At 42.1% G+C, this 288,358-nt stretch overlaps 4 protein-coding genes and 1 pseudogene across 6 annotated transcripts; 3 read left to right on the top strand and 2 right to left on the bottom strand.

Moving 5' to 3' along the window:
* Positions 1-19,432: 19,432 nt before the first annotated feature.
* On the top strand, positions 19,433-21,831 carry LOC107534454 (protein smoothened pseudogene; annotated as a pseudogene).
* A 39,525-nt stretch (positions 21,832-61,356) lies between these two features.
* Positions 61,357-72,726, bottom strand: RCN2 (reticulocalbin 2). Of its 2 annotated transcripts, none has more exons than XM_087829267.1 (7): positions 72,583-72,726; positions 72,200-72,305; positions 69,533-69,729; positions 66,463-66,576; positions 63,984-64,080; positions 62,983-63,125; positions 61,357-62,374 (listed from the first exon to the last, which is right to left on the bottom strand). In XM_087829267.1, exons 1-7 carry the CDS (start codon positions 72,709-72,711, stop codon positions 62,222-62,224), a joined length of 939 nt encoding a protein of 312 aa, XP_087685393.1. In that variant the 5' UTR covers positions 72,712-72,726; the 3' UTR covers positions 61,357-62,221. The 2 variants fall into 2 exon arrangements, with proteins under 2 accessions (XP_087685393.1, XP_087685394.1); XM_087829268.1 differs by having other exon boundaries at positions 62,983-63,122.
* Positions 72,727-79,505: 6,779 nt separating this feature from the next.
* On the top strand, positions 79,506-224,094 carry SCAPER (S-phase cyclin A associated protein in the ER). Of its 2 annotated transcripts, none has more exons than XM_016209567.2 (31): positions 79,506-79,572; positions 80,695-80,812; positions 82,221-82,291; positions 83,194-83,391; positions 89,617-89,717; positions 93,740-93,856; positions 96,031-96,191; positions 99,900-100,156; positions 103,362-103,580; positions 107,047-107,217; positions 108,080-108,155; positions 108,344-108,461; positions 108,736-108,847; positions 111,373-111,513; positions 112,603-112,758; positions 114,497-114,639; positions 116,352-116,433; positions 117,013-117,165; positions 117,710-117,817; positions 130,136-130,272; positions 132,909-132,974; positions 136,945-137,071; positions 169,967-170,082; positions 177,584-177,707; positions 187,143-187,375; positions 190,318-190,473; positions 199,781-200,018; positions 203,018-203,167; positions 218,594-218,785; positions 221,120-221,171; positions 223,649-224,094. In XM_016209567.2, exons 1-31 carry the CDS (start codon positions 79,567-79,569, stop codon positions 223,747-223,749), a joined length of 4,200 nt encoding a protein of 1,399 aa, XP_016065053.2. In that variant the 5' UTR covers positions 79,506-79,566; the 3' UTR covers positions 223,750-224,094. The 2 variants fall into 2 exon arrangements, with proteins under 2 accessions (XP_016065053.2, XP_016065052.2); XM_016209566.2 differs by having other exon boundaries at positions 103,362-103,598.
* A 4,266-nt stretch (positions 224,095-228,360) lies between these two features.
* ISL2 (ISL LIM homeobox 2) lies at positions 228,361-233,208 on the bottom strand. Its single transcript, XM_016209568.2, has 6 exons — positions 233,151-233,208; positions 232,152-232,341; positions 231,802-232,061; positions 230,018-230,301; positions 229,376-229,543; positions 228,361-229,008 (listed from the first exon to the last, which is right to left on the bottom strand). The coding sequence occupies exons 1-6, from the start codon at positions 233,206-233,208 to the stop codon at positions 228,892-228,894; spliced, it is 1,077 nt and encodes a 358-aa protein (XP_016065054.1). The 3' UTR covers positions 228,361-228,891.
* Positions 233,209-244,520: 11,312 nt separating this feature from the next.
* Positions 244,521-279,577, top strand: ETFA (electron transfer flavoprotein subunit alpha). Its single transcript, XM_016209570.2, has 12 exons — positions 244,521-244,615; positions 248,066-248,212; positions 250,429-250,510; positions 250,614-250,696; positions 252,487-252,586; positions 253,894-254,004; positions 254,672-254,773; positions 255,909-255,977; positions 258,034-258,116; positions 271,248-271,313; positions 275,967-276,047; positions 279,286-279,577. The coding sequence occupies exons 1-12, from the start codon at positions 244,577-244,579 to the stop codon at positions 279,322-279,324; spliced, it is 1,002 nt and encodes a 333-aa protein (XP_016065056.1). The 5' UTR covers positions 244,521-244,576; the 3' UTR covers positions 279,325-279,577.
* The last annotated feature ends 8,781 nt before the right edge of the window (positions 279,578-288,358 follow it).

Here is a 288,358-nt window from a genome sequence, read left to right as displayed (position 1 = left end):
GGCCAGATGGATTTAACTGACATTTCCAGAACATTTCACCCCAGAACTGCAAAACATGCATTCTCCTCAAGTGCGCATGGACATTCTCAAAGACAGACCACATGACAGGACACAAAACAAGTCTTTAAAAGTTCAGAAGACTGAAATGATATCAAGTATCTTCTTGTACATTTACACCATGAAATACGATGCAGCTGTTAAAAAAAAAGTTCCCTTGCCCTTTGAGACAGCATGGTGGGACCTGGAGACTATTATGCTAAGACAGAGAAAAAGGAGTATCCCATGATCTTACTCATATGTGGAATCTAAAAAACAAAATAAAATGGAAAAAACTGGTCCAGGGACATAGAAGAAAGGAACAGGCTGACCAACCTCAGAGGGAAGGACGGGGTGTGTGGGTGTGTGGGCAGAGATTAAGCTAAAAACTTATGTGCATAAATGCATATCCCATGGACAAAGACAATAGTGTGATGAAAGCCTGAGGGTAGGGGTACAGGGTGAATGGGATCAATGGGAGATAAAAGAAAACATTTGAAATACTTTTAAAAATAAGCATAATTTTTTTTAAAAGCATCTTAATGACACATTGTGGCTGCAGGTGCCTGGGAATCAGTCAGCCCCAAGGAGGCAGGAGGTAATAAGAGTGAAGTGGATGGGCTGGTCCCACAAGCAACAATCTCCTCCACCCCCAAAGCCACTGCTGTGACAGGAAACTAAGTATACAGTACAACTGTCCTCCTTACCTATGACGGGGACCTTGGCTTCACAGGCATCCTCAAATCTATGCTCTCAGAAGAAGCAGCTTTTCCTCTGAGGCACTGCTGACACCTCAATATGGTTGGACTAAGGATGATGAACTGGTGACATCACAAATCCAAGATTGTGAACCAAAGACACTTGTCATCTGCGTCTCTGCTCAGCAATGGGTCCAGCTGGTCACTCAAGGAGATGATGATCTATAACTTCCTTAACATTTGTCACCTGAATTGCCCCATCTTGAGGAAAAATAGGCACCACACTCCTAGTATAGGTATATTTCTATTTAAAATGTGAACATGATCAATGGAACTGTGAGGGTCAGAAACTATTGTGTCCACCTTCTAGAAAATGAGAAAGAAGGGCCCGGTGCCATACACAATTTGTTTTATAGGGAGGTTTGTGAGCCTCAAATCAAGTCATAGTTTGAGCCAAGAGCAGACAAACTCCTCTCAAGCAAACAGAAATGAGGGCACACGGGAAGATTTATGATTTGGGGGTGAGGGGGGCTGTGTAAAAACAAGAGGACATGTCTGCATATTGAAAACGAAAAAGGAAATCACATATTTTAAAAGCAGACAAATACCACACATCACAATAACCAAAAAACAATGTTTTCAATTAGCTGCCTCAAAGTCCTCCAACATCCCTTGTCCTACACCTTCTGGGCTTCGTGTCCTCTCCTCTCAAGGTTACCATTTTCCTGCATCATTTTCTATTTTGAATCTAGAACGAACCTCAGCCTTTCCCCGGTTTTCTTAGAGACTTGAGTGCACTGTGAACACCTCAGAATGGGTTCTTGTGGCTTCCTATCCTGTTACTGATCTTAATTCTTAACTCTTCCTAGATAGGAGTGCTAAATTCTTAACTCTTCATGGGAGGAGTACTGTAACAGAACTGCACCCCATGTCTGTGCCACAATCATGCCTGGAAGTGTCCCTTCTAAGCTCTCTGTTGCTTTATCCCAAGTACCTGCGGCCTGCTGAGCCCACCCACAAGGAAGAGACGTGATGGATGGAAGATGTGGTCAGGAGAAAGTGGTCCCACCAGGGCTCCACTGGTTACCCACAAGCATGAGCACTGACATCTAAGCCAAAGGCTTGTTGGTGTGGCTGTGTGAGATTCAGGAGGTGGGAGAGCTGCAGAGGAAGCAGGAGGCAGTAGAAGGGGCCCCAGGAAGGTCAGCACCTGGGAGCTAATGGAGGCAAAGCTGGGAAATGGGACTGGTCTCTCCAGTACACACAGACCAAGGAGGAAGCTGGGGGAAGCCTGGTGCTTCAGTAGAGTCAAGGACCCACTGCCAGTCAGTGGGGTGATGGGGTAAAGGGGTGAGGAGGAAGCAGGCAGGTGGAAACAGGGACAAAAAGCAGAGGCACCTGGGAGGAGCTGGGAGGAGGAGGTCTCTTAGTTGACCTTGGGCTTCATCAAAAAGAAACAAGAGTTGCTGGCAGGAAGATTGTGCAGGTGAAGTCCAGCAGACAACCAGCTACATGCAGGGCACAGCCACTCTCAGATGGAGGGACTGGCAAGAAGACAGACATGAGGATGATGGAGGAGAAGAGAAAGGAAGTGAGGAGCTCACCTCCCAGGTTGTACCTCCCTTGGTAGCGTGAGGGCGGAGGTCACATGGGAAAGCAAATTAGAGACTTCCCAGCTGGAGCTCTGCCTGGGCTCCCTTCACTCACAGGCAGCAAGAGAGAGGCTGGGACCACCCAGCAGACACCTGTCACCTCTTCTTACTCACCAAGAAACTCTGCCATGACGTGTATGTCACCAAGTGCATTAACCCTGAGAACCTCAGAAGAGCAGTCACTGGAGTTTCCACATTGCAGAGAAGGTGCTTGGGGTCCCAGGCACTGGGACTCCCAACAACACCAGACAAAAGGACATTGAGAATCAGGGCTTGGGTCCAAAAGAGAGTGGCTTTCCTTCCTTCCACCTTGTTCTCCATGTAGCCAGCTGTCTGCAAAGCGGGGTCAGGCCACAGCCAGAGAAAAAGGCATTTGGATCCAATGTGGTCACTCTCTAGGTGGTTCTGAAGATGAGGTGAGGGGTCCCTGGTCAGGGCACATGCAGAAGGCACCTAATCTCACATGGATGTCTCTCTCTCTCAAACCAAAACCCTCTGAAAAGCAATGCAAAATATACCCTTGGGTGAGGATTAGAAGAAAAAAGTCTAACCCATGATTCCCGTCTGGTCCTTTGAAGCCATTTTTAAAGGTATTTCAGTGGCATATGGGGACCCGAGACACAAAACCTTGGCAAGAATGACCTTGATTTCCTTTGGAGGCGCTACTTTTTTGTTTTTGTTAATCCTCACTGGTAACATATTTTACTTCTTTCAATGGAAAATGAAAGGGAAAGAGCAAGGGAAGGGACAGAGAGAGTGACATAGAAACAGTGAACAAGTCCTCAGAAGGCTACAAGCTCTGGAGAACCTGTGCTCCAGAGACTGTTTATGATCTGAAGGACCAAGGTCGGCTAAGTGCATACTCAGGTTCTGAGCTTACAAGTACAAATTCAGGGTTTATCTATGATAAGTGGGATACATGCCTGACGATTCAGGTATTAAAAGGCTCCCAGCCCCCACTAGGCTCTGACCCCTAAAGCATCCCTGTGAACTCACATGATCTCCTCTCCTTCCAGCCCTGAGCCTTTGTCTCAGGACAGAAGCTCAACCCAGGGAGCAGGGTGCAAACCTGTTACCACAGGTATGAAAGATGCTTCTCTTCTCTCTCACAGCTGTGGCCAGTGGCCTTGGTCAGCTGACACAGCCCTTCTGAAATTTACATGAGCTGCCCCTTCCCTCACCCCCCTCCTCCCTGTGTCTGCAAGTCCTCCCCTGCTGAATGTCTGTGGCTATTTATCTCCGTATCTCTCTACTTATCTCTCTGTGTGTCTATCTCTTTGTGTATCTCTATCACTGTCACTCTCTGTCTCTTTCTCTCCCAGGCTCCTTACACTAAAGTTCTTCCATGCTCACACCCATTGGGTACTTTCTGGATCTGGGACACACTAGGCAGCAGGTAAGAGCAGGCACAGAGAACCCTGAAGTCTTTCTAAGGTCCCTGGCAGATAACCAATCATCTCGTTACTAAAACTCCACTGACCTACTCAGCAACACGCAGGTCAGGCTGATGGTTGGCCCAGCAGTGTTCCAAGGAGAAAAGCACAGGTGTTATGGTCAAAACGTGATATTGTCCTGCACATCGAAGCACATGACCCCGCTTCTCAGGTAGCACTCATGTTCCTGATTAAGCTCACACTGGGGTCCGATCATGGGCCTTCTCAGGCAACCTGGATCTGTATCCTCTACCATCCTGTAGATGATTCATACAGATGATGTTGACCATGTTCCCCTTGGAGTTAGGGAATGGAAATGGAAGTTTGCCAGCAAAAGGAAAAATAATTCAGGTGGAGTTATGGGAAATGTGTCCAGCTCAGCACACACAGGCTCCTTTCTTCTCTGCATCCAGCTCACAGTGTGGTGGCTGATCCACAGGGTGGGGCACAGATGCTGGAGAAAGTCAGTGAGATGAAAGCAGCTGGGCCATTAGCAAAAGCTCCTCTGGGAGCCCAGGCACCAGCACCTGCTTCCTCCAGTCACAGAATCAATGTCCTCAACGTTAGATGGTGATGGGATGGAAAGGAGGAGACAAATGACTGACCGAGGTTCCCCTCCTTGTGTGTGAATTATGGTCATGAACGAACTCCCAAGTTCCAAGTAAAAACAGCCTCAGAATTCAATGTATAATATTTACACCCTTCACTACTTGCCATTTAGGCCACATCTCAAAAAAAAAAAAAAAAAAAAGACAACTCAAAGGATGGAAAATCCTCTTGAACATGCCCTTGAATGATGCTACTCAGAAGGCATCTCAATGACACACAGTGGCTGAAGGGGCCTGGGACCCAATCAGCCCCAAGGAGGCAGGAGGTAATGCGAATGAGGTGGATGGGCTGGACCCACAGCGACACCCCTACCCCACTCTAACAGTAAACTAAATACACAGGACAACAGTGCTCCTTACCTGGCTCCAAAGGCACCCTCAGTTCTCAGACCCAAGAAGAGGCAGCTCTTCCTCTGAGGCACCCATGACACCTCCCTTAGGTTGATCTAAAGATGATGCACTGGTGACATCACAAATCAAATACAGTCAAGCAAAAACACTGTGACCTCTGACCCTGTTCAGCAATGTCTCCAGGTTGTCCCTCAACAGAGATGACAGTTTATTTGATCCTTAACATTTATGAAATGAATGCCCCATCTTGAGTCAAGATTGGACCCACACACCTAGTATGACTCTATTTCCATTTAAAATGTGAGCATGATCAATGGAACTGTGAGGGTCAGAAGCTAAAGTGTGTCACCCTCCCCCCCGAAAATGGGAAAGAAGGGGCCAGAATAAACTGTAGTTTATTCTATAGGGAGGTTTGTGAGCCTCAAGACAAAAGTCAAAGTGTGAGTCAAGAGCAGACAAACTCCTCTAAAGCAACACAGAAATTAGGGCTGACTGGGCTCTGTGGAGACTGGAGGCTTTATATTTGAGGTGGGCAGGGCTGTGCGGGAACAAGAACATGTGTCTGAAAACCTGACAACCACCACACACATCACAACATCCAAAAACAATGCTTTAAATTAACTGCCTGCCACTCCTCAAACATCCCTTGTCCCATACTTTCTGGGCTTTGTGTTCTCTCCTCTCCACGTGACCATTTTCCTGCATCATTTTCTATGATGAGACTAGAACATACCTCAGCCTTTCCTCCATGTTCCTATAGACTTGTGTGCACCTGGAACAGCTCAGAATGGGTTATTGTAGGTTCATATCCTGTTATTGGTAAAGTTTTTAACTCATCCTTGAAGGCATTTGTACCCCAGGAGCAGTGCTGTAACAGGACAGCACCCCATGTGTGTGTCCCAACCAGGCCCAGAATTACCCTTGCCCAATGCTCTTTCCCTGGATCCTCAAGTGTCCTCACCTGCTGTGGCCACCCAACAGGAAGGGTCCTGAGAGAAGGTGCTGTCAGAAAAAGTGGTCCCACCAGGGCTCTGCTGGACGCCCACAGGCAGGAACAGTGATGCTCAAGCCGAATGTTTCACTGTGACTGTGTGAGATTCAGGGGGTGGGGGAGCAACAGAGGAAGGCAGCAGGAGGAGCCCCAAAAAGATCGGTACCTGGGAGCTTATGGAGAAGCCTGGAAATGAGACTCATCTCTCAAGTGCACAGAGGCACATGGAGACGCTGGGGGGAGCCCCGAGTGCATCAGCAGAGTGAGGGGCCCACTTCCAGTTACTGGGGTGAGGAGTGAGGAGGAAGAGGGCACGTGGAAGGAGGAGAAGGAAGCAGAGGCACCTGGGCAGAGCAGGCACAAGAAAGAGGCCTGTGAGTTCACACTCTGCTTCACTGAGAAGAAAGACTATGGCTGTAAATGAGAAAGAAATAAGAGATCATGGAGGAAGCAATGGCAAAGGGGACGTCCAGCAGAAAACCAGGACCAAGCAGCCTGGTCTGTATTATGTTGGGAGCATCCCAGGTCTTCTAAGAGCTCAGGGACACAGAAACACTACATGTACCTGGGACAGAGTCAAGCTCACATTACATGGCAATCCTCACACATGCAGGCCCATGTAAGCTGGCTGCTCTTTCCCTGCCTCCCTCCTTTGCTCAGCTGCCCCTCCCCCAGGTCACCCCCACTGGTTTAAAGGTTCTCACCCAGTTGGCTCCCTCCAGTCTCACGTGGTGGCTGTAAAACCCTCATTGCCAGGCAGCTGCACAGACTCCCAGCTGCAGCCAAGGAGCCCCTTGTCCTGCGGTTTTGTTGCCCAAATGGCCTTAGAAGGTGGACACTTGTCCCGTGTGAGCCGCGGGGGTCGCTGTGTCCTGCAGGACGGCCCGCGCCGCCTGCTGCCCCTCAGGCCACACTCCCTCCCCACCAAGGCCACCGTCTCAGGGACACTAAGATCCTGGGAGTCACCCCAGGAATGCCTGGGGGCGAACACCTCCGGGTTCCCATGGAGACCAGCCTGTGCCGGGGTCTCTCCCCGCGTGTGGCTCCCGCAGGAATTCTTACACCTGGGACCCCACGGAGAACCTACCCCGGTCGGCACAGTCTGGGTGGGGGCTGGGCTCCAGGAAGGCACGGCGCCCACCCTCCCTGGTCTCTGACAAGGGCCAGGCGTGGCCCCCTACCTCCGCTCCGGCTCCCCCTGGTCCGCTCAATCGGCTGGCCTCGCGCTGCGTCCTCCGGGAGCCCCAACAAGGCCCACGCGCCAGAAACCACGCGACAGGACACGCGGTGCACGAGCGCCAACGGCTCTGCCCTCGTGACTTCCGGTCTTCAGGCGCCTCCGCCCTCGCCCCGCCTCTCCCTGGGTCCGCACTTCCGGGACTCGCGCTGTGGCGGGAGCTGTGGGAGCCCACGGAGAGCAGGTGCTGTGCGCGTGGGAGAGGACGGCGGGGGCAAGACGTGGGGCCCGGGCGTCAGGGGACCACTAATGCGTTGGCGAGGAGGCAGTGAGTGCGCAGGTGCGGGCTGGGGTTCCAGGCCTGGCCTGGGGCGGGGGCGGGGCTTTCCCGGGCCAATCAGAAGCCCGGGGTCAGGGTGAGGCCTCCCGAAGGCCAGCTGGGGTTCTCTGAGGTGATTTTATTAATAAGGGACCCAGAGCAACTTAAGTTTAAAGGAAAAAAAGAAACCGAAGCTCCTCCCGGGGACCTCAGACCACTCAGCCTGCAGGTTTCCTGAGCCCCGGAGCGGTCTGTGCTCTTCGGGAAACAGTTTTGTTCCCTTAGTGCCGCCCGCGAGCGGGAGGCGGTGCTGCCGGGCCCAGGGGTGCGCTGCTGGGAGAGAGACCAGCTGAGGAGCCGGGAGGACAGGGAGCCGGTCCCGGTGCAAACACAGCAGCAGGCTCAGCGTGTGAGTAACATTCGGGGGAAAGAGGGTCGTGGAAGATGTTGGGTCCATTAACTTACTGTCTGAAACTGAGGGAGAGTGTCCCTTAGGGTCACCGGGGACGCAACGCTGTGGCTCTGGGGAGTGAGCCTGTGACGCTGATACTGACCCTGCTGGTGACCAGGAGGCACAGAAAGCTGGTGAGGTCATTCATGACTTCTGTCTCCTTTTATAAAAAGGACTTTTCAAATGCTTTTATTGATTTTACAGGGAAAAGAGGAGAGAGGGAGGTTGAAATATCAACGAGCGATTCACCAGTCAGCTGCCTCCTGCTCGCCCCCAAGTGGGGATCAGCCGGCACCCCGGGCACTTGCCCTGATCAGAAACTTGTGGGAGCAGCCAGGACGCTCATCCCACTGAGCCACACAGGCCAGGGCCACCTCCTTTCCTGAGCTGAAACATGGAGCAGCTCAGAAGCAGGGGGCAGGGTCCCCACTGGAACAGACAGGATCAGGAGAGAGGGAGGCAGAGGGTGACTGATATGCACCCCTGTTCCCCTGCACAGGTTCACCCTGAGCAGTTTCCTAAACCTGCTCCCTCCCTTGACCTCAGCTGCTCCTCTTTCTCAGAAGGGAATGTTCTCCCATGTTGACCAAACTTCTTCCATTTTCTAGGCTCAAACCTAAATGGGCCTTGGGGGGGTGACTTCATGGACTGAATCCTAATTCTGTTCAGGATGCTGCTTTCACGGTGGAGACCTGGGAACGGGTGGGTCTCTGTCCCGAGGGATCCCAGGTGAGTCCGTTGTGCTCCTGTCAGGTTTTGTTTTGGTTTATGTGCATCACTTGTTCCTCAGCCCAGTTTACCCTGCACTTCCACCTGCCCTCTGTGCATAAAAGGCAGTGTGCCCTGGAAGCCTGGAGGGACCTAGTGACAAAGTTACATTTTACATATTCCTATAAACAGTGTTGTTTTCATTTCCTTTTCTGGATTCCATTCAGGAGAAGCAGAAGCACAGATTACTGCCTCTAGAGAATCACAAATTGCAGAGTCATAAGACCTCCGGCCTTCATTTTATCACAACAAATACCCTAAGTGCAGCGTGGGGACTCACAGAAGACAGGCCTCCCATGACCAAGGTTGGGGCTCTGTGAGTTAGACTGTGTCCCTCTGGGACCACTCAAGCCCCCAAAACTTCTGCCCTCCACACGAAGATTCTCAGGATACCTGCGTCTCAGCCCTTTTCCAAACTCATCTCAGTTCAATAAGGCAACCTGTGAAAAATATAAATACCTCTTTTTTGTTTTTAAATTTTGACTACCCATTTACATTATTTGGAGGCTTATGCTAATGGAAAGTGATCTTCAAGTAGTTATAAGGCCAGGCCGGGCGTGGCTCAGCAGTTGAGCTTCAACCTAGGATCCAGGGGATCAGCGTTCAAATCCTGATCAGGTCACAGGTCCTGATTGCAGGCTCGATGCCCAGCAAGGGGGGCGTGCAGGACGCAGCCAATCAATGACTGTCTCATCTTTGATGTTCTATCTCTCTCCCTCTCCCTTCCTCTCTGTGAAATCAGTAAAGATATATTTTTTAAAAAAGCAATGATAAGGAATAGCTGAATCATGATCCTTCCAAGTTCAAAAGAAACGATGAACTCATCTCTCCTTGTTAACTTTCCCCTCTGTACTAAGGTCATCAGTGATCAGGATACTTATCAGACTTCTTTTCAGTCCTCAGACACAGGTGAGCTGTGGACAAACAGCTTTATGGAACCTCCCCCACCACTCTAGAAAGTGATACTGTGTCTTCAATTAGTTTATCTTGAGGACAGACAAAATATTTCTGCCACTTGATTTTTTAAAAATCTATAGTAAGTTGTCATTGAAGGATAAGAGAAGAAAACATGGTGCAGTGTTTAAATTCTTGGTTCTCTTAAGAGAACCCTGGAAAAAGGATGGCCTCCTCGCTCTTCAATGTTCTGGAAATGCCCTCCCCACAGGTTCCCAGAAGGAAGGATACAGGTGACAGTGAGGACCTTGCTTAGCTCCTCAATAGAGAACTGAGATCCACCCTGTGCTACTGGTGTCCAAGAGAAAGAAAAGTACCTTCTATGTGGTCATCAGAGGCAAATGAGCTACAGAGTCACAGCCATGGGGGGCTTAAAGACACTAGAGCTAATCCAGTCCAGCACCCAGTTCAACAAAATGAAGCTCCTTCGTGTGACCTAAACTCCTCCAGTGATGCCCCTTAGCTCTCAAAACCACTTAAAATATATTAAGCCAAATAGACGTCTTTCCAGCTAAATAAATGCCAAACTGCTGACAAGATTGTACAGAGTTCCTTTTCTCCCAACACCTGGTAGAGGCCTCCAGAAACTTGAGTAAGAGCCTGCTGCCCTTCTGCTCGAGGGAAGTCCGTTTGTTAAAGCCAGGGACAGTGAAACAAGGAAGAACTTCTCATAGAAGAAGCAACAGGAGAGAGGCTTGGTGCTGGCTGCTTTGGCTCTCTAGGAAAGAAGTGAGCCACAGCAGGCTCTGTGGCCTCACTGAGAAAAGTCACAGTGAGAGAAGTGGGCCTAGGTGGGGCTGCAGTTAGCTCACTGGAAAGTCAGAGAGAAGGCAGCCTTGGAAATAGGTTCAAGGAGTTAGCTTCAGAACAGGTGCCATTGCCCACTGCTCCCCTGTTTGACCTTTAGAGTTTAGAAGAAAGAGAGCAAAAGTATATATCCCCAAGAAAATGAGGGGTGTGGGAGTGCTCCAAGGAGAGCACAGGCCAGCTTCCTTATCTTAAGGGGTTTTATCTGTTTTCTAAGGGTGGGAAATTTTAGGGGAGATCTCAGGGGATCTCAATAGAATATTCATCAGCTTTCCAGGTGTCCTTTCAGGGGCATGGTTTCTCTTTATTAGTCGGCTCTAGGGGAGGAGATCGTTAGTCATCACAGCTGGTCCTGATGTCAGCGCTGGTCTTGCTCTGTTTGGTTTTGCTTTTTTTCTGGGCCTGGAGCTGAAATTCAACTGAGGACTAAGTGTCACCTCTGTTTTGGCCAAAACTCTGTCTCCATGGTCAAGAGACCCAAGGCGTCGTTTTTCCAACTATTTGGTTGGGTCAGAACTTCATTACCCTGAGGGCCCAATGATGAAGGTGGTGGTCAAGCAAGGGCTTCTGCTGGAGTCATATGGGGCTATTCCCTGCCCTTGTTCCCCCTTGAAGGCGTCTAAAGTCACATGACTAATGATAGGCCATGGGAGGAAAGATTGGAGATAGTGTCCTTTGTCTACTCATGTCTGTCTAACTTCTGACCACACCACCACTGAGGATTAAAACAGCAGCAGGTTGTTCAAATGGGCCTTGAGCCCCCAGTTCCCGAGTCCAAGTCCCAAAGCCAGGGAGAGAAGGAGAAGAAAACAGGTCTCCTGAGAACCAGACCTGCCAGATAGTCTCAGCAGAACTCATGGGAAGAGATGACTGTGGTCCTTAGGGTAAGGGGGAGGGGGAGAGGACAGGGGAGAGAGAGAGAGAGAGAGAGAGAGAGAGAGAGAGAGGGAGGGAGAAGATGCCCTGGTTTCACTTTCTCACAATAGGATACTAGCGGTGGACGGGAGGTGGGACCTAAGCCCAGCATTTTCTCTGCTAACCTAACCCAGCCTGATCTCTTTTTATTCAGAGGGGATAAAAAACTTACTTTCAAACTCTTTAGCCCCAAGTTTGCACCTCTTCATGTGAAAATTCATCTCTTTTGAGAACTGGAACTCCCAGAACTGGCCTCCAGCTTTGCAGCACTGAGTAGCTTGTGCTGCCCACCCTCTCCCTTCTCCCACACAGGCCCACCCTCTGCTTCAACCTGACCCCACCCACTCAGCTCACAAGGATGGAGGTGGAGGGCTTGTGTGACCCTGGATTTACCCTTAAAGTGGAGGAGATGGGGCCTCTCCCCAATGTGTGAGGGGCAACATTCTTTTCAGATGGTGGGGCTCCCTCCATCACTGGGGTTACAAACTCTCTAGTGGAGAAGCAGGGGCCAAAGGGTCAGGGTGCAAATTTCTTGGAGGATCATGTGAAGGGGCACACTCCAAAGACCAGGGCTGGGCCTCTCCATGTGCAGGTTTTATGCCATAACAGAGATGCTTCCCTTTCCAGGAGGAAGTTTGAAATCTTCCTTCCAGAACACTGGGTTCCCCTGGCACAAGTGGAGTTCTTCAAGAGTTGGAGGAGCCAGGTCCCCCTTTTGGGTCCTGGGTTTCATTCTCTAGCATGGAGTTTTCCTCTTTTGAGTGGGCATGAGGCAACCCCTCCTCTAGTCTTAGGGAGTATCACAGGTATTAAGACATATTTTTCTACAGAGTAGAGGGTGTGTGGTGGGGAACACGGCTAGAGAGCTTGATGTTTTCAAAGTATTTCTAGGTCCAGGTCTCTGGTGCCTGGGAGTGGGTGTGATGCCTCCATATCAAGGGGATTTCTTTTGTAGGGGGGATCCTCCACAACTTGGTTAAGAGTGGCCTCCCATTTGGGAAGGAGGTCTGCCAAAGTAAGCCAGGTGTTCTTTTTCCAGCCTGGGGTGGAAAGGTGTCCAGCAACACCCTTCTCTGTCCTGGTTTCCACAGTAGAGAAAGAGGTACACACACCAGCCTGGGGGTAAAGGAGTGGGCCTTCCCACCAAGGGTTTTTAAAAAATAAAAAATAAAAAGTGCAGAGGCTCCCCTGCAGCAAGGGCTATGTGGACCCCATCCTCAGACACAGTTTCCAGAGTAGCACAAATGCTGCTGCCTCCACAAAGGGAAGTTGGATCTAAAACTGAAATGCTGCTCCAATTTTAGTGCCTGCATCTCCCTCTAACACACCACAACAAAGCAAGGGGCCTCCAGTCAGATAAGGGGGTTTTCAAAAGTGCACTGGAAGCTTCTACCTCAGCCTGCCCTAGGGAATGAGCCTTCCTTGCTTTGTTGGAACACAGCACCCTAAAAGCGAGGCTCCTTCCCCTGCCTGGAAAGGGGGCCTCCTCGGCTATGGAGAAAACATCAAGATCAAGAGAAATGTCTTGCCTGGAAAAATTGGCAAAAGCTCCCATCTTCCCCTCTCTAAAGAGGCAATCCCAAGCCAGGCAGCCACCCCATCCCCAACCTCTGGAGCCTGACAGAGGATATCAAGTGGAAAACAAAGGGCTGGCCCATGAGGCCAGAGGACAGTGCAAGCACAGCTCTAGGTCCTCAGTGTTGATGAACCTGGGGTCAGGCTAGGCCCATGGGCATCCCCAGTCAGACTGAGCTAAGCAGTTTGGGGCCCAGTTAGTACTGGATGGGGACCCCTGGGGATGCCTGGTGGTAAAAGTTTTGCTTCCTGTTCTTTTTTCTCAGTCTGCAAAAGGTTCTCTCCAGACACCTCCTGTCCCTCCTCCCTCTGGTGGACCTACCAGAAAGGAAATTGACCAACAAGCAATCAGACAAAAGGTGAACTTCCTGAGCTGGGTCTGCCAGGGTTCTATGTCTCAGTGCAGAGATCCCCACTAAGCACAGCACACAAAGGCGGAAGGCACACACAAAACACACACACACATGCACACACGCACGTGTGTCTGCATTTTGTCCTGCAGGCAAGACCCGGGCAAGAATCTGAGCAGGCTGCACTCCTGAGACTTCACCTTCCTCCACTGGGGCTCCAGGATGATTGACCCCAGCCTGGGGACAGCCACCCTGGGGTGTGGATAAGGCTGTTCTCAGCGCAGCCTCAGACTCTGCGTCAGACTCCTTTAGCCCTGGGTATGTTTTCCACCTGCGTCTTGCTCTGTCTCAGATGCTCAGGCTCTCTCTCCCTGCCCCCATCTTTCTTTCTCTTGAGCACTGTCTCTTCATCTCCAGGTCTGTCAGTCTTTTGCTCTCCCTCTCTGTACGTATCTAAGGCAGCCCCATGCAGTCAGATGCTCCCGTCTGAAAGGGCTGACCACGACCCACACACAGTGGGCTCCACCCATCGTTCAGAGGAAATAACAGCTGTACACACCTGGCTTTTCCCTTTGCCTTTCCCACTTGATATTTTCCTACTAGGCCTGTCATAACAAATGAAATTAGGACCCAATTCTCCCCCTCTGCAGTGTGTGTGAAATGGGGCCTGAATAGGTCACATTCACCATTCAAACCCTCAGTAACCCTAAAACCCACAGCAGACACCAGCTTCTGGTGAAAGCAGACGTCTCGTTGCTGAGTCCCTTATGCCACACTGTTTGCTGGGACCCAGAGCCATTGATGGGCATAGGACATGAGCGAGATATGGTCTCTGCCCTGCAACTGCTTGGGAACTGAAGATCTCCGTGGCCACAACCACCAACTTCCAACTACAAAAAGAGTGTGGTTCACCATGGTGACCTGATGATTTGCTTTTTGTTTTTAATTGATTTTTAAAGAAAAAGGGAGCGGGAGAGAGAGGGAAACATGGATGTGAGATAGAAACATTCATCCATTGCCTTCCAAAGGCACCCTGACCACGGACAGAACCGAAAACCTGGGCATGTGCCTTCAATGGGAATTAAAAGAGCAACCTTTTGCTGTATGCGTTGCTGTAATGGGATGACCAACCAACAGAGACACGCCAGCCAAGGCTCATTCTGTTCGTAACCAGCACATGAAGCAACTCAGTTAAAAACAACAAAGAGCGAGTTTGCTCTGTCTTCTAGAACCACTGCTGTGGGTTGACGAGGATAAGAAGTCCTACTGGGATGAGCCTGGAGTTTACGAGGAGGAGAGAGGAGGATACTGCCAATGTTCACATGCCTGCCCACACTGTGACAGCCCCGAGGGAGCAGCCATGGTGTCCAGTGCAGGAGAAAACACCCCCACAGGCATATGTCCCTGGCCCTTCTGTGCCCTTGCAAAAGTAGAATCCAAGAGACAATGGGTGTTTAGAAAAATAAATTATATTTTTAGAAGTGAGAAACCCTCTGCCAAAGAAATGTAAAACTAGTTCTTAATTATACAGATCTACATGTACAGGTGCACACACACATGCAGGCACCCCTGTATTCACTGCCAGCCTGCCTCCTTCTCCTGCTCCTTCTTCTTCAGCACACACACCATTTGGTGTTTAGAACCTTCTTTAACCCTCAACATTCCTCTGGCTGACTCCACTGTGTCTTATGATCTCAGAGAACCATGACCTTCTCTGGCAGCCCCATGTGGAGTTAGATTTCCTCTGATGGCTCAGGATAGGATGCGTAGTCACTGTGATGCACAGTTATTATGGTCGGCTGCTCTGCCAAGACAGAGGCTGGGTTTTTCATCTCTGAGTCCACGGTGTCTGTCTTAGTGCTTGTTTCAATTTAATTTCCAGTAAAAATGGGTGTGAGAGTCTAGGTCCTTGAGCTGCCACTTGCTGGTCTATGGACAAATAGCTTGTGATCATCAATGGTCAAAGTGACATCCAAATCTTCAGGAATCCTCTCAACAGCTGATCAGGTAGAGGTCACTTTGCAGGCCCAGAATTGTGAGTCACTTGTGAAATGAAGATATTTGCACCCAACTTGGTTTCCACAGGAGACCAGGTTACTCCCATCATAATAGTCATCTCCAGGAGACTTGAGTCATCTTCAGCCTCATGCAGTCACATCTGCTTCACAGTGGCTGAGAAGATAAAGGGATGCATATGGGAAATTGCCTTGGGTTTGTCTCTTAGGGGTGGGCTCTTGAGGATGTCTCTTTAAGGTGAGTCCCTGGTGATGAGAGCCTGTATGTGAGTACCTGGGGGTAGGCTCCTGAGAGTGAATGAGGGTAAGCTTCTGGTTTCCCAAATGCAGTAGGGCTCCCTATCACCCATGTCTGGACCACACGTTCTACTGGGCTGACTCCTAAGTCTCTAACGCCCTCCTGAGGATTTCCCCTAAGTAACCAAAGTGACTATGGTGTTCCTGGTGGTTGCACATGGAATAGAGCATTTGAAAGGAAGTGTCGACAACCCTCAGTGCTTTGAGGACTGAACAGGAGCCCTGGGTGAGGAGGCAAAGGTAGTGTGTGTTTTGGCCAGAGCTGCTCTGTGGCTGAAAACGTAGGGAGGCCATGTGTAGAAAGAACTGGAAATGCAGGTGGAAAAAGGCAACTCAAAGGGTTTGTTTTGTTTTCTGAGAAGGAGAGGGGCGAGGAAGACATGGTGATCACAGGACAGGCTCTTATTTGTGTTGTGTTTAGGTGACAGATTGGAGCGTGTGGAAGCACACGGGCTGTGTGAAGGGGAGTCTGCTGACACAGGGACCTGAGCCAGGAGGAAACAGGATGCAGACCTAGGAAAAGCCTCACATGGAACACAGTAAGTGGTTGGGTGGCAGGTTCCCATGGAAGGGGGCAAATGTGGGGGAGCAGAGCTGCTACCTGATGTGTGGAGTGCGCACTGGCCTGGGGTTGAGGCCACCACATGAGCCATCCCACCATCCCTGTCACACACCCAGTGTGAAGAGGGACCACACTTCTGCATCTGTGAGCGTCCCCTATATCCAGGGGACCTGGCCAGTACTGGAGTCAACTCTCCCCCCAGTGATGCAGCTTCAAGTAGCAGAGGTGCCCCAGGCTTCCAGTCAGGAGCTCCACAGCCAGCTCATAGCAAGACAGGCATTTGGGCAGCTGTTTGAGGTGAACAAATCCAACAGTTCCAATGGGGTCCCTGTGCTGATAATCAGAGCCTTTTGGAGCTTCTTTCCAGGATCCTGAAGTCTGGGGGGATCCCTGACAGATCTGGGCTCAACCACCTCTGCTCTGGGACCTGTATCCCTTCCCCAGCTTCTCTGCGAGCATCCAGACTTGACTGTTGATGGCAGGGCAGGACAAGAGCCTCACGCAGGATTCAGTGTCATGCCCACTGCCTGGGTTGGGCACTGTCCATGCCTGCCTCGCCACTGAACGTGAGGTGCCAGATTAATGCAACCCCACTTTAGGTCATTGTGTTTTCACAAATGTCCTAGGCCCTCAGGACACAAAGGCTCGTAGCCTGTGGCCTGAGCTGGCAGCACCTTTGGACGTGTGGGTGTGCTCTGCCCCTGCCACAGAAGCATCCGGGAAACAGGAGGTGCACAGAGATAACAGATGTTGCAGATGGAGAGCTTGTGCTTGAGTCTTGCTGCCTGGGTTTCTCCTGTTCCTATTTCCTTACCTGACATAAGCGAAATTCTGAGAAGTCCCTGGGGAATAAGGGGTGCTTGTCTATTCACCAGGGTCATACTGAGACCAGATTCCACCTATTTGGGATAACAGTTGTGGGTCCAACCCATTTCTTGCTACAGGGCAGGGTGCAAAGGTACACATGAACACTGTCCCTCATTCCTCAAGATGCAAGGCCATGCCAAGCCCAGTCCCCCTGGTTCTCATGGCCTGGGAGTCTCTGGAGGTGACTGGATGCCTTCATTTTGAAGACTATTTGAGCTTATTATAAATAACACACAATCACAAGGGTGCTACAAGTTGTGACACAGGGATGGTCTCAAGCTTCTGGGATCACACTACCAAGGCTTCCTAGCCGAGCCTACAAAGACAGAGAACTGGGTCGGTTGCGCCTCAGACCCAACAATGTGCAGCACCGGCATGTGCCCAGGAAACTTGCTCAGAGGCAGACTCGCCCACATGGTGTAGAGAGTCCTCCTATTGCAAAGTCATTTCCCACAGTGAAGGAAAATCAGCCATTGTCATCAACTTACAAATATTTAAAACATTCTTAGGGTGGTTAGTTTATACTTCTGCTTGGCTGGGCTATGACTAGGGAAGGTGATTATTGGGCCAGGCCATGATCAGGTGTGTCTATGTTCAAAAGTGACTACACCCAGCATGCCATGGTCAGGAGGGTCCATGCTCAGGTCATTCATGCTCACGATGTTCCACACTCAGGGTGTCCATGTTCAGTAGGGTTCTTTCAAACGATTTCTGCTTTTTGAATGAATCCATTCTCAAAACAGTCCATGCTCAAGAGGGCCTATGCTTGGATGGGGGTTCTATGGTTGGGGGAACATAGCTGGATCCAAAGTCAGGCCTACTGTGCTCAGAAAGTACATATTCAGGCTTTCATCTTGATCAATAAGGTACATGTTTCAGTAGCACTAAGATCAGGGTAGTTTATAATCAAAGAGTGCATGACCAGCAGGGTCTCCAAATAAAGGTTCCATGCACAGGATGGTACAGGTACAGAAATTAAACAAAATCTGGGGGTGGGTACATGCTCAGGATAAGCTATGATCACTAAATTGATTATTGGGGCATTCCATAATCACAAGTGTCTGCACACCTCATTGATTCCAAGCATATAAATGATTATGCTCTGTGATAACATTTTCAGGAGGGTCCATGCTCAGGAGATTCATGATCAGTATGTTTCACACTCAGAGAGTCCATTCTCAGTGTGGTGAATTCTCAGAAGGGAGTTTCTCTCACAGTGGTCCTACCTCAGTGAAATTTATGCTCAGTGGTGTTGATGATAGGGGCAGAGTGGGGACATACACAGTTGGAACCATACCCAGAAGATCTTTCCTCAGGAGAGTGGATATTCAGGGTATTAAATATAACCAGGAGGCATATGCTCAAATGGTGCTATGTTCAAGAGGGATTAAAATTGAAGCATATCATGTTCAGTAGGCTCCATGAAGAACTTTTTGATTCTCAGGCCGGTACATGTACAGTGGTAAAACAATCAAGTGAGTATTTCCTCCAAAGTGGCTAAGATTAGAAAAGTTGATTTTTAGTGCAGTCTGTGATCAGATGCATCCATGCTTATTGAGTTGCTGTTTAGCACTCATTATGACCGGGATTCCATGTTCAGGAGTGTATAATCATTGGGCCATTGGGTTTAGGATGTTACACACTCATGGGTCCATGCTCAGATTTTTTTCTCAGAAGTGTTCTGTTATAGAAGGGCATTCATACACAGAAAGGTCTAGAATACTGCAGGTTCATGCTCATAAGAGGGGGTCTATGGTCTGAAGGTATGTACTTAGCTAGGTCTATACTCAGGCCTCCCATGCTCAGAAATGTACATGTTCAGATATAACACGTGATCAATGGTATACATGATGAAGAGGGGCTCAGACCTTGGTAGTTTATATTAAGAGAAATCTTGATTAGAAGGCCCCAAACTTAGGGCACCCATGCTCAGGAAGGTACATGTACAGCTGTTACAAAAGATCACAGTTACATTCTCAAGATGAACTAGGAACAAGGAAATTATTATGGAATTCCATCAAAAAGCATGTTGAGCTTCCTAGGTATGTGCTTAGAAATGACCTTGCTAAATGGCATTCAGACAACTGAGTCGCTATCCAGCAAAATAAATACAAAGGTTGCATCCATATCTCACACTGAACATAAAAATTAATTCCAAGGCTGCGGCAAGCTCCCGCTATGGTGGAGGGTGGGCCCCCGGCTGGGCCGGGGGTGGCGCCCGGGCCCTAGTCCAGCACCTCCGGCTGCGCCTGACCTCCATCGGGGGCTGGAGGTGGTTTTCAATGGTGGTAGAGGGGATGGGGCTGGAGATTGGGGGCCCAGGGGGCTCTCGGGGCTGAAGACCACTTGGGTTGCCAGGGAAGGGGTAGGGAGCCCTGCATCCCCGCCTCGGCCTCCGCTGCCCAACATGGGCCCCAGGCTCCAAAGTTTTCGAAGTTGGGCGCCGGGCCCGCGGCGCAGGGAGCATCCGAGGAGCCCGGCACTGGACTCGCGGGGGCGCAGGTAGCCTGAGTCGCCTCCGCGGCCCCAAGGGTTTCACGCGTGCCCTGGGGGCTCCGGGGAGAGGGTGGGGGCTCAGGGCTTCTGCTGAGTTGTCGGGTTTGGCCATGGCCGCTGCTCGCCTCGCACGGGGCCGGAGCTCTTGCTTCTGGGGCTGCTGCTGCTGCTGGGGGGCCTGGGCCTGGGGATGACCTTGAGCGGGAAGGAGGGCGCCTGGGCCGCGGAGCGCGGGCGGCAGCGCCCGGAGGGGCGCCGGGGGGACCGGCCCTCCGCCACCGCTGAGCCACTGCGCCGGGCGGCCCCTGCGAGCAGCTGCGCTACAGCGTGTGCCGGGCTCGGCGCTGCCCTGCGAGGCCGCCTCCGCGCCGCTGGCCGGGGACTCGGACTCCCAGGAGGAGGCGCACAGCAAGCTCCTGCTCTGGTCCGGCCTTCCCAACGCCCCTCATTGCTGGGCAGTGATCCAGCCCCTGCTGTGTGCTGTGTACATGCCCAAGTGTGAGAACGACCGAGTGGAGCTGCCCAGCCGCACCCCCTGCCAAGCCACCCGAGGACCCTGCCATCGTGGAGAGAGCGCGGGGCTGGCCTGACTTCCTGCGCTGCACCCCCCACCACTCCCTGAGGGTTGCCCGAATGAGGTGCAGAACATCAGTAGTTCGGGCCAGTGTGAGGCTCCTTTGGTTCGGACTCACAACCCCAAGAGCTGGTATGAGGACGTGGAGGGCTGGGGGATCCAGTGCCAGACCCGCTCTTCACCGAGGCGGAGCACCAGGACATGCTCAGCTACATCGCGGCCTTTGGGGCCGTCACAGGCCTCTGCACACTCTGCACCCTGGCCACTTTCCTGGCTAACTGGCGGAATTTGAATCGCTACCCTGCAGTCATTCACTTCTACATCAATGCGTGTTTCTTTGTGGGCAGCATTGGCTGGCTGGCCCAGTTCATGGACGGTGCCCACCGGGAGATTGTCTGCCGTGCAGATGGCACCATGAGGCTTGGGAAGCCCACTTCCAATGAGAACCTGTCCTGCGTCATCTTTGTCATTGAGTACTATGCCCTGATGGCTGGCATCATCTGGTTTGTGGTCCTCACCTATGCCTGGCACACCTCCTTCAAGACCCTGGGCACCACCTACCAGCCTCTCTCTGGCAAGACCTCCTACTTACACCTGCTCACGTGGTCACTCCCTTTTGTCCTTACTGTGGCAATCCTTGCTGTGGCTCAGGTGGATGGGGACTCCATGAGCGGCATGTTTTGTGGGCTACAAGAACTACGGATAGCGTGCTGGCTTCATGCTGGCCCCAGTTGGCCTGGTGCTCATTGTGGGAGGCTACTTTCTCATCCGAGGAGTCATGACTTTGTTCTCCATCAAGAGCGACCACCCCGGGCTACTGAGCGAGAAGGCTGCCAAGAAAATCAATTAGACCATGCTGCGCCTAGGCATTTTTGGCTTCCTGGCCTTTGGCTTTGTGCTCATCACCTTCAGCTGCCACTTCTATGACTTCTTCAACCAGGCTGAGTGGGAGCGCAGCTTCCGGGACTACGTGCTGTGCCAGGCCAATGTAACCATCGGGCTGCCCACCAAGAAGCCCATCCCTGACTGTGAGATCAAAAATTGCCCTAGCCTCTTGGTGGAGAAAATCAACCTGTTTGCCATGTTTGGAACCGGCATTGCCATGAACACCTGGGTCTGGACCAAGGCCACGCTGCTCATCTGGAGACACACCTGGTGCAGGTTAACTGCACAGAGTGATGATGAGCCCAAACGCATCAAGAAGAGCAAGATGATTGCCAAGGCTTTGTCCAAGCGGCGCAAGCTGCTGCAGAACCCAGGCCAGGAGCTCTCCTTCAGCATGCACACCGTCTCCCATGATGGGCCTGGGGTGGGTTTGGCCTTTGACCTCAATGAGCCCTCCACTGATGTGTCCTCTGCCTGGGCTCAGCATGTCACCAAGATGGTGGCTTGGGGAGGAGCCATACTGCCCCAGGATCTGTCTGTCACCCCTGTGGCAACTCCAGTGCCCCCAGGGGAAAAGCCAACCTATGGCTGGTTGAGGCCGAGATCTCCCCAGAGCTGGAAAAGAGCCTGGGCGGTAAAAAGAAGCGGAGGAAGAGGAAAAAGGAGGTGTGTCAGCTGGTGCCACCTGCTGAGCTTCACCACCCCGTCCCTGTATCTACCGCAAGCACCAGTACTGTTCCTCGACTGCCACAGTTGCCCAGACAGAAATGCCTGGTGGCCACAGGCACCTGGGGAACTGGGGAATCCTGCCGACAGAGAGCCTGGACCCTGGTCTCCAATACCTTCTGCCCAGAGCCCAGTCCCCTGCAGGATCCGTTTCTGCCTGACACCCCAGCCCCCATGGCCTGGGCCCAGGGCCGCAGGCAGGGACTGGGGCCCATTCATTCCCTCACCAACCTGATGGAGGCGGAGCTCATGGATGCAGACTCAGACTTCTAAGCCAAGAGAGCAGGACCTGGGACAGTAAGCAAACAAACAAAAACACATTCTGAGGCTTGTCTTCCTCCCTGAGAGTGCTTCCCCAGGATCTCATCTTCTGGAGAACCTGAGAGCCCAGTGTCCTCCCAGGATGGTTCTATGTGTCTGGCTTATGCCAGAACTATTGGAAAGAGCCTTGACAAATTCATGGGTGGGCCTCACCCAGAGAACAGCCCTGAGCTCCAGGGCCCTGTTTCTGCCCCACCAGCTGGAGTCTGGCTGGCAGCCCCAGTCTGCAACAAGGTTATGGGGCATGCAGAGTTTCTGGTAATGGTGAAGGTAAGAGTGACAGTACCCGGAACGGGCTTTGGTGGCCAGGGAGGTAGCCAAACCTATGTCTGGCAGATGAGGGCTGGCTGCCCTTTTCTGTACTAACTGGTGCCAGGAAAGGGCACCCTCACACCAAAAGTGTTTATTGTAGCATTAGCCCTTTGTCTAAGTGGGAACAGGGCTCCCTTATCCCTCTTCCAGGTGGTTGTGAGGCTAGGAGTGCCTACTCTTAGAGGGGCTATAATCTCTTTTTACTGATGTCCAGCTGGCCCCACCCCAGGCCAGTAACCCAGCCCATGTTCTCCTGCACTCTCCTACCCTTTCTCATTTCAGTTCAAACAGGCCAACCTCTTCCTGTTTCCTGTTTGTTGATTAGGAACCAGAACTGCAGTCTCTCCATCTCACCTCCACTCCTGTTGCTGGACTCCATCTCCAAGAAAGAGATTGGTTCAGCTATAGAGCCTGGCATGCTATAGAAGCAGTGAGTGGTGGGGAGTCTTTGGGTCTCCGAGACACATTGTCTCTTCCTGTATCCATCCAGTGGGGAATGGATCCTCTGACTTGACGGGCTACCGTGGGAAGCTACTGGAGCTTCTGGCAGGAAGGAAAGCTTCCTTCAACTTCCACAACTGGTGGGTGAAGAGATTTCTGACCTCTTAGAGGCCTCCTCCATGTCCCCAAGGCCCCAGTTTCAAGAACCAGGCAGCAGGAAGTCTTAGGAGCTGGCTGGGTTCCAGATCAAGGATAGGGATGGGGAGAAGAAATATAAACAGTAAATAAAAGGTTTTTGTATAAAAAAAAAAGTTAATTCCAAGTAAGTCAATTATTTATATGTTGAATATAAAATAATAAAAGTACTAACAGAAATCATGAGCAAATTCCTTTACAAGTTTGTAGTCAAAGGAAGACCCTTCTAATTCTAACTGAACACCCCAATGCAGTAAAAAGATTTACAGATTAAACTACATAACAGTAAAACTTATGCATGAAAAACCTGCCATCAGCATATTTATAAATCAAGATAGACAATAAGAAAAATACACCTTTCACATCCAATTACAACTGTAATATATCAAGAGCTCCTAGAATTCAATGAACAAGACAAAGATCAGCAACCCAATAAGTAATGGGCAAAACACTTTAAGTAGATACTCCAGTGAAAAGAAAATACAGAAAGATGCTCAACCATATTAACACAAAACCTATTCAATTAGCAGAAGTCAAAATTTGTATAATAGTTATAAGACAGGAGATAGATGCATTTTTATACATTAGGTGATTGCCTTTTATAACCCATTTGAAAAATAACTTGGAAACAGCTATAAAATTACAAAGGCACAGATCTTTGGAGCAATTTTACTTCTAGGAATTGATTCTAAATATATGTGCAAAATGAATTATATCAAAGCTTTTAGGACAGAATTGCTGTTATAACAAAAGACTTGAAACAACTTCAGTGTCCATCAATAGAACACATCTGAAATCCTATGCAGCTTTAAAACACAGAAAAATCCTCCATTCACTACTGTGAGAGAGCATCCAATATATACCATTAAGCAAAGAGCCAGGTGGAGGACAGTTATATAATATGCTACTGCTTGTGTAAAAAACAGAGAGAACGTGAGCATGCACATTAATATTTGTTCACATATACACGTGGAAACTAAGGGTACACTAGAAACTAATCACAGCCCCCATCCTTCACATATAAAGAGCTCCAAAAAAGTCAATAAAATAGAAAAATGACTGGGGCTTTCTGTTTTTGTTTTTTCTTAGCCCATGTGAAGTGTTACCTATTCAACAATTTAAATTTAAAAATGAAGTTTTAGAGGGTAAAATTCTATTTTGTATTTAGACATGTTCTTACTTTTGGGTCCCAAATAATGAATATTATCATTTTCCAACTAAACAAACTGCCACTGATTTCATTGATGAGTTATTTTAGCACTATGGGTAGAAAATTTAACATACATATTATGTGGTTTGTATTTACTACCAAATGAAGGCAACTCAAACACTACAAAGTGTATATCCTTACAGTGTGATTCTGTTTTCTATCTTACTGATAAGGACTTGGCAAGAGCACTTTACTAGCTAGTTCCTTGGAACCCAGTGTCTGATCATAACCTGCAGAACCTAAAGCAAGCTTATCAATCTTCCCTGTGACAGCACAAGCCCGCTTCAGCAGGAGAATAGTAGCTGTGCCATCTCCTGTCCTTATCTTAGAGGTGCCAGCCCAGCTCTGGTTCTGAGAGTGTGGGGACCAACAGACACCTGAGTGTGTGGAATCTGACAAACCAGCCCTCCTACTGTGGAAAGGTGGGGGACTGTAGATTTCTCTTCGGTGGGAGAGTTTGCATCCCCCACCTGCTGTACTTTTCTGTCCCTTTGGCCCTCACAGAGCTGCTCTAACCCAGACGTGAGCAACCAGCCCACTCCTTTCCTGGAGCCAGAGTGTGGCCAGCCAATGAGAGATCAGAGCTATCCACAAAACAGCAGGTTTGGGGAAGTTGTGTTACTCCAAGTAATTTTGAAGCTCAAAACCCTGCAGTGCTGACCAGGGCCACCCCTGGCCTGGCCACCCTCTGCCTCATAAATATGCACTTGAATGATGCTACTCAGAAGGCATCTCAATGACACACAGTGGCTGAAGGGGCCTGGGGATCAGTCAGCCCCACGGAGGCAGGAGGTAATGAGAGTGAGGTGGATGGGCTGGTCCCACAGCAACACCTTCCCTGCTCTGACAGTAAGCTAAGTACACAGGACAACAGTCCTCCTTACCTGGCTCCAAAGGCACCCTCAGTTCTCAGATCCAAGAAGAGGCAGCTCTTCCTCTGAGGCACCCATGATACCTCCCTGTGGCTGGACTAAAGGTGATGCATTGGTGACATCACAAATCAAATATTGTGAACCAAAGATACTGTGACATGTGATCCTTCACAGCAATGGGTCCAGATAGTCCCTCAACAGAGATGACAGTTTATTTGATCCCTAACATTTCTGAACTGAATGCCCCATCTTGAGTCAAAATTGGACCCACACACCTAGTATGACTCTATTTCCATTTAAAATGTGATCATGATCAATGGAACTGTGAGGGTGAGAAGCTAAAGTGTGTCACCCCTTCAGAAAATGGGAAAGAAAGGGTCAGGCACTGTGCACAGTTTATTCTGTAGGGAGGACTGTGAGCTTCAAGACAAAAGTCATAGTTTGAGTCAAGAGCAGACAAACTCTTCTAAAGCAACACAGAAATGAGGGCAGACTAGGCTGTGTGGAGACTGGAGGCCTCACATTTGGGGTGAGCAGGGTTGTGTGGGAACAAAAGGATATGTCTGATAACCTGACAAATACAAACACATCACAACATCCAAAAACAATGCTTTAAATTAACTGCCTGCCACTCCTCAAACATCCCTTGTCCCATACTTTCTGGACTTTGTGTTCTCTCCTCTCCACGTGACCATTTTCCTGCATCATTTTCTATGATGAGACTAGAACATACCTCAGCCTTTCCTCCATGTTCCTATAGACTTGTGTGAACCTGGAACAGCTCAGAATGGGTTCATGCAGCTTCATATCCTGTTACTGGTCAAAATTTTTAACTCATCCTTGAAGGCATTTGTACCCCAGGAGCAGTGCTGTAACAGGACAGCACCCCATGTCTGTGCCCCAAGCAGGACCTGAAGTGTCCTTGCCCAATGCTCTGCCCTTGGATCCCCAAGTGTCCACGCCTGCTGTGGCCACCCACCAGAAAGCGTGGTGATTGATGGAAGGTGCTGTCAGGACAAAGTGGTCCCACCAGGGCTCTGCTGGACACCCACAGGCATGAGTGCTGATGCTGAAGCTGCAGGCTTCCCTGGGATTGTGTGAGATTCAGGAGGTGGGGAAGCAGCAGAGGAAGGCAGGCAGGCAGCAGGAGGAGCCCCAGGAAGATCGGTACCTGGGAGCTTATGGAGAAGCTGGTAAATGAGACTCATCTCTCAAGTGCACAGAGGCACATGGAGACACTGGGGGAGGCCCGAGTGCATCAGCAGAGTGAGGGATCCAATTCCAGTTACTGGGGAGAGAAGTGAGGAGGAAGAGGGCACGTGGAAGGAGGAGAAGGAAGCAGAGGCACCTGGACAGTGCAGGCACAGGAAGAGGCCTGTTATTTGACCCTCTGCTTCACCTAGGACAACGACTATGGCTGTAAATGAGAAAGAAATAAGAGATCATGGAAGAAGCAATGGCAAAGGCTGCGTCCAGCAGAAAACCAGGACCAAGCAGCCTGGTCTGTATTATTTTGGGAGCATCCCAGGTCTTCTAAGAGGTCAGGGACACAGAAACACTACATGTGCCTGGGACAGAGTCAAGCTCACATTACATGGCAATCCTAACTCATGCAGGCCCATAGAAACTGGCTGCTCTTTCCCTGACTCCCTCCTTTGCTCAGCTGCCCCTCCCCCAGGTCACCCCCACTGGTCTAAAGGTTCTCACCCAGTTGGCTCACATCCCTCGGTTCCTGAGAACACCTGCCTGTAACTTTCATGGAAGGCGAGCACTGTCTTGCTAACACCACAGGGAGGGGTTGGCGAGGGCAGTGATCTCCAGCATCCCTGTCTCTGTCCTGTTCACTGTATAGCTCTCCTGTTGTTCATGATGCAGGAGTTGTTCCCACGCACCCTGAGCTTTTTCAAGCCATCAGGGCATCCGGGTGGAGGTTTAAGAGTCTGCCTGTGGAGAAAACTGCAGGACCAGAGCACAGGGCTCAGCCAGGACTGTGGCTGGGCTAATGGTTCTAATTGTCATTAGTGATGGTTTCTCCATTTGTGAAAACAGCAGTGTCAAAGCTTTAAAACTTTTAAGATATTCTTGAGTGTTTTAAGTTAAAACTAACTGACGTGGGGGACCATCCTGTCCCAGTTTCAGAAGTCTGGATGGGATACAGATGCAGAGCTCTGCTGTGGTGGGGAATCCATCACCACCAGTTCAAACCACTAAGAGTGGATTTGGCCCCTGCCCAGCTGTGGTATGGACAGCGCCACAGGGGGAAGGGAAAATGCCATCAATTTAATAGCCCTCAATGTGGTAATTCTCTCCCACAGCTCCCAACTTCAAATGATGTGTCCATTGTCGGCTTCTCTGCAGAGGACACGAAAAAATGACCCAGATACCAGCATTTGTCCTGGGGAAAGCAGTGGGACCAGGACGGGAAGCAGCACCTTGCAGCAAGAGGGCCTGGCGAGGCCTCAGGAGAAGGCTCCCTCCTGAAACTCCTCTTCCTTCCAGAACATGTCTCCTTGGGGACTGTCCTCTCCCCCTCCCGGTTTTTCTGAACTTGGGTCCCCCAGGCAAGTGCTGGCGTCCATCTCTGTAGGGACTTGTGTTCTTGGAAAGCTCAGAATCTCACAGGCTCCAGGATTCTCTTTTCTCTGCACCTCTCCCGTGGAGAACCCCTTCTAACTGCTGTCACTTTTCCTGAGCCGTCGTCAGAGGGAGGACAGGACCCTCGGTGCAGGAGCCCCAATGGCTCTGCCCTCGTGACTTCCGGTCTTCAGGCGCCTCCGCCCTCGCCCCGCCCTCCCCGTCCCCGAGCTGTACTCCAGGGACTGGCGCTGTGGCGGGAGCTGTGGGAGCCCAGGGCGAGTGGATGATGTGCGCGTGGGAGAGGATTGGGGGGGACACAGACATGGGGATGCGGCAGGAAAGCTCCCGGGAGCCAGGCGCTCAGCACCCGAGGGCGCCTCAGAGGGAGCAGACCCCCAGCAGCTCGGCGAGGAGGCAGTGAGTGCGCAGGCGCGGGCTGGGGTTCCCGGCCTGGCCTGTGGTGGGGGCGGGGCGATCCCGGGCCAATCAGAAGCCCGGGCTCCAGCTGGGGACTCCGGAAGGCCCGCCCTCAGCTCTCCCACGTGATTTTATTAACCAGGGACCCGCTGCAACTTCAATTTAAAGGGAAAAAAGAAACTGCAGCTCCTCCGGGAGACCTCAGACCTCAGAGCGCTCAGCCCGCAGGTTTCCTGAGCCCCTGAGCGGTCTGTGCTCTTCACAGAAACAGTTTTGTTCCCTTGGTGCCGCCCGCGAGCCGGAGGCGATGCTGCTGGGCCCAGGGGTGCGCTGCTGGGAGAGAGACCAGCTGAGGAGCCGGGAGGACAGGGAGCCGGTCCCGGTGCAAACACAGCAGCAGGCTCAGCGTGTGAGTAACATTCGGGGGAAAGAGGTTCCTGGAGGGTGTTGGGTTCATTAACTTACTGTCTGAAACTGAGGGAGAGTGTCCATCAGTGTCCCTGGGGCGCAACGCCAGGGTTTCTGCGTGACTGTCTTCTGAAAACCATTGTTGTAACCAAGACTCCATCTTTTATTGACACTTTAACAAAAAAGTAGTTTTTCCCACAGATACAAAACTGTGTAGTGACAGAGCTGAGACTGGACGCTGTGTTTTGGTCCAGTTGCCTGGAAGGGTTTCTTCTCACACCCACTGAAAGGGGAAACAACGTGCAAAACACTAATTTTGAAGATGCCATAACATTTCAAAGAAGAGACTCCTGAGAAAAAGTCCTGGCAGCAGGGTCTAATGAAAGCTCTGCGGTGTCTGCATTTTATAGAGGAAAGAACAAGCGAAGGGAGTAGAACAGGCCAAGTTTACACAACAGGGAAAGGGCAGAGCAGGGCTAGAGCTGGGACACTGGCCGTACCTCTTGGCAATAAGACTGGGTGCCAGGTAGGCCACCTGCAGGTAATGAAAACTTCTGTAGTATTTTGAGGCAGACAAAGGTGCTTTTTCTCAACTTACTGCCTACTAAATATCTGAAGTGGCCATGAAAAATTAAGCCTGAGGGTTGTGCTGACCCTCGAGAGAAAGAGGCCCTGGAAACTTGGACTCCCTGTATTTAGATTGCTCAGGCAGGCTGTGAGCACACAGCAGGTGACAATTACTGGTGCCACACTTGTCTCTTCCCTTTCCCTGCACAAAACTGCCATTCATCTCTGTTGTCTGAAGGACAAAGCTCGGCTCCTTGGTTTGACCGTCCTGGCTGCTCTCTTTAATGCCCAAGAGAGATTAAGGCACAAATGCCTCATCTCCCAGGGTCCTGACCTGACAGGGATAGGAAGGCATCGCTTTCTCCTGGAATCCCAGCTCTTCTGGATCTGAACTGTCCATGTGCCCTCCTGGCTGGGAAGCAGGGCTGTATTGTAAGTGCAGTCCATTTTACTATAGTTGACATTTCTTTCTTAAAACAGCTGCATTCTGCCCACTGCCTGCCCCGCAGAAGTGGGGAGTGTGCATCCCCCCCAGCTCAGCCCCAGCGCCTCACTGTCACAGGGCTCTGCACCTCCCTCCTGAGCACCTGAGCACCGGTTCCAGGCAGGGGAAGGAAAGGGGAAGTGACTGGGTGTCCTGTTACTTAGAACTCAGAGCAACAGAAAGATTTCCTGGGAAACTGAGTGAAAGCTAAATATTCTTGGGAAAGGCATAAGTGAGTCATGTTTACAACATCTGGAGAACTATTCCATGAATCCCAACAATGCACAGGTTCTTCAGGGCAAAGGAAACAAGTATCTGTGTCTTCAGGGGGAGGGGGGAGGTAGGGGCATGCTCATAGCGGGCACTCCTAGGTGTGGCTCTGGGCAGGGTGTGGCTGTGAAGTGTGTCTGCTGTGCCCCTTTACTTACTGACTTTCCTGGCTGTCTCAGCAAGCCTGGGAACCATTTTGAGCTAATAAATGAGCCCAATTCAGTCTTTCCATTTAAAACTAAGTCAAGCTTGGCTTTATGCTTTTCCAAGAGCATTTGGATTTTAAAAGGTAATTATTAGAGAGAACATGCTTAATTCAAAGGAATGGACTCATAAAGGTGGCATTTCTGGCCACAGTGAGGCAAGTGTGTGTGGCAGCCTCAGCCAGCCCCCTCCTCCCACAGGTTGTATGTCTGGTCTCAGATCAAAGGCTGTGGACAGGGCAGCTCTAAACCCCCTCTTTCTCTCTTCTGCTCTCGTGCTTTGTAAAGTAGTTAAACAGTCTCACTGTGATGTCTCAACAGACAACAGGTAGGAAGTGAGGTTTTCAGAGACCAAAACCTAGGGAAAGCCCATAGATGTCGCCGTTTTATCTTGTTTCTCTTGATCAGCAGGAGTCCTGTGCTTCTTAAATGCACCCTTTCCCTGGAAGGAATGGGGCCTTTGGCCTCAGAGGCTGAGGAGCAAACCTTCTTTCTCTGAGTTCGGCAGACTGTTCATTTCCAGATTTTTCACAGGAAGTGGGTGCAAGCTGTCCATGCTTCCTTAATTTTAAACAAGCTTGGCCCCTGCTGAATTGCAGTCCCCGACCTGTGTCCCTCTGAACTGCTGTGTACTGGGATGTGGGGCCCCTCGTGCCTCTGGTCTTGGCCAAGGCTGCTTTCTCTGTGGGACACCAGTCCTTCCTGCTCCCCTGAAAAACTCTTAATTGTCCCTTAGGACAGGGCTCAAAGTATGGTCCACAGACCAGCACTGGCCTATGACAGTCAGCGCTGGTTTGTGACAAGATAAGGAGCTTGTGTCAGAACCTAAACTGACTGATTCACTGAGCACGCCATCCAGTTCAGTTCTCTCACTTCCTTAGCAAGACGGCCTTGCTGTGGGAGGAGCGTGTCCTTGATTTACCTGCTCACATGTTCCCTTTCCCACCCCAGGCTGGCTCTTTGGGGAGATCTACCTCGGTACAGGACTTATCCCTCCTCCTCTGGGCATCCCCAGCTCCCCACATCCACCGCATCTCTCCCTACCCACCAGTGTCCAGACACCAAGCCCACTGTGGTTCATGTCTCGGGCCTGATATATATGGGTGCCTAGGAAATAGGTGCTGAATTAGTAAATGGATGATATTTCCCTTATATTCAACACTCACCATTCCTTTTGTATAGTTAGCACCTTGGGTGAGATTTATTTACATTTCTGCAGCTTTGGGAATTTGACTCTTCGTCTTCATAATATCTTAAGTCCTAACTAGGATTTCAGAAATAGAATAGATTTAGTCTTTCAGATAAAATACCCTTTCCACAAATATCACACAGGAAATGGGAACAGGTGAAGTCATGCTCTCTTCACGTGACCCACCCAGTTACTACCATTGCCCAAGGTCGTAAATAATGCAGCTCGAGTGTGAACAGGGTGTTAGGTCTCAGTCCCCGCGCTTGGCTCCCAGCTCTGCCTGTCTCTGCTCTGGAAGCTTCTTGGAGTCCAGGTTGTGTCTTCACCCACTGAGTGATCTCTGGCTCTGAGCTGCGTGGAGGGAGTGGAGCATGGGGCTCACCTTCCCCTCATGCTCCCTGGACACTCCTGTTCCTTATTGAAGAGTAAGTGTCCTTCCACAGTCTCTGGAGCCCTGGGGGCCACAAGAGGCGGGTGTACTGCCACTGGCTGGCAGCTGCAGTGGTACGTGCTGTGCTTGATTTCCCTCCTTTGTCATCATAAGCTTTCTTTCTTTTAAACAGGTCACCAAGGATCCCAAGTTTGAGAATGGTCATATATCCATCACCTACCAAATCAATGTATCTCCACCAAAAATAAAGTAGGTGAGAGTAATAGCCCCTACCCCCCAAAATATAGCGTAAAGAAGATCTAGTGAATCAAATTCTGAGCCTCTGCCTTTGGCACAAATCTCTCTGCTCATTTCTTTCCCCATGCATGTATATTTGCCCCAATATTGTGTGTGTGTGTTTAAATGTTTTGTTTTGTTTTGTTTTGTTTTGTTTTGTTTTGTTTTGTTTTGTTTTGTTTTGTTTTGTTTTAGAAAGAGAGGAAGGGAGAGGGAGAGAGAAAGAGAGAAGCATCTATGTGAGAGAAATACCAATTGGCTGCCTCCATGCATCCCAACCAGGGGCATGTGTGCTGACTTAGACTTGCACTGGTGACCGCTTGGTGCATGGGACAACGCTCAACCACTGAGCAGCACCAGCCAGGGCTGTGTGTGTGTGTGTGTTAATATTCCAGGTGCAGCTGTGAACATTTTTAAAGTTGACTTTCCCTGTTCCTAATCCTGACTGACACCTGTACATTGGAAACTAAAATTATCAGAAGAAACCTTTAGATGGGAACCCCGGGGAGGTAGGCATGGCCTGGTGGGATTTGACTCTGGTTACACAACAAAGTCAATAGACTTATTTTCTCTCCCCTGAGAACACAGCTTTCCTCTGGAACCAGTCCACCAGCCAGTAGGACTCAGATTAAAGACACTGAGGTGGCTCAGGTGTTACAGCCTCTCATTGGCTGGCCAGGAAGGCCTCACCAGCACCAGTCACCCAGATCTGACATTTACAGAGTGCTTTCAAAAGGTATAAAGTACTTTTGTTTCCATTATCGGTTTTGATCCTTCAACACAACTCATACTTTAATTGTGAAGGTGAAAAATTTGAGACTCAGAGATTTCAGATATTTGGTCCCGAAACACAGAGAAAGTGGCAAATCAGGACTCCACGCCTCATGTTTTGACCCAGTTCAGTGTCTTCTCCCAACCCTTTTGCCTCCAAAAGCTCCAGTGAACTGGAAAGGAGGAAATGCTGGGCTTATAATTGGTGATCACCACACGGTTTCTTTCCTTGACCAGTCAGGATAGATTGAGGGAAACTGGCCCCCCAGTCTGCAAGGGTAGGTGGGATCCATTACACTGTACTGGTGGGACCTGATGGCCTTCAACACACTTGTTGGTGGCCTTTCACATGGCCACAGCCAATTCTGCCAGTGGCCATCAGCTCTCTGGGGCAGGTTGGGGCACCTGTACTGGGTACAGCCACGTCCACAGCAGCACTTTCCGTGGAGCCTTCCTTTTCCTCCAACACCCAAGCTGATGAAATGTGACACAGTTTTTTCCAACCATCATGTGCCTCCAGGAACAAGATGCATTTAATGGTTTGGGTATTGATGGAAGTACCAAAAGTAGACAATTACATTGAGAGACTCTGAATGTTCATTTATAAATGATATCCCTTTGCTATAGTTTCCTACAGATATCAGTATTTGCAGCTGAAATCATCTTAGAATTAAAAGAACAGATCCTGAGATGTCCATTAGCCTCATCAGTTGGAGGTAATTATTTCACTGGAGCTAAAGTGCAAGCTGGAAGACGCTAGGTTTTCAATGTGGAAAAAAATGACTGGAACAGTTGAGTGAAAATTACATGTGATCTCACAGAACTTGGTTGTGAAGGTTTCAGTGAAAAGGAAACATAATTATAATTAACATCTAAAATTGCCTACCATTGTGCTCGCCCAAGCTATACTGATGTGTGCCTGAATACCTGAAAGCTGAATTTTTAATGATGCAGTTACTGAAAATGGATTAAGATAAAACCTTTTGTCTCCCCTTTGTATTTAGATTCCTCAGACCTCAATCCTAATGATGCCATTGTAATTAACCTAGTTACTAAGAACACAAAGGAACAAAGGGAAGGCCAGACATTATAGACGTGCTCCCTGCAATATGTGTCCTGTCAGTCACACCCAGGAACAGGTCATTGGCCAGAATGGGTGTGGCCACTCAAGCTCAAGAAGACCTGGGATATTAGTCCATTGCATGGGGGGGTCCACATGGCCTCTAACCCTGTTGCATTCCTATGTGGTGACAGCAGGATCAATGATAAAGCAAAGGAAGCCAGAGCTGGGACTGGATGTTCCACTGTGCCTTTCAACCAGGGTCCCCCATGGAATTCACGGCAGCTGTTACAAGAGGAAGACGGTCCCTCTGTCTTGACATGGAAGGCCATTCGTGGAAGACCAGTGACCACATTCAGCATGTTTAGAGGTTCCTTATTACTTAATATGTTCACAATAGTCTCGCATTATTCAACTTTTTGTTGTTGTTAATGGTAACCCAAGGATATTTTTTCCATTGATTTTTAGAGAGAGTGGAAGGGGGGGCGGGGGAGAAGGGGAAGAGAGAGACATCTATGTGAGATGTGAAAGAGACACATCCATTGGTTTCCTGTCACACTTGCCCCAAGTGGGGCCAGAGATCAAACCTGCAACCCAGGTACATGCCCTTGACTGGGAATCAAACCCAAGACCCTTTGGTGTGGGGGCCGATGCTGTAACCATGGAGCCACACTGGCCAGGGCTCAGAACCCATTTTTTTTATAACTGGAAGTTTGTACCTTTCGGCCCCCTTCACACATTTCTACCACCAGCTACCCCTTGCCTCTGACAGCCACCAATCTGTTCTCTGTATCTATGAGTTTTGGTTTGTTTTTAGATTCTACACATAAGTGAGATCATACAGTATTTGTCTTCCTCTGTCTGACTTACCTCACTGAGCATAATGCCCTCAAGGTCCATGCAGGTCATAGAAGGCAGGATTGTCACAAACGGTGAGGTCCCTTACAAGGACAGCACTCGCTGTGCTCAGCTTGACCATGCCCCTGGCTGCTGCTGTGTGAAGTGGCCTAGTTCAGTGGTATCGATTCTGGATGCACGTTCCTTTCCCGCCTCCCACTCTCTCCCATGAGAGCACTTACCATCTTTGCCATTATTTGTATTCTTAATCCACTGTAATTTGAGCACCTTCTTGGGCATCATGTTTTGAAAGGCTGCAGAGGTCCTCCACTTAAACATTTCATTGTTTTTGTTGAGTTCAGCAAGAGTGAGAAACTTAGACCTGGGACAATAAACCTCTCTCTGCTCCCCTCCTCCTGGGGTTAGAGGTACAGCAAGAGGCTGCCCCAGCCTCTGGCCAGGACCAGCACATCACATTGTCGTTCAGCCTGACATGTCCCGTCCGGAAGACATGTTGCCCAGGTATGAACTCAGTCTTTTTGGTTGTATCCTAAAACTTTCATTTTCTATTCTGATTTGTGTTCATAACTGGCTGGGAAAAGCCACAGGCTCTGTCCTTGAGAAGCCCGTGGCCATCCACGGTGATCTGCTCACAAGGTGGGGGAGTGAGCCACCACACTGGAGGCTGAGACCCTGGCAACAGGTAGTGGCCAAGAACACGTCACTGGGTGTGCGCAGGGGCCCTGTCTCCACAAGAGTGCACAGAGGGCCCTGTCTTGTCTAGAAAGGAGTTGTCCTTAGAGCAGAGGGCTTCTCAAATTCTTTCACTGGCACCTGAACCTGATCCATTTATTCTATCTGCAAAGTCACCTCTCACAGTGAAATAAAGACACAGGTTCATGAGCTGATTTCTGACATGAAATCACCACTGGTCTGTAAGCGATGCTCTTGTCATGAGAAAAAACAGAGCAAAGAAATGCACACAAGATCGCTTATGCATTTCACAGGCTCCCTGTCCTCCAGCGTAAAAAGCACGGTTATTTAAATGCCTAGCAAAGACTAGTTTCCTGCTAAGAAGCTGCTTCCAGGGATGGTTTATCTCCCCAGCTTACATGATATATCATGAAAGGCCCACCTGAGATGGTGTGAGCACCTGTTCTCATTTCCTTCCCTGGAAACCTGTCACGGCTGTGGGAGAAACAGGAAGAGGTGAAGCTATTTCAGGTACAACAGGCTTCCCAGGGAGTGTCATTAAAATGAAGTCCGTTTCTGTTGCTGGTAATGTTATAATACATCACTGTAGAAAGAATCAAATCAAACCTTTTTTTTTTTTTTTTTCCTTCTGGAGCCTAAAGAATGTTGAGATTTTCCAAAATCAGAGCGCACTGTGGGAGCTTAAAGCTCCGCCATTCCCCTCTCATGGGCTCAGCTAATCAGATTGCCAGCCTGAACTGTGGTCTTCAATTGAGTAGAAAATGAGACCTGGCGCCTTGGACAAAGTGGACAGGATCGATCCACACATTCATGTTCCAGGCACTGGAATCAATGTCTGCTTCCCAGAATCTATCAGTCCACTGGAAATTACACCTACTTACCCTCAGCTTTCCTATTTCTCCTTCAATTCAATCTAAGCCTTAGTAAAACTTAGAATAGCTAGTTTTTTTGCAGTTCTCACTATGTCACCACTAAAGAGAAGCCAGACCATGTGCCCCCAGCTGAACCATGATGTCATAGTGCAATTCCAACAGATATGATGCCTCAGTCCTTTATCTCTGACAATGGAAATGCACTTGCTTCAGTTCCAGCAGCATTTTCTTTGCCCTTATAGGAAAGTTTTTATTAGGCGGAAAGGGTTACCTGGGATATGTATCACACTGTCCAACTCTAAGGCATTGCTCATAAGAACAAAGGTAAGTCTTTGTCTCTTTAATGCCTCAATTCCAAGTGCATAGTGACTTGAAAAGAGACATATGTGCTATGCACATGCATGTGGGGCCCCGCGTGTGCACAGACACACATACACAGACACACACACGTGTGTGCTCTCACACACACTTCAAGGCTCCTGGCTGGCTGACAGGAGGCTGAGCTCTCCCACTATGAATAGCGCACCCCTAGATCACCATCTCCGGGCATCCACTGACCTGCAAGGGACTTTGTCTACAACTGGGAAGAGGGAGACATGTGGTGAAGGGGAAGTCTCAGGAGAGAAGTGGATGGAAGAGATTGGACTGAATTTCAGCAACTATGATTAGAAAAAAATGAGCCACAAAGGGGAGCCAAATGTTTTCTGGAGAGAGTTTTGGAAATTCTGAGCAAGCAGTGAGAGAGACTAATGGAGCTATTTCTCATAGTTTATTTAAGACACTGGCACTAGGCACAAGCAGAGGTGCTTTGGGGCCTGTAATATATCAAGTATGGCACGAAGATGGAAAGAGGCATTTCTTCCTATGCTGATTCAGAAGTGTCTGGTACCCTAGGACTGGCCCTCTGCAAACCCCGGGTGGTCACTTTCTCAGCCTCTCCCAGTTGGAACCTGCACAGGGGCTGTGGTGAGTCTGGTACCTTCAAGGGCAGCATGCAGAAAGGGGAACACCTTGCATGCCTTGCAGTGGCTGCAGGAGACAGTCCAGTTTCTGGGGGCATATCAACTGTAACCCTGAAATCGTGGAAACAGCTAACTAAGAGTGACTTTGAAAATGAACTTGAGTTACCTGAACAGACAAAAGTCTACAGTCATTGTGATTTTCCCATAAATATGCCTGGCCTGGGGAGACCAAGCACCTGCACATATATATACACACATACTCACAGTCAGACACACAAAAACACGTGTGTACCTACAGAAATACATTTATTGTTTTATATTTGCATTCATTGGCAGGTTTGCTCTGGGTGGTTAGTTTTATGTACATCCATGTACTGGAAGTGTCAGAGGACATACGGAAAATTGAAAATTGACTTCTTGTTCAGTGGACAAATGGACCGCAGATGTCTATATCTTCTGTCTACCAAACGCTGCTAAAATTAGGCAAACAAAAATTTCAATTATCTCAAAAGAGCAAAAGGAATAGGAGAGGTGACAAAAGTGGGTGAAGGAGTTGAGCTTAGTTTTGGAATTTGGAAGGATAATGGATGAACGGAGACAGAGTAAGTTACATGCCAGTCCTTTCAGAGGAATGTACTGTGGAAGTGAGGCAGCAGGCCCTTTGTAGTGCTCGTCATCAGCTGTGGGTGCCATGGAGGGGACAAGGGACAGGACACAGGGGACTTGGGCTTCCCACCATGGGAAATCCTCCTCCCTGCAAAGATAGGGGCTCTTTTCTAGGACACAGAACTGGGGACCGCTGGGTCTCTGGGAGAGGGGAGCAGATGGATGCAAGGTGAAGCAGTTGGTGGAATCAATGAACATCTCATGTCCACCTGTTTGCTGTCGCCCTGCCCCTTAAGGACCAGCGGGCCAGAATGCATCCTCATGTGCACCCTCCCAAGCATCTTTCTCCAGAGAAACTGAGTGGTCTCTTGCTGAGAAAAAGTCTCTGACTCCTGTCACTTAGCAGCCCCCAGTGAGCACTTCAGATCACTGCCCTGCCACCTGGTGGAGAGCCCACCATCCGAGACGCCCCACCGCACACCTAGGGCTCCGGGCAGCATTCAGTGCCTCACTGCTGAATAGGAGAGGACAGCTAAGGACCATGAGCATTTCAAGAGAGTCCCCAATATGAAGGAGAAAAGCCAAACCATTGCCCAAGAGGAAACTCAGAGCCGGCAGAGCCAGCACGGCAACAGGAGAAAACAAAAGCAAGGTAAGTTATAACGAGTACCCAGAGAAGTAAGAAAAGGTAGTGCACCCTTAAAATAAAAGCACATGGCTAGGACAAAATCAGAGAAAGAAAGAAAAAAGCCTGTCAAATCAAGACTATGATCACCAAAAAGCCCTGCCAGCAAAAGCCAGCAGACCCCACAACTGAACTTGCAAGATGCCTGAACGCTTTTTTTTTTTTTTTAAATATTTCTTTATTGATTTCAGAGAGAGGAAGAGAGAGGGAGAGAGAGAGATAGAAACATCAATGATGAGAGACTCATGGATAGGCTGTAGCCCGCAGTCCGGGCATGTGCCCTGACTGGGAATCGAACCCTGATCGCCTGGATGCTAGGTTGATGCTCAGCCGCTGAGCCACCCCCGGCTGGGCCCTGAACGCCTTTTAGTCTCAGTTAAACACCTTGCCCACCGGTAACAAGTTAGCTCGTGACTGCACTTCACTGCTGGGCCACCCACTTATTTCGGCCACCCCTGGCTTTCCTGTTCCTTGTGCCTGCCTTTTCCTCAACTTGCCAGTCAGCGTTTCCAGAGACATGACAAGCAATACATCTAACTCTTTCCATCCACCTTTTATCACGGCAAAAGTTTTTTAAAAGGTGCATTGCTGCAGAGAAGGTTTAAGTGAATTACATGCAGACACTGTCTGATGGGCCAGGTGACTTTGGTCATCAGCTGGAAGATAGGACTTTGTCAGAAGAGAGTGATGAGTCTGACATTAGACCATCACCAGGCAAAAGAGAAATGTGAGTGTCCGACAGGGAGAGTGATTCTGCAGAAGAGGCAGGGGAAAAAAAAATGAGGTATAAAAATTTTATTTGAAATCACTAGAAAATGGATTACTGAAAATTCAACCTCATGCAGCACGTGGCCTAGCACCTCCTCCATTATGTGTAGCAGGGCTCCAAATAAAGATTCGCCATTCAGATTATCAGGACAATTAAAAGATCGTGTTTTACAAAAGATAGTAACCAGCAGTAAAAAATTCCCACTACGGCATGTAAAGTATGGTCTTCTAGGGAAAGTGGAGTGACACACAATATGTGTGTAAAACTTGTTTAGTACCATTGCATGTAGATACATGTTATATAATATATCATACTCAAAAAAATATTTTGAAAAATAAAATATTTAAAAATATTAAAATATATGCAATATGTTTAATTTCGATATATGGTAATATATTGATATATGGTAATATAAGATATGACAAAATAAAGTACATATTCCAGGCACACTGCTCCTCCCTGGCTATTAGAGCCTCACCTGACACACATTGGTTGGAGCCCTGGGTGCCCTGCGCAGACCCCACCACTCCCCTTGGCAGAGCCAGGTGCTGTCTCCATGTCCCTGGCCAGCCGCCTGCAGCTTCGCCACAGGCAAACAACATTGAAGGCTGCATATCATGCTTGTGAGAGATTAAACAATGCAACCCAAAACCTATTCCAAATTGAGCACTATTAAATTGATGGCACTTTTCCTTTCCCCTGAGGTGCTATCCATACCACAGCTGGGCAGGGACCAAACCCTCTCTTGGTTGTTTGAACTGGTGGATCTAATATTACAGATACATTTCACTCCGTGCTTCACACAGCAGTAGCAGTTTCAGTTTTAACACAATGTATACCGCTCACGAGTTTTCTGGTGTTTTGAGTGCCATCTGTTAAGGACCACCCATGAGTTTTCTCTTTTTTCACACTCCGTCTCTTATGGACCTTAGATGTCAACACACTGTCTTGTCCACATCGAATGAAGTGATCTCATTGGTGGAAACCGTGCAGGTCAATCGACAAAAAACTATATAATTGCACTAACCCATAAAGCATTGCAGTTACATTGTATTTTGGTCATTAAAATAGTCTTCGTCTTCAAGTTCCTGGCGCTTTTGGAAATGCCCTCTCTCAGAAAAAGGAAGGAAACCAAGGAAACGGATACACTTCCAGAAGTATTTAACAATAATTTATCAGATATTCCTACTGAGACTGAAGATGTGGATGACTGTTTTGATGAGTCTGGAGATGATTGTACTGATTCTACTGACAGTGAAATTATTAGACCTTTAAAAAAGTGCAAAGTGGCGGTGCTTTCAAGTGATTCCGACACTGATGAAGCTACTGATAATTGTTGGTCTGAAATTGACACACCACCACACTTACAAATGTTTGAAGGTCATACATGGGTCACTACATTTCCATCTCAATGTGACTCTGTACCCTCTGTGACCAATCTCTTTTTTGGTGATGAATAGTTTGAGATGTGCAAAGAGCTGTCCAATTATCACGATCAAACCGCAATGAAACGCAAACACCGTCTAGAACACTAAAGTGGTCTCCGGTTACACAGAAGGACATCAAGAACTTAATTCTTTCTCCTAATTATTCTGATGGGTCAAACAAGAAAAGATAGCTTGAAAGACTATTGGACCACAGATCCTTTGACATGTACCCCTATCTATATTTCCACAGACAATGAGTTGCCATAGATTTGACCAAATATGGACATTCTGGCATTTCAATGATAATGCCAAAGTGGACAATCTCTTGGGGAGGCTTTTCAAGATCCAAGCAGTGCTGGATTATTTCCTGCGTAAATTTTGAACAATATACAAACCAAAACAATAGTTGTCTTTGGACGGGGGAATGATTCCATGGAGAGGGTGTTTAAAATTTCGCATATACAACCCAGCAAAAATAACAAAATATGGTTTACTTGTTCAGATGGTGTGAGAGAGTGACACCAGCTATGTCTGCAATATGGAGATATACATTGCTCAAGGAAAGAAATTGCAAGAAACTGCCCTTTCAGTCTTTGGACCCTACCTTGGCATATGGCACCGTATTTACCAGGATAATTATTACAATGCTACATCTACTGCTGAATTGCTGCTACAGAACAAAACTGGAGCCTGTGGGACTATTAGAGAGATTAGACTTTTACCACCAAATTTGAAAATGAAAACATCAAGAATGAAGAAAGGTGACATAATATTTTCCAGAAAAGGAGGTATTCTTCTCCTAGCATGGAAAGAGAAGCGGGTTGTCCAGATGATATCAGCAATCCATGACACTTCTGTCTCAAAAACAGGGAAAAAAAAATAGAAAAACGGAAGAGAATATTGTAAAACCTACCTGCATCAATAAATACAATGCCCACATGAAAGCCATTGACCGTGTGCATCAATTCCTTTCATGTCGTCCCATTCTAAGGCAAACGATGAAATAGGCAAAAAAAAAGTAGTGCTGTACCTTATAAACTCTGGACTTTTCAATTCATTTAGAGTGTACAATGTCCTCAACCCACAAGCAAAAATGAAGTATAAACAGTTTCTGCTGTAGGTGGAGAGAGGCTGGATACCGGATGACAACAATGAAGGATCTACAGAACCAGAGACAAATCTTTCCAGCCCTTCCCCAGGGGCTGCAAGGAGAGCACCTCATAAAGATCCACCCAAAAGGTTATCAGGTGATATGAAGCAGCATGAACCTACGTATATTCCAGCGAGTGGAAAGAAAAAATTTCCTACGAGAGCCTGCAGAGTTTGTGCCACCCATGGAAAAAGGAGTGAAACTAGATACTTATGTAAATTTTGTTTGGTCCCTCTTCATAGAGGAAAATGTTTTACGCAGTACCATACTTTAAAAACGTACTAGGAACTTTAATTGTTTAATTGTTTCATTGTTTTTGTAAATAAAAATGTTATAATTATTGAAAAATAACACCTAAGGTGCATTATGATCTGTAGTTATGAAGATTTAAATAACATGCAAGAAACCACAAAAGGAGCACCCACAAGAGGGACATGCCTAGAGCAAAGAGCTCAGAGGTGTAAGGAAAACACACCTCTGGGCTCCACTGGACCCACAAGACAAATTCCCGTCCCACAAGACTGGGAGACAGCAAATATATCTAATATATAGATACAAGCACTAAGACCTACCAAAATGGGGAGACAAAGAAACAACCCCCAAATTAAAGAAAAGGAAACATCGCCAGAAAAAGACATTGATGAGATGGAGTTAAGCAAGTTATCAGAAATGTAGTTCAGAGTATGGGTGATGAAGATGTTCAAGGAACTTAAGAAAACTCTAGATGATAAGATCAAGAACCTTAGTGAAAACATGAAAAAAAAGATACATATCATAAATAAAACTCAGACAGAGATAAAGAACGCTGTATCTGATCTCAAGAATGCACTGGAAGGAATTAAAAGCAGGCTCAATGAAGCAGAGGATAGAATAAATGACTTAGAAGACAAGGTAGAGAAAATCACACAATCAGAGCAGCAGAAAGAAAAAACACTTAAAAAGCAGGAGGAGTGCCAGAGGGGGACGAAAGAGAGCAAGGGATAGAGAACTTGGTGGAAGAAATAATTATACAAAACTTCCCTAGGCTGGCAAAGGAGAAAGCCACACAAGTTCAGGAAGCACAGAGGGTTCCAAACAAGAGGGACCCAAAGAGACCCACTCCAAGACACATCATAATTAAAATGGCAAATGTCAAGGACAAAGAGAAAATATTAAGGGCTACAAGAGAGAGACAAGCAGTGACCTACAAGGGAACCCCCATAAGACTGACAGCTGATTTCTCAACAGAGACTCCTCAAGGCCAGAAGGGAGTGGCATGAAGTTCTGCAAGTAATGAAAAGCAAGAACATGCAACCATGATTGCTTTATCCAGCAAGGCTATCATTTAAAATTGAAGGTGAAATTAAAAGCTTCCCAGACAAAAAAGGCCTAAAGGAGTTCAGTACCACCAAACCAACATTGCAAGAAATGCTAAAAGAACTGCTTTAAGAAAAAGAAGGAATAGTGAAAGGTACATCAACATAAAGAGAGAAAATGGAATTAAATAAGTTGATATCAATTGTAACCTTAAATGTAAATGGAATAAATGGGCCAATCAAAGACAAAGGATAGCTGAATGGATAAGAAAACAGGACCCAAATATCTGCTGTCTACAAGAGACCCACCTGAGAGCAAAAGACTCACACAGGCTAAAAGTGAAGGGATGGAGTAAAATATTCCATGCAAATGGAAAGGAAAAGAAAGCTGGAGTAGCAATTCTTATTTCTGACAAAACAGACTTCAAAATAAAGACCATAACAAGAGACAAAGATGGTCACTACATATTACTAAAGGAGGAAATAACCCTTATGAACATTTATGCACCCAATACAGGAGCACCTAAATATATAAAAAATTTCTTGCCAGGCCGGGTGTGGCTCAGCGGTTGAGTGTCGACCTAGGATCCAGGCGATCAGGGTTCGATTCCCACTCAGGGCACATGCCTGGGTTGTGGGCTCAATCAATGACTCTCTCATCATTGATGTTTCTCTCTCTCTCTCCCTCTCCTTTCCTCTCTCTGAAATCAATAAAGATATTTTTTTTTAAAAAAATTCTTGGGGGACTTCAAAGGGGAGATTGACAGCAACACAATCATAGTGGGGGATTTTAACACCCCACTGTCAGCATTGGACAGATCATCAAGACAAAAAATCAACAGGGAAATGCAGACCTTAAATGAATCACTAGACCTAATGGATTTAATTGATATCTATAGAACATTTCACCCCAAAGCAGCAGAATACACATTCTTCTCAAGTGCACATGGAACATTCTCAAAAATAGACCACATGTTAAGGCACAAGGCAAGTCTCTACAAATATAAGAAGATTGAAATCATATCAAGCATCTTCTCGGATCACAATGCCATGAAACTAGAAATCAACCACTATAAAAAACCTCAAAAATATTCAAACACATGGAGGCCAAATAGCATGTTATTAAACAATGAATAGGTTACCAAGGAGATCAAGGAAGAAATCAAACACTTCATGGAAAGTAACGAAAATGAACAGACAACAACCCAAAACCTATGGGACACAGCGAAAGCAGTCCTGAGAGGAAAATTCATATCATTACAGGCCTATCTCAAGAAACAAGAAAAAGATCTAATGAACCATCTAACACAACAACTAAAAGAACTAGAACGAGAACAGCAAGAAAAGCCCCAAGAAAGTAAAAGGAAGGAAATAATAAAAATCAGGGCAGAGATTAATGGCATAGAGACTAAAAAAACAATACAAAAAATCAATGAAACCAAGAGCTGGTTCTTTGAAAAGGTAAATAAGATTAATGCACTGTTAGCCAGACTCACTAAGAAACAAAGAGAGAGGACCCAAATAAATAAAATCAGAAATGAAAGAGGTGATATAACAACTGATCCAACAGAAATACAAAGGATTGTAAGAAAATATTATGAGCAACTATATGCCAACAAATTAGACAACATAGGGAAAATGGACAAATTCCTAGAAGTATACAACCTTCCAAAGCTGAATCAAGAAGAGGCAGAAAACCTGAATAGGTCGATAACAACTAGTGAAATTGAAGCAGTAATCAAAAACCTCCCAGCAAACAAAAGTCCTGGACCAGATGGATTTACAGGCGAGTTTTACCAAACATTCAAAGAAGAATTAATACCTATTCTATTCAAGCTATTCCAGAAAATTCACACATTGTTTGCGGGTAGTTTTTATCACGCGCTCTACTACCAGTCAACGTAAAATGTATAAATACGTTTCCCGCATACAATGTGTTCAAGAGGAGGGAAAACTCCCAAAATCTTTCTATGAAGCCAGCATCACCCTAATCCCAAAACCAGATAAAGATACTACAAAGAAAGAAAATTACAGGCCAATATCCCTGATGAACATAGATGGTAAAATCCTCACTAAAATACTAGCAAACCGGATCCAGCAATACATTAAAAAGATCATACATCATGACCAAGTGGGATTTATTCCAGGGATGCAAGGCTGGTACAACATCCACAAATCAATAAATGTGATACATCATGTAAACAAAATGAAGGACAAAAATCATATGATCATATCAATAGACTCAGAAAAAGCATTTGACAAAATCCAGCACCCATTTCTGATAAAAACTCTCAGCAAAGTGGGAATAGAGGGATCATACCTCAACATAATAAAAGCCATATACGACACACCTACAGCCAACATCATACTCAATGGGCAAAAACTAAAACCATTTCCATGAAAAACCGGAACAAGACAGGGATGTCCACTTTCACCACTCTTATTCAACATAGTACTGGAAGTCCTCGCCATAACCATCAGACAGGAAGAAAACATGAAAGGTATCCAAATTGGAAAAGAGGAAGTAAAACTGTCATTATTTGCAGATGACATGACACTGTACATAGAAAACCCTAAAGACTCCTTCAAAGTACTACTAGATTTGATAAATGAATTTGGCAAGGTAGCTGGATACAAAATCAACATCCGGAAATCAATGGCATTCTTATACACCAAAAATGAACTTTCAGAGAGAGAAACTAAAAAAGCAATACCATTTACCATTGCAACTAAAAAAATAAGATACCTAGGAATAAACTTAACCAAGGATGTAAAAGACCTGTACTCAGAAAACTACGTGACACTGAAAAAAGAAATAGAGGAAGATTTAAACAAGTGGAAGAAGATACCATGCTCATGATTTGGAAGAATTAATGTCATGAAAATGTCTATACTATCCAAAGCAATTTATAAACTTAATGCAATTCCTATGAAAATACCAACAGCATATTTCACAGACAAACATTTTGAAAATTTATATGGAACCCAAAAAGACCCCGAATAGCTGCAGCCATCTTGAGAAAAAAGAACAGAGTGGGAGGGATCACATTACCAGACTTCAAACTATATTACAAAGCCACTGTAATCAAAACGGCCTGGTATTGGTACAACAACAGGCATATAAATCAATGGAACAGTACGGAGACCCCAGAAATAGACCCACGCCATTATGGTCAGTTAATATTTGACAAAGGAGGCAAGAGTATCCAGTGGAGTAAGGACAGTCTCTTCAATAAGTGGTGCTGGGAAAATTGGACAGATACATGCAAAAGAATGAAACTAGACCACCAACTTTCACCATACACAAAAATAAACTCAAAATGGATAAAAGACTTAAATGTAAGTCACGAAACCATAAAAATCCTGGAAGAAAACATAGGCAGTAAAGTCACAGACATCCCACGTAGTGGACTTTTCACTGATGCATCTCCTAGGGCAAGAGAAACAAAGGAAAAAATAAACATATGGGACTACATCAAACTAAAAAGCTTCTGCACAGCAAAAGAAAACAGCCTCAAAATACAAAGGAACCCCACGGTCTGGGAAAACATATTTGCCAAGGATGCATCTGATAAGGGGCTAATTTCCAAAGTGTACAAAGAACTCATAGCACTCAGCAAGAGGAAGACAAACAGCCCAATGAAGAAATGGGCACAGGACTTAAATAGACCCTTCTCCAAAGAGGACATAGGGATGGCCAAGAGACACATGAGAAAATGCTCAACATGGCTACTCATCAGAGAGGTGCAAATTAAAACCACAATGAGGTGTCACTTCACACCTGTCAGAATGGCTGCCATCAACAAATCAACAACCAACAGGTGCTGGCGAGGGTGTGGAGAAAGGGGAACCCCAGTACACTGATGGTGGGAATGCAGACTGGTGCAGCCACTATGGAAAACAGTATGGAGGTTCCTCAAAAAATAAAAATGGAGCTGCCATTTGACCCAGTGATCCCACTTCTAGGAATATATCCTAAGACTCCTGAAACACTAATCAGAAAGAATATATGCACCCCGAGGTTCATAGCAGCACAGTTTACAGTAGCTAAGGTCTGAAAACAGCCCAAGTGTCCATCAGTAGATGAGTGGATAAAAAAGCTGTGGGACATTTGTACCATGGAATACTACCCAGCTGTAAAGAAGAAGAATCTCGTACCCTTTGGGACAGTACAGATGGACCTGGAGAATATTATGCTGAGTGAAATAGGCCAGACAGCGAAAGACAAATACATGATCTCGCTTATACGTGGAATCTAAAGCAGTTGATAAACTGATGAATAGAACAGATTCAATGACATGGAAGCATAGATGAGACTGACGAATGTCAGAGGGATGGAGGAAGGCGGGTGGGTGGAGGGGGAGAGAGTAACCAAAGAATGTATGTGCATATATACACAACCCAAGGACAAGGACAATGGTGGGGAGAGGGACTGGGGAGGGGGAAAGAACAGAGTGGAATGGGTCATTCTGGAGATAAAGGGACATCTGTAATATTTTAAACAATAATAAAATTTACAAATATAAAAATAAAAAATAAATAACGTGCAGTTTCCCCAAAAACGTGTGGTCCCTGCATATGTTTTAGAGATTTCTATGCGTTAAGCAAGTTGGTGGTCTACAAATGCTGTTTAACATATGTAGAGTATGTAACTCTCCAGCAATGAATACACACCTTAGAGCTCTTTTAGGAAGTTTAAAGCAAATTGACATGCAAAGACATCTTTTTCTTCAAAGTCCTTCTTTAGGGCAAATGGAAATGTACGGGTTTCATCAACAACATGAAGTAATTTATGCTTTACCTCTCTGAAACCTCTACAAATGATCTTTTGTACATGCTCATCTGAATTTCACTGCAAAATGCCCTTTTCTGCTTTCTTGCATGTTCTGAATGCATTAGGTGTAAAAGCATGTTTGAGCAAGAGATATGCAGTGTGCGTTTTCCTGGATTACAAGTCATTTGGGATACAAATTCGCGACATTCCACATTCTCTAAGGAAACAACATAGAAGGCTGCACATCACACTTGCGAGAGATTAAACAATGCAACGCAAAACTTATTCCACCAGTGAAAATACACTTTATTCAAAAGACTTTGAAATAGCAAGCACCAATGTAGTGACTGAGTGTTCTTTCCGAGAGAAATACGTGCATTTCATCCTTCTGGAGTGAGTTTTCATCCTGGAATATAAATTCCGTTTTATACTGTGTAGACTGTTGCTATCTTCTCGAGGGTTGTGTCATAGAGGCCCCTTTCCTCCAGGAGCTTGTTGCAACATTCGTTATTTGGCTAAGTTCTCTAGTGGTGTTTTGGAAGGTCTTTCTACTTTGGCAAAATCCCACTTTGTACGAGTGTTTTTCACACTGTTTTTTCCAGTGTCCACAAAGAGCTGCTGCTTGAAATGCTACACATGCACTTCTCCCATACTGGTGTGCTCATTTTACTACCTAGATATTGGTTTCCTGTTATTTCTTTTAAATTACAAGGCTTCTTTCCAGGGTCGTCCTATCTTTGAGGAAATGGACAAGGGAAGTCCATTTTTGAATGCTCCTCTCCTCAGGGATGTGTTATACACGTCTCCAAGCAAGATGCCTCTTTCTCCATGCTTCTCACAGTTTCTAGCAGTTCCAGTTTTAACACATTGCATACCACTCACGAGCTTTCTCATGTTTTCCGTGCCATCTGTTAAGGACCACTCACGACTTTTCTTGTGTTTCGCGCACCATCTCTTATGGACCTTAGATGTCAACACACTGTCTTGTCCACATCGAATGAAGCGATCTCATTGGTGGAAACCGTGCAGGTCAATCGACAAAAAACTATATAATTGCACTAACCCATTAAGCATTGCAGTTATATTGTATTTTGGTCATTAAAATAGTCTTCGTCTTCAAGTTCCTGGCGCTTTTGGAAATGCCCTCTCTCCGATAAAGGAAGAAAACCAAAGAAACTGATACACTTCCAGAAGTATTTAACAATAATTTATCAGATATTCCTACTGAGATCAAAGATGCGGATGACTGTTTTGATGAATCCGGAGATGATTGTACTGATTCTACTGACAGTGAAATTATTAGACCTTTAAAAAAGTGCAAAGTGGCGGTGCTTTCAAGTGATTCCGACACTGATGAAGCTACTGATAATTGTTGGTCTGAAATTGACACACCACCACACTTACAAATGTTTGAAGGTCATACATGGGTCACTACATTTCCGTCTCAGTGTGACTCTGTACCCTCTGTGACCAATCTCTTTTTTGGTGATGAATAGTTTGAGATGTGCAAAGAGCTGTCCAACTATCACGATCAAACCGCAATGAAACACAAAACACCCTCTAGAACACTAAAGTGGTCTCAGGTTACACAGAAGGACATCAAGAAATTGTTTGTCCTAATTATTCTGATGGGTCAAACAAGAAAAGATAGCTTGAAAGACTATTGGTCAAGAGATCCTTTGATATGTACCCCTATATTTCCACAGACAATGAGTCGCCATCGAGTTGAGGAAATATGGACATTCTGGCATTTCAATGATAAAGCGAAAATGGACAGTCTCTCTGGGAGGCTTTTCGAGATACAAGCTGTGCTGGATTATTTCCTGCATAAATTTCAAACAATATACAAACCAAAGCAACAATTGTCTTTGGATGGGGGAATGATTCCATGGAGAGGACGTTTAAAATTTTGCACTTACAACCCAGCGAAAATAACCAAATACAGTTTACTTGTTCGGATGGTGTGTGAGCGTGACACCGGCTATATCTGCAATATGGAGATATACACTGCTCAAGGAAAGAAATTGCAAGAAACTGTCCTTTCAGTCTTTGGACCCTATCTTGGCATATGGCACCATATTTACCAGGATAATTATTACAATGCTACATCTACTGCTGAATTGCTGCTACAGAACAAAACTACAGTCTATGGGACTATTAGAGAGAGTAGACTTTTACCGCCAAATTTGAAAATGAAAACATCAAGAATGAAGAAAGGTGACATAATATTTTCCAGAAAAGGCGATATTCTTCTCCTAGCATGGAAAGAGAAGTGGGTCGTCCTGATGCTATCAGCGATCCCTAACACTTCTGTCTCTACAACAGGGGGAAAAAAATAGAAAAACGGAAGAGAATATTGTAAAACCTACCTGCATTAAGGATTACAATGCCCACATGAAAGCCGTTGACAGTGCGGATCAATTCCTTTCGTGTAGTTCCATTCTAAGGAAAACGATGACATGGGCAAAAAACGTAGTGCTGTACCTTATAAACTCTGGACTTTTCAATTCATTTAGAGTGTACAATGTCCTCAACCCACAAGCAAAAGTGAAGTGTAAACAGTTTCTGCTATCGGTGGCGAGAGGCTGGATAACAGATGAAAACAATAAAAGATCTACAGAACCAGAGACAAATCTTTCCAGCCCTACCCCAGGGGGTGCAAGGAGAGCACCTCGTAAAGGTCCACCCAAAAGGTTGTCAGGTGATATGAAGCAGCATGAACCTACATGTATTCCAGCGAGTGGAAAGAAAAAATTTCCTATGAGAGCCTGCAGAGTTTGTGCTGCCCATGGAAATAGGAGTGAATATAGATACTTATGTAAATTTTGTTTGGTCCCTCTTCATAGAGGAAAATGTTTTACGCAGTACCATACGTTAAAAAAGTATTAAGATCTTTCATTGTTAATTGTTTAATTGTTTCTGTGAATAAAAATGTTATAATTATTGAAAAACAACACCTAAAGTGCATTATGATCTGTAGCTATGATGATTTAAATAACGTGCAGTTTGCCCAAAAACATGCGGTCCCTGGTGTATGTTTTAGAGATCTCTATGGGGTATGCAATGTGTTAATATATGCAGAATGTGTAACTCCCCAGAACAGAAAACACACCTTAGAGCCATTTTCAGGAGCTTAAAGCAAATTGACACGCAAAGACATCTTTTCTTAAATGTCTTTCTTTAGGGCACATGGAAATGTAAAGTAGTCATCAACAACAGGAAGTAATTCATGCTTTACCTCTCAGTAACCTATACTAATTAACTTTTGTTCATACTCGTCTGAATTTCACTGCAAAATGCCTTTTTTTTCCTGCTTTCCTGCATCTTCTCAATGCATTAGGTGTAAGAGCGTGTTTGAGGAAAGTTTTGCAGTGTGCGTTTTCCTGGGTTACAAGTCATTTAGGCCACAAGTTCATGAATTTCCACATTCTCTGAGGAAATACCATTGAAGTCTGCACATCAGGCTTACGAGAGATTATATAATGCAACCCAAAACTTATTCCACCAGTCAACATACACTTTCCTCAAAAGACTTTGAAGGATCAAGTATGAATGCAGTGACCGAGTGTTCTTCCATAGAGAAATGTATGCATTTCATCCTTCTGGACTGACTTTTCATCCTGGAATTCATATGCATTTTGTACTGTGAAGAATGTTCCCATCTTCTGGAGGGTTGTGTGAAAGAAGAACATTTCCTGCAGGAAGATTTTCAACATTCATTATTTGTGGAAAAACGCGGATTTGTAGCACAAATAACTTGAAATCAAGGAAAACACACACTGCAGAACTCTAGCTCAAACATGCTCTTACACCTAATGCATTCAGAAGATGCAAGAAGGCAGAAAAGAAAGGCATTTTGCAGGGAAATTGAGACGAGTATGTACAAATTTCATTTGTATGAATTACTTCATGTAGTCGGGGGAAACCTTACATTTCCAGATGCCCTAAAGGAAGACTTTTAAGAAAAAGATGTCTTTGTGTGTCAATTCACTTTAAGCCTCCTAAAAGAGCTCTAAGATGTGTTTTCAGTGTTGGAGGGTTTCACACTCTACATATGTTAAACAGCATTTTTAGACCATCAATATGCTTAACACTGAAACTGCTACAATGTGTGTAAAGCATGGAGAAAGAGGTATCTTTCCTGGAGACAGTTACTTAAAAAATCAGCAGCATTCAAAAATGGACATCCCTTGCTGATTAACTTAAGACGATCTTGGGAACAAGGCTTGTAATTTAATAGAAATAACAGGAAACCAATATCTAGGTAGTGAAACAAGTCCAACAGTATGGGAAAGTGGATGTGTAGGTTTTCAAGCCGCAGCCTTTTTTGGACACTTGGGAAGAGCACTATAATAAACATTCGTATGAAGCGGGATTTTGCCAAAGTAGAAAGACCTTCCAAAACCACCACTAGTGAACTTATCCAAATAATGAATGTTGCAACAAGTTCCTGATGGACAGATGCTTATCTGACACAACCTTCTAGAAGATAGCAACATTCAACACAGTAGAAAATGCATATGTATTCCAGGATGAAAACTGACTCAAGGATGAAATGCATGTATTTCTCTCAGGAAGGACACCCGGTCACTACATTCGAGCTTGATTCTTCAAAGTCTTTTGAGGAAAGTGTATGTTGACTAGTGGAATAAGTTTTGGGTTGCATTATATAATCTCTCAAAATCATGATGTACAGAGCTCAATGGTGTTTCCTTAGAGAATGTGGTAATTCGCAAATTTGAAGACCAAACGACTGGTAATCTAGGAAAACGCACTCTGCACAACTCATCCTCAAATACGCTCTTACATTCAGAAGATGCAAGAAGGCAGAAAAGAAGGGCATTTTGTACTGAAATTCAGATGAATATGTACAAAAATTCATTTGTATAGGCTACAGAGAGCTAAAGCATGAATTTCTTCATGTAGTCAAGGAAAACCTCACATTTCCAGGTGCCCTAAAAGAAAACTTTTAAGAAAAAGATATCTTTGCATGTCAATTCACTTTAAGCCTCCTAAAAGAGTTATCAGGTATGTTTTCAGTGCCGGAGAGTTACCCACTCTACATATGTTAAACGGCGTTTTTAGACACCCAATATGCTTCAAACTGACACTTCTACAACGTGGGTGAAGCATGGAGAAAGACGTATCATTCCTGGAGACATTTACTTAAAAAATCCCAGAAGACAGCAGCATTCAAAAATGGACTTCCCTTGACTTAAAGATGGGACGATCCTGGAAAAAAGGCTTGTAATTTAAAAGAAATAAGAGGAAACCAATATCTAGGTAGGGAACCTTGCCCACCAGTATGGGAGAAGCGCAAGTGTAGGATTTCAAGCAGCAGACCTTTGTAGACACTTGGAAACAACACTGTGAAAAACATTCGTATGAGGTGGGATTTGTTCAAACTCCTTCAAAACAATCACTAGCAAACTTATCCAAATAATGAATATTGCAACAAGTTCCTGGATGCTTTCATGACACAACCCTCCAGTAGACTGTAACATTCAACACAGTACAAAGTGCATATATATTCCAGGATGAAAACTCACTCCAGGCTGATGAAATGCATGTATTTCTCTGTGGAAGAACACTCGGTCACTACTTTCGTCCTTGCTCCTTCAAAGTGTGGTGAGGAAAGTGTGTCTTGACTGGTGGAATTATATAAACTCTCTCAAGCATGATGTGCAGGTTTCATTGTACTTTCCATAGAGAATGTGGAAATTCGCGATATTTTAGCCCAAATGACTTGTAATCTGGGAAAACGCACACTACACAACTGTTGATGAAAAACGCTCTTACATCTAATGCATTCAGAAGATGCAAGAAAGGAGAAAATAAAGGCATTTGGCAGTGGAATTCAGACGAGTTAGTACAAAAGTTCATCTGTATACTTAACAGAAGGGTAAAGCATGAATTACTTCATGTAGTCAATGAAAACCTTACATTTCCATGTGCCTTAGAGAATTTGGAATAAAGGCTTTCTTCACGTGTCAATTCACTTTAAGCTTCCTAAAAGGGCTCTAAGATGTGTTTTCAATGCTTTAAAGTTACACATTCTACGTATGTGAAACAGTGTGTTTACACCACTAACATGCTTAAACGGAACCTGCTACAAAGTGTGTGACGCATGGAGAAAGAGGCATCTTGCTTGGAGACATTTACCTTAAAACATATCCCAGAGGATAGGGGCATTCAAAAATGGACTTCCCTTGTTGATTTACTTAAAGATGGGACGATCCTCAAAAGAAGGCTTCTAATTTAAACAAAATAACAGGAAACCAACATGTAGGTAGTGAAACCATTGCACCAGTATGGGAGAAGTGCATGTGTAGGATTTCAAGCAGCAGCTCTTTGTGGACACTTGGAAAGAGCACTGTGAAAAACTTTTGTACTTATGTAGTGTGTAGATTGTTGCTATCCTCTGGAGGGTTGTGTCATATAAGCACCTTTCTTGAAGGAACTTGTTAGTACATTCATTATTTGGATAAGTTCTCTAGTGGTGGTGTTGGATGGTCTTTCTTCCTTGGCCAAATCCCTCTTTGTCCGAATTTTTTTCACAGTGCTCTTTCCAAGTAGCCACAAAGAGCTGCTGCTTGTAATCCTACACATCCCTTCTTCCATACTGGTGGGCTTGTTTCACTACCTAGATATTGGTTTCCTGTTATTTCTTTTAAATTACAAACCCTCTTTTAAGGATCATCCCATCTTTAAGTAAATCGACAAGAAAAGTTCATTTTTGAATGCTCCTGTCCTCTGGGATGTGTTTTAAGGTAAATGTCTCCAAGAAAGATGTCTCTTTCTCCATGCTTCATACACTTTGTAGCAGTTTTAGTTTTAAGCATGTTGGTGGTCTAAAAATACTGTTTAACATATGTAGAGTGTGTAACCCTCCCGCACGGAAAACACACCTCAGAGATCTTTTAGGGAGATTAAAGAGAATTGACACTCGAATACATCTTTTTTAAAAAAGTCTTTCTTTAGGGCACATGGGAATGTAAGGTTTTTCATCGATAACATAAAGTAATTCATGCTCTAGCTCTGTGTAACCTATGCAAGTGAACTTTTGTACATACTCGTCTGAATTTCACTGCAAAATGCTTTTCTTTTCTGTTTTCTTACGTCTTCTGAATGCATTAGGTGTAAGAGCGTGTTTGAGCAAGAGTTTTCCAGTGTGCGTTTTCCTGGATTACAAGTCCTTTGGGCTACAAATTCGTGAATTTCCACATTCTCTAAGGAAACACCATTGAAGTCTGCACATCATGCTTGCAAGAGACTATATAATGCAACCCAAAACTTATACCACTAGTCAAGATTCGCTTTCTTCAAAAGACTTTGAAGGAGCAAGCACGAATGTAGTGACCGAGTGTTCTTCCAGAGAGCAATACATGCATTTCATCCTTCTGGAGTGAGTTTTCATCCTGGAATTCATATGCATTTTGTACTGTGTAGAATGTTGCTATCTTCTGGAGGGTTGTGTGCAATAAGCACCTATCCTTCAGGAACTTGATGCGACATTCATTTTTTCGATAAGTTCTCTAGTGTTGGTGCTGGAGGGTCTTTCTACTTTGGTCAAATCCGTCTTCATATGAAATTTTTTCACAGTGCTCTTTCCAAGTGTCCACAAAGAACTGCTGCTTGAAATCCTACACATGCACATCTCCCATACAGGTGGGCTTGTTTCACTACCTAGTTATTGGTTTCCTGTTATTTCTTTTAAATTACTAGCCGTCTTTCCAGGATCGTCACATCTTTAAGTAAATCGACAAGGGAAGTCCATTTTCGAATGCTCCCATCCTCTGGAATGTGTTGTAATGTAAAGGTCTCCAAGAAAGATGCCCCTTTCTCCATGCTTCACACACTTTGTAGCACTTTCTGTTGTAAGCATGTTGGTGGACCCAAAACGCTGTTTAACACATTGCGAACAGCTCAGGAGTTTTCTAGTGTTCTGCACGCCATCTGTTAAAGACTGCTCACGAGTTTTCTCGTTTTTCACTCTCCATCTCTTATGCACCTTAGATTTCAACACACTGTCTTGTCCACATCGAATGAAGCGATCTCATTGGTGGAAACCGTGCAGGTCAATCTAAGAAAAACTCTATAACTGCACGATCCCATAAAGCATTGCAGTTACATTGTATTTTGGTCATTAAAATAGTCTTCATCTTCAAGTTCCTGGCGCTTTTGGAAATGCCCTCCCTCAGAAAAAGGAAGGAAACCAATGAAACTGATACACTTCCGGGAGCATTTAATGATAATTTATCACATATTCCTAGTGAGATCGAAGATGTGGATGACTGTTTTGATGATTCCAGAGACGATTCTACTGATTCTACTGACAGTGAAATTATCAGATGTGTAAGGAAGCGCAAGGTGGCGGTGCTTTCAAGCGATTCTGACACTGACAAAGCTACTGATAATTGTTGGTCTGAAATTGACACACCACCACACTTACAAATGTTTGAAGGTCATACATGGGTCACTACATTTCCGTCTCAGTGTGACTCTGTACCCTCTGTGACCAATCTTTTTTGGTGATGAATTGTTTGAGATGTTGTGCAAAGAGCTGTCCAATTATCACGATCAAACCGCAATGAAACGCAAAACACCCTCTAGAACACTAAAGTGGTCTCAGGTTACATAGAAGGAAGTCAAGAAATTCTTTGTCCTAATTATTCTGATGGGTCAAACAAGAAAAGATAGCTTGAAAGACCATTGGTCAACAGATCCTTTGATATGTACCCCTATATTTCCACACACAATGAGTCGCCATCGAGTTGAGGAAATATGGACATTCTGGCATTTCAAAGATAATGTCAAAATGGACAGTCTCTCTGGGAGGCTTTTCGAGATACAAGCTGTGCTGGATTATTTCCTGCATAAATTTCAAACAACATACAAACCAAAGCAACAATTGTCTTTGGACAGGGGAATGATTCCATGGAGAGGACGTTTAAAATTTTGCACTTACAACCCAGCAAAAATAACCAAATACAGTTTACTTGTTCGGATGGTGTGTGAGCGTGACACTGGCTATATCTGCAATATGGAGATATACACTGCTCAAGGAAAGAAATTGCAAGAAACTGTCCTTTCAGTCTTTGGACCCTATCTTGGCATATGGCACCATATTTACCAGGATAATTATTACAATGCTACATCTACTGCTGAATTGCTGCTACAGAACAAAACTAGAGTCTGTGGGACTATTAGAGAGAGTAGAGGTTTACCGCCAAATTTGAAAATGAAAACATCAAGAATGAAGAAAGGTGACATAATATTTTCCAGAAAAGGCGATATTCTTCTCCTAGCATGGAAAGACAAGCGGATTGTCAGAATGATATCAACGATCCATGACACTTCTGTCTCAACAACAGGAAAAAAAAACAGAAAAATGGGAGAGAATATTGTAAAACCTACCTGCATCAAGGAATACAATGCCCACATGAAAGGCGTTGACCATGTGGATCAATTCCTTTCGTGTAGTTCCATTCTAAGGAAAACGATGAAATGGACAAAAAAAGTAGTGCTGTACCTTATAAACTCTGGACTTTTCAATTCATTTAAAATATACAACATCCTCAATCCACAAGCAAAAATGAAGTATAAACAGTTTCTGCTATCAGTGGCGAGAGGCTGGATACTGGATGACAACAATGAAGGCTCTACAGAACCAAAGACAAATCTTTCCAGCCCTTCCCCTGGGTGTGCAAGGAGAGCACCTGGTAAAGATCCACCCAAAAGGTTGTCAGGTGATATGAAGCAGCATGAACCTACGTGTATTCCAGCGAGTGGAAAGAAAAAATTTCCTACAAGAGCCTGCAGAGTTTGTGCCCCCCATGGAAAAAGGAACGAATCTAGGTACTCGTGTAAATTTTGTTTGGTCCTTCTTCATAGAGGAAAATGCTTTACACAGTACCATACGTTAAAAAAGTACTAGGAACCCTAATTGTTTAATTGTTTTTGTAAATAAAAATGTTATAATTATTGAAAAACAACACCTAAAGTACATTATGATCTGTAGTGATGATGATTTAAGTAACGTGTAGTTTGCCCAAAAATGTGCGGTCCCTGGCGTATGTCTCAGAGATTTCTATGCGGTTCGCAATGTGTTAAGTACTTGGGTTGATTTCATTTTTTCCTATGACACATGGACCAGAGGGAAAAGAATACCAGGGGCTTGCTCAAAAAAAAAACAGAGAATAAATGTTTAAACTATACGCCGTCCACCTAAGAGACACACATAGGAAGGAGACCTAAGAATTTTATTTTTAAACCCTCACCAAAGGATATGTTTTTGTTGATTTAAGAGAGAGAGAAGGGGAGAAACATCAATGTGAGAGAGAAACATGGATCAGTTGGTTGCCTCCCACATGCGCCTGACCAGGGATCAAACCTGCAACCCAGGTATGTGCCCTGACAGGGAATCAAGCCCACCCTGGTTTGGTTACTGAGCCATCCAGCCAGGGGGATACTTAAGAAGTTAATGGTATTAAATTTGATGGTATAAAGAGGGGAAAGGCAACTGGAAGGCCGCGCTCCTGTTGGTTCATGCTGCTGAAGGAGGAAGCAGGTGGTGAAGTTTGGGGCACCAGGAGCTGCAGTGCAGAAGGCAGCCAATCGATGTCTCTCTCTCTCTCTTCCTCTCTCTAAAAAAATCAACAAAACCATATTTTTCAAAAGTGAGCAGATTCTGTGAAACTAGATAAAAGTCTTAATGTCCCTGAATGCTCAAATTGCAAGTTTCTATTAGAGGATACTAAAATAACTTGAAGGGTGTTTGTTTTTTTTAGTGGCAATTTAGAATGTAAAGTATCTTTTTTAAACTTCCATATTTAAAAACAACATGGCTTATGTTGAATATACAGGTCTCCACAGCTAAATGTGCTCATTTGGACTTCAGATTTCCAGCTCAAAGGAGAAAAACAAATTTCTAAAACACTTAGGAATAAATCATTACTGTTTTGATGAACTGTGATTAGTTGAACTGAATTTTATGATTATTTTAGTGTGCACTATTTTAACTTAGAAAAAAAATTTTGATGTAAAACTGTATAGTGTGCTACTGGCAGCAGTTTCAATCTGGTGTCTACTGTTTCTTGTTGCATTATTTCTCTTGTGCTTTATTTAATCTCATGAAGTTGTGTAATGTTTTATGGTTAGGTAAGTTTGACATTTCGGTGTTCAGAGTTTTTGCATGTATAGAGTTGGGGGATAGGGCTTTAGGGGTTAAGATTAAATTTTTAGGTTGGAGTCTTGGGTCCCTAAAGTGGAGTCCTGCTCTGGCTTCAGGGTCCGGGTTAGGGTCCAGAGACTGTTGAAAGTGAGGGTTTGGACCTGTGGTACAGCTCCCGTGTCTGGCATTTGGCAACTGGAGTCCTGTGTACAGTTCCTACTCCAGGGTCAGGCTCTGGGGTCCTAACTGCAGATCTGGGGTCTGGTTGGGTGTGGCTTCGTGTGCTAGGTTTGTGTGTGGGGTCAATGTGCAGCTCTGTCTCCAGGGTCTGTTGAATTCTACTCAGGTGGTATTTTCAAAATGCACGTTCGATAGCAGTGGGGTAGGGCATTTTCTGGTGACCTCCATTCAGATGTTATTCCCAATTTGCACAGATGACAGCAGAAAATAACTTTAATGATGACATACACTCAGGCATCTGTCACTGGTTGCACACTAAATGTCAGCAGAGTAGCTTCCTCAAGACCTCTATTCAGATGTTACTCCCAATTTGCACACTAGATGGCAGCAGAGAATAACATTTTATGTGCTAAGAATTTTTACTCACTAGCTGCACCTGCCATGGCAGCGTGGAAGATCTTTTCCTGGGGATTCTCACTGAGGTGTCATACCCATGATGCACACAAGACGGCAGCAGTAAGCAGCTTTCTGTAACACACAGTCGCGCTCTGGGGTTCTAAATGTGTTATCCTCAAAATGCACGTTAGATGGCGTCAGAGAAGATATTTTCCTGGTGACCTCCACTCAGACGTTATTACCAAGAAGCACACTAGATGGCAGCAGAAAATAAGGTTTTCTGGTGATTTCCACACCGGTCTTATTTCCCAGATGCAGCAGAGTCTTCTTTGTGATCTCCACTCAGACATTATTCCCAAGGTGCACGCTACAGGGCAGCAGAGAATGCCATTTCCTGTTTACCTGCATTGAATTGTTATTGCCAAGATGCACAGTAGCTGGCAACAGAGTATTTTTCCTTCTGACCTCGACTCAGGTGCTACTCTCAAGACACACACTAGATGACAGAGGAAGAGAACTTTTTGGTGACTTCCTTTCTGGTGTTATCCCCATAATGCAACCCGGATGGCAGCTGGGAAGAAATTTTCACGGTGACCTGCACTCAGGTTTTATTCCAAGATACACAGCAGATATCTTTTCCTGTGACTTCCACTCAGGTGTTACTTCCAAAATGCACAGTAAATAGCCACAGAGAATGGTTTTTCTCATGACCTGCACTCAGGTGTTAATCCGAGTATGTTCCATAGAATGGCAAAGAATAACTTTCCAAGTGACTTGCATTCTGGTGTTATCCACAAGATACAAACTAGATAGATGGCTGCAGAGTAAAATGTTTCCTTGTGACTGTTACACTAGTGTTATTTCCAAGATGCACACAAGATGACAGCAGAGAATAGGTTTTCCTCGTGATGTTCACATGGTGTGTTGACAGGAAACACACTGAGTGGCAGCTGAGAATGTTCCCTGGTGATCTGCTCCGTTATTTCCAAGATGCACACTAGGTGGTCAATCAAGGCCACTTTGATCTTGTGGCTCACCCATTTCAACTGAGTCCTCCTTTACAATGCCATGGCAAAAGAAATGGGTTAGTCGCTGGACTGGTCTGGGAGGGACACACTAACAACACTTGTGTTTAACTGGGCCCAACTAGCCACTGTCTACCTGCCAAGGGGCTGGGAAGTGTAATTTTCTTTATGCCAGGGACTAAAGGAATACAGATATTGGTGAACATTAATAATGTCACCGAAATCCTTACAACTGCACGAAATCAAGGCTGAATGTAGAATGCCAACACTTAACTCATTAAGACTAAAATAAAATACTTATCTGATTATCTAATAATTCTGGAATAGATTTCAAAGACTCTAGTAAAACAAACGGTTAGCATGCTCATCAAACTGGTTACTTTAAACATCCCAATTTTAGCAACACTGACGAATGACAGACTGAGTGATAACGGAGTATCTTTAATACTGAAACTGCTATGGCCAGACAGGTGTTGTAAATTAAAATGAAAACCACGTACTTTAGCTACCAGGGTGAGTAAGCTATCTTTAAAGGTGTGAAAGTTAACAATTTGCATTCATACATCAGCAAAGACGGGAGCAGGAGAGAGGTAAGAGGATTCGGTCAATTCTATCAGAAAAGAGCTTGCAGGCTTCTCCAATACTTGAGTTCGCTCGATACTGTGTGTGCTTATGTGGGAGACAATTCTAATCAGGAAAAACATTAACATAAAAATGCTCACCCACATATAAAAAAATTTAAGAACAAAAGAAAGTAAAACTATCTGTGGGCCAGAGCTATTGCATCCCTCCCTTCACTTTTCTTATCCCCCAGAAACGTAGTAAGTTGATCAACAAAATATGGTCAAAACTGACCGTTTTGGTGTGCAGAAATGCTTATTGAGCACGATTTTAATTTCGGTATAACTGATACTGAGTTCTACTGGTGATTTCAACCTGTATAATTCTTACGATTATTTCTAGCCCCAAACAGCAAGACCACATTTGCTACAATAGCAATTGAAATGTATCAGGTGTAAATTCAATTATAATATGATTCTTTTATTATTTTAAAAAAAAGGAAAATACAAGAATAATTTAACAGAGTTTTGGAACACTCACTATCAAAATACAGGAATGGATGAGGCAGGATAATGTGAAATACAACAAAACCTACATAAAATTCAAGGTTTACCAGGAAGATTAAAGAAAAACAAACAAACATTTAAAAAGATAGGACATTTCATTTTTAATCAGTCAAAAAAGAAAAGAGTTCTACACAATGTCAAGTTCCACACACAACAGAGCTATAGTTACACATTAAATATAATTACTATCTATACGTATTCAAAAATATAAAGTTCTATTTCATACAATAAAACCCTTTATAGAAACCATTTTAAAATTACATAGAACTTCTCAACTTATATGTGAGGTATAAGTCCTTCTATAGGTTCCTTTAAAGGTTTTAAAACAAAATGCTAAATCTAAAAACAATGTCCTCCCATCAGTTCCCAAATTAATGCTACTTAAACAAAGAAAAATTAATAGCTCAGTCACATACTCCTTTAATATTGTTCAGGTATCTCTAAAATGTTCCATTTTTTCACGTATGGAAATAGAACTCAAAATATTCCACAACACAGTACTAAACTGAAGGAGTATTTTGGAAAGACTTTGTTGTCATATGGCACAATATTGTTTCTCTCTTCAATTCATTTTTGAAATAAATATCAAGGTTTGGTTTTGTTTTTCTCCTAAAAGGCCAAAATTATCATCTACATTAAGATACATTTGACTGTAAGACTTCAGAGTAGAAAATAATCTTATCAATATTTTATCACGAAAGTAATGCTGGTAACAAATTATAAAAGGAGCCAGTACCCTGCTCACATATATCCAGGGATTAAAGCTCATCATGATAGAAATATTCATCGTGAAGCTGTCGGCCATAATCTGTGGCTTCACTGGTTAGAAACAAGTCCTGGTTCTCCAGAATCTCTTCTTCAGAGAGCTTTCTGTCACTATTCAAATCCATTTCATCGATCAGATGAAGAGCCTTGGACACAAAATAAGGAGGGGTCAATGTAGTAAGTAGTTTCAGTAAGATGTTCACATTTCAATGGGATTTCGCTTGTCAAAACCACTCATATTTTTATTCATTCATAGTTTGCATCATATTTTTAAAGGAGTCTGTGACCAATAAAAGAATCACTGACCAAAATAATTATTACTCCATTCAAGTACTCATTATTGTCTAAGTATCTAAAAACATTACACATTGTAACCGGTCTGTCTACCACTTCTCTCATTATCTTTTTTAATTTCTGGTGGGTTCTGCCTCCTTTCAACTCAACTCTGATTCAGGATATTGCAAAGTTAAGCAAAATGAGTAAAACCCGTTTTGAGCTCCTATAGGCAAATACAGATTTTATTATTCTAACTGTACTATCAAATGAATACATGATATATTAACTTCCTTGTCCCCTTGACGGTCAAAAACAGTTCATTGATTTAAATCAAGAAATGGCAATGCATTGATCCTAAATAAATACCTAAATAAATAACTTAATTATTTCTTTCTTTGGCTTAAAATTTTGAACTTCCTTTTCTATCAATAGTAACAAATATGCAGGGGGCGAAAAGTCACTCTTCTGTCACACTCACCTCTTCTTGGGCAATCCCCTGATTATTGGGTACCACCCAAGATAACAGCTCTTGAGGATCAAGCCTGCCATCGGCGTTTTTGTCATAATCATTTAGGAATCGGTCTTTCTCAACAAGTATCCATTCTGGATCTTCATTTGCTGCTTAATATTTACATTAAAAAAAAAGTCAACAATAAATATACACACACAAGAATATCACATGTATATAATAAGAAGTTTGATATATCCCTAGAATAAAGGAAATTAATTTAAAGCCTACTACATAAAGGATGCTCAAAGAAACAAATACTTAGCTGAAAAGTACTAAAATAAATACAAACTATACAGTAATTTTCAAGTGACACACAGGTCTAAACCACTCCAAGTTTTTAAATTGTTGCATATTACCACAAACTAGTAATTCTGTTAACTGCACCTTGTTCTGGTATCTAGTTTTCCCAAATTTGATCTGTGTAATATTTCTATACATGTCACATAACTATACAAAGCTTCCTACATGTTCTTACAAAGTAATGCCGTGTGTAATTTTAAAGTGACATTAACAATAAGGGATGCTTTTAAGCAACAGTTCAGAAAAAGAAAACAAAACAAAACAAAAACCTGTTTATGGAAAAGACTGCATAAATAAGCTCCTCAAATTTCAAACAATCATAAGTCACCTTCCACAGCCTACACCAGTATTCATAGTATTTTATATTTCTTTCTCTTTTAAGATCTACATACAGAGATACAGGATTTTGCTTATAAAAATATCAACCTTTACTTCCTCCCTCATTTGATTTCATAATCACATTATATTTGTCTGAAAACGAAGACACATTAGAATCTAGACGTGAGACTAAAGTGATCCAGGTTACATTGTGATAAGCTGTAAGTCCCTTAGCTATGCTTGTTTAACTCCACGAAACAAGTAGAAATCAGGCAAGCTCTTCCAGTCCCATTTTCTTTCATTTTTAATTCCATTTGTTCCCCCCTTCCACACACCTGCAGGCTCCTTACCTGGATCCCGCCTGTAGTCGCCAAGAAATTCTTCCAAACTAACAAATCCATCACTATTTTTGTCATGTTCTTCTAGAGCCTCTTCAGTGACAAATTCCTATCGCATAAAATAAATTAGTAACAAAATTTGCAATCTTACCACTGTCGGAATCACTCCTACTGCAGAACTTCTTTTGGAGTAATCATTTGGAATGTCTATGCTTGCAAACGCTGCAGTTTAGAAGCAGGAACAAGTCACCACCAAATGCTCTATTAAATTCAACATCCTTAAGCTTCTGCTGTTAATAACTCCACTTCCCCCGCCCAAACCTCAGCACTAAACTCACATTATTCCTGTTTTTTGCACAGTCCCCTGCTCAAGAATGTCTCTTACTACCCTTGTCTTTAACTCTACTTTTCTTCCAATCCATTAACAGCCCAGAATCTTTCTCTTAAATCTCTCTGAGTAGAACTATTGTTCTATCTCCAGATCTAAAAAGTGTCCAGGCCCCAAGGAACCCCCACCTCCCTGCCTCCTCTTCCACCAAATCTACTCCCATGCCCCCCAAACTGCCCCTAAATCTGTTCCTCACTTTCATCAAGGCTTTTCACCAACCAATCCTTCCCTCAAACACAAAGATTACACGCTTTCTATGTCTACAAGATGGCCTGTGGGTAGCCAGCTGCTTGGGGAACTTCTTTTATCAGTCTCCTATATCCTTTCGCCCTTTTCTAATGATGATCCCCACTCAGCACATCAGAAGCACATCACCATCTCCTTCATTTCAGAGCCTTAAAGTCTAGAAGAGATACGAATGCATAAGCCTAGTCCTTTTACTCTTTTGGGCCACTTCAGTGGGCTCTCTCTGCAGCCTGGGGTCTATCTCTGCCTCTGTATCCCTAACCCAGACTCTATAGCTGATTTTTGAAACCTCCATTCTTTGAGCCTGACCACAACGCATTCAACACTCTCTTGGCAAAGACCCTCTCCTCTGTTTCCAAACGTGGTCCAGTTCTTCTGAAATGCTTATTTACCAGCGCTGTACCCGCACCTTAAATCACCTCTACTTTTATGCTCATTCCACTCAATTTTCTCTTTGGTCTCAGGAGTTAAAGCTCTCTCATCTCTCATCTTGGGCAGAGCCCTCAACTGTCCTCCAGAGCCCCCACTTTCCCACATCCTGAGCGCTTTCCTTTAAGCTTAACTCTGGCCTCTCCCAAGACTTCCCGCGCTTCTCCATCCTTATGATAGGTCATTCATCTCGGGCGCTGCCATCAACTCCAATTCCGCGCCACCGCATCCCAACGCACCCCCTCCTGTCCGTAGCACTACCGTTATTTCACTGTTACACAAGCTCAGAGCCTCAGTGTCCCCTCTGACTCTTCCCATACTTCCTTAATCACTCAACGTTCCTGTTTATACTTTTCTTCAAATTTTGATCACATCTATTTAATCCCACTGCCACACTGAATTCCAGACCAAAACACATAAATGCCTCAATTATTTCATTGCTATCACTGGCCATCCCCATTCCCAGTCTTCACTGTTCTTTATGTCCCAGAGAAACACAGCCCAGCATCCTCTGCCTGCCCTGATGGGGCGCAAGCAGCTCCGCTCGGCTGAATTTTGGCATTAGTCAATTGCGTCCAGCACTGTTCTTAAACTAGGTCATGTATTTTGTGCCAAGTGAGAAGTCAAAAGCCTCACAATGGCAAGAGAAGTGGTACTAATGGTCTTGCCACTAAGCTACGGCAAAAAATGTATCTGCAGCCTTGTTATTAAGGCAGCATCTGACCATGACCTACAAACAAAAAGCTACCTGTCCCTCCCTGAAATATCCAGGGCACAAAGCCGCACGGCTGGAGGCTGATGCAGGCAGCACACCTCAATATAAATGTTTAGTCTATTTTTAAAAGCTATTTTGTTACATTAATCTCTACTCTCCAACATGAGAGTAGAGATTGCCAAGTCATAGGACTCAATCAGTGTTTGTTGAGTTAAACCCAGAGCGCAACAAGTTGTTGAAGAGTTGGTATTTCTTTTAAGTACTACAGGGATGATAGACTCTTTATGCCTAAAGTTGCAAAAACATTTTTAGTCATTAGCAGCTCTGCTTGTATGCACCCCATGAGAAGAGATCCAAAACGTGACACATTTCCAAGACTAAAAGTTTTCACAGGTGATGTTATAAATTAAATAGGAAGTTTTAATGTTTTTAATATAGAAAAAACAGAGAAAAGTCTGAAAGCCAAGGAGTGATGCTCATATATATTACAGAGATTTTTTTTAAAAAACTCAGTTCTTTACCTTTTCCCTCCTAATAAGCACCCCCTACCCCCAGAAACCTTCCTTCCCAGTCCAAATCTTAAATTGGGAGAACTTTAAATCTTCCTGTCTCTTAAAATTCTGGCTGCTATACAATTCATTTTAATGACTTAGTGAAAACAGGTTTTAAACTTCTGGTCATTCAATAATCCTCTTAAAATTTCTCTTTCTTACCGTCATATAATCAACTTCTTCAGGATGTTCAAAAGCAATAAATTCTTCAAGATTCAAACCAGGATCTAAATCCTGGTTAGCTTTTTCAAATCGCTTCTTGTCCTTTAAATGAAGCTTGAAAAATTAAATATTGAACATGTTTAAAGGTCTCATCATAATATATAATCATAAGCAATACTGAATATTATTCAATCAAACAAAAAGAGAATGAAATCTTGCCATTGTGACAACATGCATGGACCTTAAGGGAATTATGCTAAGTGAAATAGTCAGAGAAAGGTAAATACTGGGGAATCTTTCTTATAGGTGGAAACTGAAAAAAATAAAACACAACTAAAAACAAAAGCTGAGAAAATAGATAGAGAACAGACTGGTGGTTAACAGAGGGGGTGGGGCGGAGAAATGGGTGAACAGTTATTGTTGTTTTTTTAGTTTAAATAAGTAGAATAATTTATAATTAAAAAAATAAAAAATAAAATCTCTATTAAGCATCTAGTAAACCTTAAGTATTAAGTATTTAACAAATGTGACAAATTACTATTGATTTATTGAAAGGGATGTCAGATATACAGCTAAAGTATATTGAACTTGGATCCGTTCCATACTACACACTCTCTTCTTTAACAATTAGTCTCAATATTTTTGGAATGCCCAAAATGCAATAAATTCACACAATGTGTTAATTCTTGCTATGCCATTTTAAAATTGTTTCTGGTCTTCAAAATGGCCTTTCAAAAATATATTACCAGGTTTCAGAAATAATCCTCTTATGAAAATATTTTTGATATATGTATATAATATTCAGTAGTCTATTCTTAGAGTCTTTATAGTGCTAATTCTGTATGTTCAGATACAGGGAAATCAAAAGCCGAAATTTGAGGTTAAATAGACACACTTGTGTCTACTTTCTCACACCCATCTTCCTTTTGTTAAAAAGTACGCACAAGTAGTAAATCAAGTAGCAGCTATTAGGGACAAGAGTACTTTTAATTCATTTCTCAAAGCTAATTCTGTAATCAAGAGCCTTGGAAGTCAACAGTGCTATATTGCTAATCCTGCATAAATTCTATTTTGAGAATTTCTGGGAATAACTTTCTATAAAATGATTGTGTATAAACTGCACATTTTTAAAAAGCTTAATTTCAAATATTTTAGAAGCTTTTAATTCACGTTTCACTGACAGAAAGAAATTGCTCTTTTCCATGTTCTAGAACAGAAGTTAGGTAGCACTCATTTACTGAAACAACACTTCGTTTACAATGACTGATTTACAGAGGAGAGGCTCATTTCTTCCCTTGAAGAATTCATCTTTTAAACATTCATATTCCACTGGCCAGTTAGTTATACACACCCAATTCTGATAGAAAAGAAAAAACAAAAACAAAAGACTTGTTTCCAAATAGCTGCTATTATGTTAATCTTTCATAATTTTAAATAACTAGACCAAGTAATTTACATTTTATGTTACGGTTTAACGTAGGCAAAAATAGACAAACAAGAACTTGATGTACTTGGTTGAGACAATCAAGTTCTTTTTAAATAAACCACTATTCAAAATACTAAGTGCTTAGATTTCCTTATGAAAGAACCCTTCAATTTGGAGCAAAAAGGTCCATGTTTCAGCAGAGGGAGAGGAATTTGGCCAAATTTGCCCATAAAAAAAGGATCTCTTTCAACAAACTGAGATTTCTTTAGGGAAGAAAAGTCATTTTCTGCTTCACATTTCTCAGATTATTTAAATAAATCAAAATAATGTGATTCGTGAAAGCAGTTTTATTCATGGTCATTTGAAGAACACAATTTAAGTGCAACTCATATTCAAGAAGCCAATACACAGAAAGACTGTTTTTCCAAAGTGGCAAATTTCTAAAAAGATAATACAAGAGATCCTCAGTTTCCTAAAACCTCGACACTCTTTTCTTCAATATAAAAACCTTGTATTCTAGTGGATGACAGAAAACAGTACACACAGTCGTAAAAAGATAGAAACTATCAATAATCGTTTATTTCTATATCGTAAGAGAAACTTGTGAAGAACAAAACTGCCAGGTTTGGGTAGGCCAATGATGTTACATAAATACATAATCTGTGATACCAGAATGAAAGTCTAGGTCTTAATTCCGATTAGCCACATGTAAGATTATATTTAACATAAACAAGTATTGCTTATACGTGAACATTTAGTAGCTCGTTTACAAGTCAGAGCGGCAGAACCTTTGCCAGGGAGGTCCCCAAACTTTAATTATCCTGCTTAAAAGTGCTGACTATAGCTATTCATCATATCATAAAGTAATGATTTTTCAGGCATTTCACAGCTTGAGAGGGTCATTATTTCAAGTTCTCTCTATTCTCTATATGGAAACATTAAAAATAAGATAAAACTCGGGTATCCAATTGATTTTTGTTTTTAACAGACTTCCATACAGAAAAAATTTATTTTATTTAGATAGCCCATTGCTTTTTTCCCCCCTCAAATATATTTTTATGGACCTCAGAGAGAGGAAGGGAGAGGGAGAGAGAGAAACATCAATGATGAGAGAGTCATTGATCGGCTGCCTCCTGCACGCCCCCTGCTGGGGACTGAGCCTGAAACCCCGGGCATGTGCCCTGACTGGGAATCGAAAAGCGATCTCCTGGATCCTAGGTCGATGCTCAACTGCTGTGCCACACCCAGCCATGCAAGATATATTTTTTAAAAAAAGAGTTTATGTGTTTTATAAATGGGAATGGGCTTCTAATAATCTTCTTAGTAAATATGATATAAAACTGTTCATTAACATAAAAAAATATTGAGATATTCAAAATACACTCTAAAAAAAGCCACTCTGGAAATGAGGACAAATGACAACAGCGGAGAAAGAGATGGAAGGATCATTTCCGTAGTCCCAAATCAGAGCACTAAACCTAGCTAGAAAGGAAACCATCAAAACGACCACTGAAATGGAACAGGCGATTGCTTAGAAAACAAGGCAATTCGGTCTATGACCTCGGGCCCCCTAGTGCTCATTCATGCAGGAAGGTAAAGTAAACTGACGTGATTAAAAGGCACAGCTTGTGCACATGCACTCACCAGCCTAAAGGACTCCTCTTCTGCATCGTCCAGAGCAGTGTTCTCATCAAAGTCAATCACACGATCGTACATCTGAATGTTGTATTCGTCCCACGACACACTACCATCGCTGTTTTTATCGTATTCAACGAACTGCTGTTTCGCTTCTTGCAGAGCGTAATGTTTAAAAGACATCTGAATCCATGAACTGAGTTCACCTATGAGAGTTTCCCAGAGCACAATAGATATTAACAGTAACTCTCATACTTAGGATTTCTAAACCATCTCTAAAAGAAACCAAAACAAAGAAACTTTCAGTGTTTGCAAATACTGAGAACTGGCCTGGCCGTATCCATAGAAATAGGAGGAGCTGGGTCACTTTTGGAGTATAACTACAATTTTACATTATAATATGTGATCTAAAGGGATTGTAAGCTCCTTGAGTGCAGAGAGTTTATGTATGATTTGTTCATTCAGGCTCTCCAAATCCCTAGGAAGCCCCTGGCCAAATAAGTATTATTAAATGAATTATCAATTGGTCAAAATAGCACTTGACTTTTAAAAATATATATCCATAAAATTGCAGATAACCTTTGCTATCACAATTCTCTCATGAAGCACAAATCTTCGAATAACTACCTATTCATTTTAATAAGTATTAGAAAAAAATGTTTCTCATGTATTTTCCTTTAAAACAAATTTAACATTGAGTTGAATCAAAACTATACTAAGAAAATAATAGATGGTAAATAGATATGGGCTACAATGTGAACAGGTCTTCAAGTGGCTGAAGTTTAAGAAACATTGTTTATAGTATACTCCCTTTAATCATGACTCTGAAATTCTTAATCAGGGCAGAATAATTATAGAACACCCATGTATTAAAGAATTACTATATAACAGGTTGTCTATATACATTTCTCTAATCTTCAAAATAAGGCAATTATAATCACTTTTTTAAAAAATTAAATATATCTTTATTGATTTCAGAGAGAGGAAGGGAGAGGGAGAGAGAGAGAGAGAGAAACATCAATGATGAGAGAGTCATTGATCGGCTGCCTCCTGCACGCCCCCAACTGGGGATCGAGCCCACAACCTGGGCATGCGACCTGACCCGGAATCGAATCCCGATATTCTGGATCCTAGGTCGACGCTCAACAGCTGAGCCTTGCCTGGCCGGGCTATAATCACTATTATAAAGTTCAGGAAAGTAAGGTTTCCATTTGAGGACTCACAGCTAATAAGTAGCAGAGTACACATTCAACACTACCTTTGGCTTAAAAGCCCAAACTCCTACTGACCTTTGGTGTCTCTCAAGAACCTAAGTCCAGTCCTGGCCCTTAAAGTGAAAATAGGCAAAATTTCCCGAAGGGTCCTCAAGAATGAGGGTTTCTTCTAGTTTATTTAAAGAGCTCATCATGGCACAATAGAATACAGAATGGCACAGTAACCAGAAACATTGGTTCACTTCAGCTTTGTCATAAGGGGATGTTTACCCTCTCAAGGTTTTGTTTTCTTATCTGTAAAATGAACATTTGGACTAAGTTCCTTTTAACTTTAAATTTTTAAAAAGTTTGCTTTCTAGTATAACCAAAGATGGACTCATTCTTATTGGATATTAGAGTATAAGGTTTTCTTGTTGTTTAAGTAGCAAGAACCAAAACCTCAATACTCCTGAAGGCACCAATGTGAATACTTTATTGACAAAACATCTTAAATTTATCAGTTTGTAATTCTCCAGCAACTTCATCTGTTAGATGCTGAGCCACATTAAAACTGGTTATAGCAAACTATCTCCTTTTAAATATTAAAATATTCTTTTAATAATCTGTGCATTTCATTTCTGACTACAGAATCTACCTAAGAGCACCCAGATTTTTTTTTAAGTGAAAAATATTAAAAACTGAATTAATATCAGATTTGGATTCTAGTCCCGGCTTTGCCACTCATTTGAGAAAGGCATCTACCCCACTGAACTTCAGTTTCTTCATCTCTACAAAGAAAGGTGGACAAGATTATTCTAGGGCTCCTACTAGCTGTAATAATTTGTGATAAACAGAATTTACATGCAATAGGTCTTTTTCTACTTGCTTGTAAAAAGAAGCAAACTATTAAAATTCTAAAAAAGCATATATCAAAAGAGTAATAAATCACTTAATGCCTTAAATTGGTTTTTAGCATATTTTTCTAAAATGAATTACATTGTTGACACTGATGAAAGTCACATGAGGAATAGGTGTTTGCTCAAGGTATGAGTTACACATACATGTAGGATCAATGGTGTTTATATATTATGAAAGAAAGCACCGAGTTTTACTTGGTATCCTATGTCTAAAGATTTCCAGGTATATCAGAGGTAAGGGGGTGGGGAATAGTAAAGAGTAAGGGGGGTCAAATATATGCTGATGGAAGATTTTACTTTGGGTGGTGGGCACACAATGCAATATACAGATGATGTGTCACAGAACTGTACACCTGAAGCCTATATAATCTTATTAACCAATGTCATCCCAATAAATTTAATTTTAAAATAAAGATCTTCAGGTATAAAACCTACTCACTATGTCCTTTGTACCACCTCACAGTACTTTTAATTTGTTAGAACATTAGCAATGTACCCTCAACAGGCACCCCTTCTTAAATGTTTGTGTTTCTGTGTCCATTGTTAGTTCGGCAGGACGTCCTTACTTTCGGTGAGAAAGCCATCTGAGTCCAAGTCAATTTTCTTTATGATCGACTTCAGTCTTTTCTGTTGCTCTTCGGAGGTGAGTTTAACATATTCGTCGACTTCTTCCTTTGGAGGTAAGCGACACACGGGGGGAGGGGGGGGTCCAAGCATTACTATCAATGGAGCAAAATGGTGGAGAAAAATACGGCTCCCAAAAGCCTCCCAGTCGAGGGTTTTGGGGTGACTCGCACCCGATCTCCGAGGCCCCCGTCCCTACACGCCCTCAGAGCTCTTGCCTCCTACGGGAGGGGAGATGGGATCGGGCCCGGGGTCCCCCGGTGAGGGGCGCCCCGCCCGGCGCCCAGAGTCAGGCCGCCCTCCCAGCCCCGGCCCGCAGCCTCACCTGGCCGCCCAGCAGCGCCTCGCGGTCGTAGTCGGTGCGGTGCTCGCCCTGCGCGTCCCCAGCGCCGGCCGCCGGGGCGCACAACAGCAGCAGCAGCCCCAGCGCCGCGGGCCTCTCGCCCAGCAGCATCCCGCCGGCCGCCGCGGACACGGAATGAGGCGGAGGGCGGGCGGCGCTCTGCGGCGCGGCGTACGTGGGGCACGCAGCGCGGGGGGCGGGAGCGCCCTCCTACGAGTTCCGCGAGCTCAGGCCCCAGCCACGACTGCGCAGTGTAGCGGGCTGGGGCTAAACTTATATAACCTCTGCGGAGGGGGCGGGGCGCCAGGCCGCGCCTCTGATTGGCCCGCGCAGTGAGGCGGTGAGGAGCCGGGCTCCCGCGAGAAACTCCCGCCCACTCCGCGCGTCTGTCTGGGTTTCCCTCCGTGAGAAAAGCAGGAAATTTTGGTGAACAAAATATAGCAGGTGGGAAAATCTGCCCTGGAGAACCAACCGACACTGTCCATTTCCCACTCTTCAATGTATCTCTATTGATTTACTTCACCAGAGCAGGATGAACAAACGCAGGTACTCAAGCGAGACACTTGTATCCGATGCTCAATTTCGTGACAGTTCTTTGAGCTTCGCCAAGATACTTGGCCCCAGAAAACCTGTTTGCTCGCTTATAAAAGGGGCATAGTAATAAGACCACCTTAAAGAGTTGTCGTGAAGATTGAATTGAATAATGTAATGCGTTTAGACAAGTAGTTGTTGGCACGTACGGCAAAATGTTCGATAAAGGTCAGCTTCGCACGCAGGCGGGTAGAAAAGCAAAAGATGATTGCACGGAAGGAATAGCCAGCTTAGGAAGTACCTAGGAAAACTTTTACCAGTACAAGACAAGAAGTTTTGTCTCTTCTTGAACTTTATATAGATGACATCGGACAGCAGTTATTGGTCATATGCCCTTCTGCCGTGCTGGGAGGTAGTATGGTGCCATGAAAGAACGCAGGCACGTCAAGTTTGGATCTTCAGTTTCCATACCTCACCTGCTATATAACTTGGAATAAGTGACTTAATTTTTTTAAAACTCCATAAAAAATGGAATAATAAAAACCCGTCTGATAAATTTCTGTGTGAGTATAGTAAATACTCTGTGTAAGGTGTGTGATCCATAGAAGGGGCTCAAAACTTTATTTTCCCTTCCCCCCTAGAAGATTCCTACTCAACCTGCCAGACCTAGCACCAGTGTTTCCTAAAAGACGCCTTTTCTAACTCCCTGCCACCAAAAGCCACAGACTGGGCTGCCAAGCCCCCTACACAGTCCTCCTGTGTGTTGAGTGGACCCTTATAAGAGAGCTACTGAGATCAAACTGGACTAATAGGACTGAGACTTTCCCCATCCAATAGGAGCTAAATTGGTCTGCATCTCCTCAGACCAATCAGGGTGACTCCATTCTGACCAATCATGACCCCCCTTTTTTAAAAAATGTTTTTATTGATTTCAGAGAGAGAAAAAGAGAGGGAGAGAGAGAAACATCAATCGGCTGCCTCCTGCACGTTCCTTACAGGGGATCGAGCCCACAACCCTACAGGTGACGGGGAATTGAACCATGACCTCCTGGTTCCTGGGTCGACTCTCAACCACTGAGCCACGCTGGCCAGGCAGGTCCCATTTTTATATAGAAATAGTCTATTCAGGGACCGGGCGGGCACTCTTTTCCTAAGCCTTCTTACACCTCTGTCTCAACATAGCAGGGCACGTTCAATTTCCGCGGCAGGACTGCTATTACCAGGCTGGAGCTGGGCTGCCTCAATCAATAAAGTCACCTCACCCTAAACTGGAGACTCTTGTTGGCATGGAGTTGGTGGCAGGACCTTGGGCGGACAGTCTTCCCAATGCTGACTAAATGCGAGGTGGACTCCATCGGATTCCATGACTTCCCACCTGCTGTGGGTGACAAGGGAGAGGGGAAGGGTGAACAGTCTGAGCTGCCGCAGCTGGATGAACATAATTATAGTCTGCATTAAGGCTGTCTTATTTTATTCTGAAATGTTATTTAAGTACAGTTAAATTCTTTAATCCGTGTTTTGTCGGGTGTCTACTCAGCCATGCAAGCTTGGCTCACATGGAGTCAGTCCCGCGTGCATTCTGAAGCGTGTGTACAGATCCTTCCTCTTCGGGACTCACTGTGGGGAGGAGACAGGCAGACGGAAGGGACCAAAGACCAGAGAGCGGGCTGTGCGTCCAGAGGCGGCGGTGGGAGTGCGACCCTGCGAAGAAAGCAGCTCACCAGAGGTAAAGGCGCCAGCCTCCCGCTCCCACCGCCCCCCTTCGGGAGCCGGCTGCGCCTGCGCACGCAGGCGGCCCAAGCGCAGGTCACGTGGAGCGCGGACCAGCGCCCCGCCCCTTTCCCGGCGGGACGCTCGGCACCGCCCGCGCGCAAGGCGGCCGGGGTGAGTGTCCGCGAGGGGCGCGCGTCTGGCGGACTCCGCGGGCCTGGGCGGGGACGCCGGCCGCCGGAGTGCCTCGCGGGGGCCACGGGGATGCAGCGGCTGCGGGTACGCCCTCCCACCCCTCCCCTCCCCTCCTCGGGGCGGGTGGGCGGAGAGGGCCGGGAGCGCGACTGGGGGAGGGGAGCCGACCGCTTGGGAGGGCCCGGGGGTCGTCTGAGGAGGCCTTCGGCCGAGGTGGGCGGGGCGGCCGGGGTGCGAGGGCCGAGGGGGGACGCTCCTGGAGTGTCCTCCCTGCCCGGGGTTTCCGGGGAGCCTCCCTGCTGGCCCTTCGCTGACAGGTGATGGCTGCGGTCCGCTCCTTGTCAGCGGGTTTTCCGCGCTTTCCCTACGCTCTGCGGAGGAAGCAGGGCGGGAACTGAGGCCCAGAGGGGTGAGGGGATACCAGGGCCTCGCACCTCGGCCAGTGTCCCCTTCCCAGCGCCTCGGTGGCGCCTTTACACACCGCGTTGTGAGAAAGAGAGCGGAAGACTGGTCCTGGAGCAGCACCTGCTGCTGACCGAGTCTCCTCTGCTCAGGTGCGGCCGCCGCCTCAGCAGCTTCCTGTGGCCGAGGGACCGCATTCCTCCTGTTTCTGCCCAGTTAGTTTCCATGAAAATAGCTGTTCAATAGGATGATCTTACTGACTAGGAATTCTTTGATTATATTACTGTTTGTTTAGTTTACGTTTTGATTTCACCGACATTAACTAATGCTCATAAACAGTCCGAGGTAGGAGGATGGGATGGATGTTATGCTCATGTTATGAATGGGGAAACTGAGACTGAAAGAAGTTATTACTTGTCCCATGTCACCTGCTGGTTCATGGTGGATCTGAGATTAACCTAAAATTGGTAGTCTGACTATATTCCAGCTCTGGCCCTTGTTTTTTTATTTGTTTTTTACTGTTAACTATGACTTTACCTAAAAATGCGTTGGGTGCCTATTGATTTATGACACATATTGAAGTAGTCTGAATAATAAATACCCAGTAACGAATTATTAGTATTTTACTTACTCAAAGAGCCAATTTTTAATGATTTGGAAAGTTGTCTTTGTGGGAGGAAGTGTAATATGATGGTTTTGAAAGCAGTCTGATCTGAGTTAGAATCCCAGCTTCCTTACCTGTCCTTTGGCAGATTGTTAATTTTTCTGGGGCTTGATTTCCTCATCTGTAAAATAGGGAAAATATTTTCCATCTCAAAGCATTTAGAACTGCTCCACAGTAAACCCTCAACAAATGCTTACTCCTTTCCCTCTTTCTTCCCACTCCCTTGAGCTGCGATTTTTTTAAATTTTCTGTGGTTAGCCACCTCCTGGTTTAGGTCAGTTCACCTGGGTTATGCATGGACGCATAATCAGTGTTACTATACAAATGCATTTATAAATAACATTGGTGACTACAGTCCAAAGGATATAGTGTTTTAAACATAGACTTTAAAAATGTTTGTCCTAGGGCTTCACTATTATAGTATCACTCAGAATACTTTCACTGCCCTCAAAATTCCCTGTTTTACCTATTTATCCCTCTTAACAAACATTCAATTTTCTTCCTTCCCTTCAAAATCTTCCTTAACTGCCTACCATTTGTAAGACACTCTTAAGTAGGTTAAAGAGAAGATCATTCAGATATTGATCCTTCTCGTAAAATGTAGTAGAGAAGAAAACTCTCATCCAAGAAAAATGGGGAAAAGATAACTTATTGAGCATCTACTATGTTCCCAGTTTTATATATTATGTAAAAAATTATCTGGGTACCTGTTATATATCAGATATTGTATTAACTGGGCGGCCTCTAGTATGCTACCATATATGTAAAGTAGAAGTTATTGTCTTTACAGAAAACTTCAGTTCCGAGGGATTAAATAACTTGTCCAAGACTATATAACTAGTAACTGTAATAATTGGCTAAATTGGGATTCAATCCCACATCAGTGTGCACTCTTTCTCACTGTGCCATGCTTATTTCAGTATATATGTTTCTCATTTAATCCTTTTAACAACTTTGTAAGTTAGAGATAGCCTTCATTTTTTCCCCTCTAAGCTATGTGGCCTTTTCTTTGAGTACGTTTTATTGAGGTATAATTTACATACAAAAATGTACCCACTTTTTAATGAGCAGTTCAATAAGTATTGGCAACATTATATATAGTTGTGAACCACTACCACAGTCCCAATGTAGAACATTTCCGTCTCCGGGAAAGTTCCCTTGTACCCCTTCTTAGTGCTTCCTTTTCAACCCAGGCATCCCTCCTTCGATATATCTCACTGAAGATTAGTTTTGCTTGTTGTAAACTTCATGTAAATGGAATCATTCGGTATGCATTCTTTTGTGTCCAGTTTCTTTTTCTGAGCATAATATCTGATATTTATCCTTTTTGTTGTGTGTATCAGTTCCTTTCTTCCTATTCTGCTGTGTGTATATACCATAATTTGATTCTCTCTTCTGTTGTTGGATATTTGGGTTGATTTCAGTTGTGGGATATTATGAATAAAGCTGCTTTGAACCTTTGTATATAGGTCTTCCTGTGGAAAATATGTTTTTTTTTCTGTTGGGTAAATACCTAACCTTCATTTTTATACATGAGAATGCCAATACTCAGAGGTTAAATGACTTCTCAAAGTCACAGTGATTTGGTGGATTTCAGTGCCTCCATGTACTCTTTCCACTATATCATGCCCTCCCCACTTTTTAGTTGGAAAGAATATGGATGAAGCCTGACATTTAGATGAAGAAGATCTCTCTGTCGGCTGGGGATGTCAGAGTAGGTTTTATGAAGATCACTTTTGAGCTGGCCTTGAATAATTGATAGGTAGGCTTTGAATGTGTAGAGGGTGAGAGGAAAGGAACATGGCGCACAAAGATTCTTTAGAATGGGTTTCATTCATTAGTAAATATTTAATTAATGCCTACTCAATGCCATATACTGTTCTGTGTTCTGAGGCTATAGCAATAATAAAACCAACAAACATCATAGAGCTTACATTCTTCTTGGGAGAGATGGAACAGTGTATCAACTAAGTAGATAATATAAGGTAATAAGTGCTCTAGAGGAGAAGTCCGATAAGACGTGCCAGTAGTGAGAGTCAGGATAAATGGGTTACAACTTCTAAAATAGTGCTTGGGAAGGCCATACTGAGAAAGTGATGTGTGAGCACAGATGGAATGTTCCAGATGGGGTTCAGCAAGTATAATGCCCAGAGGCAGGAGTGTGTCTATATATTCAGAGTTGTGTAGCTATCACCATGATGATTTTTAGAACATTGTCATCCTCAAAAGAAACCCTGTACTTATTAGCAGTTACTCCTGTTTTCCTCCAACTGCCTGGTCCTAGACAACCAGTGATCTTTTTTCTGACTCTGGACTGCATATTCTAGACATTACATGTAAATGTAATTATACAATATATGGCCTTTTGTGACTGGCTTCCTTCACTTGGCATAATGTTTTCAAGGTTCATCCATGTTGTAGCATGTATAAACTTTTTTTATGGTTGAATAATATTCCATTGATGGATATACTATCTTTTTTATCCATCAATTGATGGACATCTGAGTGGTTTTTACCTTTTGGCTATTACAAATAATTTTGCTGTGAATGCTTGTGTATAAAGTTTTTGTTTGGGCAAATGTTTTCATTTGAGGTGCCGCATTTAAAAGGAGCAGATTCACTTCACAAAGGAGAAATGGTCTAGGCTCTCATCCCAGAAGGTTTGGTGCCAGTTGCTGCTTACTTTTCTTTGTTCATGAGCCCTTCTTACAGGGTTAGGCCATTCTTTCCAGCAATTTCCCTGTCCCTTTGTGCTCTATCTAGTTTCTCTGCTTTGGATTTCTTTGAGTAAAGGTCTGGCCACATTAACTAGGTTCCTTGAAAAGTAGAGTTTGTTCTATGGAGAGTCTTATGTAATTGGTAAAATATTCTGATAAAATCTCACTTTTGGAAAGTTCCTAAGAAGAATTTACACAGTGTTTCATTAGTGAGTCATAAACCAATTAAGTGAAATCAGTATTTAAAAAAATAGAATAGAGAAGGAAATATCAGAGTGCATCTCACATAACAGGGATAAATATTACTTCACGAAATTTTTGTTTCAGTTAAATGTGTGTAAACTGAGTCAGGATACAAAGTGTGCATGTTTATAGATGATAGTAAAAAAAAAGTTTGAAGCCTCTGTGTTGGAATATTGTGGACTGTTCACTTAACACTGTTCCGTTTAAATTTTTTTTGGAGAGCATGGAGTATTTAAAACATGCTATAGTACATTGAAACAGAAAATATAAAAGCAACCTTATTTTTTGTTGTTAATTTAATGAGAAACTTGGAATGAGATTTGTATCTTTTTATGAATAAATATGATTTCCTGACAATGTTATGACTAATTGTGTGTGTGTGTGTGTGTGTGTGTGTGTGTGTGTATATATATATATATATAGTTATTTTTTATTTATTCTAGGAGTCATACCCCATGGGTTTATGTGACAAATGAGTTTCTTGGCATAGAAGGGAATTAAAGAATGATGGTAAGTGATCAAACTACTTTAAACACTAATCTTAATTTTTTTTTGCCTCCCTCTTCTGCCTATTTTTTATTTTATTTTATTTTTTGATGTAATATTTGTTACATACAGGATACTCTGCAGGACACATTTGTTGTAAAGCACAGTAGTAAAGTGAACAATTGTGAATGTAGTATTCAACTCGAGACCCCAGAGTCACTCCTACCACTTGTGGGAACTAGGGCAGAAATGCAAATGGAAGCCAACTTCTTTTATGACTTAATTTAAAGAAGTTATAAATATCAGTCCATGCCAACAGCTTGACCTGCTTTTCTACCCAGGACCCAGCCAGCTTTTAAAGGAGCCGTACTCTCCCTGACGCTGGCAGGGGGGAGGCTGGACCAGCAATTTTATTTTTTTGCACTCTGCTTCTAGGATGGGGACCAATGTGGTAAAACTCCCCAGAGAGCCAGGACAGAAGGTTCGCCTTCCCTACACTTGACTCTTCTACTCAAGATTTTCAGGCAATTCTTAGTAACTTCTTAAACAATATCACTCATACCCGGGAAGAGGAGCAAATGGTTTACATGTTCTTGACCTCATGAATCTACCTGAGACCCTACCACCACCTCCCTAAAGGAGAGGGACCTGTGTTTGGCCACATCCCCATCCCCCAGGGCCTCTGAAATCTGCCAACCTGAACTACATGTGAAGGATAGTCTTGTAAAATAGGCACCAAGCTGAAGAAGCTCATGTGGACAGCCTCAGGCAGTGCAAGAGGCTGTAAAACTCTCCATATGGCACTAGGTGGCACACTGTGACTTGGGATGAAAAGAATGTTTTGTTTAAGTCTTCTGGAAGAAAAGAATCTAGGTGAAAATACTGTTTGAAATAGACCTATAATGTTATGAAGTGTCTCGGACTCACTTACAGCATTTCAAACTCTGGTGCTTACTTAGATTAAAATGTTTAAAACTATTGTACTTAAGTTACTACATAAATTTTTGGAAGAATAGGATTATGAAAAATGGATAGAATTTGAGTTTCTTTCTGAGAAACATAAGAAATAATGAGTCTATCTGCCAAATATATTTTATATGTTGACTCATCTAATAATTTAATAAATATTCTCTTTTCTGTACATAGGCTTCATTCCAGCGCTCCAATAGTCATGACAAAGTAAGGAGAATAGTTGCAGAGGAGGGTCGTACAGCAAGAAATCTAATAGCTTGGAGTGTTCCACTAGAAAGCAAAGATGATGATGGTATGTATTAAAAATAAGTTTCATTTTGTTGTAAATTAGGTTATATTTATTTCTACACAGTAGATAGACTGAAAAGTGTTTATAGTTAGGACCCTTGGGCAAATTACTATAAATTAAATAAGTAACTTTTATTGTCTTTTTATCTAATATGCAGATGGTTTCAGGAAAGTGTTATTAATATTATTATTATTAATTTTTAAAAAATATATCTTTATTGATTTCAAAGAGAGGAAGGGAGAGAGACAGAAACATGAGTGATAAGAGAGTCATTGATTGGCTGCCTCCTGCAGGCCCCCTACTGGGGATCGAGCCCACAACCCAGGCATGTGCCCTGACCAGGAATCGAATTGCGACCTCCAGGATTCTAGGTCGATGCTCAACCACTGAGCCACGCCCGGCCGGGCTTATTTTTACTATTATTATTATTAATCCTCACTCGAGAATATTTTTTCGATTGATTTTTTTTGTTTAGAGAGAGAGTGGAAGGGAGGCAGGAAGGGGGAGAGAGAGAAACATTGATGTGAGAGAGACATCGATTTTTTGCCTTCCACATGTGCCAGGGCAGTAGGTGGTATCTTTCATTAAAAAAAAGTGTTGCGAAGTGGTTAGAGAGTTGGCCTGTGCCTGGAAGGTCTCAGGTTCGATTCCTCATTAAGGGCACATACTTGGGTTGCAGATTTGATCCCCAGCCTTGGTCGGGGCATGTGTGGAGGCAGCCAATGTGTCTCTCTCACATCAATGTGGTCCTATCCCCCACCCCCAAAAAAAATCAATGGAAAAATATCCTCAGGTGAGGACTAAAAAAAAGAAGAAAACCAAGTGAGAAAGCTACATCTAACTGCAAAAATACAAAGAACTAAAAACCTCCCTTTTCAAAATCAAACTGTATTTCATACATCAGATAAGTTAAACAAAACAAAATACTGAGTTTTATGTGGTAAAAAATGTATTCTTAATTTTATTGTTGAGATACAATTTAAATTCAAGCAAGTATTTTTCAGACTTGTATATATAAGTTGAGAAATATTACTAACTTGACCTTTTTTAAAAAAAATTTAAAATTTTTTCATTCATGAAACAAATATTTATTCAGAATATATATCAACACTATACATATATATATATATATATATATTTTTTTTTTTTTTTTTTTTTTTGCCAAAGTTTTTTATTTGACCCTGTCAGAAAATCTGACTACTTTAAGAAGTTTATTTACTCCGGTTCTGAGAAAGCTGTTCCATGAAAAGAGTCTCTGGGACCTTGGAGAAATTTGTTTTTATTACATCTGTAGTTCAGATTGACCACACATAGAAGGAGATTATGTGTTAATATGCCTGAGTGATTTGTGTAGTTTGGATTTATATTATTTGTATGTTGATCTGTATATCTATCTATTCTTACATTGAAGGAAAATCTAAATTTCAGTCTGGTGGAAAATCAAAGAGGGCAATTCAAGGCACTCATAAAGCTACTAAACAGGTACAGCATATGCAACTTTTTACTTTTCATTTTAGTTATAAAATCCAGTCTATTTTCATGCATAAATTTAGTGTAACTTTCTTTTTTAAAAAACGTCGATCAGTTTCTCGTACGCACCCCAACAGGGGATCGAACCTGCAGCCTAGGTATGTGCCCTGAGTGGGAACTGAACCTGCAATCTTTTTGGTGTAGGGATGACACTCCAACTACCTGAGCCACTCAGCCAGTTGGAATTCTCTTATCATTTTGATCAGTCTTCTGTGACACTGAGTTTTGTTTCTGGAGAATTGTCATTTTATATTTTTGATACTGTGTTACTGGGCTTATTCATGGTGCTTGATGGGTTTTTCCTCAGCCAGTGCATTTTAAGTAGTGAACAACTTATTTAGGTAAAGCTTTTTTTACCTAGCAATTCAACAGGTTGGTAATTAGAGGCCTTTTTATTTTCCAGTAGGTGGCGCTATAGGACAGGTTTTTGGTATTTCTTGCCTGAGCTGCCTCTGGTTAGGTTTGATAGCACTTTCTAAGCTCCAGGATGTCTGCCATTGGCGTCACAGGTGTCGCTTTGTTGGTGCTTGTGTCTCTGGCGTGTCACTGCTGCCGGTGTTCCTGGTGTTGCGGTATTGCCACTAGGATGGCGGTGCCACTTTAGTTCTCCTTTTTTAATAAGGGTCTAGTCACATTTGAAGTTATCCTAATATCTCCAATGAGACATGTCTGAAATAAAACTTCACGTTACAAACCTGTGGCTTCTGTTTAAGATGATAAGCTTTGTTTAGGTGAATTCAGTGTGCTGTGATATAAGCTGAAAAGAAGAATGCCTCTTTTTTAAGTATTTATGTTGAAAATAGTCCAATCTGGAGGATTTTTTAAAATATTTTTTTCATGTTTTCTTTTACCAGAACACTGCAGCAGACTGTAAAATAACATCATCTACAGCTGGAGATAAACACTTTGATAAAAGTCCCACTAAAACAAGGCATCCTCGAAAAATTGATCTAAGAGCTAGATACTGGGCATTTCTTTTTGACAACCTTCGTCGGGCAGTAGATGAAATCTATGTAACTTGTGAATCAGATCAGAGTGTGGTGGAATGTAAGGTAAGTTTTGCTCTGAGGCTTTGTAATCCATTTGAAGCGAGAGTCTCCAATTTTTGCTACACCTGACTTGATCACTTACCTTAGTATGTAATAGTGTAATATTAACTGTAGTCACCATGCTGCACGATAGATCCCCAGAACTTACTCATTTTACAACTGAAAAATTGTACCCTTTGACCAGCTCTTCTATTTCCCCCAGTCCTTGCAACCACCGTTCTATTTGCTGCTCCTTTGAGTGCTTCAGGTTTTTCTTGGGTTTGATTTTTCAAGAGTACTTTGTTGTTTTTTGTATTACCTAATTATATACTTTTATATTCTGTGAAAGATTTGGTAGAAAGCTGTCTTGATATGTAGTCCTGGGCAAGCAGTCAAAGGGGTGGACACATACACACACAAATTATTTTTAAAATATCTATTATCTTCATTCTCCCTTGGTACTCTAGGTGGCACTAGTGAGATTTTCACATTCCTTGGTTTCATGTTTAATGTCTTTAATTGGACATTGCTCCCTTTTCGTTGAGATACTTATCACTCTTCTAATTCACTCTGGTCAAAGAAAAGTGAGATTGATGGCTACCCATAAACAATCCTGGGTGGGAATGGAATGTCATCAGTGAGGTGTGTTTCTATTTTTAGATAACCTTGTGTTTGCGATAGGATATTAAACAGATACACAGCATTAGCTGTCTCTCAAAATTCACTATAAAGCCTGGGCTTTTAGTAAATACAAGCTAAATACTATATTACTTTATACTGAATAAAATTATTTTGAGAAAAAACAGAGTGATAAATCTTTATAAAAATATTACAAAGGTAGCTTCTTCTGTTTCTACAGTGAACAGGGTTGAAAACCCTGGAATTCAGTACTTAACCTTTGAAATATATGTAGGATCAAAGAAAAGTTACATATTGAGACAGCAGCTGCATTTCTTCTAAAATTGGAAACAACCAAAACAGGTTTTAGATTAGCTTAAAAATAAGATTCATCAGAAGGCAGTTTTTAGAATGAACAGTAATTGAAATCATCCAAATTTATGGTTTGTCACAATTAATATTGTTACTATCAGCATATAAAATATTTTGTTTTAAAAATAAATGTTTTGGGGCAAAATCATATCCTTGAAGTTTAGTGAATCAGCATGTTGTGGTAGAAAACACTGTTGGACTTAATTTTGGGTTATAGTTTCTTACATAAATTGAGTATGTGGGCCTAGATAATGTCTGGGTCAGCCTTAGAGATCAGATTAGCAGATTCTTTGATATTATGTTGAAAAATAACAGAAGGTTGATTGAAGAAATGAAATTTGTTTGTAAAGTGTGTACTTAGTAAAAATGAGTTTGACCAATTATAATCACGTCTCTTTGATTAGCAGAAGAAACTCCTGCCCCTTCCTGTGATACTGTGTTTGAGGAAGCTAGACTTGGCCATAAGACAGTGTGGCTTTTATTTCTGGCTCTGTCACTCAAAGCTTTGTGAAAATTTACCAGTAATATAAACTTGTTGTTCAAGTTGTAGATTTACAAGAATGGAGAAGGTTTTGACAAAGTGAGAGGAGTAGAGAGAGGTATATTCTCCATTCTTTGCACTATGCCAAGATGCTTAAAGGCTTGTACTGAGAAATGAAATCTGGGAGCTTAAAAGTTATTTTCTTACCCAACTCTACTATTCTCCCATCCAGGACTTACAGGTGGAGATAAAAAGATACAGTATAGCATTTGGTCAAAGCATGTGCTGGGTGTCTAATACCTATAGTTCTTTGTTTTTCTGTATTTTATTCAAGCACTTTCATCCATTATCTCATTTGATTAGTACCTTCGTGAGATACATAACCCAGGCTTTTCCCTTCATTCTATAGGCGGATTCAAGCCATGATTTGCAGAAGTACTGACAAGATTTATCCCTATTTGTAATTTTTATGTTTTAGTTAAGTCACCACAATTCAGTTCTTTGTCTCATATGTAAAATGCAGTTACTAATACCAATATGTAATTCACATTATAAGTATAACATGAGAGTAGAAAGTATGTTTTCTATTACAGCCAGGATTGTGGATCAGAGCCCACTTCTGTAATCAAAAGAGGCTAAATTTCTCGTTTTTTTAGTTTGAAGATGTGCCTATTATGCCATCAGCCGCTTCTGCAGGACTTGTTAAGAGCTGACATTCCAACAGAACTATACTCTTACCATCAGCACTACATTTCCCCTTCTCCCTTATAATCCTGGCTGGAGGGTGGGTGGGGAGAGTGCACAGGTAATGAAGTGGTAGCCATCCTCTCAGCTGGTTCTCACAAAGTTTTGAGGTAGGGCTGAATTGCTTGTGAGGATGACTGTGAATGATGTTATTAACATTATTGAAAGTGGTTTGTCTGCTGTTGTGCTTTCAGATGATTTCTGTTTTGAACTACTATACTATTAGCTTTAAAAAAAAAAAGCTGCTTTTAAAAATCATGCTTTTCAAAACTTGCTTCACTTTTGGTAAAGTTCTTTCTTTAATAAGGTCCCCTTTATCACTGACTTCTCATGTGATGCATGTTTCCACCCCTTCATCACCACTGGGGTTCAGCGCAGCTCATTCCTGTAGCTGAATTGCAGGGCTGTATTGATGTCCTGGGCCCAAGGGCCTGCGCGCTAGTATTATGTGTCAGGATGACAAAGGGATGGCGCCAACCATCCTGCACTATGCGCCAGTAACTAGAATTAATTACAAACCAATCAAATCCGTTGCAGCCAATTGGTAAACTAATTGGTAATTTTAGCTGTACATCTATATGTACTTATCTGAATGCCTATAACATTACTTTCAGAGGCACTTTTGTTCTGTTTCATTCTGCTTGACAAAATGGCCTTCATAGCTGTGGGGAGCAAGATGCGCATCAGTGACCGTGAGGCTGCTCCAGCTGCTTGTCTTGTTTGTGTTCCCTTGTTCGTAAAACATGACTCGGATTACAGCTGCATGGTACCACTCTGATCATTTCTGATACCGTTGAGCTAAACATTCCTTAAAATAGGTTGTTTAAGCCACCAAATGTACTTTCTCTGTGCCAACTAGTATCAGAGGTATGGCTGCTGATACTTTCGTCCTGTGGAAGGATGTTTTTCTTCTCCAGCTCCTGTTCCTCCTCCTCCTCTTCTTTGAAAAAGGAAGTCCAGAAAACTCATGGAATAAATTATTCTGAATTTAACCTTTCTGTGCTCTAATGTACATGATTTAAGCTGAATGACTTTAATTAAATAATCTGAATTATATTAGTAGATTTGAGAAAAGGAAGCCAAGTAAATTTAAAATTTTTTCCCTTTTCCTGATTATAGAAGACTATTATTACCAGTGATTTGGCACTAAGGATTATCTTTGAAAGGAAATAAACAATGCTTCTTTGTTCAGAAGAGTCTTTTAAAGTAGAATATAACTTCTGTGACTAAAGTGAGGTTGGTAATATATTTTGTTTGTGAGTAATTAGGCGTACCTTTGTTATAAGTGTTGGGTCTTATTTCCAAAGTGTAGCTATATCTTTTTTAAACATTCATAATTGAAAAGTGTTTTGAGGTCTTTAAGTGCCACTGATACTATAAATTCAGTCTAAAACTTAGTATGTAATGGTAATGTATTTATAAAACAAATGATCGTTTTAAAAAATGTATTGGGGTAACATTGTTTAATAACATTATGTAAATTTCAGGTGTACAACTTTGTCACACAACACCTGTATACTCCATCATGTGCTCACCACCTGGCATCTAGTCTCCTTCCATCACCCCCAGTATTTGACCCCCACTACCCTCTTCATCCTCCCAACCCCCTTTTCCTCTGGGAACCACCATCCTGTTGTCTGTTTCTATATGTGTGTTTTTTATTTGTTTCTTTTGTTTGTTTATTTGTTGTTTTTTGTTTTTATGTCCTGCATGTGAGTGAAATCATATGGTTCTTGTCCTTTTCCACCTGACTTATTACATTGGGCATAATACTCAAGATCCATCCATGTTGTTACAGATGGGAATATGTCATCTTTTCATGGCCAGATAGTATTCCATTGTAGATATGCACCACATCTTCTTCACCCCTTCATCTGTTGAACGCCACTTTGGTTGTTTCCATGTCTTGGCTGTTGTAGAACACATACAACATAGTAAGAAAAAAAAATCAATTACAAAATGAGCAGAGGTGCCCTGGCCGGTGTGGCTCAGCAGTTAGAGTGTTGGCCCATGCACCAAAGGGTCATGGGTTTGATTCCCAGTCGAGGGCATGTACCTGGGTTGCAGGTTTGATCCATGGCCCTGGACAGGACATGTGTGGGAGGCAGTTGATGTGTCTCTTTCACATTGATGTTTCTCTTTCTCTCTTTCTCTTTCTCTCTCTCCCATCCCTCCCTCCCTTCCTTCCTTCCACTCTCTCTAAAAAGCAGTGGAAAAAATATCCTTGGGTGAGGATTAACCAAAAAAAAAAAAAAAAAAAATGAGCAGAGGACCTGAATAGATACTTTTCCAAGGAAGACATACAGATGGCCAACAGATGTAAGAAAAAATTCTTAATATCTCTAGCTATAAGGGAAATGCAAATCAAAACTACAATGAGATACCACCTCACACCTGTAAGAATGGCTATTATCAGTAAGACAAGAAGTAACAAGTGCTGGAGAGGATGTGGAGAAAAGGGAACCCTCTTGTACTGCTGGTGGGATGACAGCCTTCTTGAAAACCAGTAGCATGTACCAAAGTGGTGATAGCATTGTAATTAACCTACTTATTAATAACAGGAAAGGACCAAAGGGAAGGCCAAATAGTATAGGCATGCCATTTGTGCAGCTTTGCTAGGAAGCTGCAGTTTAACACTCTCTAGTTAGCCACTGGTCCGTTCCCCACAGGTTGCTGGGGAAAGGAACTGCACAGGGGGAGAATAGACATAGGCCCAGTAAAGTCTGGGTGACATAGGGAAGGTACTAGCCTGACATTCACACCTAGAAACAGGTCATTGGCCAGAGTAGGCATGGCCACGGAAAGCTCCGGAAGATGTGAGATATTTAATCCCCTAAACAAAGAAGTTCACTCTCTTGACTCCTGGCTCTCCTGGCACTCTTGGTTAGCACTCTTTTGGCTCCCCTGCATTTGCCCACATGCAGCCATGTGGACCCCACACACAGTGAACTAATGGACTGCAACTAGCCTGATGCTGTACTGGACCCAATTCCAACATGGAACCGAAACTCTGGATGCTGGCTTTGCTTCTAGTTCTACTGAATCCCCAGCTGCACTTTTTCCAGGACTGGATTAAGGGAAATAGGACTTTATAAACCCAGGGATGTAATTCCAAGCAAATAAAAATCACTCATCCTCCCATGCGCATCTCAGAAAATTCTTTTTCTCTAGATATTGTAAGGACTCCATCCCGCACCCCCAGTGGGGAAAGGGACACCCCACTTCCACTGATAAGAGAGGAACGTATACTTACCCTGTGACTCAGCATTTTTACTCTTGGGCTTATACTAAACAGAAATGCATGCATATGTGCAGAGAACGTCTACATGAATAATGGCATGTAATTTGTAATATCCAGAATTTGTAAATTACTCAAGTATTCATCAACAGTTGATTGGATAAATACTCATTTAAAGAACACTGTTTAGTAGTGACCTTGGACATCGACAGTAAATGAATTGGAGGTGTACTCTGAAATATGGATGAACCTAGTAAACAGATTTTGTACAGAAGCCACAAAATTATACATACGCTAAGAGTTCATTTATATGAAGTTTGAAATCGGCAAAATTAAGCTATTAGAATTTAAAGCAATGGTTAGCTTGGAGAGATGGAGTAGTGATAGGGAGGGGACACCAGCGAACTTTTAGAGACTGGCATTGTTATATTTTTGTCCTGGGTGGTGATTGCATGGATTTTTTATTTGAAATAATTTATCTGTATATTTGTGTTTTGTGCACTTTTCTCTGTATTATCATCATAATGAAGAGGGTTAAAAGAATGGTCATCCTGGAGGTCTTGAGAAGGAATATCAGTACCATCCCTTGGTCTTTAAATTCTCAGCTTCACTAACTTCTTGCCAAACAGTAAAAATGAAAATAAACCAAAAAATTAGATCAGTAGGTTTTGCAGCTTCCTCAACGACCAGTATAATATAAAAGTTACTAATTCCTAAATTTTTCATTCTTAAGGTTTTTTTTGAAACATTCTAGTCTAAGAATGGAAGTTAATGTTTGTTGTTTGTTTTTAATTAGGAGGTGCTGATGATGCTGGATAACTATGTAAGAGATTTCAAAGCATTGATTGACTGGATTCAACTTCAGGAAAAGCTAGAGAAGACAGATGCTCAAAGCAGGTAATGAACTTTGGTCCTTGTATTGATAGCAGCCAGCATTTTCTAAAGCAGTCATTGAAATTGACAGTGAACTTGACCTCAGCATTTCTCATTTAGTTGAGTAACAAATATTTATTTGGTACCTACTAGTGCAAGCCACGTTTATCCAGTGCAGAAATTTAACTGCTAAATGTGATGCATTTACTACTATCATGAATTTGTAGTCTAAGGGTGGAGTAAAATAGAACTTATTACTACAAAAAACTATTGCAGGTGTTCAGAAAAGGACAGGGTCATACCTCTTTTGGGGGGTAGACTAGGAAAGATTTCATGGAGGTAGCAGAAGTGATGGATTTTAACAAGTGGTTGGCCTTTCAGATGAAGGGAGTAAGTTAAGACATCTATGGAAGTGCAGAGCATGTATAAAAGGAAAGTAATGTAGGGAAAAGTATAGTATTCTAATGTAGTAGGCAGTGAGGAAAATTGATGATTTTTAATTAGGGGAAAGAGATCAAAACCACTTTACAAATGTTCATCTGGAATCAGCACACAACATCTGAGATGCTCCAGGCTCCGAAACTGTTGTGGTAAAGAAACAGACTCATTCCCTGCCTTCGTGAAGTGTATGGTGCATTCACAGGAAAGACTGATGTGACATACTTAGAAGTATGCAAAGTGGCATCAAAAAGAAACACAGTGTGGTTTGGGAGTATAAGAAAAGGCCCCCTTAGCTAGTTTGCTGAGTACAGGAAGTCTTCCCCAAGGAGATTCTATTTAAGTGAGATAGAACTATCAAGTAGGACTTATCTTGACAAAGAGAGAAAAGTAATCCTATTGGAGGTGATGGTGTATGTGATATCCAGGCAGTGGAAGAGAGCACAGTGGAGTCAGGAATTTAGAGTTAGTAGGACTGGAGTGAGGAGATCAAGGGGAAAAAGAACATAAGGTGAACCTGGACAGGTAGACCAGGACCAGATTGTGTAGGATACTGTAAACATGATAAAAAATGTACACTTTATTGTGAGCCATAAAATGTTTTTATTAAGTGAAACCTGATCCCTTTTGAATTGGGCCAAGTCACATGGAGCTACAATGATGCCTTTTTACCCAAATAAAACAGGCCCAGGCTGTCCCTTTCCTTGGATTTAACCTTGGTTCAGCCTCAGTAAGTGGAACCAGCCAGTAGAGAATGCAAATGCATCTTTTGTCCCATCCTAATGTGTCAGCCCCATGGGGGTACCAAGAAAGTGAAGGAATCCCAAGAGACAGATCCAGGAAGGCTTGATTCCACAGGAAGCCAAATCCAGGGAAACCATGATGTGTTGATCCTTTTAACATTTTTGTTTCTCACAGTAAAAAATTTTGATGTGGGGTTTTTTTGGTTTTTTTTGGTGCCTCCTTTACCCACAGTCCCGGGGTGGGTCAGGCCAAGTTGTCTTTGTACCACGCAGTTTCGCCCTTACCCCTTATAACAGGTGATTAGATCTGCTATGTGGAGGGGGTGCATTTCTTCACTGGGTTGAATCAGGTTAAGAGATTATCAGGCTGGTTTGGAATTGGTGGCCATATCATCCTTGTGAAGATAAGCAAAGGAAAGCAGGTTCAAAGAACATGGAATAGATGTGCAGAGAGAAGCAGAGATGAAAGAAATCATGTGGTTCTAGAGAATTAAAGAGTGTTGCTTTAAAGCCTGTGTCCTCTGGTCTAATCTTCATGAGCCCTGATTCTAGTCCCCCCTCCCCTTGGATGTCCTTGACCTCGTATAGTTTATATCCTTATGACAAATCTTTATTTTCTTTTTCTTTTCCTGTTTTTATTTAACTTAATTCGAGTTTCTAAAATGTAACCTCCAGTGCATACAAAAAGCTAACTAGATTTTTGTTTCTTGCTTGCAAACTCCAGTCACCCAGTAGTGGCTGTTCTGAGGATTGTATTGAGAAAGGTCTTGAGGCCAAGTTCAATCTTAAGAGCCTGAGGCATCTCTTTTTACCTTAACCAGTTAACGTCACTTCTCCTCTTGGCCTCCTGAGGCAGCTCTCAGGTACAGAGAACAACCTTAAATTCCCTGTAGATGGTATTATTCAGCTTACCTTCCTCAAATCATGCATCAAAACTCATTTCACCTAGACTTGAGACTTAAATATAAAAGCTGAAATTGTACATATTTAGAGAAGAAAATAAATGTTTATATATTTTTGTTGTGGGTGAGGACTCTGTAAGACAAAGTAAGAAACCACAAAGGAAAATATTGATAGGCTTGATTTAATAGGAAGAAAATATGCTTTTCCCCATAAAAAATTTAAGTTTAAAATGAAATAGGTATATCATCTAATCCAAAGGATTTGTAGCCATAATAGTAGTCATAATAAATGATTTCAAAGCAATTAGAAAATGATACAAATCCCAGTGGAAAAAAATGGGCAAAAGATACCAACATGCAAATTCCAGAAGAAGAATTCAAATGGTTGATAAAAAGTTAAGCCTCTGTAATAATGATTAAAAAAATTAAAAATTGAAAAATAAACACAAATATCACTTTACCAATGAATTTTTTAAAACATTAAACACCTTTACTGAAATTTCTGTAGGAAAAAGAAGTCATTACAAGACTGAAACTCTAGCACAGGAGTCAGGAAACTTTTTCTGGAAAGTGCCAGATAGTAAATATTTTAGACCTTGCTGGCAGTACCATCTTTTTTACAAGCCAGTGAAATTTTTAAAACAAGATCAACTGTTGGCAAGCTTAAACGGAAATGGGCACTTATCATCTGGTGGAAGTATAATTTGTTAGAACCTTTGTGAAAAGTGATTTGGCAGTAAATTATCAGATGCTTTAGACATGATTTGGATAATGTTTTATCTCAGTTGTCTTGTTTTGTAACAATCATATCACGCTGAGAGAAAAAATCAAACTCACTAGATTGAATGGAGAGTAAGAAGCACAGAAATTCTCGGGAGTGATGGAGGTGTGACTGAACGCATAGAGGTAGAGAAGACTTTACTTGAGAAAAACTTTTTAGTGGAGATTGTGCAGCTGATTGGTTGTGGGGACCTTGAAGGAGGAGGAGCTGGCTTTCCAGCGAAGAGCAAAAAAGTGTTTATGCACATACCACTCTCATGGATGATTAACAGGTAGAGGATGGAGACTTCGTATTTCCCTGCTCATTTTTCACTTAACCCTCCCGCTGTATTTCCATCTTGATCCCAGTTCTACACACTTAGTCCTCCAGGACATTGGACACAGTAGCCTGAATTGGTACCATCATACCACTTTTTTTTTTTTAAGAAGCAATTTTTCTTTTTCTTTTTTTTAAATATATCTTTATTGATTTCAGAGAGAGGAAAGGAGAGGGAGAGAGAGAGAGAGAGACAGAAACATCAATGATGAGAGAGTCATTGATCGAGCCCACGACCTGGACATGTGCCCTGACTGGGAATTGAACCCCGATCGCCTAGATCCTAGGTCAACACTCAGCCGCTGAGCCACGCCCGGCCAGGCTCTTTTTCTTTTTTAATCTTCACCCGAGGATATGTTTTTATTGATTTTTAGAGAGAGAGGAAGGGAGAGAGAAATATTGATCAGTTGCCCCCCCCTTCCCCCTCCACACGTGCCCCGACCAAGGATTGAATGTGCAACCTAAGTATGTGCCGATTGGGACTCGAACTTGCAACCTTTTGGTGTATGGGACGATGCTCCCACCAACTGAGCCACCTGGCCAGGGCCATTATACCACATTTTTACAGGTGCTTTTAGCTGGGTGTATGGAGGCTTTTTTAAATATAAGTATACTATATCTCATGTCTTTGTAACTTCATGGTCCTTTTTAGTTAAGTAGGGTTATTAGCTATCCTGAAGTGGGTAGGAAATCCTGACTGTGCATCATCTGTAATTGCTTACTGGTAATATGGTAACTTTCTGGTCAACAGTGCTGCAGGGAAAAATTGTGACCTAATTATGTTTTCACCCACTAATAACTAGTAGAAAATACTATGTTTTCTCTGCTTTTCTGTGTTAATTTAATCTGTATGTCTTGAATTGGCAGACCAACTTCACTGGCATGGGAAGTAAAGAAGATGTCTCCAGGACGTCATGTGATTCCAAGTCCATCAACAGATAGAATAAGCGTAACATCAAATGCTCGAAGAAGCTTAAATTTTGGGTGAGATGAACTTAAAAAATACCTACTAAGGCTTTCATTACAGTAAATTATTTTCTGTGGTTAATACACTTAAAGTATTATAAAACTGATACTCTGTTACAAAAATGCCCATGTATGTGGTCGTATATCTGTTTGAAATTGTTTGAATAAAACGTTTTTTTAAAAATCCAGGAGATTAAAGTTTAATTTTAGGAAATATAATATATTCAGATATAATTAGGTTCCAAGAATTTCATCCCATAAACATATTTCATGCTAAATGACTCATAATGTGAACTGACAGTTTCTTTCAAAACAAAGATGTACATATTATCATTGTGTTACTGTTATATAAATTACTTCTTTGTACATTATAATGTCAACACAGTTTTATAATCATTGTTTTATGCAGTTGTCTTTTAAGTCAGGAGAAGAAAAGAGCTACAGAAGAAAAAATACACTCATATAGTCTTGTGTATTTACTTATGTCATAACTTTTACTGGTGCTCTTTATTTCCTCGTGGATTCAAGTTATTGTGTAGTGTCCTCTCATTTCAGCCTGAAGGGGAATCCCTGTAGTATGACTTGTTGGACATGTCTGCTAGTGACAGTTTTTCTCAGTTTTTATTTATCTGAGAATATCTTAATTTATCCTTTAGTTTTTGAAGTATAGTTTTGCAGTGCATAAAATTCTTGGTTAAAAGTCGTTTTCTTTCAGCACTTTGAATATGTCCTCTCACTGCTTTCTGGCTTTCATAGTTTCTGATAAGAAGTCAGCTGTTATTCTCATTGGAGATCCTTTTAGGACATACCTCCCATTTCTCTTGCTGCTTTGCAGATTCTTTGTGTTTTGTCTCTTAGTAGTCTATGATGTATCTAATGTGGATCTTTGAGTTTATCCTACTTCAGGTTCATTGAGTGTTTTGGATGAGTAGATGAATATTTTTCATCACATTTGGGGAGTTTGTGTCTATTGCTTCTGCAAATATTCTTTTTGCCCTTTCTCTCTCTCCTCCTGGAATCCCACTTTACCTATGTTAGTACCCATGGTGGTGCATTCAGATGAAATGATCTGATAGTATTGCTTTAGATGAAGCTTGATGGACTTTGGAACCTTATAATTGATGAAACCAAGTGGCTGTATATTTAAGCACCATTTTAAGGGGAGTTCCTGTACAATGTATTCCATTGGTTAGTGGTTCAGAGTATTGTATAGTGCATGTTTATTTTAACACTGGAAGCCTTTAATGCATGGTAAAAGTTCTTGTAATGATCTCTATCTGCTCATAATCATTGGATTAATTGACGCTCTTTATGATCACATTGTTCTAATCAAAACATACTATTTTATTCAGCATGCTGAAAAATTGTGGGTCAAAGGCTAACTTGAATATATCTACTCATTTCTGCTCTTACTGGTCGAAGGCTTACTCAGAATATGTAGTTAGTTACCAAACTTATTTATACAAGTTGTCTTCATTATTTTAACTCATGGTTTAAATATTAAGTAAATCAGTGAAATATGAGTGCAAAAAAGAGTTAGTGTTTCGGTGAAAACGAAGACAAGTTTTTGGAAAGCTTTGAAAAAGGCTAACTATTAAAGTTTTGCTGTTAAATGAGGTATATATAGGACAACTATGAAAGATTGGGGAAATGTTATTAAAGTTGAGAAGGATTAAATTGTTTAATAGGTGTTGCTAATTTCTCACTCCATTTTAAAAAAACCAGTATTGGACAGTGTAAGTGAAAATAACGTATCATGCTTGTGTTTCATGAAAGAAATATACACAAGGAAAAAGCCTCCTTTAACAGTGTGTGAATCAATAGATTTGCAAGTTAATGCACATTAGTTTTTTTAAAAGGTGTAAGTTTTAAATGAAAATAAAAAGTTTTAGGTATATATGCATTTTTTTTAAGATTCCCAATTTAACTGAAATTTTCTTTTAAACTGAACAGAGAGCTTCTGTATTATCTTTGTTCCCACATAATATACTGAATTAAATTAATGAAGTGTTAGACCAAGACAAATTTATGAATATATTTGCCTTAAATTGCTGTGGTAATATGTTACTCTTTGTTGTAGATACACACACATACACAAATACAATTTATTTAACATTTAAATCTATTAAGTATATATTTAAAATTTAACTTTTATATTTGATTTATTAAGGCAGCAGTCATTTTCTCCACAGGACTTCACCTGGCACAGTGGCTGCTCCCCGTCTGGCTCCCACAGGTGTTAGTTGGGCTGACAAGGTAAAGGCTCATCAGACAGGGTCTGCTGCTGCTTCAGATGTAGCCCCTGCTCAGTCTTGCCCACCAGTGATAGTGCAGAAGGCTTCCTGCAAAAATGGCAAGTGACTTTCAGTCATTCTTTTTTACGTAGTAGACAGGTGGATGTAGGTGGAAATATTTGCTTTATTTGAAATTGGAGCTAATAACATTACATATTTATCTTTTTGCATCATGTATATAATATTAATCTGCCTTACTTAAAACCATAAACTAATCTTAAAAACTGTATGAAAACATATGGAGATCATTCTTGTCTCAGGTTTGCCCTGTGTAAACTTTAAAGAGAATGAATTATTTTGTTAATTCATTTATAAGGTAGGTCCTTTATAACTCTTTTGACCTAAAGGAAAAAAAAGGCTGTTACATTCTCTAGGCAGTATACTTTTAAGTCACATGCCACTATTACATTTCATTAATATTTGAATATTAAAATACTCACTAAATATTGGCACTAAAATAATATTCTGTATTTATCTTTGCTCACACATCTGTTTTTTTATACCATCAGAATGATTAAGGGGCACAAATAAATAGGAGGGCTCTTATTTTGAGAGCTGAGCTGGTATTTATTGCATAAGAATTTCCTTCATAAAATGTTTTTATATAAATACCCAGAGTGGATTTTTTGTACATCTATAGAGGCTTAGATTTTAGAGTGATAGTAATAATGAATTTGTGTTACGAGTTTAGGAGCATCACAAAACATATATTTATGACATATAGACACAGACAACAGTGTGGTGATAGCCAGAGGGAAAGGGGGTGGGGGGGTAGGTGGAGTTGGGCAATGAGGGGAAAATGGGGATGGAGAAAGACTTTGGGGCGATGGGTGCATGATACAATGTGCAGATGATGTTTTATTGAGTTGTGCATTTGAAATCTCTATGGTTTTATTCACCAATGTCACCCCAATAAATTCAATTTAAAAATTTTGAAATAATTTTAATAATAAAAAAAGAATACTGCTTTTTAAGACATTGCCACCTTTACATTATGGATGTCCTTTTTTGTTTTGTTTTGTTTCTCTACTTTGGCTTCAGTAAGTTGTGGTGATGTCTGTTTCCCCTCCCATTGAATCTGTGGTTGGCTTTGTGACTTGATATGATCAATAGAATGTGACAAGAGTGATGTTTGGTAAATTTCGAGCCTCGCCCGTTAAGAGAGCTTTTCAGGTGGGAGGAAAATGATCCCTGATGGAAACCCAAAAACACATGCAGGAATGAGGAGCACCAGCAGTAAATGTATGGGTGACATTAAATGTGTGTTTGCTGTGTGAGACAGTGTCATGTGGGGCCTGAGATATATGTAGAATGAAAAATCATGACAGTCATCCAAAAGATGTCAGAGGAATAAGCAGAATTTATATTTTTTAGGGTTGTAGCATTGTCTGTGAAATTACAGACATACTAATATGTATCAAACATTATAAGTCAAGAATATGTGTTATAAAATCAAGAAAACCACATGGAAGAGTAGAAGAATATTCAACTAATAATAATCTTTTTGATTAATCCACTAGAAGGCAAGAAATGAGAGAAAAGAAACAAAACAAATGAGACAAAACACATTTTTAGATGGTAGAAGTAAATGCAAATTTATCAAACCCTACTTTATGTACAAATGGTCTAGATATTAAAATTTAACCACAAAGATTATAAGACTGCTTTAAAAATAAAGCCCAACTATAGTCTGCTTACAAGAGTTATACCTTCAGTTTGAAAAAGTAAAAAGAAAAAGACAAGAAAAGATAATTCTCTGCATGTCCTATTCACATCCAGTGTGGTGGTGGTGTAATACCAGACAAAGTAGACAAAGTAGAGAAGAAACATTTTAAAGAGAGATACTTTTTAATTGTTAAAGCGTCATTTCAAGAGACATAGAAAATCTAAATTTATATATACATATAAGTAACATCTTTAAAATGTATAAAGTAAAAACTCACAAATGAGAAGGAAAATTTAAAAATATATACTCATATTTGGAGATTTTAACATAACTTTCCCAACAACTGATAGTGCAAGAAGAGAAAAATCAGTAAAGATAAACAATCTGATTAATGAACTTCGCACAGTGGAAATGTCTAAGAAATAATGCTGGTTCTTTCCCTTTTTTCTTTTGATGCTTCAATCTGGAAACTTTTTACTGATATATCTTCTCTGTACCATATGTTGAATCCATATTTTCTTGAATAGGTTAATAATGGTAATTTTTAAAAATGTGTCTGAAAAGTAAAATATCTAAACTTGTGGATTTGTTATTTTAAAAACATTTTTGTTAGGTTTTCAGTTACTTGATCCTGTTTTGTAGCAATCCACATGCTATTTAATTAAATGTTTACGGTAGTACATTAAAAATTATAGAGGATCCTTCTAAAAATATATTTTTTTGGCAAGAAGATAAGAGTACAAGCAGACCACCTTAACTCTGTCAAAGTTTGGTTTGAGGTTTTATTAAAGTTGATATATTTTAGTTTTGTCTTTATTCTTTTTGGGCTATCAACTGAAAACCTAGGTTGTTTGCCAAGGCCACTACATTGCTGATCCTGTTTTCCAACTTTTGTTTCCTCAGCTCTGTACAGTTGCTACAAGATCTGCTTAGCTCATTAGCGTCCCAGCTGCTGCTTTCTACAGGGTGTCTTGGAATCTTGCCCTGTATACGCAAAGCTTGCAGTTGTCAGACTTCTTAAGGAAAGATTGAATGCAGACTTTTTGACTCCCTTTCCTGCAGTTACCCCCTCTCCAAGATTTCCCCCCGTTAAGTCCCAGTTGCTTTAGACTCATTGAAATCCAGTATCTTTCTCAGCCAGACAAGGCTGCTGGTTTCTGCAGGGGCTTACTTCCCCTGCACTGTGAGTTCCAAGTATCTTCAGGGAAAATTCTGGGATCTTATGTTGTCCTTTCCTTTGCTCAGGGAATGCAGTTCCTCAAATCTTGCCTATATTGCTTGCTTTCCAATGGCTTTAAACAGCTCATTTATATATTTTGTCTAGCTTTATAGGTGTGTTTGGAGGAAAGAAGGTTAATTTTTATATAGGCTACTTTGTCATGGCTGTAACTATAATACATATTCAAACACACATGGAACATTTACCAAAATTGACACATGCTGAGACATTACACAAGTTCCAACAAATTTCAGATGATTGAACTCATTCTGTCTCCCCCTCCCCCCACTGTCTTTTCTGAACACAGTGGAATTAAGTTAAAAACCAGTTAGAAAAAGATAACTATACAATTCTCAAATATTTGGAATTTTAGAGTATTTTTCTGAATAATTCATGAGTAAGAAGAAATAAAAAATGTAAAACAAATGAAAATGAACGTTTAAAATCTTGTGGGATTAAGGTAAAGCTATGCTTTAAGGAAAATTTCTAGCCTCAATTGCACATATTAGAGAAGTAGAAAACTTCAATCCACACTCTTTGTCTATCATGAGAAGTTAGAATAGAACAATAAGTGAAACCCAAGGAACAAACGTTTGTGGAGTAACATTGATCCCTGCCCCACAGTATTGTTATAGGAATTAGAGACCATGTGTGTGCATGTATGTAGATATGTGTATACACACACAATATACCTTGCATAATAATTAGTGTCATATTTGTATATTGCTTATATTTAATGGGAATTACATTCCTGGCATCACAAACCTGTCTCCTCTTTTTTCTCATTAGCATTCCTAGAAGTCTGTTAATTTTATTGTATAGGTTTTTGAAAATTTATATCCTCTAAATAAACTTTATTATTTTCTTCCCTCAATTACACAGAACGGAAAGATGCTGAAGGATGGGAGACTGTTCAGAGAGGAAGGCCTGTTCGTTCACGATCAACAGCAGTGATGCCAAAAGTTTCAACACAAGCACTAAGGTCAAAGGATGACAGCGATAAAGAAAATGTACGTCTTTTACCAGATGAAAGCTTACAAAAAGGTGAATTTGTTGGAGATGGACCTTCTAATTCTACTGAAGCTCGGCCCAAAGACTTACTACATTCCTGTGACCGTCCTCTTGCTGAGAGAACCCAGGTAGTACATTCTGGAAATCTTTTACTGGATTTTTATAAGGGGTGTGTGTGTGCGTGCTGGAATGCCTCATTTTTCTCCTTCATTTTTAACTTTTCACTGTGAAAAATTTCAAATCTACAGAAAAGGTGCAAGAATAAAACAGTGAACCCTCCTATAGCCTTTACCTAGATTCATAGGTTAATGCTCTGCCACATTTTTTTCTGTCTCTATTTACATGTCACATAAACATGTTGTGTGCTGAACATGTGAGAGTACTGGGCATCCATCGAAACAGTTCACCTTCAAGTACCACAGCACGTAGCTCCAAAGAAAAAGGAAACTATTAAATAGCCATGCTATAATTATAAAATTGAGGGAATTTGACATTTACATATTATTACCTACTTATAGTCAGAATTTTCCAGTTGTCCTGGTAATTCCTTTTTTTTTTTAATCCTCATCTGAGGATATGTTTTTCCTGATTTTAGAGAGAGAGAGAGAAACATTGATCAGCTGCCTCCTGCATGCACCCCAACTAAGGATCGAACCTACAACCTTTCAGTGTACGGGACGGTGCTCCAGCCAACTGAGCCACACTGACCAGGGCCCAATAATTTCTTCATAGAATTTTTCCCCCCTGATCCAGGATCCAATCTACAATCACATATTGTATTTGGCTTTGTTTCTTTAATATCTTTCACCAAGAATAATTACTTGGCCTATATTTGTCTTTTTTGACATTAATATTTTAAAGAATACATTGCAGGATTTTTTTGTAGAATGTCTTTTAATTTGTTAGTTCATTATTCCGTTTAGCTTAGGCAATTTTTAAAAACTAAAAAAATTTTCAGTTGCAGTTGAGATACAACATTGTATTAGTTTCAGGTATACAATGTAGTGATTAGACATTTATATACCTGACAAAGTGACCCCAGTAAGTCTAGTACCCATCTGACACTGTACACAGTTATTACAGTATTCTGACTGTATTTCCTATACTGTACCTTATATTATGCAGTTGACAGAAATACAGCAATTGTCCTTAGCTTCGTTTCTAGAGGCATCTGTTAACAGTTTGCCCAAGTTTGTTGTTAACTTCAGTTACTTGGTTAAAGTGGTGTCCTCCTCCTTCATTTGGACTGTTCCTAAAAATGGTGAGGAAAGTAAGGATTATTTCCAACCTGTTCCTGCAATTCAGCTGTACTTTGCTAATATTTAGTGTAATTCTTTAAAATTAATATTTTCAGTCTATTTGAATTTTATTTTACTTATTTAATGAAGGAATGCATTTTTTAGATACTTGTTTGCATCAAGATTCATGAGTAGAATTTCATGTAAAATGACTAATGAAATATCACAGGTATGCTTTAATATGATGCAGGGGCTAAGTAAAAAAGTTGATATTTCTCAGTCTAGAATAGCATCTGCTTTTTCAAATTCTCTCCTTTTGCCTGTAGGGTATTTACTTTTATTGGAAACTGTACTAACATCCATGTTTCCTTCTTAATGATGATAATGGCTCTTAATCCTACATGGTTCGAGATGTACACATGTTTTAGCCCACATGAGATCGGAAGGTCCTCGTAGGCATTATATTATATTGTCTTTTAATTTCCCACAATATGGAGCAGAGTTCTAGATACATAGGAAATAATCAGTAGACATTTGTTGGATATAATGTTAAGAAACTTTTTGATGTAGGTAAAATTGACGAAGAAATTACATTTATATCATTTAACAAACATTTAGCATTTTTGCTAATGTGCATTTTAACTATAAACTTTAACAATACAGTATAAAAACTTTGCTGGTTTTTGTATAATGAATAAACTTACAGGATTTTGGAATTTCAGGACTAAGCCATACATAAGACTTTTGAGTAATTAAACTATTGTTAAAATATTTCAGTATGAAAGTTCACTGCCGATGGTGGGCAAGCTAATCATAATATTTGTTTTCTCGACTGTCATTCTAAAAATGGAATTAGCACATTTATATATTTTTTCAACATTACTTTATAGTTGGGCTTTCATTTTGTTATATAAATGATATTGATTTTTTAATAAACAGGGTTGACTGTATTATAAACATCAGTAATGCTAATCTAAATATTGCCAAGAAGATTATAAACCATGGTGACTGATGTATAGATAATGTTGATAGCAATATAAACAACGTGATACAATTGAAATAATGCTTATGCTAAAATCAACACTTTGGGACACTTTAAGTTCTGACCAATAGAATTTTTTAAGTAGTTTATAAGACTTGACCAAGTTTAATATTTATATAAATAATTAATCAAACTCAGGGTTTTATGGCCACTGCAATATTTATCTAATGTTTATTTAAGTAGTGATGTGAGTTTTGAATTCAAAATTTTAGATTTCAGTTCTACATGGAGCTCATTACTCTTGAGTATAATTGGAAAACACAGCAGCATTCTTTCTGTACTCTGAGGTGAAAATAAAGGCTTATTTCTATTCACTAAAATGGACAGTTTTTAAAAAATGAATATGTATCTGGCCTAATTCAATGGTGTAATTGTTTTAGATTGTTTTCACATTGTTCGTTATGTGTTAAATATTCTTAAAGGGGAATGAGATGATGTCAGAATCTAAAGAATATGAATTTCATAATGAGACTGTGCTTCGATATACTGTACTATTTTATGGTGTATTTCTCTTCTAGATCTGAGAATTGGTATGTGCTATGTTGGGCCTTCATGAAAGATGCTTAGAGGTTGTGTTAATGTTACCTAAAGAGAGCATGCTTTATATTTTTGAGTAAAATGCCCTCAAAGCATATATTTTGGTGGAAATTGCTTTTATTTGATAATAGTCTCCACAAAAAACATGTAAATACCTTTAGTTATTTGACTATAAGACAAATATTATACTTGTGACTAGATTTCTTTTGTGAGGCATATCTTAAAGTACTCATCAAGAACATGCTGCTGAAGTAAAATATAGTTACAATATATGCTGCTTAATTTTTTTAAAGCACTCAGTGTCCTATACATAGTAGGTGTGCAAATAAAATTTGTGGCTGCTTGCTTAATGGTTTATTTTTTACACTTGAAACATACAAAAAAGACGAGTGAGTTTTCTGCCAGCCGGTTAACAATTGCTTCACAGTTGATAGGATAAGCAGAATCAGCTTTTCTAAAGTGTATAGTTAGTACTTTTTAGTATCTCTGACTCATTCTGTAAATATATTTTGTTAGTTCACAGCGTGCACACTGGATGATGCCAAGAACTCTGGCAGTAGTAGCTTACAAGACAGTTCTGTGCGAAGTTCTGAAATACCTGCTGTTCGTGCAGATACAGAGTGTGTTTCAGTTGTTCAGCAAGATGACGCACCTCCTTTGCATGCAAATGAAGAGAAATTTTCAGCAGAGAAAGCAAGGATAGAAAGTGAAATGGACTCTTCAGATATTTCAAATGTGAGTGCTGCTAACTTGGTAAGAACAACTTATCAGAATTCTGAGTAAATATATTAAAGCAATAATCTGTTATTGAGACATAAACCCCAGTAATAATAAATTGTATTGTGTGGTACCTTACACTTTACAAAGCCCTTTTTTTTGTTTTATAAAGCATTCTATATATATTTTATCTTAACATTTTATTCTTATCAACCTTTTGAATATGGTTAAGATTCTTCTTGTTTTGTAGAGGAAGAAAATTAGATGGTGAGAGTTAAATAACTTACTCAAAATCTTTCCATTTGTGTGGGAGTTGATCCAGTGTGTTTTAGTCCAGCATTAAGAAACTGAGCCAATAACAAGTGTTCCTTGCAGGTGCACCCCTCTATAGGTGGCAGGTGGTGCCCACTAGGCTGGGTGTTCAATATTCTTGTCACAGTCCTTCAGACAGCTGCTTGGAGCTGGTGTTGAAGATGAAACTTACGTACCATCCCCATTGTAGATTTTTAAAAAATGCATTGATTTGTGATTATTTATAGGTTTATATTTTTGGATGAGTACTTATTTCTGCCCATGTCTTCCTGTTTCCCACTTTAGTATTAAGACACTGAACCAGGGGATAATCCAGAATAGGTCACGCTAGCTTTGTTTAAAAGGAACTTTCAGAAGAAACAGACACATGTATGAAGTTGTCGAGAAAAATTATTCAAATTTTCTAAGTGACCACGACGTACTATAATTTCTTTCAAAACTTAGTGCCTCATCATGCTTAAAGATGCTGTCAGCAGATGATAATAGGCCAACTTACACGTCTCATAGAAAATGACATTAGATTTAAATGAAACTATATGGGCTGTTTAAGGGAGAAATAAAGTTTATAGTAATAAGGGAAACAAATATTTAGATTCCTTTAATAAGGAATAAAGAACAATTTGTGTTCTTTTTTAACCTTGGGTCTTTTAGTGTGAATGTATTTGTTTGTTTGTTCATTTATTTATTTATTTATGTATTCATTCATTCAATATATCTTTATTGATTTCAGAGTGAGGGAGAGAGCGATAGAAACATCCATGATGAGAGAGTCATTGATCGGCTGCCTCCCACACACCCCCTGCTGGGGATCATGCCCACAACCCGGACACGTGCCCTGACCGGAAATCAAACCGAATTTTCCTAGATCCTAGGTCAATGCTCCACTGCTGAGTCACACCGGCCAGGCTTAACCTTGGGTCTTTTAGTGTGAAGGTTTTTAAAAGTTGAGCATCATTGTGGTCATGTAAGTTGTAGATTTAATAATATGGTGTAGAAATTGGTCATATTTATTGTTTTGCTTTTCATAGCTATATTAAGTTATTTATTTTGCAGATTGATTCTGTGAGACTCAAAGAGGAGAAAGATGCCATACTTAAACAGCATACGGTCAAAATTTGCTCCTCGTTTTCATTTTGATCACATGTAAATAAGCTTGTAGTAGAATATTGAAAGACCTTGGTTATTTTGAGGGTCAAATAACCATACTTCAAAGAAAATAAGTTCTGCTTTAAATATGAAAATATTCATATTTAAATATTCTTAGAGTGCGCCGGTGTGGCTTGGCAGTTGAGCATCGACCTAGGATCCAGGAGATGACAGTTTGATTCCTGGTCAGGGCACAGGCCCGAGTTTCGGGCTCAATCCCCAGCAGGGGGCGTGCAGGAGGCAGCCGATCAATGACTCTCATCATTGATGTTTCTCTCTCTCTCCCTCTCCCTTCCTCTCTCTGAAATCAATAATAAATAAATAAATAAGTAAGTAAGTAAATATTCTTGGAGGTATATTCTTAGAATTCTCAGAGGAATTTTGATTTGTTTTGTTTTTTTGTTGTTTTTTTAAATATATCGTTATTGATTTCAGAGAGGAAAGAAGAGGGAGAGAGAGAGAGAAACATCAGTGACTCTCGAGAGAGTCATTGATTGAGCCCGAAACCCAGGCATGTGCCCTGACCGGGAATCAAACCCCAATCGCCTGAATCCTAGGTCGACGCTCAACCGCTGAGCTACGCCCGGCCGGGCTCAGAGGAATTTTGAATCAAGATTTTAAAAAATTGTTTTATTTGCCTTGGCAGCGATACTTCTGTGGGTTGCTCTAGATAAGCACCTCATAGCTAAGGTTCTACATGGTGTTAAAGAGAGTGCCTGCAGTAATGGGAGACCTATTTTCTCTCTTTCTCAATACAGTATTGTTACATAGCTGGTTAAAGTAAAAAAAAAAAAAAAAAAATCTGTAGTTCTCTTATTTAAGAGAAACTTCAGCAAAACATAACTGTGAGAACTTTTCTGTTTAAGGTCATCTTTTGCCGACATTGTAAAAACCTAGCTACCATGGATATATTTTTCAGATTTACTAAAGTTTCAGTTATTGAAAATTTAGAAATTTAAAAAATGATATATACAGATATTTCTTTGAAATTCACAGTGTGGACAGTAAAACTTATATGTGGATGATGGAATTATCACTTTATTCTTAACCTCTTCTGCTATGGTAAAGTCTTTTCAGGTCTTCAGAGACTAAATGGAAATGCACTTTGGGGAAGATACAGTTGAGGAAATGGGCTCATGTGTGAACTTTTTCTAAAGCTGAACATATTCAGCTTTAATATTTGTATTTTTAAATTGTTAGTTGTAATGTTTGTGTGGCACATTAACAGCAGTCAGTTTCTGTATTGTTCTGGGGTTTATAGACAGAAAGGTTATGATGTAAAGAGATAGGCTCGCATCTAAACTCCCTCATGCCATTGTATTCCCCAGGGAGAGTTTTTGTGGTGTGGGGAACAGTGTAGAGAGAGGAGCTGGAAGGGAGGAAGGGAAAATAGCGAGGTCAATTTTGTTGCTAATATTGTCCATGTCACCTATATCTGTGCCCTTTTTTGATACTTGTTCTATCAGTCAACAGAGGGACATGGAAATATCTGAATATAACGGGAACTATATTTGTATATGTATTTAGCTTTAGGGATTTGTAAATTAATGATTCTGATGTATATTACTTATAATACTTATGCATATATCTAAGTTAGGTATCATGACCATTACAGCATAAATTCTATGTTTTCTTTATAGTATAATGTTTTCCTTTTATTTTTAAGATATTTTACCTATAACTTTTGAATTTTTTGCATGCAAATGAAATTGACACTGTCATTAATAATAATACCTGTTATTTATACAACTTCACAGTTTCTCATACACAGCAGTCTGGTAAAGAAGGTAAGTCATGGATTATTGTACCATTTTATGGAATATAAAATAGGCTCTTGGTTTTAAGAAACTTCCATCTCACACAGCTGGTGAGTAGTTGGGCCCATACAGGACCCCAGGTTTTATAATTCTAGAAGAACGCTATGTTATGCATACTGTTGAGTATGCGATTAGAATATAAAGAATGAGATCACTGAACTTTCCACTCAAGTGATGATTCTTCATTCTGTTTGTTTTTAACTTTATAGTCCATGGCAGAAGTTCTTGCTAAAAAGGAAGAGCTAGCAGATCGCCTGGAAAAGGCCAATGAAGAAGCCATCGCTAGTGCTATTGCCGAAGAGGAACAGTTAACGAGAGAAATTGAAGCTGAAGAAAACAATGATATTAATATCGAAACGGACAACGACAGTGATTTTTCTGTGAGCCTTTAGAATTTTTTACTTGATTGTTAAAAAAACGTATATTCAGAAATAAAATTCTTAGGGCCAGAAGGAACTAGAGTTCATTCATCTAGTCCTATTTAAAATTACTTTTAAAAATTAACTTCATTAATGATAATATCATTCTTTGTGATTAAGACATATAATAAATAATAGCAAATCTTATTTTAGCATGACCATTCGTAATAGTTTTTAATATAATGCAATTGACAAGTTAGAAGTTACTTTCCTTTTATAAATCTCAAAATTAAATCTCAAAGTAAGAACTGAGCATTGCTCAGATTGTAGTCGTAGGGACTGAAGAAGGATCTAAGGTATTTTACTGATTTTATTCTAATCAAAAGCAAATGATACACTGCCTCACTGTCACTAAGTGCTCAAGATATGTGTTGATGAAAGAGATTTCTGAAAGAATGAAAGTAACTGTAAATGTTTCAAATATTTTTCTATTACATCTTAATGCCCAACAAATAATCTTGAGCTCCTCTGATGTATTCTCTGAATATGTCACAACTTACGTAGCACTAGTATGCTATATCAGTATAGTATAGTATAGTATAGTAGAATGTATTATAACAGTATAGGCCAATATGTTTCTTTTAAATTTACTTGATTTGTCTCTGCTATTAAATGACAAGTAGATTTGTCTTCCTCTTAAAATGTTTTTTTTATTTGGTGATTATTGTGACCACAAGAGGTATGTAGCTTTATTCTAGTTTTGAACTATTTGTTAAATGAAATGTACTAGCATCAGGTAGAAAAATTTTATGTATAGTTTATTTTTTTAAGGTTATAATTGTGTTCAAATATTTGTTTTTGAATTTTCCTTATTACATTTTAGGCCAGCATGGGCAGTGGAAATGTATTTTTCTGTGGTATGTCTATGGACTGGAACGATGTCCTTGCAGATTATGAAGGTATTGTGTGTGTGTGTATGTGTGTTATGTGTACAGGTAGAGGGTATAAAATAGATGATCTTATTATACGAGTTTCTATGTAAAACATTTTGAGTAGGAATGCTGATGCCTTTTAAAAGTCTGTTCTCAAGTGTTTTATAGAACTGTGTGGTTAAATAGTAACAGTGGTTTTCTCTTTTAACGAACAGCTCGTGAATCTTGGCGCCAGAATACATCCTGGGGTGATATTGTAGAGGAGGAACCTGCTAGACCTCCAGGACATGGAATTCACATGCATGAAAAACTTTCCTCCCCATCTCGTAAAAGGTCTGGCCTCTGAAAATTAACTTAACAATATTTCACAGGAGGGAAACTGGCCACTCTTGATTATTAAATAGAGTTGCTACATAACATTTTAAGGCACAGTACTCAGGACATTTCAGATCCTTTGAAACGTGACAGAGTTTTCCTGAAATGTTAGACTGAAATTAGTCTTGTGTGCTTTCTGTATTTATTTTTAGAACTTTGAAGACTAAAGAAAATATTTTTGGTTTTATCATGTAAACATTCATGTTGCCTGTTTATTTTCTTGTATTAATAGAACAATTGCAGAATCTAAGAAGAAACATGAAGAAAAACAGATGAAAGCACAGCAGCTAAGGGAAAAGTTACGTGAAGAGAAAACATTAAAGCTTCAGAAATTGTTAGAAAGGGTGAGTTTTTAATATTTAGGAAATTATGATAGCCTTAAATTGATGGGCTTATTTTCAAAATGAATTTTTTTCCGGTCTGAGAGAAGCTAAAAGAACTATAAAAAACAATAAAATGGTCTGGGAAACAAAAGCATTTATGTGTTAAATTACAGAGGTTACCTATAAAAAGAATTTTTCATTCCTAAGTTAGCTAGTAAATTCTTGTTTTGCAGTGTCAGCATGGATTATTGAAGCAGAACTCTGTTTTTTGCCACTTTCATTGCAGGGTGTCCTTAGGGAGTTTTGTACAAAGTGTAGAATGACTCAGTAGGACAATTTTGAGCCTCATATTGTCAGGTTTGAATAAGTGGGGCAGTAATGAGATTTATAGAAGAAATTCTTAGATTATTTGGAGCGTGTTACTTCTGATCAGTGTGGCATAGTGGAAGGAACATGGCCCTGATGGCCAACCAGGCCAAATCCTGATTTTGCTACATAAGATACAGTGCCTTGGTCAAGTTACTTTTAACAGTACTGATTTTAGTTTCTTTATCTGTAAACTGACAATTATCATTAACCAGTTGCGATGATTAAATGTGGCAAGTGTGTAAAACAGTAGCATGTTCTAGGACGGCTGTTGGCTGTTGCTCAGTTTATGGTCATTTTTATTGTTACCTACACATGGCAGATGTAGATGAGTAAGTACTATGTGAGTTATGTGTTCTATGTAACAAACAACCTCAAAACTTGGAGCTTACAACAACACACATTTATTAGCTCACAGTTTCTGTGGGCATGGAAATGGAGAGTGGCTTGCATAGTGACTTTTGTTCAGAGTTTCTCATGAGGTGTAGTCAAGCTGTTGTCTGGGGCAGCAGTCACTGGAGCTTACAGATCCACTTCCACACTTACTCGTGGTTATTGCAAGCCTCAGGTCCTCTTATCAGCTGGCTGTAGACCTCAGCTCCTCACTTTCTTCATGACATGGCCTCTAGCATCCCCTAAGGTAGCATCTGAGAGGGAGAGAAAGAAAGGGCAAGCGAGCTGCTGGAATGGCAGCTGCACTGTCTTTATAGCCTAACCTCAGAAGCAATGTACCATCGCATTTGCTGTGTTCTGTTGGTCACACTCCTGATACAGTGTGGGGAGGACTCACACAAGGGCTGCTTACCAGGTAGCTGGGGTCACTGGGAGTTGTCTTGGTGTTTGTAGCTAACATGATATGACAAAAAATATATGACCATTACACCGCCTGTGTCACCTGCTGGTGCTAGGAGGGAGTACTAATATGCATAGATTAAATATATTATTTGCTTTACTTATAATGTGTATTTTAAATTTGGGAGAGATGATTGGACCAAATTGAATAGCTATAAAAATGAAGTAGCATAAGGTTCTCTTTAATAGAATAGAAAAGTTGACTAGGAAAGGAAGGTAATCTGATGTTTTTCTTTACCTCAATCTCAAGAGTTTGCCATTATTTTTATTTTAATCATTTAGAACGAGTAAATAAAATATGAAAAACAGTCTCCATCTTGTGGGATTCTAAAAGAGTTCATATATTTCATTTTCAGTTTTAGAGAAGTGCTCTAACAACCACAATATCCCCTCTTATTGTGTTTTTAATACAAATAAAATGGTTTGTTTTCTCACTATATCTTATAGCCTCCAGTTATCTGGAGATTAGTTCTTGAAATTGTGCATTACAGGTTCTCTGGTTTAATTTTCCCATCAATTTAGGTACCCCTTCCATTACTTTTAATGATAAATACTACCTTGCATGTGTATAATGGGTATTGTTTCAACACTGTTCCATACGTGGTCTCACATGATCACCACAATAACTGTGTGAAATACACAGTTGAACAGGTACTAAACGCCATTTTACAGGTGTGAAAACTAAAAAACTAAATGTAGGAGTATCTAAGTGCTATTTCCAGTGTTACTACCTTATCTAGGGCTTTAAGGACCTTTCCTCTAGAGTCTAATCCATGCTGTTTCTGCATCATACTTTTTTAGGTGCTTAAACACAAAATTATGTAGCTAAAATTCAACTGAAATGTTAGTTTCTTTCCCACTCATGTTGAGCCAACATCTGATTTTCTACAGTTTATTTCATTGGTGCTGGATCTGATTTCCTGGAGCACACTAGTCTTTTACCTCTGTTTGATAATTGTTTTAAGGAATTAAAGGCAACTATTATATCTGCTTTTGTTCGTCTGCATACAAAACTCTCTTTTTTCCTTATGCAAATGAATGTAATTTTTCAGACTTCTCACCATTTTTCAACCGCTAGGATAAAATTACTTAATTGTCGTGAATATTGTTACTAGAGCCATTAGGTTAATAAGGCCAATAAATATACACTATTTTCATTTTAAGTGTACCCATAGTGCAATATAATAATGAGAGCAAGTATTTCTGTTGAGCCATGTCTAATGCACTGTTAACTCTTTCCACGTATAAGTCCTAAACCTTTCATCAGTTTGCACTTCTGTTAAATGACTGTGTATGCTGAAAGTAATGTGATAATTCACTATATGCAGGAAAAAGATGTCCGGAAGTGGAAGGAAGAATTGCTAGATCAACGACGTAGGATGATGGAAGAGAAATTGCTTCATGCAGAATTTAAACGAGAGGTGCAGTTACAAGCAATTGTTAAAAAAGCACAAGAGGAAGAAGCTAAGGTAAGTATACCTTAGGTGCTTTGAACATTGAATTAGTTACCCAGGTCCTTTTTGCAGTTGTTACATAAGAAGCTGATGTTTATCAAATGTCTAGTTTGTCCAGAATAACAGCATTTTTATATGCTTATTTAAAGCTTATTAGGTACAGTTTCTTATCTTTACAATAATCCCATGAGATATAGCTTTATTTTATAGGTGTAATTGACAGACAGTAGATACCACCATATGTAAAGCATTAGTATGATTAGTTCTGACACGTATATATAATCCTGCAAGTATCAGTATCATGAAGATTATAAACAATTCCATCACCCTCAAAAGTATCTTCATGCTTCCTTGTAATTCATTCCTTCCTGCAACGTTACCATGCAATTTCTGATCTGCTTTTTGTCACTGTAGCTGTTAATATTTTCTAGAATTTTATATGAATGGAATCATACAGTATGTACCTTTCCTCTGGTGTCTTTCACTCAGCGTAGTTATTTTGATTTCATCCCTGCTGTTGTGTATGCCAGTTACTTTTTCATTGCTGAGAAGTATGTACCACTGAATAGAACTACTGTAATTTGTTAATTCAGTCAGCTGTTGATGGACATTTGTTTTCAGATACAGCTGCATCGAACATTTACACACATAGTAGTTCAGTACCTTGTACCTAATTGTCACTCACTCAGTAGTGTATGTTGAAGAAAAATGATTTGTTATTCAAGGTTTTTCCTAAGGTTTGTCCAAAACCACCTGTTTAAATCTTAAGTAATTTGCATGGTTGCAGATTAGAGTGATATTATGTAGAACTTTATAAGATGGCCTCTGTAAGAATCTTAATTTATTTATTGACTTAAAAATATTTTCTATGACAAACCTTAATTTTTTCTAAACCAGTTCTTACTAAGGCCTGTGGATTTATTTTATAAGTGGGTTATTCTCAGTTTTGGAGGTAAATATTGAAAGAAAAGACTCATAAGTTATTAAATTTTTGTTTTATGCCTTCACACTGGTTTATGTTTTAATATTAAGACTGTTAAGTTTATTTTTGTGGTATGCCCTAGAATTAACTTGATTTGAAATTCACCCTTTGCTTTTATTAAGGTAAATGAAATTGCCTTCATAAATACCCTTGAAGCCCAGAATAAACGCCATGATGTTTTATCGAAATTGAAGGAATACGAGCAGAGGCTTAATGAGTTACAGGAAGAGCGTCAGCGAAGGCAGGAAGAAAAGCAAGCACGTGATGAAGCTGTTCAGGTAGAATTTTGTTTCACAAGCATTTATTGAGCACCTGCCATAACCTAGGCATGAAGAGGGGGTTGCCAAATTCTTTCTTAAGCTGCCATAAACATGGCCATGACTATGAAGCAAAGCACTTCGATGTCCAAGAGATTTCAAAAGGCTTAAAAGTTAGGACATACCTTTCTAATTTCTTTGCCTTCGGTTTATGTTCTTTATTTATAGGTATATAGATTTATGATGCATATTTATTTTTTCTGTTTTATTTTAGTCGTTACCCAAGGATATTTTTCCATTGCTTTTCAGAGACAGTAGAAGGAAGGGAGAGGGAGAGAGAGAGAGAAACATCGATGTGAGAGGGACACATCGATTGGTTGCCTCCCTCATGAGCCCCGACCAGGGCTGGGGATCGAGCCTGCAACTGAGATATGTGCCCTTGGCCGGAATCAAACCTGGGACCCTTCAGTCCTAGGGCCAGTGCTCTAACCGCTGAGCCAGTCTGGCTAGGGTGCATATTACTTTATAAAGTCGTGCTTCATTTATTTAACAGATATTTATGGAACTCTTGCCCTGCGCAAGATGCTTTTGTGGAGTAGAAAATTTCCTATCCCTAGGATACTTAAAGTTTAGTAAGGAAAATACTAGCTGAATTTACTAACTTTTGCTCATTACCAATTCTCTTTTCCACTTACTAAAACCAGAAATTAGGCACTCCATTTGGATAGTAGGGGTCATGAGATGGGTGCCCCTTGACCCTCTTGGCTTCTCTTGGGGTATGTGCAGGCCTGTGTGTCTAGAAGGAAAATGGAGCAAGAAGCTGAGTCTGAGGGACAGCCCTAAGCCCTCTGACCAAGGTCCTGGAATAGTGTATTTCGGTCACTCCTAAACCAGAGGCATGGATACATGGAACAGACTGACAGATGTCAGAGGAGGGGGGTGGGGTGGGGACTGGATGAAAAAATGTGAAGAAATTAGCCAAAGAACGTACCCATACTCATAGCCCTTGGACACAGACAACGGTGTGCTGATGGCCAGAGGGAAGGTGGGTGGGGGGATGGGGGACATCTGTAGTAGTGTCAACAATAAAAATAAAGTAAAAAAAGAAGAGGAGATGGGAGAGGCTGTGAGAGCTAACTGGGGAATGGAGATGACCCGAAAGAAACACATTAGTACGGCTAGTAATATGGTGAAAATTAGCAAAAGTACTACCGGGCAAAAATATACCAAGGGCACAATATTTCACTTTGAAGTTTTCCCTATTTTGGTGAAGTATCTTCTGTCTTGATGATGATGATAACTACTATTGTTATTGGTCTTTCAGAAAATTAAGGCACAGATATAATATAACTAGACCAGAGTCACCCTGCTGGTACATAAGGGGATCCAGAAACAAAATTAGGGAATCAGACCCAGTGCCCACTCTCTCAACCACTGTGCTAACATATATTGCCCCTTTCTCCTTGCCACAAGCTTTTCTTCACTAATTCCTTTACGAAAGCTTCGTTCAGGTACAAAATCTGTTAACTATGCTTGCTTCATGATGTTCTGGCATTTTCTAAAGTGAGTAACCATAAAATACCTGAAAACCAGGCATCTTTGATGTTTGATTTTTGTTTAAATTCTGTGAAGCATACCTAGTGACAAGCCAGGCATCTCCTTGGTTTAAATACATACGTTTATGTTAGAGGTATATCACCTTTAGTCATTTTCATTTTGCACATAATTCTAACATCTTTTCAAACATTTCTGACATTAGGAGCGAAAGAGAGCGCTAGAGGCAGAACGGCAGGCCCGCGTAGAGGAGTTGCTGATGAAGAGGAAGGAACAGGAAGCGCGGATTGAACAGCAGAGGCAAGAGAAAGAAAAAGCCCGTGAGGATGCAGCCAGGGAAAGAGCTAGGTACTCATGTGCTACCTTGATTTTGATCCTGGTGAACACTGCAGAATATTCAAATCAAGTCTTAAAGCCATTTGCTGTCGTGTAGATATTTTTAGAAATAGTCCCAAATACAGAAATGTTGTACTAAATTTTGATTTCTCAGCATTATGACATCACGTTAAAATGAAAACCTTTTGAACATTTCTGTTGAATGGGAAATGTGATATTTCAAGAGTTTGTGGTTGCAAGAAATAGAGTCTGATTCTTGTTTGCTTAATTAAGCAAAGGGAATTTTTAGGAACATATTGGGAGCATAAGTGGTAGGAGGTTAGAGGGACCAGGCTTGGAAGTGGTCGGGCATGAGAGCCCAGGCCACAAGAGCCACAGCAGTGGTCTTATGGTGGAAACAGTCTGGTCAGCATGTTGTCACTCTGATTACAATAAATGACCTTCAGCCATCCCTTCATTTTAAAATCACTTGTTTAAGATTAAAAGACCCAGGAAAAAGCATGTAATTGGCCAAGCCTAAGTCCCTTTGGTTTGGTGTATACCTTGCTGACATGTGATTTTTTTTCTGACCTTTTAATTGTGGCAAATTTGGTGGGTGTGAAAACATATGCTCTAACCACTGGATGCACCGGCCAGGGCTAGATATCTATTCATAACATGCCAGAGGTTCATGCTCTCCACTGGACTTATGATGGATTTTTTGTTAACATTGGTCGCCTGGTGAAGATAGTGCTTGTCAGGTTTCTCCCTTGTGTAGTTACTTTAAAAATTTCCCTATGCTCCCCTCCTTGGACACAAGCCACTAAGTATAGCCCACACTTCGTTATGAGAATTCCCCTAGAACTTACTTGCAGTATTGGACGTTTGTCTGTCCTCTCCCATCACTCATTCATTTATTTATTTGCTTATTTATTTTTATGTCAGTGTGGACTTACTTATATATATTTTTATGGTTTAGGTTATAAATTATGTTATTCATTTTGTTGCTCAAGTTGTTCTCACATTGGACGAGCTCTTTCATTTGACTCCGTGTCCCTTTGACATACTTCAGTTGTTTCTTGAGCGCTGCCTTACTTTCTGACGCTGCACGATGCTCCAGACTCATCGTGTTTTCCATGGGCCACCCCAGACTCAGCTGTTTGTTCAAGGATCCTCATTCCTTTCACTGGAACGCTGTTTTAAACTGTTTCTCTTTCTCTGTTGAGATTCCCTGTTTGTGAAATCATTGTCATAATATTTTTCTTTATTTTGGCATACTTTTAATTATTTGAACATGTTTATAATCGCTGTGTTGCAGTCTTTGTCTGCTAACTCCAGCATAAGACTTCATTCAGACCGTTTTGATTGACGGCTTTTTTCCTAAGCATGGTCATACTTCTCTGTATGTCTCATAATTTGTTTGGGATTTTTTTGTTTGTTTCCTCTCCTGTTCTCTGTGTGAGTTCATGCCTTTTCTATTCTTTTCTTGTGGTTTTACTGGCATATTTAAGTGACAGTCCTAGAGCTTATTTAAACCCCTGCCTGGATCCAGAAACCTGTTTCATAACTAATAATCTCTGTTGCTTTCCAAGCACCTAATGAACAATACATCTGGGACTTAACAGGCACTTAGAAAAAATAATTTTAAAAAATAATAACCCTTTAGAATATATAACCCTATGAATCCTATGAATCCTAATTGTACTTTTTAACCACGTGGTTTGTCTTCCACTGTGTTCTCTCAGAGACAGGGAAGAGCGACTGGCCGCACTCACAGCTGCTCAGCAGGAGGCTATGGAGGAACTACAGAAAAAAATCCAGCTCAAGGTGGGGATATTGTGTATCTTTTTTTTTTTTAAATCCTCACTAGAGGATATTTTTTTCCATTGATTTTTTTTTTTTTGGAGAGAATGGAGGGGAAGGAGGAGGAAGAGAGGGGGAGGAGAGAGGGAGAGAGAAACATTGATGTGAGAGAGAGACATGGATTGGTTGCCTCCCACCCGTGCTCCAACCAGGCCGGTGGATGGAGCCTGCAACCAAGGTATGTGCCCTTGACCAGAACTCGAACCTGCAACCCTTTGGTCCGTGTGCCGATGCTCTAACCACTGCGCAAAACTGTCCAGGGCAATACTTACTCTTTTCCAAATTTATTTGACTATGGGACCTCTTCCACAAAGCTCTTATTAATATCCCATGGTGTAGCTCCATGGAGCACACTGTAGGAAACGTAACTGTCCATGCAGGAGACTAAAGGGCTTTATGTAAATTCTTGTCCTCACTGTTGAAGTTAACATTGAATTAAGACATTGTGCTATTATTTTAGAAGATTTAATGGAAATATTTTTTCAAGTTATCAGCTTAATTTGAGTAACTGTTTATATTCTCACGCTCTGACTTCATCTACAGCATGATGAAAGCATTCGAAGGCATATGGAACAGATTGAACAAAGAAAAGAAAAAGCTGCTGAGTTAAGCAGCGGACGACACGCAAACACTGATTATGCTCCCAAACTGACCCCTTATGAGAGAAAGAAGCAGTGTTCTCTCTGCAATGTACTGGTGGGTTGTCATTATCAATATTGTGAAGATATAATTTATTACTAGAGTTTATTACACTATGAAAATATACTCTCCCTGTTTTTTAAAACTCACACTAAGGCATCTGCTGAGTACCATGAATTTCTTTCCTCATTTTTATGCAAAGTAAATAGTACAAGAATAGTATCAGCATTTAGGAGTAGAAGTGCATGCGGAAGCACAAACTTCTGCTAGGCTGGAAGTGTACCTGCTTAGTGCTAGCCCGAGGCAATGTGTTTGGGTATTGGTACCGAAAAAGAAAAGGCATGTCTTCAGTGCTAAAACTTGAACCTTAATGCCTAGAGGAAATGATGTCCTGTTAAGGTTGGCTGTAATGACATGCCTTTTTTCACCATGTCTATTCCAGAGGATTCTCAGAATTGCATTCTAAAGAAGACATTTGTAAGCCTAGTATGTAAATGCTTGAGTGATCTCAGCTTGCATATGGGACGCTGGGTTGGCTGTGGAACGTTAAAATGAGATGTAATTCTGTGCTGATTACATTGCTTGGATCATGTGCTTTTAGATCTCGTCAGAGGTGTATCTGTTTAGCCACATTAAAGGGAGAAAGCACCAGCAAGCCGTGAGAGAGAGTAGCAGCATCCAAGGGCGAGAGCTCTCAGACGAGGAAGTGGTGAGTTTCACTTTTTCATTTACACATTTATGATGAAAAAAAGAAAGAAACCAACAAATCACCTTGGTTATGTTTCTGAAAAGAGCAGTACTTCCTCAGAAAGAGCCTCAGGCAAGTCCTTAAGGAGATATTCCAGAAGAAGACGTTGTTATAAGAGATGGCAGCTCCATGTGTGCTATTGCCCATGAAGACCTTCCAGTGGGACGGGACGTGGGGTTGGAAGACAATGATATTGATGATCCTGACCCTACGTTTGTTTGCGTCTTAGTTATTAACAGAAAGTTTAAAAGTAAAAAAGAATTTGAATAGAAAAAAGTCCTATAAGGGTATAAAGAAAGAAATATTTTTAATAGCTGTATAGTGTGTTTGTGTTTTAAGCTACGTGTTATTACAAAAGGTGAAAATATTTTAAAGTTTATAGAGTATGAAAGTTACAGAAAGCTAAGGTTAGTTTATTCTTGAAGAAAGATAATTTTAAAAATAAGCTTAGTGTAGCCCAAGTTTTCAGTAATGTCCTAGACCTTCACACTCACTCACCACTCACTCCCTGACTCACCCAGAGCAACTTCCAGCCCTGTATAAACTCCATTCATGGTAAGTGCACCATTTTTATCTTCTATGCGTATTTTTACTGTACCTTTTCTGTGTTTAGATATGTTTAGATACACAAATACTGGCCATTGTGCTACAGTTGCCTCAAGTATTCAGTACAGTAACTTGCCTACAGACTGTAGCCTTGGAGCAGTAGGCTATTCCATACAGCCCACGTGTGCGGCAGGCTGCATCACATAGGTGTGTGAGTGACTCTGTGATGCTCAGTAACAGTGAAATCGACGTACAATGCATTTCTCAGAATGAATTGCTGTCGTTAAACGATGCATCACTGTAGTTATTTTTAGTTATAGCCTCTTCGTCCCGAACACAAGTGTGTAATATAACACACCAGTTGTATAGTATAGGAAGGCAATTTTGTATTTCTCACGTGTAAGTTTCATTTTTAATCAGTGAAGGTATCTATAGTACACATACTTGTTCTACTTACAGTTATTACTTGTCATTTGTGATGTCTTTATATCATATACATCTGGTCTGTGACCCTTCTTCTTTGACATATAAGATTTTATTTATACCACCTCTGACCTAATAAAGTTGTACCTTTGACCTTATGCATTTGACATATCAGATAACTTACTCTTGATCTTTGACACATTTTGTTTTAAGCCTGTTAAACATAATAGGTAGCTGCCCCGGAAGAAAGGTTTAGTGTTTTGTGTTTTTATCTTAATTTGACCAGGAAATTCTTTTTGTTTCTTGACCCTTCACAAAAAAAGCTGTTTGATGTTTGATTTTTTTTCCTCTTTCATCATCTTAGAATCCAAATGATAAAAGTATGTGATTTTTAAAGGTCAAAACAAATGGGTGCTAGTTTAAATACATTCCTAAATTTAATTTTTCTTGTGTATTGCTGGAGAAATAATGAAGTTTGTTTTAATTAAAACTCAGATTTCTTTGTAGTTTGGTCTTTAATTCATCTAAAGAAGCTGATAATGATTTTCGTGGAAGTTGTGTGAAGTATATAAGTTCTGTTTGTTAGCCTGTATACATAAATATAGTGAAAATAATAGTCTTTCATTTAATTCATGGAAAGTATGAAAAGGAGTTTTATGAAGGATCTTAAGTTAACTATAGTTTATTGGATGTTTACAACCAAGAGTCGTTTTATGAATCCCAAATTAGTGTATACAACTTTGAAAAATTATGCTAACTAGATGATTGAAATAAAAAATGAAATTTTAAATTAGCAAAAACATAAAGCCATCACTGTATTTAGTAAAATAAGAAGTTGATCTCTTTGTCTAGAGTGTGTCTAGCATTGAAGTGGAAGAAGTAGTAGATGTCTCCCAGAGTTGATGGCAGCCTGGGAAATAATAGATAATTCTTAACAGATTCATTCATTTCCTTACCTGCTTCTCTTTGTTAGTAGAAGCAGAAGCATTTACTCTCTTGTTATAATCATGTTAAGAAAACATCTTGTTTGCTTTTCAACAGATAATGAAGTCAGATGAACAAACTGGGACTCACTTAGAATACATCATTTTTTCCCCAATACCCCAGTAGGTTGCATTTAAAGTTAGTTTGAGAAATAATCTGAAAAGTCTTACCCTTTCTTACAGAACAAAGCTTCCATTGCCCTCATTTTCTCTTTAAGAGGATGTGAGAATGTTTATAGTTGTGTGTGTGAGAGAGACAGAACTCTAACATGCATGTGGAGTCAGCATGTAGTCCACACACATATATGGCTGATTGTTATTAATATATTTCTTGCAACTTTTGGAATTCTTATGGTGGGAAATTTACTTACAGTATAACTAGGATGTGCAGAGACTACATAGCTATCTATTCATAGCTGATTTAGTCTCCTTTATTGGTTCAAGGAAAAAATTTTAACTAGTTCTAAACCTTAGTTTGATCCAATAATTTTAAAAGTTCTCTAGTTAGTACACACAGCCTCTTTTGTTTCTGTTTTTTTTTTTCTTTTTAATCCTCACCCGAGGATATTTTTTCCGTTGCTCTTCAGAGAGAGTGGAAGGGGGGGGCAGAGAGAGAAATATCAATGTGAGAGAGACACATGGAGTGGTTGCCTCCTGCTTGTGCGCCAACCAGGGCCGGTGATCAAGCCTGCAACTGAGGTACGTGCCCTTGGCTGGAATCGAACCCAAGACCCTTCAGTCCACAGGCTGACGCTCTAACCACTGAGCAAAACCGGCTAGGGCATCTCTGAGTTTCTGACATAACCTCTCTTCTGGCCCCTTGAAGGCCTCCACCCACCACAGGGTTCACACCACATAAGAGTGAGGGCATTTGGGAAAGCTAAACTGCAGGGCATCTCTTCCTGACACGTGGCGCGACTCTACAAATGGAGGTGCCAGGGACAGATGGAGGGACAGTTCTTTTGAGAATAACATTTTTGGCATTACTGTCACTCACTTAACACACCTATCTTCATTGGGAAAGACAATGTTTTCCTTTATTTAAAAAATATATATTTTACTGATTTTTAGAGAGAGAAGGGAGAGAGAAACATTGATGTGAGAGCATAACATCAACCCATTGCCTCCCGCACGTCCCCTACTGGGAATCAAACTAGCAGTCTTTTGGTGCACGAATGATGCCCAGCCAACTGAACCACATTGGCCAGGGTTTTCCTTATTTTCCTTTCTTGATCTCCAAATTTCTTGGGCTGAAAAGAGAGAAAATTTACTTTAATCTCTTCTTCCTCATTATTCTGACCAAGTAACCACCGTATGTGCTTTTTGGGGAAATTGTCTTTCTGGTTTTTCTTTTATTTGTGGTAAAATACATATAACTTGAAATTTCTCATTTAAACCATTTTAAAGTGTACAGGTCAGTGCGTTAAGTACATTTACCTTGTTACGCTGCCATCACCCACATCCATCCACAGAAATCTTTTCCTTGCAAAACTGAACCTCTATACCCTTTAAACAATAATTCCCGTTCTCCCTCTCCACAGGCCCTGGCAATCACCATTCTACTTCTGCCTCAGAATTTGACTACCCTGAACACCTCACATAAGTGAAATCATACAGTATTTGTCATTTTGCGAATGGCTTCTTTCACTTGGCATAATGTTCAGCCATGTTGTAGCATATATCAGATTGTTTTAAGAGCTGAATAATATTCTGTTGCCTATATATACATTATTTTGCTTACCCATTCATTTGACCAACACTTGGGTTGCTTCCACTTTTTGCCTGTTGCAAATAATGCTGCTATGATCATGAATGTTCAAATATCTGTTCAAGTGCTTGCTCTCAACTATTTGGATATATACCCAGAAGTGGATTTGTGGATCACATGGTCATTCTATTTTTAATTTTTTGAGGAACATTACACTGCTTTCCACAGCAGCTGCACCATTTTACTTTCCACTAGCCATGTACAAGGGTCCAAATTTTTCCACATCCTTGCCAACAGTGTTATTTTATGTCTTTTTGATAGTAGCCATCCTACTGGGTTGGTCAGATTTAAAATTAGCAATTAATCTCTTTGAGTGTATTTCGATTTTCTGATTTACTACACCTGTTTTGGTAAATTTTCTGGGAAATTACATGTTTTCTTCTTAAGCTTTCAAAAGTCTTACCAAAAATTTTTTCATAATATTCTTGTGATTTTTAAAGACTTCTCGTTTCTTTTTAAAAATTTTTAAACATTTTTTATTTGTGCCTTTATTTTTCTTGATCAATCTTGCAAGATGTTTCTCTATTTTATTAGTATTTAAAAGATTTCGGTTTTGGCTTTGTCATTCTTATCTATTGCTTCTTTGTTTTATATTTCATTAATGTCATTTCTTGGTTTTATTATTGGAGTTTATTTTGCTATTCTTTTTGTAACTCCTTAAAATAAATACATAAGAGCATTAGATGTATATATACTGTTAGTAGAAAAGTAGTAGAACAATTACCTACATACCCACCTCTCAGGTTAGAGAGAATCTCCTGGTAGGAAATTCTGGGGATTTTTTTGTTTTGTTTGTACGTGCTTTTGCTGTAACAGATATGTTCTCTGGGTGTAGATGTGTAGCTTGACCATTACTGTCTCAGAGAACTGAATAGGTGTTACCTACTGTCCTCTCGCTTCCATCTCTAATCGGGTTTGTTCCTCTTTATTCTTTTTTAGAATTGCCTTGGCTTTTCCTCTGCTTTTCAGTTTCTACATGACCTTAGTAAGCTAAGAAAATGCTGTTTGAATTTTGATTGGGATTGCGTTGAAATTATAGAATAATTTTTAATTAGATTAAATTAATAAGAGTAGATATCTTTTAAATACTAATTTTTTCCACCCATTAACATGTTCTACCCATGTCTTGCATTTCTGTGTGTGAATCATTTAGTAAAGTGTATAGTTTTCTTCATTTAATTGTTAAACATTTTTACAGACTTATTCTGTTTTTAAATAATTAGTGGGTTTTAAAAGTATTTTGAGTCACTTTTTATTTCCCTTTAAACAAAGAAGTATTTCTAAGGTTATAGATTAGAAGGGTGGCAGTGCCTTTTGTTTCGTTCTATGTGGGTGAGTGAATGTATTTAAAAGTGACTCTTGGATTTGACCAACATCTTGCATAGGATAGGGGCCAGGTTGATCTTCTGTGCATTGCTCAGTTTTAAAATATGTGCTGCCAAAATGAGCACTATTCTTTGTTTTTAATTTCAGCTTTTATTGCATTATGGTCAGAGAGTATGGCTGGATAGGTTCTACTTTGGGGAATTTGTTGATTTTCTTTATAGCTTAATACATTATAAAATTTTAAGAATATGTTTTCTATCTGGGTATGTATAATAGATAAAATTTGTTCATTGTTAAACAAATATTTTTACTCTCTTAACTCTTTTTGGTGCTCATTAATATCCTTTTTTCAAAAATGGGAAGACTGCTAATATACTATTATCATTTATCCACATCTCTGCATTTTTTGGTGTATATATATTACATAGTTTTATCCTCATGATCATAACTGTTTACATATTTTATCCTACTAATGAATTTTATCTTCTAAGAACATGAAACATCTCTCTTTTCTGTTTAATGCCTCTGTGTTTAAATATTACTTTTGTACAGTACCAACATTGCACACCTCATTTTGGTTAGAGAAATCTGATATGTCCTCCCCTCCCTTCTCTCCTCTGTCTCTGCTGCCCCCTTCATAGTTTTGTTTTTTGCATCTAGGTTTCTCCCTACAAAGTATACTTTTATTTTAGTTATTTTCACATCTATAAAAAAGTACCATGCTATATGTAATTCTTTTGGACTTTTTCCACTCCGTGGTATAGTGTCCAGGTTCATACAGATTGGAAATTCGTTGCTGTTTTTAAAGAGCTTTGAGGTGGACCTGCCCTACATTAAAATGCAAGTGTTTTTAAGGCTACAGTGTAATAAGTTTTAGCATTTCATACATCCATGAAACCATCATCATGATCATGATAGTGAGCAGTGAGCATATTACTCACCTCGTGTGCTGTATCCTTGCTGACTGTCTGTCTACTTAATTGTGAATTTTTAAAATTTCTCTTGGCAATTCAGTTAGTTTTTGCTTCATGTAGTTTAAAATTGTGTTATTAGGTATATAAATACTAGTGACTTTTATGTGATCTTGATTATTATGAAATAAGGTTCTTTATTCCTAGTGATAGTCTTTGCCACTCCAGCTTTCTTTATCTGGTGTGACTGTCATATAACTTTTCTATCCTTTTACTTTGTGTGTGTGTGTATATTGATCTTAGAGAGAGAGAGAGAAACATGGATTTGTTGTTCCACTTATTTATGCATTTATTGGTTGTTTCTTGTATGTGCCCTGACTGGGGATTGAACCTGCAAACTTGACATATTGGAACAAAGCTCTAACCAACCAAGCTACTCTGTCAGGCATATATTTATATTTTTATTTTGTATATGTGTATTGTGTTTAGTTTGTATTTATATCATATTTACTATGCATTTATATTTTACAATATATCTTTTTCCTAAACATTGAAAAGTTAATACACTTAAAGGGAATGTTTGTTTTGGTGACATTGAGTACAACGTGAAGCCACTGACGCCCTCAAGCCCTTGTCACCCAGGCCCCTCACAGCCGAGAAGTCCTGAGTATCTCTGAGGGTTATTGTTCCTTTGGTCTTATATTGAAAGGCTCGTGTTATTTGTGACCTGTGGTGGTATTGTTATTGGAATATTATTGAAATAATTTCTAAGCATGAAGCCTGGTGGTAATCTAACGTTCTGTGTTTGAAATCTGAGAATCCTGGAAAAACACCTCACATTGCAAGGCCTGCTTCCCTGCAGCCACACCAGCATTCGGTCCCTGTTGCAGTATCGAGCTCAGATCCTTTCCGTTTGGCAGCGTGATCAGTTAATCAGCTTGTACTCTGGGCTGCGCTTTGAGTCATCTATTAGACCTCAGATTAGATCAGAAAGGAACATCAGAATCTGCAGAAATCTTTACCTCATTTATCATCTTCACCCATCAGAAAACTGATGGAGTATTTGTAATTGTCACTGAGTGACGGGGACAGATGGTAGACAATCGTCCTTATCAGAAGATGGCCTTTTCTCTTTGCATGGCGCCTGTTTTGCAGTATTTCATTAGCTTCATTTTCCCATCTGTCATTTCTAGCAGTACAATATATAGATTGTAGTATATAAAAACATAAGTGTATCCTGTACCTATAAAAGAGAACTTAGCAGAGTTGAATCTTCTGTATAATTAAAATAGTCTATAAAGTTTGAAAAGTTGTCATTGTTGCATGTGTTTAATTTTTCAAAATGCTCTCACAAAGGCATTGTTTTGATAAAAGGCATTATGTTTCAGATTTTCTCAAATTTACTGTTTGATGAATTTATTTTTTATTTTTTAAATATATCTTGATTGATTTCAGAGAGAGGAAAGGAGAAGGAGAGAGAGAGATAGAAACATCAACGATGAGAGTCATTGATTGACTGCAGCCCGCAATCCGGGCATGTGCCCTGACCGGGAATTGAACCCTGATCACCTGGATCCTAGGTCAACACTCAACCGCTGAGCCACACCCGGCCAGGCTGTTTGATGAAATTTTAAATTTTATTTAAATGTAACAGAACTCTCAAACTTTTTATTTTTTAAGCCTTTCTTCAGCACCTGCTTGTGCATTCTGCATTCATCCAGGTGCCTGGAAGACAGATAAGTACTGTCACATGAGCTACCTCTTCAGTTCATGCTCTCTCTGATAAATTCAGTTTCACGAGTCTCTGAACACTCCTGTTTAAATATAAATGAACCACATTTTGTATATGGTGCTTTTATTTTTGAATAGCGTTTGGATAGTATATTTAGATTTTTTATTTGATATGGCTGATGCCATCCAGCAAATCGGTAGTTACGCATCAGCGTTCCTCCTGACTGGAAGACAGTTTGCCAGAATAGTTTTATGGAGAAATGGTATCAGTCAAAATAATTGTTTACTCCACATTCTTTTGGCCTTATTCTGAGTAAAATTGTGACATCCAGAGAATCATTCCTCTTTAACTTATGCAATTATTACAAGCCCTTGGTACATAGGAAGTTGAGAGAGGAAAGAGTGACGTTGAGAGAAAAGTGGGTTTTCCAAACAGTGTGAAATGCTTGCATTATTTTCTCATCTATATAGTAACTTGGCATCCCCCCTGCTCTTGAAAGTAAACTTTTGCCTCCTGAAAAATAAACCTCTTGAGCATGACATTGGATTTCTATTAAAAAAAAAAATCTTTTGATTTTCAAATAAAAATATATTTGTTATTATTGTGATGAAGCTTTGGTCTTTTTTCAAAGGAGACCTTTAAACCCTTTTGATCTAGGAGGAATAGCATCCTTAACAATTCTCAGTTCTATATTATAACATTTCAGAATAATGGGAAGCACATTATTTCCTTCGATGTATCAATGTGCCACATTTTATGAAATGTGTTTATTCTGAGGTAACACTTGAGAGAGCTCTAAAAATGGAACTAATCCTGTATTGTGTCATTCATATATCCCTGTATATCCTATTTTTAGAACTTTTACATTCTTTCTCAAAGATCATGAACCTATCTATAGCTTAATTTTTTCATGTCTCTTTTACAAAATAAGGAATTATGAGAACCTTTTGGAGGAGTTTGATAGAATATCAGGATCATAAACCTCAGTATTTAATATAGTAAATTATGTTAGAAAGAGCAGAGCTTTGGTCTAGTATGCCATAAAAGGTAATTAAAAGAGTAAGAGGGGTATAAACTCTGATGAGATCATGTCTGTATAGTATTAGTTTCCTTATATACATTTATTAGTATTTCATATTATAGCAATGTTGCTTAAATGAGAAGTCACAGTTGTGACTTAAAAACTAGACTTACATTTTTTAGTGTGCGTGTATGGAATTAGCCATCCTTAATTAGCTTTTGGTCTTTTAATATTGATTCTTAGAATGTTAGAAGGGGGAACTTTAGAATTTACTGTCTAATGTCTTTATTTTACTAGTGAGGAAACAGGCCCAGAGAAGTCACTCTGTCATGAGTTACAGAATTCACCCTGATGTAGACACTTTGACTCACACAATTCAGTGTTATTTCTAATGCATCAGCCTGTGCTTCTCTGCCTAAAGGAAAAACTGTGTCTGTTGATGCTTATGTAGAATGAACAGCATCAAATAGAATGGCCAACTAAGAGCCTTGTCTTTTTTTTTTTTTTTTTTTAATGTTTTTATTTACTTCAGAGAGAGGAAGGGAGAGGGAGGGAGAGAGAAACATCGGTGATGAGAGTCATTGACCAGCTTCCTCCTGCACGCCCCCTGCTGGGGATCGAGGCCGCAACCTGGGCATGTGCCCTGACCTGGAACCTGGCCATCTCCTGGATCCTAGGTTGATGCTCAACCGCCAAGCCCCACCTGCTGGGCAGGAGTGTATGTTTTCAATGGTGTTAGGAAGGAGAGCAGGGCCTTTCAGATAATTTTTAGTCCTGATTGATTTATATTTTGAAAAGGACTAAGGAAATCATAGATACTATGTCTTAAGAGTATATTTTGCTTTTCCTTGTGCCCATGACGTAATAATTAGAATTTTGAGTACATACAAAAAGATGAGTGTAGTTTTACCCAGTTATACTCTTTCTTCCACCGCACAGGTAAGCCTAGAACAATTGTAGCCTTATACAGATCTGCCCTCTCTTCTTTAAAGAGCTTGCTTTTCCTTGCATTTTCTTATTAGCATTAATTTTGCAACATAAATATTAATATATATTGTAGAATATTTTAGAAAGAATTTTGATCTAAGTATTTTCTGCTTTTTATATATGACAATATAAATCTTACGTACTTATTTATATATAAACTTCATTGCATAGATTTGAATCCTGAATTTTTATTTATTATTATATGATGAATGTTTTTTTAATATTACTATTGTTTAAAATTAATGACATCTGTATAGTCAGTCTCATATTGATGCATGGGCTGTAATTTATATAATCAATTCCCTACTGTTGATATTTTGTTATAAATCTCATTGCAGTGAATATATTTATAGAGAGATAGTTTGGTACTTCTCTATTTCCTTATGGTAATTTTACAGAAGTAAAATTATTTAAAGTGTCTTTTTCTTTCTGAGCATTTTATTAAATATTAAGCAGACTGGGGCTCTGAGACTGGTTAGCTGTTCATAGAGAACCAGTGTCTGCAAAGGCCAGCACTATAGAGAAATTGATGCAAGCAACATTTCACGTAAGAGGAGATGAGATTGCTGTGATTTTCTGATCCTAGCCAGTTCCTTGGGGTTTTCAAAAAGGATGTCATCCAGGATTGGAGCCCAAAGGTTAGGTTCTAGGGCCCAGGGCAGGGCTCAAATCGTATCAGGAATCTAAAACAGTGAGTAGGGAGGAAAAATAATTAAGCAACCAAATTGTATGGACTGTACTCCTGAGGATAGTTTACGGGAGAGGCAGGCTGCTGGCCTATGTACACAGATGTGCAAGGGTTGCTGGGGTGTACTGGATGCCAGACCCTGAGCAGCAGATCAATTTCAGAACCTACCAGCTAGTGGACAGATCCTGCCGGCATTCTTCCTATCAGGACAGATTTGGCTGTGGAATGAAGTGCAAAGCATTAGAACCTCCATCTCTGCTAGCTCCATAAAGCAGAGACTGACAGTTTTTGGTCAGCATTGTTTCTAGGCTCAGGTAATTGCCAGTTAACCTGTGCCCTGTCCCATAGCCTCAGACGTAACAAGACCGGGTAAGGAGGATGACTGGATCAATAAAAATGCATCATACTTCTTTCTGTAAAGCCCGTCCGCAGTATATATCTACTCTTCTGCAGCAGATTGTCTCCTGTTCTTACAACAGACCTCACACTGGCAGTGCCCACTTTCAGCACTTGAATGGTGCCCACATGTGTTAATTTCACTTTTAAGTTCAGCTCTTAGATGCTTGAGAGAGGTGAATATTGTGATTTTATTTACTTTGGTAAGCCAAACAGAATTTTAAGATTCACATGTACAAATTACTTTTTCATGCAAGATAACTGTTTGGTTATAAATTGGTTATTGTGGAAACTTTAAAACATACCTAATAGTAGACAGAATGGTGTGATGAACCTCCCTGTACTCATCACTGAGCTCTAACAGTGATGAACTCACGGTGAATCCTGCTTTACTGACATTTCGTCCATTCCCCCCAAATAATATTTTTAACTCAATTCTAGATACCATTTCATGATAGCTATTTTTTAAAAGATTTTGGTTTTGCTCATTATACATGCTTATAAATTAAGAGAAAAATATCACAATCATCTAGTTAAAAATTTTAGTATCTACAGGGTGAAGGGTGTTGGAAATTTGAGGGAGAGGGTTTGAAATAATATCCAGGAAGGAGAGTGTATATAAAATATAGTGTAAGGTTGCTTGATTGCCTGGCAGTATTAGAGCCCATTGGAGGTGTAATGTCATTAAGTTAAGCCAAGAGTAGTCAGCGTGGTTTGTAATTCTAGCCACAGTAGTCTGCTCAGGCGGGCACCGGGTAGGGAGAGAATTGGTTTTAGGGTTGGGATTTGGCCTGCAAGTGTGAAAGAGGAGGGGACGGGGGAGCTGAGTGCATGCGAAGGAGGATTATAGCGATGGGCCATAGAATCTGGGGTGGATAAGGAGGGAACTGGCCAGACTGTGTGCTCCAGCCAACCCGAATTTGTGATTACCGTTGCTGGCAATCACTTTCCCATACTCTCATCTCTGGCTGTGTGTTCTGGGATGGCCTTTTCCCTCTTCCTCCGTCCCACCTTTCCCAACTCCCAGCCCAAACGCAAGCACACCCAATATCCACATGTTCAAATTCAGTCTGCCTGGCATGGGAGGGCAGACATGGTATTTCCTTCTTGAAGCCTTTCCTTGTCATCCCCAGTGAACAGTGATCTTCCCCTCTCCCCGCTCCTGCCCGCAGATGTCCTATAGTTTCTGACTCTCCAACTGACGCTGCTTGACATCACAGACTCACGTCTGTATTTTACCTCTCCTACCACCTGTATGCTTGCAAGGGACAGGGGTATGTCTGTGCATCCTTAGCACTTGGCTAATGTGCAGCAAAGGTTTCACGAGTCATTGAAAATCTCAGGTAAAACCATTCTATCCGAAGTAATTGCGAAACCAGTATTTCTTGGAGATTACTTTTACCTTGATCTATGTGACCCTTTATACTTACTGTAGCCTGTAATAATGCTATGTTATTTTTTTACCATCACCATCTTTATTATTTCATTTATTTTCCAGGAGCATCTTTCATTAAAGAAGTACATTATTGACATTGTGGTTGAAAGTACAGCTCCACCAGAGCCTTTGAAAGATGGAGAAGAGCGGCAAAAAAATAAAAAGAAAGCCAAAAAGATAAAAGCCCGCATGAACTCCAGGTACCATAAATATCCTTCAAAACAAAACAAAAACTATTAGGGATATATTCTTTTTTATGTAAATTCAAGGAAGACCCTCTACCCCCTAAAAAAAGTTTCAAGTTGTTTACTTCAAGAAAGCCTTGAAAATAACACTGATGAGCCTAATTTATAGCCACTTTCTTTGATTGAGAAAGAAAACTGCCTATCGATCTAAAGCCCTTGCCTTCACCTGCTAAGAGCTCTTCTTATAATTTGATGCAGAGGCCCTGCCAAAGTTGTGCCTCCTCCAGCATGCAGTGGTATGTCTGGTATGTGTAAACCAAGCCTATTTTTCTTTCCAACTATTGATTTTTAAATGAAGTATTAAAGAAAATCAATAGCAATCAACAAATAGAAGTCTGCTGGCTGTAGTGTCAAATCCCATGACTAGGTTTAATCAATTTGGTTGCCTGTCACAACAAGAAAAAGTTCAAGAAATATCTGGAAATGGAAAGTGAGTTGTCAGACCTGTAGTTTATCATCAGCCTCAAAGTGACATCTGAGGACCAGGCAGCTGTGTGGCACATCATGACCTCACAAGGTCCGCCAACACCTGATGACAGATGAGTCTTGTTCGAGGACACAGTGCAGTTTCTCTTGAGTAGATAATTTGAGAGAAGGTAGTTTAATATGTTGTCGTACCTTTATTCCCAAATATCTTGAAAGCTGAAGAAGCTTGGAATGGTAAGTGGTGGTTGTCTCTATAGTTTCCAGTTTCATACTGTAGTCAAAGAAAGGGTCCATTTCATTTTACAGAATCAGTGAAAACTTCAGAGCAGTCATTGAAGCAGAGAATTAGAAGAGGCTTTTTTATTGTATTTTTTGAGGTCCCTTCAAGTTTCTAAAAATAGTTCCACAGTAAACTTCAGGGGTTGACAGGCCTTCATCTCTAGTTTATTCAAAAAACCTCCTGACCTCCTGACACTGGAATGCCGTGGAGCCTGATCTTTGGACTTCTTTTTTCCCCTCTATATGCACATTGACTTGGTGAGGTAACCCAGTCCTGTGGCTTTAAATATCCTCTACTTAGCAATTTTATATCTTCAATGTTACTCTAAGTCAGTGTGTGCCAAACAAGGTCCTGCTCTTCCCTCCCCACTCCAGCCCCTTCTCTTTCTCCCGTTAACCTCGCATTCAGTGCAACTATAAATAACGTTAGCTTTGCTTTAAAATATTCTCAGCGTCTGACTGTTGAACTTCACTGCTGGCCCTGGACCGGGCCTCCCTCATCTTTCACCTGGATTGTTGCAGTTGCCCCTGTTGGTCTCCTTGTTTCTGCCCTTGCCCCTTGCAGTCTATTGTAAACACTCTAGTCAGAGTGAGCCTAGTAAAATGTAAGTCAGGTTGCGTCATTTTCTTTCCTCAAAGCCTCAGGTGCCCTCTTCCTGGACAACTCTTTACACAGGTATCGACACAGCTAGCTCTTACTTCCTTCACTGTCTCCACTTCAATCCCCAGATAAGTGTATGTTTTGATATAGCAGACATCTTCCTGAGCCTCAATTTCTTTGTAAGATGGAGATTATACCATGTCCAGTTTTTCAGACCACATGAGACAGTTATTATACAGCCCCTGGCACAATGCTGAGAACGGATTCAGCCTGCATACTGGTTACTTTTTCCACCTTTCATACGAGCTCATAATTACTTGCAACTACAAAGTGGTTATTTCCCCATTTTGATATGTCTTAGTATTTTGGCTGATAGTATTGAGCATGTGTAGGTTTAAATAATAGATAACTTACTGTTTAATTCTAATTTAGTTACTAATTTTGTTCCAGGTATAACCTGTGCTAGGTTGCGTTTTCCTTATTAGGCCTGTTGTCATTTGTGACTCATGTTTTTTCTGAAGCAGACTTTATTTTTTTCACCTGGCATTGCTGTCTGCGTTGGTGTACATTGTGACTAATTCCTTCATAGGTTGCTGGACTAATTCTTTGAGGCTAGCCCTTTGGGTGAGCAATTAAAATTTAAAGTAGCTCTTTCCTCCCCCCCAAAGAGAAATTGACAGATTAAGCCAACACTAATGGATTGCTGTAGTGACACCTGTGTGAGACTGATGACCTGTTGGTGGCTATCACCTAACTGGTTCAGGCAAGCTGGAGCCAAGTTGAACAGTGGCAGAGAAGTGTTATTTCAGATTTTTCCAGACACTTGGTATTTAGTCAATATAAATAACAAAAGCAAAACAAAACAAATCTTGGAGTGTCTGGTCAAATTTTTTCTACTGGCTCTTAAATTATTTCTAAAGTTAAATGATCATTCTTTACCTGTATTTAGTTTTGCATATTATATACCTTTTGAGTTCATAGATACTCAGCCACCTCAACTACTTTGTAGAAAATATGGTTTCAAATTTAATATTCATGATTTTAACATCTATAAGCTCAGAAGTGTTATGAATCTGCTTTCTGTCCTATAAGGAAATATGTATTTTTAAGTCTTTTTTGACAGTATTTATACTATCTTAAAGAAGCAGTCTCGGAAATCAAAGCATTAAAAGTAATGTAGTAATGTTCCTAATTTTGGAAGAGGAAAAACATAGCCAAGGTTTTTGTTTGTTATAAAAAATGAGCAGCAAAATAACTAACACTAATTGTACTTTTTTTTCTTCAGGGCCAAGGAATATGAAAGTTTAATGGAAACAAAAAATTCTGGCTCTGACTCACCTTACAAAGCAAAGTGAGTATTTTATCCTACATTTTAGTTCTCTGCCTCCTTAGTCTCTGCCTGCAACAAAGTTTATCTCATCCACATCATATGCCCATGATCACAGGCTTTGTGTCTGATGCCTAGAACTTGATTCTCCTAACACAGTGGTACCCAACTGGGGACAATTTTGCCAGGGGACTTCTGTCTGTGTCTGGGATATGTGATAACATTTTGATTATCACAACTCCAGAGACAGTGCTCCTGCCACCCAGTGCCTGGAGACCTGGGGTGAGGTTAAACAGTCTTCAGTGCACAAGACAGTCCCCCCAGTCAAGAATCATCTCATCCTAAACATCACTTGTTCTGACAGAGCAAGTTCTGGCAAGACTGCTGGTTCCTGCCATGGGGGACCTCTTTCAGGACTCTTGTGACGGCCGCTTTGGACAGATGAGGATTTAGACTCCGTTACTGGTTTGAGTGTAACGACACAACAGCTGTTCTCTAGCATGCTGTCCATAGAGGTGCAGTGCAGCAGGTTCTCACCTTGATGATGGGGTGCAGGTTGCTGTGGTCTTAGGAAAGGCATGTGAATCTGGGGCTTAGGACATGCGCTGGAGACTTCATGCTGCTCAGTGAAATAATGCAAAATGTGCCCAAATCGTTATATACAAAGATGACTTTTTTAATGGTGAAAAAAGTCAAGAAACTCTTAAATGCACAAATTGAGGGCTATCTATAACTACATAGCTGTTGATACATATGCTATAGTATTTTGATGTAGCAACTAGTATATTCAGCATAGAAATATTCTTGCCTGTCAAAAGTAAGACATCTGTCAGATAAGTACTTTTATTATTTTTTGGAACTATTAGCCATTGCCACTCTAAAAGGAAAAAAGGAAATAAAATTTTACAGAAGATAACAAAATTATCAAGATTACGATGATATTGTATATCTGAAAAACCCAAGAGAAGCAAGTCAGTTAAATGGCTGATTACCAAATTAATGTGATTATTATAACTGATTGAACTTGGTAACCAAATAGTCGATGAGAAGAGGTGTCTCCTTATAAAATTATTCCAGCTAATAAATGAAAATGATATCTTTCTTTCTTCATCCAGTTATCCCTCCCCTTTCTGGAACACTTCAGTCCTGAGGTTGCTAGATGAGAGAGCACCGAGCAGCCACCTGCACTGGGGCCTGGCTGGAGGCAGCCGTGGCACTGTAGGCATGTCAGATCCCAAGTTGGCTGAGGTGGACATTTCTGCGGGGGGCTGGGGTAGCCAGCTGTGGAGGTTCAGAGCCCAAGCAAAGTGAAGGGAGCTTCCATATGGGGCAGGGCCCGGGGCCTGGTGTGGGGAGTCAGAGCAGTGAGGAGCACATCTCTGTGGAGGAGCCCAGATGAAGAGAAGAGCCTGGCAAAGGGTGCTGAAACCCAAGCAGGGTGAGCAGGGCCGGAGAGCCTGGAATGGGCAGTCGGAGCCCAAGCAGGGAGACAGTAGCAGACAGACAGAAGGAGTGATGGTGATGTTATGTGTAGGGGTTGGACCAGTAAATAAATATATTAAGGATGGTGGAAGGCAGGTTGCTAACTGCTGGAGAAGAGAGTTAAAGATATACCCAGGGAGAGTAGAAACACTGTAAGGTGAGGACTTGGAATTGTAGGTATTGGGGTTTTTTTGTTTGTTTTTTAGTCCTCACTGGAGGAATTTTTTTCCATTGTTTTTTCAGAGAGAGTGGAAGACAGAGAGAGAAAAACATCAATGTGAGAGACACATCCATTGGCTGCCTCCTGCAGGTGCCCATGGCTGGAATCGAACCTAGGACCCTTCAGTCTGGGGATTGACACTAACCACTGAGCACACTGGCTAAGGCTGTATCAGTTTTAACTCGTACTTTCCAATATACAGAAATAATAAATGGAAATAAATATAGATGTAAATGTGTAGGGAGCTATGTATGTTACGAGTAACATATGTGTATTTCCTGGCACTTTCCACTGGGAGCAGCGTGAGTGGCACTTTCCACCTGACTGCATGAGGGTGCGGTGAGGGGCCTAAGGGGAAGGTGCGCTCTTTTCCAAAAGAAGGGATGCTGCCAGACAGAAATGAACGTGTGCAATGGAGGACGCAGTTATCTGTACACCTTTTCATCTTACGTTCGGATTTTTTGAGCTCTTATATTTAAAAATATAGGTTTAAGCATAGTTTAAAAATAAAAGGGTAACCAGTAGCCCTAAATTTAGACCATGTACCTTTCAAATGGAGGAGGTGAACAAAAGAAAAGCTAATGTGTTCGTCATCTTGTCCAGCACACCAGCGTGGACCCAGTCTCTTCTTACACTTTTGCAGATCTCCCCAGTGATCCCTACAAACTCCCCCAAACTTCACTGTGATAAAAGTTAGGGTTCCTTCCAGAGATACTCTTACATCTCACATTCTCGAGTGACAGATCTGAACTTGGAGTTGTTGGAATTTGTTCAAGTTTTGAGAAGAAAATACCTGACCATACAACATGCTTCACAAAGCCATTTACCTGACAGACACTTCTCATATTTTGGACTAGTAGTTATGGAGTCTCCGCTTTTTCTTTCATGCTAGAAAAATTATCTGCCAGAAGTAATCCAAATAACAATTTCTGTGTTAAAAACTGCACCCTCTAAACAGCTCCCATTTTTGCCCTGTAGGGAAAATATGGCTTTCAGGGCTTCAATCCTGTGACATTCTATAATTATTTATGGTATGAATTAAAATCTGAGGCCTTTTTCTTGAGACGGGCTGTTTTATTTGTGGTGCTTCTGTGGAGGCGGGCAGCGAAGCAGAGGTTTAGCTCATGTTACCCAAGCGTGCCCTTGCCTTGGCGCTCTTCCTTGAGGGGTAGGCTCACATGAATCCCAGATTTGATTTACCTCAGGGTGAAATACAAGCCTCTTGTATTCTGTGAATTAAAATGGTCCTTGTGCCTCCCTAAGTACCTCTGGTTTTCAGTGGAATGTGAGCATTCTTGGTAAGAAGACTGCTAGATTCATGTGCATTCGCTGCTGAGGCTGGATATTTGGTTACATGGTGTGCAGGCTTTGTCTCGCCAGAAGCTGAAGTGGCTGCTTATCTGTCACACAGTGAAGTTCGCTGCCAATATTCTCCCACACGATAAGGTCAGCAGCTTTAATCGGATGGGACTCCAGCCCACATTCAATTGGAAGGGAAAAGAAGTATGTTGCTCTGACTCAGTTTTTGTACTTTTTATATTCCCTTTTCCTTTTGTTAGACCGAGAACCTTCTGTCAATGAGTAGTAATAATAGCTGATCATTTTTTGAATGTCTATGCTAGTGAATGATGTTCAGTATGTTGTATTTATTACCTGTGATCTTCAAAAGCTCTGAAAGGAAATACATACATATATATATCCACATACATATATATCTCTCCACTTTTAAAATGAGGAAACTGAGATTCAGAGTAGTTACTTAACCCTCCCAGGGTGGGCACGTGGTCTGCTGGAGGCAGGTTTCGAGCACAGGTCTTTCTGTCTTTGGAGTTTGTATTATTTCACATACCAAAGCAACTTCACGTGGATACTTATAATATCCAGCCAGCTTGAAGATTTAAATCAAATTATGAAAACCTGCTCAGGTTCTTATACTCGTTTTCTCTGCTTTTATACTCTCACCTTTTCCCCATCTCCAGTTCTGTTCTGGTTTAAATGTCCCGAGATAACTGATGGCCACAACTGCTCTCCCCAACCGTGTGCATGGACAGTGCTGTCCTCTACTTCCCTTTGGTGCCATGAGGACTAGATTGTTATTGGTGAATAGAAAGCTGTACCAGCTTTGGGATTGGGTTTTTTTTTATTTCTACCCCCAGGTGCTCTTTGAAGCAGTTTCTAATATCATTATGAGGTAACTTTTGTTTCAAAAAGTTTAGAAAAATGAAATATTGTAGTCTAATTCATTAATGTCACATTCCCTTTCATTTCTTTCCATTTCATTTTGTATTGAAGGCTTCAGCGATTAGCCAAAGATCTTCTAAAACAACTACAAGTACAAGACAGTGGATCGTGGGCAAACAATAAGGTTTCTGCTTTAGATCGGACCCTAGGAGAGATTGCTAGAATATTGGAAAAAGAGGTATGTAACTAATATCTGGCCTCTGGCCTCTATCTTTGTGGTTCTTTCTCACTAAGACAGGACGTAAGGCTACAAGGCAGAGGCTAGTATGTGCATTTCTCCTGTGTTTCCAAAAGCCAGTCAGCCATTGATGGATGATCTCCTTTTGTTCTTAATTAAATCAAACTTGTTTTCAGTTGTTTTAATTGAAGTCCTCAATAACAAAAATATGCTACTTAGGTCATGGTTTTCTCAGTCATATTTTTTCTCCACACAAACAAAATGAAATTATTTTAAATAGAGTCATACCAATAAAGGTATACAGTTTTTGTCAGAAAATATAAAGTTTTGAATTATAAAGCTCATAAATGATAGATTTTCACAAAACAACAATTTTCTGCCTGTTTCTAGCAGATTTGGCAGTTTCATTTAATGACAGAGTCATTTAAATGTTTCAATGACAGTTGAAAAAATCCTTAATAATTTTAAGTTTTTATTCACAATAGAAAATTTTAAATGTACAAAGAAAAAATAAATCATCTTGTAGTGCCCTGTTGACACTTTATTGTATATTTTTCTAATCCTTTTACTGTACATATTTTACATAATTTTATCATGAATAATTTTTCATGTCTTTAAAATTTTTTAAACCAAACAATGTATTACAGTTTACATAATTTGTATTTCTTAGGTGGTTTCTAATTTTTCTATTTAAGGTAATGGCCGTATTTTTTTGTTTCTTATTTTCTGGGTTTAAAGTTTATTGTATAACATTTATACATAAAAAAGACTGTAGTGATAAAAGTAACATAAATACAATGAGCAGCTGTGAACTTGCCACCCAACTTAAGTAGTAGACTGTTCCCAGTGTGATCTTGCCCCCCCACACCTCTGCTCCTGGTAGGCAAACACTGCCCAGAATTAAAGGGGTGACTTTTCTTTGTTCTTTAAAGATAGCTTTATTGCTTTATCATATAAATGTATTGTTAAATAATATATTATTTAGCCTAGCCTTATACAGTATTATACTCTAGACTTTTGTGAATTACAACATTCAAACATTTGTTTTCAAGAATTGGATATGTGTGTGTGTGCGTGTGTGTATAGAGCTAGATTTAGAGACGGTGCTGCTCACACATTTCCGTATCAGAGCAAATAAATGAGAATTTCTCTGAAGCGGGGAGCCTCAGACTCTAGTCTGCTTCAGAATCACCTTGTTAAAACACAGGTTGTTGGGCTGTCCTTGGCTTTCTGATTCAGTAGGTCTGGAGTGAGTCCCAAGGTTTTGTATTTCTAGCAAGTTCCCAGGTGACTCTGCTGCTGGCCTTGTCAAGGCACGTGCCTCAGGGGTGGAATTATGACCAACTTTATTTATAAAGTGGCACTCAGCTGCATTTTGGCCTCAGACAGTGCAGTCTTCTGTGGGGCTGAGAGCAGCGCATTTGCTGTGACCCTGGCAGGGCCACAGACTCCGCTCTGCCCAGCACCACCCTTGCAGAATGACAGAGTTCAGAAACTAGTCAACGTCGGACATGTGCCACATGGTGTTTGAAGGTTTGATGGGCCTTGTAAAAATCTCTATAATTATTGTAAAATTATTATAAAGACTTTTTATAAAGGGTACTTATACTTTGAACAAAAAGGCAATTGCTTGAAATTACCTCCATGTGCACCTTATCTCTTGAATATTGTTTTCTATTGAAGTAATTACAGAATTTTTGAGGAAAAAGTAAAATGATCTTTATAAGAAGGGTATTCATTATGAAAATATAAGTGAAGTTATTTCATTCACAAAGGGGCAATTTACCGGAACACCACTGATTCCTTATGATTTGGGGGAGAAAAAGCTGGTCTGGCTCCCAGTCTAAATGGCCTGTGTCTGGAACCTCGCTGTGAAGCTGTCCTCAGAGTGTTCACTGCAGAACCACCTAATAGTCCAAATGCTCCCACATTGGACCCCTTCCTACTTTTATAACTAAAATTCTTTTTACCCAGCCATGGTGGACTCGCTTTATGTGGAATTTTGTTTGGAGAGTTGTACTGACATTTCAGTGAAATTCAAGTGATGATATTTATGATTTCAGTTTAGGAATTGTAAATAACCATTTCTTTTTGTTTGGAAACTGCCTGGAGTAGCAAAATCAAGTATCAAAGCTAAAGTCCCCAGTGAAGAATTTGAAGGCAGCCTGGGAGTGACCAGTGGGACGTGGGCGGCGCTCACTGGGGAATGGTGGGACACTGAGCTCGAGGGCTTTACCCTCTTAACTTTGGCCTCAACACACGATGCTCCCTCTTGTTGCTTGACACAGTTTTCCTTAGGTAATTGTCAGGAAGTTCTGAGAACTGCTTTAGAGCAAACAGGTTAAACTTGTGATGCACAGAAACACTCCTGTAATGGAAGAGATCAGAACACTGAGGAGACCTGGGTTACTGTGTATCTCAGGTTCCTTCTGGCTTTTTGAGCTCTGTGAATCTGTTCAGAAATAAAATGCTTGTCAGCTTTGTTGTATATGTTACACGCTTTTTAGCAAACTTCAGCCACTTCTGTAAGAAATATGGTGGTATAGGGTTTGTACCAATTCTACAAACAAAAACAACTAAAAGTGCTGCAAAAAAAAGTAATAATTTTCTTAAAAGCGTCAAAGAGCTAAGAAGAAATTAAGTAATTACTGGGTTAAAGGAAAAGCAGGAATTGTGGAAGCTTACTTTTAACTGAGTTCCCTAAGAGCATTTGCCAGGCTGGCAAATGTGAGTTATGACTTCTACGCCTCATGAGTGAGGGGACAAAAGTAAAAGCCTAAGGGCTGCCCAAGTTATCAGTCTCATAGGAGGTTTTCCCTTCACAAAGATAAGACCACCAGAGCTGTCTCCCTGACATGGACCCTCTTGGCATCATACAGAAGTAAGGAACCATAACTCGCCCCTGGGGTACGTCTGTAGCCCAGATTCATATCACTATTATTTCAGATGCTGAATTGACTTTAAAGGACTCCGTGACTAATTAGTGATGTCCCTAGGAATCTGGCAGGAGGAAATGCAAGTCCCCATTGGAGGAAGACACCTTTATCCCAGGACTCAGATAACTTCTCAAATCATTTTATAGGAACAAGTAGCCACAGTCAGAAACAAGCACAAAAGTAAAGAAGCCATTATGACTAAGAGCAAGCAGACAGTAGAACTACAGGGCTTGTAAATATTAGTCACAGGGCCTAAAACTACATCTTCTATCTTTTAAGGAAATCAAAGATGAAATACCTATACAATTGGTGATTCAAAAGCGGTGAATAGGAAGCTGAGTAGTACCTTTGACATTGTTGGAGGCTGGGGACTGTAGAAGAAAACCCAGGATTTGGGTTTCTGTGTTACAGGAATGTACCAGGAAAGGGGGTAGATAGGAAGTAAGCCAGTCACAGCACAGACTGCAGCTCGGCTTCAAATCACCTGGGTGGCTGGGAAAATCCCAGTCACTGAAAAGAGTAAAGTGATCTTGAATTGCTGATATCCCAGGTGCCTAACAGAAGCACATGGAAAATCCACTCAGGAGGAAGGGACTATCAACCTAAGTCTCAAATAATTTCAACAAAATAATTTTCAAATATAACAGGGTCTCCAGAACTATGCTTACTATGTTCAAGAATATGTCTTCGTTAAAATCAGTTGTACCTGATTTTATTACTAGTTTTCATCCAGATCCATTGGGAATGGGCCGATTCTGCTTTTGTTTCTTGGCCAGGCACCTCTTGATCCTGAAAGTCCAGTGAGGAGACATGGTGAGGAAGAGGCAGCCTCACACACTGAGATGGCAGAGGAGAGAGCCCAATTAAAATTCTTTATATTAAGAAGTTAAAATTTTATTTTCTGGAAGTAGAGATAGAGATTCTAAAAATAAAATACAGAATTTCAGTGAACCAATAATGACCAAGACACTATTGAAAAAGAATAATATGGGAGGATTTCCTTTACCAGGTATCAAACGTATTATAAAGCTGCAGTAATTAAGATACAAAGATGGAGAAAAAGACGAATGGAACTAGATGGAATTCCTAAGTCGTCCTATCCAAGTGTGGATGCTTCATGCCCGACGTGTGAGGCACTTGCTTATGTCTAGGAGGGAAACTGAGGCACGCAAAGCGTCAGGGAAAAGTGTGGTTTATTTTGTGAATGATGCTATAGTCATTGAATATCCTTATTTTTAGAAAATGAAACTTGATCTTACCCCATGTCATAAACAAAAAATTAATTCCAGGTGGACCTAAATGTACAAAGAGAAAACAGACTTTTAGAAGGTAACATAGAAAGATACCTTGACTTTGAGGTTTTGCCTGGGCAAGAAACGGACACAAAAAACATTAACCATAAAGGGAAGTATTGATAAATTTGCATTAAGAATAGGAATTTGTATTCATCAAAACACAGTGTGATACTGTGCCTTACCTACCAGAATGGCAGAAATTAAGTACTGAAAACGCCAAGCATCAGCTGAGATCTAGAGTTACGGAAATGCTCATACACTGTGATCATAGAAGTTGGTGCTGCCACTTTAGAAAGCACTTCGCTATTGTAGCTGAAGTTGCAGACGTGTGTTTCCCATGTTGCTTCTAGGTCTGTGCCCTAGAGGAGCCAGTGCACATATGCCCCACGAGATATGTACACAGATGTATAATGGCAGCATTGTTTATAATTACCAAATATGGAAAATAGCCCAAGTACCTGCAGCAGCCAAATACATAAATGGTATGTTCATATAATGGAATATTATTCAACAATAAAAATGAATGAACTGCCGCTGTGGGTAACAGCATGGATGTATCTCATAGTGTTAAGTGAGCTGAACAAATGACCAAAAAAATACACACATACATATACATACATACATACTGTTAAAGGTTCAGTTATATAACTTTCAAGATCAGACAGAAGTGCCCATATTGTCTTAAAACAGTAGAACTGTAAAGAAGATACAAAAATATTTCTCATGAAAACCAAGAAAGTGATTATTCAGAGAGGAGGTGGGAGGTGTGATCAGGGAGATTTTTCTAGGTGGCTTCATGTGTTTTTCTAGTCCTTTCCTTCATCAGATGGCAATTACACAACGTTCAAGTTATTATGCTTTAAATAGTACTTAGATTTCTTTCTGACTTTTCTGTATGTCATATTTCACAATAATATTACATTTAAAAATTTAAGTTAAAAATCAGTGTCTTCTCCAAAGACCCCTTTTTTGCAGAAATGTTTCATGACTTCAAATAGGAGTTTCTAAAACGTTCTCATACATGCACAGGCATTTTTCTCATCCTCGCCATGGTGTTAAATTTGGTCCGAGTGAGCGTGATTTCCGTTTCATTGCCTTTGCTCGTTACTCTGTGATGACCAACATTACCTGTAAGTTTGGAGAGTAACAGCATCCCAGACCCATTCTGTGGACTCTCAGAAAGATGAGACATTTGTATGCCGTTCTATAAGTAAACAGTTGAAGCAGATGGATTGGACGTGGAGTTTTTCCAGTTTCCTTTCATGAGTTTTTAGAATCCTGCCAAATTTAAATAGAGATTCAGCTGTGAATCTCTTGAACCTGAATTCGCAAACCACATAGCTGGCTGCATTCATAATGTGAAACGAATTCAGAGATGTTATGTCACATGACATGGTAGCTATAGCAGAGCCTGCGGTGCTCTGTTGTTTTCGAAGTTCATCTTGGAAAATTCTAGCAGATACTGTGGAAGCTAGAAAGGTAGAGACTCTTTCCCCCCACTCCTCGCCCCCTGCCCCCGCAGCTTCTTGCCAACTGAAGTATGTGGCTATTTAACACCTCCCTAGACTCAGAAGAAAAAGCACTAATCCCTGAGAGCTTTTTCAACCTAATTGGGTTCAGATACTTATGCTCAGGTCCTGCTAGACACTGCCTGTTCACTAAGCCTCCTGGTTGCCTTTGCCCTTGCTTCTCTTATTTTCAGCTGGAATTCTTCAGTTGAGAGGAACTGGAAAACATTTAGTCCCTAAGAACCTCTTATTTTTATCCCTCATACTTAATAAATTCTCAGTTTATGTAGTTGTTTCCTTATAGCAGCTGATAAATAACTGTACATAGTCGTATGACACCCATATTTTGTCAGAAGGTGACAGGTATAGCATACGGCCCAAAGTAAAATGAAAATGTGTTTCATACCTTCTTCAACTAGCTTGCATCGGAAGACTACTATAAGGGAAGAGAAATTAATTATTTCAAGAACCTGATAGAGGTTTATACATGGTTTGCAATTTTAAAAAATGAAAGAAGGGGAAAAAGAAAGAAGGAAGTGTTTGTTTAATTTGTTTTAGGCGATGATTGCATGAATGTGTGCAGTTATCCAAACTCATCAGACTGAAGGCCAAACTCTATGTATTTTATCACATGTTAACTATATCTCAGTAAAAAACAAAATAAAACAAAAAAGTTAATTATTTCTAAATAGTTTGTTATTTTTCAGATGGTGAGTCTTGCCTTTATAAAAACACACTGTTTTAGTTACTTACCTGGCTTCTTTGTGAAAAGTACTATTTTAATAGCAAATACATTTGTTATGGACACTCAGTGATGAATATTGACAGTGCTGGTTTATAGGAACATTTTTCACACAATTTGTAATATTTTCTATTATGATTATGCAAATTCTTCTTTAAAACCACTTGCTTTATGTAATATAACACACAGACGTTTACATAAAACACAATAGTACAGAATAATGATTAATTATAACAGCAAAAACCCCAATGACTCCTGGTTGAGCAACAGAGCATTGCCATCATCGCCATCATCCCAGAACCCTCTGCCTCCCCACGTGTATTTTGCCAATCATTCCTTTCTCTTAATATTTGGATAAACTATTACTTTGACTTTTTGGAAAATACTTTTATTATTTTCTTTATAGTTTTATCCCCTAAGGGTCCATCCCTAAATATTGTATCTTTGCTTAAATATGTCTGGTTTTGAACTTTATATAAATGGAATGCTACTCCATAATTTGGCGTCTTGCCTCTGTAAAGATTATGCATTTAAGAATTTATGTCATTGTACAGGCTTTTCTTCCCATTGCTATATACTGTGTATTATATAAATTTACTACAGTATGTGCTTATCCCACCACTGTTGGGCAGTTGGGTTGCTTTTGTGAAAAATATGCTTCTGAGCATGTATCCTGGTGCTTGTGTACAGGAAGGCCAGTAACGTCCCCACTTGAACCTTTGATATCAGTCATTTGACTGTCCTCTTTTTTCTTAGTGTAGTTAAGGGTTTGTCAATTTTGTTGATCTTTTCAAAGAACCGACTTTTGGTGTCATTGGTTTTCCTCTGTTGTTTTTCTCTTCTGTATTTTGTTTATTCCCTTCAAGGTGCGTTGTTGTAAATGGTTGCATTTCCTCCTCTTATAGCTGAGTCGTAATCCACTGTATATATGTACCACACCTTCTTTATCCATTTAGGCATCTGCGGACACTCAGGTGGTTTCCTTATCTTCTTGGTTGTTATAAGTAACGCTGCTGTGAACATGGAGGTGCATCTCTCTTTCTGAATTAGTGTTTCAGTTTCCTTTGGATAAATACCCAGAAGTGGAATTGCTGGATCACATGGTAGTTCTGTTTTTAACTTTCTGAGGATCCTCTACACTGTTTCATAGTGACTGCACCAATTTATAATCCCACCAACAGTGCACAGGGGCTCCCTTCTACCCACGTCCACCCCAGCATGTCTTAGCGCTTGTATTTTTCATGATGGTTCTTCTAACAGGCGTGAAGTCATACCTCATTGTAGTTTTAATTTGCATTTCTCTCATGCCTAGTAACATTGAGCCTCTTTTCACATACCTGTTGACCTTTCATATATCTTCTTTGGAAAAGTATCTATTTAGGATCTTTGCCCATTTTTTAATTGGTTTATTTGGGGGTTTTGTTGTTGTTTTGCTCTTGAGTTTTATGAGGTCTTTATATATTTTGGATATTAGCCCCTTATCAGATATATGATTTGCAAATATTTTTCCCATTCCATAGGTTGTCTTTTTACTTTGCTGGTTCTTTTGCTGCGCAGAAGCTTTTTAGTTTGATGTGGTCCCACTAGTTTAGATTTGATTTTGTTACTTGTGCTTTAGGTGTCGCCCAACAATTTATTACCAAGGCCCATGAAAGGAGCTTTATTCCTGTTTTCTCTTAGGAGTTTCATGGTTGAATTCAAGTCTTGCAGTTGAGTCTGTAATCCGTTTTGAGTTAATGTTTGTGAGTGGTGTAAGATAGGGGTCCAGATTCATTCTTTTGCATGTGAATACCCAGTTGTCCCAGCACCATTTATTAAAGAACGTATCTTTTCTCCCTGGAGTATTCTTGGCCCTCTTGTGAAGTATCAGTTGACCATGTAGGTGTGGATTTATTTCTGGTCTCTCGATTCTGTTCCATTGGTCTATTTTTCTGTTTTTGTGCAGTACCATGCTGTTTTGAGTACAAGCGTTCCCAAAGTAGAAACCAGAGAACTATTTTTTTCAGCCTCCCTTGCAGCTTGGCAAAGGTGTACGGTCCATGACAGATTTTGGGTCAGAGTCAAGGGAGGGAGGGAAGAAAGGCAAACAAAGAATTCATTCCAGTAAGGGTGGCAGTAGATGCATCCAGCTTCTCCTGTCCACAGTGCAAACTGTAGTGCTGGGCCCCGCACTGAAAGTCTCCCTCTGAGCATCAGCAGCCCATTCCTGAAACGAATCCATTATGTGTGAGAAGGCTCACTGAGAGCTATTTTCCGTTATTTTAAATGAGGGGAAAAATGCATTGCCTGTCAATCTTAAACCAGTTTCCTAAACTGTACTGAAACACACAGTAAAATGCATTTATAAATAATGGACACTCATGTTAGGATGTAAAATGTTTAAACATCTTAACAATTGATATGAATATTTTGTTTGCATGAGTTCTATTTGGAGTGTAATTCAACTTGCATATCATTGTAGTTAAAATGTACCAGGTTTGGAGCATATATAAATTTTTCTGTATGCATATCAACTAAAAATCTTTCTATTTTGAGATCAGTATGGTCTGTGAAGTTTGGGTATTACAAACCAAGGGGCATTCATTCTACCAGGAATATGTGATTCATAGCAACATTTTTTAGCAGTATGCCTGTTTTCATTGAATACCTGCACCATGTAGGGTACCATACAGTGTGGGTCTGTGAGCCCACATCTTAAATAAAACATGGCTGTGTGTCCTTACGCTGTCCTAGATACCCTAAAACTTATATAGAGACTTTTAAAACTGTGAACTTCTTTCTTTTTCTTTAACTAGATAAGCTCTACCTACCCCCCTCACTGTGTGGAAAATTGTAAAACATACCAGATGAGTTCTGGATTCTAATCCTGGCTCTGTTCAGATGTATTCCTAGGCAAGTCACTTCCCTAGCTACTATTTCTTTATAATACTAGAAGTAGATGAATTAGAAAATCTCTAGGGTACTGGCCACCTCTAAAAGTATTTAATGTTTTCCTTCAAACACATATGTGCAGATTACGTAAGCAGAAAATATTCAGATGAACGAAACTGTTTTTAAAGCTTCTGTCTTCTAGAATGTTCAGATTTTTCCTAAATAATTTTAACCTATAATCACTCACAGAAAAACCCAGGTATTTCCATTACAAATTACATACTTACCTTACAGGGTATAAAGGCAGTGATCAAAAATTGTTTTTATATTTTATAAACATATTTAATAGAAATATTAAAATAATCATAAACTTGACTGTTTTTAATATTTATTTGTTAATTACCACACTTTATGTTCTATAAAGGTCCCTCTTTAGCTTTCCAATTTATATTTTAATTTTCAGTCTCAGCTGGTGAACTGACTTTGTACTTTGGTTACCCAAAAATTGTTTTTAAATCTACTTTGTTAACCTAAAATATATTACCAGCAAATATTAAGAAAAAGCACATGAACCACAAAATTAAGTTTTTATCATGTATGTTTCTAGGTGAATATCTGTAACAGGAAAAGGGCAATTGGAAGATAGATTTGGCAGTGTTAATAGGCAAGCCCTCACTAGAGTATTTTTTTCTTTTTGCAAGCATTACTCTGCCACCAGTGAAGTCTCATTATTTCTAAGTGTCCTAATCAATAAGGTCATGAGAGATTGATTTCAGGAGCTGCCACTGTGTTTATGACAAGAAGCATATAGAGTCATTTATAGGAGTGGGCAGTAATTCTCCTGTTAACTAGCAAGTCAGAGAATCAGTAAGCCCATCTTACATGTCTTTAGGTGGTGAGGAAAATCTCAGTGGTGTCCATCACTGACAGAGGAGGAGACTCATATTGCTAATTGAATTTCCCCAAAGAGAGCAAAAATATACCGTCTTGTGAGGGGCAGGGGAGAAGGCGCAGACGCATACAAGCAAGTCTTCAGTGTGTATGAGCTGGTTGCATTGATTTTCTTCCGCTGATGGCCTGGAGTGGATGTAGAATTGTGTATTTTAGAAAATATAAAGTTGATTAGCGTCTTCTTTCCCTTAAGACTTTCAGAATTGCAAATACCAATGTTTTAAATTAAAAATATATATATGTGTATGTGTATGTGTGTATATAGATAGATAGGTAGATAGATAAATATATATGAATATTTTTTAAAGAAACGTTTTAGATCTATTAGAGTAATGTGTGTTATAGAAAATGTAACAAACATTTTCTCAATATTTATTGTAAACATGATTTAAGGACCACACGATGTTCTGTCATATGACAGTACCATAATTTATTTGGCTAATCCTCTGTTTGGGGAACTTTAGGTTTACAAAGGTGTTTTTTTCCAAGAAAAATAATCTTTATTACTGTAATACAGGTTTATTGTTAAAAAGCAAAATTAAGCAATACAGAAATACATAATTGAATAAGTGAAAGCCCCTTCATTTTTCCTTCCTAGTCCCTCTTCTCAGACATAACAACTGAGAATCGGTCCCCTAGATGTTTTAGTTTCCCGTCCCCTCCCTAAGTTTTTTCACTTGTCTCACACCTAATTCGTAGGCAGTTTTGTAAAGCAGTTGCCATTATTGAATCTTTCTGAAGCATTCAACTTCATTTGCATAGAAACCTTTTTCCTAGTACATCTTTAGTCTACTCAACGTTCATTTAAGTTACATAATATAGTAAAGAGTCAGTTGATATATACTTGTTTGGGAAAGATGGAACCTATTTGTGGCAACGCTCAGAGGTGGGAAGAAGCATGTTGACTGGGATGTAGGCACCGGTGCGCATGTTTTATAGAGGAAACGGAGGGTGTCCCTCAGGCCATCGTCTTGGCTACGTAGAGGCAGGTGCCGAGGACAGGGTTTCACCCTGTACTAATTCATATGCCTGTCTGCGGTTTGTAGGCATTTCCACTCATCCTTGCCAGCATTGTGCATTATTGATCCATAATGCATTTTAAAGCTGGAAGATGTTTGTCAGTGAACAACAGCATCAAAGCCGTAGAACTTATTGAGCATCTACTCTTGTAACACTTTCTGATGTTGTCTCAGTAACTCATTATAGTAACCCTGTAACATTACCTAACATTATCCCCATTTCGAAAATAAAGGCACCAAGACACAGAGAGATTAACTAACTTCGCCAAGGTCACACCACACCGTAAGTGGCAAAGCTAAGATTAAAAAATGGTTTTAAGGGGTTTTTATTTGACATAGTAGGTTTACTGCATGAATGAGGTATTCAGCATTTCAGTGTCATAGATTCACACAATAAGTTAAAACATTCTGGCCAAATACAGAAGTAGTCTCTGTTGTATACATAGTGTATTTTTCTTTCATGACTTACACTTTCAGAATGGTTTGTAAAATTTATTCATTAGGTATATATTGAGCCTGCAAGATACTTTCTTGTTTTTACCGATTATTAGAAGGGAACCACAGAATATGAAAAGTTAAGTGACCTTCACAGTTATTTAGCCAACTCTCTCATTCTCTTATTTGTGAAGTATGTGAATGAAATGTGCGGATGCTTCAGGTCTGTAAAGGCGTTAACTGTATAGATTAAGATGGGAATTTCCTGCAGTCTTAGAAGATACCATGGTCCTGGCATGGGCACAATAAACCAATCCGTCTATAATAACAAAGGTTAAAATCATTCCTGTGACCCTACTGAATGTGTCTGCTCTGGCATGTTTTCATAGCACAAGTTAACACCTGTATTTCTCTCTACATTGAATTGTAACTTTTCTTATAGGTAGTATCCAGACATAAACAAGGGAGACAGATACACACACACCAACTTTCTAAGCCATAGTTTCTGAAGATGTTTTTGTTTGATAATGCTCTTAATTATGGATTATCTTGAATTTTCACATACTCCATCTACAAGATGATGTTTTTGGCATTGCACTTCCAAAACAGGAAAAGCTGTTCTTTATTTTACCCTATGCTCTTAAATTTTTCCTAGACTGGAAAATATTAGTGAATGCCAAACTCCGTGGAATAAAAATCTGCAGATCTCACTGAGCACTGGTATGAGGATTTCTGTAGGACACATTTTAGAAGTAAGAATTACAAAATGCATGTTGCATCCAGCCTTTTCTGAGACGCTTTCTTTCCTTGTCTTTTGAGGCCCCTAGTTTAAGGTGAAGTGCTGCTCAGCTGAGTGGCGAAGGCAAGAGCTGAGGTCCCCTCCGCACGAAGAATCCCAGCCAAGTCAAGAAAAGGGAGGCTGGAGGGTGGAAGACTGTAGTAGGGAAAACACAGAGCTTAGTGTGCTATTGGTAGATCCCCATTTTTCTGATTGGGAGTCTGTGGCGGAATGAAAGATTGTGGAATCTCTGAGGATCCTTATGTGTCTGTGTCCCAGCAGCTAGCCCAGAGCCTGACATATCACTAGATACCCAGTAACGACCCACTGAAGAAGCCACAAAATTAATGAAGGGATGAGGTGGTTCAGTTGACGTGGAAAAGTATAAAGAGGAAGCTAATGGATTTGTATATATGAAAGATTCTTATAAAAAGCTGTAAGAGACGCTGTTCCAGTTTCTTTGAGAATAAGAAATAGGCCACAGTGTACAACTTCATAGACTGCATTATAAAAATCACTAAGCTGTGTCAGTAGATGATTTGTGAAGGGTGTGGACTTCTTTTCATAAGATGGCAGCTAGAAATTTTGACCTGTAAACTAGACATTTAAGCCAAAGCCTTCCATGATGTGTGGGTCTAGACTTTGGGGCCAGGACAGAGTTGGTGGAAAACGCTGGAATAATTCAGTCCCGGGATGAACCAACTAAGACTATAAAGTATTTACATGAGGCTATTCTAGTCTGTTTGGGGTGTAGGTGTAGAAATGGAGCTGAGCATCCTGACTGATGGCAAACGCAGGCAGAAATGGAAGCTCAAGCTCTAAGGTTCTCTCTACCTGAGGGACAGAGCAGGTGCCCCTGGGGTCAGGAAGCAAGCACAGAGCTGTCACTCATGAATATTGCCGAGCTTTCTCTTTCCCTGGTGTTGGGGGTGTTCGGGGACAGGCCTGGTAGTTTAAAAGAAACCGTAGAGAGCTTAACATATAACTCATGTTCTATGAGAAACAAACCGCGTTAACCAGTAGGAAGAACTAAGCTAGGTATACAAATTCATGCTTTTGTCTTTGATTTTATAATCACATGTTTTACAAAATGAATCTAGTGATTTTGACTTAAAATATAACAGTACAATATGAATAAACCTAGGTCAGTTTTTACTTTGCCTGACAATGTCCAAGGTAAAATATACAGCTTCTTTTGTTTTCATTTGTATAGTAGAAATATCTTCTTTCTCCATCCTTTAAAAAAGGTCTTTGCCAATGCATTTTACATATTCAGAACATTGGCAGAGTGACTAAAGAAGATCGGTCATGATAAATTCAGTAGAAAAAAATTAAAACTTTAATTTCTCATATAGTGTAGTATGCATTGCCTTATATAAAATGTATAAAATAATTTCATTGATGTTTATTGTGGACTGTAAGAAGCCAAGTCCTGGATTTTGGACTCTGATTTAATATATTTGTTACCATGTCTCAAAGTGACCTCCCTTCCTTTTGTAATCACTACTACATATGTAGAAATAAAAAATATGTATCTGTCCTTCCTGTTATATGTCATCGTTAAGTTCTCAGTATATGAGGCCCAGAAATACAAATGTAGGAACTGTAAATATGTACAGACTGTCGTAAAAATTCAGCCAGCAGTATTGTAACCTAATAATTTAGAAATATAAAATAATTTCATTTAATTGTATAATTTATAATTATAAGGTAATAGAATTTCGTCTGCAGTGCCGTCATAATTAAAAGATAACTTCAAGTCTTCCAAAGACCTGGACTGGACTTGAGTAAACGATTATGCACTGGACCTGCACAGCTTTTCAGGAAAGCTGTGCAAAGAGGCCATAACAATCATGTCCAGTGGAATTGAGGACATGAAAGAATGGGATTTATTAAAATTTACAGAAGATTAAAGTTACAAATTTTATTCCACACTCTGCCACTTGAAATAATTGAAAAACCAGAAGTTAAGGTTAACATTTTAAAGTTCTGCTCCAATTAAAAACTGTCCTTTAGAGTATAGAGAAAATGTTACCCTTTTTCTATAGGTTTCTAATTCTTTTCTCTCTCATATTACTTATTTTTGCCTCAGATAAGTTGCAACAGTACCTTTGGTGCATGTTTTGAAGACTGATGACAAACAACACATATGACCTCCCAAAGCTGCTCCCTTAGTGACCACTAATGGTTTATCTAGTGTCAAACAAGATCTTTGTTTTCTTGATTTTAGATAAATTTGCAGCCCACTGCCTCACCAGTCATGATGTCAGTTGTTTACATTTCAGCAAAATGTTTGTCGTAACTTTCAAATACAGGGGAACTGTAGACAGACGGTATTTATCACATTGTAGAGACTGTCAGAAATGGTTGGCCTCAACATAACTGAGTCGAGCTCAGCGTTTATATTTTAATCTGCAAAGTGTCAGGCCTGCTCACTATAGTGACCACTTGCAGTGTGAGAAGATGCATAGCACAGGATTTTTATACTAGTTGCCACGTATTGCTCTCAATTACTCTTTTCAAAAAATGTGTTTTACTGATGATGGCTGAAGGTTGAGAAGACTCCATTCCAGCATTGGAAGTGATAATGTTACGCTTCCAAAAGTGAGATGTGGAAACTCATGTGTAGATTGTGTTTTCTGGTTAATATTCTTTCCTAGCATCTCTAAGTTAGGTCAGAAGAGTGTGCTGACAGGTAGACAGAGGAGGAGTTCTTAGAAAGCTGGAGTGGCCCTTTGCTTACACGGTGATGGTATCAACTCCTACAGCTGATTAAAGCCTGTTTCTCAATTCCAGGGTTTCATGCAGTCTTTTATTTAGCAGGAGGGATAAGGGGGAAGTGTAGAAATGAATTTAATATTGCTTAAGATATGTGGATACCTAGGTAGGTGCTACCTAAATGTTGAGTTTAATTTAGGACGTGACCTTTCTGCTCTGGAGCCACAGTGTTTGTGGCCTCCCGCCCCTCTGAGGGCATCCCCATGTACTGGTGAGAACAGTGTCCCCTTTATTCTGTCTCCTTTTTTCTACATTACCTGTGATCTTGCTTCTGTCATAGGCCCCATTTTCTCTACTTATCTGTGTCTACTGTTTTCTTCAAGATGCATTCCCTTTCTAAAAGCTAGGGTCAGTTCACTCCTTGGTGCCTTAGGGAGTACGGTGAATGGGATCGGCCCCTGAGAAACTTATTGGAGACAATAGAATGAGTGAGCAATAAATTAATGAATGGGAAGTCACCATTTGCCTACACAGTTAAAAGAGAAAAAATATGGTAAACAAAGGAAAATAAGTGCTGGGAAAATCACCTGAATGGGCTTCGTGGCTGGTCATATAGTCATCTTACTGGCAGCATAGTCGTCCCTCTGACAAGGGAGAGCAGGGCCACAGAAATGAGAAGCCTCAGCTTGTCCCCCAGGGGTGCCCTTCCCTGAGTGTACGCGCTGGGAGTGACACAACCTTGCAGCCCCCATTTCCTTACCCGTGAGGCAGTCATTTTGAGGGTTCTTCCCCCTCTGCAATCTTGGACTCTTGGAGAGAAGTGAGAGTGGCAAAACTGTTTTCTGGGTGGGACTATTTGGGAGGCTGATTAAAACCTAATCCGTGTGTCTGGAGCCACATTGGGAGCCCCTCCTGCTGGAAGAGTCACTGCTGATGAGGCTGTATGTTGTCATTGACTAAAGAGCACAAGTGTTATGGGATTTGAAGACAATGCTTACATCATTCAATTTAAATGCTTTGTTTTCCTCTGATCACTACCAAGCGCAATTACAGAAAAGTAGACTACAGAATAGGAAGCGCTCAGCAAGCAGAGTCAGAAGTTGGTGGAATCTCAGAACAGACACAGCATTTCTCCAACCCTATAATATTAATAGGACTAATGCTTGTATTTGCAGACTGCTTCGTGGTTTCCAAAGAATCTTTTTCATCCCATTCATCCTATGAGTACATCCTCTTACACAAGTTAGAGCAAAGCTGATGGGCCAATATAGTTGGAATGAGGACAAGGGAACTCCGGGTGCCTGGTGGGGGGTGGCAGGCGGGAGAGCGCTTATGTTCTGTTTATTCCGGGCAGAGAAGATAAGTGCTGTTGCTTGGGAATAATTGTGATGACCGGATTTTCTCTGCCATGCCCTGATGCAAAGGGACAAGGAGTCTGCTGAGTAGAAGAGCGTGGACATAGCAGTCCCCAAGTTCTGTGACTTTACTAGAGGGGACAGATAGGCCACCAGCTCTCTGTGTGCTGAAGGCTGCTCAGAGCCAGGAGAAACTGGGAACACGAGAAAATAGGTGCAGACTGATCATCATAGTCAACACTTACTTTGTGACAGTCACCATCCTAAGTTCCTAACATATATTAAATACATTTAATCCTTACAGTAGCCCTGTTACTTTTCTAAGCCCCATTTTACAAATGAGTAAACTGAGACACTTATCCAAAGTTCTACAGCCACTCAAGGGTGAACGGGAGTTGAAAACAGCTTGCTGCAAGAGTTCGTGCCATAAATCACCACAATGCACTGCCTAAAGCAGATGCTCGTTCATCTGGCCGCCTTGGCTTGCCTGAGCCAGCATGCGGATGTGACTGTTGAGAGCATGGGGACTTCTTCACATGCTCTCGTAGCCATAACTGTAACAGTCTTGTTTCAGTCTGAGCAAGGCATCTTGTTACAGGGAGTGTTTTTCCAGCCCCATAAGGAAAAGGCTAAAAATGGAGTGGATGATGGTGACTTTTGGCTCAGGTTTTTATAAGCAAGAAGAAGAAAAAATTCCATTGATGTGCTTGTGGGTCATCCAAATGGTGCCCAAGACTCTTAGTAGAAAGTTAGCTGTGAAGACATGGGACTTAGATACCCGGGCTGGGGTACAGGTTTGGGATCATCAGCTTAGGTACAGTAAGGGAAGAGGTAGAAATGGATCATAGTCTATAGAAAAAGGAAAGGATAGACCAGAGGCGAGAAGCCCGAGGAGTAGCAATATTTACTGCAGAGATTGACAAACTATAGCCCGCGGACCAAAGCTGGCCCACTGCCATATTTTTAATGGCCTGCAAACTGAGAATGGCCTTTATGCTGATTGATGACTACAGTGTACATCATAGCCTGGATTTTGCCTCTTAGCCTGAAAACTTAAAATCTTTACTATCTGGTCTTTCAAGAAAAAGTTTACTGACCCCGATTCTGGCGGAAGAAGACAAGCCTTCAAAGGCAAAGATAAATCTTATGGGAGTGATGGTGAAAATCAGAGGAGCTGTCACGTAAGCTGGTGAAGGACAGGGTTTTCAGCTCAGGAAACTTGGGGTCATGTTGGTGTAGTGAGTTTATGCACTGACACATCTATTCTGCTTCAAATACATAACAGTAGTAAAAACATATTTTTTTAAAAGAAAACTAAGGATATAGCCAAGTTAAAAACAAAATTGGGATTTCTGTGGCCCAGAAATGGAATGACGAGACCCACAAAGTAGTAGAAAGGACAGAAGCCACAATTCTATGCCACTCCCTGTTCACAGCCCCTTTGGTAACGAGGATTGGGCTCCTTAGGACTACAGGGGGCCTGAGCGCCCCACCCAAAGCCAGGTTCACAGCCTAACGTCCGCTCATGAAACGAGTTCTGTAGGAACTGCTGGCCACACTCTAGTGCATCAGCTTATAGGAAGCTTCCGGCCTGGGCAGGAATGGAACATGCAGCCTCAGTATATCCAAGTCACCTGCCAGCACAGTAACTGAATCTAAAATATCTCCAGAGTTAGTCCTGGAGCACCAGCCTCTGAAGTGCCATTTATGTGACCTGGAGTAACCAGGGAAGCAACTATGAAGCTTTTAGAAGGCAGCATGGAGGGAAAGACAGAGTAAAACAGAACACCTCTAACTCCAGATGTGCTACAAGCCAAAATTACAGGTGTTACTAAATCAGATGCTAGGAAAGACAGCTATGGAACAATTTTTAAAAATGTAACAAGAATTTATAACAAAATTAATTTTATAGAACCATTGGAAATGTTTTAAAAGAAATATATTTAGCATGCTCAAGGAGATAGATGAAAATATCCATTTAAAATCAGCAGGGGAGCATGAGAAATAGGCAGAGGAAATAATATGTGATATGAAAAGAACTAAAATCTAGGAAATAAGGCTGCAAGAAGATGGAGAGAGAATTAATAGCTTTGGAGATAATATGAAGAAATATACCCAAAGCACACTGCAGAAAAATAGAAAGGGTAAAAGAATGGTTAAGAATCGTAGACTGCAGACTGAGGGTTTCATGCATTTATTTGGAGTTCCAGAAGGAGAGAATGCGGGGAAAAGTGGAGTTAGTGTTTGACACTAACTGAGAATTTTCACGTAGTGAAGAAAGGCATGAATTGGCATCATAGCAAAACCTCAGGAGGTCAAAGAGAAGAAATATTTAAGAGTAGGGACGGATGATCTGCAGAGTTCAGTTATGCCGACAGCAAGCTTCTCATCGGCAAGAAGAGGCACCCAGGAGGACAGCAGGTCTTCAGAATGTGTGATGTTGACCAAGAATTTTGTGCCCAGTGAAACATAATTTTCAAGAGTGAAGGCAAAATGAAGACATTTTCAGATATTCAAAGACAAAGAAATAGGACTACTTCAGGCCCTCACTAAATGAACAGTTAAAAGATTCAAGAAAATGTGGTCAGTGAGAAGGCATGGGGTATGTAGAAATGGTGAGCCTGGAAATTATAAAAATGCATCAGTTTGGTTTATTTACCATTGACAGTGTTGAAAAACTACTTTTTTATATACAAAAAAGGAAAAAGGAAGAAAAAGTAACCCTTTAGTTCATGATAAAATAGGAAGAGGGTATATAATTGGGAGTTAAAATATGCCAAGGGCCTTATGATAGGAATGGTAAGGTAAGACTTCAGGAAAGATTTTTCGTTAGCTTACTATTCCTGAGAATGGAAATTACTGTAGAGGAAAAAAATGTCTTGGTTGAATTCTATACCAAGCATTCAAAGTCAGATAAATCATACATCAGGCCAATGATGTCTTAAGGCAAAGGTAAAATAAATTGATCTAGCCTTGAAAATCATTAACAGGGTAATATTCTAATAGCAGTTAATTAAAATGGCACCTGGGTAAGGAATGCCTATTTTTTAAGTATACATAGAAAATACAACTTTACCAAAAATAAATTGAACCTTACAGTCATGTATTAGCTTAGTCAATATTAATATAACCAATAATTATGTTCAGTTTCTCATAATTTAAGGAGCCTATAATGGATTATTTGAATGGTCAAGCTCTCTTAGATCTTATCTCCGGGCATTCATATTTATTCCTGAGACCTTTCAAAACTAAGTTGCAATTCTCCATTTCATAGATACACTCTCATGTATTGGTAACTCTCTGCATGAATAAAAAACTCCAGAAACTGTTAACAGCTGTTTTAAATATCCCAAAAAGTACAGAATGAATATTTCTAAGTAGAATGTGGGACTGTCCTCATTGCCAGTTTCTGAGTATCTTTTAAAAAGTACAGAGGGAAAAATAACTATGCAGTAAGTTATAAATAATAAGTGAATATATTTTTAAAATATTCACTTAAATATATGTTGATCTTGTTTCTAATGGATTCATCCAAAAAAAAACAAACTCGTAAGCCAAATGAAAATACCTCCCCAGGAGTAACTCTCTCTCTCTCTTTGAGCTGTAAGGACACTATGACCTCTCTGAGGACAAGGTCCAATTTGTGCCTTCGCGCACCTCTGTCTGGCTTGTATCTCGTTTGTGGACACTGGTCCCCGAGATCTGCACCATGGCTCCGTCCTCACAGGGTGGGCTCACACAGTCTGCACACAAAGTTGGCTTGAACAGGCGTGAATGGCTGTTTCAGGATCTGAGCTTTTTTTTTTTACTGTAACAGCAAAGCATTCACAGTATGTTACTGTATGTTGTCTTGCAAAGCTATGAACTTTTACAAATTTTCTGGTAAAGCTTGTATTTGAATAATTGGACCATTACGATAAGTAAGATTTGTGTAAAGCTTATAGTACTGGTGTTTTGACGGAATTTCAAACTATTGAACATAACAGGGTCTCATTTAAGTCCTGACAGTCACTTCAATCTTATGAGAGTCAGGAATTGATAGCATATGTGAGGCAAGTAAGGTGGGAGAGGTTAAGTGAATTCACCCTGAGCACACGCAGCAATTGGGATTTTTGATAGCTGATTTATGCCCTTTTTTTTTTTTTTTACTGACTAAGACACTGCAGTGGAAAGTATATCAGCCTCTTCAGCATACATGGTTAACATGCTGTAATTGTTGTTTTTCATATAGAAATCGTGTATTTTCTTTTAAAAAATAAGTAAACAGCAATTTCTTCTTGTCTGTGCTCTCAGAGCCCCTGACCATACTTCTACACCTACTTATGAGCCCTTTGTCCTCACACAGACCCACCTCCGTTCTGCCATTGGATGGATGCCCACAAGTGTTTATTGAAGGGATGAATGAACGAGTCCCTGAGTAGTTCAATTATCTTTGGAATTTGGGTCCTTAGGGGTTGTTTATATTTCACATTTTCTGAAGCACGTAAATTGTGAATTTGTTGGCTCTGTATCACAGTCCCATAAAGGGTAATCAATGACTGTCCTGGAAACCAGAAACTCAGAACTTCCGTAGCCTACATCTTGGAAATGTGCTGGCTTCTGTAAGAGAGAAACGTCAGTCTACATCAGAACCTGCAATCAGACTTTTGTCTGATACCAAGTTTTCATCATTTTGTGCAAGTATATATTTCTGATCTGTTACTTCAGACTTTATAACTCCGGTCCTGTCGACTGATTCTGAGTCTTTTGTAAAGTAGAAAATATTTTTATAAAATATTTCAATAAGTTGTGCTTTTTAACGAAACTATTTTCTTAACATTTTTAACTGCTTTATTGAGATACAGCTCACATAATATACAATCCACCCATTTAAAGTGTATAATTCACTGTCTTTTTAGGATATTCACAGAGTTGTGCAACTATCACTATAATCAACTTTAAAACAGTTTCATCACCCTGAAAAGAAACTCTGCCCCTTTAGTCATCACTCCCTAACCCCCCACTTCCCTAGCATTTTGTTAACATTTACACTTATTATGGAAATTCTTATTTCCTACCTTGTCTTAATATAAAAATCATAGGTTCACATGTTGTATGTGTGTGTGTTTCAACCATTTATTTCTCTGTACCGTCCAGGTTTTCACATCTTCCAGCAACTTTATATGTTTAATATGAGCTCCAAATTTAGTAACTTGAAATTTTCATTTTACTCTTTTTATTTCTAAGTATAAAACTTAAAAATTAGTGTATTGTGTGAAGAGCAACCATTGCTTTATTGACAGAATTAAAATCTGCAGTCTTTGAAATGACTCACTGCTGGTGACTCAGTAGTGACTCAGTGACTGGTGATTTGAGAGAGATTTCTCTACAGGTTTAAGTTGGAATAGGTAGCACTTGGGTGTCTGTGTCTCTCGTAGTTTGCAGTATGTGTATTAAATTCATACTTCTTCACCTAAATTGTTCTTTTTCATGGATTTTGACAGTTATAAAAAAATAAAGGTAATCACAAAGCATTTGTGTTTTTTCAGATTAGAAAAGTCTATGTGAACGACAAGTTATGTTATTTAATAGGCCATTTTGATGAATAGAAATATTATGTAAGTCTCTTGTCAGAAAGACATGAAATGATTTTTTTATCTGTGTAATGTACACTAAACTCTGGCTGGCACAGAGCATTTTCTGAATTAAAATCTCTGTAGACAAGTGGTAAACTGTGTAATGTACGTATGAATAATACATGAGCAGCCTTACAGTCAGGACCCGTGATAAACAGACTGGCAGGTAGACTCGTGTCTGGAGCACGTTAGGCTGCTAAGTCCATTTGATAGAGGGCTTTTTGGGTTTGTCTATCTTTCTATCAAGTGACAAAGAAACACATTTTTTGGATGTCTTATCTGATTCAAATAAGGATTTAGGTAAATCCGTAATGAGTCTATGTAGCTTCTCTGAGATCTGTATCATTTCTGGGTTCTTGTAATGCCTGATGGTAACACCAGAGATATAAATAGGTTACTGAACCATAACTATGAAGAGGTAACTCCTTTTATCACTTTATTATGTTATAAAAATTACTTTTATAGTTTGTTTAACTTAATAAACTTAATTTTAGAGCTCCTTTCTGATAGAGCATTCACCAGTGAGAACTGAGTAGTATGCCATGATTTTATTTTCACTGATTTTGTAATCCTTCCGTATTTGGGAATGGAAATTAATTATAGCACACTGGAATGCTAGACTGTAAACTCTGTGAAGGTGTGTACATATCTGTTTTAACTGTTCCCAGCACCTAACATAACGTGATGGTTGCTTGATAAATGATTGCTAAATAAATGAATGAAAATGTTAAGCACTGGTGGACAGTAAGGCAGTACGTCCTAAAGTACTGGATAATTAATGGCTTGCACAGCATCCAGTCAGAAAAATACTAACTACTCTAGGTAATTTTAAAAAAAAGGAATTTAAAACAAGGATTTGTTAGAAAATTAATGGACAGGCTGGAGGAGCAAAGAGAAGAGGGTAATGGTATCCGGAGGGCATTCTGTCCCTGTCTCACCCACAGCACCAGAGCTAAGGAATAGTGAAGGGAATGTGGCCTCACCCAGCACTGGACCAACACTGACCACTGGCAGTGCTGGCTCTGCATCCACCTTTCAAAATGAATGCATCTGAACAGGTATCACCTGTGCGTGCCTGTGTACCTTGTACGTTGAACTGTACATTCTGATGTGATGTTTACAGGGCACAGCGATCAGTACAGAACGTGATTCTCTGCAGCTTATGCATTTTGGCATTTCATATATTTAGGTCCTACAGTCTTCTGGTGTATTCCTTTATAGGCTTGGAGGTGTTTTTATTAGGATAGAAGCATGTATTTATTAACCCAACAAAAGCACTTACTTAGTGCCAGGCACTATTTTAGGTACTAGGATTATAAAATAGCTTTTAAACTGCAACTTGCAAGATGTATATATGTGTGTGTGTGTGTACATCTTCATGTAAATATATTTAGCCCGTGTGTGCAGTGTTTTACCTTATATAGAAAATTTTGACTAAACAGTTCTGACCTGCCAGTTTACCTTGAAGTCGCCCTCATTCTTTCTATCAAGTTGTATTCTTTAAAAAAAAAAGTAACACCAAGTCCACTGACTGTCCGAGTGCCACTCACAGTCTGTCTGAATGGGGTAACTGTATTTCTTGGCCTATTAGAGGAAAAGGTGACTTAATAAAATGCACATTCTGAGAAGACGAAGCCATGTGTGCGGGTAGCTGGTAGCTTGCAGACCTTAGACTCGCCCTGTCCCTGAGCATCGGGATGCTGCTGGGCCTGGGAAACAGGAGCGCAGGAGCGCACAAACGCCGTGATGAATTCCAGCCTCCTCTTTGCACAGCTGCATGTTCGTGCCATCCTGGGCTCTGTGCTGCGGTCTGTGATGATGTCCCTACTGCTGTTCAGAGGAAAGGTACCAAACCAGATATACACAACCTTTAGAGAGCAGTGGCATCTGTATGGTGATGCCACAGGAATCCTTCCAAGTTCAGATTAAAGACAAAAAAAGAAAGCTTTTGTTCTGAATACGTGGCAGTGTATGACATCCACTGGAAGAAAAATGGCCTTTCCTAGAAAAAGCAGTATATCTTCTGTTTCTTCCTCCCCCACCCCTTCGTATTTTATTCCTTTATCTTGTCCATGGAATTAATAATATTGAACAGTGATGGCTAATTAATGACAAATGCAGTAAAATCTGTCCAGTTTCAGTCCTATAACAAATGCTCATTTTGAACCACTGTTCCATTTGCCAAGGTTATATATTTAAAAGTTAAAATGGTTTTAAAAGATGTTTTTCACGTGGCGTTGTGAAAGGTTGGCATGAGGATGAGGGCGTGCCCTCTCCTGTCTTGCATGAGCCCCGGGCCTGTGACTCCACATCCTCGTTCAGCACCTGGACCTACCTTGACGGTCACTGATTCTTTTTATGCTGCTTCACACAGCTGGGTTCTGAGCCCTTTTCGTGCACAAGGTTCCAATCCTGCGTCTCGTGAGTTTATGTGCTTTATGCCTCATTCATGAAAGGTGATTAGCAAACTGTCTTTTCTTTCTCCCCTTGCCCCCCACATCCAGTCAGTGGCCGAGCCTGTGACTCTAACTTGTAGATAGGACTTTCTGCGGCCATTCTACCTCTCTGGGAATTGTCATTGATGATGCTGGGTCCGTAACCATTTCTCAATTGGACCACAGTTGCCTCCTATTTGAGGTCTTTGTTTTTGTCCCAACCCCCTCCACAGCTTCCAGACTGTGCTTTCAGAAGTGAAAATCTGGGGTATCTCACTCAGCTTGAAACCTTTTGGCAGCTCTCTGTTGGTTGAGAGTAAGATTTAGACTCTGTCTTTGCATACAAGGGACCCTGCAAAATCTGCTTTTTTTACCCCTTGGCATTATCTCTCAGCATTTCCCTCATCACATGTCACACTCTAATCATCTTCAGTGGCTTAGAGCCCCTTGAATGGACCCTGCACCCTCTTATCCCCTTTAGCACCTGGTTCTTCCCCATCCTTCCATTGCCCACCCCCACCCCACACCCACAGTCCACCCTTACCATATAAACATGCTTTTACCTGGATGGCGTCTTGTCTGTTGAGGCTCAACTCTGGTGCCCCTTCCTCTGGGAAATATTGCCAGTCATTCCCTCGATCTTCCCACCCAACCAAGTTAGGTACCCACTGTGTGAGCCCACGGTGCACCCCATGCCTGCATCACACACAAGTCTTCTCACACTGTTGTACTAATCTGTTTTCAAGTGTTTCTCAGTAGAATGTAGATCCTTAAGGGCAGTTCCCGGTCATCGGCGCCTCTGGATTTCTACCACATAGCATACATCAGGCACGTAGTTGGCAGGCAATAAGCACTTGCTCAAATAAATTGAATGGGTTTTTTTTGGCTTGTCTTCTGGTCTGTTCTGTGCCTTAAGGTAAGCAAATGCCTAAACATTCAAGACACATGCTTGTCTGGGCCAAATAACTCACTTTGCAGAAATGACCAACTTGGCAGGTTTGGTGAGACCAGGAAAGAGTAGGTTCTGGGAATTTTATCACCAAGTCAGTCTGCTCAGAGGGAAACATCGGTGTTATGCAGAAGTGTTGCGACACTAAGAGTTAACCATTAGGTCAGTGTTTGCTTTCATTACCTATCCCAGGTTCCTTGTACTTACATATCAAGGACCAGAGGCGCTGGAAGATAGATTTTTATCTAAAAAAAAATCATTTATATAATTTATTCTTTTTTACTTTTTTTAAATTTACAGTTTACATTCAGTATTATTTTGTATTAGTTTCAGGTGTAAGCATAGTAATTAGAAAATCATGTACTTTATAAAGTGGTCCCCCCTGATATTTCTAGTACCCACCTGGCACCATACATAGTTATTACAATATTGTTGACTGTGTTCCCTATGCTGTACTGTACATCCCCACGACAATTTCATGACTATCAATTTGTACTTCTTAATCCCTTCACCTTTTTCACCCAGTCCCACAGCCCCCCTCCCCTCTGGCAACCGTCAGTCTATTCAAGACCAGATATTCTTAAAGAGCCTTCTACACTGTTCTCCACATGAGAAGGCACTGCTTGTGACATTTCAATGGATGGTCATCTTGAAATCCTAGACCTCAAGGGCTGCTCAATTATGCCTTCTTTCTGCCACATTTTGTATCAGACAATCTCATAAGTAACAGATTTTGCACTGTTTCTGTCCCCCATTTTCCCCGTGTGCCTTTTGATGGTAGAGGAGGGTGTCGGCCAGAGTGAAGGCTCCAGGTGGTCCATCTGAGAAAGCAGAGCCTGTCACCTGCCATTTCCCTCCTCCCTCTTCCTCTGGACTAAGTTAAGCAGACTCAGTGCTTCCTGGCAGGATTGTTTCTAAAATCCACTGTACTTGATTTTCTTAGTGCCCATCAAAAGGTTCTCACCCTCACTGCTGCTTGAAAAGAATCCTGCAATAAATATTTTTTCACGGGCACAAGTGGAGGCTTACTGTAAAGACTCTGAAGCAGTATCTGTGCTGAAGTTGGAAGCAAAGCCTCCAGACTTCACTGACATTCAGGAAGGAAAGAGTTCTGAAAGGCTGCCCTACCTAGCTGAGCGAGTATTGGAGACCAGTGGGACTGGGGCTGCAAGGGATGCCTCCTGGGCCACTTGGAGTCTCTTCTCACCTGGCCCCACACTCCCTGCTGTGTGCACACACCTTCCTGTTTCCTGACAGCCTCCTCATGTTTCAGTCCCACAGAATCTAGTTACCTCTCATTTTACATTCTCTGAGTCTGGATCATTTCAAGATTTTTTTTTCTTTTTTTTTTTTTTTTAGTTGCTAGAGAACACTAATATAAGAGAGCTCAGGATCCTTGTTCTAATGCTAAAAGTTACTTTACCTTGTCTTCAAAATAGTTTTGAGCTGATTACAGCGTGGTATTCTAGATCTGATCCTGGAACAGAATTAAGACATTGGTGGGAAAACTAGGGGAAATCCAAATAAAGCCTGTAGTTTCGTTAATAATATTGCTTTAGTGTAATTTTTTAGTTTTGATAAATGCGTCTTGGTTACATAAGGTGTTAACATGAGAGAAAGCTGAATTAAGGCATACAAGAACTCTTCAATAAACCTAAAATTATTTCAAAATAAAATTTTCTTTAAATGTTTTAAATAGTATCAAGTCTAAGATTGTACAGAATTGGGATATTTAGTGATAAGTTTACCAAAAGTCAAGTATGTTCCTTTAGCACACACTAGATTTTGCCACAACATTCTCTGTGTAGACGTATGATGCCCTCAGAATCAGATAAACCTAGACTCCATCCCCAGCTCTGCCACTTAGTAGCTGAAAAACGTAAGCAAGTAACTGAGTCCTCTCTGGGTGGTTCTCTTACCCGTGTGAAGGGATGGTGACCACAGGGATTGTCAGGGTTTGGATATGATAGCAGCCTGGGTGACCCCATGGTCAGCCCTTGAATACCACTTAGCCCTCCAGGGTGGCACTCTGAGGAGCAGTACAGTTTAGGTTCCTGTTCCCTCAAGTCTCTTCTCACTGCTTAAAATTGTACTCCCCCTCCCTCCTTAAGGACAGAAAAGGTCTGAGTCACTGCTTTCCTTGAGAATTGGGCAAAAAACTGGTGCCAGGAAATGAGCAAAGATGAGTGAAAGCAAAGGCCCTGCACTTGGCCTTCACGTCTCTGGCCTCTCCTCTCTGGGCTTGTCCCCTTCAGGCAGCCTGAGACCAGGGCCTTGCTTTTCCCAGGCATACAGGTATTTCTAAGCCTTTCTCGTTGTGCTTTTATGGGTTTTCTCTTTTACAAGAATTTCTGATGTTAGAACCCCCAGAAAGTAGACTATTTTTATTCTTTGATTCAGCAACTACTTATTGACTACCTAATTTTTGCTTACTCTGTGTAAACATAATCCCAGCTGTCAGAGAGCTCACACAACTAAATAGTCAATATGATGTTGTTTACAATTAACTAATAGAGAAATCAGTCAAGAACTAGGAGCTTTCTGATGGTGAGGCAACAGGACTGGAGGGACTTTTCCCACCCTGGTGGTGGACAAGAGCCTCTGAGCTGAAGGTCCTGCCCTGGGAGCCACTGGACTGAAAGGAATCTGTCCATGGTACTGTTTTTTGTTTACACCACTTCCTTGCCCCAAACTGGTTCTCCTGAGTCTTGTTGTCTTTTTCTTTTGCTTCCCAACTTTAAAACATGCAGGACACTTACGGTGCAGGAACAGGGGGAAAAGGGAACTGCTGTGTGAGACCCCCTCAAGTCTGCTATAACCCAGTGGGTAGCCAGTAAGTGGGGGAAGGGGGAGATAAAGGAGTTGAAGGAACCTCATATGTGAGCTGTCTTTTAATTGACTAGAAACCGCCCATGTTACACCCATTGTGTCCTGAAGAACTGTCGCAGGATCTGCTGCCTCCGCTGCACACAGCTCCTGGTACACCCCACACTGTATACTTGTCTCACACACCGCCTTTCTCTGTCTCACTCGCTCTAAGTGCTGGGCCTGGCCTGCCCTGGGCAGCTTTGTGGGGCCTGAGGATGACGGAGATCACAGTGACTTTACTGTGAGTTCTGTGGCATTGCAGGAATCGACTCTACACTAGTCATCTGTCGCATAAGGGCTTAAAGGGAAGGAGCAGGAACACTTAGGCCTTGTGTCCTCCACCACCCTGCCCTCCTCTCAGTGCAGACAGGTCCAAATAGCAGGATTCAGGTCCCTCAGGGAGAGCCTTCCAAAGGGCCCAGGTTCTGATTAGCATCACAAAGGATCGGTCCTTTCATCTTGAGAAAGCCTTTCCAGCATCCCTCAACCCCACTTACCTTATTACGTAAGCCTGCAAACTGGGTTATGAGTTTACTCTCTTGGGCACCACGTTCCCACAAATTTATAATTTCCTTGTGACATTCTTGACCCCAGAACCTGAGTCCTTTCAAGTGTGTCTACAGCTTAAAAGCTGGGCCGAGACTTTTGTGTAGATTATGGGAATATGAAGATAGGGCTAGAAGGGGAAAGTCATGCAACAGAGTAAGGATCATCAGTGTGTTATACTTGCTGTTTTTAAGCTAATAACAGGTGAACATAGTCGACTTGTAGAGATGATGTCCTTTAAGTGTTAGGAAGGTTTTCCATATGGGAAAAACCAACCATAAAAAAATTCATTCCTGGATTTTCTCATCTTAGTTCTAAATTTATGGACTTGCTAAAACCTACTTGTATTATCTCTAAACAGGTCTTAAGGTGCCACCAGATGCTCAGAACAGATATTGCCTCTCCTGCTAATGAACATGCACACAGTTTCCCCATCTGCCACCTCTGTCTAAAAGGCTTGGAAGGCCTTCCTCCCTGATCACAAAGAACATAATTACTGTCTATAGAGAAGTCAAGTACAAAGGCCACCAGCCTTTGCAGGCCACCAAAGATTAACAGCTGCCTCTCTTTTGATTGGGAGAGGTAATAACAGTTACTCTAGTTAATAATTGAATGGATTCCCAGGCCATGTAATTCAGATTGAAGCTGTCATTTTGTGTTGGCCTTTAGCTAAGCTGGGTTATTGGAATGGAGCTGCTAATCCTATTAGGCAGTTGTCAGTCTCCCGGGGGTGGAGGGCAGAGGAAGGCAGAGCTGGAAGGTGTTCTTCCAGGTGCATACGTAAAGCCACACATTGCGTCTTCAGAGGCGTTTTTTCCCCACTCAAGTAGAATGATGAAGTCCTCTAAGGGAGTTCCAGTTTCACAGGCCTGAATGCAGAGTATTTGGAAAGGAGAAAGGAAAGTTCATCCTTCTAGATGAGCTAGTTTCATTCTGTGAGCAAACTTTGCTTGGGGCCTGCAGCGTGTGCGTCCTGAGCTCGCCCTTGTCAAGAATGCAGAGAGGGGAGTGAAGGCTTTCCAGTCCGGTGCATGAACACAGATACGTCTGGATAACGTAGGAAGTGGCAGGGGCCTCAAGACAAATGCAGTTACATACAGAGACCTTTGGCTTTGGGTGAGGGGATCGGGAACAGTTTCGTGAAAGGAGCAGCCTGTGTGATTTGAGTCTCACAGGACTGAGAGGTAGCATTTGAACATTTCATGTTGAGGCAGCCATTTGGATGGAGAGGATAATTATGGTTAAGCATTTTTAGTATACTTGCTTTTTTCTGGACACTGACAGGATAGGGAAAAGCACAAGATGATGTATTTGAGGAGCATCCAGACTCATGGTAGCCTTAAGACGACCAGGAATATAGAGAGAGCAGTGTAGGGAAAGTGCCCGGTGATTGGCATGAGATGCCTGTGGTGGGACTAGGCAGGACGGGGAAATGCAAGGCCGTCCCCCCCCCTCCTTCTATCTGGACTGTTGTGTGAAGTGATATCCCTTTTTTTCCATATAGACTATTTAATGCCATGTGCTTAAGAAGGTGGTGTAATTTTAACATTTGGAAAGCTCATTATTGAGCGCATTTGACTTTCCCTTTCTTGTGCAGACAGGAGAATGGCGTCCTGTGAGAGTGTTTCCCCTTGTCATGTGCTCAGGCTTCTCTCGTGTTTATCAGCCGCACCTCACAGGGCATCATTGCTGTTTGAGAGAAATCTTTTCATTTGTTCATCCTTTTGTTGAGTCCCTGTTCTGTGCTCCCAGAGAGAGAGCAGCCTGAGGTGGGGCATGAAAAGTCTGGTCCTGCTCTGGGGGGAGAGCCCAGAGGTGGCTTGTCGCATCTCTAACCCTGAGTTCCCCAAACTGGAACCCTCTTGACTGCAGGGGGAGATTTGTGAGTTTTTATTTCACAGTTGGTTTCGCTATTTGCTTTATTTCTGTGAAAAGCTGCAAATGTTAAATTGAAACTTCAGTTTTCAATAGTACATTAGTAAAAATTTGGCTTTGAATGGCCTTTATCTCCTGAAATTGGCTTATTTTTTTCCTGCTTAATGTCTAGGAGAGCCTGTGGCTTTAGTTTTTCAAGAGGTCACATCCGTGTTGTTGGAACCGCATGAAAGCTTTGAGTTTTGTTTTGTTTTGTTTTGAAGGCGGAGATGTATACATTGAAACGGTCTGCTTTCACTCAGTGCTCCCCTCCCTGTACAGTGCTGGCCCGCGCTCTGCCGTGGGAAAGTCCTCAGAATAGCAATGCTGCTGAGTTTCCCTGTGGACAGACTGCATCAGTGGGAGCGTCTGCTTGGCTGGAGGTGTGACACCTTTGTTTTGAGCTGGAAGAAACTAAATTCTTCACTCGTACTGCATCCCAGTGTAAAGCCTTAAATGCTGATGTCTCGGCTCAACTTGATGATTACTAAGGATGCTCATGGTGGACATGTTCTTAAATCTTGACAAACTGAGCTTCATTCTTTGGGCATGAAACTCAATTCCAGTGAAAAACTCTTGTACGAGGTGCACACAGTAACAGGAATGGGGGTTTGTCCTGGGATCATACCAGAGGAATTCCTGTCTGTTTCTCCACAGTTAGAATCGTGTGAAAGCGCCTCTGTCAGCCTGCTTCCTCGCAGCTGTTTCTCCAGCACGGGTTGAGCACTTCCTGAGTACAGTCCCCTCTCTGGGTGTCAGGGCTGTGGTGAGGAAGCCATGGCACCCACCCCCCCACACATCCCCACCCCAACCTCAGAGCTCTGGGTTTAGTAGGGATACAAAGATGAAAAGAGAGGCTTGTCCCCGCTGGGAAGGAGGAGGAGCAGAGGCATGAGGGAGTGGGGGGCCTCTCTGCTCCGCTTGATTTTTCCTGGAGCCTCTGCTTGGTTTGTAAGTGGCTGCCTTCTCTCTGTGCACATGCCTTCCTGGTGTGTCTTCCTCTCACTATAAGAACACCAGTCCTATTGGATTAGGACCCACCCTCACAGCCTCTTTTTAACTTAATCACCCCTTTAAAGACTCTATCCTCAAATATACTTACGTCTGAGGGACTAGGAGTTGGGACTTCAACTTAAGAGTTTGAGAGGGGGCACTTTTCAGCCCGTAACAGATAGCTGTCCTGCTTTGCACATATATGATGCAGTGACTCTGTGCATCCTTAAAAACTTATACATGCACCCCAGAATTACCCTGCCTTCCACATGCCAGAGGAATGCAAAGAACTCGGAGAAGTTTCTTCCCACAAGAACTGTAAACAATTCAGAAACCGTATAGAAATAATGAGAGGTTGAGTTCTAAAATGGTTTAATAGCCTTCCTAAAATAAAATAGCTGAAGTGGTTAAAAAGCAAAGGTCTAGCTAAATGGTTAGACATTAGATTATCTTATGTTACTGAGTAACAATTCTAGGAGAAGAAATCTTTGTGGAAGTCAATTTGTCTTGTTAGGTGGCAATAAATTTTACAAAATGATCTGGTTTTTCAAAGTATTGCTAAAAATTTCTTTATAAAATGGTTTTTCCCTCTGCTTGGAGTACTTCATTTCTTTCCCTCTTCTTTTACCTGACTGTACCTTCAACTTTGCCGGAGCTGATCGCCAACCTCTCCTGCTCATAGAGCACCTTTCCGCTTTCTTCAGGGTACTTATCATCATCGAAATCATCTTGCTTATAGGTATTGGATTAGTGTTGGTCTCGTCCACTAAATGTTCAGCTTTGTAGGGGACAGCAATCATGTCCTATGTGTTCACCACTTTCAACCTACAGTTCCTAATAAGCCTTGAATAAATATTTGTAGAATAATTAAACCAGCACAATGTGTCCCACTACAACTAAATATTTCATTTGGTTACAATTTTGTGCTTGGGAAACTGAGCTTATTTCTATTTGTATTTTTGTCTAGAACATGGCCGATCAGATTGCATTTCACGTTGCTGGTGGATTAACAGCCCTCGAACACATTCTTCAAGGAGTGGTCCCAGCCGCAAATGTGAATGCGGTTTCACGAATTCCTCCTAAGTGAGTATAGTTTTTTAACATGTCTTCCATGTTCCATTTATGAGTCATTTCTGCCCTATGGTTTCCATATGGCAGACCACAAGAAAACTGTATGTGAATTCAGGCTTGACTAGCAGAAGCTTACACTCCCCATTAGGGAGGAAAACAGAGGTGCTTGCCTTCCTTACAAAACTCACATTGAGCCTAAAAAGCCTTATAAAGGAAATCTCTTTGGTCTATGACCTTCTCTAACCCTAAATCAAGAAGAATTGATAAACTCCTGGGCAGTCCTAACTGCTTACAGAAATGGAACAGAAATGAATAGTAGTAAGAAAACACAAACTTTCTGTGCTGCATCCAAAACAGAGGTGAGGGAGTATATTAACAAAGGCCTGAGTGGGAAATTTGAAGTCCCTCCCACACAGGAAGAGCAGTCTGAGGCAAGACTGCCATCATCTAGAGTCCCAGCCAAGTAGCTGGGAATGCAATCACAGTTGGGTCTTTAATTGCAAAGTGCTTTTGCTATAAGGTTCCTGCACAGCCTGAGGTCTAAGGTCTACCCTCCTGTTCTCTAAGTCACCCTTTGTCCCTGGGATGTGGAAGCAGACAGCATAGTCTCAGAAGTATGCTATTCCTGAGCTGTAACATGCACAATTTCTGGATTTTTACAGAGTTTAGATGAGAAGTTTTGATAAAAGTTTATATCACTAAGAAAACTTTTAAATATTTAGTTAGCCCAACAAAAGTAAGTGCTTCATTTGTCCATTGGATACAACAGGGGAGAAAAAAAACACCACTCCAGTAGTATGTTATCTTTTTTCCTGAGAGGCATTTTGGTAAAATAGAAATAGCACAAGCTCTGGAGTCTGACAAAGCTGGACTCCAGTTTCCCTCCACCAGTTCCCAGCTGGGAGAATTTGGGCCTGTGCCTTAGTGCTGTGGCCCGTGTCTCTTCCCGTGGTCACACGGGTGGTCGTATCCTCCTGGCATTGCTGCTGTGGGTCAGTCAGAACGATGTGAAAGTTCTTGTAAACTATGAAGCGTCATAGAGGTTAGGCGACCGCTTTTAAAATAGTCATCTGTCCTGGCTGAAGACAGTGCCGTCTATTTGACAGGAACTTTATGCCACCTTAGCTCATTTTGTTGTCTGCTTTCTGTAGCGTTTTATGACATTTCTATGTACAAACTCTTTGATACTGAAGTTAGTTTGGGTTTTTTGCTGTACTGGCAGAGTAGAGATTAATGAAAGAAGATATAGGTGTCCTTAAGTCAGGAGGTGTTTCTGTGCAGCAGAAAATTCCACATCGGGCAGTTCCACCGCTACGTGTGCAGGTTTTCTAACCCACAAGACATGTTCTCCGTATCAGAATGGAAAGATGAACCCAAACCACTCGTAACAGAAAGTTTAGGGGAGACTTAGCAGTGAGGCCTAAAAAAGAACTACAGTTTTTCCATGTTGCCTTAAACACCCTTTTCAGAACCTAAACCAGGTAGCAGAGGTGGAGTAAGTTGCCATCGAACTGGTTTCCCATCAGGGACAGTGTGGACATTGTGGAGTGGAAGCCACATGCACCTCATGTGTCCGACTATGTCAAAGCCCCTAGCACATGTTAATAAAATGGTATTTGCCAGTGCGGGCAAGTCCATTGTTAATGAACAATTTCTCATTTCTAGGCAGGATTATTTCAATATTATTCTAGATAATCTATTTTTAGATCAAGGTTTACTAAAAGTAAATAACGTTCCCCTACACAATAAAAGTAAAAAACTGTTTTGCAAGCTAATTAGCCATAGTGATTGATAAATGCTCTTCCCTCTTTGACTTATTGCAGCATTTTGTTTATTTCTCAAAAGGCTGCACAAGGATGGGTTACAGTTGACAGCTGCTGTACCACTAATAAGATTAAAGTAAAGAAATTAGTTGTGTCGACTTTAATCTGCTGGTTAGCACTGCGAGCCACCTGGGTCTCCTCTAGAGCCAGCGTGTTTAATGCTGAATTTAAACTTACATAACAGATCCTGCTTGAGAACATAGCTAAAGACATGCTAACCATGACTGTCTTATAATTAGGCAAAACAGACTTTAACACTAGAGTTTAAAATTAATGTTTTAGTTTTATGATCCCCTACATTTTAAAACATATTATTGTAATCTTTGAAACATAACATCTTCTCAGGGGGAGGTTAATTTTAGGAAATGTAGAAAGCCTAATTAGGTTGGTGCTTAAAATATATATGGTTTCCCATCTAAAATCAGAATATGTCTCTGTAGAATAATTAAATTACCTATTCTAATTGTACCAGATTCACTAATTAAACAAAAAACCTTGAAACAACTCAATCTAGTTGAAAATTTCTTATTCCTTTATCTGAGGTGTCCTTATAATGGGGAAAATTGTTTAATTTATAAGTTAATTTCGGTGTTATTAAAATGTTTCATTATAGAGTAGGCTATGCAGTGTAATAATCACTTCTGATTGTTACATTGAGTTTGATGCACTGAAGTGTAGGCTACGTGTAATTTACATAGCGGAGACTGGTTGGTCAGGCAGCGTTATCAGCGTTCCTTGAAGACCCCTCCCCACCCAGCTTTCGTGCTCTTGCACCACAAGGGCGAGTGGCAGGCAAGCAAGGCAGTGGGTTTACACCAGGCATCACAGCACCAGTGGGAGAAACTGTCCTTTTTATCCACAGCGCATACTAATCCCAGTGTCTCACTGTCCACTGCAAAAAACAAACAAATTCTGTCACAAGTCCACCTCTGTGGTCACTAAAATGTCGAAACTGAATAATCTTTCCCTGTTAAATTCCCTGCATCATTCTCCTGTCCCCAGATTTCTTGCTGAGAAGACATTTTCTTGTGAACCACTGCTTGTTTATCTAAATGTACTAATTTAATATCTAATTTTATTCATAACAGTTTTAAAAGACTTCCATATATGAAAGAGCACATGTAGAACTTTTTGCAAATATATTTTCCATGTCAAATACTATTTTTCTCTGCTTTTATTCAATGTATTTTATTCTGACCAGCATCATACATCTAAAACCTATTTGGTGCATCAGACCCATTGTACATGATTAAATTGAGACTCCACTGGAAGCTTTTCTCCATGGGACAATAAATAACTTTATAAACATAATCAGATAATACTCTCTGTTAGCAGCCTCACAAGCACTCCATGTTGTTTTATAATTTGAAATTCATTGGTTCAGTAATACATACTAGAGTCTTTCTGCTTTCTGTAGGGAAGAGCTAGGAGATAGATCTGATACTATCCTTTGTGTTTGCAAACTTTCCACATGTCTTCTAAGCTGGATAGTGTGATTTCTTTACCTCTTTTCGGTGAGGAAGAGAGTATCATGTTCATTCACTCTGCCAGTCAGTGTGTGTTCTTCAGTTCCTGCTATGGACCAGGAACTGTGTAAGGTGCTCTGGTTACATTCCAGAATAAAAGTTAATAAATGTGCAAAAGATTTGAATAGATACTTCACCAGAGAATATATACAGATGGCAAATAAGCATATGAAAAGCTCTCAGCATCATTAGGAAATACAAATTGAAACTACAGTAAGATACTTCATCATACCTATTAAATACCAAACTGAAACTACCCAGTCCTGGTTAGCCTACACAGCAATTGGAGCTCTCTTACCCTCCTGGCGGGAATGCAAAACCCTACAGCCACTTTGGAAAACAGTCTGTAAATGTCTCATAAAGTTACACATACACTTACTATACGGCTCAGCAGTCCCAGTTCTACATAGTTACCATAGAGAAATAAAAAAATATGTTGTGAGAACAAAAACCTGTAAGTGCATGTTTACATCAGCTTTATTCTTAATTGCCCCAACCCAGAGACAACCCTAGTATTCTTCGCCTGGTGAACAATTAAGCAATGCACAAGCATGGAAAGCATCCATGCAATGAAATACTACACAGATAGATAAAGGAGCAGCCTAATAACAACATGCACAACATGGATGCACCTCAGACGCCATGCAGAGTGAAAGAAGCCAGTCTCAAAGGCTACATAAGGAATGCTGCCATTTATATGACTTTCTGTAAAAGACAAAACTATAGAAACAGAACACAGACATGTGATTGTCGAGGTTGGGAAAAGAGGTGACTAGAAAGGGGCCACCCAAGAGTTTGGGGAGCTGATGGTTCATTGTCTTTTAATCAGTGGTTTCACTGCTGAATGCTTTTGCTAACACTCTGAACATTAAAAAGGGTGAGTGTTGACTGTGTATAAATTGTACTTTGATTCTAAAAATTATATATTGAAAGAGCAAAAAGAGCACATGATTTATAAGGGAAAGAAAATTAACTTATTATGAAACTTTTCAAAAGCAAAGCTTTATTTTAAAATAAAATGGAGTAATGTTTTTAATATACTCTAGAAAGTAAGATATATGCCAAGGACTTTATATCCTACAAAATTGACCTTCATTTATAAAAAGGCACAGACACAATTTGCAACATGCAAGAATTCAGGGAATGTTGTTCCCACCAGACATTCCTAAGGAATCTCATAGAGAACAAGCTTTAGAGAACCAAATGACTGCAGATACATTAACATATGGATTGTAGTGAGCATTAAATATATAATTATAGCACGAAAACTAAAGATTAAGAGAGAGACTCTAGTATAAAATGACTATACGTTGAGACAGTATAGCTTCATTGGAGATGAGGAAAGGTTATGGGATATGCCAAAGTATTTTTAACAGTTTTCAGTGATCATAATTAGTGGTGATAGTATTAATTTTGTTACTGGGAAAATATTGTTTCTTGTAGCATAAAGCAAAATGAGTAATTTAGGAAATTCTAATTCTGTCATTCTGGGTGCCCTTGAGGATGGATATTCTCGGTGTCAAAAGAGAGAGCTGTTATATAGAAGAGTTTAAAGAAAAAAATTCCTTAATCGTGAATTTGAATCTGAGATATCAATATGAATTCACAAGGTGTTTTATTTTTAAGTAGGGGATGGGGTTCCTATCTCTGTGTATTCTAATGAGTGTGTAAAAAGTAAAATAGTGTAAAGTCTGGTTAATTAGTGTGGTACTATGCTCCACAATTATACATTCTTGTATATTCTGCTGCTTAGACATCTCTGTGTGCAGCCCACTCTGTGCTTCACACTATGCGGGCCCACAAAGGGTGGATCGGGTGAGGACCTTGCCTTGGAGTAACTTAGAGTGGTTGTATAGTAGAATAGCGTTTTTAATGGTTTCACACGAGTCTCATTTTTCAGCCTCAAGATGGGACCGCTTTCAGGTCACTCCTGAAGGCTTGCCTGGATCGCAGGCCCTTTATGTGAGGGGACTGCTCACTTGGTGGGTCCATTGTATCTATACAAGTTAGTTTGGAGCTTTACAAAGACAAAACATAATTTGAGAATGATAATGCAAGTAAACTATATACCACTTATTAAATGCTTAATGTAAACCAAAGATATTTGGTAAATTATAATATGATTGGGGCTCTGGTTTTTTAATGCCCAGGGCAGTTGCTTTAAAATGTCTGCTCTCTCAACACCAGTGTGGGTTGGTGGATTTTGGTGAACAGTGCTTCCTGATAAATCTTAACTACTGCACACTGCATTAGGGAGTAAACTACGTACTAAGTTATATTGTCAGATCCTCTTAGGCTGCAACCACGTGGGGCTTTCTCTTTATTTTATAATGTCTTAGGTACTAATCTCAGTCTCTGAAGTGTGCTACACTTGGATTTTGTATGTAAATACATTCCTGTTCTTATTACCAAAATACCCAGTTTTGTGATATCTTTCTGTCCTCTGCTTTTCAGAGGAAACATGTTCTGTGAGAAGACTTAACTGACATAAGACTCACTCGTGTTGTCATGATTACTTGGGGCAGAAAACCTTTATCTCAACCCAATCATAGTATACTTGTGACAGAATGGACAGTAAGATTTTAATGTCTTCTGAGAAGATGCTTTTAAAATCTGGGGCGTTCTGTTTGATGTTATAAAAAGTGCTCCCAGTCATTTGAGTCTTAAGTTACAGGGAAGGCTGCTTGGGCAGACCACCCAGGCTGGGTTCAAAGAAGTGATCTTTCTAAGACAGGTGCTCTTCAAATAGAGCTTTCAAACAAGTTTTGCTAAGTGGACAAGTCTTTCCTGACCCTGAGATTTTTGCTCCCCATCCCCACTCTTTTCTCATCAGAAAGTACTTTCTTTGTGGAAGTTTCTTGGCAGAGTTTGTGAGCGTAGGCTTATAGAGATGCACGTTGCACTGCACACTTTACCACTGAGTGTGTTTTCTTTCATATAAAGCTCAGAGGACATTATATAGGACAAAATCTCATTCCGGGCATTCTTTGCTTTTTTATGTGTCTGTCTATTTATGCCTTGTGATGTTCCACAAAAGATTTTAGACAAGTTTTAGAGATTGTATAGAATGAAACAGAGAAATAGAAATTAAAAATCAAGGCCGTAAAATTATAGGTCAAAACCAAAGGAAAAATCGCATACAATTATAAAGCTGTAAGTTTTCACACATCATTCTAATATAGTACCCTCATTTTTTTAGCCTTTAGGGATCTACAATTTTATATATTAATTCTACTATAAAGCTACAATACACAAAACAATGTGATACCGGCACAGTGCTTAACAAAATTATCACTTGGACTAGGAAGCCATGGAATATGTCCCATATATTATGCTAAAGGTGGCTTTTCAAACCAGTAGAGGAAAGTGGATTATTCAGTAATGTCTTTCAGGCGGGGAATAAATTTAGGCTTCTACCTCACACCAAATAAATTCTAATTGATTTGATAGTGAATTACAAAGCCATAAAATTACCACACAAGGTGATAAAATTCAAGCAAAAGTAAATACACAGGGCTGGATGCAAATGTATAATTACCTCGTCTCATAATGAAAAAGTTTTAAAAGAATGAAAGGAAGGGAAGAAAAAATAAAATTCCAAAGAAAAAATTGTGTAGCTTCCATTCATAAAAAGTACCTTAAAAACAATGTAAGCAAAATGAAAGACATTAGGTAAACTGGCAAAAATATGAAGAACATGTATTAACCCTTTGTTATATTTATAATGAGAGAATTCTTATACATCATTAAGAAAAAGATGAAAACCTCCAATAAAAATTTTTAAATAGAGGCAACAGGAGTTTTTTTGACAGACCCTTTTTCTGGGTGTTATTCAAAAACTTTTAAATCCCAAAGTTCCTGGGTATTGTCTAATCTTAGATTATGGAGACATTATCATACAGAATGGTAAGTATGTTCCATTGTCTCCAACTGCAACTAAGAAATTAGTAAGAAGCATATATTAGGTGTTAATGCACACTGGGTTTTGGATGAAAATTACAACCTTTTACATCTAATGATGGGCCTTGCACCTAATACTTGGCTTGGTTTTTTAGAGTGAATTCCATTCCATGCCTGTTGCTTTGTACCATTCATTTTATGTATTTTAATTGTTTAGAGAAGAGCTGCTGAGGTTTTATAAATGGTGTTTTCTCCTCCTATTAGGTCGCTCTGCAATGCAATCAATGTTTACAACCTCACCTGCAATAACTGTTCAGAAAACTGCACTGATGTTCTGTTTAGTAACAAGATTACCTTCTTAATGGACCTCCTGATACACCAGTTGACGGTATGTAATATTACTGCTTTGAGTTAGAAGCAGTTAAGGTTTGAGAAAAATATTCCCTGTGGAGAAAACAAAAAGAATTCAGCTTGCTGACTCTCCAGCTGAAAAAAGAAAGTGGCGATGACCGGGAGAGGAAAATAGGGACCGGCAGAAAAACCTCTTAATTTGAAAATCTCATATTGAATTCTCCTAAGTTCCAATATTGAATGCTAAGACACTTGTAACACTTGCTAAGAATGTTCGTTTACATGGTTAGGCTGGGGCTTTGGAGTCAGTTGGACTCAAAGCCAAACCTGTGAGGCCACAGAGTGAGTGCTGTGGAAGGAAAGAGAGCTGGGAAGGGCCTCAAAACCTCTCTTGCCAGCTCAGTTGAAAGGGTCAGTTTGAAAGGAATTTTTGACAGCCATTGACTTTCTTTTTTTTAAAAAGCAAGAAACTCCTCTGTCAGTTGTACTTTTGAAGTGGGAACAAGCAGCCAATTGTAGCCTTAAATTTTACTTCAGTTCACAGATGTTGAAACAGGTAAGCTCAGTGTAATATCCCAAGGTTTAAGTCTGTTGACTGCAGTCTCCAGAACACAGCCCTGGGGCCAGAAATTTCCTGGTGAAGTTTCTGAGTCCCTGAGGTATTGGCACACATCACTCTCAAGCTGTAAGTTTACAATGCAGGAGATTTATTTTTCAGAACTGATTTACTTTTACTCAGCACATAGTTCTAATAGTTCTTTCTAAGCTGCATGCCTTTTACTCTCTTTCCTCTTCCATCTGGTTAATTTCTACACGTTCTGCAGACCTTAACTGAAACATAATGCACCTTCCTCCTGAAACCTTCTCCAGCCAAACTACCTTCCCCAGCTCCAGGTTAGGTTTCCTTATGTGCTCCTCGGCATACATCTTTCAGAGAATTGATCACATTAAATTGTAATTAACCATTTACTTGTTTACCTCCCCTACTAGCCATAAAATCAGCAAGGGCTTATCACTGGCTCCAGGATCCTAACACAGGGCCCGTAGATTCAGTACATTGGTGATTAATGTACGTGTTGATAAGTGAATCTCCACATGTCTCAAGCCGAAACTCAGAAAGGGAATGATGAAGCCCTTCCAGGCGGGCATCCTGATAAAGAGACGCAGAACTATTTGTTACACAGTACAACAATGCTGTTTATCGTGGTGACACAGAGTCATCATTTGAGGCTAAATTAAATTATATGTGGTTTTGTGTATAAAACAAGGCATTAAAATTGGGGCAAGACATTTTGGCACAAAATTCTATCAGAAATTGTTGAAAGGCTTAAAGGACAAGGAGAAAAGACTTAGAGTTGGTTGTATGGCCTTCTATTCAAGCATTTTAATATATATTGCCTCATTTAATTTTTAAAACATAAAGTCAGTATTATTATCCCATTTTACAGATGAGGAAACTTGACTCGCAGGGGGATTGGCTTGCCAGTGGCTATGTAGATAGTACATCACAGAGCCAGGAGTCAACCCTAGGTCTCCAAACCCAGATTGAGGGGCTTTTCTACACAATAACTGACTGATACTTTTCAAAATTGTCAGTGTCATGAAAGATAAGGAAAGATTGGGGAAGTATCACAGATTGGAGGAGACTAAGAAGACCCGACAGTTACATGTAATGTGAGATAGTAGGCCAGAAAAAGGACATCAGTTGGAAAATTGGTAAATTCAAGTAACGTATACAGAATAATTAATTTTATTGGCTCAGTGTTAATTTCCTCCTTTCAAAAAGAATCAGACAAGTTTTGGGGATGAAGAATACATTAGTTGAACTGAAAAATTAGCTAGACAAGTTCAAGAGCAGACTTTATCATACAGAAGAAAGAATTAGTGAACTTAAAGACAAGTCATTTGAAATTACCCAGTCACAGGAACAAAAAGAAAAAAAGAATGAAAAGCAGTGATGAAAGCCTACGGGGCTTATGCGGTACCATCAGACCAATATATGCATGAAGGTAGTTCCAAAAGGAGGAGAGAGAACAGGGCAGGAAGTATATTTAAAGAAATAGTAGCCTAAACTTTCTCAATCTGGGAAAGGAAATGGATGTCTAGATGCAAGAAATCTAACAGGTGCCAACTGGAATGAACCCAAAGAAATCCACAAAGAGACAAGCTATAATTGACTTGTCAAAAGTCAAAGATAAAGAGAGAATTTTGAAAGCAGCAAGAGGAAAGCGGCTTGTCACATACAAGGGACCCTCCATAACACAATCAGTGAATTTCTCATTAGAAATCCTTCAGGCCAGAAGGGAGTGGGATGATGTATTCAAAAGGCAAAAAAAAAAAAAAAAATGCTACCCAAAAACACTTATATCCAGCAAAACTGTCCTTCAGAAATGAAGAAATAAAAACTTTCCCAGAGAAACCAAAGCTGAGAGAATTCATCACCACGAGACCTGCCTTACAAGAAATTCTAAAGGGAGCCCTTTGAGTGGGAACAAAAAAGCATATGAAAGTACAAAGCTTGCTGGTAAAGGTTAAATATACAGAATGCTGTAAGGGGGTGGGTTGTAAATCACTGTTAATTCTGGTGTAGAAATTAACAAAAGTAGAGAAATAACTAACAATGTGTTAATGTGGATACTTTAGTGGGATGACATCAAACTAAAAAGCTTCTATACAGCAAAGGAGACCATCGACAAAGTGAAAAGGCAACCTAAGAAATGAGGGAAAATATTTTAAAAACGTATATCTGATTAGGGGTTAGTATCCAATATACAAAACACATCCCAAAAAATTGTTATTAATTACAAAGTGAGAGTAACTTTATGGTGCAAAAACCTGGCACACGCCACCTTGTCACAGAATCACAGTGAACATTGTCAGTAATGCGCCAGTGTAAGTGGTCTGCCCCCTGACAGGCTGCAGTGAGAAGACAACATTGCTTCTGTGGTGTCCCTGTCAGAGATACATAATCAGAATCTAGTTGTGAAGCATCAGACACATCCACACTGTGGGACATTTTTCAAAATAACCTGCAGTCTTCAAAAAGTCTCGAAATAATGAAAGTTCAAGGAGTCATTGAGGATTTCCCCAGATGGGTAGAAGCGAGACCTGACAGCTAGATGCAGCATGATTCTGAAGTATACCTGCAACTTTCGTGAATTTAAGATTCTGTACACAAACACATTTTAAGAAGTACAAAAATAAAAGTTCTAGAAGCCTAAAATGATTTGTTACAGTTATGTGGTTTCAATCAGCTACATGTGTGGACCTCAGTAGCTAAAACACTTGGTAATTTAAACACCAGGGCTTATTTCTGAGAGCTTAAATGTGGCCATGAACTTAAAAACATTTCCTTATTGGAAAACGGGTGTTCTTATAAAAGGAAAGCGAATCTCATTGTAGACTGTACACCTATAGCTGTATAATTGAAACACCTTTAAAATACTGCAGAAAAATTTTAAAACAGCTCTTTAACTCAAGTTATTAAAATTCCTCAAAGGTGATGACAGCTATTTGATGTACATCTCGTGCCAATTTGCACACAGCGTGCTGTCATTTCACATAGAGATTCAGGAAAGTGTGCGATCATGGTACGCAGACAAGGAGCCTGTAGTCTCTTAGGTGTCTGGGGCAGAATGTTGTAGCTGTAGGAAGAAAACTTCAGGTGAAAGGCACAGAGGTGACCGTCAGCAACTAAAGGGGCGGCTCACTCTCCCCTTATGTCTCACAGAGAGGAGAGAGGCTGTGAATAGAAGCCTGAGACAAAGAAACCTGGCGAGGGCGAGACTCACACACAGACACGTGTGCACGGGCATCAGAAAGCAGAGCCGAGAGGGGGACCTGGGTGGAGAATGGGCAGAGATGGGAGGCCAGGGAAGGAGGCCCTGGAAAGGAGAGGAGAGGAGAGGGGCTGCTAAGGGTCGGGTGAGTGCAGAGGAGCCCGGCGCGAGCCTGTCCCCACTCCCCGCACTAACGCGTTGTCTGCCTGCCCTCCCGACATTTACATGCACCATCTTCACATTTGTACTTGGGGCCTCCTGGCTTCCAAGTAAATGAAAGAGAACAGTAACCCCAGACATTAAAAGGGTCATACGCACAGCCAAGTTCTCTTGGGGTTTTATGAGAGGTGGGGAATGGACTAACAGCATTCTTAATGGTTGGCTCTGCTCTCGTTCCCTTGGTTTTCACCTGTGGAAGCAGCCTGTTCAGAGGGAAAGCGGCAATATTGGGTCTCGTTAACCCCTTGGCTGCAGCAGATGTGTCTTCATGGAGACCACACTGCGGGGTGTGGTTGTTCCCTGAAAGATAACTTCCTTCTCTTAAATCTTGACAATACAGTTTAACAAAGCCCTGTGTTTTAAAAGTGTGCTTTTCATTCGGCAGTTTCTTATGAGCATACACTCACCCTGCATCTCCCCAATCCCACTCCTAGCTATCTACCCAAGAAAAATGAAAAAATTTGCCCACAGAATAGACTGGTACACAAATGATCTTAGAAGCTTTATTCATAAATAACTGTTTTCCTAAACAGCACACATGTTCACCAGCAGGTGAGATGACAAACAGATGCGGTAATCCATACAATGGAGTGATATTTAGCAACCAATAGGAATGAACTGTTGATACACTCAGCAGTATGGATGAGTTAGTCAGAATATATGGAAACATTAATCAGTGGGAGGAAAGCCAGACTCAAAAGTCTACCTACTTTTATGGTTCCAGTAACATGAAATTCTAGAAAACGCAAAATAATCTACCATAATACAAAGCAGATGAGTGGATGAGTGGTCGCCTAGGGCCCTGGGGGTGGAGAACATTGACTTGGAAGGAGCACAGGGAACTTCTGGGGGCAATGAAAATGTTCTGTTTCTTGATCCTGATGGTCCTCACACAGGTGCATACATTAGTCAAAATTTATTAATGCATACACTTAAATAGGTGCAGTTTATGATAAAATTTATTTTTAAAGTACATTTTTGAAAATGTGGCAAAATGATATCAATTGATGAATCTGGATAAAGAGTGTAGTTTGTTGTATACTGTTCCTTGGCTTTTCTGACAGCTTGACATCTTTTTTAAAGGTGGTCTGGAAAAGCTTATAGATACGGTGGCATTTTAGTGGAGACCTAGAGGAAGCCAGGGTGGCGGGGTCATGAGGATATCGGAAGAAGAGTATTCCAACGAGAGACGGACACAGTGTAGTATATGAAGTTAGATAACTGGGGCAGTAGACAGATCGGGAAGGGCCTTGTTGGGCATTATGAGGTTTGTGGCTTTTACTGTGCAGGAGAGGAAACGCCAGCAGGAGATTCAGTATTTATAACAAACAAATTTGAAAGTGTTATGACTACTAAGGCATACACTATAAAGTGTGCTAAAATTATATTATTTTGGACTTTGGCTGCATAAAATATATAAACAGAGACTGGAGGGCATAATAAGTATATTTAAAAGGGTAATGACGTTTGGGATAAAATATAATGTCCTCTTTAGTGTTGTTTGTAGAAATTTTACAAAGATAATATTGAAAACCTATTAGCCATTCCTGTGCAATTTGTTTTTATACTTTCAAGCCAAGTAAATCATCATGGTTCTTATCTGTCATAAGTTGTGTTTTTATGTACAATATAGCATGAGCATAGGTGTTTTATAAAAGATCAGTGATGAGAAGACTGTTGTATGTCTAATGACACTTTGGCTAAAGGACATAAAATAGTGATGATAGTGTGGAAACCTGTGTCTTGCTGCTGGAGCCCTTCAGCATTGTTTGCCCTTTTTCCCGTCACATTGTCTTGACAGGAGGTTCCTAAACAATCTCCTGTTGGTTCTCAGTGAACTTAACTTATATTCTGACCATTGTGAGCACACCATGCAACTTAAAAATAGGTAAACCCAACTTCACAATACTAAAAATTAGTTGGGTAGAATTACCACTGACTACCAAGTTAATTTTCTCTCTCATAGAATCATGTTACAGAGGGTGGATTTATACCACTAATAAAAGCATCTTTCTGTATTGCAAAAAAGAATGTAGAAAGTTTTTGAAACCACTTTGGTGGTAGGTAGTGGGGAAAAAAGAATATGAGCTTGTTTTTTAAAAGTGATAATGACTTTAATTTAATTTTGCTGAAACACTTTGCCTCAGGGGCTTGGTCTCATAAATATTGGGTTTCTCCTTGGAGTGGATTCAGCCCCGATGGCTTCTTTCTGCTCTGGACCATGGTTTTCTCAAGTAGAAGATTTAAAAAATGATTGTAAGGTTCTTTCTGAATCTAAATGAAATACCTGCAGATTTTAAGAAGGTCAAATATCTTTTGAGAGGAAGGGAAATTTTTGTGATAAGAATATGTACGTGAAATCTGATCATAATGTGCTGGCACATGAAGAGTAAGACAGTGACTGTACCAGTTAATTCTAAAGAAATATACTAAAGGAAATACCTTTAACCCATAGAAGAGACATTGTGGTTTTAGATTTCTGCCTGAGGAGCAACAGGTTCCAAAGAGCCAAAACTCCATAGCTCTGTTCTTCCCAGGCTGGGCCTGTACATACCAGCAGGGGGTAGCTACAAGTACTGCTGCCTGCTGGGAAGGTCACCTTCCCCTGCCCTCCACAGACCACCCACCCCGGAGGGAATGTGCTCCAGACTCAGGTAAGCCAGGTGTGCAGTAAACCAGGGCAGTGGGCTGGTGGGGAGGAGGGTGTTGCTTGCACACCTTTCCTAAAGGCCCTTCAGCTTGCAGTGTACCCTTGGCCTAGCAGCTGTGCTGGCAGGAAGTTCAAACTCAAGTGTTGGTCTGTAAGCACATATCAGAACTCTGGGTGTGCATTTCATCTACTAGGTGTCCCAAAAGAGCAGGGTTATTTTACCACTGGCAAGTAACAGTGATATCCAGCTAGACAAAAGGCGAGGACAGAGTCCTGCTCTGAGCAGGATATCCTTTACAGTATAGATAGCTTCTCCTTAAGGTTTCTTTTATCAAATCTCATTTTGAAGACTAGAAAGAACTTTTTCGTCTCACTGAAGATAAGCCCCCTTTGCCTTAAATCAGGCAGTCTTGAAATTTTTTCCTAGATGAAATAAGCAAAAGAAAACTACATTCTCAACAGTGAAAGGATCAATACTATTTGAGCAAATTAGGGGGGGAAATTTTATGGAAAACCATGATGACGTGATTCAGTTGAATGTTGGAAATAGGAAATCACGGTGAGAAAGTAAAAGACGGTTCAGTCCAGTGAGGGCCTTTGGACCAAATCCAGGGCCCCGGATTCACCACAAGCCTGACAAGCCAGGTGTGGCTCCTGAGCCACAGGGTTCTTTGTATAACTGCCAGGTTGTCAGAGAAGTTTTTCAATTTGTGTTTACTGCCAAAATGGTGTTTATAAAATTATGCAGAAATCCCCAATGAAATATAAATTAAAAGCTGTCAGCTATGGACAGAAAATATGAAAATAGTATAAAAATATATCTGATTTACTTTACATTGAGCTTATTTTCTTGGGGCTGATGAAGTAACATTTGGTACTCAGACCACATTTACAATGTCTAAATAATGAGATGAGTGCATTTCACTCAAAATTATCCCAGAAACTCTTAAATATAATCCTTTCTTGCCCTTCGACCAAGAATAAAGCACTTATGGAATGCTTTATTTTTTTTAATGGAAGAGACATCAGAAAGGCAATCTGTAACCTGTGACTAATTTTTACCTCCCTCCACCAGAGACAGTTTCTCCGGAAGCCTTAGTAAAAAAGATGCCTAGTGGAAAGAAGCCCATGTGGACTAAGAGAAAGCACATGACCTTCAGAATCTATAAGTTCAGGTTCAAGCCCCAGCCCTTCCATTAACTAGCTGTGCAGCTTGGGCATGTTGCTTGATATCTCTGAACTTTGATTTATTAATAGGATACAAGGAAAATGCTTAAGGACCTAGCATAGTGGGAAAACCTAATAGCCATTAGTTTTTATTCTTCCTTCTCTGCCTCCCGCGCCCTAAATAACTGTAACTCATAACTTAGCCTTTTCTTGATATCTTAATGTTCTCATTTTTAGCATAAGCTAAACTACACTGATTTGTAGTTAATAATTTCAGAGGAAATAAAGGTGAGTGCATCTAATAATGATAACATGAGTGTCACACATGGTGCCATGTGCACTCTCATATCTCTTTTCTTGTGCCTCAGGAATGATGTCACATTTGTCACTGCCTGCCTCTTTTTCATATTGCTGTTTTGTAAACCAGTAAACCACAGCTTGTTACAGTTGCTTGTAAAACCAGAGTCTGTGGGGTCTGCTTAGTCATCCAAATTGAAGCCCCTCACCCAGAGTTTGTATCCAGCTCATGATCTGATCAAGATCATGATACACTGCTGATCTCTCTGTGCATCAGTCCTAAGTGTGAACAGAAAGTCCAGATTTCCACTTGTTTGAGGAAAGCCCACAACCTGAAATACAGAGAAAGAACTCAAAGGAAACAGAGACCACACAGGGAACAAAAGAAAACCTTAAAAAAGGATAATTTCTCAGTGATGAGAAAATATTATATTCATGAAACAAAACCAAGATGTTGTGAGAACAAAACGTACAGGGAGCCAGAAAGACCTCCTGAAAATTAAGAATATAATTGAGTGCAAAACTCAGTAGAAGTACTAGAAATTAAAGAAATCACCTAAGAAGTAGAACAAAATACAGAGATGAAAAGGAGAAGAAAAAATATATTTTAAAAAATTAGAGACTCAGTTCAGGACCAAAATCCAACAGAGAAAATTAGCAAAGAAATAATGCAGGAACTTTCCCCAAAAGTGAAGCACATGACTTTCAGGTTAAAAGAACATGAGTTTTTGCACACCAAATGAAGAAAGACCTACACCAAGGTACAGGAAATCAGGGATTAGAAGTTCTTTCAAGTTTCCAAAGAGGTCAGAACAGGTCATGGACAGAACATTTGGAATCAGATTGGACTTCTCAACAGCCCTGAATAGAAAACACTGAAGCCGCCCTTCAAAACTCGGGAGGAAAGTTAGTCCCCGCCAAGAATTCTATATCCAGTCGAACTTTCAGTCACGTATAAGGATGGAATAAAGATATTTTCAGACATACAAGGTCTCAAAATTTTCTTATGCACCCCTTTTTTAGGAAGTCATTGGAATAGATCATACAACAAAATGAGAGAATTACATTGGGAAGTAAAGGTGGCATGGAATCCAAGAAATAAGGGAATCTGGCCCAGGGGAGGGGTAGAAGGAGATTTTAGGATGAAGGTTGGAGGTAGAGCTACCCAAGGTCATCCAGCCGGTGAGGGCAAAGCTGAGATTTGAACTCCACAATCTGACTTCACAGCCAACTCTTGAACAGTCAGATGGCCGCCTCTAGAATTTCAAAATTATTTATGATTCCCGAAATTTTCCACATCATTTCTGTCCATTTTTGGTGGTTTTATTTCAACACAATTACTGTATTTATTTCCATCTAGGTTTGTGTTCCAGATGAAAATAATGCTATTTTGGGGAGAAATACAAATAAACAAGTGTTTGAAGGTCTGACAACTGGACTTCTCAGAGTCAGTGCTGTGGTTTTTGGCTGCCTGATTGCCAGCCGACCAGATGGAAACAGCCGGCCAGCTACACCACAAATATCAACAGAAGGAATGAAAAGCAAACCCTCCCAAGGTGATTCTTTTAACAGTCGCGTTCAGGACCTCATCAGGTAAAATTGCTAGATTTTCAAAAACTTTCTTCTTTGTTAAAAAAAATGATATTAAGATCATCTAAATCTCAGAGCCCATGTGATGGCAGTGGTTCTCACGACACCATCCACAAATTCCTGGTGGAGAATATACCACATTTTGTAAAGAGAAGGAAAATCTTCTTAGTGAAAAGGAATATAGTTAGCACTCATCCATCTTCTTGATATTTAGATATTTAATATATGAATACGTTGTGTCCAAGGTTTTATAACTTTCTTGCAATCAGTTCTTTTCAATTCCGAGAATTCCTGAGAATTTTTCTATCCCAGATCATCTCTGGTTATATAATCTGGTTCAGACTCAAACAGTAATAATAGCTACCATTTATGGAGCACCCATTATGTGTAAGGTATTGTGGTAGAGGCTTTTCAGCCCTGTAAGTGTAGGATTTGTAATTCAGACTCTCTAGGTGAGGAAATTGCTTAGAAAGGTACTGTTTTGATTATAACCATTGAGCAGGTTGATAATTAGGAGCAGTCTTTCTTTTGTTTTCCAGTAGATGGTGCTGCAGCGCAAGTTGTCGTCGTTGTGCCTGTGTCATTGTTCCCCCCCCCCCCCCCAGCTACTTGTACCTGGGGGGCAGAAGCATCGCTGTGGGTATGGGAGTAGCAGCCTGGAGTGACCCAGAGGTGGGGTGGTGGGTGCCTCTGCTGAGTCTTGGTTGCTCAGGTCTCAGAGCACCACAGCCATGGCTGGGACAAAGGAGTGTCTGGGTTTGCAAGCCCTCCACATGGCTACCTGGTTCCCTATGGCCTTTGGCCCTGCTATGCTCTGTTTGGGAAGCCAGAAGCTCTGGCTCCAACTCCGCTGCTGCCCCTGTTACCCTCCACCAGGTCACTGTGTGGTGGCTGCTCCCAACTCCTCCATTGCTACCTCATTTGATGGGGCCACTGGCTCAGCCATGGCAGCCAGGGGATCAGGGCTGTGTGCACTGTTCCTGTCCTTTCCTCATCCTGCCTCCTCTGCAAGCTTTGATACACCTGCCCTCAGATATACCAATGTGTGCATTTCTCAGGCATCTCGGCATGTCGATCAGGGGAACATTTATTGGTTTATAAATGACCTACTGGTTGTAAATTTAAGGGAACATACAAAGGGGTCATTTCCCTCCACCATGGTGCTGACGTCCCATGTGTCTGTTTTTATGGCAGGACCATCCTGTTTTTATTTCTATAGTTTTGTAATATAGTTCTAAATCATAGAGTGTGACACCTCCAGCTTTGCACTTGTTTGTCAGGATTGCTTTGGCTCTTTAGTGAGTTTTGTGGTTCCGTGCAATTGTTTTTTCTATTTCTGTAAAAAAATGCCATTGGAATTTTTGTTAAGGGATTGCACTGAATCTAGATCTGAGGCTCCAGTCATAGCATCTGGACTCTTTCTTTTCTTTTGCTGTCTCTGCTTGGTTTCTTTCTATAAGCATATGTTCTCCATGTAACAAGTAAGCTGGCTGCCGGTAAGCCCCAGACTCACATCTCTCGGTGTAGATATCCCCAGTGGAAAGAGATTCTTCCCGTGATCATATGTTACTTTCACAAAAGATGCTGAGTGGCCCTCCTTAGGTCTTGTGCCCATTCTGGAACTTGCTACTGCTGCCTTGATGGTGAATACTTAGCCTGCCCTGGAGCAGAGGCTCGCTGCTGCTCTCACAGGAGGGCACAATATTAACAACCCACCAGGAAAAGGAGAGTATGCTGGGTATATGATAACAAAGTTGTCACTCTCTGCTCCCTGCTGGGATTGTTGGGATAATTCATTAGGATGATTAATGTAAACACACTTTCCAAATTGGAAAGTTCTGTGCAAATATAAAGGTTTGATTCTGTTAAATCAGATTATCATGAGCTCCTCAGTGTGTGCATGTGTCTGTGAGTTTTTCTTGTTATAAGAGGATAGGGCTGGTGGCCATTATTTCATGCTGCCCAGTGTTAAAACTGGAGCAGCTGCTCAGTAGCCCAGGGAGCACACTCCTGGTGTAAAAGAAGAAAGCAGACAGATCCTGCGCCTTCTGTAAACTTGGAAGAGGCTCTGAACATGAATAATTCCCCAGATTCACTTCCTTCTTACACAGAGGTGATAGGAATTAACCTAGGAGCAGGCACATCGATGCCTTCCCACTATTGCTGAAAGTTAACCCATTGGTTTTTCAGAATGGCTGTGTTTGAATGTCCTGTCCTCTTCATACGTGTAAATGTGGTAGCACTGAATCAGAAAAAAAGTCCAAGCTAAGGCGATTGATCAACAAGGTCATTTATAGTCTTAAAATATTGTTTTCAGTGATTGCTGCTTTGTAGACTCATAAAAGAGCTACTGTTGTTCATCCACCTTAATAAAACAGCTCTGGAAAACCGTACAATAGGCTTAAAGTGACCTCTTAAATGTTATTGTCAACTCTCAGAGCTGGTAACAGAAAGCAATTAGATTCTTACTGTTTATTATATACTTAGTAGTGTTAGAGTTTTTAAAAACAGGGAACCTCCAATTGGTATTAGAAGTTTAAGTTTGAACAGGAGTGTGTGGGCAGCATCATCTGGTCTTTCAGATTCCTGCACTGCCAATGTGGCTCCCTTGGAGCGCTTCTCAAGAGAGCAGAGGTCGCTATAATTCATTCCTACCATTGTCAGACTCTTTAGACCAGTAAGGATGATCAGGTAACCATTTTCAGTCATCTTTCTGGAAAACCAGTGTTAGAGTAACCAAAAGAGAGAAGAAAATCACATAGAAATAGCTGATTAATCTAATCAGGACTAAATCTTAAGGAAATTGTTACTTGAGATGCTTTACTCAACACTGTGTTGTGTTTGCTTGTTTGAGGGATCTAAGCCTATGTTTGCTAAATTTATCTTTAACAGTGAAGGTGTTGCCAACCCGTGCAGGTTGATAACACACATTTTTCCTCCTGTAGCTACGTGGTGAATATTGGTCTGATCGACAAGCTGTGTGGCTGCTTCCTCTCGGTCCAAGGCCCCGTGGACGAGAATCCCAGGCTGGCCGCGCTCCTGCAGCACGCGGCAGGGCTCCTGCAGGGAGCCTGCATGCTGTGCTGGGCTGTCACCGGACGGTAAGGCGCCTCCCTGATGTCTTTCTGGACTGAACTTGTGAACCGTATCTTAAATTTTGCCCATCTTGGGGTCACTTCATAGGGAGGCAGGTGGTCATCTTGGCCTCTTCTTTTCTTTGTCCTACCTCTGTCCGTATTGGCTTCCCATATTGAATTTGGCTACAACCTCCAGTCAGAGTCACTTTTGCCTGTTGGTGTTGTAAACTTGACTGTCATTGATGGAAAAGACCTGAGAGGCCAGCCAGACCTCTTATCCTGGGATCCAGAGGAGTCAGGTGGTTCTCTGAGCCAGTGCGTCAGTGACAAAGCCTTGATCAGAGCAGGCTGGGCCCTCAGCACAGCACAGCCTTAGGGTGCCGAGACTGCTCACAGCTGCTAGATTGGATTATTCTCCCCTTTGTCCCTTGTCCCACGGTATCCCCGTGAATAAGAGAAGGACACCATCCAAAAACAATAGCTCCTTGAAGTCACACGTGACCCATGGGCATGATCATAGCCAGTGTGACTTCCGCTGGCTTTGTTGGCTCTAGATCCCACCCTGTGGACTGTCCTCAAAACTAATTCTCCAGGACGGGCGAGGAAACCCCTCCTGTTCTTTTCTCTCCCCTCCCACCAAGTAAGAATCGTTGGCAATAGTTACTCAGTGTTTCTGATAGGAATGTGACTTATCTCTCAGGTATATTGAGGATTGTCAGTAAAATAATTTCCTTACAATTAAATTGTGGAAATTATATTTCTAAGCTAAACTACAGTGACCTGTTGAAAGCACTTGGTTACGTGTGTTACATAAAGTTTTAGTGCTAGGTCATAGCCATGCCTGGGGAGAAACGTAGTGTGACCATTGTGATGTTGGAGTAATTCACACAGTGCCCGCTTGGGCTACAGGATAAGCCCCTGCAGCATCCAGGAAGGTGTGTCCTCAAGTCCCATTTGTGACCAGCAGGAATCAAAGACAAAGAGGAGCCAGAGGCCTTCAAAAATGCCTCCAGTGCGCTGACCTGGCCAGCCTGAGATAATTAAGTGCCCTAATTGAGAGCACGGGGCTTTCAGTAAACACTGCAGTCTGCTGGTGGCCCGCCTTTGTGATGGCTATTACCACAGATCCGCCTCTGCACTGCTGGCATTGTGCCCTTAATCTTCTCATTTTTACCTGGGTTCCCTGAAAGACCACGTGGGTGTCAGAATTTACGCTGTTAACCCTTGCTTCAGTATGGGGAAGAAAAGCACCGCTGGGTTTTGAACAATGAACTTGCATTTCTTTAAGTAAAAATTGAAATTGTGATCATCTCGTAAAAGGATTGATTTTATGTTAGGATTACTTCAGAATTTTAATATGGGAATTGTTCACAAACTATCATTCTTCATCACTTAAACAAAATTCAACAGTCTGTAACAGGACTTTCTGAAATGCCTACTTCTTTGGCCTTCACTGTTCTCAGTTTTCCATTCTTGGTCCTACAAGACAAGGAAAGGATCATTTTCAAATCTCTGGGCAGTGCTTCGTTGAGGCTCCTTAGGTACTGGCTCCTGAGCCCAATTGATAGGATCAGAACAGTCCTGACCGATTATAAATTGCAGCCAATCCAGGCCATTCACTTAGTCTTCAGTCATTTCTAGATTTGCAGCTGCACCAGGCTCCCCAGCAAGAGGGCCAGGAAGCAGGGGGTCCATAGTCAAGGAGGTTACTGCCTCATCTCTGCCTAGAAAAGCAGCAGCTTGTGAATCATAGTCAGTTCTGATTTGTGAAGACTATTCTGAATTCTGCAGTATTTTCACACAAAAAGATGTTTGTCTTTATGTGTATTTGTGGTTTTCATTTTCATATCTGTCAGCTACACTAACAAAATGGGTTCTAGCCAAGATTCCTGAAAACCTGTGTCATAAAAAGATAGGAATGGTTTGTAAGTTAGCCCATTAATTATGTGGGTATAATTGAGTGCCTCTCAAGTGTTTAAGGGTGCTTAAAAACCATTTGTTCAAGCAAAGGTAAACTTTAACTGCGCCTGCCTGAATTATTCATTCATTCATTAAACAAATATTTATGTAGCACTTGCTCTGTGCCAGGCCCTGTGCTAGGCGTGGGAGAAAGCAGAGATGACTCAGGCATCTCTCCTGTCCTCAGGACCTTGTAAGCTAGTGCAGGAAAGAGTTACCTAGCCCCGTACCCGTGGTGTAAGACAGAGCGGTACGGAGGCTGGAAGGTACTTGGGGTGCACTGAGCTCACTCCCTGGTTAGTACAGCGTCATTGGCAGGGTTCAGAGGATTAAATATCAGTCTTACTTGAAGGAATTAGCTGTTTTCTGGAGCAACTAAAATTTAATCTGGTCCTTGAAAGATAAAAAGGGTTGGAACATTTAGAGTTGTGAAAAAGGTAAACAAAGAAAACAGAATAATCAAACACATCAAGCAGACAAATATGAAGGATAGATAGAGGACTTAACTTTAGCTGGGTTTTGTGATGTGTTTAGTGGTGATTTTAGTGCCTCCCAGATGATTATAAGGTTCAAATGAGACAATAAATGTAAATGTGTGAACTATAGACAATGATTTGCTGAGATACAGTGGTGTTAGGGAAGTGACATGCAGAGAACCATACTTTGGAGGCATGAATCAGGTATCATGTGAAGACTATTACAGAGATGGTAGAAAGTAGAAGGGACTATTAAGAGTCATCTGGGCAGGAGGCAAAGGAATGGGGGAAAAAAGAACTTTTTAAAATCTTCTCATAGTCTCTTTTTATGATTGGTATCCGTCTTGCAGACATTCAGGCTCCAGACTGTTCGTCTCTGTCTCATTTCTTCCTTGTACCCCAGATCTAATCTGCCATCACATTCTATTCACTGGAAGGAACCTTAAAGTCACCTTAATCCAGTCTTCCATGCAGGTTTGATTCTCTTCAGTAACCTCATCCAGATTATATTTGACTGTCTCCGTTGACAGGGAACTCATTGCTTGCAAAGGGAGCCCCTTCTGTCATTGAGCAGTTTTAGTGCCTGAAAAGTCTCTCCTTATGCCAAGCTGTGATGTTTGCCCACTGCTGCCTGTCAGTACCAGTCCTGCCGGCTCCTCAGGAACATGCCGACCATTCTAACCACACTCTGCTCCCGAACTCCTCTGGTCTCCCCTATCTGCGTATCCTCTGCTTTTCTTTTTCTTCCAGTTCCTCTACCTGTGTAAGAAAGTACTCCAAAATCTAATGGCATAAAACGACAGCCAATTAATCTCAGAGATTGTGTGTCAGGAATTCTGTCAAGATATAGACAGGATGGCTTATCTTTGTTCTCGGTGTCTGACCTCAGTTGGAAGACTTAAAGGCTGGAGGTTAGAACCATCTGAGCGCTGTTCACACACGTCTGTGGTTCATGCGGCTCCTAACTGGGGACCTTCCCATGTGGGGTCTCGCATGTCTCCTTTAAGGACACCCTTGCAATTAGCCCCCTGCTCTAGAGCTTTGGGGGGCAGGATATCAAGAGGAAAACCCTTGTGTGGCATGTGTTGAAGAACATAGGTTTGGGAGTCCGAAAATGTGGGTACAGTTCCTGTGCTTCCAGCTCTGTGACCCATGGCAGGTTCTTTAGCTTCAAAGCCTATCACCTCACATTATAAAAGTGATCTTGTCATTCTTCCCTCATGGGGTTAGGGCAGGGGCAGGTGGAGACTAACACGTGCCACCCTGAACTCCTGTCTAAGGTGCTATTCTTATATATATTTGTTATATCCCACTTTGCTCCAAAAAGATTTGAGCCAGCTCACAGAAGTATAGAGTGGGGCAAAAGTAGGTTTCCAGTTGTTCATACGGAAAATAATACAATAATTAATAAATAATAATACAAGAATAAACTCATGTACTCACAACTGTAAACCTACTTTTGCCCCACCCTGTATAAACATTTTTTATTTTTTAAAAACATGAAAAATGAGAACAAAAGAAAATAAATAGGAAAAAAATAAATCAAGTCAGAAGCAAGTAAAATTGAAACAAACCATATCGATAATAAAACATTTCCTCTTGGAATTCCTGCCACCAGTTTCTACCAGGAATTTATATTTAACATGTCAGATTCTAAGCTTATTGGCTTTCATTCAAAGTTGACAATTCCTCTGAACTACCTTACTTCGCTCGTGATTCTGCTCATCTGATCTGATTTTTAGGACCCAAAACCTTACTTATTTTTAACTTCTGTCTCCCAGAGTCCAATTCAGTCATATCCAATTCAGTCGGAGGTGTTTTTGCCTCAGAAATATGAGATGGAACCTACTTCTATACCTCTTAATATTTGTCTGTTTGTAATTCATAAGTTTCCTTGTCCTGCGAATATGTTTTATGTCTTCAGATGAAAAGAGTTCCCTAAGGAACAAGACTAAATATCCTAGAAGCTCCCCTCAGGCACCTAGCACCAGCCTAGAAACAAAAAAAGAACTCAGGAAATAGCTGTTTGACTGGCAGTTAGAAATGCCAGCATGTACCATTGACCTGTGCCAGGGCCCCAGTTCCTAGATCTGCTCTTAACAAAAGAGGAAGAGCTGCCCACTTCTCATGTTCCTCTTTCTGGAAGGTAAGGAGATGGCCAGGGCCCTCATTCCTTTGGCATTCCTTGCTGAGATCAAGCCTCCCTCACTTCCTTCCATTAGCTTGGGAAATCTTTATTCAGTACTATTTCTTGAGCACTTGCTATGTGCCAGACACTTGTCAAGGTATTGGGGACCCAGTGATGAACACAATCCCCACTCTTACAGAGCTTATAGTCTAACAGGAGACTAACTATAATCAGATGAGGCAGGGTTTCTGGGGAGATGACACTGAAGCTAAGACAGAGTTGATCAGGTAAAGATGCCAGGACACAGTGTTCTAGTTGAGCAGAATAGTGAGTTGATGGCACCCAGACATCTAAAGTGGTATGTTCCAGAAACAGGGCAGTACAGTGGACTCTGGTGAGCAAGAAAGAATGTGCTAGGAGATGGAGTCAGAGAAGTGAAGGCCAAGAGATGAGGCCTGAGAGATCAGGAGTTTGGATTTTTTTCTGAGTGGGATGAACAGCTGTTGGAGGAGATGAGGCAGAAGAGCAACATCATCTGATTATTAGAAAGTAGAAGAGGCCCCTGTTTACTCTGTATAGTCTGGGTGGGAGGGGAGTGCAGTCACCAGAAAGCCCCTGAGGTGACCATTTTTCCTCTAGAAGCAGGTGCCTTCACTTGGCAACACAGCAGAGTCTCTGGCAGAGCTCCTTCAGCCTCACTGCCAAATCCTAAAGATAAGACAGGCCCAAAATACCAGCTAAACTAGGCAAAATCAGCACAGCGCCTTTGGCTGTTTACAGTGACTGTGAGGAAGCTGAAGCTACAGAGGTCAGAAACGTCCCACCAGAGGGGCATTCCTGGACACAGCCTTAGCCTGCAGGTCCCAGACCCAGGACCACATCTGCTGTCAGTCACTCATTGCTGCCTTCATTCCCACCTCGCTAGTGGATACAGGTTTGCTTTCCCAGAATATCCCAGTACATAAGGGCCTGAAGCCATAATTCCCTTCTCCTGGAACAGCGAAGTTCATGTTCAACACTGGGAGAATCAGAGACTTCACACCACCTGCTCCCAACTGTGCACACCTCGGAGTATAGTTCTCTGGGTTCAAGGACTAAATGAGAGGGTCACACAAGATGCCTCAGGGATTCTAGGACCAAAAGAATGAACAGGCCCAAATCCAAGACACTAGAATAGCCGTCTAGAAGGTCCTCAGCACTGAAGGAGATCAGGGTGGATGTTACCAAGCCAGAAATCCCAGGTCCAGGGGGGTGACAGGAAACAAGCCAGGAACAAACAGGAATGGGCTGTCGTGTCTGGGACTGTCATAGCTGCTTTTGGGGGCCAGACAAGACCTGAAACATAAGTGGTATAAAATACCAAGTTTTGGATGGAGGGCACTCGAGCCATGCCCATACAAATTACTACATTTTTTGCCCAGCTGTACTCTCCTTTAAGGCAGGTTTTCAGGTTCTGTGCAGGAGTATTGATAGTTTTTACTAATTGAGTCTAGCTTTTAATGAGCAGAAATGACTCTGCCACTAAGATCTCTAGTCCTAGAGACCAAACAGAAACAGTTTAGAATCCAGTAAAACTGAGATCTCAGAGTGTAATATACAACATTTCAGATCTGATTTTTTTATATTTCCCATGTATTTTTAAAAGAAAACTTTATGCCTGATATGAATAAGGCCTTTTACCTTTTTTATTATAAACATTCAGGCTTAAAGTGATTGTAACTGACAGTTAAGACCAACAGAAGCCAGTGGCCTGTTCATGGACAAATTATCTGTATTTCAGACTAAATCATAAGTAAACATTCTCTCAAGTCCCTTCAGGACTGCATTAGCCCTGTGCAAGCCAAATGCACAGACAAGCCTTGCCCCCCCTGCACCCTGCACTACTATAAAATGAATAGTCTTTTCCACGAAGCAGTGTCATAGGCCTTTTGAACCACTTCCATCCACATCTGAGTTCTTGAATGCTTGCTTAATTGATTTTTCTGAATGAACATTTTCCTTTCATCAGTAGAATGTTGCAGAAGATCCTAGGATGTGCTGCTTTATAATCTGTGATTAGTATTTCCCTAAATAATGGGGTGGGGTAGGGAGAGGGGGAAATAATCGGATGACTTTCCTTTTTTTCTTATATTTATTCTTTTGAAGAAGTAATAGCAGTGAATTCATGTCACTTGATAAGTGCTTGGAAAGATTAAGTATTAGAGTGCTTTAAATGTTAAAGCTGTATTCCTGTATATCTGCATGTGAACATGCTGACAGTCTGTTTAAAACCAGCACCGGGGGGGGGGGGGGGGGGGTCAGCCTTCTCAATCACAGAGCAGCAGAACTGTTTTCAGCAGCAATAATGTCACTCATCCCCCAAGGTCTAAAGCCTATTGGGAATTAGCTTCAGGGAGAAATGTCTTCTGACTTGTCACTGGTTCTAAAAGGCAGTCAGTGCTAAACAAACACAGACCCCTTTTTGGAACCTATATAATAAACTCAGACACATTAGTTTCTGCTCACGTCTCCAGTCAGGGTCTGACCCCTAACTCGCTAGCTGTGGGGGAAGGAGGGGCCAGCGGACACGAGCTCACAGTGTGCAAGGTTCCGATGTGCCCACAGCAAATAAATGTTATTTCTTAACTTTTTGTTTTCATTGAGTCCCATAAGATAGAAAGTGTCTCTCCATGATGCTGCAAGATTACATTACACTGTGTACTTTGTTTCACAGTGTTCAGTTCATTCAGGATTTGACATAAGAGAAGGCATGGAGAGAAAAGAAGAGGTCATCCTTAAAAGTCCTTGGGGACCCCCTGCCCCTGCCACCAACAAATTTGTATGACCTAAAATGTGTCACCTAAATTGCTCTAGATCTCAGTTGCTTCATGTATGCATTCAGAAGAACAGTTCCTTCTCTACTAACTGTGACAAACTAAGGATAAGATGAGGTGAAAGGTGGGAATGTGCTTAGCAAGTCCTGCCATGTAGCTGAGGTGACTATTTCACAAGAGAGCCACTTCCTCTCATGTTCTTAGCAATATCAGAAATAGCGGACATTCAGGAAATAAACGCTTATTATGGTTGTGAATAAAACTCTGCTTTGGTGCAACTAGCAAATTACAGTGAATAAAATAATCCCTTTGGAAAAAATAAGTTACAAATTAGAAAAATAGACAAGATGTAGAAACCTGCCAGCCAGGACTTGAGTGCTTCTGGGCAAGTTAACGAGATAAGCCCAGATCTTTAATGTCTCTTTTCCAGCCCAGATTCCAGCTGCAGGGAACAACAAAAAAAGAAAATAGGGGGAAACCTGTATTTGTGTTAAAAATCGGGACTGCCCTGGCCGCTACGGCCAGAGAGTTAAATGGCTTATGGTCTCGGGTTTAATTCCCAGTCAAGGCACATGCCTGGGTTGCAGGTTCAATCCCCGGCCCCAGTCAGGGACTTGCGGGAGGCAGCCAATCGATGTGTCTCTCTCGAGTCAGTGTTTCTTTTTCTCTCCCTCCCTCCCACCTTCTCTGTCTAAAAATCAATGGGGAAAAATATCATCGGGTGAGGATTAACAAAACAGAATTGGGACGGGCATCATCCCATGCCAGGAACATGATGATACTTCTGCTCATATTTGCAGATCAGAGCAAATTAAAGGAAGACACTGAGCAGGGACGGGTAACTCCCCCTCCTGAGAAAAAAGGTGTGTCCTGTAAAGGACACAGCTCACCCTCTTGGAGCAGCACTGAGAGGCCTAAGCATTGGTGCAGGGCTTAGGACAAGTGGCGACAGCAGCTGCAGGCCTCAGATCTTCTCAGATCCAAACCCAGTGAGAAAAAGTGAGAACTTCTTTCCAGATGTTTCAGCAAAAGTATCTCCTCCATTCCAGAATCTTCAACTGGCATCCCTCAACGTTGAAAAGTCAGAGAAATAAAATGAGCAGGTCACCTTGGGCCTCCACGTGCTTTGAGCCAGAGTGATCAGGGAGGGCCCACCTGGAGCACGTTGGCTATGAGAATGGCAGAGGTGGTTCCTCAGGGAGAAATCGGTGTAGTTTCCAGGAAAAAAAAAAAAAAAAGAGTGAATGAGTGATTGGCAGCCTCATGTACTAACATGGCAGGTTCTTGATCAGTAGGTGCTTTCTGTAACCTGAGTTTCAGAGTGAAGCGGATGTAGCAAACCCTGGGGCTTCACTGTTGATTCTAGGAATTCATTTCCCACCGGTCTTGCTTCTAGCTCACCCACAGCGCTGCCCCATGGTTGCCGAGCCGACTTCCTGGTCATTCGTGTGAAGCCCATCCAGCACTTACTTGTTCTGGGAGTCTGGCCGCCATGCCCTGCCGATGCTCCTTGATGATGAAACTGTGCCCCCAGAAGGTTGCAGTGTCCCCCTACCACAGGATCCCAGCACAGCCCTGGGGTTTTGAGGCCTCATGCTTTCCTAGTAGCTGCCTCCCCTAAGATTCCATCCTTTGTGTACCCAAAAAGGAAGCCATGCTGTTTTGGTCTCTGAGTCCCCTACAGTTCTCATGGACTCTGGCCACTTTGCCCACACCTGGCATCTAAACAGAGTAGGGCTACCTAGGCTGCGAAGGGCAGTAGACCGGTGGCAGCCTCAGCCCTTGCTGCGAGTACTCAGTGTCCACAGCGGCGTTTATGCCTCGAGGGTTCTTGTTCCCTTATTACACAACCCAGGTGGTTTGCTTTTAACAGTCTGCTTGTCTTGTTCCATATGACCTATAAACATGCTAACATCCCTTAAATAGATTTAAAGAGTTGAATGTTTCTTTGTCAGGTCATACAGCATATTTGACAGTAATCGCCAGGATCCCACAGGACTGACAGCTGCTCTTCAGGCCACGGACCTCGCTGGAGTTTTGCACATGCTCTACTGCATACTCTTCCATGGCGCCATCTCGGACCCCGGCACTGCCAGCCCCAAGGAGAGTTACTCTCAGAACACGGTCCAGGTGGCCATTCAGAGTTTACGTTTCCTCAACAGCTTCGCAGCTCTTGATCTGCCTGCTTTCCAGGTACAAAGCATCGGCTGGTGTTAGTATTAACCAGCCCCGAGTTCATGTTTCAGTGTAGATATGACGTGAGGTCTTCTTCCGGACTGAGCATGAGGAATAAATTATGATAAAGGGAGTTATAATATGTACCATTTATCAAGTTACTGTCTTCTGGGAACTGTGTTAGATGCTCTATATCTGCTTTCTCATTTATTCTCACGACTACCCTGCAAAGTACTAGTATACCCATTTTAGAGATGGAAAAGCTGGCAGGTAAGTAATTTGCTGAAGGTTACACATGGCTGAGCCAGGACTGGTATTCTTATTCTCTGACTCTGCTACTTATAAATCACCTGTCTTTATTTCTTTAGATGAAGGTGTTATCCCATCAACTTTTAAATATTAAGGAAAGTAATGGGTTTTTTATATACACAGAACCAGAATTGGATAAATTGTTTTGATTGATATGACTTTCTATGGATGATTTAACTGATTTTTGCCCAATGTAAAGGACCTGTGTAGTTAAATGTGCAAACCCCTTTAAATTTTTATAGCTAAAGAAAGAAAAATTGCCTTATGCTATAACACCAGACTGCCAGCTTAGAAACAGGTTTTCTTCATGTAGGAAATTTAATTTTCGAAAACACTGAGCCTTTGGAACAGAACAAGCCCCAAGAAGTAGACTTTCTCTTTCAGTTTATTAACTGTCAAGTGATTTCATTAGAAAAGGAAAACACTTGGCAGATGATGAACCCATAATGTAGATGAAGTTCTTTACTTAGAGGGAGGAAGGTTATAGAGATACAAATGTGTGAAAATGGTGGTCTGTGGCCATTCCAAGCTGGAAGAAACACTTCTCTTATGTAGCTAATGAAAAATGTGCAATTCTTGTCCTCCTGTCTTTCTGTTACACTCATGTCCTGCTTTATACACTTAACCTTATATCAGAATCAGTACAGGGAGACCTGGATTCCGACGGGCCTGATCCTGAGCCATCACTCCCAAGTCATATCACCTCAGAAAAGTCCTTTGAACCCTTAAGACTCAGATTTTCATCTGAGAATAGAGATTAAAAATACCTAACTCACCTGGCCAGTGTTGCTCAGTAGTTGAGAGAACACCCATGAACCAAGAGGTCCCGGGTTTGATTCCTGGTCAGGGCACATGCCCAGGTTGCAGGCTTGATCCTCAAAAGTGGACGTGGAGGCAGCCAGTCGATGTTTCTCTCTCATCGATGTTTCTATCTCTGTCTCCCTCTCTCTTCCTCTCTCTCTAAAATCAATGAAAACATATTTTAAAACAAACAAAAAACCCCACCTAACTCACAAGTCTGAGGATTACATGGCATTGAACAAAGGACTGTGCTAGCCAGCACATAGTAGGCCCTCAAGAAATGTGGACTGATGCAGCTTGTGGAAGTGAAGTGTTACGTCAGATGTTGAGTCAGAAAGTTCAGTGTTTCAGGAGCATGGCCAGTGCTCCCCGCAACCGTCTTTGAAGCTGCAAAGCTGTGTGCTTGTTTTGTGTGAGATTTCATCATGTAGTAGGAACAGGTATTTCATTAGAATATTTTCCTAGCTTGTTCCATTTCATTGTATACTAATAAGGCTGTCAAAACATTTCTCCCTTCAGCAAAGAGTGTGCTTTCACTCTGAATTCATGTTGGCACAGATGGCCCTGAGATCCCGGATATTGTATATTGCATAGTCTGACATTTTTTACAATTGAAGGTGGTCTCAGGAAACAAATCAATATACTGACTAGGCAATTAATTCTGGCTAAAAAGGAAATATAGGTTCCTTGAAAAATTGGTTTAATTTTTATATTCAAACTTACATGCCCCTTGACCTGCTCTTATCAGTGAAGGTTAAACAGAGGGCACTGGGTCACAGCATGCTGGACACAACTAATTAAATAAGGGCTGAGCTGAGAAGGTGTCACTGCTTGATTTAAAGGAGCAAAGGCCTCCTGAAGTCTCTTTGGGGCCTGAAGAACATTTTGTCTCAGGGCAATGAAACTGAGACAGAAACACTCTTAAATTCCACAGTACTCACTAAAGAACTGTGTCTCACCCACTGTTAGTTAGGCAAAGTGCATTCATTGAAACTTCCAAGCCGCCACATATCTGACCTGCTTCAGGCTGGCCAAGACCTCAAATCAAAAGATGAGTTTAAAATGCTGCCTTTTCCCGTCGCCAGCAGTGGGGCTTCACTCCAGTGTGGGCTGCGAGCATTTTCTATAGGCTCGCCTCTCCCCTTTGCCCTCCTGTCGCTCTGTCTGTTTGACATGTTTATTAAATAGAAGCTCCGGGCTGCACAGACAGACCCTGCTCTCCTCCCTCGTGCCCACCACCCACAGCCCTGTGCCTGTCTTCAGAAAGGGCCCTGGAAGCCTCAGAGCTGGTGTGTGGGGGGGTGGGCTTCATGGTTTGTTTTGGGGGGTGAGAGGGGGTGGGTGATAGTTGGGGTTTTTTACATTCTTTTGGGAGCCTTGGGTTTATAGAGCTGCGTGTTTGAATAACAACTAATTGTTATTTATCTTTCCTTTCTATTTGAACTAAGTAAATCATTAGAATTGTATTTGTATCCCTGTGTACAAGAAAATACTTTCTCCTTCAGGAAAAAATAGTATTGGAAGTTAGCTAAATGGTAGATTTATAGGAGGTTTTTAGTATTTTGATATCTTCCCAAATTTTTCAGTGAGACTATTTGTACAATGAGATAAAATAACTTCCTAAAAATGGAAGAAATAACCATGCTTTAGGTGTCTTGAGCTGTGCAGTACAGGCATTTGGCCTGCTATGCTCTATTTTCTGTCCCTTTTCAGGTTAAACATTTCATTTATTATAGTCATTTGTTAGCGCAAGAATCCCCAAGGTAAACTATTGAGTGCTATGCTCTAGAAACTATATACGCTTTTCCGGCATCGTGGCAGAAAGCGCACGGGCTGGTCTCACTTTGTGTTCGGCAGCCCTGGCTCCTCCTGGGTGGGGATTTCTAACTGTTCCTTGTCTTTGCCAGTCCATTGTAGGGGCAGAGGGCTTGTCCCTTGCATTCCGGCACATCGCCAGCTCCCTCCTGGGCCACTGTAGCCAAGTCTCTTGTGAAAGCCTCCTTCATGAGGTCATCGTCTGTGTGGGCTACTTCACTGTCAACCACCCAGATAACCAGGTAAGAGGCCCCAGAAAGTTCTGGAGACTGTTCCCCCAGCGCTGAGAGTCTGAGGTATTGGAGTGAGAAAAGGCAGGCTAGCCTGCTAGAACCCATCTGTCCTGCGAGGGGCCGTTAACAGGCCCCAGGGAAGTCGGGAAGTCTCTCACTTCTCTCGAAAGAGATTTGATCACCACTAGATAAACACTAGGGCTCCTCATAGAGCTGTAAAAATAAAATATTTTTAATAAAATATTCTTAAGCCACATAGAAGCATCTGCTCTCTTACCACATGAATTCTGATGCTCTATCCATACACTTTTTGTTTTGGTGAGGTAGAGTGTATCTTTCCATTTGGGTCACTGCAACAAGGACTAGAGTCAGGTGCTTTATGACACTGCTCCTGGTCCTTGGCCTCTCCTGGCTGTGTAGAGGCTTCCAGGTGGTTTTGGAGGGGAGCCTGAGAAAGCAGGACTTGGGGCTCTCCCCCTTCAGCCACCAGAGTAGTTAGAATTGTATTTAACTCTTTTGATTATTTGGTTTTTGAGCAAGATTTCATTTGTAAATAGAGTTCTGCTGCTTTAAGAAGTTGGGAGATACGTGTCACAGATTTTGTGAAAAAATAATAAGGCACTGTATTTCACTATTTTTAAAACCAGAGTTATGGCATAAATAACATATCAAATAGTAATTCCTGACAACTCCATTTATCTGTCTTTTTTATCTTACAACTAAAAGGTTGTACCTTTCACCCACCTGCCACCCCTCTATGAATATATTGACATAGCTGAGGTCAGACTGTATACACACTCATGTCCTGCTTTATACACTTAACCTTATATCAGAATCATTCTTTGTGAATATAATTTTTAATGTCTGAATGGCTTTATCTTATGTAGACAGCCCACAGTTGACCTAACAGTTTCCTGTTTTAAATTGTTAACCATATGTTAGCATAACACCTGCTGCATTTGTAAAGAGGTGAGTGGTTTGTGTGTATGATAATAGTTTGCTGTGTATAGTTCTGCAGCAAAAAGTTCAGTTCTGTCGACCTTAAAAATAAAACTACTAATTATTTTACCGGCAAAAATATGTTTATTTGGGAGTGACAGGGAATTGCAATTCTGTATAAGCAAAAATCTATAGGTAAGTCCAGCAAACAAATGAGAGGAACCTTGCTTTATAGGGAAAAAGGAGGCCATGGGGAGGGGTGCTTTGAAGCAAAGTCCATTGGGGGAGAGCAAGAGCTCAGGGTGGTGATGCTTCTCATTGTCTGAGTTGCAAGGTTTCCATTGGCTGGTTTGTTGCTGGGCGAAGGGAAAAACTTCCTCGTGCTGGTGTGGTAGAGACACTTCTTGCCGGAAATGCAAGGTCTGTGCTTGTTGCTTGGTGGAGGTGAGGGCTCCCCCTCCAGGCCTCCAGGGTCCATTGTACATGAGGTTTCTTCAGTGCAGCCAAGTTTAGGGATAAATTCAAACTGCATAAATGAACTCTGTGGTGATGAATTACTGAATGCAGAATTGTGTGGGCTTTCAGGGAGTTTTTCTGATGATGCTGGATCACAGGCTAATTCTCTCCTGTAGATAGAACACTTGTTCTGAATGTCTCTGGGCTCACCAGAGATAATGGGAAATGGGATCGGGACACTGGTGTTTGCAGATGGCATGTGTGGACAAGAAAACACAGATTAAATAAGCAATAGGAGGAGACAGAGACCCTGTGCTGGTCAGGTGGAGTTTGGGGATAATTATTGAGATGTGAGTTCACTGTGAGGAAGAAATCAGAAGGGGAAAAAAAGCCAGACATCCTGTTTCAACCTCTTGCCTCCCAGAAGGATTGAATACTAACCTGGTGTCCACTTCTGATGGGGGGGAAGGTCAGAGAAGTCAGTTCAGCCCTGAGGCAGTTGCCAAAATGCCGCAATCTTTAAGAAGAAAGAATAGTATAAAATAAAGAAATCGGAAATTATCAGAAATACAAATGATAGTAATTGTCAAACATTGAGACACTGCACTTATGGAGATGCTGTTTCTAAGCATAATCCCTGATATTTGTAGAATTCTGTATAGTATTCTCCCCATCTGTTTCTCTTGGACCTTGTTAGCCCTTCAGTACGTCCATAAGTACAGGAATTGCCCGGCCTCATGGACAGGTGAGGTACTGGGATTCAGAAAGGTGAAGCCAGCCCTGAGATGACATAAGAACCACTAAGACCAGGACTAGAACCCAGGTCTTGCAGAGCCCAACCTGTGTACATTTCATTTCATTTCATTTCTTGTTGCTTAAGAAAATCAGATGTGCCACAGCCCCATCTACTGGTGATCCCTGTAGTGTACCTCAGGCGGGGAGGGCTATAGAAGGGATGCCCATGTACACAGACATTGAGAAGCTGCCATTCTGCAAGTCCATGCTAACTGGAAGCTTCTAGGACATACTGTGTGCCAGACAGGAGACTCAAAGATCCTGGGAAGATGTGAATGCATGTGTTTTATGAGCACCAGATGGACCACAGTCTAGGAAATAGAAGGCTTAGATTCTAACCCCAGCTTTGTCACTAGCCGTGTGATCTCAGGGAAATCATTTTCCCTCTTGGGGCTGGAGCATTGTGACTAATAAGGTGTAGTTTGGCTCTGGAAATGGATCATGGTGATGGTTGCATAATATTGTGGATGTACTTAATGCCACTAATTATAGGCTTAAAAATAGTATGTTCCATGTTATATATATTTGCCACAATTGAAGCAGTTTTTAGCCCAGTTGGTGTGGCTCAGCAGTTGAGCATTGACCCATGAACCAGGAGGTCTCTGTTCGATTCCCAGTCAGGGCACATGCCCGGGTTGCAGGCTCCATCCCCAGTAGGGGGCATGCAGGAGGCAGCCAATAAATGACTCTCATCATTGATGTTTCTATCTCTCCCTCTCCCTTCCTCTCTCTGAAATCAATAACAACATATTTTTTTAAAAAATAACAGTTTTTAAAAAGCGGAAGATACTGGATGATGTGATCTCTGTGATATTTTAAAGGCCGAGTTTGGAACCACAAACGTTCTGATCTCCTGGGGACTGCGAGCGTCTTGTGGGTTGTCAGATCCTTCTATGCTGCTCCAGGGTCTGTCAACCCCAGATGGCTTCACTTGTCCTTAAAAGCCAAATACACCTTGGCTCCCCCATTAATAGAGGGGATGAGCACAGACTTACAGGTGAGATGTCAAATGCCTGGCTCTGTGATATCATCTTGAGCCACAGCTATTTCACCTGCACAAAGGCTGTGCCTGCTGCTCGTGGCCGGACTCTGGGCCCACTCGGCTACGTTAAAGAGCAGAAGTGGGGAATAGCCTGAAGCTTGCTAAGATGATAACTGCTCATGTCCCAGGAGAATTGGGGAGTTTTCTATAACTAAAAAGCTGATTGTCTATTTTCATTCTAAAACCTTGCTTTATTAAATTCCCTTTGTACTCCCCCCAACATAGTAATTTGCCAAGGGGATTTAGTAAGTATTTGCAGAGGGGATGTAGTAGGTGCAGCTTCAGTCAAAGATGGGTGCAGCCTTCACTCTGAACAGGCTCTGGGTTATCCCGTCCAGTTCCCTCATACTGCACATGGAGAAACTGAGGTTCCGAAAGGAAAAGGAATTGCCAAGCAGGACTGGCAGGACCCTGCCTTGCCTCTGTTTTTATGAAAGTGAATTCATTTAGCCACTTTATCTAAATCAGGAGAATTTCAGAGGAGTTATATTGCTAAACTCAGGCAGTGTTTCTGTATTATTAGTCAGAAGTTATGTGCATTTGCAGGCCTGTTTGTCTGAAGGAGAGCCTTTATTTCCTGTGTGGAAACAGCATGGATCCCCATAAAGGGGACATCCTGAGCTCCTGCCCCAGCCCATGCTGTGCTGTCAGCGCCCTGCTTTGTGTAAAGGATTGTCACCCTTTTCAGTCTATTAACTGCCAGGACAGAGCCCCTCATACCCAGGTGACTTCAGCAGGCAGACCTGGATGGTAGAAGTAATGCCCCCTGTGTGGATAGGACCAGTCATTTCTTTCCTGTAGGGTTGGAGTTCCTAATTAAAATGTTGGGTTAAATCAAAAGTGTCCTTCTATTTTATGGCACTTTCAGGACTTTCTAACTTTCTTCCCATTTAATTATTATAATGAACACCATTAGTATGCGCTGTGAGCCCTTCACTTTATTTACATTTTATATTGGATAATTAAATGTGGCCTGGTAATTAAATTAGCCCAGTGACAAATGATTTGACTGTGTGCATATTGCTGTGTGGGGAATAAGCACCGCTGCATATTCATTTCAGTTAGTGACTGACTTTTTCATTTGAAAAGACCCCATAGATTGCAGCTGTCAGAACCCAAATCTCCTATGAGAGTTGAAGGGAAGGGTCCCTTTGACCCAGCGCCCCGTCAGCTCCTCTGTGGAGAAGTCTGTGCCCGTCATTAACTGTCTGATCTGCACATACCAGTGGCTCCTGTAGGCTTCTGGGGAGATCAGAACAGCAAGTAAGCTGCACAGTGAGGATCTTGAAACAAGGTTCATCCTGAGCTGTGTGACATGCATTCTCCAGATCTTTTGTAATTTGGTAATTTAGTAAGAAAACCCAAACATTAATTGACTAAACAGCCCTATACTGTCTGTTGAGCTCACCTTAGCCGTTTCGCTGCAAATGAAAGCAGGGCTATTCCTAGCATGCACCATCAGGGCTCAGGGAAGCAGAGCTGTGTTTTCATAGGGGGCACAGCTTTTCTAGCCTGATTACAACTCAGAACTTTTAAAGGCAGCCTAATTCCTGCTCAAACATTCTTACTTTACTGGTTGTTCTCAAAGGCAGAGGGTCCTCGGTTACACCCATTAGGTAAACTCCCCAGCCCCTCCACCATGAATGGAGTCCACTGTGGGCTCAGGGTGGGGACTCTAGCATTCAAGGCCATTTCGTTCTCACAGTGAGTGTGGGCAGCTCATTCTGTAGCTGTCACACTGGCATTCGGCTTTCTGTATTTTCTCTCTTTGTGCGACACATACAGTTTCTTTTATAAAATAAATATCACGTCTAAGGAAGAGTCTAAGAATTTCAACAATATAACCATTTTGGAGTTACTCTCAATATTACACCACCAAAGAAAAATGTGGGGGTTTTTCCCCAAAAGAAACACAATAAATTTCTTAATTAAAAATAAGGTGTGCTTAAACATTTATTTTAAGACTTTTAGTGAGTGACCTGGCTGGTGTTAGAATAGATATTTGCCAGTTAGCAGTTTTGGCTGATTGCGGTAAAAGTCACCCATATCACTGAATTGAAATAAAAGACACTTTTTACTTCCTTCACCTTTTTGGTGAATTTTCCAACACACAGGTAGTTTGAAGTACTACATGCTCACGTCAGGCACCTTTTTTACTGCACAAACCACCTGAGAGGTTATCGGGAGCTCCACGCTTTACCCTGTGGCTGTCGTGCCAGGATCCCCTGGAGCAGACAGCAGCCTTGGCAGGAGCACGCACCTTCCAGGACCAGCACTTAAGTTCTGCCCCAGCTGTCCCACTAAGCAACTCTGCCATCCGGCAAACCACTCACCTGCAGGTGCCATTTCTCTATAAAATACCGTAATACTGATAACACCTCATGGGATTATCATGCAAATTAAACTAGATTGTGCATATTCTCTGGACCAGAACAAATGCTGTTTCTGTGGTATTAGTGAAATTATCACTATGTATCTTCCTACTCTTATTGGAAAAAGTCTAGGGTGTCCACCATTCAGCTCTGACACTTGCTGTCACCCTACAGAGACATCTCTGCTGTCACAGTATTTCCCCATGTGTTGGGCCTCTGGAGAGAGCTCTGTGTTGTCTCCTGCCGGCAGGGATCCTCTGTGGATCCAAAAGATGTGGATGCACAAGGGGCGCCTCCAGTACAGATCCCTGGGCTGCCACTCAGCATGCTGCTCTGGCCCAGCTGCTAGCTCCCCTTCCCACGGTCACACTTCATTGACCAGGACACACTGACCGGTGATCACCAGATGCTTGTTGAGAAGGCAGCAAGGGGGGGGTTTCCAGTCACCGCCATGGGCCGCAGAAGTAGGAGGAAGGGAGACCTCACACCCAAGTAACTTTCTCTGTATGAGAAACTGCTAAACCGAAAACACACCAGGGAGACCAGAGGTGCTCTGAGATTGTGTTAGGAAAAGACATTGGGAAATGCCTGACATGAATCACTGGGAACATTTAATGGGCCTTAATTGGAACCTTATCCTACTGTACTTAGAGCAGAGAGATGAAAGCCGGAGAAATCTGAGAGACCATTTATTTCACTTGAGAAAGCAGTAAACGGAACTACAAAGAGATTTGACTACTATTATATTTTTAAGATTAAATAAAATTGTCAGAGACTAGTGCCGGGGAGCCTGTAAGTGCACCATGGAATGCATCCACGCTCCCTGTCTGCTGTTAGGAGGTGACCAGAAAGCCCCTCCACCCAGCGCCACGTGGATTAACCCTGTGGCTCTCACACAGCCCAAAGTCTCCACAGGGGGAGGGTAGGACACCACAGTTCTCCTCGCAGGAAAGGTCCAAAGCCCACTTGGAATATTTGCATGTTCAGGCATAAGTAAGTGTGTTGTTCCGCCTGCCCGCCTTCCTACCCCGCATGTCCTGTCAGTCCGTAATGGTCATAATTGGTCCAGCATTGTGTGAGTGTCTGTGTGTGCGCGCACGATTACAGGTCCATTTAAATGTAGTATCTGTATAGGTGTAGGTAGTATACGGTGCTTTTGGCTGATAGCACAGGGTTATAGACTTCTTGACATATTATCTAGGGCTTTCTGTGAACAGCCCTCTCCCTACTCCCCACCCTGTTGTGGATGGGACACAGATAATGCATATAAACAGAAAACCCAAAGAAAAGCAGTCCCCCAAACATATGGAGATGCGGCGAGTCTGTATCATTCATTGCCAAGGCCTGTGCTCTTTAGCCTTTTCCTCAAACAAATTTCAGTGGAAACAGCACTCTGGAGTATAGTCCTGACAAATTATAGAATCTCATTTTTAGGGTTGGGCAAGTGTTTGAGATAATCTAGCCCAGCCTCCTCATATTGCAAGATGTGTTTGAAGGGAATTTAGAACATGCTTCAGTTTGAAAGGTAGCTCTTCTCCTCACTGAACAGAAGGGTGTTGGAGGAGGGGCCTGCCCGGAAGCAGAGAACAGCAAATATGGCCTCACCCAGTTTCCGTGGAAGGACATGTGAAACAGCCACTCACCCCTTGTTTCTCTAGGATCCCCTGGTCTCCAAAGACTGTGAGAGGCCAAGCCCCCCACTTCTGGCTTCAGCCCCTGGCCTTGGCCCGAGCTGCTGAGCTCCCTCCCTCCATGAGTCTGTGCTGCAGCCACCAGGAGGAGGCTCCTCCTGCACAGTCCGCCAAGATCTCTGCACTGGACTCGGCCTGGAAAAGCAGCAGGATTTGTCTGCAGTGCTAGCCTTTGTTTCTCTGCTCCGAGTTGGGTTATGTAAGTGGACAGACTCCAAATTTCTCTCCTGTGATATATAAATGAATCCATTTCTGCACGCGCCCTGCTGTACCCCCAAGGCATCTGGTTAGAGAAACAGGGTGTGTGTATTTTTGGCATGATTCATAGAGGTCAGTGGCCTCCAAGCCCAGGCCTGGGCTTCAGGTGTGACAAGACTTGTCAGAAGCATGTGCACTGGCCTGGCCACCTGGCCACTGCCGCTTGGCCAGAACTTTGTAGTAGGACCTGTTCTGCAGGAAGAATGCAACAACTTTGTTTCTGCTCTGCTACAAAAATATGCTTTGTTCCAATGATTTACGGACTCTCTCAGCTGTCTCTTTTAATGAATTTAGATGTCTAGACACCTATTTTTACTCCTCGGTTGAGGACATCTTGTCTCTGAAAAGAAAAGGAAAAAACAAAACAAGAATTCTTAGGCATAAAGACTTTGCCTTGGTGAGATTTAACTGTCTATACACATTCTGTCTGACTTCACTCACCCTGCCACGCTGACTGACAAAACTGTGTGGCCTTAGGTTTGATAGGCCAGTTCACAGGGCTTGCCGGGAGAAGCTGCTGTGCCCCATGCTGCCCCTACTCTCTGGACTGTGGTGCCCAGAGACTGGGATGCAATAGGGTGCGGGCCAAAATACCCAACCAGCTAGCTATTCTTGCAAATGCAAAGATGGTGTCATCTCAAGCCCTGGGGTGGTACGTTTGGGAACCTGAGCTCAGTCTTCACCCATTCCTTCCCCAGACAGTTAGTGAGTACCTGTTATTTGTCAGGATCTGTTCTGGGTACTATGCCAGATACCTGGTGTACAGTGATGAATTAAAGGGACATGGCCCCATCCCCATGGTGTTGACAGCCTTGAGACTGTTGAAAACTGGGGATTCACTTTTATTAGACTTGCTTCTGAAATATGAATTGGTAGACTGAGCTGGAGCTTGCAGAGCTGCCCTGTGAAGAATAGACATGGATTTTGTGGGAAGACTGGGTCCTCTGTGAGGGCAGGGATGGTTCTCACTTGTCACCACCCCATTCCAGGTGCCTTGTACCACATTTGGCCAGAGTAGACACTCAGTAAACATTTGATGAATGGATGATTTGTCTGCTCGCTCACTTCCTGGCTCCTGGCTGCACTCCAGGCCGTCACAGTTGGAGGAGAGGCACCCTCTGGGTGAGGAGAGTCAGGCTGGTTTCCGTTTATGTAACACGATAGAACCTCCAGAAGTCTGCTCTCCTTGAGTCCCAGGAAGTGAGTGCAGCATTGTCATTTCAGATGCATGATCTACACACTCTCCCAGGCCTGTTGCATTTCTAAACCAAACTCAGCACTTACCTCCACTTTCCTTTCTTTCTTCTTTAAATTTAACTGTTGGGGAAAAGTACTCAGGTCATACCAAGGATTAGCATTGTAAATATATGATACACGATAGCATTTGTTTCAGAAATGTAAAGCACTCAAACCTGGCAGGCAGCTGAATGTGAGACCATCACAGGACAAGTGCTCATTTCAGAGTCACGTGTTCCAACAGCTCACTCCTGAGCGTCAGCCCCATCACCCACTGTTCCTCTCATTCAAGATCTTACATTGGATAATTTGAGACAAACCCTTGGCACAACTGGTTATTTGATACCTAGCCAAGCAGAATATAGATTTTTGAAGAAAGACCTTTTGTGTTGGTTTAATCTGTGTATGTTGTGTTGGTTGGTTGCATCTGTGTGGAATGGCGGTGTGTCATCCTCGTCATCTGGACTGGCAAGGCTGTGTGAGAAGCTGGCTGGCGGCCAGGCATGAGAATGAGCTCAGGTGCAGCGACAGAGAGCCCCTCTGCCCAGGGAGGGGCGCCTCATGTGTCTGATAGCCCTGGATGGGCCTGAAGGGTGAGCAGAAAGCCAGCACTCGGCGTCCCATGACTGCCTGGGGAACCTGGGACAAGTCTTTTGAAGTTTCCGAGCATTAGATTTTCTGTTATGATAGAGGATGGCCGTCCCTGTCTGCCCACCGCAGAGGGCATGTAGAGAGTGGGGTAATGTAGGGAGAGGGCCTTTGTACACAGGCTGCTGAGTGCTGTCTCTGCCTGTGACTGGCTCTCTCCTGGGTGGGTATGGTGGAGATCCTGACATGCGGTGTCCTAGAAGACTGAATTCCTTCACACTAAGTGAGACCAGTGTCAACCAGCACCCACACAAGGGAGTGTCTTTTCCAGAACTCTCCTTAAAACCAGGCCAGGGAGCCCTGAGTTGGTGCTCAGGACCCCAAGGATTCCAAGTCCAGCTTCCTTCTAGGGGTGGAGACAGTTTATCACAAAATCCATTCTTTAGGGCTGTCTCAGTCCATTCAGGCTACAGAAACAGAGTGCCACGGACTGAGTGGCTTTTAAACAACATACATTTGTTTCTCATGTTCTGGAGGCTGAAAGTCCAAGATCAGGACACTAGTCTGGTTGGGTTCTGGGGAGAGGCCTCTTCCAGGTCCCAGACAGCCACCTTCTCATTTCCCTCACATGGCAGAAAGAGGCCTAGGGAGCTCTTTGGGGTCTCTTTATAAGGACACTGTTCCCAGCCATGAGGGCTCCAGATGCCTTCACATTGAGGTTAGGTTAAACCTATGGATCTGAGGGGACACAGACTGTAACAAGGGACTAGCTGTGCAGACCTAAGGCAACATGATGTGGAGACAGACCAGACCATGAGTCTCGGAGTCAGACAGTGGCATCAGTAGCTCAGGAGGAGAGATGTGGTTTGATTCCCCCAGTGACATGGATGAGCCTCGCCCTCCAGCGGAGCAACACAGGACACAAGAGTGAAGATGCATCCCCTGCCCATGTGGAACTGGTGATATGTCGTTGCTGCCCCCCTGTCTCTGGGTTGAAAGGAGAGGCTGGCTTGAGGATTTCCTGAAGCACTTCAAAGGAAGCTCATCCTGGGTCTGAATCAGGAGCCCACAGCACCAGCCTATGAGCCCTGGACCTTCCTGCTCTGTGCCACTTATCTGTGTTTCTTGGATCATGCTCATGCTGGGATTTTCTTTTTAGAGCTGTCAAAATGCACTTCCTACCCCACCACCACAAGATCCTGGCTGGCACCCCAGCACTGTTTGCAGAGCTCTGTCCTGTGCAGGCAGGGCCGGGAAAGGCCAAGCAGTGGCTTCCCAGGGGCGTGGAGCTTGCTGCCAAGTCCCAGCCAAGAGAGGAGAGCCCGAGCTGCCAGTCCCTGCCCTAGCATGCGGCCCTCATATAGGGGGTAGGATGATGGCAAGTACTCATTAGACCTCACGCTGGGAGGGAATTGCCGTCCTGCAAGTGTGTGGAATCCAGATGCCACAGGAGAGGACTCAGAGCAGCATAGCCCATCACTATATTGGTTTTTACATTGTGGTCACAGACACTCTCATTTGAGCCTCATCTAAACCCTGAAGGCTGCCATCCACCCCTAATTTATAGAAAGGACCCTGAAGCTCAAATTGGTTAACTGACCAGAGCCAAGGCCAAGTAACACCAGTACCCTTGAACCTGCATATTTGTGGCTTATGGCCACTGAGAGACAGTTGAGACAGTCAGCTGTGACACACAGCTGGTTAGTGAGGGTAGCCTTTCTAGTGAGACGTCACTCTAGCCAGGTTGATGAGGAACCACAGGTGTGCCATGGACTGAACTGTGTCGTTCCCCCCGCCCCCACCACCAAGTTCATATGTTGAACATTAACCCCCAATGTGACTTGACTTGGAGACAGGACTTTTAGGAGGTAATTAAGGTCACATGAAGTCATAAGGGTAGGGTCCTATAGGGTAGGGTTAGTGGTCTTATAAAAAGAAGAGAGATCTGTCTTTCTACACGCACTCACCGAGGAAGGGACACAGTGAGGTGCCGGTCTGCAAACCAGGAAGAGCTTTCACCAGAACCAACCATGCTGGCACCTTGATCTCAGACCTCCAGCCTCCAGAACTGGGAGGAATAAATTTCTATTGTTGAAGCCACCCAGCCTGTGACACTTTGTGACGGCAGCCTGAGCTGACTAAGTCAGGCCCACAGTGAATCTGGGAGCTGCTTTTCTCCTCCTGAAATTCCTCCACCAGCAGTTTCCAGGTGACCAGAACGGATCCAGCCCTGAAGGTCCACATTCCCCTAAGTGAGGAGTAACCTCTCCCTCCATGTGGTCTCCTGGAACCTTTTCCTTCCCTCTCTGGTAACTCAGGCTTCTTTGATTATTGTCATTTGTATATATGCCTCGTCTCCCTGAGAGCAAAAGCATGACCCTTCTGTGTCCCTGCAGACTTGGCCCCAAAGATGCAGTCAACGTCTGCTGAACTCACCTTGAGCTCTCTTCTGACCTTTGTCGGCGCACCCAGGTTATCCTTCACCTGGTAGAAAGCACAGAGATTGGAGCCAGGGGTCCAGTGGGTGGTCAGGGGTCATCAGATGAAAGAATCAGCACGTCCCCAGCCCTCTTTCCACCAGGCCGTGGCACCCCTTGCTAGCATACAGCGTTCGTTGTTCTAAAGCTTCTTACCAGAACTGTTGATTGTTCCAGAAAGAAGAGGGAGTGGGGGTCTCTCTGTCTCCCTCTCCCTTTCCTTCCCTACCCCAATGATATTTTTAAAGAAGTGGCAAGGACCAGGGCATTGGGTAAAAGATCCCCTTCAGTGGGTCATGCCCACTGGCCTCTCTCCAGAGAATGATCAAGAATGGAACCAGATTGCCCCAAGAAGGCACAAAGTACGCTCTCATGTTCCAGTACAGTCAGATAGTTTCTGCATGGTTTGTCTTAAATTCAAAACATAGGAATCTGATTTTCAGTGAGAGAGAATATATTTAAAGATCCAGCACCCCTGGTCATACTTGCTTTCTTTATTTGGGTACCAGCAACAGAGGTATGTTCACTTTGTGAAAATTCAGCTGTTCTCTTAAAGGGGTGTGTGTACCTCAGTGATATTCAACCTTTTTCATTTCATGGCACACAAAAACTAATTACTAAAATTCTGAAGCATACATACACGAAAAAAAAAAGTACTTTTTTTTGCCAATTTGACAAAAAAAAAAAAAAGTGTAATTTTTTATTGATTCACACCAGGCAGCTATTGTGTTGGCTGATGTCATTTTTTTATTTGACAATCTAAGGAAAAAGAGGTCAGTGCCCCCCACTAAATAGTCAGGTATTGCATGTTTTAAAAATTCTTGTGGCACACCAGTGTGCCTCTTGCAGCATACCAGTTGAAAATCACTGTTATACTTCAATGAAAAGTTTACTTTTTAAGGAATTCTTCACCTTCAAACCCAGAGCAATGGGGGGGATTTGCCCAGGGTTGCACAACTAGCTGAAAGTGGATTTCATATTTGAGAGACAATTTCTCAGTGTGATGGGGCCATTCCAGGTCCCTGCCCACTCTCTGCCGTCCAGGCCTCTCCCGGCTGGCCGTGGCACAGTGCTCTGTGAGAAGCCCTTTTAGGTTGGTGTTGGCCTGTGTGCCCTAAGGGAGGGGCAGGTGGCCTGGCCAGGCTCAGGGTGGTGCCCACCTTTATAAACAAAGGTGACAGACCAGCAGTTACTGATTTAGTAAGAGCTCCATCGGGAAAGCAGATAGAGAAAAAACACTATATTGTAAACCTGAGCTTTCCCTGAATTGTGTACATTCCTTTCATTCACCAAGACTTTCATGCCCCGTGATGACTCTCTGTTGACTTTCTCTTGCCTTTGGAACGCCTTAGCAGTCCAAGGTAACATTTGACCACCTATGGCCTGGGAGTGAGTGAATGGACAAAATAAAACTGAGCCCTGCCCTCACCCCCCAGTCTGCCCAAAGCCTGTCAGGCAACTCTCTCCTGGTGCCCAAAGCCCTGCGCGTCCAGGTCAGACTGCTGGCATCCCAGCCTTTCCCTGCGCTTAAGAGGGTGCTCAGCCTAATCCAGCCAACGGTTCAGCTTGCTCATGACATCACGTTGCCACCCTCTGTGCCACAAGCCCACCTGAATCATCCAGCAGTGGTCCTGTCCGAGTCTCAGTGCTACAGGATAGCCCCTTCCCAGACCTCCTAACCCTGTCTACCCACAGTGTGTGAAATGTGGTTCAGAGGACAGTGCCCACCAGATGTCCTGCTCTGGCCCACAGCCAAGCTGAGGTGTGGCTCTTACCACCCCTCATGGATCCCTCACCTGTACCCTGGTGGTCTGTCCTAGGTGTTCCTGTGGGTAGAACTCCTCACCACAAGGTACCCAGACTGCCTACATCCATTAGTGTCTTCATATTCCAGAGACTTAAAAACAGTGGCTGCTGGCGGGTCATCTCACTACACTGCTGGTGACCTGTATAAACTCACTCCTTCCACAGGCAGCTCTGCTCTGTTCCTGGAAGGACCAACAGGCCCCTAAGAGGCTCTGTGTCACCTCAGCGAGTGGCAGGAGTCAGGAGGAGGAAGGTCCCGTCGGGCTCTCCTGTTCTGTGCTCATTTACCAAGAACCAGGTGTTGCTTTCTTTACCATTGTGCCTGTGCCAGCCAGACTGGCCAGTGTAATATCTTTTCAATTAGTGAATCCTCTAATAGCATTTTAACAGTAAAATTCTAAAGAAAACATTTGTTCTTAATTTTTGTCCAAGGGGGGGAGGGAAGAGACTTCTAATAACAGTATCATTATGAATTCGAAAGTGGTGATCATTTGGCTGTGCTACAAAACTTGCAGCTAATAAAGATTTAAGTAAATGCTTTATTAATAAAGTAGAAGATAGGACATAGGACATATTTTTCTCAATGTCAGAAACGGCAGCACATGGCCATGTGCTGAATTGTCACGCTGCAAGTCTTTAAAATTCCTGCTGGATTTGAAGGTATTAACAAGTTCCTATCAACATTCGCTAAAGGTTTTTGATGTCATTTTAGCTATTGAACTAAAATATGTGAACTATTACTTTGTTGATTTTGTTCTTAAACCAAACTGCATTATCATCTGAGCGTGTGTTCTTAAAGTATTGTTAAAAGTACTTTGAAAACTTGTAAATCTCTGTAGTTTATGTTTCTCCTGCCTCTGCTGTTTCATTCTTTCCCTCTGGTTTTAATCTGAATGCAGTCCTGTCTGTATGTGTACCTGTAAAATTGTGTTTTTCCAAGTACAATTTACAGTCCTGACCTTAGATTTTACCGTGTCCCTAACCTCCTATGAGCTTCCTCCTATACCAAAAAGTGGGGTTTGGGTCACCCAGCTCTTTCATATTAGAACTGTCTAGTTAAGGGTTACTTGAAGCAGATCTGATTTTGGCATTTCTTAGTTTATCATGAAGGCCGAGAGAGTGAATTAGGAAGGCTTCCCTACAAGCCCATTAATTGCATTGCCCCGTTTCTTAAAATGTACACAGCTGTAAACCTAGACTGCTTCAAGACAACGGTCTCATTTATCTAAACAGTTCTCCTTTTAGACTCAATGGCACTGATGGAAACGCAGATAAGGAGTGTGGATCAGAGGAGGGACCTTTTGGAGCCTGTGCTGAAACTGCTTGTTCCCCTTACAATCCCCTTTTCTTTCCAGGGCTTGTCTGCATACGGAATAGATTTATGCACATTCAGTATTTTCTGTGAGCAGGCTCAGGGAGACTGCAGTGGGCAGGGCTGCAGGAGAGGGTGTCTTTCTGGTGAGGGAGCTGTTAGCAGGTTTTAAGGAAAATGGCTGCTCTGCGTCTGCGGAGAGTGGGGCTGGGTGCGTTGTTACAGCTGTGTGTGCCCAGGATCCACATCACGGGCATCCTCTCTTGTGGCAGCTGTACCTTCATCACGATTCTATTAACTTTTAAATGGCTGCAGAACTTTTGGAATCTTTTCCTTAAGTTAGGAGATATTATTTTTTGTTCCTTTCAAATATTACTTAAATTAAGCTCATGACACTTGGCCAGGGAAAGTGGGTAGGGGCCGGGGCTGTTGGCAGTTGACCTGGGTTGCTCTTCTGTCCCAGGTCATCGTGCAGTCCGGCTGCCACCCCACAGTGCTGCAGAAGCTGTGCCAGCTGCCCTTCCAGTACTTCAGTGACCCTCGGCTGGTCAAAGTGCTGTTCCCTTCGCTTATTGCTGCCTGTTACAACAACCACCAGAACAAGGTCATCCTGGAGCAGGAGATGAGCTCTGTTCTGCTGGCCACGTTCATTCAGGTACCTCTGTGCTGTGCCTTCCATCCTGCCGCATGTGTGAGCCAACGCTGTCGAAGAGGAAAAGTGAACCAGCTGTGTACTCTTGCCATCCACACTGCCTTTCAGAAATTTCACATATTTCTGTGCTTAAAAATTAATTTCTAAAATATTGGGGTGGAAAAACTGGGGTTGAGTGTTGTATAGTTTCTACTTGGAGGATTTCAAGGAAAGGGTATTTTTTCAATTAATGACATGGTAAGCCTACACTAAGGAAATGTTTTTAAAAGACTGCCAGGCTTTAACGGTTACATTCATCTTACGTTTAGTCTGGCTATAAGGAGTAGATAATGATTGCTGAAGAAAGATCAATTAAAACTTCAGTTTATTTGTAAGTGTTTAAATAAATATTATTCCTATATATGCACACACCTGTGTGTATATAATAAAAACCTGTTATATTGCTTTTAGAAAAATCTACAACTTTTAAGTACGACCTTTTATTTTTCTGATCCAGTTACATTCTGTAGAACAAATCAGAATTAGTGCCGTATTTCCACTTTTATATTAACTCAATCACCTGGCAGTAGAAAAATCAATGTGGCTGTTCTTTAATATTTGCCAATAGCTAAGCTGTGATTTTTTTCTGTCATTGTGGAGCTTTATTTCCTGAAAATCTTCCATTTTCTTTCAGATGTTCCATCATAAAACCAATGAGTTTTTGCTCCTGACACCCACACAATCAGTAGACAATGATATAATAATGAAACAGAAATCGGAGCTCTGTGTTGGTGGTGGTCCTTGTTCTGGCTAAGGGTGTGATGGTGCCCAGCTGGCTGGGACAGCTAAAGATTCCCAACACTTTCTTCACCCTAGAAACAATTAGTACTTTACATTTTGTAAACTACCCTCTATTGGATGATCACCTTATAAACACAACTAGATCAATTATGTTTAGAAATATTTTATTTTCAGCTTAGTTGTTTGGTTTGAGCCTGGGTTCTATTTTCTGAAATTTTTTCAAAGATGCTCAGATCTACAGGTCAGGTATAAATTTTCATAAAGTGTCTTATGGTTAAATCAGAATCTTAATGAAGTCTTCTATAACCATCATAGCAACATTTAGTATTCTATGTATATTCTTAGAACTTTGGGATTGAATTCAACAGAAAATACGTTTTAGAGAATCTTAAGACTGATCTTAAACTCAGATTATTGTTCTTTCATTCAACAGGCGACCTGTGGGTGCCTCCAGTGTGCTGCACTCTGCTCTAGGCACTGGCAGTACAGCAATGAATGAAACAGATAAAAGCCTCTGCCTCCATAGGTGTTTCCTTAAGGTGGGGGGAGTCAAACAGAAAACAAATAGCTTGTCAAGTGCTGTTAAGTGCTGTGGAGGAAAGTAAGGTGGGAAAGGGGTAGGGACTGCCAGGGACGTGGTGTACAGTGTTTACGGCCTGAGCAGAGGGACTTCAACCAAGACGACGATAGTTGAGCAAGAAGCAGATTTTGCATCTTCACCCACTTAGTCCCTTACATTTTCAACTGCTTGGGAAACAATTTATAAAAATACAAATGATATCAGAATCTAAAATACAAAGATCATATATATTATTTGTTTTCATGTGGTATTGATCTCAAAATAGTTCTAAATCTACTCTGCTCGATTACATTCAACACACATTCAAATGTAAGTGAATGTAAATTTAACATACATTTCACATATATTTTAACATACAAATTCTGTAAGTGCTACATAGATTTCTTAGAATGCTTATTTGTGATAGAATGTTGGATTAGTGGTCTTAAATCAAGTACTTTTTCTATAAACTGTGCTCAAGGGCATGAATATACATTGGATTTTACAGAATGGTTCTGCAAGGTCCCCATCTATTAGATTATTAACAGTCACTAGACAATATTAAAAGTAGGAGCTGGTAGTTTCTGAAAATTTATATAATATTCTACATTTTTCATTTTCCATATAAAAGTAAAATTACCAGACTTTAAAATTTAGCTGCAGAATACCTAAGAGCTTTTATAGTTGTGCTTTTAAAAAAAAAAAATGTTAAAAATCTGTCAATATTTTAAGATAAATTTGACTAAAGTGTTCAGTTTGTTAGTAGGCAGCAACCTCGCCCTAGTGATAGCTGAGCAAAATTTACATCATTGCTGTTTGATTTAAAATGACGAGAACCTAGAGTACATAACTTCAGTTTCTTCAGCTTTTATATTTGGTCTCCAGAATATTCATGCAAAAATAGTTGTCTCAAAATTCAGAAGCATTTTTAAAGCCGCCCTCAGTGAAATCCTCTGCTTGCAGCATTGGTGTAAAAACACTTTTCTCATCTCCCACAGGACTTTGCACAGAATCAAGGTCAGGCAGATAACCAGTTTCATCAGTCCAAAGGTATGTCTCTATTAAAATTAAATGTCATGTGTTAGCTGAACAGACGTGTTTCATACCCCACCTTCTGGAACTATTAGAGAAACTAATTTGTTACATTGCCTAAAATATTTGAGATTTGAATACCAAGTGATTTCAGTGAGTAAAGAAATCAAACATGAGTGTATCAATATACAGATCCCTGGCCCATGTTGCTCAGTTGTTTGGAGCATCACCCTGTATGCCAGAAGGTGGTGGGTTTGATTCCTGGTCAGGGCACATATCCAGGTTGCAGGTTTGGTCCCCAGTCAGGGGATGTGCAGGAGGCAGCCGATCAGTGTGTGTCTCTCTCTTTCTCTGTCTCCCCTCTTCCTCTTCCTCTTTCTCTAAAAATCAATAAAAATAACTAAAAAAAAGTATACAGAGAAATCTATGGAAGGAAAAGAAAAAAAATATCTTTGTGTAATTTATATTCACCTCATGCAAGATATAATAAATTGTGAATAATTGCTAAATTTACTTAGTAATTCAAGAGACAATCAGAGCATTAATATTGGCCTATGTTACTCACATAAATGCTAAATCACATAGGTTTGGTTCCTGTCCATGTTCAGAATAAAATTATCAATGATAGTAGCCCATACTTCCCCCTAAATTCAAGTACTTGCCTTTTTCTAATTGAAATAAGAAATGTAAAATTGTTTTCCATGGAGAAGAAGCCTTCAGATTACAAGGTGTGTGTTTTTCCTGTAGTGTTCTATCTGCGGTGTTTCCTATGATGTAGAATTTTAAAGTGCATTTTTACTTTTAAAAATACTTTGCTACCTAGACTGTAATTGAGTAGTGCAAGTTGCTCCTTGACTGTTGTGACAGCATCTCTGATTGAGACTCTAATCCAGATTCCCCGCAATTCTTCCATTAGTTTGATAGTCTTTAAAGTGGCCAGAGGCCCCCCTCCTAGCAGGACCCTCTTGGACACCCATCAGGTAGTCCTTACTTGGGGTCAGGTGGAAGTATGGGGGTACAGGGGGAGACACCTTGGATTCTGTCTCACAGACGCACGCACGCACACACAGTTACCTATAGTGGGCAGGTGTTGAAAAGTACATAGAAGAAAATATAACTAAACCTGCAACAATATCATGAAAAATATGTCATGTTTTATTAACTTAGGTACTCTGAGAAGTAAACAGAAAGCTGTGCACCTTTTTAGAAATTAAAGTCAACATCATAGTCAGTACCATTTGTCTAAGCCAGAATTAGTGTGCAAGTTCAGTTCTGCCCTGACTCAGTCACAGCCTTAGAAGAAGAAAAAAACATTTGGAGGCTACTTGGGAAAAATCAGCATAATTTGTTACTGTTTCTTACAAAACAATTTTTTAAATTTTGAGTATATGAAAATACCCCCAAAAAATCTTCTAATGCATTTATTTGTAACTATACAATAATTTCTTTGCCAGTAAGAACTACAGACATTCTCCCTTATTCCCTTCACCTGACTGTAAGGATAAGTCACCATTTGCTGTGTATCTGGCAGGCAAAGTCCCAGGAACTGCCTCTCCGTCTACTTTGTGGACTGAGGCCTATGGGAGCCTCTCAACCTTATTTCTTTACCGTCTTCCCTGACTTCCACGCTTTCCCAAACTACAGTGAGTTTAACCCACACAACAGCAAATGGAGAATAGGTCTCTCCTTTGCTCAGGAAGAGTCATCACTGTATTTGGTGACAGCTCATAATGTGCTCACTTGATTTAAAAAAAGAAAATGATGACACCTCATTAAGTTGCCAGTTTGTACCTTTGAAATCTGTTCCCCTTTTGCTTAGGGGAACTTTGGATTAAGTCCCCATAAAATATTTCAAGTTGTTTTGAGTTTGTTGCCCAGGTGAACCTCTAAGTGTCAAGCAGCCCTTGGTAGCACCACACTCATTGCAGAGGAAGAATTCTGATTTTCTGGGGCTCGCTGCCTGATGGCTGCCCAGCTATGAGATTACTTGCTTTGCTTACATCAGGAGTCAATAAAGTTCCTAATTGTTCCCTCTGCTTTGTTAGATAGGTGACTGAATGCCAGATTTTAAAGCATTTTTAAAGATATATTTAAACTGAAATTGTCTTTTCAACTAAATAGACTATTTTAGAAAATATGTCAAGTTTACATATATATTTACCCTTTCAAGGCTAACTTAAGGATAGTATATATATGGCTGTTTTTTTATTTTATTCACCATACTTATTTTACCTTATTTTCCTATGCTGGAATCCAAAAGGATTTTTTCATAATGTTTTACATAGGGGTTAATGTCTGAATATATTAGAAGCATAAAACTGCGATGAAAATATATTTTATAGTATAGATAGGTTACCTTGTTTACATAAATTGTATCATGGTTTATCTGAAGTTTATGTCTCCATTGTGTACTCAGATGTCAAAATAATTTTAATTTCTTAAACTTCAAAGAAGTTCACTCTTTTACGTTTAATTCTTTTCCATTTTTCTCTCAGGAAAATGCCTTGGGTCCCAAGACTATCTTGAGCTGGCTAACAGATTTCCTCAGCAGGCCTGGGAAGAAGCTCGACAGTTTTTCTTAAAAAAAGAAAAATAAAAATGTTTTGGTTGGTTCAATATTTGCGTTCCCTCGTTAATAATTTAAATTGTCCAAACAAACGTTCTAGCTTTTCCTTAAGAAACTCATTTTCACATGTTTATACTCTCCCCCTGTACTGTAGATATGGTATATACTTTGAACTATTTATAATGACTGTAGATACTTTAATGTTCTACTTGCTAACTCTGTAAGTTGAATTTATTCCCTTTATGCACAATATTTTGCATTTTGGTAATTTCCATCTTATAATATATACTTTGCATTTGTAATATGGGTGAAATTAGACACAAAATTAGCAAGTCTGTTTTGTTCTTGTAATAAAATAACTTATTCTGTTTGCAATGGTGACTTTTCTTATTAAGGCAATACAAATTTGAAATAAAAATCCTAATTCCAACTCCTGAAGTATCATAATTAAAGACAATCACAGTTAATCAGCTCCAAATTTCCCTCTTTAAGGTTTGGAGTACATTCTAATTGCGTATGTTTTCGAGGCCATTTGCAATGAATTTAGAGCACTGATCATCGTTCAAACTTTCCTGGTGGACAGTGCAGGGCCTCCCCCGAGTGCCAATTGAAGTTACTCTCCAGAATGACGGCCGGATCCAGATCGGCCACAGCGAACCGCTCTCAAGTGTCTTCTGAAAGACGGGAAAGGAAGCGGCAGGAGGGACCCCGTGGCTCAGTGAGGCTGACCTTGCCGCCTCTGCACCTGAGGCCAGCGGCGGGCACTGAGTGACAGAGGTAATCGCTCCTGTCCGATAAGGATCAGACATTACCAAGAACAAAGATCTGGTTGGAAAAACTGTTCCGAATATGTATCAGGTTCAAGACGGGGGGTGGAGGGCTGCAAAAGAGAAGTTTCTTCGGCTTTTTAAAAGTAAACCCACCTCCAGAAGTACCCAAGCTGCCGCGTGCGTGCGTGGTTTTCCCCGCTTTACAAACAGAAAAGGTGGGGGTCCAACTTCAAAACCCAAAACGGGAGAGCTCATCCCCGAGCCGAGCGCGCGCGCGTCCACGCCGCACCCGGATGCGACCCGCGGGCGCAGGGAGGAAAAGTCAGATATTTGCAAGATTCGCCGCAAGACGCTTCTCAATAAAATTTGCTCATCTTGTCAGAAATGTGCCCCAAAGCCGCACGTAATGGAGACAGCTTTGATTACCCTCCCAGAAACTGTCCACACTGACACTTAAGTAAGTGTGTGATCCGATGGTTTCCCTGCCCCGGGCCTCCCGGGCGGAATGGGAGCCGGAGCCCGCCCGAGGGGGCCAAGACGCGGGGGGCCGGGCGCTCCACCCTCCCCGAGGCGCCGCGGCCCCGACCGGCCTCCGGGCGGCCCTTCCCTCCCCGCGGAGCTGCAGACCACCGGTCGTTTCTTCCGGAGCTCCCTTGGGTCTTGGCAATCTGGGAAGGGATTACTCCCCGCCACCCTTCTTCCACTTCCCTCTCCCTGCTCCCGCACCCCAGCATGGGGGTCTCCTGCCTTGGGTACCCAACAGCCCCCTAAACAGCCTGCCTCCCGGTGCGCACACGCTGGGCTCTCCGCTTATTCCCCGACCCGCTCTCCGACCAGCAGGTGCCCTCGTCAGAAGGCCGGACTCACCTGGCACTCCTACCTTTCTGGCATGATTGCCGCGGGAGCCCCAAACTTGCTTTTTAATTGGGCCACTCCCCACCCAAGTCCACATCGGGATTCCAGTGGAGTTTGTTCCGGTCCCCCTTTCTCCCCCATTACCAGCCTGACTCCATTTATCCGCATCTCCATGCGCAGCCTCTATCAACAAGGCGCTGGTCTGTAATTGCTTACACAGTCCTCCTTATTGCCTCCAATCCCTGTATCTTAAAGAAAGTTTACCTTTACATCAATCAGACCCGCATTTAAAAGCCTCTAATCTTCCTTACATCAGCTTAATAAGCTGAATTTCCTGCTTTTATCACAACTCCATTGCAACTTCTCCGCAAATAGTTTATTATTCATTCATTGTTTCCTCTCCCCCAGCACTCTGCTATTCAGCTAATTCTCATGCTTTCTTTGCGAAGACTCGCTTGTATGGGAAAGGGCCAACTAAATGTGTGGCGATTTATGCCCCTCCCCCAAAGCAGCAGTAGCAGAATCTTTTGTTTTCTTGAGAACAATTTTAGATGTCTTCCTTTTAACCCAGAATTTGCAGCTCTGGAAAAAAACAAAAAAACGGAACTTGAAGCTATTCCATATTCAAAACTAAAAGGCTGATTTCTGTCCCACAGTCCATTAAATATTAAAGTTTGCTGGGAATACTGGCACAGGGACTCTGAATTTCCCAGAAGTATGCAGCCTTTCAATATGTATTAAATTTTGTGGCATAATAGCCATAAACTTTTCCAACTCTGGGAATCCCTTTCCTCCCTCAATTTCATAGAGCCATCCAAATTATTAAATACTCAGTGTCTTTTTTAAAAGTGAATCTAATTAACCAACTCCCATTTTCCACCTCTGGCCTCTTAATTTTTTTTTCCTTTTTAACTGACTTACTACACAACCAGGTATCTCACTTTAAAAGTTCAGTGAAACATAAAATACAACACTTGTAACTGTTACAGATAATTTAATTTACAAGAAAATCCCTACTGTATTACAGAGGATGTTTAAAGATCACCTGGGAACCATTAAAATTGATATTTATTAATGTAACTAACCAACTGTAGTTGGTTAGAGACCATTGTAATAAAGCTTCAAAGTTCAACCCTTTCCTTGGAAACCCACGTGGGAAAACCAATGTGCCCCTATGCTCAGCTAGCAACAAACTGCAGAAGAGCTTCTTCGGGTTTATACAGTAATACAGGCAGATGCAGGCAACCGCTTTCATCATTTCAGAGCCCCAACGTTCAAAAACAGGCACGCATATAAATATCAAAAGGAGGAATTAGATTTTTTTTTTTTCATCTATGGATGGTAAGGGAAGAGGGGACTGCCATTAGATGTTTCCACTCAGCATTAAAACACTGTAGTCTGTCAAAAGCAAAAATTTGAAGCTAATTAACAACCATTAATGAAATTCCTTATTCAAAAACCTATTTCCTTTTTCTTTCTTTCTTTTTTTTTTAATGACAAAACCCAGTATTAGTGGGAAGTTTAGCCACCTATTCCATGGCCAGCCGCAAGGTAAAAGGAAATACATATATATTTCTGTTTGGGAGGGAATGGCCTAAGTTAAGGGAACAAAGTCTCAAAGAATAACCCCGATTATTGAAACCGTTTCTGGGTAGCTGGAGCGGTAAAGCTGGTCCTCATTAACCCTCCGTCTCTCTCCCCTTATCTGTAAGTTTGCAGCACCATTTCCCAAATCCTCAAGAAGGGGAAATGTTCTCTTTCATTTTTGTGCTGCATCACCTTGACTTTCAGGAAGCAGAAGAGATACGTGGCTCCATTTCCACACCCCCTCCCACCTTCTTTCCACAACTGCCAGCCAGTCTTCCAGCCTGCCTTCTCTAACGCGAGGCGGGAGCGGGGGTGACGAAACCCTAGCATCAGCCCTGCTGGAAAAACCGCAAGTAGCCCACGGCGCATCCGTCCCGCGACCGCGGGTGCCCCTCAGACACGGCTCGGCACCAGACTCTACCCGAGCTAAGAGGGCGACTATCCAATTCTTTCAAAACCAATCCTGGGCAAAGAAGATATACTTGTGGGTCATTTCACTCGAGGGACACGGAACCAGAAACCCGGTGCCAGGGGTTCTTCAGGAGTAGTGGCTGGAGGCTGGCAGCCCCGCCTCCACCCGCGAAGCTGCCAAAGGGTTAAATATTTGAAGGGTAAAACCTGAGCCTGCGTTTTGTGTGCTTGCCCGGGGCTGCTGGAGATTCGGTATCTCTCGGTTATTTCCTGCGACCTCTAAAGCCAGTTTTCAAGAAAACAAGTGGCAGGGTTTGAAATGTCACACCGAGTGACCTGGGCCATCCCCGCCCCTGCATTCGGGTCTGGAAAGAAAATAAACCAAGGACACGCCAGACTGGTTCTGGTGGACTCGCGGCCGGCGGGGCCCTGTGGCTCCCGCGCTGTATCGCTTGCAGGTGATGCCGGCGCCGATAAGGGGCCGCCGCGCGCCTGTCCTCCGTCTAGACTGGAATTAATAACCGGCGAGACCCCCGGGCAGCGCCCAGCCCGCGGGGCCCCCACACCGACGGGAGGGCCCAGGGCACCGGCCAGCAAGGGGCCACGGGAACTGCAGTCGCCCTCGCGAGCCTGACCTCGGGCGCGAGAGTCGCCACCTCCCCACCCAAACGGGGTCGCTCGCACCGCAGCGCGCGCCCCCGCGACCGTCGCCCGGGAAGCGAGCGGCAGCTGCCGGGGGCGCGCGCCACCTCCGAGCCCACCTCGCGCTCCCGCTCGACGGGGCCCCTGGGAGCGCCCGGACGCGGCCCCGCCCCCCGCGCCGCGTCCAATCCCCGCCGGGCCGGGCCACGAGCGGTGTCCAATCCCCGCCGGGCCCGCCCCCCCTCCGCGCGGCGCCCAATCCCCGCCGGGCCCGGCCTCGCTGGGACACGCGGGGCAGCGGCGCACGAGGCGCGGGCGCGAGGACCGCGCTAGGCCCTGACCCCCGCGGCGCCGGCAGCACACGGGAGCAGCAGCGTCGCATCCGGTTATTATTTTTTTATTAAGATGAAAATATTCGTCCCACTATGAACTGGCTGTTCTTACAATAAATAACAATAACTTACGTTCTGTTCGGCAAAGGCTCACACGCTCTGTCTTCCGTCGACTGATAATTTAAAACATTTCAAGGTAAGTCTCCTTTCTACATTTTCCGGCAATCATGCGCTTTGGGGCACTGAGGTCTGTTCCTCTCGGTTGTCCCGTCCTCTCCCCGCTGGAGCCTGGGAACCGCGGGAGCGCGGCCTCAGCGAGAGGAGAGGGCAGGGCTAACGCTAGTAAATCCCGAGTTCTGGTTCTGAGAAAATACAAGTCCTCGGAGCAGGGCTCTCCAGCCTGGTGAAAGCAGGTGCGCCCCGGCGCTCTTGGCCGTCCCGACGCTTCCCTCTGTCCTCTCTCTTTAAATAACAATAATAACAATTACAAAGGCGAGAGCTTTCAGCAGGCAAGGCCTGAGCAAGGGCGAGTCTCATGCAGGGAGCATGCGCGGTCCGCGGGCTGCAGGGTCCCCTCACGTCTCCACCGGGCTCGGCACCATGCTGTTGGGTGTGTCGGGGAGCTGCGAGGACAGGGAGGTCACGTCGCTGCCAGAGGAGTTGCCCAGGGAGCCAGATTCAGAAAAGGAGACCTGGAGGCACCAGGTAGGAGCGGTGGTGAGGACGCGTCCGGGCCCTTGGGGACGTGCCTCCAACTGGGAGCCAGCCCTTCGGAGACATCGGCCAGGCCCCCAAGTGCACGCGCAGGGGTATTAGGGCGGGGACTCGGGCTGGTTAATCCCTGGACCTCTCCTGCGAGAGCGCATTAATACAGGGGAACCTGGCTTAGAGCGAATTATGGGTAGGGGTGTGGTTGCAGTCCCCCCCTCCCTGAACACCAACCACCCGATGGCCTAGGGCTGCCCCCGCCGGTCACCCGTGGGAAGGCCCCCCTCCCCTGGCTAAATCCCTAAATCCCAGCCGTTGCCCTGAGGTCGCGCGGGCAGCCCAGGGCCTCACCAGCTGCTGGAAGGCGGGCTGGTCCAGGTCACTCTGCAGCGCGAACTCGCTGAGCGTTTTCCACGGCGGCTGGTACGTCTGCACCTCGACCGCGCTGCCCTGCACGGCGCTCTCGTGGCGGATGGGGCTGCCCGCCACCAGGGGCGTCCCGGTCAGTCCCTGCAGGCTCTTCGGGACAAGGGGTGGGGCGCGCTCGACTTAGGTCTCAAATTTCCGGCCACCTTTGAGACTGGGGCCCCGGGCACTGGCTAACAAGTTGCTGCCTGAAGCTGTTTGCGACCTTACCGGGGGAGCCCTCCTCCGCCAGCGAGGATACCCCAGGGCCCGCAAACCCGCCACCATGGGCTGGCCGCAGCGCTGGGAACCACAGGGCAAGGGAGCGCTGAGCCTGAGTCCCGGTCCTCGCCAGGTACGCGAGCTCCAGCGATCCCAACTCAGGTCTGCCTTTGGGGCAAGGGGACCCGAGCTCAGATACAGTAATTAAGGAGCCCTGAACCCCATGGAGAGCCTTCCTCCGAAGGCACAAGCACAGGCCATCCGGAGAGTCCCGTCCCCCCATCTCCTTAGAGCCTGCCCAGAAAAGCGCGCAGGTGCGGGGCGGGCGCGCGGGCCCCACCCGCCGCTGGGGCCGCGGCCTCTCACCGTCTTGTCGTTGTGCTGCTGCTGCTGCAGCTGCTTCATGAGGATGGATTTCTTCTTGTCCTTGCAACGCTTGTTCTGGAACCAGACTCGGATCACCCGCGGGCTGAGGCCGGTCATCTCCACCAGCTGCTCCTTCATGAGCGCGTCGGGCCGCGGGTTGGCGGCGTAGCAGGTCCGCAGGGTGTGCAGTTGCTTCTCGTTGAGCACGGTGCGCACGCGGGTCGTCTTCTCCGCCTGCTTGTGCACGTGCGGGCGCATCGCGGGCTGCCGGCCGGACCCCGACTCTGCGGACGGGGTACGCGTGAGAAAGACGTCCGCCCGCCCCGCGCCCGCCCCCCCGGAGCCCTCCGCCTGACTCCCTTTCTCTTCTATGCGCTGATTTCGTTATATCATTCGTCTCCCTTTCTTTCTGTTCGCCCCACCCGGAGGACAGCACACGTCCCTTCCCGTGCCTTCCCGAGTCCCTGACACCCCCCATTCCCCCGCGGAGCGCAGAGACCTCCCAGGAGCACGGGAGTGCTCGCCGCCAGCCGAGCCTGCCGCACTTACTGGACCCCGGTTGCTCGCAGGGGCCAGTTTAACAGAAAACAGGAGGGGGGCGTCGCCCTCCGGGAAAAATGGGTGTTTCAGAGGCAGAGGAAGGAGTTGTCCCCAGGCTCTGGAGGGGGAGGGAAAGGGGGCCCCTGAGGACCCCCAGCGCCGCGCCGCGCTGCTCGAATTTGGGGGTTTATCTCCCGCACCGGGGACCCTCGAGAGGCCTACCCCCTGGTTCAAGGGCCACTCGGACCAGGCCGTGCAGACCCTGCTTGGACACGACTCCTCCCTCAAGGCCCCAGGGTTCCAGGCCCAGCGGCCGCCGGCGGTGCCCTCGCCAGGCCTTGGGTTCACTCCACCCGGGTAAATAGGCCCCGATTCCCCCGGCCCCTCGACAAACAAAAGGGAGATCCGAGCGGCGGGGCACCGGCACCGGCTTCACCCCGCTTCACACTCTCGCCCGCACCCGGTCTGAGCACCCACGAATTCCTACTCACTGATTCACGGTATTACCCCCTTCCCGCCAGGGAGTTTTGGATAAATATTTACAAACAGCCCATCCAGCCCGATTTCCTCGTCGTATAGGGGAGGAAACGGAGGGCCAGAGAGGGGAGGCGCTTTGCCAGACCACACAGCACCCGCAGGCACACCCGGGCCAGGGGCTGGTGCTTGGGGTCTGTGGCTGCCCGCCCGGCACGCGTCTCACCCCCACGGCGCGCTCAGCCCCATCCGGACACGCGGCACCCCCTGCGGGAGTGTTTCCTGGGATCCCCGAGTCCACCGTGTCCCACTCCCTCCCCACCAATGAGCCTGTGGCCAAGTTGTTCATCACACTGGGGCCTCAAAACACAAAACACAGACACCCGCTCTGCTCTTCGTTGGGTGGTTGGTCTCCAAAGCCTAGTTTTCAGAGCCACCTGGCCTCCTGCGCCCAGGCCCCGGCTCATCCTTACATCCCCAGGGAGCCGCTCCTGGAGACTCCCTGTTGTCATTCCCGCTCCTGTTCCTGGTATCGTTCCCCATGTGTCCTGATCACGGAGGGCACACGGTTCTCCACAGAATTCCTCCACCGCGCACATGCACACTCATACGCACCATCCTGGCTCACTGGAACACACCGATGCCCCCCCCCCAACACCCAGCCGTGTTCCTGCTCGCAGTTCTGTAGTCCCACAAAAACACTCCAGGGACCACTTTCCGTCCCAGCGTCAGCAGCCCTGCGCAGGGACCCACGCGTGGATGCAGCTCACCTGGCAGATGCAGGGCACGCGCGGGGAGCGGGCCGGGGCTCCGCGGGCTGCCGGGCCCCGCTCGCTCGAGCAGGAGGCCGTGGTCGGCGCGGCACAGCAGCTCGTGTTCCCGCAGGGAGAACTCGTCGCCGGGCAGCAGCTGGCGGCTGCACACGGAGCAGCGGAAGCACTCAATGTGGTACACGCTGTCGCGCGCCCGCATCACCAGGTCGCTGCTGCTGAAGCCCACCTGGCACTTGGCGCACTTGATGCCGAACAGCCTGCGGGCACGGGACAGGCGGTCAGTGCGGGGTGGGGCTGCGGCGGCGGCGGCGCTCGCTCGGGTGCGGGTCGCTGTCCCCGAGCCTCACCTGACGTAGTCCCGCTTGCAGTAGGTTTTCCCGTCTCTCACGAAGCACGTGCACGTCTCGTCCAGGTACTGGCTGCACTCGGCGCACTTGAGGCAGGCGGCGTGCCACTCGAGGTCGGGGGACACCCGCAGGATGAACTGATCGTGGATCTGACTCCCGCAGCCCACGCACGTGGCCGTGCCTGGCTTCTCTGCGGGGAAGGGCACAAGTCAGGCGCGGTTGCAGACCCGCCTCGGCCACCCCGGCCCGCCCGGCCCGCTTGCTCTCGGGCAAGAATTACTCCGACCAGGAAAGGGAAGCGGACTTTTCGAAAGGTCCAGACAATTGGAAACGAAAAAAACAAACAAAAAAAACAAAATCAGCATTTGTAAAGGCGCTTTGCCTCCCTCCTAGTGCCCCTCCCCCCAAATTTAACAACATTCACTTGGACACCTTCGTCTTATCTGTTTGCGTTGTAACTAAAAGCCAACGTAGTGAGTGAGAGGAAACTAAGTGGACGTCTCAGCTCTGCGGCCCCGGCGCTCCACGCCGAGCGGGGCGCCGGCCGACCTCCCTCCCGCGGCCGTGCCCGCCCGCCCCGACCGCACAGGGGCTTCTGCGCAGCCTTCTCGCATCCTCGCTGACATTTCTTGGTTTAAATGCCCCCGCTCAAGCTGGAGACATAGTGTTTATTTGCAGGTGCCGAAAGGCCAGCGCGCAAACCAGAGCCCCACACCCCTAAATCACACCTAATAATTGCCTTAGCGCACAACAGAAGCAGGTTTCACAGCCTGAGGCCAGCCTCCGCAGGCTTGAGAAAGAGAGCTTAATTATGAATTAAAACAGCAGGATTCCAACGGATAAGTCGTCCTGCAGGAGAAAGGCATTCGTTTGGCTTTTCGTCGCCCAGTGTCCTGTCAAATAGAAGCCACTTGTAGCATCCGGTCAGCATTCTCCTGCAGTAGAAATATCGCGCATTAAGCACAAACACACCCACACCCACACCCAGAGAGGACTTACTCTTGGAAGGATCCCCCATAGCACCCAGGAAAGGATAATGGAAAATAATATCCACCATGCAGACAGAGGCGTGCTCCAAGTGTGCGCCGGGCGGAGGAAGAGGGTCGCGCTCCCCGCCGGCTCTTTGCGAACTAACTCGGGCCCCGCGGACTTGCAGGACCGACCGCACCGGCCCGCACGCAGCATGACGTCAGCACGCAGTCGCCCGGCCGGGCGGGGGCGGGACCTGCGGCGTCACCAGCCTCCCCAGAACCGGGGTGCGGGGGAGGTGATGGGGACCCTTGGCCGGTGGGCGGGCGCGCTGGGTGGAAGGCGGGGGTGACGTGGGATTGGCTGCAAGGAAAGGGGGGACCCTGATTGGCCGGAGTGAACAATAGAGTGCAGCCCCCTCCCCGAAATCTGCGAGGAGCCTCCGGGGGCTGGGGCCGGGTGTCCAGCTAGACCTCGAGTCACCGCGCAGCTGCCCGGCGGCCCCCACTGCTCTGCGCTGCTTCCCGGACTTTCGGGGCCGCCTCCCAGGCTCGCCAGAGCGCGGGGATGGATACCCAGGGAATGGAGGGTATTTAAATGCTCCTTTTAACTGCTCTCTTGCATAAATAAAAATAAAAAATCCACTCCCTTGGGACCAGAGCTGGGGAAGGGGTGGTCTGTTTGGACAGGACCAGGACCCTCCAGTGGCCCACCTTTCTCCTCCCGTGCGCCTTTGTTCTCAGGGTCCAGGCTTAGAGAGAGAGAGAGAGAGCCAGAGGTTAGGGACCGAGCACCGGCTTTGGATAAACTGTTCTCAGACTACCCACCCGCCGCCTGGGGAAAACTTCTCCAAGTCGGAGCACTGGGTGGGGAGCGCCGGAGCGCAGAATCCGCAGAATCCGAAGAGACGCTCCCGAATCCTGATTCGAGCCTTGACTTGCGTATTTTTGGCCGAGGGGGTTGTATTTTGACACCGAGCCTACCCATCCTTCCGCACCCGCCTCAATAGCACTGCTCCTTCTACAAACAAGCTAGAGTCGAATGTGTTTCCCCACTTCCAGAATAAACGATTTTTATAAACTCTTATGTTTCATTTCACAAACCAACTTAAAAATAAATAATCAAGAAACAGTTGTGGTGCGCTGGGTTAATTTACTGACTGTGCTGAGGATGGTCCGTCCTTAGAAAACCCGAGACTTCGTTGCAGGGTCCAGACATTTATTTCTTTCAAAGAAATTGCTGTGGGTTTTGTTTGAAAGGGTTCGAAGGCAGGCCCGTGAGTTATAAAGACTGGCCCGTGGTGGCTGTCGTTTTCCCATTAAAAGGGGGTGCGAAGACTTGGTGCGCTCTTGGATGGGGCTCGGTGAGCGCCTAGCAGTTGAACTGTCTCCATCGGATCCCAGACTGGGTCCAGGTCTCTGCAGGCCCCTCTGCCCTTCTGCTAAAAACCCAAGGCTGATTGGCCTCAAGCTCTGGGCTGCGCGCCCGGAATGGCTGCAGCCAAAGGCGCAGGGAGAGGCTTTGCGGAGAGCCGGTGCCAGGCCTCGGGGCGCACAAAAGCTCTGCTCTGTGGTGAACCGCCGCACTGCCGCTGAGCGCCCGGCGGTCCGCGCTGTGCCCCGCGCGCTTCAGGCCGGCGGGACTTGTGGCCACCGCCGCCGCCGCCGCCTTGGGAATGCCTCGTCTTCTCACTGGTCCAGTTCTTCCGCACAGCGTCCCCGCGCTGTGCCAACAGGCCATTCCTTGCGTCTTTGGCCACCAGTGCTCATCTTGAATGTGTTGCAGCAGGACTGGGGTGGGGAGAATGCTGCTTTTGAATGGATTTGTCTATGTAAAAAAATTTTTAAATGGGGTTGAGCCAGAGGTGGGCACCTGCGCGGGTGTCTGCGCCAGGCCATTGTGACCTCGGGCATCTTATCTTACTTTTCTGTCCCTCAGTCTCCTCATCTGTAGAATGGGGGATTCTCCTGTTGTGAGAATCGAACTATTCTCTGGACAAGGCTTAGAACAGTGCCCGGCACACAGTGAGTGCGTAATCCGTGTTAACTGTGATAACTATCCTTCTGGCTGCATCTTCATGTTGGGAGCCTCTGTGTGTGTCCCACCTGTGTGTGCTGGGGCCCAGGCAGCTCCTGCAGGCCCACACGTGCACAGGCACACAAAGGCACGCCTTGCGGTTCTTACCCACCCAGCAGACCTTCACCTACAGGGAGATGTTTTGTCTCCTATTTTTCACAGAATCACGTATGCGGGGAGGAATGCTGGGCCTAACTTAGGTCCTCAGCATCAGCACCATAATGTCTAATTTACTGGACTCTGATGGGGCCACCTTCACACAAATGGCTGTGCTCACCCTCAACAATTCTAGGAAAGAGTTACTATTGTTAGAATTATCCCTGTTTCACAGATGAGGAAACTGAGGCTTGGAGAGGTTAAGTAGTTTGTCATAGGTTACATAGGAGCCAGGATTTTTTTTAAAAGCCATTTTTTTAAAGAATAGTTTTATTGAATTTTAGAGAGAAAGGAAGGGAGAGGGAGAGAGAGAAACACTGATGGGAGAGTAGAACATGGATGATCAGCTGCCTCTCACACACACACCCCCCCCCAGCGGGGAGAGGGAGGATCTGATGGGCAACCATTCCTTGGGAGGGACCACACCCCACCAACTAAGCCTAAGCTACCTGCCAGGACTAGTGCAGCCAGGCTTTGAACCAGGCTCTCTGCCTCCAGAGTCTGCTTATGGAGTCCTTATACCATTTTGCCTTTGGAACAATCACAGAGGGGATGCCACAGGCACAACACCCATCCCACACAAAGGAAGCTGCTGCGAGGACATGGAGGTCCAGTGACTTGTTCTCCAGCATGTAAGTGACAGAGGTGGAGCTAGAAGCCAGGTCTCCAGGCCCAGACCAGGGCTCTTCCTGCTGGAGTCCCTGAGGATGGAAGGCCCAGGTCTCTTCTCCGGCCCATGGCTCCATCCATCTCCCACCTCACGCCCATAGGCCTCCACTTTTCTCCAAAGGCAGTTAGAGATGCTGTACTGAAATGTCATAAAGGGCCTGGGCATTCACATCATTACCTGCCAGAGGCTTCTGAGAGCTGGATTAGGGGTGGGTCGCACCATGTTTCAGAGAAAGCAGCTGGGGCCTGGGAAGGGGAAGAAACTTGGGAAGTCAGAGTCAGCCTCCAGGCCTCCTGATATCCAAGCCTCTGCTCTCTCCATGGTGCTCTTGCCTGCCCCCCACCCAACTCCCTTTGAGCAAACAGGTCCCAGTGCGCTGCTGGGCCCCCTCTCCCTCCTTCCCGGGCCCCGACATGCACTGAGCACTTGCTTCAGGCAGGGCCCTGGGCTAAACCACCGCAGACGGTCTCATTTAAAGCATAGGCTGGACGCCCACAATGCCAGCCCTGCCCCTGAGCACCCCATAAATGACAAATCAATCACCTTCACAAGTTCATACAACTACTAAGAGGTGGGACTGAGACTCGCAACCCACTAGTCCATGAGACTAGTTATGAACTTGTGCTACTTGAGTCCATCCAGAAGGGAATGGCCTTGCTCACTCATTTGTTTGTCGCTTTGTTTATAGTGGGCATGTGTCAAAGTCACCCTGTGTTACAAAACCCACTCTCTATAGCACTCTTGTCCTTGGGGATCAATAGGGTCATTACACAAGGGTGACAAAATGAACCCCCTCTTTTTTAACTTATGGGAGCTTTTGTTTCTTTTTAAATCCCACAGTGGAGGGAGCTGCCAGGATAACCCACCAGGCCTGGATCTGGGGAGGGGAGGGGCCGTAGGAAGGAGCTGCGCCTGGTGGCTTCTGGGAAACTTTCATTTTTCCTGTCTTTCCAGAAGGCGGAACCCGCCTGGCTGGCCAGGCCTGGGAGTGGTTCTGAGTAGTCTGGCAGCTCCTCCATCTGCACAGATGTGTGGATGTGTTGTGGGTTTAGGTTTTGCAGGCTTTGGGGCCAGTTACATCCCGTTACTAATCGTAGATGGAAAATGTTTTATCGTATCTCTTCAAACGTGAAGGTGCCGCTCCATAAAGTTATTGTCATAATCTTTTAAAGGTAATGAAGGATATTTTTTATTCTTTCCAACACACATTCATAAGAAGCTAAATAGGTGGTGGTGGGGGGGGGTTCCTTCATAAAAATGAGGACCAACAAGCTCATGTCCTATTTTGTCTATTTGTCACCTTGAAACAAAGTGGAATTATCAATGACTCCAAATGCTTGGCTTTAGTGAAAGCCCATCAGGCAACATTTTTCAAAAGAACCTACAAAGGGTCCTCTTTCACTGGGAAACATCTTCTAGAGTCTACAGCTACCAGCAGATTCCAAAAATAGATAATAAATGAGATAATAGAATCTTGGTTGTCAGCCCTTGTCCAGCGGGATGATCCAATGTCTAATCATGCACAGATTGTGATCGGCGTGATTTTGGAGGAGCCCTTAATCCAATTCAGGAGGGAATCCAGTCGGGGTTTCATCTGTTCTGAATGTGTAATTGGTTTGGAGGCAGCAGAAAAGCAGCTTGTACCAGATTTTGCCGCATCACCATGATGAGGTCTATTTTGATCAGTTTGAGTTATGGACAATATAAATTATTTATAGCCACTTTAGACAGGCCTTACACTTGTAAAGACCTTCAGAACAAAATAATAGCACTCCTCTTGCTGTTGTAGGAATCTCACTTAGCTGAATTCTGGTGCCCACAGCTGTAAGAAGCAGGGGAGAGAAAGAAATTAAAGGCTGGTAGACTCATCAAGTACTGACTGAGCATTACCAGGGGCAGGAGAGTGAGCCCCGCTGCTGGGGGAGGCCGCCTGATGCTTATAGGCCGGTCCCCATGAGGGTTTCACTCTAGTTGGGAAGATGGGCCCAGACTCAGGAGAGCTCAGGAACCACGGAAGAGAGCACGTGGTGAGGCTCAGACAGTCATGTGCAGAGGAGAATCCCCCACAAACCAGAGTTCCACTTAACCAAACAGCCTATGCAAAATAGCTCCATTTTTGTTAAAACCTTAAGTGATAAACTCGAACAAATGGAAGAAAAGGCCATCGCTCAGGCTAAGTTTATTTTCTCTGAGAATTGGGGCTACAACAGTTTTCTATTTTCGTCCTTGCAAGTTTTTTTAATTTACCAATTGTTGTGACTCTATCCTATGACTTTAGAGGGAAAGCACCCAAACGGATATTATTTTTAAAGAAAGGCAAAGCAAGCCCTGACTAACCAGAGAAGACCTGGAGAGTGAAGTGGTCTTGTATGAGAGCGGTTGTAAGACTTGGAGTTCAGGAGCCAAAAGAAAAACAGCAAGGACATCACATAGGACTGCCACTGCTCCATGATGCCAAGTGAGACATGGGGGAAATAAAACACCAACACCCCCTTCCAAAACCCCTACCATCTGTTATAATCATCTCATATAAGAGGAAACATATTAACACCAAAAAAGAAAAACCCAGTTTCAGAATAAAGAGTCCTTTCCATTAAGCTTAGTGAGAAACTCATTACATCACCCTTGGTTTTCTCATTTGGCTGCAAAATGCTAAAAACTTCGTCTTGGGCTGAAGATTGGGAGCCACTGGGGTAGAGTTTTGAAAATGAGAATGCACCAAGCAGCAGGCACCTGGCAGAAAAGCAGGGAGGCAGGAATGAGCCCCAAACGTGGGGACCATGGAGGGGCCAGAGCGTCTGCTTGGCCCCAGTGCTCTCATCATAGTTTCATGGTGTGTGTGGTTAAGTGTGGAGATGCCTGGGGGCCGGGTGATGATTTAGTTCTTAGGGACTCCCTCTGGGACATCACCTGAAGTCCCTTTTCTACTCAGTGGGTAAGGCAGACATCACCCCTTCCCTTTCTTGTGGAGGAGCAGACTCTAGGACAGTGTCTTTCATGAAATCTGTGAGACCAGAGATCCTCTCAGCCAAGAGCTCCCAAATCACAGTCTTTGGTGCCCTGAAAAGGTTAGTCAAGGGCATTAGAGGGAAGGACAACCATCCAGTGGGACCTCAGTCCATGTCCCTCCAGCACCTGCATCAATGAAAGTACTAGTGTCCATTTCTGTCTGTGGGTATTTGCGAAGACAGGCATGTTTTATTAAGCTCAGAATAAGTCTGCAATATTTATGCATAAATCTCTAGCTTTACTTCAGCATTACAAAGGCTAGCGAGATGCAAGGTTAATTTGGTAATGTAGGCAAGTTCCTTTGCCATTAATCCCATGAATCATACATGTCTCCTCTAAGAGCCTGAAATATGAATATTTTAACACAAGTAAAGTATCCGGGGAGTAAAATGTCACTAATTGGGACAAACCAGGAGAAGGTCAGAGTGCATTGTAAAAGATGTCAAACTCAAGGTCACCTTATATATTGTGCATACATTATATTAAACATCAACAAATCGACAGTGGATGAGTCATCAGCAAATAGAGGTCCCACCTTAGTGGCTTTCACAAAGAGATAAGGAGCCCAGGACTGCAAAGACTTATATGTTTTTGTTTTGCTTTTTAAAGGTTTGTTTGTGTGTTTTTTAATATATCTTTATTGATTTCAGAGAGAGGAAAGGAGAGGGAGAGAGAGAGACAGAAACATCAATGATGAGAGAGTCACTGATCGAGCCCGCAACCCGGGCATGTGCCCTGACCGGGAATCGAACCCCGATCGCCTGGATCCCAGGTCGACGCTCAGCCGCTGAGCCACGCCGGCCGGGCAGCAAAGCCTTGTTTGTTAGTGTGCCCGTAGACGCAGCCACGGTCTGAAAGAATGCTTTTGGAAAGGAATTACCTTTGCATGAATGCAGATACCATCAATTTGCTTAGTTTTCTTACAGACAGTTACTTTAGCTAGATCCTTAAGGTAAAGTCTCAGCCTCTAAACTAAAAATTGCAAAGAAGGCTCCAACTTGTAACTGTCATGTTTTGGGAAGGTTCTCCTACTTTCCCAAGTGGGAATTCCTTGGACTGTGTCTGTTTCTCTGATTAGCAGGGTCTTCTTTTATGAAGTTTTAAAAAAATTATCAATTGTTTCTTTCTCATGGGGAGAAAACATATATATACATGTATATGTATATGTATATGTATATGTATATGTATATGTATATGTATATTTTTAACAGTGAGATTTTAAATTTTTTTAAATTTTATTTTTCAGTTACAGAGTACATTCAATATTATTGTGTATTAGTTTAAGGAGTATAGCATAATGATTAGACAATCATATACTTTACAAAGCGTCCCCCTGCCCCAATATTTCCTGGTACCAGACACAGTTATTATAATATTATTGACTATATTCTCTATGCTGTACTTTACATCCCAGGACTATCTTGTAACTACCAATTAGTACTTCTTAATCCCTTCCTCTTTTTCACTCCCAACCCCTCTCCCCTCTGGCAACCACCCGTCTGTTCTCTATATCTATGATTCTGTTTCAATTTTGTTGTTTATTAATTTTGTTCCTTAGATTCCACGTATAAGTGAAATCATGTGGTATTTGTCTTTCTCTGACTGGCTTATTTCACTTAGCATAACAATTTCTAGGTCCATCCATGCTGTCACAAACAGTAAGACTTCATTCTTTTTTATGGCCTAGTAATATTCCATTATATGAATGTTCCACCACTTTTTTATCTATTCGTCTATTGATGGGCACTTGGGTTGCTTCATACCTTGGTTACTGTAAATAACGTTGCAGTGAACACCGAGGTTCATATAGTCTTTCAAATTAGTGTTTTGGCTTTCTTTGGATATATATCCAGAAGTGGAATTGCTGGATCAAAAGGCAGTTTCATTTTCAATTTTCTGAGGACCCTCCATACTGTTTTCCATAGTGGCCGCACCAGCCTGCATTACCACCAGCAGTGCACGAGGGTTCCCTTTTCTCCACACCCTCACCAACACTTGTTTGTTGGTTTATTGATGAAGCCATTCTGACAGGCATGAGGTGATATCTCATGTGGTCTAAATTTGCATTTCTCTGATGATTAGTGATACTGAGCGTCTTTTCATATGTCTATTGTCCATCTGTATGTCCTCTTTGGAGAAGTGTCTATTTAGGTCCTTTGCCCATTTTTAATTTGGATTTTTGTTGTTTGGTGTTGAGTTGTATGAGTTCTTTATAAATTTTGGATATTAACCCCTTATTGTATGTATCATTGCAAGTCTCTTCTTCCATCCAGTAGGTTGTCTTTTTGTTTGGTTGGTGGTTTCTTTGCTGTGCAAAACCTTTTTAGTTTGATGTCGCCCCATTTCTTTTGTTTGTTTGTTTCCCTTGCCTGAGGAGATATGTCAGAAATAATATTGCTGCCCGGCCGGGCGTGGCTCAGTGGTTGAGCGTCGACCTAGGATCCAGGCGATCAGGGTTCGATTCCCGGTCAGGGCACACACCTGGGTTGCGGGCTTGATCAATGATTCTCTCATCATTGATGTTTCTATCTCTCTCCCTCTCCTTTCCTCTCTCTGAAATCAATAAAGATATATTTTTTAAAAAAAGAAATAATATTGCTAATCTCTGCCGAAGGAAAACATATATATATATATGTTTTCCTTACTGAGGATATATATATATCCTCACCCAAGGATATTTTTTCCATTGCTTTTCAGAGAGAGTGGAAGTGGGAAAGAGAGAGAGAATGAGAGAGAGATGAGAGAGACATATTGAGTGGTTGCCTCCCTCCCGACCAGGGCTGGGGATCGAGCCTGCAACCAAGGTATGTGCCCTTGGCTGGCACCGAACCCAGGACTCTTCAGTCCACGGGCCAACACTCTAACCCCTGAGCAAACCAGCTAGGGCAGAAAACATATTTTTTGAGTACCTACTATGGGCTTCTAGAATGGAAGCCCTTGAGAGCAAGGACTGTGTCTATTTTTTACACTTCCTGGGTCTAGAAGAGGGCCTGCACATAATAAGTGTACAATAAACGGCTGTGCAATTAGTGGCGTCCAGGTGTCGCTGTTGGGTGCTTTATATCTAGGTGGCAGCCAGCCTCCAAGATGGCTTTGAATTTTTCCTGCTTTCTGTTATTTTCACTCTTGTGTAGTCCTCTCCCATATTGTATCAGTAATGGTTAGTGTAACCAGTAGAATATAGCAGTCATGATGGTATGTTACCACTGAGTTTAGGATATAAAAGGCTGCAGCTTATATCTCTCTTTGTTGGTCTCGCTCATCACAGCCTTTGAGGGAAGCCGTATGGTTAGGTCCCTGTGGCGAGGAATAGCCACATGGGTGAGCTTGGAAACTAATCTTCAGTCCCACTTAAGACTCCAGGGACTGCAGCTCTGGGCAGTAGTTTGCAACTTGTGAGAGACTCTGAGCCAGAACCACCCAGCTAAGCCACACCATGATTCCTAACTCTGAGAAACTGTGTAAGATAATAAATGTTGTTTCAAGCTGCTAAATTTGGGGGTAATTTGTTATACGGCAATAGATAACTAACACAACATATAATCTCTCACATTTGTCACCAAATCCCTATAAGGAAGGCATTAGCAGTACTCTGACCAATGAAGACACAGAGGATCAGTGAAATTAAGGAATTTCTCTTAGACATCTCAGCTAAAAATAGAAAGAAAAAACTTGAAACAAACCCAGGCTAGACACCTGTTATCTCAGAATAAAAACATCACATTTCTCCTGCTCGACTAATCTTACCCTTAAAGTTTGTCACTCTGTTATCATTGGGGATTTCAACATCTGGTAATAATAAGAGCAGAGATTATTAAAAATATACCAAGGGAAGCTGTTTGCATAACCCATAAATGTTCGAGGTTTTACGGTCATGATTTTCAAACAGAAAAATGACAACACTTGGGAAGGAACAGATAAGTTGAAAGGAGAATCTGAAAGTGGCACTATTAAAATCATCTGTAGGTATTTTTTAGCACAAAGAAAGAAATCCTATTGGCAGACATTGCTCAGAAGGTTGGTCCTTTTGCATGTGCTCTACTTAGAAAGGCAGAACATTGTTGCAAAATAATTTCTTCCTGAGAACACTGATGAGCCTTGAAAATATGAAGCAAGTTTTATATTGTTGCAAAGTAATTTCTTCCTGAGAACACAGATGAGCCTTGAAAATATGAAGCAGGTTTTAAGAATATAGGCCCATTTCTACATGGCTCATGTTGAAGTGGAGAGGGAGACTGCCCAGAAACAGTTCCCTGGGGTCCAATCTCCATCAGTATCTAAGTGGAAAAGTGGGTTTGCTATGCAAACGCAGCTTCAAGACAGATCCCTGGGCCTCTCTTCTAACCAGACTACTGCCCCCCAAACAGTTACCCAGCTCTGGAAAGTGGTGGATTTGAGCCATATCTCTAGGTAAGAAGGTTGTTAATCACGTTAAACCAGGGTGGGAAGCAGTTCTTATTCCTGGAGTCCTGAAACGGGGGTGGATAGAGGTTGGTGGGCGAGATGTATTACAAGAACTTTGTAATTATTAACAGTTAAATTACTGGCTTTTTTTCAAATGATGTGGGTTTGTGTGTGTGTGTGTGTGTGTGTTTTAAAAAAGAAAATAAATGGGAGGACTTATGTTGTGGAAAGGTGGGTTTGAGGTGTTTAGGGACATCCTGAGGAGCTGCTGGGGGGCAGGTGATTTTGTGGAGAAAAGGTCAGGAGAGATTTGGCCTGGCAGGCAGGAGTCAGTGGAACTGCCCAGGGATAGCAGGATGGAGACAGAAGAGGGCTAGGGTGGGGTCCCAAGTTACGGCCCCATTCAAGACCTCTCCCAGTCTGCTCTTCCAGCCGCACCTGCAGCCCTGCCTCCAGCCATTCTCCTTTCTTCACCCGCAGCACAGAGTCTTCTCCCTTTTCCTTGCACCTTCCCATCAGGATCCTTCCCTGTTTGCACCCACAAGGTTCCTCACCCTGAACCCAGCTCAAATGATCACCCATTCGGTGAATTCCTGCTCTCATAGTAGGAATATGTCTGCTTGTATATTTTCTCCAGAGTCTGGTGAGGGGAACATCTTTTTTTTTTAATTGAATTTATTGGGGTCACGTTGGTTAGAAAATTAGATAGGTTTCAAGTGTACGATGCTATAGTACATCATCTGCATTTTGTATTGTGTGTTCGCCACGCAAAGGGCAACGTCTTATGCGCTCTTTTCTCACATTGCCCGCCCCTGGAAGATGCGTCTAGCACCCTACAGGTGTAGGGCTGGTGACTCCCGGGGGCCCGGAGCCAGGGGAGTGACGTCATCAGCGCCGTGGAGAACCGCCTCCAGTTGGCCCCACCTCGAAGCCCCGCCCACAATTTTTCGCCGTTCCTATTGGCTGTGCGACCGCCCAATGGTCGGGCAGAAATCGCGAGCTCACGCTCTTCGCCAGCGGCGTCGGCGCGAGTTCGCGCGTATCGCGAGTGTTGCAGTGAGTGGCTGAAGCGGTGGAACCCGGCGGGCAGGACAGCTGCTTGTGAGGCTGAGGTGGCCTGAAGCGTCCGGGAGCTGAGACCATGTTCCGAGCGGTGGCAACTAGGCGGCTCCAGCGGGCGGTGAGACCCTGGCGGGGAGGGGAGGGGAGGGCAGGGGACGGGTAGAGTGGGCCGGGCCCGGTGACGGTCTCTCAAGCTGCCGACCCTGAGACGGCGTCGGCGAAGGTCACCAGCTCCCGCAGACCTGACTGGCCCCAGCGCAGGCTGGCTCGGCGCGGCCTGGCCAAGGGCCCACGGCTCTGGGGCTGCCCTTGGCTGCTTTCGGCGGCCTGCGCGGGGCCCCGGTTCGTTTTTAATGCTTTTATTAGTGAGTTTACCACATTTCTCTCTTCCTTCTTGAGCAAGACTGAGAGAAAGTATGTTTTCGTCCTAATGCTGTGGGACCAATAGCATTGGAAATTGGCCAGTTACAGGTAAAGGAACAATTCATATTGTGGTTACAGCAGATTTTCTAATTTGCAAGTAGGTTAAATGAGAAACGAGATCGCTAAACTTGGGTCAGAAACTTTCCTGATGTATTTTACTTTCTCTCCATCCACCATAGGATTTTTCTCACCCAGAGACAGAGCTGACAATCTTTCTAGATATGTGTAGGCCCTTTTCTGGTGTACTCCTTGTTCCATCAAAAAATGTTCTCGAACCTCCCTTCTACCCCCACAACGTCCAAACCCACTTTCTTCAGGTCGTGTTCATTCTTTTCCCCCAGCAAATTTTTTCCTCAAAGGATTTAGACAAGTTCAAGTCGTGGGTTTGGGAAAATTTCAGGTATCAGAGCCAGACTCACAAAACAAAAGCAAAACCTATCTATGCAGTAATTGGACTGTAGTTTTGTGGACAGGTTAGAAATCTGGCATAAGTGAAATTAAATAATTGTGGTGGGGAGACTTTAGGGCTCATTTTGTAGAGCTAACATTACTGGAGATGGTTAACTTTTTTGGGATAGTTGTCTTTCTCAGCCTGACTTTTATGTGCTTTTTAAGTTTTTATTTTTCGATTACAGTTTACATTCAATATTATTTTTTATTAGTTTCAGGACTATTTAGTCATTTGCAGTTAGTTAACATTCTTGCGGGGATAGTTATCTGAATTATTATTTTATTTATTTGCATTTGAAATTCATTTGTTGACTAATAAGATACCAGAGAAACATGTTATGTGGAGAGCGAAGCATCACTTTTGAAGGTCTTTCGAGTGTCCCTGTTACTGTGTCTCATTGCCAGAAGCTATGAAACTAGTATGAAGGAACATGACATTTTTCAGAGTCCATGGTTTAGCGTTGATGAATGAGATTGAACTCTGTAAGTGGCATGCAAATTTTAATTTCTTTTGAAAGAAGAGAGACACTTTTGATGTGGTTTTAAAAAGATTTATTGCATAAGGTGAATTACATAAAATTATGCTTCCTGCCATTGTGTCTACTAAGGATCTTGTCTGTTTTTAAAGTGAAGTAAATTAGACTGTTTTTAAAATAATCAATGCCATATGACATTTCTACTCGTGATTAAAAGTTACTATATTTTATTATTAAAGAGGTTAAGGTAAGTTACTTAAGTACAGAAATGTAATATATTTTATTACAAAATGTATGTTAAAATAGGGAAAGGTGACTTTAATTATATATTTATCTTTTTCAGTAGAACTTGAAGAGACTTTATCCTTTTTTCCTGCTTTTAAATTTTTGAGTGAAGAAGCAAAAAGACCCTCACACCCACCCCCTCTTTACCTCACTTTTTAAAAATGGTGGGGGATGTGGGTTAAAATTATTCTTACTACTTAAGCTTTTGATTATGTTTGTAATGGTAAAGTAGGAAGTTAATATTCCAGCTTTTTTTTTAAATCTTCTAACACCTGTAGGAGTTTACTACATACAGTTAATTAAAGTCTCAGCAAGAACTCCTTGGTTGCTCCTAAAAGAATGAAAAGCTAAAGCAATGTCAAAAACTGTAGAGGTTCATAAGAGAAGGACCAAAGAGTGTTCACTAGACTTAGCTATAACATGATTGTTGGTGACTTTGGAGAGGTTGGGTTCAGTGTCATAGTGGAAGTGAAAATCAGTTTGCTGTGAGTAAAGGAAAAAAAGAGAGGTGAGGCAGTAGAGTTGGTGCATATTGACATTATTTTCAAGAAGTTTGTCTCTGAAAGAGTGGAGAGAGGACAGTAATCCCTTTAAACCCAGCCCTCAGGAAGTGTACTACAGGCAGACCTCAGAAATATTGTCAGTTCAGTTACAGAGTTCAGCAATAAAGCCAGTTATCTTTTTGCTCGTGGAGGGTCTTGCCTTTAATATGTAAACATACACAACATCTGTGAAGAGCAAAAAGTGAGGTATGCCTATATCTCAGAAAGGCCAATCACCTTAAATAAGGGTGTGTGGCTGGTATGTGAAAGAATGAACACTTTTTATGTTTTACTTTTTGGAACTCAGTCTAGTCGGTACTCTAGATAAGTTCTTTAAAAGCATGACAGGGTAGCTGTTTTAGTGATTTAACAAGTCTATGCACTGTTCTTGGTTAGGTACACATAAGTGCTTAGAAAGCTTCCACTGTGATAGTGCAGGAATTTCTGTGTTGGATATTAGGAAGGGAAAGCAGGTCCTTTATGGTGGCTTCAGTTTTCATTGTGAAGCGGGAAGTGAGGCTCTTTTCTCAGAGTAGGGAGCAGACTGTTTTGGCAGTTTGAGAAATATCAGAAGAGGATATTTGAAAGAGTGGCTGTGAAAAGTGAGAGTGCCAACAAATGTATCATAGTAACATTGCCAGGTAGTTTTGAAGGCCCAGATAAGGTTGAGAACCAAGAATTTATAGAGACACAGTCTACATTAATTAATCTTTACTTAAGTAGTGTTTTGAAGAGATTGGGATTCCTTTCTGGGTAGTTACCTTATTAAGTATTTCAATAGTTATCTTTAAATATTTAAGATTTTGGCTCCTTTTCTCCATAAAAAAGAGAACCCTGAATGGTACGTAAGATAAAATAACAAAGTGACTTTTGCTTAAAAACCTTTTCAGTAATGGACCTGTACTTTTTGAATCTTTAGTGGTATTCTATACCACTCTTCTACTTAAAGTAGGATTTTAGGGTTATTGAACTTTTGAGCTGGAAAAGAGGCCTTTGATGTCTGTTTTTCCTTTTTGACCAGTGAATGTAATTGGTGGTAGTTTGTTTTCTACTTTGATACTAACATGTTCTGCTTAAGGATTTTAAATTTATATATAATGAGTTTCTCATTGAACATAGATTAATGGGAAAATTGTTTTGAAATAATTTTTAAAATTTCATAACAGCGGAACACTAATTTGCATTTTTTGTTCTTATTAGGTATGAATATTGGTAATAGAGTGATAGACACAATAGCCTAGTTTTGCTGTTGAGCAAGTGTTTTATAAACATGTTTATAGAACTGAGTATTGTGTACAGTTTTCTTTAAAGCACACATGCTTAGCAGTCAGTAAAAAAACCCAACAACTATGTGTTCTATGAGATTCTTTTCCATTTTCTTTCCCTTTTTAGGCCTTATTGCTGCGATTTCAGAGTACCCTGGTAATAGCTGAGCATGCAAACGATACCGTAGCACCCATTACATTAAATACTATCACTGCAGCCAAACGTCTTGGAGGTGAAGTGTCCTGCTTAATAGCTGGAACCAAATGTGACAAGGTGAGAAATTTTTAAGGTCAATCATAGCAAATATAATCTCCATCAAGAGACAGGGAAAGATGGCAACAGAGAATTATGGTGAGGACTGTAACCCAAACTGGGCTCTAATCCTCATTAAATGGCCAATGTCACAACCATTACTGTGTGGGGGGGAAAACTAAGTTTGCTCACTAAGCATTTTATCTTTTGAAATGAGGTAGAATACTTGATTTAGCTCCACTGGCACCATCATGTGCCATCAGGTACCAAGTAGAATGATAATATTTGAGTCCCCTCAGAGGTTAATAGCCGATTCCTTTTTTGTATTGATGAATATACTTGCTAATTGCTTTTAATTCCTGAAAGTGGTAAATCTGGACAAAGTATCATGGGTGTTACTTTTTAATTGGTGTAAGAACTCAAATAGAAGTAGTACTATACTTTCCAAGTGATAGTTTGTATGAAAAGATGTTCCTCGTTTTTGCTGTTGTTGGAATAAGACAGTGACAGCTTTGTAAGTTTACCCCCTGGTTTGCAGGGTCTGTTGCACTGGACTACAGTGCAGGTGAAATCATGCTTCAATTAAGCTTATGCACCTTGAGCCTCCAGTTCCCTCCCACACCACACACGGCTTGCTGAGTGTGTGATTGGGGGCTTGGACCATAGAGGAAGAAATTTGGAGACAGCATGTTTCCTTTTCTTTCTATGGAAATTTATTATGAAATGGCATTGAAATACCATATTATTGAAATGGCATTGATGCAGACCATGTGATATAATGAGGCTCAGAATGCCAGTGTCGCTTCTAATTTCTTACATAAGATTGATACCTTACAAGAATGTGTTCTCACAGGTTTTGGGTTAAATTATGTGGATTTCTTTTCCTAAAGTGTGCTAACTACTGAATCTTATATACTTGACACTAACCACAGTGTATGATGATAGGGCTGTGCTTTTATTTGGTTGCCTGGCTTTCAGATATACAAGTTCTGGGTTTGATTGTTTATTTGCTGTGATTTTAAATAATTATTCTAATATTATTTTTAAAATATTTGAAATGCTATTTTATTTACACTAGTTTGAGAAAAATCAAAGCAAAAATAATCTGGTCAGTTATAATTTTAGTGTCCTGTCGCGTTCTATTCTTCAAGAAAAGCAATCAGCGTGTATAAGGAGACTGTTAGTAGCCCAGGCAGATTTTAATTGTGCACTGTTTTATGCAGCAAACGCAGCAGGTGATTTTTCTGTGTAGTGCAAGAAGCTTTCACTGGTAATAAAAAGATAGTTTTGCTAGTAGCCTGCCAGTGAGTACTTGATTCAGCAGAGATACTTTGCACTGCATCCTTTCCTCAGTGAATATTGTTGCAACCTTAACCATCCTTTGAGTGGGGCAGGAGACACAGCCTTTTTTGCCTACTCATCAGTGAATCAGCATGGAGGTAAACAAGAAGACAGAAGACTGTAATATTATGGCAATGTTTCTGCTAAAGCAGAAGGCAGCCATGCTGTAATTAAGGAGAGTGAAAAGGGGGAATTCTAATTGCCTTTGTATACAGGAAATCTGAGGGGTCAAAAGGCTCTCCCAGAACCCCATTCTGATCTACACAGGAAAAATGAGGAATTAAAATCTACAAATTCATTATAGATAAATATATATAGGTGGGCAGGAAGGAACTCAGTAGTTGACAATGAATGGACTGATACAAGATTTTGGTCTTGCCCAGATACACTAATTTTAATATCAGTAGAAATTATTATTGCTAAATAAAGTGCCTTGACCTGTAAACCAGTATGGCTGGATTCTGTTCTTTACCCCTAGGAAACCCGAAGTCTGAAATGTATTGACTGTGTTATTGTTGTGAGAAACAAAGAGAACCTAATCATTGCCTCATTTTCACTATTTCTAAAATAATGAACTTGCAGTTGCATGGAATAAAATAAAGAGCACAGTGTACAATTTAATTTGACTAGAGAGCTTTATTGATTTTGGTTTATCAATTAGTATGTTTCCTTTTCAATGCAGAAATTTTTATTTAAGGTCAATTTGTAGTAAGATCAATTGACATAGGTTTTCTATGTTAAAGAATATAGATTTTTTTTATTTCTAAGTAGCCCTTTTTCTGATAAGAACAGTTCTTACAGTTGCCCTTTAAGATTGTATGCTCTGTTGATACTTGTAGTGGTGGCTCTATTTGCATCTTTCTGTTACATGGATAACTAAAAACTCTTAATCATAGGTGGCACAAGATCTCTGCAAAGTAGAAGGTGTGGCAAAAGTTCTGGTGGCTCAGCATGATGCATACAAAGGTCTTCTCCCAGGTAAGTTTTTCCAGTGGAAAAAAATGTAATGTCTAAATGATTCTTGAATATATGAATATGAAAATATTATGAAATATATTTATCAGATGTTTTTGATTCTTAGAGGAACTGACACCATTGGTTTTGGCAACTCAGAAGCAGTTCAGTTACACACACATCTGTGCAGGAGCGTCTGCCTTTGGAAAGGTGAGGAGATGGAGAGTGTGGGCTCTGACATTACTACTCAGAAGGGTTAGATTTCATTGTGATGAAATTGTACAACAGACTTTCGATAGCTGATCTTGGCTTTCTGAATTAATGAGGTAGTTATGCTAAAATATATTTCAAGATTTTGTTATAATTTCTGTTAAAACACGATCTCCAGCCTGGCCTGTATGGCTCAGTGATTGTCGATATGTGAACCAGGAGGTCATGGTTCGATTCCCTGTCAGGGCATTCTCTCATCATTGATGTTTCTCTTGCTCCCTCTCCCTTCCTCTCTCTGAAATCAATAAAAATAAATATTAAAAAGTAAATAAAAATACAATCTCCAGGTCTTTAATTTTTCTTTTAAGATTTTGTCACAATTTATTGGAATGCCACTTCCAGATTTTCAAGTTTTGTCATGGAGGCTACTTAAAAGAATTATTTTTCTTTAAGAACTTCTTGAACTGTCTCTGTGTCTATGAATGTCATTTGTATTTGTTACCCATCTTAAGAGATGGTTTATTTGGGTGACTGATGGATGGAGATATATATATACACACATATATACATACATATATACATACATATATAATATATATATATATTTAATCATCGCTCGAGGAAGGTGTGGATTTTTCCACTGGTTTTCAGAGAGTGGAAGGGGAGAGAGAGAGAAATAGAAACATTAATGTGAGGGAGAGACATCGATTGGTTTCCCACTTCGACCAGGGCTGGGGATTGAGCCTGCAACCCAGGTACGTGCCCTTGGCCGGAATTGAACCTGGAATCCTTAGTCTGCAGGTTGATGCTCTAACCACTGAGCCAAACCAGCTAGGGCTGATGGATGTATATTTAAAAAGGCCAAATTCTGTCAACTTGGGGGATTTGGGAAGGGTCGTGTGGTGATTGAAGACATCCTTAGGGTAAAAAAACTGTAATCTGGTTATGTGCATTGTGATATGTCTGAAGAAAGAATGTGCTATCAGATTGGTAGTGGTCTATACAGAGATTTAAAAAAAAAAATAAGTTGCTCAGCCAGTGTGGCTCAGTGGTTGAGTGTCAACCTATGAACCAAGAGGTCACTGGTTCGATTCCTGGTCAGGGTACATGCCTGGGTTATGGCCTTTGATCCCCCAAGAGGGGGCATACAGGAGGCAGCCAGTTGATGACTCATTGATGCTTCTATCTCTCTCTCCCTCTCCCTCTCCCTGAAATAAGTAAAAATATATTATAAAAAAAAAATTTTTTTTTTTTTTAAAAAGACAGATTGGGTGGTGGGCAAGAGAAGGAGTTTTGTCAGTGGGTTTTTTCTTTCTCTCTGTGGCCATGGGTGTTATCCTAGCTTTCTTTTCTTTTATCCCCTTTGAAATATTTTATATACATCAAGTAAATACATACAAGTATATTCTTACTTTGAGAATTTTACTATTCTAAATATTTTCCTATCTTTTCTCATCTAAATTCAGTAATATATAACTGTCATACTTTGTAAGTGATGTTCATTAAAGAAGATATCATCTCATAATTCAACATACTGAGTTAAGGTGGTTTATTAAAATGTAAAACTCATAAATTCTTAATGTAGTTAGAGTAATGATAGACTGTTTCTTGATTTCAAAGACTACCCAAAAAGTTGTGCTTGAAGGTGTAGTGTCTAAAGATGTATATGAAATATAAAATATTTGAATTAAAATTTCTATAGAATATGCATTTAGAGAATGTTATTGCTGGTAGTTTATAGCCATTCATCAGCATGTGTGTGTGTAACTTACTGCATATTTTGCTTTTAGAACCTTTTGCCCAGAATAGCAGCCAAACTTGATGTTGCCCCAATTTCTGACATCATTGCGATCAAGTCACCTGACACATTTGTGAGAACTATTTATGCAGGTGAGTACCCAAGGAAAATAGTTAATTAAAATGTTAAATTTTTGTAAATTTTAAAAGCAGAAATTAATCTCAAAGTTAGGATTTAAAAAAAACTCATACCCTTGCTTTGAGTGGATCATCTTAAAGGTTTCTGAGAAAAACCTTAGTGTTGCTGCTAGACTGTGACAGGACATCCTCTCTGAGCACAACCCAGAGCACAGTACTTTCCTTCCTGGTCATTCAGTTTACGCAGTGAGATTTTTCCAGCGATCAATAAAAATTGGATTCACTGTTCAATACATTTTGTAAGTGGCACCTGGAAAAGCAAAACTTTCTATTTAAAAGAAAATAGCATTCTCAGTCTTCTTTGCTGCCTCTCTTCCATGTCCATCTGTATTGAGAAATTCATTTCAGTGTCTCTAGTTGATTGATCTTTGGCTAAGCACACTGGTGTCTGGTGGGGTAGGAAAAGATTGTGAATTCTTTCTGATTGAGGTGTGTTTCAAGATAAATGGTCACTCTCAAAACAGATCTTTAATCTTTAGTAGTGTTTGAGAGGAAATAGTTGGTCTGTCATAGTTTAGGTCACCCTTAATGTGATTGATAGTTCATAAGAAATGTCTCAGTACCTTAAAATCTCAGTGCATCACACTTCTTGGTGTGTTTTTTTTAATATTTTCATTGATTTTTAGAGAGAGAGAGAAACATTGATGTGAGAGGGAAACATCTGTCGGCTGCCTTCTGCCCGCCCCTCTACTGGGGATCAAGCCCACAACCTCAGGCACGTACCCTGACCGGGAATCGATCCAGCAACCCTTTGGTGCATGGGAAGATGCCCAAGCAACCGAGTCATACCAGCCAGGGCCACACTTCTTATTCTTTATGCCCTATTATCTTTTCACTTCTGTCTTCCCTTAACATGCATGGTAGCTTCATTCTCAGGTTGTTGCAGCTCATACTATTGAGTTTCTGATTGTGCTGTTTTTTGAAAAGGAAGCTTTTCTTTATATTCCTTTTAGGAAGAGTGTGCTGTATTAGTGTGGTTTCCTCTTTCAGTTAATTGCTTCTAGGCAGGTCAGCACTGGTCCTATTTTTAAAGATATGCAAGGTTAGATATTTACTGATATGTTTCTTTAGTGTTATGGCCTTTTTTCCCTACTTAGTAGAGGTAGGAGACAAGTAGCTCACACTTATTTCTGCCTTGTGTTTATGAAGCCAGAGGAATACTTGTGTATTCTGAACCAGAGGAATACTTCTTTGTTGTCTTTCCTGTTTTTCTTTTGTGTGTGTTTTTGTGTGTGTTTTTTTAAATAAACTGTGTGTTTCAGGAAATGCTTTATGTACAGTGAAGTGTGATGAAAAAGTGAAGGTGTTTTCTGTCCGAGGAACAGCTTTTGAAGCTGCAGCAACAAGTGGAGGCAGTGCCAGTTCAGAAAAGGGTGAGTGTTCATTTGCAGTTTGTATTTGTTTTTGTTTCTTGTTTTTCTGTTCATAGGTGAGTATAAGAGATTGTCTCTAGTTAAATTTCTAATGCAGAGAACTTGAGAGCTCAGTCTAAATGGTATTTCTAATCTTACACAAAAGTAAGAAATATTTATAATGTCTATTTCATATCATTTTTGTTACTAGGATAACTGTTTTGGTAGATTAAAGGTGTGGGAGAGAGAGGGTCCCTTAAGATTAATGTGCTATGTTGATGTTAAAATTTTTGGTCTCCTCTCTCTGTGTTCCTATTATGATACTTCGGAGATTCTGTATAATGGAAGCATGTAATAGTAAATGGATAGCGAGTGTTACACTCTAACGTGTATAGTATCTTATTTGAACTACATAGACAGGGTTATTTCAGTTTTATTGGTTTAATTAATTTCATAATTAAATGACTTCTCAAAAGTAATACAGCTAATGAGGTGAAGGCTGGAATCTAGTCCCTTTAAGTCTTTCAAAAAATCAAAGAGAATGAAAGTGGGAGCACAAAAAATTTACAGTAACTAACAAACTTGAATTTCATGGAATTAATTTTTTGTGTGCTTCTCTTACAAATTATTATTATTTTAGAACATGAATTTATAGTCATTGTTTTGTTATATATATCAATATATATAGCATCAAGTACTTCCCCGGTGGGGATATCAGAATGGCTGGACCAGAAATTAACCAAAAGTGATCGACCAGAGCTAACTGGTGCCAAAGTGGTGGTATCTGGTGGTAAGTGAGATTTGTAATGTATTAATTTTAAAAGATGTCAAGTTAAAATACTTTGATTTTATTAATGTTTATTTTAAAGGAGCACAGATTTTTTTTTTCAAATGTAAGAAGTAGGTAAATTGCAAGTATTATTCCCATTTTGTCAATTAGGAAAATGAAATCAGGAGCTTAATACATAATTTGAGCTTTCTGTTGCAAATCTGTGTTCCTGGCCCAGGGGAGCATAGTAGAGATCTCATCAACATAACTTTGCAACTTAGTATCTTTGTTTTACTGACTGACTGCCCAGTTATTCTGAAGAGTGTGGTTGGCTTCTGAATCATAGAAAGAATTAGTGGGAATCTCAGCGCCATGTTGTATGATTCCCACCCTTCATACTTTGTTTCAGCCTGCAGTGTTTTTACAGGTCGATTTCTATGAATAACTCTTTGAAAATTTCTTCACATTTAATATCAAAGCTGTTAATATTGCACAAGCTTGCTTCTTTTTGTATATCGTGCTCCTTTTTTAGGAAAAGCACACTTTTTTTTATAGTCTGCTATGATTTTAAAATCATTACAAAATAAACATCAAACAAACTAATTAAACTTCCAAACATCCTTACATTGGCAAGGGGCATTGAGAGGAAATAATTTAATGTTTTGAAAAGATATATCTGACTCATTTATTCAAGAAATGTTTATTGAGTGTCTGTTCTATGCCAGGCCCATTGCAAAGTGCTGGAGAAACAAAGGGGGGAGAGCAGGGGTTCTGACTGTTAAGGAGTTGGAAGACTAGTGGAATGATTTCCATTCAAATAAATACTTTCAGTCATTCAGTGAAGTTTTGCTGAATACTATGGAATAGCAGTGACCAAGATAGATAGGCATCCTGCAGTTAGAGAGTTTTCTAATGGAGAAGACTGATTTAAAGATCGATTATATCATTAGTTAACTCTGGTTAGTTAATTACAGCAGTATTGAATGCTCTACAGAAATATAGGAGCATCACTGGTGAAGTCAGAAAAGGCTTCTTGGAAGAGGTGGAGTGCTTAATATGACAGTTGTGTAATGCAGAGATCACTCGGGTGTACAAAGTTGCAAAATTTTTGTAGAATGGCCTTTATATTTGCCTAATTTTTTTTTTTTTTAATGAGGTCGGGGTTTGAAGAGTGGAGAGAACTTTAAGTTGTTATATGATTTGGCAGATCAACTACATGCTGCAGGTAAAGTTGTTTTCCTTTGTAGAAAATGTTCCCTTTTTGTTGAAGATAATTTTTCTTTATTATTTCATTTATCTGTGTCACTCAAGGCTGAAAATTATTTTACTTTTTCTAGTTTTTAAGTTTTCTCTCTGAAACAGTTTTTCTTAGTCTCTAAGTAAATGGTACAGCATTCAGTGAGGGGGTGGGAGTCTTCATTGTTTTTTATTATTTATGTGACACACATTTTCCAGATCTTACTAGTTTTTTCCATTTTTAAGAAAATGTAAATGTTAGCTTCAGTGCCTACTTCAGATTCAGGAATGCCGGTGTTTTTCTCTTTATTGGTAATCTAATGTAAATCTCTCATAGAAATTGAAATGAACGTTTAACATTATTTTAAAATTATAATTACTTATAGGAAAGGTAGAACTTGTTATTAAGAGTGTATTAATGATTTACTGACCCATAAAATAGAATGAAATCTTGCCATTTGCAGCAACATGCATGGACCTAGAGAGTATTAAATAAGTCACAGGGATGTAAAGCACAGCATAGGGACTAAGTCAGTAATATGGTAATTACTGTGTATGGGGACAGATGGCTACTAGACTTACTGTGGTAATTACTTTGTGAGGTATAAAAATATTGTATCACTGTGTTGTATACTTGAAACTAATATAGTATTCCAAATGTAATTAAAAATAAATTTTTTAAAAAATGTATTGATGAGAATGTAATGATATTTTTTGAAAACTTAGAAAACTTAGAATATTTTAATTTTTATTTATTCAACTATTATATGAATATAGTCTTTTTATGAAAAGTCTCAATTCTATCCTATCCCTTTTAAGACTTTTTTTAATCCTCACCTGAGGATATGGTTTTTTAAAAATTGATTTTGGCGGGGGGAAGAGTGAGAGAGAGAGAGAGAGCAGTTGCTTCCCGTACGTGCCCTGACTGGGGATTGAACCTGCAACCTAGGTATGTGCCCTGACCAGGAATCGAACCCACAACTTTTTGGTGTACAGGACGATGCTCCAACCAACTGAGCCACCCGGCCAGGGCTCCCTTTTAAGAGTTTGGTGTATAACTTCCTAGGCTTTTTTTATGCTTTTATTGCTTTTTTTTTTTTTTTTTTAATATATATTTATTGATTTCAGAGAGGAAGGGAGAGGAAGAGAAGAGAGAAACATCAATGATGAGAGAGTCTTTGATCGGCTGGGGATCAAGCCCACAACCCGGGCATGTGCCCAGACCAGCAGTCTTCTGCATCCTAGGTCCATGCTCAACCGCTGAGCCATGCCTCGCCGGGCTGTTGCTTTTATATAACCTAATATATGTACTCATAGAAACAGTAATGGCTTTGTCTGAATAAAAGCATGATATTGACTTCTTTGTATAGTATTCAACTGAGAATATTTATTTTACTCTTTTTTTCTTTTTAATCCTCACCTGAGGATATTTTTTTTCCCATTGCTTTTTAGAGAGAGTGGAAAGGAGAGAGAGAGAGAAAAACACCGATGTGAGAGAGACATCAATTGGCTGCCTCCCGCACTTGCCCCTGCCGAAGCCGGGTAAAGAAAGAACGAACATATGAAGGGGGAGAGGGACAGGGAATAGAACTGTAGGTCCCAGAGAGGTCAGAGGATCATTGGAATTAGGTACTAAAGGAAGTCAGCTAGAAAGAGGAGGTCACAGAGAGACGTTGGGAATGGCAATTATCGAGGGGTATTGGTAGTGGAAAGGTCGGGGATACGGCCATGGGTGTGGCTGAGGTAGCGTGGAGGACAACACAGCTGGAGGAGAATTGCTTAAGGAACTAAGAATCCAAAGTGTTAAAATCGCCAAGAATTAAGACTAGTATTCAAGAACGTGACAGTGACCCAGAAGCTAAAAGTCATTGAGAAATGAAGGGGATTGACCTTAGTGGTTTAAAGTAAGACCTTAATAAAATAAATTTCTAACTGTACTATATCAGTGTGTGGGTTTTGTTTTGTTTTTTGTTTTTTATAATTATCTGAATATCCCAGCTACCTGAATAATCAGGCTTAAAAAATGACACCTTTTTCCCCCTTAGTTGGTGCTTCTCGTGCTGCTGTTGATGCTGGCTTTGTTCCCAATGACATGCAAGTGGGACAGACAGGGAAAATAGTAGCACCAGTAAGTATTGCAATAAAATATGCTATGTGAAGTTATGCGGGGATAAGAACTGTATATATTTGTTGAACACTCATGTCAGTGATTCATGTCCTGTTCCACGTACTTAAGCAGTTAGTCATGACCATGGTAAATATGTTCTCTTCACAAGGTCTGTGGATTTCTTGGTCTCAGTAAGTGCTAAGCTGTTCTTAAATCCACCAGTTTTTCAGATTTTTTAAAGGAGTGAAACACTTGTCAAATTCATATTACACAAAATATAAAATTGGTAAAAGCAGCATTTTATAGTTAATGGACTTTATAAGTTCATATTGACATTTATTTGCCATAAAGCCTATATATTTTAAAAACAATCAGTAAAAACAATGAATCTATAGTAATGAACACAGAATATTGAAATTGGGAGCTGTGATGAGTTGTAGTCTTACATCTTCCTGAACACCTGCTTTATTTCTGTATTTTGTCTAGTTGCATGAAATTCAGAAAATTCTGAAGATAAGTGATACTAGAAAGTTCTTCAGTTAAACCTGTCCGGAACGTGCAAAACGAATGTTTTGGTTTCAAAGTTGAATCAGCAATAATACCTAATGATTACCCATATTTCTTAGTTGATACAAGTTTTCAGTAAGTAGGGTTCTCAGCCACTTTAAATCTTTATCTTGTGGAGGAAAATGAGGGTTTTTTTATGTATTTCAAAATAAGATACAGGTATCCCCTGCTGTTTGAAAGTTTGTGTCAAGCCACTTTGCTTTTATGAAAGCCCTACATTAGGATTCTTTCCTTGACTGAAAAAAATCTGAAGAGTATTTTTGGCTTTTATGAAAAGCAAAAATCACATTCAATGTACAGTTACAGGGGCAGTGGCATCCTGAGCAAATAACTGTGAAATAGTTACTATTACTGTGAAATAGTCTTGACCTCGAAGACCCCTGAAAGGGTCTTGGGGCTTCAAAGGGTATGTAAACCATATTCTGAGAATCGCAGTCCTAGTACTTTTGGACTTATAGACATTAAATGTGTAGAGATTATGGATTCTGTTATATTCCTATTGAGAAGATTATCTTTTTGTTTTAGCAGGCAGTTCAGTTGGCAGAACTCAACCTCCAAACTCTGTCTTCTCTTTTAGTCCGAGCCTGGTGGCTTAGAGCCCACTTCACACATGTCTGATGCAGGGGTCAGCCAGCGTTTTGAGTAGAGTATGGGAGCAGTTTGTGGTTCTCCCTCTGGGATTTTTTTCCTTCCTTTCCATCTAATGTGTGAACTGCAAATACTATCTTCTGTGTGTTTCCTCAACTGATAAGACTGCAGGATTTTATCCAAAGTGGCTGCTTTCTGACTGGGAACAAATAGAGATATATGGTGGGCTCATCTTATGCCTCCCTCCCTACAGAATGCTGGCCTCTCAAGTGCTGCCCATCTTGGTTGCTCTCCAGTGTACTTAAACAGTTACTGTCTCTATTTTAACCAGGTTTCATAGTTTTCCTGCACAGGAGGGTAGGTCTGATACAGTTATTCCCTCAGGGCTGTAAGCAGGAGTCCTGAGGCCCAGAATTGAATGCATTACTTCACATTGCTCTGACTAGTACAGAGTTGGATTATTGTCTTCCTAAATAATATTTTAATTAATGTTACTAAATATTGCATTAGCTTCTTGGCAGCCATATCCCATTGTTGGCATGTATTACACTTGTGGACATCCTAAAGCTCTGTCTTCTCTCCCCAACACTTTAATGCCTGCTATTGAACCATGTCTCCCTTGTCTACTAAAAATGCAGCATTTCTTTGTGTTTAAAACTAAACATAGTACTTTCATTTATCTTTATTAAATTTTGATCTGTGTTCTCTACTAGAAGCCTCTTGTTCACATTTTGTACTAGTTCTGAAAAGCATCACCACAAATAGTGAGAAGTTCCCTATTCAAGTAAGGGGACACATTTTGTCAGTTTTTTGAGAAAACAACTAATATCCAGAAGATTCTGTGAATTTAGTTACACTTTTAAAGACATTTTTATTTTATCATTCACAGCAGTTTACACATACATATAGAATATTATTGAACACATATGTATGGAACAATTCCTGGTATGTTTATGGATTCATGTTCCCTATAAGAATTCTGACCCAGTGATATGGAACCACCAGTCTGTAGCTTACTGTTGCAAAAAAAGACTTCATTCTTTTTTATTTTTTTAAATTAACTTTTAATTTGGAATAATTTCAAACTTACAAAAAGTTGAAAAGTTAAAAAAAAAAAGAAATAGCACTGTGTGTGATTTTGATTTGCATTTCCCTGCAGATGAGTGATGTTAAGCACCTTTTCATGTGCCTGTTGGCCATCTGTATGTCTTCCCATTTTTAAATTGGATTATTTGGTTTTTTACTGTTGAGTTGTATGAGTTATTTATATATTTTGGATATGAACCCCTTATCAGATATGATTTGCAAATATTTTCTCCCATTCAGTTGGTTGTCCTTTCATTTCGTTGATGGTTTCCTTTGCTGTGCAGAGGCATGGATGCATGAACAGACTGACAGCTGTCAGAGGGGAGGGGGAAGTGGATGAAAGAAGGTGAAGGGATTAGGCAGAAAATGGATATGCATAACCAATAGACACAGACAACAGTGTGGTGATGGCCAGAGGGGTGGGGGCTGCATGGAGGGGGGCCAAGAGCGGGGGAGGGGGGAGGGGAACATCTAATAGTGTTAACAATAAAAGTTAAAGTTACCTTGCCCTGGCCAATGTGGCTCAGTTGGTTGGAGCATTGTCCCCATATACCAAAATGTGCTGGGTTTGATTTCCGGTCAGGGCACATACCCAGGTTGCGGGTTCGATCCCCTGGTTGGAGCGCGCGATTGTCATTGTTTCTCTCTCTCCCTTCCTCTCTCTAAAATCAGTTTTTAAAAAGTTACCTTTTCTCTCATCCTCTCTGAATGTTGGTATTTTCAATTTTTTTACAGTTTTGCAGTTCTGGAGATGCTAGTGGTAATGATTGCCTAATAAGGCAAATATACTTAATGCCAAGTCACTTAATGATTAAATTGGTAAATTTTATGTTTTGTGGGGGTTTTTTTGGAAATCCTGAACAGATAGATATTACTGAATTCTTATTTCTTTAACTGATGTCTGAAAGTGTCATTGGATTTTGTTAGCACGTTAATAAATATTTGTTGAGCTTAATACCTTGTCAGATTTATGCCATGACTAGAGTTAGTATGGCTTTTTAAGCCTTGGCCAGTAGATTGTCTTTAGAAAATACCAACGTTGGCCAATATCTGGATTGTCTTTGGAAACTGTTGATGACTTTACCTATCCTAACCATGTAGACATAGAGACATATTGTTGTCATTAAAGAATCCGTTACCTGTTGCCAGGGAAATGAGTTTTTACATTTAGTGCATCTTCTTTGTGGTGGTAGATTACTTTGTCTGCATCTTGGTATTTTACTAACAGGTTAGTGGTCCTGTTATAACCATAACAGGTTATAATTCTGATAGTGAGTAGTTACTAGATGAAGAAGCAGTTTTGGGAGAATTGACCAACACAAGTAATTTTGATTCTGGGGCTCTCTTTTGAAAACTCACTAGTGTTCGAAAGTATGTGTAGGAACAAACTTTATGGAGCTATTTGTATACAGCTGGGACTGAATTTATGGACTGCTTTCCTGACCTGCTAAAAAGCTACAGATTGACTACTCTTTTCATACTGCATTATCCAGCTTGGCTTTTAGCTCCCAAAGAAATGTGTTCACAAATTGATGCTTTATTCCTTTGGGTTTGCTATAGAAGCATTAAATTGTACTAAAATATTCATATGTGAGTGCATTTAGCTGAAAGCGATTGATGTTCCGTTCCCAAGGGGACAAAGAGAAGTGCTGTGTGGACCTGTAGTCCACAGAACACCCTACACATGCTTCTTAAAGGTAATTACATGGCCTGGATGATGAGAGTTCTCACAGTGAAGCTTAAAATGACAAAGGAGAAGTTGCAGAATTTATAAACTGTGGTTTGGATGTATAAATTGGTTGTGCAGTAGTTAAAAACTTGTTTGCTAAAAATTAGTTGTATCTTTGAGCTCTAATTTTGTCTTTGATTCATTTCTTAGCTAATTTTTATTAGACTGATTTCTCTAAATACTTATTTCAGAGGACTATATCACTGAATTTTTGGTATGTTACCATTTTATATATGAAGTTAAAATTTGTAAGTTTTGGATAGTCTGTTGAATTCGTTTTATATATATATATATAGTAACTTTAAAAGCATTCCACTGATGATATATTGACATGTCTTGTCAATCCAATTTAATAGCTGGCATGAAAATCAATAAGAGTAGACAGAAACTCTTTGTTGTAGCCATCTTGGTGTGGTAACTTGAAAGGAATAAAACCATTCTAAATTTTTATTGTTAGTCTAACTGTATTTTTGATTCTTTCATATAAAAGCTAATTTACTTTCTCATGAATAGCTTTAGATATAAACATGCACATGATTGTCAGAGAAAATAAGACATATAATAGAAGGAAGTGTTTATTCGATGGATAACTGATCATTTAGCATATGTTATTCCATCCCTTTGTTCACTTTAGGTCCTAAGATTATGAGTACTAACATCTTCTACAGAAGAACATTTTAATAACTTAATTTAAATTCTCATAACTTTAGAAGGTGCTTCAAGGAATCTTTCTGTAACTTGGGCTGAACCTCACAGCTCTGGCTGGCTTTGTTTTTTAAATAAACTTTATTTTTTAGAACAGTTTTAGATTTAGAGAAAAATTGCAAAGATAGGACAGAGAATTCACATAGGTCCTGTAGCACCTGGTTTCCCCTATTGTTGTTATTTTTTTTAAACATAAAGTACAGCATGGTTACTGCATTTCTGAGACAGCTTGTGTAACTGTGATGACCAGTATGCCATCTTGAATGCTGATGAAACCTGAGCTATCCTAGCTGGGAGCATTGTCTGACAGATGAGACATACTTTCAGCTTCACACCAAAGTGTGGGTTAAGTCCTCCATTCGCGTAAAACTCAGTTTAGCCATAACCCTGCCTGGGAATTTGTAGTACAGGAAGGGAGCTGTTTGAGAAAAGAGCACAGATCACTATGCTTTGCATTTTGGGGCCTCTTCCAAAAAGAAAAGAGAGTTAAACGCATTTTGGCAAACATAAGAAATAATTTGGCCGTTTAAAGGAGCAGCAGGATGAAATATAGCAATATTAATGCACAGGAGACTTGCAGTAATTAGAAAATATACTTAAGTTAATCTACTCCTCAAAGACATTCATTATTTGCTCTGATAAATTCCATTTAACTCTTAACCTGGCATTTGTTCTGTGTATGTGTGTTGTGCTCTAGCTGGAAGTTACTGTTGAAGGTTGTGCCTCTGTAGTCTTTTGAGTAAGGAAAGTTGACAGGGAGCTTACTATTTTGTAAAACTGTTGTCCAGTCTGAGAGAGTGATAGGGTATTGTTTTTGAGAACGTAATATTGGATCTCTGAACTTTAGTTAGAACTGCTTATGATGTCTTTTTAAATTTTCATCTTCTAAGAAATGTAGTTTTCTATATTACTTCCCCTACTCTGTCTAGAAAGGGAGGCTGTTGGTAGAAAAGAAATTTTAAACCTGATTTTTAAAGAGATGAAGCAATATTGGCTTGGCCTTTCTGCTCTCAAAGCTCCAGATTTAACCACTCCACTCCTATTCATGTTTCATATAAACAAAAAACTAAATGTTTAAATCTTTCTACTTTGTTTAAAGTAAAGCAGATCTGAAGTTTCTACAGGCAGAATACTGTTCTGATTCCAGAAAAAAGTCAGCGTATGAGTTTATATTATAAACGTATGTAATTTAAACCTCATATATTTTTTATATGACCAATTTGATATGTCTTGATAACCTGTATCTGGGATGTGTATCCCTGTACAAAGATTCTGTTAGAATTTCGTAAAGACATTTACCCCAAATTCAGCCAGCACTGTCTAGGAAGTTGGGCAGGAATTCTAACTTTATAGCTTACTAAATGCAAACAAAGGAACTAACAGGCATCAATGAAGTTTTTCCAATACATTATCCCTGGAGAACTGTCACAGTAATAACTTTCTCTGAGAGAGTAATAGTTTAAACTATTCAAGAAGTTTAAAATGGAATTTGTATGATAGTTGGCTGTCTTGTATTACCTTTTAGTTTAAAGACATGATCATTAAATACTAAGAGCATGAATAGCGCCGTGTAACATATTGAGCTCTTCGCATGCATGGCTCTATTTAATAATCACAGTGGCCCTAAGAGCTGCTGGTATTTACCTCTGTTTTACACATGAGTTGAACCCTTGAGAGATTAGCTGTCTCAAAAGTACAGATGGTCAGTGGAAGAGTCAGGACCTGAACCCATCTCTCTCCCGTTTAGTTGTATTAGTGACGGAATAAATCATTTCTTACACTTGTTCATTTTCAACTTTCTTGAGTTGAGATCTTAGCTCATTAATTTTCTATCATCATAAGTATTACTTTAAGTGCATTCCACATTTTCTATTATACAGTCATCTGCCCTCATCCCCCTGGAGGGGTTCATTCCAAGACCCCCAGTGGATGGCCTGAAGCCAATGATAGTACGAAACCCTGTATAGAGGGTGGGACAAAAGTAGGTTTGCAGTTGTTTTTGTGGAAAGTAATACAGTAATAAATAATAATACAAAAGTAAACTCTGTACCCTGGCCTGGTGGCTCAGTTGGTTAGAGCATCGTCCCGTACACTGAGAAGGTTGCAGGTTCGATCCCCGGGCAGAGCGTGTATGGGAGGCAACCGATGTTTCTCACATTGATGTTTCTCTTTCTCTCCCTTCCTCTCTCTCTCTCTCTCTCTCAAATCAATAAACATATCGTAAGGTGAGGATAAGAAAAATAATAAATTCTGTGTTTCATGTACTCACAACTGTACACCTACTTTTGCTCCACCCTGTACATCTAAACCTATGGTAAAGTTTATAAATTAGGCACAGTAAGAGATTAATGGATGAATCACTTTATTCATTTGAAATATGTGGTATTAGGATAGGAATTGAGTAAGTTACCTTGTAAAGGGAACTCTGCAAGTGGAGTTCTTGTTAGTACTGAGAAAATGGAACTCATACTGTTAAGTGGATACTGAGATTAGAAGCTACTGGAATAGATAAATGTGGATGATTGTCAAAAAACATTATATCATCTGAAGATGTTTCAGAAATAGCACGAGATTTCATCATGGTACTCAGAACTTGTGAATTAAAAGTCAAGGGGATTAAGAGGTACAGATTTCCAGTTATAAAATAAATAAGTTACGGGAATGTAAAGTACAACATAGGGAATATAGTTACTAATATTGTAATAACTTTGCATGGTGATGGAAGGTTATTAGACTTGTCATGGTGATCACATCATAAGGGACATAGTTGTAGAATCATTATGTTGTATACCTGAAACTAGTGTAATATTGAATGTCAACTAAACTTTCATTTTTAAAATCTGGAAAAAACTTGTTTATTCCTGGAATTTTCCATTTAATATTTTCAGACTGCAGTTGATGGTGGGTAACTGAAACTGTGGAAAGGGAAATCATGGATAAGGGGGGATGACTGTACTCTGCCTTTTTGGTATTTTGTTCCGGGTATTTTTAAATTTTAATTTATTGACTCAGATTATTTAGGTACCTTTTTTTGAGAAGTGTGAGGGTTTTGTTTGTTTGTTTGTTTGTTTTTTAAATATATCTTTATTGATTTCAGAGAGAGGAAAAGAGAGGGAGAGAGAGAGATAGAAACATCAATGATGAGAGAGTCATTGATCGGCTGCAGCCCGCAACCCGGGCATGTGCCCTGACTGGGAATCGAACCCTGATCGCCTGGATCCTAGGTCAACGCTTAACCACTGAGCCATGCCCGGCTGGGTGAGAAGTGTGAGTTTTTAAGGATAGATTTTTTTCAGGTTGTTCTAGAGTTTTAAGAAAAAATATAACTTACTAGAGAAAAAAATTTGATAGTTTTTTTTCAGAGTGTAAATTTACTATATTAAACCAGTATGCTCAACTCTTTCTGGTTTTTTTGTAATGGTCTAGACTACCTGAAACTTCGTGACTGTCTTGTTTAATTTTGTTGCCTCATGCTTGTCTTCAGCGTGGTGACACTGCTGACTTTCCGTACTGGTTCTCTCTCACGGAGCTTAACATAACCTGTAAACCTGTAAATGATCTTCTGAGCCAGTTCAAGCACAGCAGACACATGAGTCATTCTGTCTCTAGATCTGCCATCAGTCCATGCTCCACAGTAACCTGTAGAGATTACAGGAAGGCGCTTCTTCAGCTTGTTCTAAAATTATCTTGGATCTGTGCTATCTAGTACAGTAACCATTAGGGATGTGGGTATTCTGAATTGAAATTATATGATTAGAATTAGTTTTACTTTGATGTGGCTAATAGAAAACTTAAAATTAAATATGTGGCTTACATTATATTGCATATGTCTTCTGCATTTAACAGCAGTGTTAGGCAAAAGTCACAATATGCAGGTACAAGACAGCTTTCTCCTAAGTGCTTCTGCACTACTCTGGAGAGCATGTTTCCGGCACAAGTTTAGGGTAAAGCAGGAGTGAGGTTAGTACTTTCTTTCTGAAGAAAGCAGCCCAAACTCAAGTCGCCTGCCAGAGAATACTCTCACCCTGTGGATTCCACAGTTTGCTTGGATTTCTCTAAAAGAATTAAGATTTCATTCCAGTCATCTTCCTGTTTCTCAGACATGCAGGTTTGTCCTCAAACTAGGATCAATAAAACCTGCTTTTAAAAAGCTTTCTTGGTCTCTGAAGGACTACAGGTACAGATGGGACAGGCTGCTGCAAGTGGGGTCCTGTTGGCAGAGGGTAGAGATGACTGGAGAGGGGTATCATCTCTGGTTGGCTTCCTGCCTCTAAATGCCTTTGTGCTTCTCAGTGGCAGGGGCTTCGCAGGAGACCAGCGCTCTGTCACTCAAGTGTTTCCTGTATTGTTTTACAGGTTTTTATACCTTTGTGGTTAGACTGTGAGCATGAGTTAGTTGATATTACCTATAAGATACAGTAACAATATCGACACAGCAAAGTCATAGCTAACCATTGCTTCTCAGCATCTTCCTGTTACTGCATACTTAGAAAATTACAGTGTTTGCACCTCAGGGGATTCTGGCTGCCCTGTACTTCTACTAGTCCATACAACTTGTATGTATGAATTAGGAGAAAAGTACCCCATTCTCAAGTTACTTTGCTGCCATCTGTTGGAAAGTTATTGTAATGAAAATGCAGATCTGCAGTGAGTGATAAATGACACTTCCCTCCAGAGTTGTTCAGTGTCCACCCTCCCCAGCTCTACATGGTAGCTCTGAGACCACCACAGAAGCCCTTCAGGTTACCCAGTGGGCTGAGGGAATCAACATTTGAGCAGACCTCAACTTGAGTGGCACGCCATTGTCTTGGGAAGCTAGATTCTAAGCTAATGACTAAAGCCTCACAGTAATCTGTGAAGTAGGGATTCTTATAATCCCGATTTTTCAGACGAGCAAGTTAAGTCATAGAGGGAAAAGAACTGGCCCACAGTCACATGTCTGTCAGGTGGCTGGGCTGGGATTTAAACCTAGGCAGTGAGATTCCAGAGTCTGGGCTCTTAACCACAGTGACATGTTGCTCTTGCAAGCCTCTGAAACCACACTGGATGTGGCAGCTCCATCTCAGCCGCTATAAAGTATTTAGACCTCTCCCCTTCTTCTGTGGGTGAATCGGTAGCTATAGCCTTTTCCCAGTTTTGACAGAGGAGGAGGGATTTGTGCCTTGTTCTGCCAGTCCTTGTGTGTAATGAAGTGCTGTCTCTTTTTTATATTTCAGAATAACCTCTGGTTCTCTTGCTGCCCTATGGCTTTACTTCTCCCCACCAGTCCTCATTCTTTTTAAAATATATATATTTTTACTGATTTTTAGAGAGAGAGAAAGGGAGAGGGATAGAAACATCAATGGGAGAGAAACATCATTGATTGGCTGCCTCCTGCACACACACCCTGCTGGGGATCGAGCCTGCAACCGGGCATGTGCCCTGACCAGGAATCAAACCAGTAAACTCTTGGTTCATGGCCGGGCACCAGTTCCCATTCTTGACTTGCAGAATGAACAGCGCATGCTGCTACCAGCTGTGTTGGTTGGCCTAGTCTCGCACTCTCCTGGGTTCCCTCATTTCCTAAGACTGCTGGGGTTCTAAGTCACCAGGACTGTCCTCCTTTCTGTGCCTATTCCCTTCTTTAATCTCACCACTTACTATCTGATTTAGAAGAAAATTGCCTCAGGGCAGGGATTGCCTTTTGTTTATGAGTGTCTAGAGTGCTCCATAAATTAGCATCTTTGGAGGGTTTTGTACTTACTGATTATTATTATTGAAATACAAAAATGCTTCCTTAACCATGAGGAAGCATCCCATGTAGGAGTCTAATTGCCTGTACATGTTCTTTAAAAAAGAAGAAAGCCTCCCTTTCTGCCTGAAAGACCTATCAGATCTTAGAAAGCAGCCAGAATCCAGGACCCATTCTCGGCTATTGTTTTAATGCTTTTATTCAGACACTCTTGTTTGCAAGACAGTAGGTAAGGTCCTGTTGCTCATGTGGACCTATTTGGACTATGTGTGCTGGTGGTCAGAAAGGCAGAATGGCCCCGGAACCACCTGCCTTGGTTTTCTTTGGCCCAGAATCTGTTATTTCCTCAGGGACATGGTTAAAGTCAACACACAGTATTCATTTCTGAGGGGATTTAAAGTAAATTTCATTTATGTTATATTTATGTGGATGTTTACTCTCAGAATGAATCAACAATTTTATTAGCATTTTATGATGCAGATGGAAAGTCTTTTAAGAATTATTGAATTTTAATGTGGATGTGCGTGTCAGGACTTGTTACAGAACTATGAACATTTCCAATGCTGACTTTGAGAATATACTTAGAAGAGTCGTTAGTGAGACAGTTTCTTGCATTAAAAATCTTTACATGAGGCCTGGCCAGTGTGGACCCATGAACCAGGAGGTCCCGGGTTCTATTCATGGTCAAGGGCATGCCCGGGTTGGGGGCTCGATCCCCAGTAGGGAGCGTGCAGGAGGCAGCTGATCGATGTCTCTCATCAATGTTTCTGTCTCTCTATTCCTCTCCCTTCCTCTCTCTCTAAAATCAATTTAATAAATAAATAAAAATTTTTGTATGAGAACTTGTAAAGTTCCTGTATTCTTAATGTGAGATTTACTAAGTATATTTTGATTAATAATTTAATGAAATTAATAATTTTATGAAAGAAATGTTACTCAGAATAAACGGAAATGATGTTAAACTTTTATCAATTGAAGTTACTTGCAGTTCTTCAATAGAAAATAGTCATGCTTTTTCAAAGAAAAGGAGCTTTTTTTTCTCAAGTGTTCGTGTCTGATGAGACAGTACAGTGACGGCCTGGTTGCAGCGCTCAACTCTGTATGGCCATAACTGATGCAGCTGATGTGTTTGAGACGGACTTGCAGGGCATGGGACTGCTTTCTATCCTCACCCACACATTTCTGGAGTGCGCCTCCCAACCCTAAGGCCCAGTGTCTTATTTATTTACCTTTAGGCTTTTGATGATCACTGTAGAGCAAGTTCAATCAGAAAACAAGCACAGGTCATTTTTAGATGATTAACTCCCTTTGGGAACTAGGTTTTTTCCCTTTCCAGAGCACCCAATGGTACCTTGCTACTCTAGAAGCAGTTGGGTACACTGTGCATTTAAAGATAAGGCCCAGGAATAGATAGCCCATCAGTGTGCTAGATAGAGTTACAGGTCTGAGGCTGAGGGATACCCTGTTCTCGTAGCTCTTGCTGCACTTTAGAGTGTCCTGGAAACCTTTGTAAAAAGCTCCAGTGCCAGAGCTGTACCCCAGTTTACAACTGGAGAAACAGTGGGGGAATGACTCATTTATGGGCACGCACACTTCAGTGTTATGAAAATCATAGCATTAGGTGGCAGTGATGGATCTCAGTTGAAATGCCCTTTGAATTTGGACTGAGCAGTTGTTAAATTATGAGCAGTGCAGAAAACAAGGTGGGACACTGGACACTGTCACTGACTTTGAAGGATCTGCTGTGTAGTAAGACTGAGGGTGACAGCCACCTTCAGTGCCTTCCACGTTCTTCATACTGAGGAGAGACTTTGTTGTGACAGTTCGGTTACATGGTAGGTACAACCCTTACCCAAGCCAGGACCAATACTATTTTGTATTGGTTTCAGGTGTACAACATAGTGGTTTGACAGTCATATACTTTACAAAGTGTTCCCCCGATATTCCAGCACCCAACGATGATAGTGAATTTTAATTTTCAGATGTGGATACTTTAAAGTTTTTAGATAAGCAAACAGAGAGCAGCATTCAGTTGTCATTTCCTTTGTAATTATTGGGGCAGAGGGATAGAAAGAGGTGCAAATATCATCAATGTTTACTTAGAAACTATAGCTTGGGGCCCTTTTATTGGGTGTTGGAAATAAAACGTTGAGCCTATGCCTTTGAGAAGTTTATTGTTATTTCCGAGGGAGGGAGAAAAGGAAGAAAAGGTGGATGGCTTACATCTTGAGACTAATTTGTATTTTTGACTTTTCTAAATAGGAAGTTTAATAAATATATCCTGACTACCATTTTAACAAATAATCCTTTATGAGAAGGCAAACAACTAAGTCAAAGTAATTTTAATGTGTGAGTCTGTGTATGTGTTACAATACATTGTGTGTATATTGTGAATAAATAGGTACAAAATGATGAGTATCACAGACAAAAGTGCTACCTCAGAGGACATTGTGAGATTAAGTGAAACAGTTGATGTGAAATTCTTAGCATGTTGGTTTACACATAGTTAATGCTCAGATATTCTCATGATCCACACTTCTTACACCACCACGACTATAGGAATTCAGAGGGAAAAGATGACTCTGGGTTAGGGAGATCAGGGAAGGAGGATAGGCATGATTTAGATGATACTTATTGCATCTATATTATTTCGATATCTTTTGCATAAGACTTGAATTGCTAATAACAAATACTTTGGAAGGTATTATATAGATACATATTAATGATATGCTCTCTTTTATTTCAGGAACTGTATATTGCTGTAGGAATATCTGGAGCCATCCAACATTTAGCTGGGATGAAAGACAGCAAGGTAATTACACAACAGTAGTGATGCTAAGTGGAGAAATTTTCATCTTTATAATTTTTGGTTTCACTGTATGTTTCAGTGTGAAGTTCAACCGTTCATGTAGTACTGGGAATTGAAAGGCATATGTTCTGTTCCCTGCCTGAAGATATAAGAGAGGCAGTGCTGTGCCATGGAGAAAGGCCTGACCCCAAGTCCCAGCTCCAGTGCTAGCTTACCTCATGGCATGCCCTGTGTGCACCTCAGTTCCTTGCCTGCCCCATGCAAGTGTTGAGGTCCCTTTCAGCTCTGACAATCTGTGGATAGAAAATGTGGGGTGAAAACAACTTGAGGTTCTGACCCCTCATTTTCTGTCTGCCTCACCCTGGTTCCCTAACAGTCCCCCCTCATATACCAGAAAGGCCCCTCTTCTTGGGTTGTTACTAAAGTGTGACTGACTCATTTTGAGTTAGTGTCTTAGTACTGCAGTAATTTTAAAAAAATACAGTGTACAGAAGAAACATTGCTTTTAACTTGCTGCTTGGACTGTATCTGGAAGTCCTGTGTAATGACTCTGGACATATTTCAGAGTATGACACATTAATCCATGCATAACAGTGTACAGTTTGAATTTTGAACTTAGTCTTTCATAAAGTCAGAGATGCTTCTGACACTTCTGCTTTTATCCATTCAGATGGAAGTTTGATATAAAAGGCAATAAAACTTTTAATAGGCTTAACTTCTGCCTTGAAAAGATGCATACACTACCTCCTTGTAACTTCAAATGAATTGCCTCAAAACCAATCAGATTTCACAGTTGGGTGACAGGTTTCTTTACTGAGTTCTGAAAACAGCAGTGCCAGTGGGGAAAATGTTATTGCTGTGTTAAAGGGGGAAAAACACTCCAACACCAGCAATCTTAAAAAATATTTTTAGCTGGGCCAGTTCAGACATATCTAGAATACTGCTTCTTGAAAATTAAAGATTCTGCCTGCCAAGATAATCCTGGTGAAAATTCTCATTCCATGCCAACAGGGCTAGATTGTGAGAGAGGTGGGCTAGATAGCATACGTCAAAGCAAAAAGGGAGCAACTAAAGTGAGAAGACCAGTGTTGGGGAACAGTCTATAAGAATAGCCTTGAGCCAAGACTTCATCTGTCTGCACAGTCAACAAATACGTATTCAGTATGAACTCGTACTACATTCTTGGGGTGCTCAAATGGTTTATTCAGTGTATCTAAAATTTTTCATTGACCTGCAAAACTTCCCAGTTATATTTTGTTTAAGTCAGATTATTAAGGTATAAATTACAGTAAAATTAAACTTTTTTTAGCATACTCAACTTAAAAATTGTTTTCTATTAAAATACATGTAAAATTTACCATCGTAACCATTTTAAGTGTATAATTAAAATTTGTGTACACAGTGTCAGCGGTATTAATTAAAGTACCTTCACAATGTTGTGCAACCACCACCATTTATCTCCAGAACCCTTCATCCTGTAAAACTGAAACAATAATTCCTCATTAAATAATAACTCCCCATTCCCCCAGGCAACCACCATTTTACTTTCTGTCTCTCAAATTTTGACTACTATGAGTACCTCATGTAAGTGGAATCATTGTACAGTATTTTTCTTTTTGTGACTTTTATTTCACTTAGCATATGTCCTCAAGGTTCATCCATGTTGTGTAGGCTATGTCAGAATTTCCTTCTTTAATGTCTTTCCTTTTCAGGCTGAATACTATTCCACCATATGTATATACGCACGTCACATTTCGTTTACTCATTCATCCGTTGATGGACACTGGGTTGCTCCCACATTTTAGCTGTTGTGAACAGTGCTGCTATGAACATGAGTGTACAAATATGCCTTTGAGACCCAGTTTTCAAATCTTACGGGTATATACCCAGAAATGGAATTGCTGGTTCATATAGTAATTCTATTATTAATTTTTTGAGGAACTGCCATATTTTCCCCAGTGGCTGTACCACTTTACGTTCCCAGCAGTCATTCACAAGGGTTCTAATTATTCCACATCCTCACCAGCACTTGTTATCTTTTTGATAGTAACATCCTAATGTCTGTGAGGTGATATCTTATTGTAGTTTTGTTTTGCATTTCCCTAATGATCAGTGATGTTGAACATCTTTTCATGTGCTTATTGGCCATTTGCATATCTTTTTTTGGAGAAGTAGCTATTCAAGTTATTTGCCACCTTTTTGAATCAGGGTTTTTGTTGTTGAGTTTTAGAGTTTTATTTTAAAATATATTCTGTATATTAATCCCTTATCAGATATATGATTTGCAGATATTTTCTCCCATTTTGGGGGGTTGCTTTTTTGTTCTTTTGACAGTGCCTTTTCATCCACAAAAATTTTTAATTTCGGAGTTCAGTTTGCCTATTTTTTTTCTCGTATTGCCTGTACCTTTAACGTCATGTTTAAGAAATTATTGCCGAAACCAGCGTCATGCAGCTTTTGCCTTATGTGTTCATCTAAGAGTTTTAGGTCTTACATTTAAATCTTTGATCCATTTTGAGTTAATTTTTGTATACCGTGTTAAGTAAGGGTGAAACTTTATTCTTCTGTACGTGGATATCCAGTTTTCCTGACACTGTTGGTTGAAAACGTTGTCCTTTCCCCATTGAATGGTTCTGATACCCTTATCAAAAATTGTCTATGATGTTGGTGTATATATCTGTCTTTATGCCAATACCACACTGTTTTAATTACTGTAGCTCTGTAGTAAGTTTTAAAATTAGGAATGTGAGTCCTCCAGCTTTGTTATTGTTTGTTCCTTGATATTCTGTGTGAATTTTTGGAAGGGTTTTTTAATTTCTGAAAAACTATCATTGGAAGGACAGTTTTGGTAGATATAGGATTCTTGGCCAACAGTTTTTTTCTTTTAGAACATTGAATATATGAGCTCATTTCCTTCTGGCCTCCATAGTTTCTGATGAGAAATCTGGTATAATCTTATTGAGCATTCCTTGTATGTACTGAGTCACTTCTCTCTCCCTATTTTCAAGATTTTCCCTTTATATTTGACTTTCAAAAGTTTAATTATAGTGTGTCTCAGTGTGGGGCTCTGAGTTCATCTTTCTTAGAGTTTGTTAAGCTTCTTGGATTTTTACATTTTTGTGTTTCATCAAATTTGCAAAGTATTTTTTCAGATATTCTCTCTGCCCCGTCCTTTCTCTTTCTTTTTTTCTGGGACTCCCAAATAATGTATTTTGGTCTGCGTGATGGTAGCCCATGGGTCCCTTAGTCTCTGTTCACTTTTCCTTCATCTGTTTTCTTTCTCTTCTTCAGATTCGATAATTTCAGTGGTCCGATGTGTATATTTGCTGATTCATTCTTCTGCCTGCTCAAATCTACCTTTGAATTCCTCTAGTGAATTTCACTTGTTTTTGCACTTTTCAGCTCCAGAATTTCCTTTTGGCCTCTTTTTAGGTTTTTTATCTTTTTATTTTGTTCAGACATCATTTTCTTGACTTTCTCCACATCTTTCTTTAGTTCTTTGAGCATCTTTAAGATTGTTGTTTTAAAGTCTTTGTCTAGTAGATTGGCCATCAGGTCTTTTTCAGGGACAGCTTCTGTTGAATTTTTTCCTTTGTGTGGACGATACTTTCCTGTTTCTTTGTATGCCTTGTGATTTTTTTTTTTTTTAACTGGACATGTGAATCTAATAATGTGGTATTACTCACCTCAGATTCTCCTCTAGGATTTGCTATTATTTTGTTATTGTGTTTGTTTATTCTTGTTATTTTGATGGTTGTAGATGTCTGTATTGAAGATTAACCTGATGTGTGAGCATAAGGTCTTCTCCAGATTTTTCTGAACCTACACCTTTCCCTGGGCATGTGTAGTCACTGTAATTTCCCCACCTATGCAGTTGCTTTTGAATTTCCTAGTCTGGTTCTGAAAAGGGGAGAAAACCAAACATGAAGTGGCCAGAAAAAGCACAGTGTCCCTTTAAATCTTCTGCAAATAACTTTAGCCAGAGGGTGAGGGGCTTGCAACAATGGGGGAGGTGCAGCAGCAGTGGCTGCCCTTCTGTGATCTGAAACAGCTGTCAGTGATGAAAGCACAGACCCCCAGTATTTGGAGGACAGGTTCCTTTTTGCTGACTCTGGCTCCTGCGAGCTGTGTGCAAGCTGCTCCAGGAACATGTGCACAGTGACCTGCTACTGGAGTTGGGTGGGGAGACAGGATGGCTAGCTCCCTGCATTAAGAGCTGCAGTTTACCCTGCAGGCCTTCCGCTGGAAGTTGAAAGCCTTCAATAGTCTCCAGAGTTCTCAGATGGTTACATCAGACAGATTCTGCCAGGGTAGTTGTTGTGTAGGTGAGGAGACAGATTTTTGTTGCTTCCCATAGTCCTCTCCTCTGATTTGTTACTTATCTAAAATAAACATTTGTTTATAAGTCAAAAAAGAACTCTAAAAAATAGTAATTTAAAACCATTTTATTACTATGATGGGCTTGTGGTGGGGGTGGGAGATAACTTTATATTCCAACACAGAAAATTCTAAATTTACAGTATTGGCACAAATGAGTCTTAATTGGTAAACATTTTTAACACTACAAATTTGTTATTAGGGAAGTTAAAAGAGAACTGTCAATTTATGTAGTATATTTTCTTGACAAAGGCCAAATTCCTTGTTTCTATTTCACAGACAATTGTGGCAATTAACAAAGACCCAGAAGCTCCAATTTTTCAAGTGGCAGATTATGGAATAGTTGCAGATTTATTCAAGGTAAGCTGGCATTGAGCATGATGGCTATTACCTAGATTTCATCTGAGCACCTCTCAGAGTTGATCAGGGAGGAAGCTGTTATAGGGAGGCATTGTGTGTTTATGTATCTGTGTGTATTTCTGTGTATGTATATATTAATACATATACACAATTTTGAACTACTTAAGGTGAAGTTGTCCTAATAAATACATGATGTTTATATAGAGCATTATAACTTTCCCTTTAAGGAGTCTATACTGTCTTTATAATATCCATATGGCTCTTGGCATCTTATGTGCTGAGTTAATATACTGTGTGAACCTCGAATCATATTTGGCAGTTACTGTAAAGAAAGTCACATCATTTAGAATTGAAGGTCAGATAAAGAGCTTCACAGACGAGAAAAAGCTAAAGGAGTTGATCACCACCAAACCAGTATTACATGAAATGTTGAAGGGTCTTCTTTAAGAAGAAGCTAATGAACAAAATAAACTGCCAAGCAAAATAGACCCAGAGACATTGAAGCATGCAAGAGAGAGGTGTTTTTTTTAAGAGGGTGTGTGGGGGGGGTATTAATTAACCAAAGACTTTATATGCATATATGCATAACCCACGGACACGGACAATAGTGTGGTGAAGGCCTAGGGTGGGGGTAGGAGGGCCGTGGAGGGGGTCAATGGAGGAAAAGGGGCGACATCTGTAATGCTTTCAACAATAACGAATTAAAAAAAAAAAGGTAATTCACATCAAACCCTCTCATGTGATGATTTGCCAGTGATGCTATAGCTTTTCTGGGGGATGTGGGCACTCAGGCCCAGCTTATCTGACTGAACAAGTGCGCTCTGGTAGCTGTGCTTGAGAATTAGAGCCTTCCTGGCGTGATAGGTGTGGGGGAACGCTGCTTCCCGCTGGCATACTCTTCACTTTCCTGGTGGTCTTTCCGCTCTGCTGCTAGCCGTATTTGTCCTCCCTGGGAAAGAAATTACTGAGTGGTATTGATGAGCACCTAAGAGTCATTTGGCCACATGTAAAGGTTACAGTTTATGCATGACCTAGCCTCCTTTTGTCCCTCAGGGCCTGCCTGCAACCTTCTAGGTTACCTTGTGCAGAAAATTCTCGTGCAGCAATGGAGGCTCTGAAAGTAGCATCCCACCCTGGAGAAGTGGGTCTGCTGGAGTGAGGAACCCCTCACTAGAGAGCTGTGTGGGCCTTAATAGAGACTGTGCAGCCTAAGGACAGAGCCAGAGGTGGTCCACCCAGCAAGAGGGTTGGCACGTTCTTGTGGCTTTACCAGCGCTGTGTATGATCCATTCCCGCACCCCCAAGATCCTTGTTTCTTCTCCATGTTAATGCTCTGACTTCTAGTCCATACTAACCTCTCCTCCTGCGGGCTCCTGAATTTGGAGTATTCGGTGCCACTCTTCTCAGCCTCTTACATAAAGGGTCAGATGAGCATATTTCTGAGTGGGTGGCTTGCGGGCTCTGTCTAGTCTCCCCAGGTAGGGGCCCACTCCTTTTGGGCAGGAATCAGCACAGATTTGTCTGTCCTCCACACAGCATAGCGTGATGAAGCATTGTGTAGATCAGTAAAATGTAGCTGTATTTGATTACAGCAGCATGTGGTCTTGTTTTAAATGTAAGTTCATTCTCTCCCTGGCCAGTTGGCTCAGTAGTTAGAGTGTCAGCCAGGAGACCAAAGGGTCTCTAGTTCGATTCCTGGTCAAGGGCATGTCGTACCTCGGTTGCAGGCTCGATCCCAGTTGGGCGCGCGTGGGAGGCAACCAGTCCATGTCTGTCTCTCTCTCCCCCCCTTCCCTCCCCTCCACTCTCTCTCAAAAAATCAGTGGAAAAAATACCCTTGCATGAGGATAAAACAACAGCTTCATTCTCATTGGCCTTTCTGACCGGGAGCTGCTCTGCAGTGTCGAAAACAAGAAAAATAAGAATCCAGGTCTTTCCGTGTGCTCAGGCCTCCACACACCCTGTGAACCTGAAGAATCGTTTTCTTTTCCCTGACTAGGCATTGTGTGCTGTGCCTGGGCAGTGCCCCTCAGCCCTTTTTTGGGGAGTGTGGCAGGGGGACATTCTGTAAGGAAAACTGTGTTCTAAACCCAATTCATGTTTCCTTTCAAAGAAGTTGGGCTCTAGCCTGTTTCTCATGAAACAACATCTGTCCCACGTGGGCATGTCGTGTGAGTGACTGGCATGAACTCATGGCCTGTCCACGGAGGAAAGTGGGAGAAGTGGTGCCAGCACTTGATGCTGCCCCTGAGCTAATGCCTGCTGGCTCCATGGTAAACATGGGCCTTTCAATAGGCTGCAGACAAAGTGACATTCGGAAGAAACAACATGTTGACAATCTCCTTAATAAATTTTGTACGAACACATTATTTCCACCTAATGGAAATGTAGCTCTCTTAAATAATTGAGAGGCTGTATTCATCAGTGGGCTGCGGCTGGGATCTTGGTGCTGTGCTGTGGCAGTGGGCAGCCCCTTGGAAGCCTGGGTAATTGATATTTTACACAAGTAGCTCAGCCGGTGTTCATGTGGGCTGCGTGTGATGTCCCCCTGCAGTTTCCATACACAGCGGCTGTCATTGCCCAGGCTGTCACAAGGCAGCTTCACAGTGAAAGCTCCAGTTGCAGCCACTGAACTGTGAAGACTCAAGGATTAGTAAATAATCCTTTTTAACCTGGGGACCAGCTCCCCTCACTGTGTTTCCTTACTCTGTCTGCTGGCCAGGCGCTGCGTTAGCAGAAGGCCTTGGTTTTAACAGAGTAATGACCTTCAGTGTTCAGCATGCAGCTCATTTTTATGTGCCAGAAGAAAGTAACGTGTGCCGCAAAGCATCAGCGATGTTTGAAAAATGAACTGTGAGGGAATGAACATACAGGGAGAAGAGTTGAAGGAGATTGACAGGGGTCATGACTGAGCAAGAGACTTCATGTGGCCTGTGAAGGAAAGGCCAGGAGCGCAGTAGGGAAGGAAGAATGCCAGAAACTCAGAGGCACTCTGGGCACAGACAGGAAACACTGGACTTCCTGTTTTGTGTGGAGCCTTTCTGAGGCTTATGTCTGGGGGTCTCTCCCACGATGGGAGGACAGATGAGGTGAGCAGAGTTCCCGGGAGGGGGGAGAGGCACGTGTGCCTGAGGAGGGACTCACAATCTTTCCTTTGGCCTCCAAGGATTTCTTAAGGAGTGGTGACCGTATCACAGCAATGGCTCAAGTGGCTTTTTTTTTTTTTTTTAATTTGCAGGTAGTTCCTGAAATGACTGAGCTATTGAAGAAAAAATGAGTCATGATCATATATGTTAAGAAGAAAAATTATGAGAGTATTCTGCTGGAATCATAGATATTCATGGCTATTATAATAATCACTGGAAAGCTGCATTTCATAACTTGAGGAAAAATTCTAACAGATGCCAAATGCTTTTTTTATGGGACTATTATGTTTCTTTTTAAATGTGGTTGCAAACAATTATTTTTGAAATTTTCTAATTCTGTAATAAAATATATAATAAAAGTTTTCCACAGCTTTAGAACTACAACCAGAAATATGCCTAGCTTTGTAAAGAGAGAAAATTGAAGAAAGGTAGTAAAATTTCATTTTTTTCCTTTGCCTGACTTTCTAACGTGTTTGAGGCAAGATTGTAAACATGCATGTTGCTGTCATCATACTCCACCTAATCTAGTAGTTAAGAGAAGGGAACTGGATTGGCAAATTCAGAGTTAAGAAAGCACAGCCACACAGCGTGAGCTTTATCTAAAATATAACCGGCTTCAGAAAATCATAACTAATGTGACAGTAGCAGTGCTGACTTCAGCCTTACCCTGCTCAATGTACTTGTTGGTTGAAGTTAGATTGTATCCCATTTTGTTTTAAGGTCTTGTCCGCTTGTAGGACTTTGAGTCTGTAAAGGAGAGGGGAGCGGAGAAGGAGGAGCTGCTTTTAGACAGTATGGCCTAGTCTGCGGGCAGATAGTTTGATATTATTATGAATGCTTAAAATCTCAGAGAATGCTCTGGCTGTTCGTTTGCCCTCCTGATGGCTTCCTTTGAGCTCTCTCAGAAAGCGGCCAGGCGTGTGAGTCACCATACTTGTGGTTAGTTCCGGCACTCACTCTGCTGTCCTAGGGCATGGCCGAGGTTGAGAGTGTCACACGGAGCTAGAAGCTGTGTGAGTGCATGCCCAGAACAGGTTGGGGAGGCTCTGGCCAGGCCTGTAAGACAGCATGGACAGGTTTCTGGGGCCATAGGAGTCCAGGAGTAGCAGGTAAGTTGTGACAGAGCTGCCACTTTGAAGCAGCTCTGCAGTAGTAATAGGAGTTAACAGAACAAGGGAAACAGCACGGAAGAGATGGGAAGTCACCAGTGATACATGTGGGAGGAACGGAGGGGCCAGCCTAGAGTTGACTAGCTGAACCTTTTTGATTTGTGTCATAATCATTTGCTGTGAAACACTTCTAGAAGTTAAATGTCCCTGGCATTTCAACCTCTGCTAACGAGGCAAGAGGAGAGGAGTGAAGTGATGCTCTGTGTCAGCCATAGGTCCTAATGTGTCCGAGCTGCGCAGTCGTCCATCCAGCCCCTTGTATGGATGGGGACACTGTGGAAGAAGTGAAGAAGGTAAAGTGACCTGTCCAAGGTCACATGCTTGAATCATTTTTGGGAAAGTAATTGCCATGGTGTTTTTTTTGTTGTTGTTTGTTTGTTTTTAATATTTTATTGATTTCAGAGAGAGGAAGGGAGAGAGAGAAGCATCAGTGAGAGAGATTGATCGGCTGCCTCCTGCATGTGTCCTGCTAGGGATGGAGCCGGTAACCCAGCACGTGCCCCAATTTCCTGGTTCATAGGTCGATGCTCAACCGCTGAGCCACGCCGGCCCAGCTAACTCCCATGTTTTATTGCTGTCTTTGAGGCTCTTCCCCGGGGAGCCGGCCTTGCTCAGGGGTGTCTCCATTTACCCCTCATCCCTGTTGGAGACAATAACTTGGGACAGGAGAGACAGCAAAGGGAGGACTGTCTCAGGTTGTACCCTGACGTGGTTCCTAGCCTCAGAGTTGAACTGCTGGGTCTGTCTCCCTTTGGCTTCTTGTAGTCGTGACTGCTCCACCCCACGCAGCTGTTCACTTAGGTTTACTGGCTGCAACTCATCACCATCATAATAGCGTAAGTGTGGTTCTTACTGTATGCCAGGCACCATTGTAACAGTTCATACACGTTAAACCCCTTAGTTCTCATACCACCCTGTAAAATAGATGCTGTTAATATTACTATTTTACCGATGAGGAAACTGAGGTACAAAGAGGTAATATAACTTGCCAAATTCAGCTTATAAATGAGAGCTAGGATTTGAAACCAGGAAGTCTGGCTTCAGAGCGGTGGCATCACCAGGGTGTGCTTCTGTCTTGCCTCGGCTGCAGGAACAGGGAGACTTGCTGCACAGCACCCTCAGGTAAAGGGCACTGAGTGCTGAGGGGTGGGGTGGGCACACGCAGGGTCCTCATCAAGGAGGAGAGATGGTATTCTGGGTTTGTCTTTCCAGCAGCATTTTATTCAACTCCGAAGACCCTCTGAGTACCCACTTAGACTTTACCTTTAGAAGGCAGTTGAGTGAGGTGGGGACAAGTTGTTACGACGTTACATATGCCAGAAGGTTTGACGTGCCCTTTATCTGTGTGTTTTAGTGGAAACAAGCTGTCAGCTTCCAATGACTGCCCTGCTTCTGGCTTGAGGGCCCAGAGCTGTGGCCCTGAAAGCAGTGTGGGTGAAAGGTGTTACGGGCAGCTTTCCTTGGTGTGTGTGCTTTTCCTGCCTTTCTCCCGAGTCTTTTAAGGTCGTTGGTCCACCTCATATAGCCCCTGGGAATTTGATGGCCTGGTTACTTAGGCAGAAATATTCACGTAGAAGGGCATCCCTGAAAGGGCATCTGGATCAGGAGGATGGCCCCTCACTCAGCTTTTCAGTGGCTGAGAAAACACAGGGTCCAGTTTCTCCCCAGCCCTGCGGGCTCAGCAGTTCTGTGCAGAATGTGCCTGCTGGGCTCCCTGGCTCACCAGCTGTGCTATGCAGGTTCTGGAGCAAACACCCAGGAGAGAGTGGCCCAGCCTGTCCTGAATGGAGAGCTTGTGGTCTGGAAGAACAGCACCCCACTGGGCTCTGAGAATACGGGCCACTGGGGCCCAACTCTCAAGATTTTGCAGTTACCAGGAAAGATGAGATGAGACCCAGTGATTAGAAAAGCAGACGGCCTAAAAGTCAGCAAGAACGTATCAGAGAGGTCTCCCTCCGTGAGCCTGCCCTGTCATCCTGGCGGGGAGGCTTCAGTATTAGCGTGTTGGAGCAGAAGGGGAAACTGAGATCAGAGCTCATATAGATGATTGAGGCAGTGAAGGGCAGAAACATGGGGGTGTGCATACCAGGGAAGGGGTTTTGGAAGAGATTGATTGATGGGCTGAGGAGTTTGGCCTTTTTCCTCATAGGTCAGTGGTTCTCAAAGTTTGCCCTCAAGTAATACCATTTCAGGAGCTGGACCAGGGCTGGTACTGTGAAAGGTATATATCTTTTCCTGATTTGCAGGAAAAATTAATAGAATTTTCCCAGTTGTAGGTCTGTCTTACATTTTTCTAAAACTTTGATGGCTGTTACTCCTTAGGAATGTAAGCAGATAGCAAAGCGAATGGACGAGTAGCAAATGCATATGAAGTGAGGCAGCCAGCAGCCATGGACCTACCACAGCTTGTTTAGTGGACATGTGTTGAATACTTAGAAATACTCTCTATTAGTTGGTCTTTGTTCCTTGTTTGTAATATTGGAATTAAATATGCCAGCATATCAAGAATGTTCCACAAAGAGCTGTGTCACTTTCTGAGGTCCTGCCTCCCTCCTGGCAACAGGGGGGCCACTGACATTTTGTGAGGAAGGCCCGTGACCTAACCTGGAGAAGGAACCTAACCCAGTGGTGTGTTCAGGAAGGATGGAGGGAGGAGATGGAAGTGACTAGGAGGCTGTTGCAGAAATCTTATGGCCTTGTGCCCTGGGTGGGTTTGGCTGAAAGCTCTTTGGTTATAGAATGGGTCCCCAGAGACTGGAAATGGTCCAGAGCTGTGGGCGAGGCTGGCAGAGTGTGGGGCTCTTCCAGGCTAGTGGGAGTGTGCTGCTGGCAGAGCCTGGGCGTGTCGGTGCTGGGGGGTTTGAAACCCCAGCTGTAAGTGCTCTTTTTTCTCTCTTTCTGAAAGGAAGGGTTGGCTAGGTTGCATTTCACACTCTCTCTCTTGAAGGGTTGTTGTTTTGTTATACAGAAAAGTGGTCTTAAGAGGCTGGGTAACCCAGAGGACACTCTTGATTATAACATAGAATTGGTTAGCTAAAGGTGACTTGACTAAGAACCTTATAGGAAGCCCATTAAGGTGATATACTGCCACAATTTAGTATACCCCTGGGTTTAAAAACAGTTGTGGGAAACCCAAATGAAGAAGAGTTGTTGATAATCCTTGGTTTATAAAGTAATTTCATTTAAAGTGCTACATCAGAGGTGGAAAGGGTAAGAAACTGTGAAGAAATCAGGCTCTTGGGTAAAAAAGGTGATTTGCCTCAGTCATAAAGCAAGTGGTAGAAACTGGAACACAAACCAGCACTTATGGCCAGTATTACTTATTGAGAACCTACTAGGTGCATTACATGTCCTTCTCTAATACAGTAATGCATGCGGTGTTACTACCTCTACTTTCTGGATGAAGAAATTGGCTGAGAGGTGACTGACGAGAGAGAGCAGTCAGTGAGATGTGGACCCTGAACTGGACTCCAGGTCTGGGGACTTGGCCTTTCCACTATACCAGGCTCCCCTCCCACACCTTCCAGCTTCTGCAGGACTCCTCTGATTTGTCATTAGGAGCATGGAGCAGTGATGCAAGGAGGACTTTGTTGGGAAGAAAGCTGGCATTTCCTTTCTGGAGCGCCTGGATTGTGGAGTGCTCAGGCCCTGGTGAAGCTTCTCTGGGCTTCACCGCCTTTGCCTCCCACCACTGGTCACATGGTTAAAGGCAGGTTCCTGCTGCCCTTCTGTGCACTCATCTCCCGCTTGCAGGGCTCTTCCCCTTCCCAGAGTGGCGCTGCAGGGGGACATTGGGGCTGGGACCTGGGACCACAGGGAAGGCTGAGCACAGAGTGGGCTGGTCACCAGGATACTTAGGTTCTTGTCCTGGTTCTCTTATTGCCACAGACACAGCCTGGTGTCATGTTCCATCTCCTTTTATGCATCATTTTCATGTGTAAAATGACAAATTGAACTTGGTTGTCTTTCAAGGTATCTTCAAGCTTTAACCTGTGAATGTGCTGGCAGATCTCAGACAGCTAGGTAAGATGGTGATGGTAATTATTTTTGAGAGCTTTTTACGCCCAAGATTCTGTGCTGAGCCCTTTATATACGTTATCCTGTATAAGCCTCATAATCCTGCAAGGTGTAGTGTTATTCCCCACTGTCCATATGAGAAAATGACAATGACCTTAGGCCAAAGTCTGCTCTTAACCACATGTCATATCTCCCTTTTGGGGAGAAGAGGGGAGGCACCTAACGTGGCCTGGGTGGGCTGGGCGCAGTGGAAGGAGCTAGGTGAGAGCTGAGCTGAATGCAGAAGGGGCACAAAATCAGCCAGTGAGGAAGTGTGTCCCAGGCAGAAGGCCAGTGTAGACGAAGTCCAGAAGCATGAGGAACATGATGGACTCTGGGCCCCGATCCCGAGTCCCAGCCTGGCATCCCTCCATTCTGAGCTACTCTGCCCAGGGATGCAGGGCTCTGTACTACACTCTGGAACTGGTCTGCACACTGGCTGTCCCTTGTGGCATTTAACATACCCCAGCCCCAGAACCCACGCCCCTTCTTTATACAGTGGAGGTAGAGAGTCTACCTAGTTATAAGGCCTAATTGGTGTTGGGGAGGGTCCTAGAATGCTTGGTGAAAGATACCCCGTAAATCTCAGGCACTGAAGAGGTTTACTACATTCATCCCAGTGTTTAATGCCCTGATTGATCTCCAGGGTGGTGAATTTAATTCATTTGCTTGTTTCAGGCCGAGTAGGCAGCTGGTCCCCCTGTGCTGCAGCCTGGCGCTCTGAATGACATGATGCCAGCGTGTCTCTTTGGTAGCTTGCAATGAATTCAGAGGCAAATGTCCCATCATTTTCTTTGGATAATTAAATTATTTGCTAGGAAACAGTACCAAACTTTTCAGCACCCCCCCCCAAAAAAATCCATAGTAGTTATGAATTCCTTGTGCAGTCATGTCAGGGAAATGTAGGTATTTGACTTATACTGGAAAAGGCAAAGGAAGACAGGTAAGGTGCCTCCTGTCAGGGAAACAGCAGCGTGCTCTTACCTAACTGGGGACTCCAGGACAACATCTATAGGGGCACCAACGAGGATGTGTGAGCAGGGATGAGCTTGGAAGGGCAGGCAGTGCCTGGGCTAGGACAGGGCACATGTCTTCTCAGCCTCTCAGTACCTTTACACCCCATTACCACCCTTCCCACCCCAAACTTTCAGCAGCAGCTGGCGAAATAACTGAGCATCTCCTGGGCAGCCATCCATGGAAGTGCTGAGCCTGGGCAGGCAGTGAACATCCCAGGCATCTATTGTTAATGAGGATAGTTTCTGCTGTGTCTCCCTTGAAACATTCTCAAAGGGCTTTTCCTCCATTATGTCATTAGCCATCCCAGCAGCCCTCGGGGGGGGAGGGGGGTTGTTATTCCTCTTGGGGTGTGTTTGGGGGGAATGGGGTCATATAGCAAACCAGAAACAGCTGGGCTCAGAGTACAGGTACCTGGGCACTGACACACCCTATATGCCCAGCAGCACTTGAGGTAGAGAGGTCCAGACATCTCTCCAGCCCTGACATGTCTTTTGAAACCTGGGGTTATCTATGTCACCCCCAGAGCTGCTGTCAGTGTCCTTGTTAAGAACAAGTGTCCTATTAGCTTAGTGAGCTTTCCACAGCCCTGCTTAGTCTTCTTTAGAGACCAGGAAATCACATCACAGTGGACTGTGGATGGAGCACCAGGACAAGATCAGGCATTTCTGAGCTGAAGGTCACGGAGGGAATGAAAACGGCCACGCCTCTAACTGCTTGGTCTGTGAAAGCCCGTGTCTGTGTGACGGTCTGAAAAGGCAAGGTTGGGTTAGATGCCTTGCCCAGGGCTGGCTGCAGAGGGGCCATTGAGTCATTCAGGGAAAGTGGACTGTGGGCCAGGCCTGCCTGGCTGTGGCCCAGCTCTCTTGGGGGCTGGCCACCAGCACTGCTGGCTCTGAGCCTTACCCCTGCTGCCAGGGCTGGCATTGTCAGGGTGGCACCCTGGCCACAAGATTGGCTTCTCTCCAGCCCTGGTGGTGAGGCTGAGCAGGGAGGTTGGCCCTGTAGGAGGGCCCACAGGGCTCCGCAAAGAGGGTGGCTGAGGGACGGCAACTGCCTGGGGACCGGAGGCCTGACTTCTGTCCCTGGCTGTGTCCCCTTCCAGGTGGATCATTTTTCCATCTCCAGTATGACATCTAACCTGGACAGACCTGGATTTGAACCCTCCCACTAGCTTACTAGTTAGCTGTGTGCTCTTGGGCAGGTCATTTCATCAATCATTCTGTGCCTGTTTTTTCTTCTAAAGCAGGGAAAACAGCACCCACTCTGCAGGGCTATGATAAAGAGCCTGTCACAGTAGGAAGTGAATGAATGGAAGCCATTATTGTTATCACCCTCTTGTTGGCTTCCAGGAGACAACTGCTGTTATCCAGACCCTCTCCCTTCAGGGGGAGCACCAAAGGGGCTCTCTGAAAGGAGAGTCATTGCCCAGAACTGCAGGCCTCCCAGGAGTGCTCTGCTCCATCTCCACCTGCCCCCCAGCTGCCAACCAGCCAGATTCTGGGCTATGGGCCCTCCCAGGGGAGCCGTGAGAGCGAAAGCTTTTACTCTCGCCTCCTGTACTCTGTGCCTGTCCTGGCATGTAAGTGTGCACCCTCTAAAGCTGTGACAGTGGACTGTCCTTGCAGAGGCGGGGACCACCTCTTACTATCTTTCCCTCCCATCTTAATCTGGCTGTGCAGCAGTTCTAACACAGAACTGCTCAGGCAGAATTTCACCTCACAGTGATTTGTAACTATCCTAAGAGATCAGCTTTTAAACGGAAGCTGTTCTGCAGACCCCATTTCTAGGTGGGAAAACTGAGGCACAGAGCAGGAGACACTTGCCTAGCATTCTTCCCCACTGCTGTCCTTTCGGTCTTCCGGTTTCTCTGGAGTAGAAGTCCACAGCAGAGGCAAGTGCTGGCTAGCAGTTGGGTCTCACCTCTGGCTCAGGACAGGCCCTTTTACCCATTGGGGCAGCCAACACTACCCAGCTTGGTCGATGGGCGCTCAGCCAGCGGGGACTGGCTGAGGAGGACGGTGGTGGTTTCGTGTCAAGCCTGCAGAACACTAATCAAGGACCCTGCTGGCTCTTGCCCTAGAGATCTTGAATCATGAGATGCCCTCTAGCCCTTCATGTGACAGAAGCTGAGCGTGACTATTTTGCTTTGTAAAGCCTGGGAGCACTGTACCTAGCACACTGCAAGGTGGATCTGGGATCCAGTTTCAGTGCCTCTCATTAGTGTTTGACCTTAGGAGAGTTCTGAAGTCTCTCTGAGCCTCAGGCTCTTCCTGTGTAAAATGGAGATAGTGACACCCACCTCATAGGGTCATTGGGGATTAAAGCAGCCCAGGAGAGGCCTTAGTAGACTGCTCGTCAGTGGAAGCTGTGATTCTGCTGTTAGGGACCCAGAATGCCTCCGATGACATCCCCAGACCAGCTCAGTTAGACAGTGATTCCTTTACCACTTTAAACAGCTGCTAATCTCCCTGTGAATCGGGGGGTTGATCTTGGCTTTGCATGTGCTGATTTTCCTCCCTTTCTTCCAGCGCAGCCATCTGTCCCCAGTGACTTCCCATGCCTGTGCCTCATGCAGGATTCTGGGCTCAGAACTGAAGGGAGACAGGCAGGGAAGCAGGTGCTGACAGCCATGGGATCACTGTGCCTTCATGTGATTCCGTGGTGCCACAGGTGCCTGCCTGAGACATTCACACACTGAGCACCTAGACCGAGACCGAAGGGAGAAGGGGTGGCCAGAGTGGCAGGTAAGCCAGTTTGTGAAGGGACTGACCATGCCAAGGAGTTCAGGTGAGACAGTGGGAGTCCAATCCCCCCACCTCCCTTTTTTTTGGGGTACGTAAAACTAAATGTGGTTATCAACCCGACACCTTGGAAGCTTTTCAGCGAGGGAGATGGATCAGGCTCAGCAGCCTGGAGGGTGCAC

This window comes from Miniopterus natalensis, chromosome 22 (assembly GCF_054644295.1).
Source record: "Miniopterus natalensis isolate mMinNat1 chromosome 22, mMinNat1.hap1, whole genome shotgun sequence".
Lineage (NCBI taxonomy): Eukaryota > Metazoa > Chordata > Mammalia > Chiroptera > Miniopteridae > Miniopterus > Miniopterus natalensis.
This window is presented reverse-complemented; position numbering and strand designations above follow the sequence as displayed.

What these genes read in the sequence shown, in the direction of transcription:
- ISL2 (XM_016209568.2), bottom strand. Translation starts at nt 233,208, where the DNA reads ATGGTGGATATTATTTTCCATTATCCTTTCCTGGGTGCTATGGGGGAT. An exon ending in TATGGGGGATCCTTCCAAGA is followed by an intron (nt 232,342 to 233,150) that starts GTAAGTCCTCTC and finishes CCTTCCCCGCAG; the next exon opens with AGAAGCCAGGCACGGCCACG. An exon ending in AGCCCGCCTTCCAGCAGCTG is followed by an intron (nt 229,009 to 229,375) that starts GTGAGGCCCTGG and finishes TGGTGCCTCCAG; the next exon opens with GTCTCCTTTTCTGAATCTGG.
- ETFA (XM_016209570.2), top strand. Translation starts at nt 244,577, where the DNA reads ATGTTCCGAGCGGTGGCAACTAGGCGGCTCCAGCGGGCG. An exon ending in TGTGAGAACTATTTATGCAG is followed by an intron (nt 252,587 to 253,893) that starts GTGAGTACCCAA and finishes TGTGTGTTTCAG; the next exon opens with GAAATGCTTTATGTACAGTG. An exon ending in CAAAGTGGTGGTATCTGGTG is followed by an intron (nt 254,774 to 255,908) that starts GTAAGTGAGATT and finishes TTTTTTAATGAG; the next exon opens with GTCGGGGTTTGAAGAGTGGA.
- RCN2 (XM_087829267.1), bottom strand. Translation starts at nt 72,711, where the DNA reads ATGCTGCTGGGCGAGAGGCCCGCGGCGCTGGGGCTGCTGCTGCTGTTG. An exon ending in AGGCGCTGCTGGGCGGCCAG is followed by an intron (nt 72,306 to 72,582) that starts GTGAGGCTGCGG and finishes TTACCTCCAAAG; the next exon opens with GAAGAAGTCGACGAATATGT. An exon ending in CGACTACAGGCGGGATCCAG is followed by an intron (nt 63,126 to 63,983) that starts GTAAGGAGCCTG and finishes GTAAATATTAAG; the next exon opens with CAGCAAATGAAGATCCAGAA.
- SCAPER (XM_016209566.2), top strand. An exon ending in CGAAGAAGCTTAAATTTTGG is followed by an intron (nt 93,857 to 96,030) that starts GTGAGATGAACT and finishes TTTTCTCCACAG; the next exon opens with GACTTCACCTGGCACAGTGG. An exon ending in AGAAAAAAATCCAGCTCAAG is followed by an intron (nt 116,434 to 117,012) that starts GTGGGGATATTG and finishes CTTCATCTACAG; the next exon opens with CATGATGAAAGCATTCGAAG.